We start from the raw sequence: 243,793 nt of genomic DNA, 5'->3' as shown, positions 1-243,793 counted from the left end.
ATTACGCGCACGTGCACTCACAACCGTCGGAAATAACCTTCCCCACCCACGAAGCGCGTACACGAGCCGGGCGCGCGATTGCGTGACGCCCGTTGGAGCGGAACTACTGAGATCGTCCGTCCCCTCCCTAGCTGTATTTGGAACGTTGTACCCGGAGTGCCCCCCCCCCCGCCGCGCGCTGTATTTGGAACGTTGACCCTGGAGTGCCCCCCCGCCCCGCGCTGTATTTGGAACGTTGACCCCGGAGTGTTCCCCCCCCCCCCCCCAACCTCCGCGAGACGGGGCACGCCCTCCCCTGCACACAGCGTCGGCGTTGCACCGAGACAGGCACAACGACGCATGTTATATAAATAGGGAGGGAGGGGGGAAGTGACAAACAAGGGGGTTGTTGAGGAGCCGAGGCAAGGGCAGGGGGTGGGGTTTGTGGGGGGTGGGAGGGGTGGGGGTTCAAAAAAAAAGAGGGCGACCACGGATGAGTCGAGCGACCAGCCCCAGCAGCCCCCTGCTACCATGCCGAACCAGAAGAGTGTCAAGGGCAGGAAAAACAAGCGCACCAACAGCAGCGGCGACGAGCAGGAGGCGGCGGCCGGGGCGGCTGCATGCATCGCAGGAGCCGGAACAGCAGCGCCGGGGGCCAGCGGAGCCACGGCCGGCCAGCCGGAGACAGGCAACGATCACGGTGAGCTGCGTGTCCCCACCGCACTGCGAGTTCCCATTTGCAGCGCCCGGCTCCGCTTGTTTGTGAAGCGGATGGGGAGTTTAAAGTTTCCTCCTGTGTTTTTATTTCGACGGGGGTGGGGGACGTGCGGGCGGATCCTGCAATTTAAAACCTGCTGCAAATATTGTCATTTGGTTTCTGTTCCGCCTGTTTTGGGGACCCAAAAGCTGATGATCACAGGTTGAACAGCTTAGAGCTCTGCACCCCCCTTTTTGAGGGGGACTGCCAATCAACATGCATCTTTTTCCCCTCTCCAGTCCTGCCGAAGGGTCTCTGCCCGAAACGTCGACTGTACTTTTTTCCCATAGATGTTGCCTGGCCTGCTGAGTTCCTCCAGCATTCTGTGTGGACGTGCACCTTAAGGCTCTTTGATTGCTTCCTGTTCGATGGGGGATCGGTGTCACCACTGTTCGGCCCGGAAACGACCGACGGTCCTGGCTGATCCGAGGCTTGGTGTTGCGCCAAGGGTGGGGGACCCCGGATGGGTCAGTGTTCTCTTTACTGTGTCCCAGGAGGCTAAAATCATTGTATCGGCTATCTTGGTAGTTGTCAGGATCATTTTCCTGGCAGTAGTACAGTGCGAACCGAATGAAAATGGGATAATTTTCAATGTCGCGAAGGACCCTCACCACACAGGGCATGACTTCTCATTATTTTATGCATTGCACTGTACTGCCACAAAACAGCAATTTTCACAACACCAGTCAGTGATGATAAACTTGATTCTGAGTGAGAACAGTGAGGTAGTGTCTCGGGCTCTTTTGCAAAACTGATGTTACCGGTACATGCTTCCCTGACTCGAGTGGCGGGCAGGACGGTGAAGAAGGCTCCACACTCTGGCCTTCGTAAATCACGTCAAAGTTGGGAGGTCAGGGTGCAGTTTGACAGGGGCTGGTGAGGCTGCACGGGAGTGCTGTGTTCAGGCCAGGGTGCTCTGCTGCAGGGAAGATGTCATTAAGCCGGGAATTGTGCAGGAGGTTTACCAGGAAGGCTAGGTAGTGGCTGTATTTCCTGAGGAGACCTGGCATGACAGCAAAGGCTCGCAGCTTTCCACGGGGGTACCGCCGGGAGCATTCTAACCCGGGCCCTCTGCACAGGACTGGGACAGTTGTAAATTCAGACAGGTCCATCCTGGGGGCACTTGCCTCCCCAGTATCAAGGACACCTTCGAAAGAGGTTGCCTCAAAAAGGCAGCATCCGTCATTAAGGACCCCATCGCCCAAGACAGGCCCTCATTGCTAGCACCAAGGAGCAGGTGCAGGAGATCCTCCGTCAGATTTCTGAATGGACGTGACCTCACCGTTTTGCTTTCCACTCTCTTTTTGCACTGCTGTCTTGTAGTTTATAGTTTAAATTTGTTTATCTTCTGCGATGTGCCCCTGCAGCACAACAGCACGTTTCAGGACGTGTGCCAGCGATCATTTGTTTGTTACGTGTCGTGCAGTAAGACGTGGGCGATCAGGGTCCCTCCATGAGCACGGTTGTTCTTGGCAGACTTTTCTACAGAAGTGGTTTGCAGTTGCCGCCTTCTGGACAGCCATTATCGATACTGTTCAGAGATTCTCTGCCTGGCGTCAGTGGTCGTATAACCAGGACTCCTGATATGCACCAGCTGCTCATAGGGCCGTCCACCACCTGCTCCCCATGGCTTCACGAGACCCTGATCAGGTGGGGAGGGGGGCTAAGCAGGTGCAGACTATCCAAGGGAAGGAGTACCTCACACCGTCTTTGGTAGAGATGTGTCTCCACCCCGCCACCTAATACTGGTGATATATTAAACCCGATCCTTATTCAGAGGATGTGCCAGGGTTTGAGCTTCCGTATTCTGGAGAGAGGTTGGACAGGCTAGAATGTCATTCCTTAGAGTGTCGGAGACAGTGATGAAGTGAATGCACGCGGTCTTTCCCCATGGTTGGGGAATCAAAAACTGGAGGGCAGGGGTTTAAGGTGACATGGGAAAGATGTTCCCGAGGTGTGGCTTTTTACATGAAAGATGGCATCTCTGTGCTGTGAGCTGCCAGAGGAAATAGTCAAGGCGGGTACGTTAATAACTTGTAAAAGGCACTTTGACGGGTACATGGACTGAAAGGGTTTAGCAGGTTACGGGCCACGTGTTGGCAAATGGAACCAGCTCAGATGGAGCATCTTTGTCAGCATGGACTCTTTGGGCTGAAGGGCTTGTTTCGGCGTTGCACAGCAGAACAATCCCGTAGAGACGAGATTAAAAAAAAATCACCATCCCTTGACTGATGAAACTTCATTTTGTCAGTCTTAATTGACCTTCCTGCCTTCAGGAGGAGGTACAAGAGCCTGAAGACATACACTCAACATAGTGAGTAACAGCTTCTTCCCCTCCACCATCAGATTTCTGAACAGTCAGCATTAGCCTTAATCCCATTGACATAGGTTGTTTTGCCAATAGTACAGTGCAAGATAAAAAAATAAAGAGCGGAAGCTGAATGGTGTAGTAGTATTCACAGGCCGTTGAGCAGTCTGCTGGCGGAGGGGGGAGAAGCTTATTGAGCGTGGGTCTTCAGGCCCCTGTACCAACTCCTTGATGTTAGTAACAAGAAGAGGGCAAGTCCCGGCTGGTGAGGGCCCTTAAAGATGGGCACTGCCTCCTTGAAGCCTCATTATATTGATTCTGAATCTGAGGTCTGGGGCTAACCGCTATGCTGTTGCAGCGCAGAGCGCTGGAGTTCACTTCCGGAGCCCCCTTTCAGAAGTTTGCACATTTTTCCCATTACATGGAGGTTTCCTCCCACATTTCAACGACTTACTGGTTGGTAGGTTAATTAGTCAGAGTAAAATGTACTGTAATTTGGCTAGGGTTAAATAGGTGGGTTGCTGGGCTGGTAGGGCCAGAAAGGTCTGTTTCACACTGTACGAATAAACCTATCCCTCTGTCCATTCCTCATTCTAGATACCTATTGCAGGAGTTCACTGAGATCCCCTCTTCAAAATTGTAGGGTTGAATTCACCTACCTGCAGGAAAGATGTAAATCAGGTTTGAGGAGTACTGAAAATTTGCAAGGATATTGTCGGGTCTGGAGGACCTGAGTTATATGGAGAGATTGAATAGGTTAGGACTTTATTCCTTGCAATGTAGAAGATTGAGGGGGGATTTGATAGAGGTATGCAAAATTCTGAGGGGTATAGATAGGGTAAATGCATATCCCCGTTTCCTACCGGTATTCAGACTTTAAGATCAAGCCCACTATAGTATGCAAACGCGTATGGAATTAGAGCAGAATCTGGTCTCACAGTCGTGAGCGTACACGGGGGGCTGAGGGTGCAGTCTTGTGGGGCATTGGTGTTGAAGTTAATTGTGGTGGAGGTGCTGCCACCTCCCCTTACTGATTATGCTCTGTTGATCAAGAAGTCAAGAATCCTGTTGGCAAAGGGGGTGGTTGAGTCCTAAATCTAGGAGTTTTGAGATGAGTTTATTGCGGGTATTTAAAAACTTTGGTTTGGATGCACAAGGAGAATTGTGTGTCGTTGATCAGTATGAGCTTTTCACTGTATCTCAGTACATGTGACAATAATAAACCAATTCCAAATCTGGTTCTCATCGAATCATTACAGGAAGGATGTGGAGACTTGGGGAGGGTGCAGGAGAGTAGCGGCTATGATGAGAGATTGGACAAACTTGAATTGTTTTCTCTGAGGCGCCAGAGGCTGAGGGGAGATCCGATGGAGATTTATAAGATGAGAGGCATGGATTAGACAGACAATATCCTTTTCCTAGGGATGAAATTTCTAATAAAAGAGGGCATGCATTTAAGGTGGAAGGAGATGATTTCAAAGGTGGTATTTGTACTAAAGGTGGTTGTGCTGGAGGCAAGCAGGATGGAGGTATTCAAGATGCATGTGTGTGGTTCTCCATTGATTCTGTTGTGTTTCTTTGTTTTAATGTGAATGCTTACAAGAAAATGAATTTGAAGGTAGTATATGGTGACGTATACATGGTTTGGTAAATTTACTTTGAAATGTGAACTTTGGATATGGACATTGTGAGTGCAGAAGGGGTTAGTTTAGTTAGACATCTGATTGCAGATGTCAAGACGGTGCTGCAGGCCGAGGACTGTGCTATACTGCTCTACGTTGCGTTGGCTGATGCCTCTGGTTGTGGAGATCTTGGTGCAAGCACTGTGCCTGCCAGGTTCTCTCACAGGTGAGATAGGGTAGGAGGAGTTTGACAACACTGAGTTGAAAAGGAGATGCTTCCCCTCTCCTTTTGAGTGTCCATGGATCTTAATTCTCTGGGGAATTAGGGGGTGGCTTTGCAGATCATGAGGGGTATGAATGGGCAATGTTAATCTTTTCCCATAGTGAAACTTCAGGGCACAGAGAGGGAGTGCCAGCCTGCGTGTGCGGATGTGTGTGTGTGAGATTTTGTGCGTGCCGTACTGCTGTCCCTCTGTTAACAGGCTCTCTCTTCTTGTGTCCCACAGAGGCGCCCTGTGCAACGCCGCTGGTGTGCGGGCTGGGCCGGGCCGTGGAGCTGGACAAGGACGATCACCAGCGGGTGGTCTGCAACAACGAGCAGTGCCCCTTCGGCAACTGGATGCACTTCCAGTGCTTCTATGAGTGGGAGAGCAGCATCCTGGTGCAGTTCAACTGCATCGGCCGTGCCCGCAGCTGGAACGAGAAGCAGTGCCGCCAGAACATGTGGAACAAGAAGGGCTACGACCTGGCCTTTCGCTTCTGTTCCTGCCGTTGTGGCCAGGGCCACTTGAGGAAGGACGTCGACTGGTTCCAGTCGCGCCGGCGGGCTGACGACAGGAAGAAGAAGCCGGCGGTCCCCAAGGCAGGGGAAGGGGCTCTGGCGGTGGCTGAGGACGGGAAAAAGTGCAAACTCCACCGCCCCGCCAGGCCGCCCCACGAGGGGAGCGGGCTGGGCCAGCAGCGCCGGCTCTCTGCGGACCGCCAGACCCTGACCCAGGACAAGGCCCCGGCAGGCAGCTCGCCACCCCAGGCCACACAGGCCCAGGCCCCCACCCCCCGCGGCCCCCGGCACCTGGGAGACTTCCTCAAGACAGCGCTGCAGGCCGAGGCTTGTCGCAAGCTGCTGCCCGGGGGCCCTCGGCTGGCCCAGGTTGAGCTGGGCCCGGCGGGCGGGGGCGTGGCGGTCGCAGGAGGGGCGGGAGGCGGCCGGCTGGAGCCTGCCGTCCAGTTCTTACGGCGGCTGGACCTCTCAGAGCTGCTGGCCCACGTGCCCAAGCACAAGATGAACACCTACCATGTGCGTATGGAGGACGACGCCCAAGCCGGCCAGGGCGAGGACCTGCGTCGGTTCATCCTGGCGGCGCTGAGCGCCAGTCAGCGCAACGTCGTCCACTGTGCCCTCTGCCATCGCGCACTGCCCGTCTTTGAACTCTTCCCGCTGGTCGATGGCACCCTTTTCCTCAGCCCCTCCCGACATGACGAGATTGAGTATGACGTTCCCTGTCACCTCCAAGGTAGGTCCTGGTCAGTGCGAGGGAGGGAGGGAGGGAGGGGCTGACACAGGCAGGTCTGTGAAGATCAGATCTAAGATTAGCTCTGTTTGTCACACGTACACCGAAACCTACAGTGGAATGTCTCTTTTGCATCAACGACCAACGCTGCCTGACGGTATACTGGGGCAGCCCGCAAATGTCACCATAGCGTACTCACAACTTAACTGACCTTAGGTAGAGGGGTCTTTGGAATGTAGGGGGAAACCGGAGCCCCTGGAGGAATCACGGGGGTTGTGAGTGATCGCTGGCACCGTGTAGCTTTACACTAACTGCTAGCCATCATGCCATCCATTGTATGGCAGGGACTGTGAGCAGCAAGTGCCTGCTAGAGGAGTGACACAGGTAAAGCCCTCTTCAGTATTGAACACATCTACATGAAGCGTAGTCGCAGGCAAAGCAGCATCCATCATCAGGGACACCCGCCACTTAGAACATGCTCTCTTCTCACTGCTGCCATCAAGAAGCAGGTACAGGAGCCTTCCACTAGGTTCAGGAACAGCTATTACCCCTCAACCATCAGGCTCTTGTACCAAAGGGATAAATTCACTCACCCTATCACAACCTATGGACTCACTTTTAAGGACTCTTCCTCTCATGTTCTTGATATTTATTATTATTTCTTTCACTTTATATTTGCTGTAGTTTGTTCTTTTGCACACTGGTTGAATGCCCAGGTTGGTGCAGTCTTTCATTCATTCCATTATGGATTTATTGAGTATGCCTGCAGGAAAATGAACCCCAGGGTTGTTTATGGTGACATGTATTTGCTCCAATAATAAACTTACTTTGAACTTTGGTTTATCATGGTCACAGATCCTGGGAAGGTATCAGTCTTGGATAAACTGCTCAACCTTTCTATTAATGGCAAAGATTAGTAGCCGTGGGAACTAAATTGGTTTATTATTATCAACCAATTTAATCGAGGTAATGTTGCAGCTTCAAAAACCTCTTGTTTTTTTTTACACAGTACTGGTTGCAGGGAACGCCATGCCAGGGTTGCTGCTGAAGCAACTTACTGCAGCAACTTTTAAGAAATTCCTAGATAGGTATGTGGATGATCGGAAAATGAAGGGATAGATTTATCTTGGAATAGGTTCAACAGTCGGCACAACATAGTAGGCCCAAAGGCCCTGTGCTGTTCATTATCACTGACATCAGTATCGGGTTTAATATCACCAGCAGATGTTGTCAAATTTGTTGTCTTTGGCAGCAGAGCATTGCAATACATAATAGAAAAACAATTACAATGAGTAACAATATGCATTAATAAGTAGTTGCTAAATAGAAATTTAAAAAAAATTGTGAGGTAATGTTCATGGGTTTTTACACACACAGACACACGCATGCCCCCCCCCAAAAAAAAGCAGAGTCGTGAGGTAGGTGGTGTACATGGGTTCATGGACCAATTAGAAATCTGATGGCGGAGAGGAAGAGGCTGTTTCTAATATGTTCAATTCGTTGTGTTTAGTTGCCATAAACTGAACCATGCTGTGTTGCCATAGCGCGATCTTGTATTCATGGACAGGGTGAGGGGTCACGCCAAGAATGATACCTAGTCATCTCGCACACACGTCTCTACCTGATCTGAGTTTCTTCTGTAACTAACACTTTATTCTCCATTCTGTTACTTTGTACTTTTGTACTACTTCGAGGAATTGGTTTATTATTGTCTCAAGTCCAGAGGTAGGCTGGGAGAACTTTCTGTTTGGATAGTAGACAAAACATAGATTGTTTTGACACCTCAGTATATGTGAAAATAGCAAACCCATTCCAACTTCCAAATCCTTGAGGTAGGACAGAGGAAATCAGTAACAGAATGCAGTATAGTGTCACAGAGAAAGTGCCAGAAGACAATGAGGCGTGCAAAACCATGCTGAGACAGATTGGGGTCAAGAGTCCCTAGGAGATGGTTCTATAACAGCGGGGTAGAAACTGTCCTTTGCGTAAGCGGGCAGCACAGTAACATAGAGAGCAGCATAACGCTCTATAGCGCCAGCTGTCACATGCAAGTTCAGTGTTGGGAAGAAGTTTGTATGTTCAGTGTGGGTTTCCTCTGGGTGCTTCATGTTCCTTCCACATTCTGAACACACACGGTTAGGGTTAGTGAGCTGTGAGCACGCTATATTGTGGTGACACTTGTGAGTTACCCCGGACAATCCTCGCTGATTTGATGCAAAATAATGTATTTTGCTCTATGTTTTGATGTACATCTGACAAATAAAGCTAATTTTTAATCTACGTTTGAAAAAATAAGTTTGTTTTACTGAGGTGGTTGAAACATGAAGGAAAACGCACTGATTAGTGTGCTGCCTAAGGAGGTAGTGGGGGCAGGTACACTCACAATACTTAATGGAGATGTGTATAGCCTGGTTTTTTTCCCTACAGAGTGATGAGTACCTAAGAGATATTTGGGTAGGTGCAGGGGAATGGAGGGATGTGGCTCATTTGGCATCATGTTCAGTACGGACATTGTGGGCTGAAGGGTCTGTTCCTGTTGTGTGCTCTCAGTGTCCAGGCATGCACTTGACTTGCCAGGTCAATGGACTAGTTGTGGGTAAATGGGTCCAGTGGGGGTAGGTGCAATGATTTAATCACACAGGTACACCTTAGCCCCCTGCTCTCCTCACCCAGGACCACCATAAGACATAGGAGCAGAATTAAGCCATTCAGCCCATCGAGTCTTCTCTGCCATTCCACCATGGCTGATCCTGGACTCCACTCAATCCCATTCCCCTGCCTTCTTGCCATATTCTTTGATACCCTGACCAATTAGGAAACTATCAACTTTCTCTTTAAATAAACCCATGGACTAGGCCTCCACTGCAGTCTGCGGCAGACCATTCCACAGGTTCGCTACTCTCTGTCTAAAAAAAAATTTCTCCTAAGCCCCTCTGCACCTCTGATGTTTGAACCTTCTCCCCATTTAGATAATAGTCTGCACTATTGTTCCTTTAACCAAAATGCATTATACATTTACCAACACTGTATTCTATCTTGCCGATTTTTGCCCATTCTTCCAATTTGTCCAAGTCCTGCTGCAATCGCATTGTTTCCTCAGCACTATCGGTCCCTCTGCCTATCTTTATATCATCTAGAAACTTTGCCACAAAGCCATCAATTCCATTCTCTAAGTCACTGGCAAACACTGTGAAAAGTAGCAATCCCAATACTGACCCCTGAGGAACACTACTAGTCACTGGCAGCCAAACAGAAAGGGCTCTTTTTATTCCCACTTGCTGCCTCCTGTCTGTTAGCCATTCCTCTATTCATGCCTTAGCTGCCTTCTCTCCTCGCACAGGTCAGCAATGGCCATGAACAAGATGGGCGGAAGGGCCAGCTTCTGTTAATGATTTGAGGTCAAAAAATGTCAGTGGACAGGGTGGAAGAATTGAACAGTGCAGAGTCAGTGTCTCTCCACTTGTCGTCTCTAAAACATTTATATTGTTCCTACTTCTGTCACTTTCCCTAATGGTGGATTCTAGCACTTGCCACTCCAGTCTATTTTTAAAAACAGCTTGCCTTTTCTATTTCCTTTAAACTTCCCCACACTCACCTTTCAAAGATGTCCCCTCCAACTTTGAAGCGTTCACCCCTGAGTGCATATCTGAATCAAGTTTATTATCACTGAGGCCACGTCCACACTACGCCGGATAAATCCGTAACTGAAGCTTTTTCTCTTTGTTTTTGCCCTCCGTCCACACTAAAATGGCGTTTTCGTCCCCCGAAACCAAAGCTTTTCAGAAACGCTTTCCAGAGTGGCTATTTTTGAAAACGCTGCTCGGGTAGATCAGTGTGGATGGTGTAACCGGAGACTACTAAAAACGCTGTCAGACGGCAGCGTGCTATTTCATTGTTTTCTTGAATGCACCCTAACAATTTCAGAACAGACGGCAACGAGACTGAAGCCAGAAGAGTTAGAAATGTACTCAACAAATACTTTGACCCATAACTTACTGAATAAATAAGTATACTCACTTTGCCCTGTTTTCTGTCCTTCCTTGTATGAAGCTGGTTTACCTATTTATGCAAGTACTTCTCTGACAATAGATGTGTAACAGCCTAATGTAACATTGTATGGAAATACAAGATAACACTGATGCAGACATGTTTTACACATTTAACAAGGTGCTTTATTAATGGAACAGAGTTAGTCAGTTTTTAATGTTCATCATCAGTCGGGTCATACAGTCCATGAACTCCTCGTCGGTTGCCTCCATACGCTTCAGTACTTGTTTTTTTTTACTTTTAAATCTTCCTGCACGAGAGCCAACAGCTGCCCGTTGTTTAAGTTTTTCTAGTCTGTAACTGAACAAAGTCTTTCACGGCGAAATTCGACACCAAACATGTCGCTTGTTTTCGGTAGATGTGTCCTGCAAATGCGCAGTAGGAGGAGATTCAATTAAATCTCCATTTCAATGTGGATAGAGATTTTTAAAAACGCATAGTGTGGACGCCTATCATTTTTACACGAAACCAGCGTTTTCAAAATTATCCGGTCTAGTGTGGATGTAGCCTGACATCCACACAGTGGCCACTTTTGGTATATTTGCACACCTCATTAATGCAAATATCTAATTGGCCATTCTCATGGCAGCAACTCAATGTGGACATAGTCAAGAGGTTCAGTTGTTGTTCAGACAGACCATCAGACTGGGGAAGAAATGTGATCTAAGTGACTGGAATGATTTTTGGTGCGTATGACAAGATGGTGTGCGCATCTCAGAAACTTGATCTCCTGGGATTTTCACACACCTCAATCTCTAGAGTTTACAGAGAATGGTGAGGGAAAACACAAAAAAAAATTCAGAGAGGGGCAGTTCTGTGGGCAAAAATGCCTGTTAATAAGAGAGGTCAGAGGAGAATGGCCAGCTGGTTCCAGCTGACGGGAAGGGGACAGAAACTCAAATTGACTTTGTGTTACAACAGTGGTGTGCAGAAGAGCATCTCTGAATGCACAGCACGCCAAACCTTGGAGTGGGTGGACAGGCTGCAGAAGCAGGAGACCACGGACATGATCTCAGTGGCCACTTTATTCAGTACAGGACGTGCCTCCTGAACCAACTGGAATGCACTGTCAGGGAAGTGACGGAAGCCAAATCATTAGAAATGTTTTGGAGGTACAGGACGTACTTAATAAAGTGGTCACTGGGTGTATGCCATGAGATTTGTTGATTTGTGGCAGCCGTACAGTTCAAGACACTTAAAAAAAAAACAGCTAGGAGTAATTAGTGCAAAAGAAATAGTGAGGTAGTATTCATGGACCATTCAGAAATCTGGTGGCTGAGAGGTAGAAACTATTACTCAGTTGTTGAGTGTGTCTTGAGGCTCCTGTGCCGCCTCCCTGCTGGTAGAAAGTATCTGACTGTTCCAGCTAACCTATTGGTATGTGAGTCAGGAAGACGTGTTAATGACGATATAACCTAGAGAGAGACATCCTGTAGTCCTAGCAAGAATACATTAGCATTGCAGCAAGAAAACAAGTTCAAGGCTCTTTGAGAAGAGGGAGAAGTGCAGGGATGATTCAAGGACACTGAGGCACAGTGTCTCACAGTTGATAGAGATACAATAGACAATAGGTGCAGAAGTAGACCATTCGGCCCCTCGGGTCTGCACCGCCATTCTGAGATCATGGCATGTACCAGATCAAATGGACAGCCAGAGACTATATCCCAGGGCTACAGTGGGTTATCTGAGAGGGCATGACTTTGTGACTGGAGAAGATGATAGTGGGGATGTCAGAGGCTGAGTTTTCAGAGTGATGAGGGTTTGGAACACAGAGGCGGGGTAGTGGTGGAGGCAGATACATTAGGGGCATTTGAGCAACTCTTAGATAGGCACGTGGATGATAGGAAAATGGAGGGCTATGTGGGATTGATTGTGGGTTAGATTGATCTTAGTGTAGTTTAAACGTTGGGCACAACATGTGGGCCAAAGGGCCTGTACTTTGCTGTATTGTTTTACTTATGTTCTAACGGCTTGGTTTCTCAACACTCGCGGAGCAGTTAAATGTGTATTTGATTGCATTTTCACCTCATGGTTATTGAAGAATGAAAGTTGTCAGTCCACTGGGCACTGATCTGGTGTAGGAATTGGTTTGCTATTGTCACGTTTACCAAGATACGGTGAAAAGCCCACCTCGCATACTGTTCATACGTATTGTTGAGGATGAGCAAGGTAAAACAGTGTCAGAGTGCTAACACTAATGTTTTCAAATCTTTGATTCGCTGCGCGTTTCTGAAAGACTTCTTGCTGCATAGATTTAAGGTGATAAGGAAAATGCTTCTTCTTGCATTGGTTTAAGGTGATGAGGAAAAGATTTAATAAGAGCCTGAAGGGCAATGGTTTCCACGCAATCCAGTACGTCAGAGGAACTGGCTGAGGCTGATATACATTTGGACGTGGTCAGGAAAACCACCACCACACAGAAACAGGCCCTTTGGCTAATCTTGTCCATGCTGAGCCACTTGATCTGCTTAGTGCCACTGACTTGCACCGAGACCATAGCCCTCCATACCCCTCACATCCATGCAGCTATCCAAACTTCTCCTAAACTTTGAAATCAAAATTGCATGCTCCACCTGCAGTGGCAGCTCGTGCCACACTCTCACCACCCGCTGAGTGAAGAAGTTTCCCCTCATGTACTCATTAAACATTTCACCTTTCAATCTTAACCCATGACCTTTACAGTAGTTGTAGTCTCACCCAACCTCAGCTATTCCCCTCATCGTTTTGTATACCTCTGTCAAATCTCCTCTCAATCTTCTATGTTCTAGGGAATAAAGTTCTAACCTATTCAATTGTTTCTTATAACTCGGGTCCTCCAGTCCCAGCAACATCCTTGTAAATTTTCTCTATTCTTTCACATATCTTATTTACGTATTTCCCATGGCTAGCTGACCAGAACAGTGCACAATGCTCCAAATTAGGCTGCATCAGTGTCTTATACAACTTTAACATAACGTCCCAATTCCTGTACTCCATCCTTTGATTCTCTGAAGGCAAGGTGGCAAAGGATTTCTTCACAACCCTGTCTACCTGTGACATCACTTTCAATGAACTGTGTGTGCCTGTGTTCCCAGATCCCTTTCTTCTACCACACTCCTCAGTGCCCTACCGCTCACTGTGTGAGACCTACCCTGGTTCGCCCTCCCAGAGTGCAACAGCTTGCACTTGTCTGCGTTGAATTCCATCTACCATTTTTCCAGCTGATCCAGATCCCGCCACAAGCTTCCTAAACCCCACTCTTGCTGTCATCTGCTAATTTGCATAATCCAGTTAACCGCATTATCATCCAGGTTGTTGATATAGATGACAAACAGCAACAGACCCAGCACCAATCCCTGTGGCACTTCACTAGTCACAGGTCTCCAGTCAGAGAGGCAACCATCTACTTCCACTCTCTGGCTTCTCCCACAAAGACAGCATCTAATCCAATTTACTACCTCACCTTGATTGCTGAACAACTGAACCTTGACCTTGTCAAATGCCTTGCTAAAGTCCAAGAGGACAGCGTGCGTTGCCTTGCTTTCATCACTTTCCTGGTAACTTCCTTGACATGACTACAGCACATGAAGCCATGCTGACTGTCCCTAATCGGTCCATGTCTATCCAAACACTATATCTGGTCCCTTAGAATATCTTCCAGTAATTTTCCCACTACTGATATCTGACTCACTGGCCTATAATTTCCTAGTTTATTTTTGGAGCCTTTCTTAAACAGCGGAACAATATCAGATATCTTTCAATCCCCTGGTAGCTCGCCTGACGCTAAGGATTATTTAAGTATCTCTGCTAGGGTACCAATTTCTGCACTTGCCTCCCACAGGGTCCTGTGGATTTATCCACCCTAATTCACCTCAAGACATCGATCTGTCACCTTCTCCTCTGTAACCTGATCTCGCTGCTGCATTGCCTCACTCCCCTAGACTCTGCCCACCTCATGAGTAAAGAGAGATGCAAAAACTCTGTTTCAGATCTTCCCTCATCTCTTTTGGCTCCATGCATGTATTGCCATTCTGATATTCCAGAGGTCCAATTTTGTCCCTTGCAATCCTTTTGCTCTTAACATATCTGTAGAGCCCCTTAGTATTCCACGTCACTGTGTCTGCTAGAGTAACCTTGTGCCTTCTTTTAGCCCTTCTGGTTTCCTCCTCCAGTATTCTCTTGCATTTCTCAAGCACCTCATTTTGTTCCTACTTGTCTACACCTGCTATGCATCTCCAATTTTATTTCTTAACTAGCACCTCAATATCTCCTGAAAACCAAGCTTTGTACTCAAAATTTCATTTTTGAAGGCCCCCCCACCACTTATTGAGTACACCTTTACTAGAAAACAACTGTCCCAATCTAAGCTTGCCAGATCCTTTCTGATGCCATCAAACTTGGCCTTTCTCCAATGTAGAATCTCAGCCAGAAGTCCAGACCTATCCTTTTCCATAATTACCTTGAAACTAATGGCGTTATGATCAGTAGGTGCAAAGTGTTCCCCGACACAAACTTCTATCACCTACCCTGTCTCATTCCCTAATAGGAAATCAAGCATTGCATGCTTTCTCATTGGGTTATCTATGTACCCATAAGGAAACTTCCCTGAACACATTTGATAAGCTCTTTCCCATCCATCTCTTTACAGTATGGGAGTCCCAGTTAAAATGCAGCCCGCTCACTGGGATCAGATGGGAACTTGTTGCCAGCCATGGGACCCAGCAGCGGGAAGGCCACCTTCCATGAACAATAATTACCTAGGGTCAGTCTGATTTGGGCTCAACCAAACAGGAACATCATGATGTTCCGATTAAAGAAACCTCGATTTAAGCGAATGCTGTGTAAACGCTGTCCATACACAATTGTCGGTCGGCAAGAAAAAACAAACCGTACACTGCATAAAAGTATACAGAAAGTATATTTACAGATCTCAGCTTTTTCGTAGGGAAAGGATAATGGAAAAAATAAGAGCTCATTGCAGTTAACCCAGTCGAAATGTGCACATTGTTGAAGTTGTCCTTTTACTTGTGCTCTCAACACCACGTGAAAGCACACACCTCATTCTGAACTTCTCTTGAAATTCATCTCAAGCAAACGGGCGCTCTCTCGTGAGTGTTGGCCCTTCCTTCTCGGAGCCATTCATCTACACAAAGGACCTTGTGCGAAGGGGACGCTCCTGCCCACAGTATCCCCGGCCATCTTCCCTCCTGTCCTCTCTGCAGCTCCGCCTGTAGGACCATAAACCCCACCAGCATCTGTCATCAATCTCTCTCCACCCAGCTTTCTCCAGAACCTTCTTCCAATTCCACCATCCTGATTGGCTGACACAACATTCCTACGTTGACCATCATAGTTCTTTATCTTTAGCTGAAAACCCAGACGTGCTAAAAGCAGAGCACACTGCTTTTACAGAACTGCTACCCACAGCATAGCAGTACAAATCTTAACCAGGGCATTACACTGAAATCACCTAATATCACAGCCTTGTGTTTCTCACAAGTCTGTGATTTCTGTACAGATTTGTTGCTCTAAATCCTGTGGACTGTTGGGTGGTCTATAATATAGCCCTCGCATGGTAATACCTTTCTTATTCCTCAGTCCCAGCCATAACGCCTCACTGGGTGAGTTCTCCAGTCTGTCCTGACTGAACACTGTCGTGACATCTTCCCTGACTAGCAATGCCACCCCTCCCCCTCTAGTCCCTCCCACTTTGGAATGTTGAGAAGCCAGTCCTATCCCTCCTGCAATCAAGACTCACTACTAGCTTCAATATCATAATTCCAGGTGTTGATCCAATCTCTGAGCTCATCTGCCTTCCCCACGATACTTCTTGCATTGAAGTATACGCAGCTTAGGGCATTAGTTGCACCATGCTCAACCTTTTGATTCCTGACTTTCTCTGAGGTCTTAAAAACATCTGTGTCCACAACCTTTCTGCTATCTGTCCTGGCACTCTGGTTCCCATCCCCACGTGCAGTACAAGCAAACTATCCCACTGGGTATTAGTTCTTCTTCCCACCCCCCCCCCCCCCCCACCCCCAATTCAGGTGTAAACTGTCCCTTCTGTACAGGTCCCATCTTCCCTGGAAGAGGGCCCAATGATTCAAAAATTTGACGCCCTCCCTCCTACACCAACTCCTCAGCCGTGTATTAAGCTGTATGATCTTCCTGTTTCTGGCCTGACCAGCATGTGGCAGAGGTAGCAATCCTGAGATCACAACCCTGGAGGTCCTGTCCTTTAACTTAGCACTCAACCTCTTGAACACTTTTTGCAGAACCTCATCCGGTGTTTACTGATGGAGGAATATGGGAGAACCGTGTGCATGTGGGGCAAAGTTAGAGGGGAACCTCGATCAGCATAGACCTAATTTGGCCAAAGGGACTGTTTCTGTGCAATCTGACTAAACGTAAAGAAATGCAGGGAGGAAATCCCTGCTTAGAATATAGACTAAGCAGTACAGCACAGGCCAGCCCCTCTGATCACAATGTTGTGCCAATCTTTAAACAATGATCAATCTTGCCATTCCTTCCTACTTAGCTCTTCAATTTTCTATCATCCATATGCTTATCTAAGAGTTTCTTAAATAATTTATATAAAAAAATAAATAACATCTCTGATATTCCCTCTATACTTTGTAAAGTATAAAGTTTATAGCTATGCCTTCTTTTAATTTGCCATTTCTGCCCTGGGAAAAAGTTTCTGGCAGTCCACTTGATCTATGTCAAGATCTTAGACTTCTGAAAGTTCTGATTATATATTTAAAAAGTATGTTAGCTGCCTGTTGGTTTGACTTTTTCCTTAATAGGAAGTTGTGGGGGAAGTTGTGCTTGCGTAACACATGCTCAACTGCGGTGCGTGCTTTGTAAGTTTCTCTTTGTTTTCTTCCAGCCCTTTCTAAACCTTCCCCCTCAAATCTGTGTTCAGCTTATTACACTTGGCTTTAATATTGAGGGAACAACGGGGCATGATTCTGAAACTGGAGACAGGCCTTTATCAGGAAGTGTTTCTAATGTTCATGGTCACCCAACTTGTGCATGTGACCTAGGTGTCTTCCTGCACTCACCCCATTAGGCCCACGTGTCTATAAACTGTTCCTATTCATGAACCTATCCATAGACATGATATTCTGGAAATTCAGCAGGTCAGGCAGCCTCTATGGAGGGAAGTAAATGTTCAGTGAAGAGTCTCGGCCTAAAATGTTGCCATTGATGTTGCCTGAACTGCTGAATTGAAACCATTAGGTCATAAGACAAAGGAAGAGTAATAGGCCATTTGTCCCATCGTGTCTGCTCTACCATTCTATCATTGTTGATTTTTTTTATCCTTCTCAACCCATTCTTGTGCCATTTCCCATCTCCTTTCATGCCCTGACTAATCAAGAACCTATCAACCTCCACATTAAATATACCAATGACTTGGTCTTCACAGCCATCAGTGGCAATGATTTCAACAGTTTCAAGAACCTCTGGCAGAAGAAATTCCTCCTAAAGAGACGTCCCTCTATTCTGAGAATATGCCTCTGGTTCTTGACTCCCTCATGATAGGAAACATCTCCACATACACTCTATCTAGGCCTTTCAATGTTTGATAGGTTTCAATTAGATTCACCTCATTCTCCTAAACTCCAGTTAGTACAGCCCCACAGTCAAGTGCTCCTCATAAGTTAATCCTTTCATATCTGGAATCATTCTCGCAAATCTCCTCTGGACCCCCTCTAATGTCAAGGTTCAGGATTCAAAAACTTTATTGTCATTCTAACCGTACATCAGCTCTGCAGGGCAGAATGAGACAGCGTTTCCCAGGAGCAGTGCAATCATAACATAACAAACGCAACACTAAATAATAAACATAACAATAAATAGTAAAAACACAACTGCCACATGTCAGTTAAAAACAAGTTATAACTGTCCAGTGCAAGTTAAAAGTGTCCAGAACAGTCAGGTAAAGCAGCTATTTAGCAGTCTGACAGCCTGTGGGAGGAAGCTGTTTAGTAGCTCTAGTTTTAGTTTTGATGCTCCTGTAACATTTACCTGATGGCAGAAGAACAAACAGTTCATGGAGAGGGTGTGAGGGGTCTTTAATGATATACCGTGTTTTCTGGAGGCATCGACTCTGAAAGAGGGCGACCCCAATAACCTTCTCTGCTCCCCTAACCACCCTCTGCATTGCTTTTTTGTTGGCAGCACTGCAGCTGGAGTACCAGGTTGTGATGCAAAAGGTCAGCACACTCTCAACCACGCCTCTGTAGAATGTAGTTAAGATGTTAGTGGGGAGTGATGCTTGTTTAAGCTTCCTCAGAAAGTGCCATCTCTGCTGGGCCCATTTCACAATCCCAGTGGTGTTCCTGGACCAGGTGAGATTGTCCGAGATCTGCACCTCGAGGAACTTGATGTTTTCCACTCTCTTCACAGTGGAGCCGCTGGTGCTGAGGGGTGTGTGCTCAGGCTGAGACTGTTTGAAATCGACGATCATCTCCTTGGTTTTGGTGACATTAAGCATCAAGTTGTTGTCACTGCACTAGCTGTCTAGGTGTTTGACCTCCTCCCTGTACATTGTTTCATCATTTTTGCTGATGAGCCCCACCACTGTGGTATCATCAGCAAATTTAATGATCAGGTTCCCCTTGAATCTGGCTGCACAGTCAAGTGTTAGAAGTGTAAACAGCAGTGGGCTGAGCACACAGCCTTGTGGGGATCCAGTGCTCAGTGTGATGGAGTCAGAGATGTTCCTGTCAACACGGACTGACTGTGGTCTCTCTGTCAAGAAATCCAGAATCCAGCGACACATGGCAGTGTTAAGGCCAAGCAGCGCCAGTTTCTCCACTAGTTCTCTGTGGGATGATGCTATTGAACGCTGAACTGAATCAGTGTACAGGATTCTGGCATAAGTGTCTTTGTCCAAGTGAGAGAGAACTGTGTGCAGTGTGGTGGATATTGTGTCCTCCATAGAGCAGTTGGGACGATAAGTAAACTGTAGAGGATCCAGCGATGAGGGGAGGCTGGCTGTGATACAAGCTGTTCAAAACATTTCATCACTATGGGGTTCAGGGCAACGGGACAGTAATCATTCAGTCAGGCTACAACTGATTTCTTTGCTACAGGGATTATTGTGGAGGTTTTGAAGCATCTGGGGACAATGGCTTGACTAAGGGAGATGTTGAGAATGTCTGTCAGGCCATCTGCTAATACATCAGCACATTCCTTGAGCACACGTCCAGGGATGTTGTCGGGACCTCCCGTTTTTCGTGGGTTAACCCTTGCAAGGGTCCTCCGTGTTTGCTCTGAATCAATGATTGGAGCCGGCTGGTCAGATGGTAAGAAGGGACTGGCTCTCCCCCTTGCTGTGGTGTTTGATGCTTCAAAGCGTGCAAAGAAATAGTTGAGCCTGTTAGGAAGAGAGGCGTGGCTGTCAGCACATCTTTTCTCAGTAAGGGGCTCAAAACAGCTCATAATAATCCAAGTGCAGTCTGGCCAATGTCTTATAAAGCCTCAGCATTATACATTATTGCTTTTATATTCTAGTCCTCTCAAAATGAACGTTAACATTACATTTGCTTTCCTTGCCACTGACTCAGCTTGCAAATTAACCTTTAGGAAATCTTGCACGAGTTTTCCCAAGTCCCTTTGCACCTCTGATATTTGAATTTTTCTCCAGGTTTACAAAACAGTCTATACTTTTATTCCTTCTACTGAAGTGTAAGACCTTAAACTTCCCTACACTATATCCATCTGCCACTTCTTTGCCTATTCTCCCAATTTTCCCCTCTCCCCTCCACCTATCTTCGTATCGTGGCCACAAAGTCATCAATTCTGTCATCCATATCATTGGCATACAACATGAAAAAGGAGGTCCCAACACCCAGTTCCTCCAGCATTTTGCGTGTTGTATGTGACTCTGTCCAAGTGTGTTTTAAATGTTGTTACTGTACCGACCTCAACCACGTCTTCTTGCAGATTGTTCCATAAATGCACCACCCCTTATGAAAAGCCTTACCCCTCGGGTCCCCTTTAAATCTTTCTCCCTTCACCATAAACCATTGCGCTGTAGACTTGGTCTATTACATTCCTTTATTTTCTAGTAACAAGCAGATATGTATCTTGATAATAAATTGACATTGACTTCTGTACCCTGGGAAATAAGACGGTGACAATTAACCCCTGACTGTGCCCTCATGATTTTAATACACTCTATAAGTCACTCTTCAGCTTTCTGTGCACAAGTCCCAGCCTTTCTGGCCTCTCCTCGTAACTCAGCCCCTCCAATTTCAAAAATATCCTTGTAAATCTTCCTTGCACTCTCTACACTTTAATCCCATCCTTCCTCCAGCAGGGCACCCGGAACTGAACAGCATGCTCCATTTATGGGTTCACCAGTGATGTCGTCTTGTTTGCTTCTGTCTTTTTCTTCCCTTTTATTTCACCTCCTTTCTCCACCCTCTCATTTTTGGTTAGGCCAATCATGCGTTGAGGTAACTGTCTTTGTTTGCTTCTACAGCCAGCTATAGATGGACAAAGAGTGTCGATCTTTGGCAGATATTTCTGTGGAATAGCTTTTAATCATGTGCTTGTGAGTTGGAGCATAAGACAAGAGGAGCAGAATTAAGCGATTTGGCACATTGGGTCTGCTCAGCCATTCCATCATAGCTGATTTATTATTTCTCTCAAACCCATTCCTCTGCCTCCTGTCTGCAACCCTTGTCGCCCTGATTAATCAAGAGCCTATTAACTGCTGCTTTAAATATACCCAGTGACTGTGTCCCCACAGCTGTCCTTGGCAATGAATTCCACCTTCTGGCTAAAGAAGCTCCTCCTCCTCTCTGTTCCAAAGTGACTTCGCTCTGTCACAGTGTCTGCGGAATTAACATTCCATAAATAATCAGGAACATTGTGTGGATGCTATGTCAGAGCCAGAATGTGTGGTGACAATGTGGGCTGCCCAATAAAGTTCAAAGTTCATTTGTGTCACCCCTGAGATTCTTTTTTCTATGTGGGCATACTTAGAAAACTCACAGAACAATAACTGTAAACTATAAACTGTAAATGCAGACATTAAGTACATTAATAGCAATAAATAGCAGGCATGAAATAACAAGTAACAGTCCTTAAGTAAGTGTAGCTATTGCCTTTTGTTCAAGAGCCCTGATGGTTGAGAGGTCGTAACTGTTCTTGAACCTGGTGGTGAGTCCTGAGGCACTTGTACCATGTGGCTTGGGCAGTGAGGATCTCTGATGCTGGATGCTGCTTTCTTACGGCATCGTTTCATATGGATGTGCTCAATGGTTGGGAGGGTTTTACCCGTGATGTACTTAGGCTGAATCCACTACCTTTTGTAGCATTTTCCACTTAAATGGCATACCAGGCCATAATGCGGCCAGTCCGCACACTTTCCACCGGAAGTTTGCTGAGATTTTTGAAGTCATTGCCAAATCTCTGCAGACTCCTGAGGAAGTAGAGGTGCTGTTGTATTTTCTTTGTGGTTGTATTTATATGATGGATCCAGGCCAGGTCCTCTGAGATTGTGACACCCAGGAATTTAAAGTTACTTTCTCTCTCCACCTCTGATGATTACTGCCTCATGGACCTTTAGTTCCCCTCTCCTGAAGTCCACAATCAGTTCCTTTGTCTTACTGACATTGAGTGACAGGTTAACAAGTAGTTGTTAACGGAAATGGAGTATTTCGCTGCATGTTTTCATGTACATGTGATAAATCAATCTTAATCCAATGTGAAAAACCTTCTGGTATCAAAGTAAAACTGCCATCCGTGTGTGTTTCCCTCGAGTGCTTTGGTTTCTACAGCACTGTGCAAAAGTCTTAGGCATATACACATTGCCTGTAAAAAGTATTCACACCCCCTTGGGAGTTCTTGTATTTTACAACATTGAATCCCATTGGATTTACTTTGGCTTTTTGATACTGATCAATAGAAAAAAAGACTCTTTTGTGTCAAAGTGAAAACAGATCTCTACTAACTGTTTCAAATTAGTTACAAATATATAACACAATAATTGATTGCATTGGTATTTATCCCCTTTAATATGACACACCAATTGGATTTAGAAGTCACATAATTAGTTAAATGGAGATCACCTGTGTGCAGTCAGGGTGTTTCAATTGATTGTAGTAAAACTACACCTCACTCTGGAAGGTCCAACTGCTGGGGAGTCAGTATCCTGGCAAAAACTACACCATGAAGACACAAGAACACTCCAAGCAACTCCACAAAAAGGTTATTGAAAAGCCCAAGTCAGGAGATGGATACAAGAAAATTTCAAAGTCGCTGAAAATCCTTTGGAATACAATTAAGTCAATCATCAAGAAATGGAAGGATTATGGCACAGCTGTAAATCTGCCTAGCGCAGGCCGTCCTCAAAAACTGAGTGACGTGCAAGAAAGGGACTAGTGAGGGAGGCCACCAAGAGACCTGTGACAACTCTGGAGGAGTTACAAGCTTCAGTGGCTGAGATGGGAGAGACTGCGCATACAACAACTGTTGCCCGGTTGCTTCACCAGTCACAGCTTTACGGGAGAGTTGCAAAGAGAAAGCCACCGTTGGGGGGAAAAAATACTCATGAAATCTCAGCTAGAGTTTGCCAGAAGGCATGTGAGAGACTCTGCATTCAATGGTCGGATGAAATCAAAATTGAGCTTTATGGCCATCAAACACTACACGTCATTAAAAACGCACCATCCCTACCGTGAAGCATGGTGGTGGCTGCATCAAGCTGTGGGGACGCTTCACTGCAGCGGGCCCTGTAAGGCTTGTGAAGGTAGAGGGTAAAATGAATGCAGCAAAATACAGGGAAATCCTGGAAGAAAACCTGATGCTGTCTGCAAGAGAACTGTGACTTGGGAGAAGATTTATTTTCCAGTAAGACAATGACCCCAAGCATAAAGCCAAAGCTACACAGGACTGGCTTAAAAACAACAAAGTTAATGTCCTGGAGTGGCCAAGTCAGAGTCCAGACCTCAATCCAATTGAGAAATTGTGGCTGAACTTGAAAAGGGCTGTTCACTCACTATCCTCATGCAATCTGATAGAGCTTGAGCAGGTTTGTAAAGAAGAATGGGGATGTGTAAAGCTGATAGACCTATCCACACAGACTCAAGGTTGTAATTGCTGCCAAAGGTGCATCTACTAAATACTGACTTGAAGTGGGTAAATACTTATGCAGTCAATTATTTTGTGTTTTATATTTGTGATTAATTTAGATCACTTTGTAGAGATCTGCTTTCACATTGATACAAAAGTCTTTTTCTGTTGATCAGTGTCAAAAAAAAGCCAAATTAAATCCACTGTGATTCAATGTTGTAAAACAATAAATCATGACAACTTCCGGTGGGGTGGGGGGGGGGGAAGGAGGATGCTGTATATGCTTTTTACAGGCACTGTATGTAGCTAGGGTTCCTAAGGTTTTTGCATAGTACTGTTTTCGTAAATGTTGAGCAGAGTGCGAATTTGTAAATCTGCTGGGAGCAAAGGATGTTGAGAACAGTGAGAGTGGAACACTACGGGAGTTCAGGAGGCAGAGGAGGGGGGGGTGGGTGCAGACACCCCCCTGTCTTGAGACACCAGGCAAGGTCATTTCATTGCAAACAATTAGTTTATTGATCATTACAAAATGCCTCTGATGCTTCCCACTCCCTCTCCTCTCCCTTCCCCTTTTCGCACTCCCTTCCCCTCATCTGTCTCTCAGTCTACAATAGAGACTCGTATCAGAATCAGGTTTATCATCACTCACGTGTCATGATTTTCTTTGAGCTGCAGTACTACAGTGCAATACATAAAATTACTACAGGACTATGAAAGTGCCCTAGGCACCCTAGCTATATATATGTATCCAAGACTTTTGCTCAGAATTGTGTATCCCAGTGATTTGTGGGTGTTGGGGTCGGGTTGATGGAATAGAACAGATGGATGATGGGTTCCCTAGACTTTGTGGGCGAAAGAGTCTTTCCTTTCTCTGCCTTATTTACCCGGTCTGGTGTCTAATCGACACCAGGCTTACCCGTGTGTTAGTCGTACAACTGGGAAACAGCTCTTCGGCCCATCTGGTCTATGCTGACCCAATCAGGCTAGTCCCATTTATCATGTTTGACCCACAATTAATTGTGCTTGTGTAGGCATTAGTAATGATCTTTCAAAACCACTAGATGCTGGAATGGTTTTACAGGACTGGAAAATTGCAAGTGTCACTCCATTCTTCAAGAAGGGAGAGTGGTAGAAGAAAGGAAATTCTAGGCCAGTTAGTCTGATCTCAGAGGTTGGGAAGATGTTGCAGTTCATTTTTAAGGATGTGGTATCGGAGTACTTGGAGGTCCTTGATAAAATAGGCCATAGTCATCATGGTTTCCTTGAGAGAAAACCTTGCTTGACAAATCTGTTAGAATTTTGTTTGGAGAATAACAGGCAGGATAGACAAAAGTGCATGTTGTTTACTTGGATTTTCAGAATGTCTTTGACAAGGTGCTGCATGTGAGGCTGCTTACGAAGATAAGAGCCCATGGTATTATAGGAAAGGAACTAGCATGGATAAAGCAGTGGCTGACTGGCAGGAGGCAGAGTGGGAATAAAGGGGAGCTTTTCTGGTTGGCTGCCAGTGACTAGTGGTGTTTTTCAGGGGTTGGTGTTGGGATTGTTTCTTTTCACATTGTATGTCTATGATTTGGATGGTGGAATTGATGGCTTTGTGGCCAGATTTGTGGACAACATGAAGTTAGTGTTGAGGAAGCAAGTAGTCTGTATATTGGGGAAAATGGGCAAAGAATTGGCAGATGAAATATAGGGAAGTGTTTGATCATGCACTTGGTAGAAGAAATAAAGGCATAAACTGTTTTCTAAATAGGGATAAAATTCATAAATCTAAAGTGCAAAGGGACTTGGGAGGCATTGTGCATGATTCCCTAGAAGTTAACTTGCAGATTGAATCAACGGTAAGGAAGGCTAATGCAATATTAGCATTCATTTTGAGGGGACTAGAATATAAAAGTAAGGAGTTAATGCTGAGGTTTTATAAGGCATCATTCAGACTACACTTGGAGTATTGTGAGCTGGTTTGGTCTTATCTAAGAAAGGGATGTGCCAGCATTGGAGAGGGACCAGAAGAGGTTCATGAGAATGATTCCAGGAATAAAAGGGTTAATGTATCAGGGCCATTTGATGGCTATGGGCTTGTACTCACTTGAGTTTGGAAGAATTTGTACAGGGCCCTGGTGAGACCACACCTGGAATATTGTGTACAGTTTTGGTCTCCAGGTTTAAGGAAGGACATTTTGGCAATTGAGGAAGTGCAGCGTAGATTCACTAGGTTGATTCCTGGGATGGCAGGGCTGTCTTAAGCAGAGAGATTGGAGAGATTGGGCTTGTACACGCTGGAATTGAGGAGATTGAGAGGGGATCTGATTGAAATGTTTAAGATAATTAAAGGATTTGATAGGTTTGAGGCAGGAAATATGTTCCAGATGTTGGGAGAGTCCAGTACCAGAGGGCATGGATTGAGAATAAGAGGTCAGTTATTTAAAACAGAGTTGAGGAAGAGCTTCTTCTCCCAGAGAGTTGTGGAGGTGTGGAATGCACTGCCTCGGAAGACGGTGGAGGCCAATTCTCTGGATGCTTTCAAGAAGGAGCTAGATAGATATCTGATGGATAGGGGAATCAAGGGATATGGGGACAGGGCAGGGACTGGGTATTGATAGTGAATGATCAGCCATTATCTCAGAATGGCGGTGCAGACTCGAGGGGCCGAATGGTCTACTTCTGCACCTATTGTCTATGTCATTGAAACCTATCAAACATTGAAAGGACTAGACAGAGTAGATGTGGGGAAGATATTTCCTATGGTGTGTGTGTCTCGGACGAGAGGGCATAGCCTCAGAATAGAAGGACATCCATTTAGAAAGGAGATGGGGAGTTTCTTAAGCTGGAGGGTGGTGAATCTGTGGAATCCATTATCATGGACAGCTGTGGAGGCCAAGTCACTGAGTATATTTAAATCAGAGGCTCATGGCTCCTTGATTAGTCAGGGCCTCAGAGGTTATGGGGAGAAGGCAGTCCTGATGAAAGATCTCTGCTCAAAACCTTGACACTAGTCCTTTCCGTAGATGCTGCCTGAGCTGCTGAGTTCTTCCAGCTTTTTGTGTGCCCCCTTGTATTAGCTATCTCCTCCTTTGGGGGATAAAATCTGGTCATCTGTTCAATCCATACCCCTTGTAATTTAGCAGCAGGGATGCTGTGTGCAGAATTTCACCTTGTGCATATTCATCCAGAACGGAATGACCAGGTTAATGGTTTACTGTTCCTCTCCAAGCAGCTGGTTAGGTATCCAGTGCTGGTGGGCGTGAACGCGTGGATCCCATGGCATTGAGCTTTGATAAAGGAATGTGTCCATACTTTTTTTTTTAAAATGGCTCTTAAAATTGTTGCTAACAAAAAGAGGGTAGTTAAACAGGCTGGGTCATTTGTTGTACCGTTGGAGAATTAGCAGGCTTGGCACTGCGGTGTTACCTTCGTGGTGTGCAGTTTTCATACTGAAAAGATATAAGTAAGGTTGAAGGAGAAGAGCGAAAATTTACAAGTACTTTACAAGTCCTGAAGAAGGGTCTCAGCCTGAAGTGCCGACTGTTTACTCTTTTCCAAAGATGCTCAAGATTCATTTACTATCAAAGAATGTATACATTATACAACCTTGAAATTGGCTCGCTCACAGGTAGTCACAAAGCAAGAAATCCAAAAGAACCCAATCAAAGGGGAAAAGAATATAAAAGAGCAACATGCAAACAGTTGAAGTGAATCTTAACAGCACTCTGAACCAAAATTGAGTCCTCTGATCAGAACTCCCAGGCACCCCAGAGCAGGCTCAAAGCCTCGCCAATAGTTTTTCATATTAGCAGACACAGAGCACAGCAGCTGGGGGCAGTCTTCATAGCCTCAGCACCATGGAGATTACCTTCATGGAGAGCGAGCGAAATCGGCTCTCGTCCTGACTGACACCCTCTCTTTTCAGTCTAACTGGGCCAGCATTTAAATTGACTCAACAATGGAACAGCAGAAAGCTCCGGTGCTCTGGAGAGAGGAGTGAAGATCACGGAGAGTGCATGAAATCTGCTCTTGCCACCTTACAGTAGGATCTGGATGCAGTGAAAGGATCCGGGCTTAGACCATGCTGCCCAGTAACTCGCTCAAGGCCCAGGTTCCATTGCCCAGCCCAAAGCCACTCTCAGCTCTTCAGATCAGCTCTCACCCAGAGTGATCCAGCCTCGCACCCAGTCCAGTTGAATGAGCATCAGAACTTCTCTGCCCAGGCCCCAGTTTCTCCTTTCAGCGCTCAGGGTGGTCCAATCTCGCTCGCGGGCATCAGAACTTCGTCTGCAGCAAACTGTCCCTGCTCCTCCTATGAACTCGCCTCACCATCGTTCACCCACAGTTTACCACAGAAAAGGTATTGTTGGTGATGTTTTTGGTTGGATTTCTTGACTACCTGAAGCTGTCGCACACTTTCAGTAGCGCCATCTTAACTGGAAGCCAAAAGCAGAAACTGGATGCCGCCTGGCCTGCTGTGTTCCTCGAGCATTTTGTACGTGTTACAAGGGTGTTGCTGGGTCTGGAGGACCCGCGTTATAAGGGAAGATTGAATAGGTTAGGACTTTATTCCAAGGAATGTCGAAGACTGAGGGGAGATTTAGTAGAGGTATACAAAATTATGAGGGGTATAGATAAGGTAAATGCAAGCGGGGTTTTTCTGCTGAGGTTGGGTAGGACTACAGCTAGAGGTCATGGGTTAAAGGCGGAGGTTATTGTAGACGCATTGGTAATCATTTACCAAAAATCCCTAGACTGGGCAAGTCCCGGCGGATTGGAAGACAGCAACTATCACACCACTTTTTAAAAAAATAATACAGGCAAGAGACAGGCAACTATAGGCCAGTTAGTTTAACATCTGTAGTCAGGAAAATGCTTGAAGTTGTCATTAAGGAAGAAATAGCGAAACATTTAGAAAGGAGTGGTTCCATTAGACAGATACAGCATGGATTCAGAAAGGGCAGGTCCTGTATGAAAACTTACTGGAGTTCCTTGAGGACATATTGAGTGTAGTGGATAGGGGGGAATGGGTGGATGTCGTATACTTGGATTTCCAGAAGGCGTTCGATAAGGTGCCGCACAAGAAACTTATAAGATACGGATGCATGGAGTTGGACAAAGTGTATTGGCGTGGATAGTGGATTGGTTAACCAATAGAAGGCAGAGAGTTGGTATAAATGGGTGTTTCTCCGATTGGCAGTCAGTGGTGAGTGGGGTGCCACGGCGTCGGTGCTGGGCCCGCAGCGGTTTACTATTTACATTGATGGTAGAGGGGAATGAGTGTAGTGTAGCAAAATTTGCTGATGACACTAAAACTGAGTGGAAAAGCAAATTGTACAGAGGGCGTGGAGAGTCTGCAGAGGGATATAGATAAGTGAGTGGGCGAAGGTCTGGCAGATGGAATACAACATTGGTAAATGGGAGATCATCCACTTTGGAAGGAATAATAGAAGAGCAGATTATTTAAATGGTGAAATATTGTATCATGCTGTTATGCAGAGGGGCTTGGGAGCACTTGTTCATGAATCACAAAAAGTTGGCTTGCAGGTACAACAGGTTATTAAGAAGGCAAATGGAATAATGGCCATTGCTAGAGGGATGGAATTCAAGAGCAGGGAGGTCATGCTGCAACTCTACAGGGTACTGGTGAGGCCGCACCTGGAGTACTGTGTGCAGTTCTGGTCTCCATACTTGAGGAAGAATATACTGGCTTTGGAGGCAGTGCAGAGGAGGTTCACCAGGTTGATTCCAGAGATGAAGGGGTTAATCTGTGAGGAGAGATTGAGTCACCTGGGACTGTACACACTGGAACTCAGAAGAATGAGAGGGGATCTTCTTATAGAAACGTACAAAATTTTGAAAGGGATAGATAAGATAGAAGTAGAAAAGTTGTTTCCATTGCTAGGTGAGACTAGAACTAGGGGACATTGTCTTAAGATTCAGGGCAGAAGATTTGGGACAGAGATGAGGGGAAACTGTTTTTTCCCAGAGAGTGGTGAATCTGTGGAATTCTCTGCCCAGGGAATTGAGACTTCTTCACTAAATATATTTAAGATACAGTTAGATAGATTTTTACATAGTAGGGGGAATTAAAGGTTATGGGGAAAAGGCAGGTAGATGGAGCTGAGTTTACGGACAGATCAGCTGTGATCTTATTGAATGGTGGGGCAGGCTCAATGGGCCAGATGGCCTACTCCTGCTCCTATTCCTTGTGTTCTTATGTTAAAGGTGAAATGTTTAAGGTGAATATAAGGGGAAACTTCTTCACTCAGACTGTCGAGTGTCAGCACAAGTGGTGCATGCAAGCTGGGTTTCAACGTTTAAGAGAAGTTTATGTAACCCCCTGGGTCGCCTCAGGCTCGCTCAGCTCGTTTCGTCTAGGGGGAGCAGCCTTCGGCCCCGCCAAACTGGGTAATCAGCTGGTGTGGATGCTGTGTGATGTCCCCGCCTCACCCAAAAACAGACAGTACACCATATGCGATTAAATGAGTACAATTTATAAAGGTTACTATAACTAAGTGATTAATAACGATACAGTATATATGAAGAGAAAATTAAAGAAAAGGCGCCAAACTTATCAAAGTCCAAACCACTTCGTGCACAGCCGTTGGAGCTCAATTTCTGAAGTCTTCTGGCCACCATTCGATCCCCTCCGAACTCCTCGACTCGCAGCTCAGGACCCTCCGAACTCCTCGGACTCTCCAAACCGCTCAGGACCCTCCGAGTGGTCAACCAAGCACATCTAGCTTCATCCCCCCCCCTCCTCAGAGAATCTCCCGGCCTCGGACCCCCCTTTGGGGTCCGATCCTCGCCCAGCTTAGAGCATTATGTCCTCTCTCTCGACCCCCTCGCGCCGATCTTCCCAAAAGCCCGTCAACAAAAGCTTACAGACTCAGAAGAAAGAACATTAATCCCCATTTGGTTTACAAAGGAATACCATTCTCGGTATCAGTAAATTAGCATTCCTGCTAGTTAACAAAAAGAAACCCTTTCCCAACAGTAACAAAGAAAAAAGAAGAAACCCCCTTTACATTTAGATAGGTACGTGGATGGTAGGGGTCTGGAGGGATATGGTCTGGGTGCAGGCTGATGGGAGTTTAAATTGTTTGGCGTGACTAGATGGGCCAAAGAGCCTATTTCTGTGCTGTATTTCTCTATGACTCTGAGGTTATTGCCCAAATCACGATGGCACAACAGGTAGAGCTGTTGCCTTTGCAGCATCAGAGACCTGGGTTCAATCCTGGCTTCGGGTAGTATTTGTATGGACCACATGTTATCATGTGACCATGTAGGTTTCCCCCCACTCCCAAAGATGGTATTTGGCCACTGTTCATTCTCCCTGATATGGTAGAATCTAGGGGTGTTGATGAGAATGTTGGGTGGGGGGGTGGTGGAGAATAAATGGTGGGATTAGTTTAGTGCAAGCAATAATTGATGGTTAGTACAGTCTTGGTGGGCAGAAAGGCCTCTTTCTATGATACAACTCTGACTGAAATTTATCAGATTAAAAAAATAACCAAAATATTAAATATATTAAAAATATTAAATTCAAAATATTAGGCCAAGTCTTTGGGTATGTATAAAGTAGAGGTTGATAGATTCTTGATTTGTCAGGGCATAAAAGGTTTACAGGGAGAAGGGAGGAGAATTGGGTTGAGAGGGATAATAAATCAGCCATGATGGAATGACGAAGCAGACTCAATGGGCCCAGTGGCCTAATTCTACTCGGATGTCTGCAGTTCCAGACTAGCCCATAGCATCTGCATTTGTTCAGCCGCTGCAGTAATGCAGGTGTAGACCCTCTAATCTACATGCAGCAAGTTCCCAGAAGCAGGGTCTAGATCTACAATGTTAGGTGAGTGTCGGATAGTCTCCCTCTTCAACATGGTGCCTGTGATCTTTTACATACTCCTGAGAGAAAACTTCAAAGCTTTGGACATTCAATCTTCTCCCTTCTCCCATCAGGCAGAAGATACAACAGCCTGAAAGCTTGTACCACCAGGCTGAAGCGACAGTCTCTATTCTGCTGTTATCAGACTCTTGAACAGACATCTTGTGCAATTTAAAATGTACTCATGGTCTCAGTCTACCATGTCATGATCTTGCACTTTGTTTACCTGCCCTTTATTCACCATGGTTTTACCTTATTCTAGCTCAATGGGCTGTGTAACGATTTGATCAGTATAAACAGCATGCAAGAGAAGCCTTTCACTGTATCTTGGTAAATGTGACAATAGTGAACCAAACCAGTACACCTCATTAAGATAGTTCAATTGGGTTATTCAAACATGAAGTGGTTATAACAACCCCCTGTCAATTCTCCTTCATCAAACTTCTCCAGGTCCCTGTCAATATTCCCATAATTATAGCTTCTAAAATATTCCCTACTATTAAGATTAAAGTAACCATCCTGCAGTTAAAATGGACTCTTAGTTTCACAGTCTACCACAGTGAGTTTCTGAATGTTCGTTGCCTGCTCTTGCCCATGTAACTTGTATGCTTTGGACACAGTTTACCAACCGGTTCAGAGCCACGTTCATGTTGTGAAGTGTCGACTGTGAAAGCTGACCCAAGTCTTGTCCTGTGCTGTCGCTGCAGGGAGGCTCATGCACCTCTACGCCATTTGTGTGGATTGCCTGGAAGGAGTGCACAAGATAATTTGCATCAAATGCAAGTCACGGTGGGATGGCAGCTGGCATCAGCTGGGAACCATGTACACGTACGATATCCTTGCTGCGTCTCCATGCTGTCAGGTGAGTGCCGGACTTGGTTTCATTTCTGCCCGTTAGACACTACGTTTAAAGTTAGTTTGCCAAGATGGTAGGGGTGTGTGTAAACAAGTGAATGTGTGATCCATATCTCTTCTCACTTGCTGAAAGATGGACTCCCTTCTCCCAAGCACAAAAGAATCTGTAGTTGGGTCCTGATGAAGAATCTTGGCCAGAATGTCAACTCTTTATTCCTCTCCAGAGATGCTGCCTGAGCTGCTGAGTTCCTCCAGCGTTTTGTGTGTGTTAATCTGGGTTTCCAACATCCGCAGAATCTCTCGTGTTTAGATTCTGCGGAGCAACTCGTCACAAAAGGGGTGGCACGAAAGCACAAGACTTTACAATACTGGTGATCCGGGTTCACTTCCCACTGCTGTCTGTAAGGAGTTTGTACCGTCTGTCTGTGACCGCACTGAGTCCACAGACATACTGGTTGGTGGGATAATTGGTTATTATATTGTAAATTGTCCCGAGATTGGGCTCGGGTTAAATCAGGATCATTGGGGAGTGTGGCTCAAAGGACTGGGAGGGCTTGTTCCATTCTTTATCTCAATCATTCAACAAATAAATAAAATGCTGGAGGAATTCAGCAGGTCAGATAGCATCTACGGAGGGAATAAACAGTTAACATTTTGGCCAAGTCCCATCAATCCCTTCAGCAGGACTTGAAAGAGAGGGGAGTGAAGCCAGAATAAGGTGTTCTCCTCTTTCCTGTTCTCCCATGGTCCACTCTCCTCACCTATCAGATTCCTCTTTCTTTAGTCCTTTATCTCTTCCACCTGTCACTTCCCCAGCTTCTTACTTCATATATACATCCCCCACCCCTCCAGCCCCACGGTTTCACCTATCACCTGCCAGCTTATATCTTCCCCTTATCCCTCATCTTCATATTTGCAATGCCTTCATGAGGTAGATTGAGGTTCCTCATCCAGGAACATGGATAGGACTGTGTGGTAACGTAGAGGTTAGCATAACACTTTACAGTGCTAGCGATCAGGAGGTCTGTAAGGAATTTGTTCTCCCCATGTCCATGTGGGTTTCCTCCAAGTGCTCCGGTTTCCTCCCACATTCCAAAGGGTTAGCAAGGTGTGGGCATGCCATGTTGGCACTGGAAGGCGGGCTGCCCCCAACACATCCTTGGACTGTATTGGTTGTTGATGCAAAGAATGCATGTCACTGTATTCTTGAAGATATAGGAGCAGAATGAGGCCATTCAGCCGATTGAGTCTGCTCCATCATTCACTCATGGCTGGTGTATTATCCCTCTCAACCCCGTTCTCCTGCCTTCTCCCTGTAATCTGTGACACCCTTACTAAGGACCATCACTACTTTTTATCTTTGTGCACTGTTTATGTTACTGAACTTTGTGTGTATCTATAATATGAATCTCCCTGGTTTCTTTGGCTATGTCAGTCTAGGGGAGATGACCTCCAGCCCCGCCAAACTCCTGAGATTGAGGCGAGCTTGATCGCACCCCAAACCCCGGTTTGTGTGGATGCTGTGTCATCTGCTACCCGGTTACAAATTAATGCCTCAAAATAACAGATGGTACACTGCGTACGATTAAAGAAATTATAGACAATAGGTGCAGAAGTAGACCATTCGGCCCTTCGAGCCTGCACCGCCATTCTGAGATCATGGCTGATCATCTACTATCAATACCCGGTTCCTGCCTTGTCCCCATATCCCTTGATTTCCCTATCCATAAGATACCTATCTAGCTCCTTCTTGAAAGCATCCAGAGAATTGGCCTCCACTACCTTCCGAGGTAGTGCGTTCCAGACCCCCACAACTCTCTGGGAGAAGAAGCTTTTCCCTTAACTCTGTCCTAAATGACCTACACCTTATTCTCAAACCATGCCCTCTGGTACTGGACTCTCCCAGCATCTGGAACATATTTCCTGCCTCTATCTTGTCCAATCCCTTAATAATCTTATATGTTGCAATCAGATCCCCTCTCAATCTCCTTAATTCCAGCGTGTACAAGCTGCATAACCTCTAACCTCTAACCTCTCTGCATAAGACAGTCCAGGCATCCCAGGAATTAACCTCGTGAATCTACGCTGCACTTCCTCTACAGCCAGGATGTCCTTCCTTAAGCGTGGAGACCAAAACTGTACACAATACTCCCGGTGTGGTCTCACCAGGGCCCTGTACAAATGCAAGAGGATTTCCTTGCTATTGTACTCAATTCCCTTTGTAATAAAGGCCAACATTCCATTAGCCTTCTTCACTGCCTGCTGTACTTGCTCATTCACCTTCAGTGACTGATGAACAAGGACTCCTAGATCTCTTTGTATTTCTCCCTTACCTAACTTTACACCGTTCAGATAATAATCTGCCTTCCTGTTCTTACTCCCAAAGTGGATAACCTCACACTTATTCACATTAAATGTCATCTGCCAAGTACCTGCCCACTCACCCAGCCTATCCAAATCACCCTGAATTCTCCTAACATCCTCATCACATGTCACACTGCCACCCAGCTTAGTATCATCAGCAAACTTGCTGATGTTATTCTCAATGCCTTCATCTAAATCGTTGACGTAAATCGTAAACAGCTGTGGTCCCAATACCGAGCCCTGTGGCACCCCACTAGTCACCACCTGCCATCCAAGAAACACCCATTCACCACTACCCTTTGCTTTCTATCTGCCAACCAGTTTTCTATCCGTGTCAATGTCTTCCCCCCCAATGCCATGAGCTTTGATTTTACCCACCAATCTCCTATGTGGGACCTTATCAAACGCCTTCTGAAAGTCGAGGTACACAACATCCACTGGATCTCCCTTGTCTAACTTCCTGGTTACATCCTCATAAAACTCCAATAGATTAGACAAGCATGATTTACCCTTGGTAAATCCATGCTGGCTCGGCCCAATCCTATCACTGCTATCTAGATATGCCACTATTTCATCTTTAATAATGGACTCTAGCATCTTCCCCACTACCGATGTTAGGCTGACAGGTTGATAGTTCTCTGTTTTCTCCCTCTCTCCTTTCTTAAAAAGTGGGACAACATTAGCCATGCTCCAATCCTCAGGAACTGATCCTGAGTCTAAGGAACATTGGAAAATGATTACCAATGCATCCGCAATTTCCAGGGCCACCTCCTTTAGTACCCTAGGGTGCAGACCATCTGGACCTGGGGATTTGTCAGCCTTCAGTCCCATCAGTCTACTCATCACCGTTTCCTTCCTAATGTCAATCTGTTTCATTTCCTCTGTTCCCCTATGTCCTTGGCCCATCCATACATCTGGAAGATTGCTTGTGTCTTCCTTAGTGAAGACAGATCTAAAGTACTTATTAAATTCTTCTGCCATATCTGTTTCTCATAACAATTTCACCCAATTCATTCTTCAAGGGCCCAACAATGTTCTTAGCTATCTTCTTTCTCTTCACATACCTAAAAAAGCTTTTGCTATCCTCCTTTATATTACAATAGACAATAGGTGCAGAAGTAGACCATTCGGCCCCTCGAGTCTGCACCGCCATTCTGAGATCATGGCTGATCATTCACTATCAATACCCAGTCCCTGCCTTGTCCCCATATCCCTTGATTCTCCTATCCATCAGATATCTATCTAGCTCCTTCTTGAAAGTCCTGGCTAGCTTGTGTTCGTACCTCATTTTTTTTCTCCCAGTATTGCCTTTTTAGTTAAGTTCTGTTGTTCCTTAAAAAATGTTCCAATCATCTGTCCTCCCACTCACCTTAGCTCTGTCATACTTTTTTTTTTAATGCTATGCAATCTCTGACTTCCTTTGTCAACCACTGTGGCCCCTTTCCCCCCTTTGAATCCTTCCTTCTCCGGGGGATGAACTGATTTTGCACCTTGTGCATTATTCCCAAGAATACCTGTCATTGCTGTTCCACTGTCTTTTCTGCTAGGATATCTGTCCAGTTAACTTTGGCCAGCTCCTCCCTCATGGCTCCATAGTCTCCTTTGTTCATCTGCAACACTGACACCTCTGAGCTGCCCTTATCCTTCTCAAATTGCAGATAAAAACATCATATTATGATTATCACAAATTATATTTATGAATCTTAACTGAAGGGTTAGTAAAGTATAACAAAAAGAAAAGGGGCCATTCTAATTAAACAGTCAAATGTGCACAAGTTGGAGCTCATCTTGAACTTCTCTGTCACTCACACACTGGGCCCTCGGGCAACGTGAAAGCAGACACCACCTTCTGAATGTCGCTCGCAATCCATCTCGAACAAACGGGTCTCCCACGGGATCGTATACTATGACCGGTTCTCCCCAATGTCTTCTCTCTTCATCTCCTGACGAGCAGAAGCTCCAACTTCAACCTTGGTGTCCCTCACCAGAGAAACCTCTGAGTTGGATCCAACATCGGAGTTGGATGGCACACATTTCTCCTCTCTCTTATCTTCAACAATAACCCAAACACGCATGAAAACATTACAGAGCTGCCAAAATGAAATACATACAGCATAACAGTTAAAATATGAACCAGGGATTACACATGTGTATACAATCATTAATTTACGGTTTTTTATTATTATGTATTGCAATGTACTCCTGCTGCCTAAGAACCAATTTCATGACATATATTGGTGATTTAAATCCAGATTTGGATCAGGAACCTATCAACCTCTTTAAATATACTCATTGACTTAACCTGTTATCTGTGGTAGAGAATTCCACAGATTCCCTCTGGCTAAAGAAATTCCTCATCATCTCTTTTCTAAATGGACGTCCCTCTATTTTGAGTCTGTTCCCCTCTGGCCCGTTATAGGAAGCATCCTCTCCACATCCACTCTACCTTTTAATGAACATGTGACAAATAGAGCTAATCTTTAAAATCTTTATCCTCTTTAAGGAATGGCTTAGAGGGATATTGGCCAAATTGGATGGGACAACTTGGTTGGTATGGGTGAATTGGGCTGTGGGAAATGGGTTAAGGGGTTGTGTTTTCATGTTGGTGCTAGCATGGGTTATGTCTCCACTTGCCTACTATCCCTTCCCCCAACCCCCACAATAAAACCCACAGTTAATGAAGTATTCTTTTTGTTTTCAGGCTAGACTGAACTGCAAGCACTGTGGGAAACCTGTCATCGATGTGAGGGTGGGCATGCAATATTTCTCAGAATACAGCAACGTCCAACAGTGTCCGCACTGCGGCAACCTGGACTACCACTTTGTAAAACCCTTTTCCTCCTTCAAAGTGTTGGAAGCTTATTGACGAATGCTTTCTTTTTTTTCCTTTCTAGAGTAATTCTTTACGTAGAGGTGTAATACCTTGTTTCTGACTCGGTTGCTTGTCTGTAAGTCTTTACCCAGTGTTAGCCATTGGTTGTGTGGTGGAACTGGGGACGGAGGTTGGCTGTGACAGGAGGCTTTGCTGAAATGGGCAGGGTTAGCCTGTTCCAAGTGAAGAAGATTTTCATACAAGCAGCTGTTAGGTTAGTTTGAGACTGTATTCTCCAAGGCTGGATTCCAACCTCGAAAAGAATGGCAAAGGGTGTTTATTTTTGCAGTTGCTGTTGCAACTTGGTGCTTGACGGTTGAATGTACGTAACTATACTCCATGGCCAGTGGCTTTCCTCTTCTCCTTGGGTATTTCCCTGGCCTTATCGAAGTTTGTTCAAGACCCAGTTGTGAAGTGTTGCGTTTACAGAGAAGTGTTGATCAAGTGCAAAGGAGAGGGATTAAAGAGGTTTGCTGCTCTTAGTAGAAATGACCCCCAGTTTAAGACTCACTTCCCCAAGCTCGCAGCACATACACTCTGGCCACTTTATTAGGTACACAAGTGGAACCCAGTGTGGTCTTCTGCTGAAGTCCATCCACTTCAAGATTCAACATGTTGTGCAGTCAGAGATGTTCTTCCACACCCCACTGTTGTAATGTGTGGTTATTTAAGTTATAGTTGCCTTCCTGTCAGTTTGAACCAGTCTGGCCAGTCTCCTCTGACCTCTCTCATTAATAAGTTGTTTATGCTCAAAGAGCTGCTGCTCACCGGATGTTTCTTGGTTTTCACACCTTTATAAACTCTGGAGACAGTTCTGTGTGAAAATCCCAGGAGATCAACAGCTTCTGAGATACTCAAACCACCCCATCTGGCACCAACAATCATTCCATGCTCACTCTCACTTAGAGAATATTTCTTCCTCATTCTGAAGTCTGGCCTCAACAACAACCTCTTGACCATGTCTGCATGCTTCTGTGCATTGAGTTGCTGCCATATGATTACCTAATTAGATACTTGCATTAATATGCAGGTGTACCTAATAAACTGGCCTCTGAGTGTGGAGTAGGCATGTTACCAAGTCTTCTCCTGCCCATTCTCTGGGACCTAAGAGTTGGCTAGAGTTGTCTCTTTTGTTGATTGTAATTTCTCACTTGGAATCTGTTGACCAACTCTCTGGCATGTGGATGCCTCCTCTGGTACCAGCTCTTAATGAATTTTGTGAGAAGATGGCAGCTTTTGTCCACTAGGGGCTCATCTGACCATCGGGGGTACATTCATCTAGTCAGTGATAAGGAGCGGAGACCCTGATGTGGCCAGTTAACTTGATGGAAACCGTCCACTGTGAATGAAGTCTTGGGGTTTGTATCAATTGATATTTCTGCTAGAAGTTTCAACATACTTATTTTATTCCACTCCCCAATCCTGTTCCAACATGTCGGTCCACGGCCTCCTCTACTGCCACGATGAGGTCACTTTCAGGAGGAGCAATACCTCATATTCTGCTTGGATACCCTCTAATCTGATGGCATAACCATCAATTTCTCTAACTTCTGGTAATTTGAATCCTCACCCCTTCTCTCCTTTTCAATATTCCCCTTTCTGGCTCCCCTCTTACCCTTTCTCTTCTTGCCTACTCATCACCTCCCCCAGTGCCCCTCCTCCTTCCCTTTCTCCCATAGTCCACTATCCTCTTAACAGTTTCCTTCTTTAGCTCTTTCAGCTTTTCCACCTATCACCTGCCAGCTTCTCACTTCATCCCAGCCTCCCTCACCAGGTCTGACTTCTCACCTGTCAGCCTGTTCTCTCTCTCCCCGCCCCCCCACCCCACTGCCCATCTTATTCTGGCTTCTTCCCCCTTCCTTTCCAGTCCTGGTGAAGGGTCTTGTCCCTTCATCGACGCTGCCTGACCTGCTGAGTTCCTCCAGCAATTTGTGTGGTATTCCAAATACTTCAGAATGCAGTAACCCAGAGTGGAGTTTGTAGTCTGTTGGAGTGCAGTATCAGTGACGACGTGGCTGATAAAGCTGTTGGTGCTGGGCTAGGTTTTGAAGAGGCAGTGAAGAGAATGGTTCTGTTTTACTGTGAATTAGCACCAAATGACAGAGGCATCCACCATTGGGATTGAGTGGAAGAGTCCACCTAGAATCTGTGTCCAGGGTATTCAGTCAAGACTTGCGCTCATAGACATCTGGTTCATCAGCAGGGCCCTTTCCTCCATGCTGCAGCTGATTGATTAATAAATCGAATATCATTCTTGTGTTGTGTCTGAGATTGAGAACCCCTGAACTTGGTGCTCCCTGTCACTTTAATTCTCCAACCCTTGCTTTGTCTCCTGTCTTTGGTTTTGTAATCTGCAGTTTATTCTCCAACGTGGTTGATCATAACCTTCAGGATCAGTGATGTCCTCAACTGTTTCAGATAATCAACTCTTCTGACATAACTAGTATTGTCTCCTTATCTCCCCTTTCATCTTTGCCCTCCCTCCTTCCACCCTCTGCCCTCCTCCCTCATCCCTCTCCTCTTGCACTCTCTTCTCCTCTCCTGCTATTGAACTTTGCCCTAGATTCCAATTCTTGCTAGTTCTCTACAGGGAGTAGCCTGGAGTAGGTGTGATGAACAGATCATTAGGTTGGCCTTGGACTGAAAATATCTTCCCTCCAAATGGAGTCACTTCTCCTCACGTATTAATGAAGATATTTTATTGATGATCTCGCGCTGCTTGTTCCAGTCAAGAATATACAGAATATAAATTGTTTATTTGAAAAATAAAGTATTATTTTTGCATTAGAAAAGGGTGTGTGTGTCTGAGAGAATGTGTGTTTGAGCTAATATGTTCACAGGAAGAGTTGGTATATTGTTGTACGTGTATGCGTTTGTACCCCTGCTGTGTAACGCGAGGTACGTGGCTGCTTTAGGCCTCGTGCATTTACTGGGATACCTTGTCACTCTGCTTGTGAAAGGGGAATGGCAGTTGAGGGTTTGAGGATATCGTTGTGGTGTAAAGCTTCTTGTTTTGGTGGTAAAAGCCACATTCCCACATTTGGTTAAGAGCACATTTTTACTTGCAATAAATTATGGCAAGAAACCTTTTTATTTGGTGTCTTGTGTGTTCTTTGTACATTCAACAGTTAATAAAGGCTTGGTGCTGACTTGAGATGGCAGGTGCTGGAACCTGGAGCAACACCCAAAATACAAAGGTGCTCAGTGGGTCAGGCAGCATCTGTGGAGGGAAATGGATTATTAATTTTTTGGGGGTGAGACCTGTCTCACAGCTGCCATCGAATAGCAGGTACTGAAGTCCCACTCCACCAGGTTCTGGAACAGTTTCTACCCTTCAACCATCAGACTACTGAACCAACGTGGATAAGTCCAGTCATCCAACTCTGAACTGATTCCAAAACCTACAGACTCTTTCAAGGACTCTTCACCCCATGTTCTCAGTATTATTATTTATTGATTTTTTTGAACAATTTGTCTTTTGCATACTGGTTGTCAGAATTTATATAGTTTTTCGTAAACTTTTGTATTTATTTTCCTGTAAATGCCTGCAAGAAAATTAATCTCAAGTTAGTATATGGTGACATATACTGTATGTACTGTACTTTGATAATAAATTCACTTGGAACTTTAATTGGGACAGATCAGTGGCTTTGTGTTCACTGGAAGTGGTTATTCCTTAAATTAGCACTGCTGGAAGCATTTGTCAGCTCAGACAGCTTGATTAGAGAGGAACAGAGATGGGTCTAACCCTTTATGCCATTCACTTTTCATTGCAACTGGGCATTAAACACTTCATTAAATGTCTTAACCATACAGAAACTTAACTAATTTGAAACATTAATGCTATTTTCCTCTGCAGTGGTTGTCTGGCCTGTTGAAATGTCCCATCATTTATGACTTAATTTGAAAAGTTCAGCGGTAAAGTTTTGGACTTAAGAACACAGCATAGGAACAGACCCTCTACTTCTGAACCAGTGTGGATAACTTCACTCAACACCGAACACAACCTGTGGACTCGCTTTCAAGGGCTCAGCAACTCATGTTCTCAATATTATTTATTTGTTTTCTTTGTACAGTTTGCTGCACATTGGTTGCTTGTCAGTCTTTGTGCGTAGTTTTCATTGATTCTGTTGTATTTCTTTGTTCTACTGTGAATTATCCGCAAGAAAACGAATCTCAGGGTTGTATTTGCTGTCATATATTTGTTAATACATTTACTTCGAACTTCAAACTACAACAGTAATTTAGCTAATCCCATCTGCCTGCACATGGTGCACACCTCTCCATTCTCTGGTCTTATACAGGGAGGAGTCGGACACTGAATGAAGGAATCTGGGAATACAGATCACTAATTCATTGAAAGAAGTGTCATGGGTCGATAGTCATAAATAAAGCTTTTTGGCACATTGGCCTGCATAAATTAAATCAAAATATTGAGTACAGGAGATGGGGTATTATGTAGTTGTATAAAATACTGGTGGAGTTTAATTGGAATATTGTGTGCAGTTTCAGTCACCTAGCTACAGGAAAGATTTAAATAAGGTTGAAAGAAAACAGAGAAAATTTCTAATTTCTAAAGTAAGTAAGTGTTCAGCACAACATTGTGGGCCGATGGGCCGATGCTGTCAGTTTTCTATGTTTCCCAGGAGTGAAGGTCAAAAGGCATCACTGATATCCAGCCCAAGTCCAATGTCACAGCCAAGAAAGTACTCAGTATCTCAAGTTCCTTGGAGGGCTAGGGAGATTTTGCATGTCTCCTTCGACCTTCACCAATTTTTATTGATGCACCATAGAAAGCATTCTCTGATATGGACAATTTAAATTTGAAGGGAGCCAGCAGTTAATTCCCCATGCCTTATAGCCCTTGAGAAGATACAGAAAATATCTTACCAAGATGAATCATGGCTTAGTGTGGTAACTGCTCTGTCCATGAATGCAAGAAACTGCACGTGGGCAAAGCCCAGCACATCACAGAAACCAACCTCCCTTTGAATGACTGTCTGTGTTCCACTGCCTTAGAAAATTTGTTGGAAGGTATTCGAAGAGATTGGATATATGAGTATTTTGAAAGAGGAATTGATTAGGGTTAGTCAGCATAGCTTGGTGCATGTTAGGTTGCGTCTAACCAATCACATGGAGTCTTTTGAGGAAATTGCCTGGAACGTTGATGAAGACAAGGCTGTGGATGTTGTCTACGTGGACTTCAGCAAGGCATTTTGCAATGCCCCACATGGGAGGTTGGTCAAGAAGATTCAGTCGTTTAGCATTCAAGATGAGGTAGTAAATTGGATTAGACATTGACTTTCTGGGAGATACCAGAGAGTGGTAGCAGATGGCTGCCTCTCTGACTGGAGTTCTGTGCCTAGTGGTGTGTTGCAGGATTTGGTGTTGGGTCCATTGTTGTTTGTCATCTATATTTATGATCTTGTTGATAATGTGGTTAGTTGGGTCAGCAAATTTTCAGATGGCACCAAGATCAGGGGTGTAGTGGACAGCAAGGAAGACTAGCAATGCTTACAGTAGGATCTGGACCAGCTGGAAAAATGGTAGAAGGGATTTAATGCAGACAAATGTGAGGTGTTGGACTTTGGGAGAACCAACCAGGGTAGGACTTGCAGAGTGAACGGTAGGGCACTGAGGAGTGTGGTAGAACAAAAGGAACTGGGAATACAGGTCTATAATTCATTGAAAATGGCAGCACTGATAGATAGGGTCGTAAAGAAAGCTGTTGGCACATCGGCCTTCATAAGCCAAGGTATTAAGTACAAGTGTTAGGATATTATGTTGAAGTTGTATAAAATGGTTAGTGAGGCCTAATTTGGAGTATTGTGTGTAGTTTTGGTCACCTACCTGCAGGAAAGATGCAAATAAGGATTAGAGAATACAGGGAAAATTTACAAGGATGTTGTCGGGATTGGAGGACTGAATTGTAAGGAAAGACTGGGTAGTTTAGGACTTTACGCCTTGGAACATAGAAGATGGAGGGAAAGATTTGATGTACAAAAAGGGTATAGTGGCTTTTCCACTGAGGTTGGGTGAGACTCGAACTAGAGGTCATGGGTGAAGGGTGAAATGTTTAAAGGCAACGTGAGCGGAAACTTCTTCAGAGGGTCATGAGCGTGTGGAATGATCTGCCAGTGCAAGTGGTACATGCAAGCTCAATTTCAATGTTTAAGAGAAGCTTGGATAGGCACACGGATGGGAGGGGTATGGAGGGCTATGGTCCACATGTAAGTTGATGGGAATAGGTCAATTAATACTTCAGCACAGACCAGATGGGCCGAAGGCCCTGTTTCTATGGTTCAATTTTCTATGACTAAAGGCAGACAGCATAAAGTCTGGACATTCTCTCTTCTCTCCTCTTCCATTGGGCAGAAGGAAAGATGGAAGGAATGAGCTTCATTTGTCACGTGCATAGAAATGCGCAATTTGCATCAGCAACTGACACGGTCCAAGGATGTGCTGGTGGCAGTTTGCTAATGTCGCTGTGCTTCTAGTACCGACATAGCACGCCCACGTTCCCCTAGCTGTCTGTAAGGAGTTTGTCCAGCCTCCCCGTGACTGTGCAAGTTTCCTCCGGCTGCTCTAGTTTCATCGCACAATCCAAAGATGTACTGGTTAGTAGGTTAATTGGTCAATGTAAATTGTCCTGAGGTTAGGCTAGAATAAAATCAGGGGTTTGCTAGATGGCGTGGTTCAAAGGGCTGAAAAGGCCTGTTCTGTGCTGTATTTCAATAAATACATTCATAAAAACCTACTAACCCTAATGTTTGGAACGTGGGAGGAAACTGGAGAACCCAGAGGAACCCCACACATCACAGAGAGAATGATAATTCCTTACGGGCAGCAGCAGAACTGAACTCAGGTTGCTCACGCTGTAAAGTGTTATGCAAGCCGCCATGCTATTGTGCCACTTCAATACGAAAGCCTGAAAGCTCATACCATCTAACTAAGGACAACTTCTATCCCACTGTTCTAAAGTATTGAACAGTTCCCTTGTACTATTACAGCACCAGAAACTTGGATTCACTCCCTCCGCTGTAAGTAAGGAGTTGATGTGTTGTCCCTGTGACCGCGTGCGTGGATTGCCCCTGGGTGCTTCAGTTTGCTCCCACATTCCAAAGGTGTACGGTTCAGGAGGTTAATTGGTCACATGGGTGTAATTTGGGAAGTGTGGCCCAATAGGTCGGGAGGGCCTGTTACCGTGCTGTGTCTTGAAATAAAATAACTGCACCCAATAACAGAAAATAAATTAATGCTTTAATGGCAGGAAGCAATTGGGAACAATTGACTATACTTTTCTGTCAGTCAACAGCATTCACATCTGTGACTTCCATTCCCTCTGACCCCTCTTCCTGAGCAGCTGTTGTCTCTGCTGTGGTAAGTCCTGTTTGACCCAGAGTGGGAGCAGGAGCAGGAATCTCTGGCATAGGAACTGGAGCAGGAACTGCACTCTGGATCTCTGGCATAGGAACTGGAGTCTGGATCTCTGGGATAGGAACTGGAGTCTGGATCTCTGGAGTAGGAACTGGAGCAGGATCTGGAGTCTGGATCTCTGGCATAGGAACTGGAGCAGGAATTGGAGTCTGGATCTCTGGAATAGGACCTGGAGCAGGAACTAGAGTCTGGATTTTTGGAATAGGAACTGGAGCAGGAACTGGAGTCTGGATCTCTGGAGCAGCCCCTGGTGTCTGGATTTCTGGAGCAGGAACTGGAGTCTGGATCTCTGGAGCAGGAACTGGAGTCTGGATCTCTGGGATAGGAACTGGAGTCTGGATCTCTGGGATAGGAACTGGAGTCTGGATCTCTGGAGCAGGAACTGGAGTCTGGATCTCTGGGATAGGAACTGGAGTCTGGATCTCTGGGATAGGAACTGGAGTCTGGATCTCTGGAGCAGGAACTGGAGTCTGGATCTCTGGGATAGGAACTGGAGTCTGGATCTCTGGGATAGGAACTGGAATCTGGATCTCTGGAGTAGGAACTGGAGTCTGGATCTCTGGAGTAGGAACTGAAGTCTGGATCTCTAGAGTAGGAACTGGAGCAGGAACTGGAGTCTGGATCTCTGGGATAGGAACTGGAGTCTGGATCTCTGGAGTAGGAACTGGAGTCTGGATCTCTGGAGTAGGAACTGGAGTCTGGATCTCTGGAGCAGGAACTAGAGAGGGAGCTGCAGCAGGAAAAGCAAGTGGCGCTGGAACCAGATGTGGATCTAGTGGGGGAACTACAGCAGGTTCTAGAGTGGAAACTGGAACTTTAGTAGGAGTTGGAGCAGGATCAACAGTGGGACTGGGAACTGGAGCAAGAGCCAGAGTGGTAACTGGATCGAAAACAGGATGCAGGACTGGAGCAGTAGTGGGAATGAGAGCTGGACTGGGACTGGTAGTGGGAGCAGGAAGTGGAGTGATTGCGGGAGTGAGAGGACTGAAGGGACTGGGAGCTGAAGCCAGAAGAGAGGCAAAATCTGGAGAAGGGACCGGAGCTGGAACAGGGACAAGATTGGGAGCAGAAACAGGCAGTGGAGCGGGAGATAACTCTGAGCCTGACTCAGGCGTTGTTGGTGGGACTGAACCCACAGCCCTTATCAGCTCTGGCTGCTCCAGTAACGGTGGCTTGGCCAGCTGGATCCATGGGGAACCATCGTCATCCTGCCCACCTTCTGTGGAGTGTGTGTCAGCTGCCGCAGGAAAGTCTTGTAGTTGCCTTCCCCCCCAACCAAAACCTGTGGTGGAGCCCACTTCCCCCTCTCCGAAGTCTGCCTCATCATCATCCAGGGTTTCCGTCCCCTCTGCCTTGCTCCGCACGTTCACGATTCTCTTGTAGAGCTCTGCTCTCTCCTCCTGCAGGACCCTGCACAAGTTCTCCAGCCTCTTGATCTTCAGCTGGAAGCACTCGTATTCCTTGGAGCGCATTTCCCTCTGCAACAGAGGAGACCAGAGTTAAACTTACAGCACGAGCCTATTCAGCATGTCAGGCCTGAGTTGATTCTCCAGTTCAATTCCCCACAGCCCCCCACCATTCATCCCCTCCTTCCCAAGAAAAGCTTGTCTTTCATACCATTCATTCAGTCCATTCATTACAACGGTGTACTGGGGGTTGTACAAACGTAAACAACAGAATGCAGAAGAAAGCTTTACGGAGAAAGTGCGGAGCAGTCAGGTAATAAAGTGCAAGGTCATTATATGGTAGGCTTTGAGGACAAGTGTCCATCCTACTGTACTAGGGGATTGTTCAATGGTCTTACGACACCAGAATAGAAGGTCTGGAGTGGGTAGGGACTTTGATTATGCCGAGAAGTATAGGCAGAGTCCATAGAGGAGAGGCCAGTTTTCATGATGTGCTGAGCTGTGTCCAACATTTTCTTGTGGTCACGGGTAGAGTAGTTGCCATACCGAGCTGTGATGCATCCGGAGGGGATGCTCTCTGTGGTGACTGGATAAAAATTAGTGAGTCTCAGAATGTCCAAATGTCATAGTTGTACTCTTCTCCCCATTTCGTCTGTGCCGAACCTTTTAAACTGCCTTGACCCATTGACCTGACAGCTTGATCCACACTCTCACCACCTTCATGTTTCCCTTAAGTATTTCACCTTTCATCCTTAACTGATAACCTCTGGTTCTGGTGTCACCCAACCTCAGTGGAAAAATACCTGCTTACATCTATTTTTGTGGGGGTGGGCATATCTTCGGAGATCACTAGATTTTCCATTTGTACCTCAGTACTGAAATAACAACCACCATAAGGATCGCAGTTAATGGAGATTCATCCTGGTGGATCTTCCTCTGCCAACTGTCTTGAAGAATGACAGGCTGAGGACTTCAGTGGAGAGGAAAGGTAGTGTGTGGATGGAAGGTGGGGTGGGGGCAGGGAATAGATTAATCCTCACCTCCTCGATCATACCCAGGAGAGCTCTATTGCAGGATTCCCACTTGGTCTTCCACATTAATGTCTCCTTTTCAACCTTCTTCATTTTTCTTGTCATCTGTGAGGGAACAACAATCTGTGTTATAGATCAAGAAACAGAGACATGTACCAGTAGCTGTCCCCCAAGTTGCAACCCCCCCCCCCTCACTCTCCCAGACTTCCTTTTGGGTCTTGGTTATAGGTTTGGATTCCCATCTACAACCATAGTAAAAAGTCAGACCGGCTGCATGAGCCTCATGAGCTGTCCATGGTACTGATTAAAGAGGCCCAAGGTTGCAGGCAAGGGTAATTTCAAACGCAAGAGATTCTGCAAACGCTGGAAATCCTGAGCAACACACACAAAATGCTGGGGGACTCAGCAGGTCAGGCAGCATCTATGGAGAGTAAACAGTTGATGTTTAAGTCTGAAACCCTTCATCAGAACACTTGGATTGTAGACTTGTTAATTTCCCTCCATAGACACTGCCTGATCTGCAGGGTTCCTCCAGCTTTTTGTGTGTGTTTCATTTGAAATCACTAGTGGCTGATGTCACTAGGTTATGTTCTGGTAATTTCAACATTATACTATTATTCAACGGTGAATAAATTCCTTCACATGCTGCAGAGTGCTTTATCCTTTGCAGAACTCTTCCTTTCATTGCCAACTGTCTTTTGGTGTCTTCTTCTATAAAAAACATAAGGACCAGGAGCAGGAATGGCCATCCAGCCTGTTGAGCCAGCTCCGCTGTTCAATAAGGACCAGGAGCAGGAGTGACCATCCAGCCTGTCGAGCCAGCTCCGCTGTTCAATAAGGACCAGGAGCAGGAGTGACCATCCAGCCTGTCGAGCCAGCTCCGCTGTTCAATAAGAACATACTGATCTGGCCATGGGCTCAGCTCCACCTTCGTGCCTTTTCCGCATAACCTGCAATGCAAAAATCTATCCAGCTCTGTCTTAACTGTATTTAATGCTTCTACTGCTTGCCTGGGCAGAGAATTCCACAGATTCACTGCTGTCTGGGAAAAGCAGTTTCTTCTCGTCTCTGTCCTAAATCGATACCCCTGGATCTTGAGGCTATGTTCCCTAGACTAGTCTCACTTACCAGTAGAAGCAATTTTCCTGCCTCCATCTTATCTATCCTTTTGTAATTTTAGAACAGTATGCTTCCATAATATCCCCTGTTATTCTTTTAAATTCCAATGAGTATAGTCCCAGGTCAATGAATCTCTCCTTAAAGGTTAACCCTCTCACCTCTGGAATCAACCTGGAGAGGCTCTTTGACACACCCTCCACACTGATCCAGACAGATCATGTCTTATTTTAGTATGAAGGTATGGTTAATGTAATGTTTTACAGTACCAGGGATTGGAAGATTGCTTTGATAATTGCTGCTGTCTGTAAGGAGTTTGTACGTTCTCCCTGTGATTGCGTATGTTTCCTCTGGGTGCTCTGGTTTCCTCCCACATTCCAAAGATGTACAGGTTAGGGTTAGTACGTTATGGGCATGCTACCTTGGTGCCAGAAGCATGGCCACACTTGCGGGCTACCCCTAGAACATCCTTGGACTGTGTTGGACCATAAGACCATAAGACATAAGAGCAGAATTAGCCCATCTGGCCCATCGAGTCTGTTCCACCATGGCTGATTCTCAACCCCAGTTCCTAGCCTTCTCCCCGTATCCTTTGATGCCATGCCCAATCAAGAACCTATCAATCTCTGCTTTAAATACACCCAACGACCTGGTCTCCACAGCTTCCCATGGCAACAAATTCCACAAATTCACCACCCTTTGGCTAAAGAAATTTCTCCGCATCTCTGTTTTGAAAGGGCACCCCTCTATCCTGAGGCTGTGCCCTCTTGTCCTAGACTCTCCCACCATGGGAAACATCCTTTCCACCTCTACTCATTTGAAAGGTTTTGACATGTAACACATTTCACTCTATGTTTCGATATACATCTAACAGATAAAGCTAATCTAATTTTACCTTTAAGCTTTTCAGTGTACCTTCATTCATATGACAATCATAAACCAATTTCAATTCCAATTCTACTCAGTTAAACTGACAAAGAGTTGAAATGATCTCTGTAATCTCACTGGTTACAAAGTACCTGTCGAAAAATCACCCATTTATCCAAACTCTGTTAGTCAAACTTCCTGAAGCCAATCAAGACTGTGCACGTAAGTTCATCATCAAAGTATGTATACTATATACATCCCTAAGATTCATTTACTTGCAGGCATTTACAGGAAAATAAAGCAATACAATAGAATTTAGGAAAAACGATATATAAACAAAGACAGACAAATATCCAATGTGCAAAAGAAGACAAATCATGGCAATAATAAAATAAAGTAAATAATTAACATTGAGAACATGAGTTGTAGAGTCCTTTAGAATGAGTCCAGTTTGTGGAATCAGCTCAGTGTTGAGGTGAGTGAAGTTATGCTCTCAAGTTCAGGAGGTTGATTGTTGAGGTGTAACTGTTCCTGTGGGACTCACAATAAGGCTCCTGTACCTCCTTCCTGATGGTGGTGGTGGCAAGAGAGGGAAGCTGGTCAAATGTGGGCAGACAGGATGGGCTCAGGTGGAGGATCTCGACTGGCGTGTAACACTGGGGCTGAACTTGACTAGCATGGTACCATAGTGGTAGCAGCTGGAAGCAGCAGAGTTTGGAGTTCATTTCTGGTGTCCTTTGTACGTCCACCCCTTGGAACGCGGGGGATTTCCCCAGTGCTCCAGTTTCCTCCCACAGTTGTAAGGTGTACAGGGTAGGTTAACTGGTCATCATAAATTGTCCCGTGATTAGGGTAGCATTAAACTGGGGTTATTGAGGGTTGCTGGGGTGGTGCGACTCAAATGGTTCCACGCTGTTTCTCTAACTAAAATAAATAAAACACTGGTTTGTTTTCCACTCCCAGGCTTGTTCAAAGTTAAACCGATCTCCTACCAAGCCAGATAATCCAGGGGGATATTTCAAAGATCAGGGTAGTCGCTTCCCAGTGTTACCCCTCACTCAATATATTACTGAACCAACATCTCATTACACTCCGTGGGACTTCCTTTTGTGCAAATTGGTCACTGTATTGAACAACCACACTTTAGAAGATGGTTCTTTGCAATATGTGGCAGGACATTGCAATATTAGGAGCAATATATAAATACAATATTATTCTTCCTTGAACATAAGAGATTCTGTAGATCAGCAAATTCAGAATCTTTCCCTTCACCTGGCTTCACCCATCACATTCTAACTTGTATTCCTTCCCCTCCCCCTACCTAATTCTGGCTTCTATCCCCTTCTTTCCAGTCCTGAACAAGAGTTTCAGAATGAAACATTGACTGTTTATCCTCCTCTACAGATGCTGCCTGATCTGTTGAGTTCCTCCAGCATTTTGTGTGTGTTTTTCTTTCCTGACATTCGTTTCTAGAAAACCTCTCATCATGACCCCCTCCCAGTCTTGTCTGACAAAGGAAAGAAATTTGTGCAAAAAATTAGACTCTGATGCTCACAAGCTATAGCAGTCCAACACACTGGGATCTTCTGACCATTGTTCATCACATCTCCAAAACAAATGTTTTCACCACCTCCCAAATTGAGATGGTCAGTATTGATATAAAATGTTTTTTTTAATGTATATTTGTTCATTCACAGGATGTGGGCATTGCCAGTATTCATCATCCATCCCTAATTACCCTGGAAAGGTGCTGCAGCTTGCAAACCCTCCAGACTGTATTGGAGTATAAAGTTGCATTGTTTGCTGTGTAACCAAAACTATGTAGTCGGCTTTGTATTTGCTATTTGCTATGTATGTATCCAATTTAGTGGGAGAATGAAATCACTGTATGAAATCATTGTATCACTGTATGAAATCTCTGTACTATTGAACACATCGAGGCCCAAAAAGTAGATTAGAACATGATTAAGTTAATGGGTAGAAACAATAGTGGGAAGTCGGGAGCTGATGTACTGGTGATATGCAACTGTAGACCAATTGGATATGCTAATGCAACTAAACCAGGAGATTGCTATAAAAAATGCTATGCACAAGAATCGGTGGGCAATCAGCGACTAGCTCACTGACTGTCTCAGCTTTGATTTGCAAATTAAAGTTTAACACTTCTTGAAGAATCTTCTGCATCTCCTGGTCGTTTGTGGGGCACAAGAAACCACGACAACTGCAGTAAAGATTTAACCACACATATGTGAGGGGATTTCTAGAGACACTATAGACAGCAGAACTAGACTCTGGAGCAATAAACAATTTGCTAGAGTACATTACAGGGTCAGACAACATCAGTCCTGATTCGTATTTTCAAACCAAAGTGTCGGCAATTCCTTTCCTCCCACAGACAAAGAAGCTTTAAATGCCACGTGAACATTGAAGCATCGAGACCTATAGTGAAACACGTTATTTGTGTCAAATTAAATCGGTGAGGATTGTGCTGGATCACAGCCCAAAATGTCAACTCTTTATTCCTTTCCGTAGATGCTGCCTGACCTCCTGAGTTCCTCCAGTATTTTGTGTGTGTTACTCTGGATTTCCAGAAACTGCAGAATCCCTTGTCTTCAGGATTGTGTTGGGTTGCCCGCTAGTGTTGCCATGCTTCCTGTGCCAACGTAACATGCCCTCTACTTACCGGCACATCCATGGAATGTGGGAGGAAGCCAGGGAATCTGGAACACCCAGAGAAAACCCTTGCGGTCACAGGTAGAACATACAGACTCTTACAGACAGCAACAGGAATCGAACCTGGGTAACTGATACTGTGGTGTAGTGGCATCAGCACGGGACTTCAAGGCAGAGGGTCCTGAGTTCAAATCCAACCGCGTCCCAACTCGGGCAGCAGCAGTATCTGCGCAGAAGAAAGGCCAGGCAACCTACTTCTGTATCTTTCCACGAAAACCCTACGGACCCTGTGGTCCATGAGGCTACGAAGAGTCGGACTCAACTTAACAACTGAACAACAACTACTGATTGTGTAAAGCATCACACTGCAGCTCCAGCAAATTGTTTGTCAATGGACTTCAAGTCATAGGTAGGCCAGATCAGATTTTAAAAAAACAATGGATGTTCTTTGTGAAGAAATTCAGTAAACTGGATACATTTGCTAATTGGGTACACTGTATATAGCAAGCCACATCTTTAAGCTGATGAGAGAGATTAACAAAAGAGTTTTTAGCTAACTGACCTTTTCCATGTCTTGCTTGAAGCTGCAGAATGTCTCATTGCTTTTTGCCAGTGTCCCCTGGAAGTCCTCAAACTTCTCTGAGTACAGTTTCAGCTAGAAATGGAATGGCCGACATACACAGTCAAAGTCAAAGTGAATTTACTGTCAAAGTACATAAATCTCACCATATACTACGCTAAAATTCATTTTCTTGTCAGCATTTACAGGAAAATAGAGAACTACAATAGAATTTATGAAAAGATATACATAAACAAATATTGACCTACAGCCAATGTGCAAAAGACAACTCATGAAAATAAAAATAGCTAATACCGACGAGTTGTAGAGTCCTTGAAAGTGAGTCTGTAGGTTGTGGAACTATTTCAGCATTGAGGTGAGTGGAAGTATACCCTTTGGTTCAGGAGCCTGATGTTTGATGGGTAAGAACTCTTCCTGAACCTGGTGGTGTTTAACCAAGGGTTCCTCTACCTCCTTTCCAATGGTAGTAGCAAGAAGAGAATATGATCCGGATGATGGGGGTCTTTGATGATGGACGCTGCTTTCTTATGGTGGAATGGCAGTATTAGTCTGGGAAAATGTCACAACAGTGCTCAGTCAGGATAGGCTGGAGGGCTCATCTAGTGAGGCTTTATGCGTAGAAGTGAGGAATAAGTAAGGTATGACCATGTTAATGGGATTATGTTATAGACCACCCAACAGTCCACAGGATTTAGAGGAGCAGATTTGTAGAGAGATTGCAGAATGTTGCAAAAAAACATAAGGTTGTGATACTAGGTGATTTCCCATATATTGACTGGGACTCCCATACTGTAAAATGTAGCATGGGAAATATTCTGTCAGACATATTCAGGTAAGTTTCCAAATCAGTACGTAGAAATCCCAACATGAGCACGTGCAGTTCTTGACCTGCTAATCGGGAATGAGACGGGGCAGGTGACAGAAGCTTCTGTAGAAGAACACTTTGCATTTAGTGATCACAGTGCTAATTGTTTTAAGGTAATTATGGAAAAGGTCCTCAGGTTGAGTTTCTAAATTGGAGAAAGTCAATTCTGATTGTCAAAAAGAATGGATTGGAACAGGTTGTTTTCTGGCAAAGGTGTACTTGATAAGTGGGAGATGGTTAAAAATGAAATTTTGAGAGTACAGATTGTGTAGGTTCCTGTCAGACTAAAAGGCAAGGTTAACAGGTCTTGGGGACCATGGTTTTTGAGAGATATTGAGGCCCTGGATAAGAAAAAGAAAGAGATGCATAGCAGATATGGACAGGTAGGAACAAATAAGGTGCTTGAGGAGTATAAAATGTTAGAGAAGGTCATCTGAAGGGCTAAAAGAAGGCATGGGGTTGTTCTAGCAGACAAGGTGAATGGGTTCTACAGATATACTAAGAGCGAAAGGATAGCAAGAGACAACATTAGTCCTTTAGAAGATCAGAGTGGTAATTATGTGTGGAGCTGAAGGAGATGGGAGAGATCTTAAATGGATGTTATTTCATCTGTATTTACTCGTGAGATGGACATGGAGTCTATAGAAGTGAGGTAATACAGCAGTGGGGTCATGGACTTGGCACAGATTGCAGAGGAGGAGGTGCTTACTCACTTGAGGCAAATTAGGGTGGCTAAATCCCCAGGGCCTGACAAGGTGTTCCCTTGGACCCGTGGGAGGCGTGCAGAAAGTGTAGGGGCCCTAGCAGAGATATTTACGTCATCCTTCGCCATGGGTGAGGTACTGTTGTATTGGAGGATAGATAATGTTGTTCTACTGTATCAGAAAGGCCCTAAGAATAAACCAGGGAATTGTAGACCTGATGGTGGGCCTGATGTTAGTAGTGGGAAAGTTATTGGAAGGTATTCTAGAGGATTGGATAAATGAGTATTTGGATACACAGGGACTGATTAGGGATAGTCAGCATAGCTTTGTGCATCTTAAGTCATGTATGACCAATCTTACTCAGTTTTTCAAGGATGTTACCAGGAACAAGTTTCTTACCTCTACCCTCTGATCCTATGTCATCTCTTTCTAAAAGATTTTTTATTTTTTATCAGCAGAGCCACTCTGCCTACCTGCCTGTCCTTTCAGTAGATGATGTATCCTTGGATAATAAGCTCCCAACTACAACCATCTTTCTGCCATGACTCAGTGACGCCTACCACATCAATACCTGCCAATCTGTAACTGTACTACAAGATCATCTACCTTATTTCATATACTGCGTGCATTCAAATATAGCACCTTCAGACCTCTATTTGTCACCCATTTGCACTGCGACCTATCCTGCAATTTTGCCTTATCATTTTCCTGACTGTCTCACTATACACTACATCTGCTTGTAAACCAACATCGCTACTTTAAGCCCTATCACTCCAGTTCCCATCCTCTTACCGAATTAGTTCAAATCCTCGCCAACAGCTCTAGCAAACCTCCCCTTTCTTCCATTCCCCATTAAGTCCTCTTATCTCTTCTCACCTGGCTATCTCTTCCCCCTGGGCCCCCTCCTCCTTCCCTTTCTCCAATGATCCATTCCTTCTTCTCCAGCCATTTACTAACGAGGCTTCGTCTATCACCTTCAAACTATCTTCCTTCACCTCCCTCACAATTTTATTCTGGCATCTTCCCTATTCCTTTTCAGACCTGAAGAAGGGTCTCAGCCCAAAACGTCGTGTGCTTATTCATTTCCACAGATGCTACCCGACCTGCTGAGCTCCTCCAGCATTTTGTGTGTTTTGCTTTGGATTTCCAGCATCTGCAGAGTTTCTCATGTTTATAATAAACCAATTCACCAATTTACCTTATGAGGTGGTTAAACAATGAATCACAAGCACTTGGGTAGCCAGTTGATCTATTTCAGTCCAGAAGAGCATGAAGTGATACAGTTTGGGAGGTCGAATTTGAAGGTAGAGTACAGGGTTAATCGCAGGAGTCTAAGCAGTGTGGTCTTGGGGAGATCAGGCATGATGAAACAGCAGATTGAACTCGATGGGCTGAATGGCCTAATTCTACTCCAATGTATTATGGTTTTGTGGGAGGGGGAGAAATTTTTTTTACTGGAAGAAGAAATCGATATTCATGCCATCAGGTTGGGAGGCTTTACACATTGCTCCTCCATATTGAGAGTGGCCTCATTGGTCACAAGAGGAGGCTGTGGACCGACATGTCAGAATTGGAATGGGAATTGGACTTAAAATGTTTGGCCATTATGAAGTTCCTCTTTTGGTAGAAGGAGCAGAGGTGCTCGATGAAGCGGTCCCCCAATTTGCAATGGATCTCACCAATGTAGAGGAGGCCAAATTGAGAACACGGGAAATAATAGACAACCCAGTAGATTCACAGGTGAATGAGTGTTTGGGTCCTGAATGGAGGTGAGGGAAAAGGTGAATAAGCAGGTGTAGCCCTCTGGCTGCTTGTAGGGATGAGTGCTGAGAGGGAGATTAGTGGTGAGGGACAAATAGACAAGGGAATCACAGAAGGAGTGATCCCTATGGAAAGCAGGCGGGGTGCAGGTGGTGAGTATGTATTTAGTGGTCGGATCCCTTTGTTTGGATGGCAGAAGTTACAGGGGACAATGTATTGGGTGTGGAGGCTCTTGGGGTGGTAGTTAAAGACACGAGGAGCTCTATCACTGTTAAGGCAGTGGGGAGAGGGGCATGAGCGTGGATGTTCTGGAAATGGAGGAGAGCATCAGTACCGGAGAAAAGGAAACTCCGCACTGAAGAAGGAAGATATCTCTGAAAGGAAAGCTGCATCCTGGGAGCCGAAGCGGCAGAAAAAATGAACTGAGGAAAGAGAATAGCATTCATACAGGAGACAGGGTGGGAAGAGGTATAGTCAAGATAACCGTGGGAGTCGAGTAAGTTTATAAAATATATTGGTCGACAGTTTGTCTCCAGAGATGAAGGAAGTGTGGGGAGATGCCAGAAATGGATCAAGTGAATTTAAAGTCAGGGTTGGAGGCAAAGTTGATGAAATTGATGAGTTCAGCATGGGTGAGTGAAGCAGCCCCAATATGGTGGTTAATGTAGCAGAGTAAGACTTGGGGAGCATTACTGAAGTAGGATTGGAAGATGGACTGTTCTGCATAGCCCATGAAAAGTCAGGTATAGCTGGGGCCCATGCCAGTGCCCATGGCTACACACCCCCCACCCCTGAGTCTGGAGAAAGCTGTTGAGGGTGAGGACCAGTTCTGCCAGATGGAGAAGAGTTGTGGTGTGTTATTGTCTAACCAGAGTTTTACAGAGCTGCTTCATGGCGGTTGAAATCAATTCAGTGACAAACGAAGGTCAGTACAACATATTATTCACTCCCTCAAGCGAAAATGGATGGAAATGCCAATGCTCACATTATGCACATGGAAACTTGTTGAGCTTGCTAACAAAACACTCCAGGGAGTATTTCTTGCAGTAAATGACAGGTTAAAGTAACACACTCGCGTTAGGATTAGGTGCACTAACACGATTTGAGGAGGCAGAGGCTGCATTTGTCCCATGCAAAGACTGTCAATCAGTGAGCTGGCAGCTGAGACATGGATGGTACACTGTGAGGCCATGCACTAAACGTCTAGATGGTGTGCGTCCCTGTGCCAGAAACGGCAGGACACCAACCTGGGCCTTCAGCAGCGTCTCTTGTTCCTTCATCATATTGGTTTGCACCTTCCACTCTGCGGCCTGGGTCAGGAGCTGTTTGTAGAGAGAGGGAGAGACCATAAGCAGACATGGACAACAGTGCTCCTCTGGTTTCACCACTTCACCACCTCACTCACCCTGTCCCTGATCCACTGCTTCAGCAACTGGGTCAGAGGAGATGGCAGATGCTGGAATCTGGAGAAATGCACAGTCTGCTGAGAAACTCAGTGTGCCAGGCCACAAGGCATTCTGTAGGAGCAGAATTAGGCCATTGAGCCCATTGAGTCTGCTAGACTGTTCCATCATGCCTGAGTTGTTAGTGCTCCCAACCCAAATAGTCCTGCCAACATGCCTGCTACACCGTTCCATCATGTCTATTGTTAGTCCACTCAACCCCATTCTCCTGCCATCATGTCTGCTGCACCGTTCCATCATGTCTGCTAGACCGTTCCATCATGTCTGAGTTGTTAGTCCTCTCAACCCCATTCTCCTGCCATCATGTCTGCTACACCGTTCCATCATGTCTGAGTTGTTAGTCCTCTCAACCCCATTCTCCTGCCATCATGTCTGCTAGACCGTTCCATCATGTCTGAGTTGTTAGTCCTCTCAACCCCATTCTCCTGCCATCATGACTGCTACACCGTTCCATCATGTCTGTTGTTAGTCCACTCAACCCCATTCTCCTGCCAACATGTCTGCCACACCGTTCCATCATGTCTGAGTTGTTTGTCCTCTCAACCCCATTCTCCTGCCAACATGTCTGCTACACCATTCCATCATGTCTGTTGTTAGTCCACTCAACCCCATTCTCCTGCCAACATGTCTGCTACACCATTCCATCATGTCTGTTGTTAGTCCACTCAACCCCATTCTCCTGCCAACATGTCTGCTACACCATTCCATCATGTCTGTTGTTAGTCCACTCAACCCCATTCTCCTGCCAACATGTCTGCTACACCATTCCATCATGTCTGTTGTTAGTCCACTCAACCCCATTCTCCTGCCAACATGTCTGCTACACCATTCCATCATGTCTGTTGTTAGTCCACTCAACCCCATTCTCCTGCCAACATGTCTGCTACACCGTTCCATCATGTCTGTTGTTAGTCCACTCAACCCCATTCTCCTGCCAACATGTCTGCTGCACCATTCCATCATGTCTGTTGTTAGTCCACTCAACCCCATTCTCCTGCCAACATGTCTGCTACACCGTTCCATCATGTCTGTACACCGTTCAATCATGTCTGAGTTGTTAGTCCTCTGAACCCCATTCTCCTGCCATTATGTCTGCTACACCATTCCAACATGCCTGCTACACCATTGCAACATGCCTGCTACACCATTTCATCACATCTGCTACACCGTTCCATCATGTCTGTACACCGTTCAATCATGTCTGAGTTGTTAGTCCTCTCAACCCCATTCTCCACCCATCATGTCTGCTACACCATTCCATTATGCTTGCTACACCATTCCATCATGTCTGCTACACCGTTCCAACATGCCTGCTACACCGTTCATTTATGTCTGAAGTGTTAGTCCTGTTAACACCATTCTCCTCCCATTATGTCTGCTACACCATTCCATCATGTCTGCTACACCGTTCCATCATGTCTGAGTTGTTAGTCCTCTCAACGGCATTCTCCTGCTATCATGACTGCTACACCGTTCCATCAGGTCTGCTACACCATTCCAACATGTCTGCTAGACCGTTCCTTTATGTCTGAAGTGTTAGTCCTGTCAACCCCATTCTCCTGCAATCATGTTTGCTACACCATTCCATCATGTCTGCTACACTGTTCCATCATGTCTGCTACACCGTTCCAGCATGCCTGAGTTGTTAGTCCTCTCAACCCCATTCTCCTGCCATCATGCCTGAGTTGTTAGTCCTCTCAACCCCATTCTCCTGCCATCATGTCTGAGTTGTTAGTCCTCTCAACCCCATTCTCCTGCCATCATGTCTGAGTTGTTAGTCCTCTCAACCCCATTCTCCTGCCATCATGTCTGCTACACTGTTCCATCAGGTCTGCTACACCATTCCATCATGTCTGCTGCACCGTTCCATCATGTCTGCTAGACTGTTCCATCATGCCTGAGTTGTTAGTCCTCTCAACCCCATTCTCCTGCCATCATGTCTGCTACACCATTCCATCATGCCTGCTACACCATTCCATCATGTCAGCTACACCGTTCCAACATGCCTGCTGCACTGTTCCATCATGTCTGAGTTGTTATTCCTCTCAACCCCATTCTCCTGCCATCATGTCTGAGTTGTTAGTCCTCTCAACCCCATTCTCCTGCCTTCTCCCGTTAACTTTTGATGCTCAGACTAAGCAAGAACGTATCAATCTCTGGTTTAAAATATACCCAATGACTTGGTCTCCATGGCTGTCTGTAGCAATGAATTCCACGGATTCAGTAACCTCTGGCTAAAGGGATTCCTCCTCATCTCTGTTCCAAAGGGACATCCTTGTATTCTGAGGCTGTGCCCTCTGGTCCTAGACTTTCTTACTATATGAAACATCCACTCCATATGGGCCTTCAATATTCGATACGTTTCAATGAGATCCACCCCACATTCTGCTAAACTCCAGTGAGCACAGGCCCTGAACCATCACACACTCCTCCACAATAACATTTTCATTCCCGGAGTTATTCTCATGAACCTCCTGTGGACCCTCTTCAATGCCCACACATCTTTTCTTAGATACCAGATGCTATGCTAGCATAACAGTTAGCATGACAGTATTACTTCTCAGAGTTTCGGAGTTCAGAGCTCAATCCCAGCATCCCCTGTGAGGAGTCTCTGTCGGTCCTCCCCGAGGGCTTTACCCACGTACTCTACTTTCCTCCCATAGTCTAAAGATGGGCATTGTAAATTGTCTCATGGTTAAGTTAGGGCTAAATCGGATTTGTGGGGAGTTGCTGGATGGCATGGCTCACCAGGCCAGAATAAAACTATAATAAATAAATAATAACCCAAGTGCGGTCTGACCAATTCCTCATAAAGCCTCAGTATCACTTCCCTGCTTTTATATTCTAGCCTTCTCAAAATGAATACAGTACTAACATTGCATTTGCCCTCCACACCGGCACAGTCTACAAGTTATCCTTTACACAATCCTGCACTAGTGATCACGAACTCACAATTTTGCTCACTTTTTGCACTACGTTTTAACATATGTAATGGTGTAGGTCTCACACAGTGAGCGGTAAGGCCCTGAGGAGCATGGTAGAACAAAGGGATCTGGGAATACAGGTTCGTAATTCACTGAAAGTGGCATCATGGGTAGACAGGGTCACACTTCAGGGCAGGCGTCAGCGATAATAGACCTGATTCTGACTCTGAACATTTTCCAGCATCTGAAGAATCCCTTGTGTTTTAAACCTTACAAAGGTTCCCATCTCTATCACTTCGTCCAGCAGCTCATTCCACATGCCCACTGCCCCCTGTGTAAAAAACTTTCCCCTTTAAATTTTGTGGAATATTGGATGGTCTAGTCACAGACCAACACCTACAAAGGTGAGGTGAATGGCAAGTGAAGAGATACAAGGAATGAGATGGACATGTCCGCCCGTGGGATGCACGCATGGCTAATACTTGCATATTCCCGTTCTTGGCTATGTCGCTCCTCGGCGTCCTTCAGCAATTCTTGTGCCTGTTGGAGTTTTGCATCTGCCAGTTGTTGCTGTAGCTCCCTGTGCTTGAAGACCTTCTCGAAGTGCTGCATTGAGAATGTACAAGGTGTGCTTAGTACGTTTGCAGAATTGGAATGAAAATGAGTTGGTGGTTAATCGCAGGACACTGGTAGTGGGAAAATTCAGTGATGGGAATGTTATTGAATGTTAAGGGGTTATCGCTGGCTTTTCCATAAGACTATAGGACATAGACTATATGTCTATATAGGGAGAAAAAATGAGGTACAAACGCAAGCTAGCCAGGAATATAAAGGAAGATAGCAAAAGCTTTTTTAGGTATGTGAAGAGAAAGAAGATAGTTAAGAACAATGTTGGGCCCTTGAAGAATGAATTGGGTGAAATTGTTATGGGAAACGGAGAAATGGCAGAAGAATTTAATGAGTACTTTAGATCTGTTTTCACTAAGGAAGACACAAGCAATCTCCCAGATGTATGGATGGGCCAAGGACATAGGGGAACAGAGGAAATGAAACAGGTTGACATTAGGAAGGAAACGGTGATGAGAAGACAGTTGGGACTGAAGGCTGACAAATTCCCAGGTCCAGATGGTCTGCATCCTAGGGTACTAAAGGAGGTGGCCCTGGAAATTGTGGATGCATTGGTAATCATTTTCCAATGTTCCTTAGATTCAGGATCAGTTCCTGAGGATTAGAGAATGGCTAATGTTATCTCACTTTTTAAGAAAGGAGGGAGGGAGAAAACAGAGAACTATCGACATCGGTGGTGGGGAAGATGCTAGAGTCCATTATTAAGGATGAAATAGTGGCATATCTAGATAGCAGTGATAGGATTGGGTCGACTAATCATGCTTGACTAATCTGTTGGAGTTTTTCGAGGATGTAACCAGGAAGTTAGATGGGGGAGATCCAGTGGATGTAGTGTACCTCGATTTTCAGAAGGCATTTGATAAGGTCCCACATAGGAGATTGGTGGGTAAAATCAAAGCTCAGGGCATCGGGGGGGGAAGACATTGACATGGATAGAAAACTGGTTAGCAGATAGAAAGCAAAGGGTAGCGGTGAATGGGTGTTTCTCGGAATGGCTGGTGGTATTGGGACCACAGCTATTTACAATTTACGTCAACAATTTGGCTGAAGGCATTGAAAATAACATCAGCAAATTTGCTGATGATACTAAGCTGGGTGGCAGTGTGACATGTGATGAGGATGTTAGGAGAATTCAGGGTGACTTGGATAGGCTGGGTGGGTGGGCAGATACTTGGCAGATGATGTTTAATGTGAATAAGTATGAGGTTATCCACTTTGGGAGTAAGAACAGGAAGGCTGATTATTATCTGAACAGTGTAGAGTTGGGTAAGGGAGAAATACAAAGAGATCTAGGAGTCCTTGTTCATCAGTCACTGAAGGTGAATGAGCAAGTGCAGTAGGCAGTGAAGAAGGCTAATGGAATGTTGGCCTTTATTACAAAGGGAATTGAGTACAAGAGCAAGGAAATCCTCTTGCATTTGTACAGAGCCCTGGTGAGCCCACACCTGGAGTATTGTGTACAGTTTTGGTCTCCAGGGTTAAGGAAGGACATCTTGGCTGTAGAGGAAGTGCAGCGTAGATTCACGAGGTTAATTCCTGGGATGTCTGGACTGTCTTACGCAGAGAGGTTAGAGAGACTGGGCTTGTACATGCTGGATTTAAGGAGATTGAGAGGGGATCTGATTGCAACAAATAAGATTATTAAGGGATTGGACAAGATAGAGGCAGGAAATATGTTCCAGATGCTGGGAGAGTCCAGTACCAGAGGGCATGGTTTGAGAATAAGGGGTAGATCATTTAGACAGAGTTAAGGAAAAACTTCTTCTCCCAGAGAGTTGTGAGGGTCTGGAATGCACTGCCTCGGAAGGTAATGGAGGCCAATTCTCTGGATGCTTTCAAGAAGGAGCTAGATTGGTATCTTATGGATAGGGGAATCAAGGGATATGGGGACAAGGCAGGAACCGGGTATTGATAGTAGATGATCAGCCATGATCTCAGAATGGCAGTGCAGGCTCAAAGGGCCGAATGGTCTACTTCTGCACCTATTGTCGATGGTCTATTGTCTATTGACAGCGATCACTTTATTGGGTACCTAATAAACTGGGCACATCCTGTACCTAATAAAGTGGCCACTGGGTGTATGTTCATGGTCTTCTGCTGCTGTAGACCATCCACTTCAACGTTCAACATGTGTACTGAGAGATATGCTTCAGCACACCACTGTTGTAGCATGAGTAAAAGTCTCCTTCCTACTGGCTTGAACCAGTCTGGCCACTCTACTCTGACCTCTCTCATTAACAAAGCATTTCATCCAAAGAACTGCCGCTCACTGGGGATCTTTTGCTTTTCACACCATTCTCTGTAAACTCTAGAGACTTTGTTGAAACCCCAGGAGGACAGCAGTTTCTGAGATAGCCCATCTGGTATCAAAAATCGTTCCACAAAGCCACTTGGATCAAATTTCTTCCCCATGCTGATGTTTGGTCTAAACAACTGAACCTCTTGACCATGTCTGCATGCTTTTATGCATCGAGTTGTTGCCACGTGATTGGCTGATTAGATACTTGCATTAACCAGCAGGTGTACAGGTTCATCTAATCAGTGGCCTCTGTGTGTAGGAGCAGGATTAGGCCATTCAGCCCTTTAAAACTGCTACACCATTCCATTGATTTATCCTAACATATAACATATAACCATATAACAATCACAGCAGGAAACAGGCCATTTCGGCCCTCCTAGTCCGTGCCGAACTCGTAATCTCACCTAGTCCCACCTACCCAGACTCAGCCCATAACCCTCCACTCCTTTCCTGTCCATATACCTATCCAATTTTACCTTAAATGACACAACTGAACTGGCCTCTACTACTTCTACAGGAAGCTCATTCCACACAGCTATCACTCTCTGAGTAAAGAAACTCTTAACTCCATTCTCTCTGTAACCTTTGACACCCTTACTAATCACGTAATCCAGATAGTCCACAAAACAGTTGCTTTCACTGGTACATCTTCTTTTTCTTTTAAATGTGTTTTTGGTGCTGTTGGAGTCTGTGATCTACAGTCTGAAGCATGTGTTTTCGAGCCGATTGAGCAACCTGGATCCTTGCTGTCTCTGAGAACGTTCAAGGAGGTGAGCAGCATCGGGTCTAAGAACCTTAAAGACAAGCCCAAAATTTACTCCATTTCTTTCCAACCTCACTTATTAAAGCATCGGGGAAGGTTGAGGTGTGCGAGTGTTCAGTGCTGCCTACCAGCCTCTCACTCGCTGCTGCTGGAGGGAGGTGCCTGCATGAAACAGTCTCTCTGCCCCAGAGGAAGGTCCCTGCGTTCGAATGCTTTCCCTCTTCTTCAATGTGTCAGAGGATGGTACCGACGTTCTGGGTTTGCGGCTTATGGATTGGCTTATAGTTCAATCGGACTCTTCTGATTTTACATTTTTTATTTTTTGTGTTTTTGCTTCTTTCTTGTTGCTGTTTGCGCTATTTGTTTGTGCTTTTACTTGTGGGAGTGGGGGGTGGGGGGAAGCTGATGTTTTTCTTTGAACCGTTTCCTACAAATCACAATGTACAAGGACTGGTTGTATGTGTGTACATAAAGTGACACTAGGGGGTGTGTATGTAGTGGTGGTCGGGGCTGTGGAGGGGTGGGTTAGTGGGTGGAGATTTTGCTCAGCCTGACTGCTTGGGGAAAGTAACTGTTTTTGAGTCTGATGGTCCTGGCGTGGATGCTACACAGCCTTCTCCCTGAAGGGAGTGGGACAAACAGTCCGTGAACAGGGTGGGTGGGATCTTTGATGATGTTACTGGCTTTCTTCTGGCAGCTTTCTGCATATATGTCCTTCATAGCGGATAGGCTGGTGAAGGTGATGCTTTGGGCAGTTTAACTACCCATTATAGAGCCTTCCAGTCCACACAATGCAGTTTCTGTCTCACTCAGCGACACAGAATAATACCTTGCCTCTGTCTCAAACTGGAGGTTAATTTGCTTTCTATTTCGGAGATGTGTATCAGTGTGGTTCCATTGACGGCTGGGTGGGTGGTGATCACCGGGAGTGCTATGTCACGAAGCCTAAAATAACACCGTGCGCCTTCCTCATGTGGCTGTCAGTGGCCTGCAGTTCACGGAACCTCTGTTTGCCGTGGTAGCATCCCATTCAGGAGCGGGTCATTCGGGAATTCAGAATCTGAATCCGCTTTACTGTCGTTGCCGTATGCTGTGAAATTTCAAAATTCAAGATTCAGGACTCAAAGTTTGTTGTCAGCTCTTCAGTACACGTGTATAAAGAAGGTTGCTGTCCCGGCAGCGTAAAAACGCAATAAAGGTAAATATGAAAGCAGTCCCCTATGAAACACAACAACTGTAGAGGATGAAGATGAGCTTATATTCATCGATTGATTGATTGTGTGTGTACATAAAGTGACGTTAGGAGCAGGAGTATCCGTACACAGATAAATGATAAAGTAATAAGCAACTCCTGGCAAGAGGAGCTCTTCCAGGTAGTAGCAGGACAGATGAACACACAGTAGGAGAGTGACGCCAGTACAGTGCCCTCGGTGTCTGGGGTATCCAGGGAGGGGTTGCTCCTCTGGTGAAGGGGCTGGTCCTGTCCATTGTGAGACAGCTCACCTTTGGTCTCCAATGGACACTCAGCTCTCACCCGTGGGTCCGAGTAGCTGTTTGCGTGCGACTGCGGCCACACGCCGGCACAGCGCTTCGACAGACGGGCTACGGCAGGTGAGGGTGGCCTGCTGAAGTAGGGTAGTGCCTGCCCTAGCATGGGACCGAGTGGATGAGATCCAATGGCCAAGAAGGCAGTTCTGCAGCTCTTCGTGGAGAGTGAAGGACATCACAGGGCACTTCATGGTCACCCACTGCAACCAAGGACGACTCCGGGTTGTGACAATTACTCATACCGCTGGACCCGGTCTCCTAACGTCAAGAGAGTGGAACTGCCCGTGCAATGGATTTTCCACTTTAAAAACTCTCTCACACAGGGTTCATCGTCTAAAGAAACACTGCACAAGTGTAACTGTCACTGTCATCATTCAACATCACAAAGTGGGAAAATTTACATTCTTGTGGAGATGATTATCAGGACCTGATCTGGGCCGGTGAACATCACAAGGTGGGACAATTCACATTGGAGATGATTATCAGGACCTGATCTGGGCCGGTGAACATCACAAGGTGGGACAATTCACATTGGAGATGATTATCAGGACCTGATCTGGGCCGGTGAACATCACAGGGTGGGACAATTCACATTGGAGATGATTATCAGGACCTGATCTGGGCCAGTGAACATTGCAAGATGGTTCACAGAGCAACTTCTTTCATTTCTTTTACGTCTTCTTTTTATTTCAGATGTGGTTCTGCTACCGTTGAAAGCCAATTTCCCTCAGGATCAATATAGTATGTCTGTCTGTCTGTCTGTCTGTTGGAGCCCGTTACCTACATTCTGGTGGGTGCTTTCAGGCAGATCGGGCAATCTGGACTTTGTGGTCTCTGAAGTGTACAACGAGGCTGCGAGCAAGGCGCTAGGGATGGAGGCTGGGAGGCCTGGAGACAGGATGTGTGCCTATAATCAACTCTATCTCTTGCCGATCAAAGCGCTGAGGAAGAATCATCGAGGCGGGTGCGGAGGCAAATGACGTTCAGTGCCATCTACCTGCTTCTCGCTCGTTGCTGCTTAAGGGGGGTGTCTGCATGTGACTGTCTCTCTCTCCTTCTCGCTCTCTGCTCCCAAGGGAAGGTCAATCGTGTTCAAAAGATCTCTCTCTCCCCCGTTGCTGTCGGAGGATGGTGCCGGAGCGAGGTTTAATTGAAGCCGTTTTTGGATTGTGGTCTATAATACACCTTAATGATATGTGTTCTAGTTTCTGGTTGCACCTTCTTTTCATGCTAGTTTGGGTGATCTTGCTTTGGGATGACCTACAGATACTGAACACCGAGCTGAACTGAAATATGCCTTTTGAATATGTTTTATATTCTGTTTCTCTTTGCTGTTTGTGCAATCTGATTGTTTTTGCTCATGGGGGGTGGGTTGATGATGTTGTTTCTTTGAATGGGTTCTATGGGTCTTCTCTGTTTTGTGGCTGTCTGTGAGGAAGTCGAATCCCAGAGTTGTGTACTGCATGCGTACTTTGATAATATAAACACTTCGAATCCTCTGATCTGGCCATCAGGTGCTCTTCACAGGTTAACCCTTTCAACAGTTTCCTTCTCATTCCACCATTTTAAGGTTAATGTGATTCTGTGGCACACTTGCCCATCCAACCTCTTCCTATTATTGGCTTTGAAAACACAAAATGCTAGGAAGGCTGTCCAAGACTGGGTGAGGTCTCTAGATATTGGAAACATCATCGGAGCATAAGATATAGGAGCAGAATTAGGCTCTCCAGCCCACTGAGTCCCATCAGGAGGTTATGTTGGTAATTGTTAGCTCCTTGTCAATCCCGCTCTTCCTCTTATTCTCTTGTCTCTTGTTTATAAAAGTAGTCACAAGAATGCTCAGATTCTATTTGTCTTGTCTCTCTGTAATAGTGACTCCACATATTCAGATGTTCTTTACATGCCTGGAATAAAGCCCTTGGACCATCAGACATGGATCTTGGAGAAGCAGTAGACCATTCGGCCGACTGAATCTGCTCCACTATTCGTTCATGGCTGATTTTTTCAACCCCATTCTCCCAGCCATCCCACTCTAATTATTAACCCTTTACCAATCAAAAGCCCATCAATCTCTGCCTTAAATACACCCAGTGACTTGGTCTCCACAGCCGACTGGGACAATGAATTTACCACCGTCTAGCTAAAGAAATTCCTCCTAATCTCTAACGTAAAGGGACATCCTTCTATCTAAGGCTATGCCCTTGTATACTAGGTTCTCCTACATCGTCTCCACATCAGTTCTATCTAGACTTTCAGTATTCGGTACAGTTCATTGCCATCCTTCTGAATTCCAGTGAGTACACGTCCACAGACATCGAATACTCTTCATATGTTAACCCTTTCATTCCTAGGATTACTCTTGTGAACCTTCTCTGGGCCCTCCCCTTCCTTAGAGACAGGACCTGAAATATTCCTGATGCAGTCTGACCGATGCCTTATAAAGCCTCAGTGGTATGGCCGGGATTCGGGCAGTCACCGTATGTGCTGACCAGACTCCTGCCCCTGTTCCTTACCTCCTCTCGCAAGTCGTATTGTTCAATGATGTCTTTCAGCTTGCTGGAGAGCTCGGTGTTTTCCTCGTACAGTTTGACGTTCCGCTGGGTTTGCTGGTCTATCTGGGACTGGATATCGGCCAGGGTGTCCTGGAAGTGTTTGGTCACCTCTTTGCGTTTTTCCTCCTCTTCCCTCGCCCGCTGCAAACTCTCCTCCTGCTCAGGAGGCAGCAGGGCCGATGGCAAGAATTTGAGGGAGTGAGTGATAAAGAGAGAGAGAAAGAATAAGGGCAAGAAACAGGGGGGGGGGGAAGGGAGGATGGGAGGTGGAAAGAAGTGACAATATAATGGATAACTGCATTATGGAGAAAGAAGGTATGAACTTCTGCACAGCAGGCAAACTCAGTCCCAACTTCCCTCAATAACAACCGTTAAAATACAGCCGGACAGTTACATGGATAGGGAAGGTTTAGAGGGAAATGGGACAAATACAGTCAAATCGGATTAGCTGAGACGGGCATGTTGGTTGGCATGGAACAGATGGGCTGAAGGGCCTTTCCATGCTGTATGACTCCATGTTGATGAGAAAGAAGGAAGTAGAGAAGATATAAAGAGTGAAAGAGAGGAAAAGGAGAAGGGGGGAAGGAGAAGGAGTTAGGACAGTCAGTTCTACAATGTGGAAGAATGCCCTTCAGTCCATCACATCTGTGCCAGCCATTCAGCCCCAATGAACACTAATCCCATTTATTCTCCCCATATTGACATCAACTCCTCCAAGGTTCTACCACTCACCTATACACTGGGGGCAATTTAAGGTGGCCAGTTTACTAGCTGGGAAATGTGCTTAGAGAATGCCACTCACAAAATGCTGGAGGAACTCAGCAGGTTCAGTGGCATCCTGAAAGAAGAGTCTGTTGATTTCTCTCCATAGATGCTGCCCGACCTGCACTTCTTCCCTCCACTAGCCTGCAGGTCACGCGTGGGAAGGCATAGCACCTGGTAAGTGACTGCCCACCCCCAACCCCAAACTTGAAGCCATAGGAGCAGGCAGTGGATGGTCAGAAGAACAGCTGGTGCATATCACAAATCCTGCTCATGTGACCACTGACGCCAGGCAGACAATCTCTGAAGAGTATTGATAATGGCTGGGGTCACCTGAATTGTGAAGTCACTGCCCAGAAGAAGGCAATGGCAAACCACTTCTGTAAAAAAACTTGCCAAGGACAGTCATTGGGTATTATTAAGGCAGTGGTTAATTGATTAGTCAGGGCATGAAGGGATAGAAGAAGGCTGGAGATTGAGCCATGATCAGCCATGATGAAATGGTAGAGCAGATTCGATGGGCCAAATGTTCTAATTCTGCTCTTATACCTTATGGTCTTCATGATATCTTACATCATGGTGAGCTTATCATGCTCATGGAAAGCCCATGACTGCCTTCACAGAGCTTCCTCTGCGGATTCTGCTGGTGTTCCTGCAGACCAGGGGTTCCCAACCTTTTTATGTCATGAACACAACCATTACACAGGTCCAGAGAGCTATCTGCTTAAATGGATGGTAAATATGTCATGAAACTTAAATAAATAAATAAATAAATATATATATATATATATATATATATATATATAAAAATTTAGTTAATTTTAATGCATTTCACTGCTTCTGAGAATTTTCCAATATTTGTCAGTTTCAGTTTTGTTATTTAAATTAATTAATATTTTCAGTTATTTGAATATTTATTCAAATAGCTGAGGCCTTAAGAAGTCATTGGTCAGATAGCGTTCGGAGTATTGTGAGCAGTGTTGGGCCCATTATCCAGGGAGAGATGTGTTGGCTTTGGAGAAGGCTCAGAGGAGGTGCTTGAGAATGATCTCGGGAATGAAAGGATCTCAGTTACTCTATAAGGAACGGTTTGATGGCACTGGGCCTGTTCTTGCTGCGATTTAGAAGAACGAAGGGGTACCTCATTGAAACGCTACTGAATATTGAAAAGCCTAGATAGAGTGGATGCAGAGAGGATATTTCCGACAATGGGGGAGTCTAGGACCAGGGGGCATAGCCTCAGAATAGAGGGGCATAGATTTACTACAGAGATAAAGATGAGTTTAGCCAGAAGATCATGAAGTTCATTGACAGGCGGCTGTTGAGATTAAGTCATTGAGTATATTTAAAGCATGGGCTGACTGGCCCTTGATTATCAAAAGTTAAGTGGATAAGGCAGGAGAATGAAGTTGGGGGCGGGGTGGGGGGGTTATACATCATTTCTGCTCTTTTGTCTTATGGTTTTTGAATTTAAAAAATCGCCAAATTCTTTGACAGCATTGATGGCTGATTCAGCCTGGAGGCAAGAGTTAACCCTCTCTCAAAGCACCTGGCTGTGTGGGTTCTTTCTTTTGGGTCCTGCTTCAGTAAAGAGTGACTTCAGCAAAGATATAGCTGGTGAGAGGGGGTGGCGATGGATCGATGGGCTATTATTATATTGTCGGCTTCTAATCCTGTTTCCCTTACTTGTGATCCCACCCATTGTGATCCACCCTTTTATGTATGCGATATCTCATATGATCTCCCCTCATGACCGTGATCCCATACATGGTTCTGGCTATCTGTGTGATCCACACCCTAACTCTGTGATCCACCATCTCATCAGTGTGACCAAACCCCTAATCTGGGTCACCCCACCTGTGCAATTTCCCCCTCACCTGGGTCACCCTAACTGTGCGATTTCCCCCTCACCTGGGTCACCCCACCTGTGCGATTCCCCCTCACCTGGGTCAACCCACCTGTGTGATTCCACCCTCACCTGGGTCACCCCATCTGTGCGATTCCCCCTCACCTGGGTCACCCCACCTGTGTGATTTCCCCCTCACCTGGGTCACCCCACCTGTGCAATTTCCCCCTCACCTGGGTCACCCCACCTGTGTGATTCCCCCTCTCCTGGACCCCCCCCACCAGTGTGATTCCACCCTTACCTGGGTCACCCCACCTGTGTGATTCACATTCATCTGGATCACCCCACCTGTGTGATTCCACCTTTTCCTCCCCATTCCGCCCCACCCCTCAGCAGACAGCTGGGTCAGTAATATCTGTCAGGGAGATCTACATGCTCATCGTGGGTTTAATGATTTCCATGTAACTTAGCTGGACCACTAAGGTGGGTTGCCACTCACCTTGAGGGTCTTGTTGTGTCTTTGAAGTTCCCGGCACAGACTCTCAAGCTTGCTGCGGGCCAGGATTGCCCTGGTGTGCTCACTCTGCAGGTGGTCCTTCTCCTTGGTGAGCTGAACCTGTTTCCTCTGGAGTGACTTCCTCTGTTTCTGCTCAGCCCGGTACTCCTCCAGCTGAAGACAGACAACAAGGATCAACATTTAGAAGGGCAGGGACTTTTACGGACAGTTAGGATAGCTTTGTGCTTTGAAAATCATATCTCACTAGTTTGATTGTGCTTTTTGAAGAGGTGAGTAAAAGATTGACAAGGTTGGGTTGGTAGATGTTATCTGTATGGACTTTAACCATGGCTTTTGACAAGGTCCCACATGCTAGGCGGGACCAGAAGGTTAGAATAGATGGGATCCAGGGTGAGCTAGCCATTTGGATACAAAATTATCTTGATGGAAGGAGGAAGAGAGTCTTTCAGATTGGAGACATGTGACAAATAATGTACTGCTGGGTCCACTGTTGTTTATTCATTTATATTAACAATCAGGATGACAATGTAGATGGCATAGTTAATAAATTTGCAGGTGACACCAAAATTGGTGGCTAGGACAGTGAAGAAAGTTTTCGATGATTAAAGTTGGATACTTAAGGCAGAAGTTGATAGATTTTTGATTAGTCAGGACATGAAGGGCTATGGGGAGAAGACAGGAGACTGGGACTGAGAAGAAAATGCATCAACCATGATGAACTGGTGGAGCAAATTTGATGCTCCTATATCTGATGGTCTTACAGTCTTATGGTCTTAGATCAAGTGTGGAAATGGGAGAATGACTGATGGAGCTTCTGGGCTTTCCCTCCCCACAGGTTGGGTGAGAATGGAACTAGAGGTCATAGGTTTAGGGTGAAGGGTGAACTATTTAAGTTGAATCTAATGATGGTGAGAGTGTGAAATCAGCTGCCAGTAGTAATGGTGTATTTTAACATTTAAGAGAAATTTGGGAAGTATGTGGAGGATAGAGGTATAGAAAGATTTGGTCTAGGTGCAGTAGATGGGACTAGGCAGAAGATCGGGTCAGCATGGACTAAATGGGTTGAAGGGCCTATTTCTTAGTTATCATTCTCCATGAGCCTATGACTAAGGGTGAGGTGCTGCACTTTGGTCAGTTATACACAGTAAATCGTATGGTGTTATAGAATAGAGAGTCACAGGGGTGCAGGTACATAGTTCCCTGAAAGTGATCCCATGGTAGACAGAGCGGTGAAAAAGGCTTTTGGCTTGCCTTCATTGTCAGGGCACTGAATGTAGGAACTGGAACCTTGTGTTAAAACTGTACAAGTCACTAATGAGACACACTTGGAGTACTGTGAGCCGTTCTGGTCTCCCAGCTATATCATTATGCTGGAGAGGGTGCAGAAAAAATGGACAACGGTGTTGCTGTATCTGGAGGGCTTGATAGGCTGGATCATAGGAGACTGGGGGAGATGTACAAAATCATGAAGGCAGGTAAATTAGAGGGGACAGGTTTCAGCTGAGAAGGGAGAGATTTAAAAGAAAGCTGTGCTGAAGTGCATTATGACCCTGTGACTCTAATACCTGTCTTCTGCTCCTTCACCTGTTCATTTTTGTTCCGTTGGACAATCCATGACATTTTCTATATATTTTCTCTCCCTTCTCTAGTTTGGGAACATGCATAATCTGGTAATAAAAAGTCTCTGTACTGAAAGCCTCAGTTACTGTTTGGATTGCTAATTTTATATTCCCATTCACCCAAGTCAGAACTGTCCCTGTTGAAAATGGGTTTTCTCCAGTTGCCTGGTTTTAACTTGGAGTGATCAGTATTTTCCAGAGCAATTCACAGCTGATTTATTATCCCTCTCAGGACTGTTAAGATGCAAACTCTCCAAACTGTCGAGACCCCACCTGCCCCAGGACCCCGGGAATGCAATTCACTCTCTTCTGAAAGTTGGACATCACACTGCAGGCACTAGGACCCAAGGGAAGTACATCACATGACTGAATGATTAGTTACTGTTTGTGAAAAGAGGGAAGGTAATATTAGGAATAGGATTATTCTCCATAAGCACATTAGAACATAATGTATGCAAGATACACAGGCCATTTAAACCCTTGTTTCTGTTGCACCATTCAATAAGCTTTGACTAATCTTTTCACTCTACACCACTGTCCTGCATTAATATCCATTAATATTGAAAACCGTATGGAGCATTGTCTTGAATAAGCTCAGTGCGCGAGGCTCCATAGTTCTGCTGGGAACTCAATTGCAAAAGTTGGGATCTTGGCATTATTTTCTCTGGTCCATGTTGCAACTTTATAAAGATTGTTTCTAAGATTTTCCCTATTACTTGTGCCAGGCTAACTGGTCATGCTTCCTGTTAATTTTTTTTTATTCCTTTCTTCCATGCTGTGGGAACCACTCTCAAACCTTTGGAATTTTGGAAGATAACAGTCACTGTATCTCCTTCAAATCCCTAGGATGTAGATCAGGTCCCGGATTTTTATCGAGAGTCAGTCCCATTAATATGCCGATGAAGGATCTCAACCCGAAACTTTGACTGCTTATTCCCCTCCAGACATACTGCCTGACATGCCGAATTCCTCCGTCATTTTTGCCTATTAGTTGCCCCTTAGTTTCTTCAGATAATTTTAAGGTGATTGGAGGAGAACTCGGGGATGTCTGAGTTAAGTGTTTTACACAGAAAGTGGTGGGTGCATGGAATGCCCTTTCTGGGGTGGAGGTAGAGGCAGATACATTAGAGACATTCAACAAACTTTTATATGGGTACATGGATGACAGAAAAATGGAGGGCTATGTAGGAGGGAAGGGTAGATTGATCTTAGAGTAGGTTAAAGGGCCAGCACAATATTGTGGGCCGAAGGACCTGTCCTGCATTGTAATGCTCTGTGATCAGAAACTTTTTTCCTGATATTTACTCCTACCACTTCTTCATTCTTCTGGAACCACTTCCCTTCATTGCTTCTCAGACATATTTTTTTCTGGTTTCTTCCATGAGGACAAAATATTTGTTTAATTCATCTGTCATTTTCTTTTTCTCCCATTGTATTGTCTTCTTTCTTAGTCTTTAAGGGAGCCATATTGATCTTAGCTGATGATTTCCTTTTTACACACCCTTAGAAACATTTATAGACTATAGCCTAATTCAGAGTACCTCTGGCTATACAGTGATTTGGGACATACTGCTGTTATGAAACTGTCATATAAAGCAAGTTGTTAATAATCTAAATGTTTGAATTCAGGAATTTATGGGCTTAGAGTAGAAAGTTTAAAGATGATCTTTGTTTGCTACGTGTATATAGAAACACGCGGTGAAATCTGAAGTTTGTGTCAACAACCAACACAACCTGGGGATGTGCTGGGGGCAGCTGCCAAATGTCATCACACTTCCTGTGCCAACGTAGCGTGCCCACAACACGCTAACATGTTTGGGATGAGGGAGGAAACCCGAGCACCCTGAGGAAAGCCACATAGTCACAGCGAGGATGTGCAAACTCCTTACGGACAGCGAGGGAATTGACCCCGTGTCACTGGCGCTGTAATAGTGTTACATTAACTGTTACGCTACCCTTTGCCATGGCACTCACTTTGGCACTTTATGAGGAACAAAGTTGACTGGTCTTGCTTGCTTGTTTGTTGGTGAAATATCATGCTACATTGACACCAGAAATGTAGTGATACTTACTGGTTGCCCCCTGCACTGTCTATGTCTTATGGTCTAGTCCCCTGATTGTGTAGGTTGTTGATGCAAAACCACACATTTAGAGTTGTTGAATCATAGAAAAGTACAGCAGAGAAACAGGCCCTTTGGCCCATCTAGTCCATGCTGAACCATTAAAACTGCCTTCTTCCACCTACCTGCACCAGACCATAGCCCTCCATACCCCTACTATCCATGTACCTATCTAAACTTTTCTTGAACATTGAAATCGAACTTGCACACATCACATAGCTGGCAGCTCATTCCACTTTGTCAGTGAAGAAGTTTCTCCTCGTGTTCCCCTTAAACTTTTCACCTTTCACCTTTAACCCATGACACCTAGTCAGTGGAAAAAGCCGGCTTGCTCTATGCTGCATTTGACAATATGTTTTGATCCAGATGGGACAAAAAAGAAAAATAATCTTGGATCTCGAATCTGATGGTGACCAACCTCCATTGCCCAGAGTGGAGCCCTTGTGAAGACATATGAGGAAATAGTTCCCAGGCAGTTTTGTGCCTCTTGAGGTGATTCCCAGTAAGGAGTGGGAAAAGAATCATGCAGTGGGTGTATTTCATTTTACTGACCAGTTCTGAGTACTTCAGCAACAGGATTTCTTGCCTCTCCTCAGGTGAGCTTATCTTGTTCAGAGTCTGCATCAAAGTCGCAACCTCCTTCCCTATATATAAAGACACAAAGTTAAAATCAAAATGTTGTTCACCCTCAGTGAGGTGACGATGTGGAACTAGCAACAGGTGATTTATAAACACAGGAGATTCTGCAGATGCTGGAAATCCAGAGCAACACCCACAGAATGCTGAAGGAACTCAGTCAGCATCCCTGGTGAGAAATAAACAGACGTTTCGACCAAGGAGCTAATTATTGACTTCAGAGGCAGGAAAGCAGAGGTCCATGAGCCAATCCTCATTGAGGATCAGAGGTGGAGAGCATCAGCAACTTTAAATTCCTCACTGTTATCGTTTTGGAGAACCAATGCTGGGTCCAGCATGTGAGTGCATTATGAAGAAAGCATGACAGCACCCCGACTTTCTTAGATCCTTGCGTAGATTCGGCATGACATCTAAAACTTTGACAAAGAGCGTGATGGAGAGTATATTGACTGATTGCATCACAGCCTGGTATGGAAACACTGCTGCTTTAAATCGAAGAGCCTTCAAGACAGTGGATATGGCCGAGTCTGTCACAGGAAAAGCTCTCTCCACTACTGAGTACATCTAACAAAGCATTTTTGCGAGAAAGTGGCATCCATCATCAGGGATCCCCACCATCCAGGTCGTGCTCTCTTCTCACTGTGCCACCAGGGAGAAGATACAGGAGCCTCAGGTTCCACACCACCAGGTTCAGGAACAGTTATTACCACTCAACCATCAGGCTCAAATGGGATAACTTCACTCAACTTCACTTGCTTCATCATTGAATTGTTCCCACAACCAGTTGGCTCACTTTCAAGGACTCTTCATCACATATTCTTGATGCTTATTGCTTATTTATTATTATTATTTTTTTTCTTTTTGGATTTGCTCAGTTTGTTGCCTTTTGCACACTGGTTAAATACCCAAGTTGGTGCAGAGTTTCATTGATCCTCTTATGGTTATTATTCTATAGATTTATTGCGTATGCCCACAAGAAAATGAATCTCAGGGTTGTAATTGGTGACATATATTTACTTTGATAATGAATTTATTTTGAACAGTTTGCAAGCAAGCTTTTCACACTGTCTTACTACATGGGAAAATACTAGGCCAATTCTAATTCAACTAACCAGTCAGAATGTGAAAAATCTCTGTCAGATCAGATCATTACACAGGAGGATGGAAGGAGATACAGGAGCCTCAGAACTCACACTTCCAGGTTCAGGAACAGTTATTAACCCTCAACCAAAGGAGATAACGTCATTTGACTCACTTCATCTCATATTCTTGACATTTATTACTTATTTATTATTATTGTTTTTTTTCTTCTTTACTTTTTGTATTTACACTGTCTTTTTTGCACATTGGTTGTTTGTCTGCCCTGTTGGGTGTGGTCTTTCCTTGATTCTGTTGTGTTTCTTGTGAATGCCTGCAAGAAGATGTATTTATGAGCTGTATATGGAGACATATATCTACTTTGAAAATAAATTTGCTTTGAACCCTTCATCAGGCCTGGAGAGGAAGTGGGGAAGAAACCAGAATAAGAAGGAAGGGAGGAGTACAAACTGGCAGATAGGTGAGACTAGATGAGGGGAAAGTGAGTGGATGGGAGGGGGGATGATGTGAGAAACTGGGAGGTGATAGGTGGAAGAGGTAAAGGGTTGAATCTGATAGGACATGAGAAAAGGCCATGGGTGAAAGGGAAAGAAGAGGGGCACCAGGGAGAGGTGATGGAAAGAGAAGGGACAAGTGGGGAACTAGAATGCGGAAATGAATAAAAAGAGAATGGGTATATGGTAGAAGCTCCCTTCCTCCTCTTTGCCATTAAGTTTCTGGATGTCACAGAAACTGGTGAAGTACAATTGGTAATTTGTAGTTAGTTTGTTAACATGATATGTACCAAGGTACAGTGAAAAGCTAATATTTGTGTGCCATCCAGGCATATTGTTCCATTCAAGAGTACATTGAGACAGTAAAGAGAGACCCTTCCTCAGTCTTGGCTCGGAACATCTGCTTCTTCCTCTCTCTCGAGGAGCAGTCTGACCTGCTGAGTTCCTCCACCATTTTGTGTGTGTTACTCTGGATTTCCAGCATCTGCAGCATCTCTTGTGTATATAAAGAGAATACAGAGTTACAATGACAGAGAAAGTGCAGTACTGGCAGACAAGTAATGTTCAAAGGCCATAACGAGGTAGACTGGAAGAACAAATGATCATCTTAATTGTACAAAAGGTCCATTCAAGAGTATGACGACAGGGGATAAATGTACTTGAGTCTACAAGTCTAGTGGGATTCCTCCCACATTCCAAAGACATCCTGGTAGTCAAGGTAAGTTACACCCTGATAAGTGTCAAGAGTAGTGGTTGGACGTATGGGAAAGGATAGGGTACAGGACTACTGAGACCTGAAATGAAAGGGTTAATGTATGAGGACTGTCTGATGGCTCTGGGCCTGTACTCACTGGAGTTTAGAAGAATGAGGGAGGGGCTTCATTGAAGCCTACTGAATATTGGAAGACCTATGCTGTGTATTTAATATTTCAGTAATATTTGAGTAATAGTATAAGAATATTATTTGATTAAGCATGCTTTGTTGTTCATAGAATTCATATATGTAAAACTACATGAATGGCATATGTCATCACACTACTCTGTGAAATTTGCTTAAAGTAATCATGAAGTTAGACTCATATGTCAGATTCCCATGTCTTCCTTTGAATTAGTTTAATGTTTCGAAGTTACAAAACATAACATTGTTGACAAGGTATTTTTAAAATGTTCCCAAGGTTGTTACCAAGCTATTGAAGCGCTGTGAGATGTTTGAATTAAAAAAAAAATGCAGGTAAAAAAATACAATCCAGCATGTGCAGAGACTGTTGAGTTAAACAAAAACAGCTCAGCATATGTCACTTGGAAGGAAAGACATGATTGAGATTTTTGACAAAGTCCAGAAAATGCTAGAATTCACTGGTTCATGAAGAGTGAGTATCAGGAGAAAAAGGAGGGAAATGTCTGGCCACATCAGAAAAATTGACAAGTTTGATTACACAAAAGATATGTGTATTGGACAAATTGAACCATTTTTAACACAAATGAAATAACCAATGAGAAACAATTACCAATCTCGCATTGGATTGCCCCTCATTCTTCTGAGTTCCAGTGAGTAGAGGCCCAGAGCCATCGAATGCTCCTTATACGACGAGCCTTTCAATCCCAGAATAATTTCATGAACCTCCTTTGAATCCTGTCCAATTTTTTTTTGAAATCTTTTTTTATTGTGTTTTTAAGTGATTACAGAGTAAAGTATGGAAAAAAAATGTATATAACCCTTCCCCCCTCCCCTTAACCCCTCCCCCTAACTTCTCTATAGAAAATAAAAGAGAAAGAAAGAAAAAAAAAGAAAGAGTGCCTGGATATCGGGAGATCCTCACATGCTCCATGGAGTTCGTAATAACTTTAGTATATATATTTATTTCTTTCCCCAAATAACCAATTATTTCATCTTCAGAGCACCTATATATTTAGTCCTGTCTTTTGTAAATAAGGGCACCAAATTTTCAGAAATGTTTCATATTTATCTCTTAAATTATAAGTAATGTTTTCTAATGGAATATAGCCATAAATTTCTTTCTTCCAACAATCTATACTTAAATATGTATCCAATTTCCAAGTAACTGCAATAGCCTTTTTGGCTACTGCCAGTGCAATTTTTATGAATTCTTTCTGATATTTATTTAGTTTGAGTTTTGGTTTTATCCCTTCAATATCACCTAGTAAGAGTAATATTGGATTATGAGGAAGTTGTGTTCCTGTAATTTGTTCCAGTAAAAGTCTTAAATTTGTCCAAAAAGGTTGAATTTTAGAACAAGACCATATAGAATGTAAAAAAGTATCAGTTTCTTGGTTACATCGGAAACACCGATCAGATAAATTTGGCTTTAATTAATTTATTTTTTTGTGGTGTAATATATAATTGATGTAGAAAATTATATTGCACTAATCTTAACTGAACATTTATTGTATTTGTCATACTATCAAGACATATTCTTGACCAATTGTTTCAATTTTAATATTCAAATCACTTTCCCATTTTTGTCTTGACTTATGGACTCCTTGTTTAATTGCCTGTTTTTGAATCAAATTATACATACAAGATATAAATTTTTTAATCTTTCCTTTTTGAATTAAAATTTCTATTTCATTAGATTTCGGCAATAACATTGTTTGACCTAATTTTTCTCTTAAATAAGCCCTTAGTTGAAAGTAACAAAAAAAAGTGTTATTTGGTACTTTATATTTATTCTTTAATTGATCAAATGACATTAATATACCTCCTTCAAAACACTCCTATATATCTAATCCCTTTTTGAAACCAATTATATAAAAGTTGATTGTCCATTGTAAAAGGAATAAGTCTATTTTGAATTAAAGATCTCTTTGCTAATAAAGATTTTTTGTCTCATCATCAACATTTATCTTATTCCATAAGTCAATCAAATGTTTTAATATAGGAGATTCTTCCTTTTCCCATATCCATTTAGATTCCCATTTATATATAAAATCTTCTGGTACGTTTTCTCCTATTTTATCTAATTCTATTCTAATCCATGCCGGTTTATCTTTCTCGAAAAAAGATGCAATAAATCTAAGTTGATTTGCTTTAAAATAATTCTTAAAATTTGGAAGTTGTAATCCTCCTAGATCAAATTTCCATGTCAATTTTTACAATGATATTCTTGACATCTTACCTTTCCAGAGAAACTTCCTCACATATTTGTTTAACTCTTGAAAAAACTTCTGGGGTAATTGTATTGGTAATGATTGAAATAAATATTGTAGTCGAGGGAATATATTCATTTTTATAGTATTTACTCTACCTACTAATGTTATTGTTAATGCCATCCATTTATCAAGATCTTCCTGAATTTTTTTCAAAAGTGGTAAATAATTTAATTTGTATAAGTTTTTTATGTCATTATCAACTCTTATACCTAAATATTTTATACCATTTGCTGGCCATCTAAATTGAGTTATTAATCGACATTGACTATAGTCTCCATTAGTAAGAGGTAAAATTTCGCTTTTATCCCAATTTATTTTATAACCTGATATTTTCCCATATTCTTCTAATCTATAAGATAATTTGCATAATGAATGTAATGGATCTGTTAAATAAAGTAGAACATCATCAGCAAATAAGTTAATCTTGTATTCTTCCTGATTAACTCTGAAACCCTTAATATCTGGATCCATTCTAATTAATTCAGCTAATGGCTCTATTGCCAACACAAACAAAGCAGGTGATAATGGACAACCTTGCCTAGTTGATCTTGTTAACTGAAATGATGTTGAAATTTGACCATTTGTCACTACTTTAGCTTTGGGATTAGTATTTAAGGTTTTAATCCATTTTATAAATGATGTTCCTAATCCATATTTTTCCAATACCTTAAATAAAAAATCCCATTCCAATCTATCAAATGCTTTTTCTGCATCTAAAGCAACTGCCACACTTGTTTCCTCCCTCTTTTGCGCTAAATGGATGATACTAAATAACCGGGTTACATTATCTGCCGATTGTCTATTTTTAATAAATCCTGTTTGATCCATATGCACTAATTTTGGTAAGCATTTAGATAATCTATTAGATAAGATTTTTGCTATTATTTTATAATCAGTGTTTAATAAAGAAATAGGTCTATATGATGTTGGTTTTAAAAGGTCTCCATCTTTTTTTGGCAATACTATTAAAATAGCTGTTGAAAAAGATTCTGGAAGTTTATGCGTTCTTTCCGCTTGATGTATTAACTCCATAAAAGGAGGAATTATTAAATCTTTAAACTTTTTATAAAATTCAGGTGGAAAACCATCTTCTCCTGGAGATTTATTACTTTGAAGTGATCCCAGAGCTTCTTCAACCTTCTTCAATGTAAAAGGCATACCTAATCCCTTCTGTTCTTTCGTATTTAATTTTGGAAGAGTTATTTGTGATAAAAATCTTTCTATCTTGATGTCATCATTTTTTGATTCTGATTTATATAACAGAATAAAAATTCTTAAAAGCTTCATTAATTTCTAGAGGCTTATAAGTAATTTTATTTACTTTTGTTCGAATTGCATTTATTGTTTTAGAAGTCTGATCTGTTTTTAACTGCCATGCAAAGACCTTATGTGATCTTTCACCTAGTTCATAATATCTCTGTTTAGTTCTCATAATTGCCTTTTCTGTTTGATATGTCTGGAGTGTATTATATTTTAACTTCTTATTAATAAGTTGTCTTCGTTTTTCTTCTGTCATATTTCATTGAGATTCTTTTTCTAATTTTATAATCTCTTTTTCTAATTGATCTATTTCTATCATATATTCCTTCTTAATTCTAGAAGTATAACTTATTATCTGACCTCTCAAATATGCCTTCATTGCTTCCCACAATATAAATTTATCATCAACTGAATGTGAATTTGTATCTAAAAAGAACTGAATCTACTTTTTCATAAAATCACAAAAATCTTGATGTTTTAGTAGAATTGAATTAAATCTCCATCTATAAATTGATTCCTCTTTATCATTGTCATTATTAAAGGAGAGTGATCAGGCAATATTCTTGCTTTATATTCCACATTTTTCACTCTATCTTGAATATTCGTTGATAATAGGAAAAAATCTATCCTTGAGTACGTTTTATGTCTATTTGAATAAAATGAATAATCTCTTTCTTTTGGATTGATTCTTCTCCATATATCAATCAAATTTAAGTCTTTCATCAACGATAGAGTTAATTTTACTACTTTTGATTTTGTAACAGCCTTTGTTGATCTATCTAAAACTGGATCTAGACAAAAATTAAAATCTCCACTTATTAATATTTTATCATGTGCGTTAGCCAAATTCAAAAAGACCTCCTGTATAAATTTTACATCATTTTCATTTGGTGCATAAATATTCATGAGTCCATAGTTCTGAAAAAATTTGACAATGTATAATTAAATATCTTCCTGCTGAATCAATTAATACATTTTGTATTTTAATTGGTAAATTTTTATTAACCAAAATTGCAACTCCTCTCGCCTTTGAGTTAAATGAAGCTGCAATAACATTTCCAACCCAGTCTCTTTTTAATTTCTGATGTTCTATGTCTGTTAAATGAGTTTCTTGTAAGAAAGCTATATCTATTTTCATTTTTTTTAATATATGTTAAAATTCTTTTTCTTTTTACCGGTCCATTAAGCCCATTAACATTAAAACTTAAAAAATTAAATAAATTAGTCATTGTTTTTAATTATGTTACTCCAATCTATAATAATGCCTAATCTTTCAACTTTCGTGTTATCCTGGGAAATCTTTTTAGAAGTCTCCATGTTGCTATGTGTGTCCCCACCAATCATCCAGGCAAAAGGATAGAAGAAAAATAGAGTATAAAGAAAAAAACAAAATACCCCCCTACTAATGTAGTGAAAGAAAAAAAAACACAACATCACCCCCCTCTGTTGTACGGGTCATGGCAATCGCCATGATTACACACGTGAATCCCGTAGTAACCGATTCAAAGCTCCCCAGCCCCCCCACAACATAAAAAGTATATATATAAAAGAAAAGAAAAAAAATACTATTCTCAATTAGTATTTCTAAAATTTTACTTTTCTCCCTTGTATCATCCTTAAATGTCCATCAGTTCCATTCGCTATCTCTGTCTTCGTCTTTAACCATTACATTTAGAAGTCTCTACGTTTAATTAGCGAATAGATGGAAGTTTTTGTGCGAACACCTCCGCATCTCGATAATCGGAAAAAATCTTTTTCCCTCCTCCAAAAAAATTATCCGTGCTGCTGGGTGACGCATTAAAAATTTATAACCTTTTTCCCATAAGACTTTTTCAGCTGAATTAAATTCTTTCTTTCTCTTCAAAAGGTTATAACTTATATCAGGATAAAAAAGAACTGGTTTCTCTGCTATCATCAATGGACCATTTCTTCTTTTGGCACCTTGGGCAGCCGCCCTCAAAATCTTTTCTTTATCTTGGTATCTTAAACATCTTATCAAAATTGATCGCGGATTTTGATCATCTTGAGATCTTGGCCTTAAGGCTCTGTGCACCTTTTCAATCTCAATTGAAGTTTCTTCTCCCATTTCCAATTTTTCAGGGATCCATTTTTGAAAAAAATTTATTGGGTCTTCTCCTTCGGTACCTTCTTTAAGTCCAACAATTTTAATATTATTGAGTCTACTAAAATTTTCAAGCTTATCAATTTTTTCCACGAGTTGTTTTCTTTCTGATGTCCAGGCATTATTATCATCTTCCATTTTCTTCATTCTTCCACCCATACCTTCCATTTTAATTTCCAAATCTGTAATTTTCTTTTCCATTTTTTCCCGTTTCTTTGTCATTTTATCAAACATAGTCTCCATATTTATCATTTTTTCTTTAATTACTTTTTGGTTACTTTTACTCACTTTTAATGCATTTAATTTTTCTAATTTATGCATTATTTGCCTCAAAGTCTTTTTTATATTTTCAGAGGAACTTTCATCTCTATCTTAGTCTGATTTTTCCAGAGAATCTGACTCTCTCTCAGATTCACTTTCACTTTCGGTTTCAGTCGCAGCTGAGATTTGTAGTTCTGGTTGCTCTCGTTTGCACATGCTCGTTCCTTTACGTTTGCGCAATTCTCGTTGATCTTTTCCTTTAGAAATGGCCCATGCTGCCGCAGTTTCCTGTTCTGTTTCGCCGGTGATGTATTGTACCTGAGTCCGCAGTTCTTCGGTAGAAGTAGGCCTTGATTCTGTTCCAACTTGAGCGGTCTTCGCGGTAGTAGTTTTCTTCATCCTCTGCTTATGAGGCATAGCTTAAAACAATCTGGAGTAGTTTATAAGTAACCTTAAGAAAGTATTGACTAACTTTTCTTCACTTAAACATTAATTTATTGATTTTTTTACGGGAGGGCTGGGTTCCAGCGTCTCGATCCTACGTCGTCAAGTGACGTCCCCCTCCTGTCTAATGTTGGCACATCCTTTCTCAGTTAAGGGCCCAAAACTGCTCACAATACTAAAAAGTCTCACAAGTGCTTTTTAAAGCCTCAGCATTACATCATTACTTTTATATTCTAGTCATCTCAAAATGAATGCTAACTTTGCACTTGTCTTCCTCACCACTGACTCAACCTGCAAATTAATCTTTAGGGAATCCTACATGAGGACTCCCAAATCCCTTTGCCCCTTAGATGCTTTGCATTTTCTCAATATTTGGCAAATAGTCCATGCTTTTATTTCTTCTTCCAAAGTGCATGACCATACACTTCCCTGACACTGTATTCCAGCTGCCACCTCTCTGCCCATTCTCCTAATCTGTCTGGAAGAGAGTTCAAGGAGCTTCAGGAAAGTTGAAAGTATTCGACCTTTGTGAACATAAAGAACCAGAACCTCCTCTGTGTGCATTAAGGTTATTTCATGAACTTCAAGTGGGAAACAAAAAGCTGGTCACAAAAGTAGATGCAAAGACCAAAGCCCGGCTGGATGAATGGAAGACCAAAGAGAAAGGAGTCAGTGGAGATCTGAAAACAGGATTTGTCAGATGACGTGGTGGATGAGGAAACCAAGAGGAGATCAGATCATAAAGTATTGGAGTATAAAGTTGCATTGTTTGCTGTGTAACCAAAACTATGTAGTCGGCTTTGTATTTGCTATTTGCTATATATGTATCCAATTTAGTAGGAGAATGAAATCTCTGTATTGTCTCTGTACTATTGAACACATCAATGCCTTGAGAATGTAGCTAACTTATACTTACTATGTATCCAACTTATCAGCCGGAATGAAATTTCTGTATTGTCTCTGTACTATTGAACACATCAGTAATTTAAGAACGTAGCCAAATAAGAAGATAATGGTGTGTTAATGAGAGGCTAGCTAAGAGATAACTGTGGCCAGGGATGAGGTAACATGTGGCCCAAAAAGTAGATTAGAACATGATTAAGTTAATGGGTAGAAACAATAGTTGAAGTCCGGAGCTGATGTACTGGTGATACGCAACTGTAGACTGATTGGATATGCTAATGCAACTAAACCAGGAGATTGCTATAAAAAATGCTATGTCCAAGGATCGGTGGGCAATCAGTGACTAGCTCAATGACTGTCTCAGCTTTGATCTGCAAATTAAAGTTTAACCCTTCTTGAAGAGTCTCCTGGTCGTTTGTGGGGCACAAGAAACCACGACAAAAATTGGCATAGCCGGCAGGATCGGAAAGAGACCCACAGAAAGGAAACGGCAGATTGGGGACGCTTCCCAGTCCTCTAGGGAACCCCACAGGGCTAACAGAATTAAGGGTGCATCCAAACAAAAGGTAAGCGCCTTTTGCGACAATTTGGACTAAGAATTCTGTTGGTTTTGGGGAGGTCTTGGAGTCTCAGAAGTGTGGAACCACTGCCGAAGGGTCTCTCCGGTCCAAAGAATCTGGCAGAATTGGGGGTTAACAGAGGAGGCTCAGAGGATTGATCAAGAACACTGCAGTGAGGGTAAGTACAAATAAGTTAATAAGAAGTTAAATGAAGAAATATTCCACGTGGTGTTCCAGTGAACCTTCCCAAGATTGAGATGCACAAACTCGACAAAGTAAAAGGAAGCAGAGAAAAGGTGGCTACCACTTCCTGCTGTCTCAAAGTCAACTTCAGAGGAGGCCCCAGAGGCTAAGATTGTTCTTGCAGCCACGTCTCACTTTGTCAGCAAAGACACTATCCCACAAGAGTAAGAAATCCACCACAGCAATTAAATCTTCAGGCCTGAATGGGACAATTTAAAATGTACAATGCTGTGGATATCTATATTGTAGGTGTACTATATGGTATACTGTGTATAGAGCTGAGGTGCATTCTCTATTGAGCTGGAATTTATAGGGAAGAGTGTTGTGTATTTAATATTTCAGTAATGTTTGAGTAATGTTATAACTTGACTAAGCATAATGCTAAAAATGTTTATATACTTCATTATGACTTAGATGTATAAATACATGAATTGTATAAGTAATGCTACCATATGATATGAGAGTGCCCTACTTGAAGTAAACATGAAGTTAGACTCACAGTTTGGACTCCCTGGTTTCCTTTGAATTAGTTTAATATTTTGATGTTACAAAACAAAACAGCCTGGACTGAATGGACTGAATGTTTCCTATAGTGGGGGAGTCTGGGACCAGAGGGCGCAGCCTCAGAATAGAGGAATGCCCCTTTAAGACAGAGATGAGGAAGAATTTCTTCAGCCAGGGAGTAGCAAATCTGTGCGACTCATCACCACAGAGGGCTGTGGAGCCCTAGTCACAGGGTATTTTTGATAGGTTCTTGATGAGTCAGGGCAGAGCAGGCAGGAGAATGAGATTGAGAGACAAAATAAATCAGTCTTGATGAAATGGCAGAGCAAACTCAATGGGCCAAATGGCCTATTTCTGTTGCTACGTCTTATGATCTTGCATGGCAAATGGGAATGGGTTGGATAAAATTTCTCTGCTGGGGGCTAGCATGTACCCGATGGGCTGGTTGGCGTCGAAGTACACACAGTTCTCATTATCCACTGATGTGATATCTACTAGTGCTGGCCCCAGCCCCCACCTCCAGCAGTCCTCAATGTGCATGGACACAGCCTATCATTATCAGTGTGAATATGGTAATCAGCTTCCAGCCCACTTGTGCCAAGTGGCTTCCCACTGTGCACAGTTCTAAAAGAGAGTGATCTTTATGTACGCAGCTGTAGATTGTAATTCAGAAACCATCACTGCTTGTAACTCAAAGTCCTGACTGATTGCATCATGGTCTGGTACGTTAATTCAAGTGCAACTGGAACGCAAGAAGCTGCAGAGAGCAGCCGGCTCTGCCCGATACACCACCATCACATCCCTCCCCACCGTCTACAAGAGGTGCTGCCTCAAGGAGGCAACAGCTGTCATCTAAGAACTCCTGACCATGCCATCTTCTTGCAGCTGTGATCAGGCAGGAGATACAGAAGCCAGATCAGGATGGATGTGGAGACTTTGGAGAGCAGTCAGGATGAAAGGGTATGAGCTATAAAGAGGAGTTGGACCGGGGACGGAAGGCAGTCCCGACAGAGATTTTGGACACTCTGATTGATATTGGAATTAGAATTGGTTTATTATTGTCTCATGTAGTAAGACAGTGAAAAGCTTGTCTTGCAAACTGTTCAAAACTCAAAATAAGTTTACTATCAAAGTACATCTATGTCATCATATGCAACCCTGAGATTCATTTTCTTGCAGGCGTAGTCAATAAACCCAATAACCACAATAGAATCCATGAAGACCGCACCAACACTGAACAACCAGTGTGCAGAAGACAATAAACTGCAAAAAGGAAGTAATAATAATAATTTAAAAAAATACAGAATAAATATTAGAGAACGTCAGATGAAGGGTCATTAGATGTGGGTCCATAGGTTGTGGGAACAGTTCAGTGATGGGGCCAGTGAAGCTGAGTGAAATTATTCCCTCTGGTTCAAGAGCCTGATGGTTGAGGGGTGATAGCTGTTCCTGAATCTGGTGGTGTGGATCCTGAGGCTCCTGTACCTTCTTCCCGATGGCAGCAGCAAGAAGAGAGCATGGCCTGGGTGGTGGGGGTCTCTGCTGATGGATTCTTAAGACAACACTCCATATGGGTGTGATCAACGGTGGGGGGAGCCCCTGTGCTGGACCGGGCCGAACGTACTACTTTTTGTAGGATTTTCAGTTCAAGGGCATTGGTGTTTGCATACCAAACTATATACTCCAATCAAACTATGCTCAAACCAATCAAACCAATCAATATACTCTCCACCACACAGCTTTAGAAGTTTGTTGAAGTTTTAGATGCCATGCCAAATCTTTTCAAACTCCTGAGGAAGCAGAGGCAGTACCATGCTTACTTTGTAATGCAACTTACCTGCTGGGCCCAGGACAGGTCCTCTAAAATGATAACACTGAGGAATTTAAAGTTTCTAACCCTCTCTACCTCTGATCCCTCAAAGAAGACTGGCTCATAGACCTCTGGTTTCCTCCTCCTGAAGTCAATAATCAGCTCCTTGGTTTTGCTGACGTTGAGTGAGAGGTTGTTGTTGTGGCACCACTCAACAACATTTTAAATCTTCTTCCTATTTGCTAATTTTACTGACGAGATTCTTAGTAACATTGACATTTCTTATATTGTCTGTAGCAAGTCCTGTTCACTATTAACTCTCCCAGATCCCACCGCTACCCGTAAGGAGTTTGTACATTCTCCTCATGATCACGTGAGCTACCTCTGGGTGCTTAGGTTTCCTCCCACTGTCCATAGACGTACCAACTGGTAGATTCATTGGTCATTGTAAATTTCCCTGTGATTAGTCTAGGATTAAATTGGGGGATTGTTGGGCAGCGTGGCTCAGAGGGGAAAATGCTGGCACTTGGAAAATGCGTTTCCATGGAGACTCAAGTTACTGCAGACGCAACATACAATCTGCTGGAGGAACTCAATGTGTCAAGCAGTGTCGGCGTTTTGGGTTGAAACCCTGCCTCAGGATTGTCTGGATCTTTGCTGCTTCTTTCTCCGATTCCAAAACCATAGACGTTCCCATTTTATTGAAAGGGTAGTGGAAGCTGACCCAAAGGTGGCTTACACCAAGGAATTCGATAAATATGTGGAATTTGATAAATCCAGTGCAGAAGTCCACTTTGGGGACTTCAGTTCAGGTAAACATTTCACCATTTCCCCAAAAAATGTTAGCTCAGTAGTGGGAAAATAATCAAATAGTTTTGAACCCTGATGTATTTCATTGGTAAATGACTGAGTTATATTTTACAAATAAGAAAGTCACACTTAATTAAACATCATCAAGTGACACTTGTGTGCAGTGCTGATAGTCCCACTGTTGGATGGATGTGAGACTTTAGAGAGGATGCAGAACAGGGCTACTAGGACGCTGTGTGGATTAGATGGTATGAGCTATAAGCAGAGGCTAGACAAACTTTGGGTTTCCCGCCCAGAGGCTGAAGTGAGATTTTTAACACTCTGATTGGTATTGGAATTAGAATTGGTTTATTATTGTCTCAAGTAGTAAGACACAATGAAAAGTTTGTCTTGCATATTGTTCAAAATAAATTTGTTACCAAAGTACATATATGTCACCATATGTAACCCTGACATTCATTTTCTTGTGAGTATGCTCTATAAATCCATAATTGTCGTAAGGGGACATGGAATGGACCCAAGCGCAGGACGCAGGCACTGAGGTCCTAGGGGCAGGACGGGAACAACTAAATGAGAGACAAGACATGGAGACCGTGGTGTGCGTGAGGGACGTGACGTTCAAGGTGATGCTGGGGTTCCGAGAGAGTCTTAGAGTTCAGGCAGGCAGGAGGATCCAAGAGTTCAGGGAGGGTCTAGGAGTTCACTGGCCTGGCCACATAACTCCTAGGCAGGGCCCAGACCTCCCAGGCAGGAATATGGGGGGGGCCTGAGCAGGTTGTAGGGCACAACCCATCAGCAGTGAGGGATGGAAAGGGGCAGAGTCCCCCACAAGGCAACTGCAGTCCAGCCAGGCTTGCCCAACAGAAGCAAGGGATAGGAAGGGAACGAGGTCCAGGGTGACTGTCAGACTTATTCAAAGACCTCATCTTTAACCATGAGACCTCCAAGCCAGGGCAATCGGCAACACACCTCCCCCAGTCAGTCCGTCCCAGAGCCCCCTATATACACCGCCAGCCAATGGGCATCAGGAGCGCCTTCTTGAGCCCCAACAAGCCACGATGATCCACAGGTGTGACTAATTGGGCTCAAGGGAGAAAGGAGGGACGGCTACAAGACCCGGAGTCCGGAGTCTGTGGACCGGATCAAGGCCCAGAATGCGGGCTCCAGACCGGACCATAACAATAATAGAATAATAACCATAATAGGATCAATGAAAGACCACACCAACTTGGGCATTTAATCAGTGTGCAAAAGACAACAAACTGTGCAAGTACAAAGATAAATAATACAGTCGGCCCTCCGTATCCACAGGGGTTTGGTTCCGGGACCCCCCCCACGGATACCAAGTTCCGCAGATTCTCACGTCTCGTATGCAAGATAGCGTAGTATTTGCAAATAACCTACGCACATCCTCCCGTGTACTTTAAATCATCTCTAAATTACTTATAATACCTAATACAATGTAAATGTTATGCAAATAGTTGTTATACTGTATTGTTTAGGGAATAATGACAAAATAAGAAAGTCTGTACATGTTCGGTGCAGGCGCAATCATCGTAGCTCTTCTGGGAACCAATGATGCCGATTCTCCCGTGATCTTTACGTTCTTGAGGCTGTAGCGCTTTACATAGCCAGCCAGCCATCCCTTACTAGCCTTAAACTCCTTCCTGTCACTCACAACACAAGTTGTGAATGAATGAGACGCGAGGTGAACAATGCTCAAACAATGAGTAATACATTTAATCACCTCTAGATTACAGTACTTATAATACTTAATACAATGGAAATGCTATGTAAATAGTTGTTACACTGTATTGTAATGCTCAAACAACGAGTGCTAGAGAGAGAACTTCTGGGATCTTTTTTTGATCCCGATCCGCGGTTGGTTGAATCTGCGGATACGGAGGACCGATTGTAATAATAATAATGATAATTATATATATATATAAAAGCAATAAATATCAAGAACAAGAGGTGAAAAGTGCTTGAAAATGAGTCCATAGGTTGTGGGAGCGGTTCAAAGATGGGGCAAGTGAAGTTGAGTGTCTGGTTCAACAGCCAGAAGACTGAGGGGTGATAACTGCTCCTGAACCTGGTGGTGTGAGTCCTGAGGCTCCTGTGCCTTCTTCCTGTGTAATGATCTGATCATTACCCAGTGCGTTGAGGTAGCAAAAGGTAAAAACATTAACAGAAGGCAGAATGAAGTGTTACAGCTACAGATAAAGTGCAGTACAGGTAAGCAATAAGGTGTAAAGTCACAATGAGGTAGAACGTAAGGTCAAGAGCCCATCGTATTGTACAAGAGGTCAATTTAAGCGTCTGATATCAGTGGGATAGAAGCTGCCCTTGAGCCTGGTGGTACGAGCTTTCAGGCTTTTGTATCTTCTGCCCGATGGGAGAGGGGAGAAGACAGAACGTTTATGGAGGGCAGTGTCTTTGATTAGACAGGGTAGACAGTCAGGATCTTTTGCCCAGGATAAAAACGTCAAAAGCACAAGGGGCAATTTTCTTTACACAGAGTGCTTGTTACCTGGGATAATGGTGGAGTCAGGCAGTCTGGTGTAGTTTAAGCAGTTGTAGATAGGCAGGTGAATATGAAGGGATTGGAGGGATATGGATGATACACAGGACAATGACAGTTAGTATAATCTGGCATTAAGGTTGTGGGCCAAATGGCCTGTCTGGTGCTGTACTCTTCTATGTTCTAAATTCTGTCTACTCACCCAGTCCCTTCAGTTTCTTCTTGTCCGGCTTCTGTTCCTTACCCATCTCCTTGTTAGTATCGCCAGTGGCTGTAGGACCTGGCAACTCCTTCTCCCCATCTTCCTGGGTCTCCACTTCTTCATTGTTTAAAGCCTCACACCCCTCTGCCTCTTCTTCAGCCTCCTTTCCCTTTGAGTTTTCCCCGGAGCCCCTGTAGGTCCTGATGATGTCTTCCAGCTGCTTTTCCAGCTCCTCTCCTATGTCAGCCTCCTCTGGGGGCTCCCTCTCAGGGGGGGTGTCCTCCTTCAGTGTGGGGGGAGCCGATTCCACTGGTGACTGATCTGGGGTGCTGGGGAGTTTCGGGTCTGGGTCGGGCAGTGGTGAGGCCACAGGCTCGTCTGCTACTTGCTTCTCCAGCTCGTGGGTGCTAGGGCCTGATGCTGGGTATTGGCCTGGCTCCTCTCCCCCAGTCCCGTCAGGAGGGACGTGAGTGTCACGGCTGTCCATCTCTGAATGGCCTGCCTGAGGAGAAGCACAACATCATCAAAGCCTGAGGGGATGAAGAGGTGACAATCTCTTAAACAAATTAAATGTGTAACATGTTATTGCGTACAGTTCTGCCCACCGACCTACAGGGAATATATCAATAAGCTTGAAAATTTTGAGGATGTTGCTAGGACTTGAGTTACAGGGAAAGGCTGAGTAGGTTAGGATTGTTTTCCCTGGAGTGTAGGAGAATGAGGGGAGATTTGAAAGAGGAACATAAAATTACGAGGGAAGTAGACGAGGGTAAATGCAAGCAGGCTTTTTCCACCTAGGTTGTCTGAGACAAGAACTAGAGGTCATGGGTCAAGAGTGAAAGGTGGAATATTTAAGAAGAACCCAAGGGAGAGCTTCTTTATTCAGAGGGCTGTGAGAGTGTGGAAGAGTGGAAGTGCTGGACGCAGATTTGATAGCAATTTTAAGAGCAATTTGCACGTGAGGAGTATAGTCTAGGTGCGATTTGAAGGGACTAGGCAAAATGCCAGTTTGGCTTTTTCTCTAAATGGGCCATAACATCTGTTTCTGTGGGGTGGTGATCTCTGAGCTTCTTAACTGCCCCTAATATATCAGCCTTTACCACCATCCTGTCAGGGCGTTCCACACATCCACCGCTTTCTGTGTAAAATAACCCAAATCTGACATCACTTTAAAATGAGCACGTCTTGGATTAGCCCTTCTGTCCCGGGACTAAGGCACTGGCTGTGCACTCAGACTGTGCCTCGTATCATTGTATACACCTCATCTTAGAGAAAAACCCTCACTCTCCGAGCCTTTTACTGTAAGACATTCTCTCTAACCAAGGCAACATCGTGGTGAATCTCCTCGGCACCATCTCGAAAGCTTCCACATTCTTCCTGCAACGAGGCAACCAGAACTGCACACAATAATCCAGTATGGTCTGACCGGGGTGTTGTCGAGCTGCAACATTACCTCACGGTTCTTGAACTCAATCCCCGACTAATGAAAGCCAACACACCATCTGTCTTTTTAACCACTCTTAGGCCACATTCCCTACATGCCTGACTCAAGATTCCTCAGTGATTATTCTATTTTGAGTTATGTCATGGGAAAGGGGTGACTCGTCAGAATGAGGAGAACACTTAAGGATGTTTCGATAGGTAATGAAACTCCTGGGAATGCCACGACTCCACATACTGGGAAGGAAGTATTCAGAATGGGATCAAGTACTTAGCTGCTACACATTGGGAGCTCGGAGAGTCTCTGTGTAAGTGGCAGAAGGAGAGTGCCACCTCACAAACTACCACAGAATCTCCTGCACTTCCACACAGCCATCTAAATGTGTGTGTGTCTGTGTAATTGTGCATATTTGCATGTGTTCCTATACTTCTGTGTGTGTGCTTGAACACGTGGTGTGGTGTGTGCTGTGTAAAAACATGTTTGTGTCGTCTATCTGGTGTGGTGTGCATGCACACGTGCACGTAAGCGTGTGTATGTGTGTCAGTGTGTCTATGTGTGTGCATCTGTGTGTGAGTGTGTGTGTGGGGTGTGTGTTTGCGTGTCTGTGTGTGAGTGTGTGTATGTGATGTGTGTGGGTGTGCGGGTGTGTGTGTGTGTGTGTGTGTATGTCAGCATGTTTAACTCTGGGTGTCAGTGTTTGTGCGTGTGTGTGAGTGTTTGAGTCTCTCTGTGTGTATGTCTGTGTATGAGTGGTTACTTACCAAGGGACACTCCTTTAAGACAGAGAGCATGTTGGATGCTGGCCTGTGTTAATTATAACCCTCTGCCTCATGCGTTCAGCTGCCCAGCGTGGAACAGCTGTTCAACAATTATTTGTCCCTTGGATCATTTCTAAATGGAGCTGTGCTGACTCTCTGACACACAGCCCTGGGGAAAGACAGCTTTAGTGCACCAGCACTCCCTCAACCTCAGCTTCTCGTTGGTTAGAGTCAATTAAACCTTGATAGAATTTACCCTTCCCTTCCTACCAATGAAGTGTAACATTTATCAGCTCAATCCTACGGGAGAGATGTTGATACACAGGTAGACACACACTGGTAGTCCCAAACTCCAACTTGCCTACAGACACAGATATTTACGTACAAACACATCAAAGCAAACACTTACACACACACACACACACACACACACACACACACACACACACACACACACACACACACACACACACACACACACACATCATTTGGCCCATCAAGTCTGTTCCACCATTCAATCATGGGCTGATCCAATTCTTCCAGTCATCCCCACTCCCCTGCCTTCTCCCCACACCCTTTGATGCCCTGGCTAATCAAGAACCTATCTATCTCTGCCTTAAATGCACCCAATGACTTGGCCTCCACAGCCACTCGTGGCAACAAATTCCACAGATTCACCACCCTCTGACTAAAGTAATTTCTCCGCATCTCTGTTCTAAAAGGACGTCCGTCAATCCTGAATTTGTGCCCTCTTGTCCTAAACTCCCCTACCATGGGAAATAACTTTGCCATATCTAATCTGTTCAGGCCTTTTAACATTCCGAATGTTTCTATGAGATCCCCCCTCATTCTCCTGAACTCCTGAGCTGTCAGATGTTCCTCATACGGTAACCCTTTTGCACACACATACACCAGCAGGCCCAGGGAGTTTCCACCCCACTGTAGCCCCAGGGTAAGGACCATTTCTGCCCCACTCTAAAACAAGTGTCAAGCACCAGACATCAGGAACCAGAACCATTTCTACCCCACTGTAACAGCAGGGTCAAAGACAGTTTCTACCCCTCTATAACAGCAGGGTCAAAGATAGTTTCTACCCCTCTATAACACCAGGATCAAGGACAGTTTCTACCCCTCTATAACACCAGGATCAAAGACAGTTTCTACCCCTCTATAACACCAGGGTCAAAGACAGTTTCTACCCCTCTATAACACCAGGATCAAAGACAGTTTCTACCCCACTGTAACAGCAGGGTCAAAGACAGTTTCTACCCCTCTATAACACCAGGGTCAAAGACAGTTTCTACCCCTCTATAACACCAGGATCAAGGACAGTTTCTACCCCTCTATAACACCAGGGTCAAAGACAGTTTCTACCCCTCTATAACACCAGGATCAAAGACAGTTTCTACCCCACTGTAACAGCAGGGTCAAAGACAGTTTCTACCCCTCTATAACACCAGGATCAAAGACAGTTTCTACCCCACTGTAACACCAGGGTCAAAGACAGTTTCTACCCCACTGTAACAGCAGGATCAAAGACAGTTTCTACCCCTCTATAACACCAGGATCAAAGACAGTTTCTACCCCACTGTAACACCAGGGTCAAAGACAGTTTCTACCCCTCTATAACACCAGGGTCAAAGACAGTTTCTACCCCTCTATAACAGCAGGGTCAAAGACAGTTTCTACCCCACTGTAACAGCAGGATCAAAGACAGTTTCTACCCCTCTATAACACCAGGATCAAAGACAGTTTCTACCCCACTGTAACACCAGGGTCAAAGACAGTTTCTACCCCTCTATAACACCAGGGTCAAAGACAGTTTCTACCCCACTGTAACAGCAGGGTCAAAGACAGTTTCTACCCCTCTATAACACCAGGGTCAAAGACAGTTTCTACCCCACTGTAACACCAGGGTCAAAGACAGTTTCTACCCCACTGTAACAGCAGGGTCAAAGACAGTTTCTACCCCTCTATAACACCAGGATCAAAGACAGTTTCTACCCCACTGTAACACCAGGGTCAAAGACAGTTTCTACCCCTCTATAACAGCAGGGTCAAAGACAGTTTCTACCCCACTGTAACAGCAGGGTCAAAGACAGTTTCTACCCCTCTATAACAGCAGGGTCAAAGATAGTTTCTACCCCTCTATAACACCAGGATCAAGGACAGTTTCTACCCCTCTATAACACCAGGATCAAAGACAGTTTCTACCCCTCTATAACACCAGGGTCAAAGACAGTTTCTACCCCTCTATAACACCAGGATCAAAGACAGTTTCTACCCCACTGTAACAGCAGGGTCAAAGACAGTTTCTACCCCTCTATAACACCAGGGTCAAAGACAGTTTCTACCCCTCTATAACACCAGGATCAAGGACAGTTTCTACCCCTCTATAACACCAGGGTCAAAGACAGTTTCTACCCCTCTATAACACCAGGATCAAAGACAGTTTCTACCCCACTGTAACAGCAGGGTCAAAGACAGTTTCTACCCCTCTATAACACCAGGATCAAAGACAGTTTCTACCCCACTGTAACACCAGGGTCAAAGACAGTTTCTACCCCACTGTAACAGCAGGATCAAAGACAGTTTCTACCCCTCTATAACACCAGGATCAAAGACAGTTTCTACCCCACTGTAACACCAGGGTCAAAGACAGTTTCTACCCCTCTATAACACCAGGGTCAAAGACAGTTTCTACCCCTCTATAACAGCAGGGTCAAAGACAGTTTCTACCCCACTGTAACAGCAGGATCAAAGACAGTTTCTACCCCTCTATAACACCAGGATCAAAGACAGTTTCTACCCCACTGTAACACCAGGGTCAAAGACAGTTTCTACCCCTCTATAACACCAGGGTCAAAGACAGTTTCTACCCCACTGTAACAGCAGGGTCAAAGACAGTTTCTACCCCTCTATAACACCAGGGTCAAAGACAGTTTCTACCCCACTGTAACACCAGGGTCAAAGACAGTTTCTACCCCACTGTAACAGCAGGGTCAAAGACAGTTTCTACCCCTCTATAACACCAGGATCAAAGACAGTTTCTACCCCACTGTAACACCAGGGTCAAAGACAGTTTCTACCCCTCTATAACACCAGGGTCAAAGACAGTTTCTACCCCTCTATAACAGCAGGGTCAAAGACAGTTTCTACCCCACTGTAACAGCAGGATCAAAGACAGTTTCTACCCCTCTATAACACCAGGATCAAAGACAGTTTCTACCCCACTGTAACAGCAGGGTCAAAGACAGTTTCTACCCCTCTATAACACCAGGATCAAAGACAGTTTCTACCCCTCTATAACACCAGGGTCAAAGACAGTTTCTACCCCTCTATAACACCAGGGTCAAAGACAGTTTCTACCCCACTGTAACACCAGGGTCAAAGACAGTTTCTACCCCACTGTAACAGCAGGGTCAAAGACAGTTTCTACCCCTCTATAACACCAGGATCAAAGACAGTTTCTACCCCACTGTAACACCAGGGTCAAAGACAGTTTCTACCCCTCTATAACAGCAGGGTCAAAGACAGTTTCTACCCCACTGTAACAGCAGGGTCAAAGACAGTTTCTACCCCTCTATAACAGCAGGGTCAAAGATAGTTTCTACCCCTCTATAACACCAGGATCAAGGACAGTTTCTACCCCTCTATAACACCAGGATCAAAGACAGTTTCTACCCCTCTATAACACCAGGGTCAAAGACAGTTTCTACCCCTCTATAACACCAGGATCAAAGACAGTTTCTACCCCACTGTAACAGCAGGGTCAAAGACAGTTTCTACCCCTCTATAACACCAGGGTCAAAGACAGTTTCTACCCCTCTATAACACCAGGATCAAGGACAGTTTCTACCCCTCTATAACACCAGGGTCAAAGACAGTTTCTACCCCTCTATAACACCAGGATCAAAGACAGTTTCTACCCCACTGTAACAGCAGGGTCAAAGACAGTTTCTACCCCTCTATAACACCAGGATCAAAGACAGTTTCTACCCCACTGTAACACCAGGGTCAAAGACAGTTTCTACCCCACTGTAACAGCAGGATCAAAGACAGTTTCTACCCCTCTATAACACCAGGATCAAAGACAGTTTCTACCCCACTGTAACACCAGGGTCAAAGACAGTTTCTACCCCTCTATAACACCAGGGTCAAAGACAGTTTCTACCCCTCTATAACAGCAGGGTCAAAGACAGTTTCTACCCCACTGTAACAGCAGGATCAAAGACAGTTTCTACCCCTCTATAACACCAGGATCAAAGACAGTTTCTACCCCACTGTAACACCAGGGTCAAAGACAGTTTCTACCCCTCTATAACACCAGGGTCAAAGACAGTTTCTACCCCACTGTAACAGCAGGGTCAAAGACAGTTTCTACCCCTCTATAACACCAGGGTCAAAGACAGTTTCTACCCCACTGTAACACCAGGGTCAAAGACAGTTTCTACCCCACTGTAACAGCAGGGTCAAAGACAGTTTCTACCCCTCTATAACACCAGGATCAAAGACAGTTTCTACCCCACTGTAACACCAGGGTCAAAGACAGTTTCTACCCCTCTATAACAGCAGGGTCAAAGACAGTTTCTACCCCACTGTAACAGCAGGGTCAAAGACAGTTTCTACCCCTCTATAACACCAGGATCAAGGACAGTTTCTACCCCTCTATAACACCAGGGTCAAAGACAGTTTCTACACCAAGTTCAAGGACCGTGTCTACCCCAGTGTAACTCCAGGGTGAGAGACAGTTTCTGCCCCACTGTAGCACCAGGCCCAGGGACAGTTTCTACTGCACTGTCACACCAGGGTCCAGGACAGTTATCCCCAATGCTGCCTGACTATTGTATTGTTTCCTCATGCCAAATGATAGTCTTTTGTTCTCATCATCTACCTCGTTATGATCCAGGACCTCCTTGTCTCCCTGCACTGCAGGTTCTCTGTGTCTGTTGCTCTTTATTCTGCATTGTTAATTTTTCACTTTGCTCTGCGTACTTTTCCTGGGTGGGTAAAAATATTGCTACTTGTGCAGGCAGGTTACACTCTTAGAACTCCTATGCCGTGCTGCCAGCGTTGGAGGTTATCTTACATTCCTTGGCGAATGGGCTTGTGATTGCAGAACCCTCCATTTCTCCGTTGATATTTACTTCACTTCCACAGTGACTTCAAAGTAAAGGAACACTCCACCTTTTGTCTGGAATAGTTTCCACTGCCATATCACTACTGTTGGTGTACCTTTCCCCCCGTTTCTCGTTCGACTTCCTTCACTGTTGGCATGAACGTGTCTCCAACACCAGGGAGTCCGCTCAGCTGGCCATTATTCCCTTTTACAGGGATTATTGGCACCCTTATCAGTGCACCTGGGAGGCTGAGGGGTATGCGAAACCTCTCTCTCTGGATGTCCCGTCAACATCGTGTTGCTGTGAAAATGGCCAAGCATTGAGTCTAGGAGTTACCAAGTTACACTTAGTGACCACTTTATTAGTTACCTGGTGTGCCCGATAAGGTGTTCACTGGGCGTATCTTCAGCTGCTGTAACCCATGTTGTTTGTTTAGAGATCTCTTCCGCACACCACTGTTGTAACACGTGGTTGTTTGAGTTACTGTCGCCTTCCTGTCAGCTTCAACCAGTCTGGCCGTTCTCCTCCGACCTCTCTCATCAACGAGCTGTCACTCACTGGGTGACTTCTGTTTTTGCTTTTCACACCACTCGCTGTAAACTTTAGAGACTGTTGTGTGTGAAAATCTCAGGGATCAGCAGCTTCTGAGATGCACAAGCTATCCGAACAATCATCCCACGGTCAATGTCATTCAGATCACATTTGTTCCCGTTCTGATGTTTGATCGGAACAACTGAACCTCTTGACCAGGACTGCATGCTTTAATGTGTTGAGTGGCTGATTTGGTATTTGCATTAATGAGCAGGTGTACTGAACAGAATGAAAACTGAGTGTAAGTTGCAATTAGATAAGACATTTGGCGAGGCTGCTCCTGGAATATTGTGTACAGTTTTGATTGGCCTGTTTCAGGGAGAACGTTGTTAAACTAGAAAGATTGCAGAAAAGATTTACCAAGGTGTTGCCTAGACTTGGGGGTCTGAGTTATAAGGCAAGGCTGCATAGATGAGGATTTTATTTCACAGAATTTACGAGAACAGGGGGCGACCTGATAGAGGTATATAAGATCACGAGGGGTATAGACAGGGTAAAGCCTCTCTGATTTCCTCCCACATTCCAAAGATGTATGGGTTAGAAGGTTAATTGATCATGTGGGTGTAGCTTATTAGGCCAGAAGAGCCTGTTGCTGTGCTGTATTGCTAAATAGAAAACTATTTGGAATGTGTGGGCAGAAACAGTGGTGGAGGTGGGCACATTTAAAATCCATATGTCCTTCGGCTCCCCCGCAATCTCCCCCTCGCCTATGCACAGTGGCATTTTATAATGATCCGCACGTCTTTAGGATGTGAGAGGAAGCCAGTGCACCAGGAGGAAACTTCACAGGGAGAGCACAGATACGCCACACGGACAGGGCCGGAAGTCAGGATCGAACCCTGGTCTCCAGCTCCATCTATTATCTAAATGGAGAGGAGGTGCAGAGGGACTTAGGAGTCCTCGTGCAAGACTCCCAGAAGGTTGAGTCTGTGGTGAGGGAGGCAAATGCAATGTTGGCATTCATTTCAAGGGGACTAGAATATAAATACAAGGAGATAATGCTGAGGCTTTATAAGACACTAGTCAGGCCATAATTGGAGAATTGTCAACAGTTTTGGGCGCCATATCTCAGAAAGGATGTGTTGGCATTGGAGAGAGTCTGGAGAAGGTTCACAAGGATGATTCTGGGAATGAAGGGGTTAACACATGAGGAGCATTTGGCAGCTTTGGGCCTGTACTCACTGGAACCTAGAAGAATGTGGGAGGATCTCATTGATAACTACCGAATGTTGAATGGACTAGATAGCGTGGATGTGGAGAGGATGTTTCCAATGGTGGGAACGTCCAGAACTGGAGAGCACAGCCTCAGAATTGAGGGGCAGCCTTTTAGAACAGAGTTAAGGAGGAAGCTTTTTAGCCAGAGAGTAGTGAATCTGTGGAATGCTCTGTGACAGACAGTGGTGGAGGCCAAGTCCGTGGGTAGCTTTGAGGCAGAAGTTGATCGTTTTGTGATTGGTCAGGACATCAAACGATATGGTGAGAAGGCAGGCGTATGGGATTGAGTGGGACCCAGGATCAACCATGATGCAACACTATGACCTGACCTGTGATCTGACCTGGGTTTAAATCCCACTGCTGTCAATAACCTCGGCACAGCATATTAATGCAGGTTTAACAGTGGCTATACTTCATTAGGAGATTTGACATGTTATCAAAGACACTCACAAATTTTTCCCATGGAGGGCATTCTAACTGGCCGCATCCCCGTCCGTCAGGTGAGTGGGGGGAGGTGCGGGGGCTACTGCCCAGGACTGAGGTAAGCTGCAGAGAGTTGTAACGTTATCCAGCTCCATCGTGGGCACTGTTCTCCATAGTCCAGGACATCTTCAAAGGGCAGTGCCTCATTAAGGACCCCCATCACCCAGATCGTTTCTTGTTCTCATTGCTACCATCAGGAAGGAGGCACAGAAGCCAACAGCACACTTTCAACAATTTACGAACAGCTTCTTCCCTTCTGCCATCTGATTTCAGAATGGATATTGACACCTATGAACACTAATTCACTACTTTTTGATTTTTATTTTTGCACTACTTATTTGATTTAACTATTTAATATGTACATAGAATTAATGAAATTCACGGTCGTTTGCTGTTATTATGTATTGCATTGTGCTGCTGCCACAAAGTCCGCAAATTTCATTTCATTTCGGGTTTATTATCAGTGATATTAAATCTGATTCTGATTCCAACAATGCAGGGAGCATTCCTGTCAACCTCTTCTGCATCCCCTCTGTAGTCCTCATGGCCTCCAGCCCCCAGTCCCCACGCAAACGCGTCTCAAACATCCTCTTCATGAGATGGATTGCGGCATCCTGGGCAGAGCCCCAAGAACGCATGTACATGCAGAGAAACACATAGACACACTCATACACACACACACACGCCCGCACGCACACTCATACAGCGACACACATATACAGGCACACACACACGCCCGCACGCACACTCATACAGAGACACACATATACAGGCACACACACATGCCCGCACACACACACACACACACACACATACATACACATGGAGACACACACACACACACACACACACACACACACACACACACACACACGCCCGCATACACACTCATACAGAGACACACATATACAGGCACACACACATGCCCGCACACACACACACACACACACACATACATACATATGGAGACACACACACACACACACACACACACACGCCCGCACACACACTCATACAGAGACACACTTATACAGACACACACACACACACACACACACACACACACCCGCACACACACTCATACAGAGACACACATATACAGACACACACACACACACATATGGAGACACACACACGCACACACACACACACACACACACACATACATATGGAGACACACACACACACACACACACACACCCGCGCACACACTCATACAGAGACACACATATACAGACACACATACACACACACACACATATGGAGACACACACACACACTCACACACACATACATATGGACACACACACACACACACACACACACACACACACACACACACACACACGCCCGCACACACACTCATACAGAGACACACATATACAGGCACACACACATGCCTGCACACACACACACCCGCACACACACTCATACAGAGACACACATATACAGGCACACACACATGCCTGCACACACACATACCCGCACACACACTCATACAGAGACACACATATACAGACAGACAGACACACACACACACATACCCGCACACACACTCATACAGAGACACACATATACAGACACACACACACACACACACACACACACACACACACACACACACACATACCTGCACACACACTCATACAGAGACACACATATACAGACACACACAGATACACTCATGGACACAAGAACACACACACAAACACACATACTCTCTCTCACACACACGTGAACATTCACACACCCACACATATTCAGAATCTTTCACACACTGACACATATGCACACACACAGTCACGTACACACTTACACACACTTATGCACATACACACATATGTATGCACACATAAATACGCCTACACTCACACACACACAAACTCCAACATTACAAAGACCCGAGGACCAGCAGGTTAATTGGTCACTGTAAATGAGTTGGATTTTCAGAAGGCTTTTAACAGGGTGCCACACATGAGCTTGCTAAACAAGGTAGGAGCCCTTAGCTTGAACATGGATGGAAGATTAGCTGAGTGGCAGATTGATCGGCAAAGAGTGGGAATAAAGGGGGAATTTTCTGGTGACTAGTGTTGTGCCACAGGGGTTGGCGGTGGGACCACAGCTTTTCATGTCATATGTAATGGTTTGGATGACAGAATTGATAGCTTTGTGACCAGGTTTGCAGATGATCTGAAGATAGCTGGAGGGGCAGGAAGATTTGCAGAAGCAGGAAGCCTACAGAAGGATTCAGACAGATTAGGGGAGTGGGCAAAGAAGTGGCAGGAGAAATATAGTGTAGGGAAGCATATGGTCACGCACTTTGGTAGAAGAAAGAATGAAGGCATAGACTATCTTCTAAATGGGTAGAGGATTCAAAAATCAGAAGTGCAAAGGGACTTGGGAGTCCTCACGCAAGATACCCTAAAGGGTAACTTCCCATTCAGTCAGTGGTAAGGAAAGCAAATGCAATGTTAGCATTCATTTCGAGAAGACATGGAATATAAAAGCAAGGATGTAATGCTGAGGTTTTATAAGGCATTGGTCAGACTGCACTTGGGTATTGTGAGCAGCTTTGGGCCCCTTATCTAAGAAAAGAATTCTAATTCTGATTCTGATTTCTGGTTTTGATTCTGTTTCTGATGTCTGGTTCTGATTCTGAATCGCTGAATGCCCAGCTTCTGATTGCTACCAAGGGAAAGAAAGAGCAGAATTTGAAAGCAAATGGATTAGCCGCTTATTCTGATTTCAGGTGCCGATTCTGGTTCTGATTCTGAATCGCTGAGTGAGTGACTCAGCTCCTGGTTGCTACAAGTTCTTGTGTGCATCGAAGGTTCTGAACTGCAGGCCACCGACAGCCACATGAGGAAGGCGCATGGTGTTATTTTAAGCTTCATGACATAGCACTCCCAGTGATCACCACCCACTCAGCCGTCAATGGAATCACACTGACACACAGCTCCGAAATAGAAAGCAAATCAACCTCCAGTTTGAGGCAGAGGAGAAAACTGTTCAGCAAGGTATAAGATGAAGAGAATTAGGCCACTCAGCATCCACAACATCCATCATGGCTGATTTATTATTCCTCTCACCCCCATTCCCCTGCTTTCTCTCCATAACCTATAACACCCTAACTAACCTATCACATCTCACTCGAGTAAATGCGAACTCCTCTTTCAGAATAAACTAGGAAATTATAGGCCAGTGAGCCTGACATCAGTAGTTATTGCAAGGCATCCTAAGAGACCAGATTCAAGAGTATTTGGATAGACAGGGGCTGATTAGAAAGATAGTCAACATAACTTTGTGTGTGGTAGGTAATGTCTAACCAATCTTACAGAGTTTTTTGAGGATAGTGTACCAGGAAGGTTTATGAAAGCAAGGCAGTGGATGTTGTCCACACGGACTTTAGTATGGCATTTGACAAGGTCCTGCACGGGAGGTTGGTCAAGAGGTTTCAGTTGCTTGGCATTCAAAATAAGATAGTAAATTGGATGAGACATTAGTTTTGAAGGACAAGCCAGAGAGTAGTAGTAGATGGTTGTCTCTCTGACTGGAGGCCTGTGTCTAGTGGAGTGCTGCAGGGGTCAGTGCTGGGTCCATTGTTGTTTGTCACCTATGTCAATGATCTGGATGACAACATGGTAAACTGGATCAGTAAATTTGCAGATGTCACCAAGATTAGGAGTGCGGTGGACAGCAAGAAAGACTGTCAAAGCTTACAGCAGGATCTGTGCCAGCTGGAAAAATGGGGTGAAAATGGCTGGTGGAATTTAATGCAGACAAGTACAAGGTGCTGCACTTCAGTAGGAAAGACCAGAGCAGGTCTCGCACAGTGAACGGCTGGGCACTGAGGAGTGCGGTAGGACAAAGGGACCTGGAACACAGAGCTGTAACTCAATGAAAGTGAAATAGAGTTGTAAAGTAAACTTTTGGCTTGATGGTTTGATCAAAGTTCTGAGAATAGGAGATGGGATGCTGTGTTGAAATAGTATAAGACATGGGTGAGGCTTAATTTGGAGTATTGTGTGAAGTTTTAGTCACCTACCTACAGGAAAGTTGTAAATAAGGATGAAAGAGTACAGAGAGAATTTACAAGGATGTTGCCGGGTCTGGAGGACCTGAGTTATAAGGAAAGACTTAACAGGTTAATCCCTAGAATGTAGAAGATTGAGGGGAGATTTGTGAGGGGTATAGATAGAGTAAATGCGAGCAGGCTTTTTCCACTGAGGTTGGGTAAGACTACAACTAGAGGCCATGGGTTAAAGGTGAAAGGTGAAATGGTTAAAGGGAACACGAGGGGAAACTTCTTCACTCAGAGGGTGATGGAGTGTGAACTGAGCTGCCAGCACAAGGGGTTGTGGGAATTTCAATTTCAGCGTTAAAGAGAAGTTTGGATAAGTACATGGTTGGGAGGCTGTGGTCTGGGCATAGATTGATGGGGACGTGCAGTTTAAACAGTTCAGTATTGATGAGATGGGCTGAAGGGCCTGGTTCTGTGCTGTAGTTTTCTGTGACTCTATGGTTCTAAATATACCCAATGACTCAGCCTTCACAGACTCACCACTCTCTGGTTAAAGAAATTACTTCCCTTCTCTGTTCTAGACATCCCTCTATTTTGAGGAAGTGCTCTTAGGCTCACCCATTATGGGAAATATCCTCTCCACATTCAATATTCAAATAGTTTCAACGAGACCCGCCCCGCATTCTTCCAAATTCCAGTGAGTACAGGCCAAGAGCCATCAAACTTTCCTCGTACATTAACCAGTTCACTCCTGGAATGATTCTCGTGAACCTCCTCTGGATCCTCTCCAACCTGGTCTTAGATGAAGGACCTGAAGTTGCTGATAATACTCTAAGTGCAGTCCGACTAGTCCGACTCAGCATTGTATCCTTGCTCTTCTATTCCAGTCCCCTGGAAATGAACGCTAACTTTGCGTTTTCCTTCCTTACCAGCGACTCCATCTGCATCTTTGGAGCTTCCAATGTCCGACCCTTGGCTGGGGTTGTGGCTTTGAACGAAAGGAATGACTTTGCAATGGACTCGGGGCAAAGCCAGCATTCACCCCCTGACATTCAATTGCACCTCCATCACTGAACCCCCCACGACCAACATAACCAATTACCAGAAACTGAGCCCGTGTAGGCATGTATCAGAACAAGAATTAGGTTGGTTATCACTGACATATGCCATGAAGTTTTCTGTTTTGGAGTGGCAGCACAGTGCAACACATAAAATATACCATAACTTACAACAGGAAATATTTAAAAATTAGTAGGAAAAGAGATTTAAAATATAGTGAGGTAGTGTTCATGGGTTCATTGTCCATTCAGAAATCTGATGGTGGAGGGGAAGGAGATGTTCCCGAATCGTTGAGTGTGTGTCTTTAGGCTCCTGTACCTCCTCCCTGATGGTAGCAATGAGTAGGGGGCATGCCCTGGGTGATGGGGTCCTTAATGATGGATAACACATTCCCGAGTCACTACCTTTTGAAGGTGTCCTCGACGTTGGGGAGGATAGCGCCCATGATGGAGCTGCTTGTGCCTGCAAACCCTCTGCAGCTTTTTCTGATCTCGTGCATTGGAGCCTCCAGACAGTGATGAAACCAGTCAGACTGCTCTCCCCGATGCATAGATAGGAACTTGCCAGAATCTTCAGCGACATAGCAAATCTCCTCGAACTCCAAATGAAATACAGTCGCCGGTGTGCCTTCTTCATAATTGCATCAGTATGTTGGGCCCAGGAATGTCAGAATCAGGTTTATTATCACCGGCATGTGACGCGAAATTTGTTAACTTAGCAGCAGCAGTTTAATGCAATACATGATACAGAAGAGAATTAAAAAAAATAATAAATAAATAAGTAAATCAATTACAGTATATGTAGATTGAATAGATTAAAAAATGCAAAAACAGAAATACTCCATTTAGATAATCAGATGGCAGAGGGGAAGAAGCTGTTCCTGAATCACTGAGTGTGTGTCTTCAGGCTTCAGGTAACAGTGAGAAAACGGCATGCCCTGGGTACTGGAGGTCCTTAATAATGGACGCTGCCTTTCTGAGACACCGCTCCCTGAAGATGTCTCAGGTACTTTGTAGGCTAGTGCCCAAGATAGAGCTGACTAGATTTACAACCTTCTGCAGCTTCTTTCGGTCCTGTGCAGTAGCCCCTCCATACCAGACAGTGATGCAGCCTGTCAGAATGCTCTCCACGGTACATCTACAAAAGTTTTTGAATGTATTTGTTGACATACCAAATCTCTTCAAACTCCTAATAAAGTATAGCCGCTGCCTTGCCTTCTTCATAACTGCATTGATATGTTGGGACCAGGTTAGATCCTCAGAGATCTTGACACCCAGGAACTTGAAGCTGCTCACTCTCTCCACTCCTGATCCCTCTATGAGGATTGGTATGTGTTCCTTCGTCTTACCCTTCCTGAAGTCCACAATCAGCTCTTTCGTCTTACTGACGTTGAGTGCCAGGTTGTTGCTGTGACACCACTCCACTGTTGGCATATCTCACTCCTGTATCTCATCACCACCTGAGATTCTACCAACAATGGTTGGATCATCAGCAAATTCATAGATGGAATTTCAGCAATGCCCAGCCAAACGGTCTTGGGTATATAGAGAGAAAGTAGAGCAGTGGGCTAAGCACACACCCCTGAGGTATGCCAGTGTTGATCGTCAGTGAGGAGGATATGGTTTTCCCCAATCCGCACAGACTGTGGTCTTCCAGTTAGGAAGTCGAGGATCCGATTGCAGAGGGAGGTACAGAGGCCCAGGTTCTGCAACTTCTCAATCAAGATTGTGAGAATGATGGTATAGTCAATGAACAGTATTCTGATGTAAGTGTTTGTGCTGTCTAGGTGGTCTAAAGCCGTGTGGAGAGCCATTGAGATTGTGTCTGTTGTTGACCTATTGTGGCGTTAGGCAGATTGCAGTGGGTGGAGGTCCTTGCTGAGTCAGGAGTTCAGTCTAGTCATGACCAACCTCTCAAAGCATTTCATCACTGCCAATGTGATTGCTACTGGGCAATAGCCATTAAGGCAGCCCACATTATTCTTCTTAGGCACTAGTATAATAGTTCCTAATTTGAAGCAAGTGGGAACTTCTGCCCATAGCAGTGAGAGGTTGAAAATGTCCATGAATACTCCCACCAGTTGGTTGGCACAGGTTTTCAGAGCCTTACCAGGTACTCCACCGGGACCTTCCACCTTGTGAGGGTTCACTCTCTTTAAACACAGTCTAACATCGGCCTCTGAGACAGAGATCACAGGGTCATCAGGTGTAACAGGGATCTTCACAGCTGTAGTTGTGTTCTCCCTTTCAAAGTGTGCATTGAAGGCATTGAGTTCATCTGGTAGTGAAGCATCGCTGCCATTCATGCTATTGGGTTTCGCTTTGTAGGAAGTAATGTCTGGCAGACCCTGCCAGAGTTGCTGTGCATCTGATGTCGCCCCCAACCTCGTTCAAAATGGTCTCTTCGCTCTTGAAATAGCCCTCCGCAAATCATACCTGGTTTTCTGGTACAGGCCTGGGTTGCCGGACTTGAATGCCACAGATCTAGCCTTCAGCAGACGATGCACCTCCTGTTTCATCCACTGTTGACACAGAGGAACTTCAAGTTGCTCACCCTTTCCACTGCCGACCCCTCCATGAAGATTGGTGTGTGTTCCCGTGACTTAATTAAGTCCAGAATTAATTCTTTGGTCTTACATATGTGTACAATGTGGCCACTGTTAGGTTTTGTAACTTCAAAAACCAATCGAAGGAAAATCAAGAGAGCCGAGGATACGGAGCTACTTTACCTGACCTTTAGTGTTGTGTGCATGTATGACGTGCTGGTGTAATGATGTGTGCTATTGATCTGCCGCTCACATTTAACCCATAGTGAGTTATGTAAACCACCAAAGAATGCTTGATCACACATTATATTTACCATGTTACTGAGATATTACAAACACAGCAGCAACAAGAACCAGTCGGAGACTAGGTACCTCGTGGGAAGTGACTCACCTCCTGACTGCCGAAGCCTGTTCACCATCCACAAGGCTTGAGCCAGGAGTGTGACGGAACAATCTCCGCTTGTTGCTTCAGTAAGACTCAAGAAGCTTGTCACCATACGGGATGCAACAGCCCATTTGATAAGCCCCCCATTCAAAACCATTCACCCACTCCATCTCCAACACAGTGAGGACCAGTCACAAGACCCAGTGACACAGAGACAACCCTCCAGAAACACAGAGACACCCCACCCCGAAACAGAGACACCCCGCTGGAGACACAGGGGCACCACTGCCCCCAGAAACACAGAGACACCCCCCTGGAAACACAGAGAGACCACCCCCCTGAAGACATAGAGAAACCCCCCCCCAGAAACACCCTGGAGACACCCCCCTGGAGACACAGGGGTATCACCCCTTGGAAACATGAGAGAGAGAGAGAGAGAGAGAGTGTGAGAGAGAGAGAGAGAGGGTGAGAGAGAGAAAGAGAGTGAGTGTGAGAGAGAGGGAGAGAGAGAGAGAGAGTGAGAGAGAGAGGGTGAGAGTGAGTGTGAGAGAGAGGGAGAGAGAGAAAGAGAGACTGAGAGTGAGAGAGAGAGGGTGAGAGTGAGAGAGAGAGGGTGAGAGTGAGAGAGAGAGTGAGAGAGTGAGAGAGAGAGAGAGTGAGTGTGAGAGAGAGGGTGAGAGTGAGAGAGAGAGAGAGAGAGAGAGAAAGAGAGTGAGAGAGAGGGTGAGTGAGAGAGAGAGAGTGAGATGCTGGAGGAAGCTCTCAGTTCTCTCACCACAGCTCCCCTCAACACTCAGTCGATTGTCTCAGTGATGATAAAGGGATTGAGTTCAATAACATATTTCTTCCTTTACAGACACACACACACACACACACACGATCAAACTAATTTGTTTGCTCACCTCCGTCCGTCCGCGCCCTTTGAGGAACAGGCTGCTTCTAGTGACGGGACAGCTGATTGCAGGGGCGAAGGAAAGGCTCCTGGCTAAAAATAAACCTGGTCAGCTCTGAATGTGCAGGGGCTCAGAGAATACACCAGTTATAGAGAGCACTAGAGAACTACAGTGGCATACAGCCCTTCAGCCCTTCCGTTCCATGCTGACCAAGCTTTCATCTAAGCTCATCCCATTTGCCTTGATTGAGCCAGTTTCCCTACAAACCTTTCCCATGTTATACAGCACATATACCGGCCATCCACACACAGTGACAACCCAGCTAGTTCCAATTTCCAGCATTTGGCCATTACCTCTAAGCCCCATCACTCCAGGTACCTATTCAAAGGATTCTTAAATGATCCTCTTGGACCTGGCTCAACCACTTCCTCTGGCAACTCACTCCATAGGCTCAAAATCCTGTGTGTGAGAACGTTGTCTCTCAGGTTCCTATTAAATCTTCCTGCTCTCTTAAACTCGTCCCCTGTGGTTCCTCAGTCCCCAACTCAGGAACAAGAGCGTGTGCAGTCACCCTGCTGGTGTCCAGACTTGTGCGCAGTCACTCTGTCTGTGTCCCTGTCTGTGTCTCTGTCTGTGTTCTTGTCTGTGTTCCCATCTGTTGTCCCATCTGTGTCTCTGTCTGTGTTCCTGTCTATGTCCCCATCTTTGTCCCTGTCTGTGTCTCTGTCTGTGTTCCTGTCTGTGTCCCCATCTGTGTCTCTATCTGTGTCTCTGTCTGTTCCTGTCTGTGTTCCCATCTGTATCTCTGTCTGTGTTCCCGTCTATGTCCCTGTCTGTGTCTCTGTCTGTGTTCCTGTCTGTGTCCCCATCTATGTCTCTATCTGTGTCTCTGTCTGTTCCTGTCTGTGTTCCCATCTGTATCTCTGTCTGTGTTCCCGTCTATGTCCCTGTCTGTGTCTCTGTCCGTGTTCCTGCCTGTCTGTGTCTCGGTCTGTGTCTCTGCCCCTGTCTGTCTCTCTGTCTCGGTCTGTGTCTCTGCCCCCGTCTGTATCTCTGTCTCTTTCAGTGTCCCTGTCTCTGTCTCTGTGTCCCTGTCTGTGTTCCTGTCTGTATCTCGGTCTGTGTTCCTGTCTGTGTCTCTGTCTGTGTCCCTGTCCCTGTCTGTGTCTCTGTCTGTATCTCTGTCTGTGTTCCTGTCTCTGTCTCTGTCTATGTCTCTGTCTGTGTCCCTGTCTCAGTCTGTGTTCCTGTCTGAGTCTCTGTTCCTCATGGTTTTAGACTATAAGACGTTGGAGCAGAATTAGGTGTCTCACGGTAGGGCACTGAGAAGTGTGGTAGAACAGGCCGATCTGGCAGTACAGGTCCATAATTCCTTGAAAGTGACATCCCAGGTAACTATTAGAACATTACAGCAAGAAACAGGCCTTTTGTCCCTTCTTGACTGTGCCGAACCATTTTTCTGCCTAGCCCCACTGACCTGCACCTGGGCCATATCCCTCCAAACCCCTCTCATCCATGCACCTGTCCAAGTTTTTCTTAAATGTTAAAAGTGAACCCACATTTACCGGTTCATCTGGCAGCTCATTCCGCACTCCCACCACTCTCTGTGTGAAGAACCCCCCCCCAATGTTCCCTTTAAATTTTTCCCCCTTCACCCGTAACCCATGTCCTCTGGTTTTTTTCTCCCCTAGCCTCAGTGGAAAAAGCCTGTTTGCATTCACTCTATCTATACCCATCATAATTTTATACACCTCTATCAAATCACCCCTCATTCTCCTACGCTCCAGGGAATAAAGTCCTAACCTATTCAACCTTTCTCTGTAACTCAGTTTCTCAAGTCCCGGCAACATCCTTGTAAACCTTCTCTGCACTCTTTCAACCTTATTAATATCCTTCCTGTAATTCAGTCACCAAAACTGCACACAATATTGTCATGAACTATTTGGTACATTGACATTCATAAATCAAAGTATAGAGTTCAGTGGATGTTGAACGTATATATTGCTGGTGAGGCCTAATTTGCAGTATTGTGTGCCGTTTTGGTCACCTACCGACAGGAAAGATGTAAATAAGACTGAAAGAGTGCGGAGAAAACTTCAAAGAGTGCTGCTAGTTCTTGAGGGGTTGAGTCATAGGGAAAGGATGAATTGATTAAGACCTTATTCCCTAAAACATTAGAGAATGAGTGGAGATTTGCTAGAGTTATTCAAAATTATGAGGACTATAGATAGGAAAAATGCATGCAGGCTTTTTCCACTGAGGTTGGGAAAGACTACAACTAGAGGTCATGGGTTAAGGGTGAAAGGTGAAATGTTTAAGGGGAGTGTGAGGGGGACCTTCACTCGGAGGGTGCTGAGAGTGTGGAACGAGTTTCCAGTGGAAGTGGTGGATGCAGGTTCAATTTCAACACTTGAGGGAAGTTGGATAGGTGCGTGGATGGAGGGCTGTGGTCCCGGTGCCTGTTGATAAGACAAGGCAGAGTACAGACTAGATGGGCCAAAGTGGCTGATTCAGTGCTGTAGTGTTCACTGATGCTCACCAGGACGTTGCTTGGGACTACAGGGCACGTATAAGCAGAGGCCGATCCACCAGCATTTTGTGTGTGTTGTTGTTTTAATTTCCAGCATCTGCAGATTTCCTCATGTTTGCCGATCTAACCTGGGTTGTTTTCTCTGGAGCGTCAGAGGCGGAGGGGAGATCTGACAGAGGTTTATAAGATTATGAGAGGCAGAGATAGACAGGGAGTATCTGTTTCCCGGGCAGAAATGTCCAATACCAGGGGGCAGCATTGAAGGTGAGAGGGGGTAGGGTCAGGGGACAATTGTATTCACACAGAGAGTGGTGATGTTAGAGGCAAATAAAATAGAGAAATTAAGAGGCTCTTAAACAGGCACATGAATTTACTTATTTATTTGTTTACTTGTTTACTTATTGAGATACACATGGAACTGGCCCTCCCCGCCCTTCGAGCGGCACTGCCCAGCGATTCCTGGTTTAACCCGAGACTAATCACGGGACAATTTACAATGACCGATTAACCTACCAACCGGTACGGCTCTGGACTGTGGGAGGAAACCGGAGCACCCGGAGGAAACCCACGCGGTCACGGAGAAAACGTTCGAACTCCTCACGGACCGTGGCAGGAATTGAACCCGGGTCACTGGAGCTGCAAAGCGTAGTGATAACTGCTCGCGACCATGCTGCCTCAAGTGTTCAGAGTAGTGTAGGCAGAAAGCATTCGCTTGGTTGAGTATTTGATTACTGAATAAAATGGTTCAGCGCAACATTGTGGGCCGAGGGGCCTGTGCCTGTGTTGTATTGTTCTGAGACTCAGGGTTGCTGACACTGGCTTGTGTTGTGAACTCCTTTGTTTCACAGCAGTAGTCCAGTGCCAGACGTACAGTGAAATAACTACTGGAAGTTACAGAGATTTATACTATATATAGAAAAAGTAGTGGAAAAGGAGAACAAGTGCATTGAATTATAGGAAGGGTGTGACTGAGCTGGAAGGGTGCAGGAAAGGTTGGCAAGGGACTGGAGAGTCTGAGTTAAAAGCAGAGACTGGAAAGGCTGGGACCATTTCACTCCACTTTATAAACATGAGGGGCTAGGCAAGGTGAACAGCCATGGACTTTAACCCTTTCCACTTAAATGGTGTTTCTGAACTCCTTTCTTAACAGCACTTTTTATACCCACTCCTCAATGACTGCAGTGGGGGGGGGGGGGGTGGTGAACGGGGAGGGGTGTTCATGAAGGCAGTTTACCAGGGCAACTGGGGATAGATCCTGAAATGCAGAGCAGTATAGCTCCCTTAGCACATGATGTGCTGACTTTTTTTAACCTATTCTAACATCAATAAGCACTTTCCTCCAACATAGCCCTCCATTTTTCTATCATCCATGTATCTAACAGTTTCCTAAATGCCCCCAATGCATCTGCCTCTACCACCACCCCTGGCAGGGTATTCCACGCCCTCACCACCCTCTGTGTAAAGAAATTACCCCTCATCCAATCACCTTAAAATTAGGCACCTTCGTGTCAGTTATTTCCACCCTGGGATAGGGAGTCTCCGGCTATCTTTAGAAAAATGGTAACTTTTAAAAGAATAATACTTACTTTATTCTTTGATTTACATATCTTAAAATGTTTTACTTTTCTGCTGATTGCAATTTTTATATATGTGTGAAACTATTTATTTAATTTTGAAATAGCTTTGGGTGTCTTTCAGAGACTTTATCCTGGGCATTTGGGTGAGCCGTGGTGGTTGTGGCTCCTGCCTCCTGCTGACAGTCAAAGAGTCGAAGAGCTTTCGGAGTTATAGGGTCACTCAGCAGGGAAGTAGGCTTCTCCGCCCTGCTGACCGCCAACCACCCACTGGTGTTAGTCTCTTGCTAATCATAGTTCTTAAACATCAATTTCTCGTGAACTCTTCCTGGATTCCACCTCTCACCTACACATCGCAGACGGTTCACAGTGACCAGTTACATGTAAGTCCTGAGTTGTGGGAGGGAACCAGAGGGACCGGGGAGCGGTCTCGTTAATGCACCCGGGAGACGACAGGGAGCTTGCAGATCGTCTACTCTCAGCCAGGCAGAGGCGCATCATTCCTCCTCCTTTCCCTGCCTCAGTAAGCCTGGTCAGCAAGGCCTCCAATTAGACAACGCCGGGCCTGTTTTTGTCACCATGCTCTCTTTGGTACGAACGCTGGGAAGTGCCGAGCACTCTGCAGCTTCGACAGAGATCTGTGTACACCGTGGGTCCCGCTGATCATCATGGACACCTGCTCAGGGCATCGCTCGCTGTGTGACACGGGTGCTCGAGTGAGCTGCCAGCTTTGCCTATTGAGTGAGGAAATCTCACTGGAGGCTGCCAATGGCAGCAGGATCCAGACCTACAACACGCGATGGCCGACACTCTGCTTTAGTGGCTGACATTACTTCGTTCTGCCTAAAGTGGCTAGACCTCTGCTCAGTGCAGATTTCCCGTCAGCCCAAGGACTGTCATTCGATCTTGTAGATGTCAACTGATATATAACACAGCAAGGGGAAAAATAATGACATGGCAGACAGCTGTTGAGGCCGTGTACACATGGGGGTTGACTATGATTGCATGGCAGTTGAACAAGCTACTCACCCAGATATCCAGGTTTACCGAACAGCGGTCACAGACCTGTGGTTTGCTGAGACTAAGTTTGGGGAAGCTGGTGTTTCTCTCCTGTGCGATGCCTCAACCGGTCACCCTCACCCCATCGTGCCTGCAGACAGGAGGCAGATTGTCTCTCACACCTGGGTTTGAAAGGCCTCACAGAAACAGGTTGCACTGAAGTTTGTTTGGCCCAGTTTTAGAAAGGACAAGTGTGGAGTGCCAGCGAGCAAAAGTTAACCGTCACGTCCAGGCACCGCTGGCACCTATTGAGGTCCCTGAGCGACAGTTTGACCATGTCAATGTGGATCCGGTTGGTCCTCTTCCCCCCACCCCCCCACCCCGTGGTTTCACACGCCTCCTTACCACGGTGGACCAAACCACCAGGTGGCCAGAGGTCATCCCTTTAGCATCAGTGACGGCCACAGGCATGGCTCGGGTGTTCACTGGCATCTGGGTTGGTCGGTTTGGCACTCCATCTGGCACTTCCTCTGACCACGTGCTCATCAGGCTTACGGGCTGCGAGGGCCCAGAGTCTCGGTGTTAGGCTACATCACACCACAGCGTATCACCACACCCACAGTCCAGTGGCCTACGAGAGAGGTCTCACTGCTCCTTAAAGGCTGCTCTGGGGGCTTCCCTGATGGATGTGTTGGCATGTGTGGTGAACTACATATACCTGTCTGGACACGCCACCCCCTCTGCTGACTGCTCCTGTGGCTCCTCCCACGGACCCCGGTATAAAGGCGATTGGGGCACTGCTCCCCCCTCAGTCTCTGAGATGCTGTGCTCCATTTTGCTGCTAATAAAAGCCTATCGTTCGCCTCCCGTCTCCGAGAGTTATTGATGGTGCATCAGCATGATCATCTCCCGTGGGTCCTGCTGGGGCCCAGAACAGCTCCAACAGAGGACTCTTGGGTTCCTCAAATCCGCCTCATTTGATTTCGTCCCCCATGATGCACACCAACATCCTTTTAGGCCCCCGTACGATGGCCCGGCCACGTTTCGGAACAGAGGGGGTTAAGACTTTTATCATAGCTGAAAGGGATAAATGTATTTCTGGAGATTGCCTTGAACTGGCCCATCAAGGTATCGAGGGTTCCACTAACATGCCCCTGCCGTCACAACATGGCCACGAGCACGTCAGCACACCTCTGGGTGAGCCCGAGACAGCTGCTGTTCCTCCACCCATGGAACAGGGCTGGGTGACTCACACTGCCGGTTTTAGTGAATTCTGGGGGTGGGTGCGGGGGTTTCCTGTACGGGGTAATGTAATAGGTGTAAATGTGCATAATTCACAACCACCGACGTTGAATTAGGGTTCACTTTAAGAGGCTGGTCTGACGTGACGATGAAATTGTCTGAATTTCTTACTGCACTTCCTGTTTCTGTGTTTGGAGTACAATAAATGAGCCGTTTTATTTGCGAATACCTGCACTTGGAGCTGAGAGGGAGGCAGTGTCTCTTCCAGCTGCACCATTGTCCAGGGAGAGTGCTGGCGTGCCACCAGGTTCAAGAACAGCTTCTGTGCTGCTGTTATAAGACCACTGTATAGACCTTTTATATGATAAAGGTGGACTGTTGACCTCACAATCTATCTCATCATGCCTACATTACACTTTCTCTGGAACTTTTACACTTTATTCTATAACTCTGTTATTGTTTTTCCTTGTACCAGCACAATACATTGACGTGATAAAATGATCTGTATGGATGGCATGCAAAACAATGATTTCCATACATGTGACCATAATAAACCAAGTTACCAGCTTCAGTGCTCTGGTCCCTACTTGTTGAGTCTAGTGCTCTGCCAGAACTGGCTGTCTGTATCCAGCCTGGTGAGTCTGATTGGCAGTGGGGTCCAGATCAGCAAGGTCAGACCCATGTTAACCCAGTGCCCTCAGGACTTTACTGGTGTTGAAGAGACTCTTAGATAGGCGCAAGGATGATAGAAATATAGAGAGCTATGTGAGTGGGATTGAACTTAGAGTAGGTTATAAGGGCAGGACAATGTCATGGGCCAAAGGGCCTGTATTGTGCTGTAATGTTGTGTAGGACCAGAGGGCACAGCCTCAGAATATAAAGGTGTCCTTTTAGAACAGAGATGAGGAGGAATTTCTTTAGCCAGAGGGTAGTGGATGTGTGGAATTCATTGCCACGGACGACTGTGGAGGCCAAGTCATTGGGTATATTTAAAGTGGAAGATGATAGATTCTTGATTAGTCAAGGTGTCGAAGGTTATGGGGAGAAGACAGGAGATTGGGGTTGTGAAGCGTAATAACTCAGCCATGATTGAATGGCAGAGCAGACTCAATGGGCCAAATTGCCCAAATCTGTTCCTGAGTCTTATGTTCTTTGAGTGGGGGTGTGGGGGTAACACATGCCCCTGTCTGCATCAGTGGTGTTGAGGTCAAGAAAGCTAAGAGCTTCAACATGGGAATGAACATCACCAATATCCTCTTCGAGCCTAGTCATGCAGATATGACAACTAAGGAAATGCCTCTACTTGTTACGAGGCTAATGAGGTTGCCCAAGTCCCTGCTGACCCTTGCCCAATAGGTATTGATGCACAATAGGAAGCATTCCATCCAGGTGCATCATGGCTTGGGCACGTGACCACCGATACCATAAGAGGGATTCCTAACCTCACAACCTACCCCGTTAAGATCTTGCACCTTGCTGTCAGCCTACAATGCACTTTCTCTGTAAGATGAGAAGAAGCCTTCACAGATAGAGCGGGTAGCTCAGGATGGCAAAGGCTAATCCCAAAGGACATCGTTTAAAGTTCATGTCCAAAGTAAGTTTATTATCAAAGTGCCAATATGTCACTATATACAACACTGAGAATCGTTTACAGAGTAAATTCAAGAAACACAACAGATTACACTCAACAGGACGGACAAACAACCAATTTTCCAAAGGCAACAGACTATGCAAATACAAAAGATAAAAAATAAGCAACAAATATCAGGAACATGAGATGAAGACTCCTTGAAAGTTAGTCCATAGGTTGTGGGAATTGTTCAGTGATGGTGAATGAGCATATCCCCTCTGGTTCAAGAGCCTGATGGTCGACGGGTAATAACTGTTCCTGAACTGGTGGTGAGAGTCCTGAAGCTCCTGCACCTTCTTCCTGATGGTAGCAGCGAGAAGGAAGCATGGCCTGGGGTGACAGAATGCTTGGTGATGGATGTTGCTTATCTGTGACAGCAATTGTGTAATTGTGCTCAGTGGTGGAGTGGGCTTAACCCATGATGGACTGGGTTGTATCCACTATAACTTGCAGGATTTTTCATCCAAGGGCACTGGTGTTCCCTTAACACACACACACACACACACACACACTCACACAAACACACACACACACACACACACACACACACACACACACACACACACACACACACACACACACACACAATGCTAGAGGAACCCAGCAGGTCAGGCAGAAAGAGGTAACATTCATTAAGAGGTAACATTTTCAGGACGGGACCTATCCTAAAGAAGGGTCTTGGCTCAAAAGACCGACTGTTTATTCTTTTCCATAAATGTTGTCTGACTTGCTGAGTTCCTCCAACGTCGTGTGTGGGTTTCCTTGAGTGTCATCTCCAGTAGATTGAAAGTGCATGGGTGTGTATTTTGCGATTACAGGGCAATTCTACTCCAAGAGCATCGGGCACAACAGGGTTGACCAGTGTTGCTGGACATGTGCCGGTGGCAGAACCACCTGAGGTGTCGAAGGGGCCGGCTGGGATGTCCGAGAAGGAGCCAGCCAGGATGGTGGAGGAGCCAGTTTGAGTTCAGAGGGGGTTACTTAGCTGCAGACCATGTTGCTGCCTCTACTCAAAGGCATTGAGGAGGGGGGGGGGGGTTTCCAGAGTGCCTACAAGATGGCTTGTTAGAGCAACTTGTTGTTGAGCCCACTAGTGGATCAGCTATTCTGGATTGGGTGTCGTGCAATGAACTGGAATTGATTAAAGAGCTTAAGGTAAAAGAACCCTTAGGGGAAAGTGATCATAATGTGATCAAATGCACACTGAACTTTGAGAAGGAGAAGTTAAAGTCAGATGTATCAGCATTACAGTAGAGTAAAGGGAATTCCAGAGGCACGAGGGAGGAGCTGTCCAGAATTGACTGGGAAAGAACACTGGCAGGGATGATGGCAGAGCAGCAATGGCTGGAATTTCTGGAAGCAATTAGGAAGGTACAGGATATATACTTCACAAAGAGGAAAAACTATTCTCAAGGAGAGATGACACAACCGTGGCCAACAAGGGAAGTCAAAGCCACATAAAAGCCAAAGAGAGGGCACATAATAGAGCAAAGATTAGTGGGAAGTTTGAGGATTAGGAAGGTTTGAAAAACCAACAGAAGGCAATGAAGAAACTGTTATTAACCCTCGGTCGATGTTTCAGGCTGAGACCCTTCCTTAGCTTTTGAACCAGTGGGGATAATGTGACTCACCATCACTGAACTGTTCCCACACCCCATGGACTCCATTTCAAGGACTCTTCATCTCCTGTTCTTTTTACTTATTGTTTGCTTGCTTGCTTATCTATCTATTTATAGTTTTCTTTCTTTTTATCTTTTCACATTGCCTGTTTGGCAAACATATCCAGTGTGGTCTTTCATCGTGTTTCTTGTCACTACAGTGAGTGCCCAGAAGAAAGTGGGTGGTATACGGTGACAGCAATGTACTTTGATAATAGCTTTACTTTGAACATTGAGGTTCGAGGGAGATGGAGACTTCGAGGCAAAAGCAAAAGGTTCAGGGTCAGCTGCGTTCCTTGTGACCGGGCCAGATGAGGAATCTGTGAGCGAGCGGCCTGTCGCTGTCTCTCAGCCTTTCTCTCCGACGAATGTTGATGAAGTTGGAGGATAATATCGTGGTTCGGCATTTATGGTTTGAACTATTGCAGTTATGGACTCTTTATGGTTTTTATATCTGTGATTTTTATCGACCGTTCCTTTTCCGTTTTGTTGTGCGAGAGGAAGGTGCTTTGGGGTTGATATTCTGCTAGTTTTTTTTGTGCGGGGAGGGTAATTTTTGTGCGGGGAGGCTGTCGATGTAAGTGTCCCGGTTTGTGCGGGGACAGCAGGGTTTGGGGGGGGCGGTGTTGATGTTTCCGTATGAACGACTTCCTTGTTCTTCCTTTGTTTTGTGGCTATCTGGAGAAAACGAATTTCGGAGTTGTATCTGGATGCATGCTTTGAAATAAATAAATATTTGAAACTTCGACCATTTTTTGAGAGCAGACTATCAGTTTGAGATGTTTGGAGAGGTAGCAGTTTCCTGGTCGACCACTAGATGGCAGAGGTGCCTCATGTAAGTCCCTGATTAAAAAAACTTGTCTTCCAGAAAAGTTGCCACGATGGACCTGTCTGCCAGATCGTTCATTACAGGCCAAAGCAAAATGTATTTGAAGTGGAGCTAAGCATCCTTCAATGAACAAAGAAAACCCTAAGCAACAGTAAATAGGAAGGAAATTTGTCCATCTCATAACTGGGTTGGAAACCGGAGATCATTGGTTTAAAATCATTGCTAAATAACGTGCAGGGGCAATGAAAGGAATTATTCTCGTCCATAGAGATTGGGATCGATGGAAGCCGGTTACATCGATAATTTTCAGCAGGAGCTGGATAGAATTTTGAGGGCATTGAATTTGCAGGGGTATGTAGCAAAACCATAAGATCGTAAGACATAGGGGCAGAATTAGGCCCCTCGACCCTTCGAGTCTGCTCCCCGATTCCATCATGTCTGATTTATTATCCCTCTCAATCCCATTCTGCTGCTTTCTCCCTGTAACTGTTGACACCCTTACTAGTCAAGAACCAATCAACCACTGCTTTAAATAGACTTGACCTTCACAGCCATCTGTGGCAACGAATTCCACAATTTCACCACCCTCTTGCTAAAGAAATTCCTCATCACTATTTTCAATGTATGTCCCTCCATTCTGAGGCTGTGTGCCTGGTCTTAGGTTCACCCAGTTTAGGATTCACATCCACTCTCTCTCGGCCTTTTAATATTCAATAGATTTCAATGAAATTCTGCCCCCCTCCATTCTTCTTAAACTCCAGTAAGTACAGGCCCTGATGCATCAAAACCTCCTCATACCCTTTCGTTACTGGAATCATTCACATGATCCTCCTCTGGTCCTCCTCCGATGTCAGCACATCTTTTCTTAGACGGGGGGCCCAAAACTGCTCACAATACTTAAAGTGCAGTCTGACCAATGCATTATAAAACCTCAGCATCACATCCCTGCTCTTGTACTCTAGTCCTCTCGAAATAAATGCTAACACTGCATTTGCCTTCTTACCACCAACTCAACCTGCAAATTAAACTTTAGGGAATCCTGCACAAAGACCTCCAAGTCCCTTTGCACCTCTGATTACTGAATTTTGTCCCCATTTAGAAAATAGTCTATGCCTTTATTCCTGACCGTACATGTCCCTACACTGTATTCCATCTGCCACTTCTTTGCCCATTCCCCCAATCTATCTCCATCCTTCTGCAGATTTCCAGCTTCCTCAACACGAGCAACCCCTCTGCCTATCTTTGTATCATCTGAAAACTTGCCACAAAGCCATCAATTCTGTCAATTCAATCATTGACATGTAACATGAAATGAGGCGGCCTTGATACCGACCCTGCAGAACACCATTTGTCACTGGCAACCAACTGGAAAAGGCTTCTTTTATTCTGCCTTTTCCTCCTCCCAATCTGCCAATCTTCTATCCATGCTAGTGTCTTTCCTTAATACCGTGGGCTCTTAAACTGCCTCGCATGTCAAAGGCCTTTTGATAATCCAAGTACACAATATCCACTGACTCTCCTTTGTCTATCCTGCCCATCATTTCCGCAAAGAATTCCAACAGTCTTGTCAGTCAAGATTTCCCCCAAAGGAAACCGTGCTGATTTTGGCCCACCTAATCATGCACCCCGAAACCTCATCCTTAATAACAGACTTCAACATCTTCCCAACCACTAAAGTCAGGCTAACAGCACTGTAATTTCCATTCTTCTGCCTCCCTTCCTTCTTAAAGAGTGGAGCGACATTTCCAATTTTTCCACCCTCCAGAACCATTCTGGATTCTAGCGATTCTTGAAAGATGATTATTGATGCCTCCAAAATGTCTTCAGTTACCGCTTTCAGAACCCTGGAGTATACACCGTCTGGTCCAGGTGACTGAACTACCTTCAGACCTTTCAGCTTCCTAACACCTTCTCCTCAGTGATAGCAACTTCGCTCTGTTCTGCTCCCTGACACTCTTCAATTTCTGGCAAAGTGCTAGTCTCTTCCATAGTGAAGACTGACACAAACTACTGATCTGCCATTTCAATGTTCCCCATTGCTAACTCTCTAGCATCATTTTCTAGTGGTGAAATACCTACTCTTGCCTCTCTTTTACTCTTTATCAGAAAAAAGTTTTGCTAACCTCTGATATTATTAGCTAGCTTAGCTTCATATTTCATCTTGGCTTTCTGAGTTGCCTTCATTTGGTTTTTAAAAGTTTTCCAATCCTCTAACTTCCTGCTAATTTTTGCTATATTATATACCCTCTGATTTGCTTTTATGCAAACAGTCTTTTACTTTCCTTGTCAGCCATGGTTGCCTCATTCTTCCTTTAGAATAGTTCATTTTTGGGATGTAGCTATCCCGTCCTTTCCAGATCGCTCTCAGAAACCCCAGCCATTGCTGTCCTGGTGTCATCCCTGCTTGTGTCCCCTTCCATTCAGTTTTAGTGGGATCTCTCAGTGGGACAGCATTTTGGAGATAGTGATCATAATTCTAGGAACAGACAAGTTAGAAAAGTGTTTAATTGGAGTAAGGGGAATTATGAGGCTATCAGGCAGGAAATTGGAGGCTTAAATTGGTGACAGATGTTCTCAGGGAAAAGTACGGAAGAAATGTGGCAAATATTCAGGGGTTATTTGTGTAGAGTTTTGGATTTGTACGTTCCAATGAGACAGGGAAGTTATGGTAGGGTACAGGAACCGTGGTGTACAAAGGCTGTAATAAATCTAGTCAAGAAGAAAAGAAAAGCTCACAAAAGGTTCAGAGAGCTAGGTAATGTTAGAGATCTAGAAGATTATAAGGCTAGCAGGAAGAAGCTTAAGAAGGAGATTAGGAGAGCCAGAAGGGGCCATGAGAAGGCCTTGGTGGACAGAATTAAGGAAAACCCCAAGGCATTCTACAAGTACGTGAAGAGCAAGACTTTAAAGAATAGGACCTATCAAGTGTGACAGTGGGAAAATGTGTGTGGAACTGGAGGAGATAGCAGAGGGACTTAATGAATACTTTACTTCAGTATTCACTATGGAGAAGGATCTTAGAGATTGTAGTGATGACTTGCAGCAGACTGAAAAGCTTGAGCATGTAGATATTAAGAAAGAGGATGTGCTGGAGCTTATGGAAAACATCAAGTTGGATAAGTTGCCGGGACCAGATGAAATGTACCCCAGGCTAATGTGGGAGGTGAGGGAGGAGATTGCTGAGCCTCTGGCAATGATCTTTGCATCATTAATGGGGACGGGGGAGGTTCTGGAGGATTGGAGGGTTGCAGATGTTGTTCCCTTATTCAAGAATGGGAGTAGAGATAGCCCAGGAAATTATAGAACAGAAAGTCTTACCTCAGTTGTTGGTAAGTTGATGGAGAAGATCCTGAGAGGTAGGATTTATGAACAATTGGAGAGGCATAATATGATTAGGAATAATCAGCATGGCTTTGTCAAAGGCAGGTTGTGCCTTATGAGCCTGATTGAATTTTTTGAGGATGTGACTAAACTCATTGATGAAGGTAGAGCAGTAGATGTAGTGTGTATAGATTTCAGCAAGGCATTTGATAAGGTACCCCATGCAAGGCTTATTGAGAAAGTAAGGAGGCATGATTTCCAAAGGGACATTGCTTTGTGGATCCAGAACTGGCTTGCTCACAGAAGGCAAAGAGTGGTTGTAGACGGGTCATATTCTGCATTGAGTCGGTCACCAGTGATGAGCCTCAGTGATTTGTTCTGGAACCCCTACTCTTGTGATTTTTATAAATGACCTGGGTGAGGAAGTGGAGGGATGGGTTAGTAATTTGCTGATGACACAAAGGTTGGGGGTGTTGTGGATAGTGTGGAGAGCTGTCAGAGGTTACAGCGGGACATTGATTGAATACAAAACTGGGCTGAGAAGTGGCAGATGGCGTTCAACTTAGATAAGTGTGAAGTGGTTCATTTTGGTCAGTCAAATATGATGGCAGAATATAGCATTAACGGTAAGACTCTTGGCAGTGTGGAGGATCAGAGGGATCTTGGGGTCTGAGTCCACAGGACGCTCAAAGCAGCTGCGCAGGTTGACTCTGTGGTTAAGAAGGCATACGGTGCATTGGCCTTCATCAATCGTGGGATTGAGTTTAAGAGTCAAGAGGTAATGTTGCAGCTCTATAGAACCCTGGTCAGACCTCACTTGGAGAACTGTGCTCAGTTCTGGTCGCCTCACTACAGGAAGGATGTGGAAGCCTTAGAAAGGGTGCAGAGGAGATTTACAAGGATGTTGCCTGGATCGGGGAGCATGCCTTTGAGAATAGGTTGAGTGAACTTGGCCTTTTCTCCTTGGAGTGACGGAGGATGAGAGGTGACCTGATAGAGGTGTGTAAGATGATGAGAGGCATTGATCGTGTGGATAGTCAGGGGCTTTTTCCCAGGGCTGAAATGGTTGCCACAAGAGGACACAGGTTTAAGGTGCTGAGGAGTAGGTACAGAGGAGATGTCAGGGGTAAGTTTTTTACACAGAGAGTGGTGAGTGCGTGGAATGGGCTGCCGGCAACGTTGGTGGAGACGGATACGAGAGGGTCTTTTAAGAGACTTTTGGATAGGTACATGGAGCTTAGAAAAACAGAGGGCTATAGGTAAGTCTAGTAATTTCTGAGGTAGGGACATGTTCGGCACAACTTTGTGGGCCAAAGGGCCTTTAATGTGCAGTAGGGTTTCTATGTTTCTGTGTTTAATTCCCTTTCCTCAAAGTAATTCAACAGTTATTCTAATACGTCTATCTTTAGTTTCTTGTTCTCAAACTGCAGGGTGAATTCTGATAACCTCTCTGGAGTCCCTTTACCTGAAGCTGCCTAATTAACAGTAGTTCATTACACAACACCCAATTCAGAATTTCTTTCCCTTCGTGGGCTCAACCACCAGCTGCTTTAAAAAAACATCTTGCAGGCTTTCTAAACATTCCCCCTCTTGGCATCCAGCATCAGACTAAATTTCCCAAACCGTATGACAGCATTGCCCTTATCACAGGCTCGTTCTGTTTCCCAGTGAAATTTATATCCCAGATCTCAGCTACAGTTCAGTGCCTGGGTACAACTCCCATCAGAGTCTTTCTATTTCTGCATTTCTGCAACTTCCGATCCTATGTCACTTCTTCCTTGTCATTTTTCACCAACAGAGCCACCTCACCCCCTCTGCCTACCTGCCTGCCCTTTCAACACAAGGTGTATCATAGAAACAGAAGATAGGACAGTGCAGCGCAGGAACAGCCCTTCAGTCCAAAATGTTATGCTGAGCCAGTGAAAAAGCAAATTAAAAAACATTCAAAAACTAATTCCTCCTACCTACACGAGGTCCATATCCCTCCATTTTCCTCATATTCATGTCCCTATCTAAAGGTCTCTTAAAAGCCTCTAATGTATTTACCTCTACCACCATACGAGGCAGTATCTCCTTTAAACTTAACCCCTCTCACCTTCAATGCATCCCGTCTGGTAGTAGACATTTCAACCTGGGAAACAGATACTCCCTGTCTCCTCTATCTCTGCCTGTCACAATCTTGTAAACCTCTATCAGATCTCCCCTCAGTCTCTCCACTCCAGAGAAAACAACACAGGTTTTTCCAGCTTTTCCTGATAGCAGATGCCCTCTAAACCAGGCAGTAACTTGGCAAACCTCTGTTAGCCTCAACATCCTACCTACAGTGGGGCAACCAGAAATGTGTGCAAAACTCCATATGTGGTCTAAAATTTCAACATAACCTCTTAACTTTCAAGCTCAATGCCTCGACTAATAATAGCAAGCATTCCGTAGGGTTTCCTAACCTCCTTATCGATCTGTGACCCTCTTACAGGGAGCTGCGAACTTGGAGCCCCAGGTTTCTCTGCTCAGCAACACTGTTGAGGGAATTGCCCTACCAAGGTGCAACACCTCACACTTACCCGGGATAGTCTCCACCTGCCATTTCTCTGTCCACATGTGCAAATAATCTATATCACACCGTGTCTTTGCCAGTCTTCTACACACTCGGTAATTCCACCAATCCCGGTATTGTCTGAGAACTTATAACCCACTCATCTGCACTTCCATGAGGATCATTCATATATGACACAAGCACAGATCCCCACAGATCTCCACTAATAATAAGCCTCCAGCTCGAACAGGTCTCTTCGACCACAACCCTCAATAATAAGTATACAACTGTAGGTATTGTTGAAGGGACACCCTACCGGGGGAGCCACAGACACTCCCTGGCTCCGAGTCTGGTGCTGGGGCTCAGAAAAGCAGTGTTGGTGGGAGACTCCATAGAAGAAGAGAGATGAGATTCTGGGGTGCGACAGACGCCCGGGTGGTACGTTGCCACCCTGGTGCCAGGGTCAGGGATGCATTCTCAAGGGTGAGGGTAGGCAACCAGAAAGAAATCTTGGTGCATATTGACGCCATGATACAGGTAGACAAGGTGGGGAGGTACTGAGGAGAGATTTTAGGGAGCTAGGTTGAAAGTTGAAAAGCAGGACCCCCAGGGTGGTATCTCTGGATTGCTGTCTGTGCCATGTGCCAGTGAGGGTAAGAATAGGTGATGAACTGCTGCAAGGGGCAGGGATTCAGATTTATGGATCTTTGGGATCTCTTCTGGGGAAGGTACAACCTGTACAAAGGGGACGGGTTACACCTGAACCCGGGGGGGGGGGGGGTTGTGGTCAAATACCCTTGGGGGCAGGTTTGTTAGAGTTAACACTTCTTAGTTTCTGATGACCATCCTCATCATTTGCCCAAGTCCAATTTAAAACTCTCCCGCAAGGATCGTACCCCTCATTATCTGTGGCTGTCCTGAGAGTTAAGGATTTGTGGTCACCGTTCACCCACTGAAAGGCCAGTCACCTGGCCAGGGTCATTACCCAACGCCAGGTCCAGTACGACCCCTCCTATTGTCCACTTACTGGTTTAAGAAACCTTCCAGGACACACTTAAATTCTGCCCCACCTAAACCACTTACACTAAGAAGGTTCCAGCTTATATCAGGAAGTTGAAATCACCCGTGACAACAACTGTATTATTTTTACACATTTCCTTAATCTGATTGCATACTTGTTCCTCAGTGTCTCGGTGATTACTGGGGGGGGGGGGGGGTCCTGTAGTACAATCCCATCAGTGTGGTTGCACCTTTCCTATCCCTGAGTTCCACCCAAACAGACCCAGAGTCTGACCCCTCCATTATGTCTCCCGAGTGCAACTACGATATTGTCCGTGATTAGTAGTGCAACTCCACCACCCCTTTTACCTCCTCCTCTATCTTTTCCAAAACCTCAAAACCTGGTTCCTGCCTCTCTCTCAGCCAAGTCTCTGTAATGGCCACAACGTCACAGTTCCATGTACTGATCCATACTTTAAGTTCATCACCTTTACCCATAATAATCTTCACATTAACATTTACACACATCAAGCTATCCGGCCCATCGTACCTGGTATTCTGATATTGCTGAACAATACTTCCCTTGTCATCTATCCTTTGGTCTGATCCCTCCCTTTTACTGACCTGGTGCTCCAGATCCCACACCCCTGAAACAGCTTCAGCAAACTTCCTGGCCAGGATGCTGGTTCCCCTCCAGTTCAGGTACAATCTGTCCCTCTTGCACAGGTAATTCCTTCCCCAGAATAGGCTCCAATGATCCAAGAACTTGAAACCCTGTCCCTGCACCATCTCCTCAGCCACTCATTCATCCGTGCTATCAGCCCATTCCCACCTGTGCTAGCCCGTGGCACAGGGAGTAATCCGGAGATTACAACCTTGGAGGCTCTTCTCTTCAGCCCTTTTCCTGACTTTGTATACTCACTGCGTAGGACCTCTTCTCCTTTCCTGCCCATGTCGTTGGTGTCAATGTGCACCACAACTCCTGCAGCCGATTTGACACACCTTGGGTCTGAGCACGTGGCAAGTGAGACACCTCCCTAGTGACTCTTTTGTGGCCGCAGAATCTCCTGTCCGTCCCCCCAACTAGTGACTGCCCATCGCTACGGCACTGCCCGACTCTACGTTTCCCTGCAGAGCTGGCCACACTGCCACTAGCCTGGTCGCTGTTGCTGTTCCCCAGCAATATCCAAAGACGAGGTGAAGTTCCCAACTATGATCCTCTTTCAGCCACATCTCGGTGATGCCCCCAGCATCCTGCCTGCCAATCTCTAACAGTGTGAAGAAATTCCGTATATTGTGTGCATTCAACAGAGGCTAACGTTACAGTGAAATGCATTAACAAAACAATCTACAGGCTGGGGGCAGTCTGTAAACGTTACCACATGTTCCACTGGCAACTTGGCAAGCCCACAATGTTCAGCAGAACAAGCAACGAAACAACAACAGCAAAACAAATGACTTTCCTCCATCCAGTCCACCCTCACACGTGGCTGTTTCCAATCCCAGGACAAGGGTCTGGTCTCCAGTCTCCAGAACCCAGACTTCCACCATTGGACTTTCACCACTGGCTGCTCTTACTGTCCTGCAATCCCAGGACAAGCATCTGGGTCTCCTGTCTCCAGTATCCTCTGCCTGGAGACAGCTTAGCCACAGATGTCCATTATAAACCAACAGCTACCTGGACTATACCTCGACTCATCCTGCTGCTTGTAAAAATGCCATCCCCTCCTCTCAATTCCTCTGTCTCTGCTGTATCTGCTCTCAGGATGAGGCTTTTCATTCCAGAATGAAGGAGATGTCCTTCTTCTCCAAAGAAAGGGGCTTCCCTTCCTCCACCAACAACACTGCCCTCAATTGCATCTCTTCCATTTCATGCACATCTGCCCTCATCCCATCCTCCCACACCCTATCAGGGTTAGGGTTCCTCGTCCTCACCTACCACTCCACCAGCCTCTGTGCCCAACACGCAATTCTCTGGAACTTCTGCCACCTCCAATGGGATTCCACCACTAAACACATCTTTCCCTCACACCCCCACTTTCTGCTTTCTGCAAGATCACTCCCTGCGCAACTCCCTTGTCCACTCGTCCATCCCCACTGATCTCCCTCCTGGCACTTATCCTTGCAAGCGGAACAAGTGCTACACCTGCCCTTACACCTCCTCCCTCACCACCATTTGTGCCCCAAACAGTCCTTCCAGGTGAGGCGACACTTCACCTTGAGTCTGTTGGGTTGATTTGCTGTGTCTGGTGCTCCCGGTGTGGCCTCCTGTATATCGGTGAGACCCGACGTAAATTGAAAGACCACTTACCAAGCATCTACGCTCCATCCACCTGAATAAGCGGGATATCCCAGTGACCACACATTTTAGTTCCACTTCCCATTCCCATTCTGATATGTCCATCCATGGCCTCCTCCACTGTCGTGACGAGGCCACACTCAGGTTGGAGGAACAACACCTTCTATTCCATTTGGGTAGTCTCCAACCTGATGGCATGAACTTTGATTTCTCAAACTTCCAGCAATACCTCCGACTACCCCTTCACTTTTTCCCATCCCCTTGTCCTTCTCCCATGTTACCCGTCGCCCACCCATCAATTCCCGCTGGTCCTCCTCCCCCTTTTATTATTTCCTCCGTGAACTTTCACCAATCAACTTCGTAGCTCTTTACTTCACCCCTCCCCCTCCAAGATTCACCTATTGCCTGCCGTTTCTCTCTCCCCTCCCCCAGCCTCAGGTTTTCCTCCAGTCCTGTCGAAGGGTTTCGGACCAAAGTGTTGACTGTACTTTTTTCAATAGAAGCTGCCTGGCCTGCTGAGTTCCTCCAGCATTTTGTGTGTGTTGCTTGGACTGCTAGCATTTGCATCTTATTTGTGTCCAGTATTATGGAGTTATTCACAGTAGGTCTGTTATTGCAGTAGGACGCCACCAGGTGGGAGTGTTGTCCACAGGGGAGCTGTCATTGCAGCAGGAAGCCACCAGGTGGGAGTGTTGTCCGCACGGGAGCTGTCATTGCAGTAGGACACCGCCAGGTGGGAGTGTTATTCGCAGGGGAGCTGTCATTGCAGAAGGACACCACCAGGTGGGAGTGTTGTCCACAGGAGAGCTGTCATTGCAGCAGGAGACTATCAGGTGGGAGTAAACACAAGGAAATCTACAAATGCTGGAAATTCAAGCAACACACACAAAATGCTGGTGGATCACAGCAGGCCAGGCAGCATCTATAGGGAGAAACACTGTTGAGGTTTTGGGTCCTGACGAAGGGTCTTGATAGAATCCCTATAGATGTTGCCTGGCCTGCTGTGTTCCACCAGCATTTTGTGTGTGTTACCAGGTGGGAGTGTTGTCTGCAGGAGAACTGTCATTGCAGCAGGAAGCCACCAGGTGGGAGTGTTGTCCGCAGGGTTGCTGTCATTGCAGAAGGACACCACCAGGTGGGAGTGTTGTCTGCAGGAGAACTGTCATTGCAGCAGGAAGCCACCAGGTGGGAGTGTTGTTCGTAGGGGAGCTGTCATTGCAGAAGGACACCACCAGGTGGGAGTGTTGTCTGCAGGAGAACTGTCATTGCAGCAGGAAGCCACCAGGTGGGAGTGTTGTCCGCAGGGTTGCTGTCATTGCAGAAGGACACTACCAGGTGGGAGTAAACACAAGGAAATCTGCAGATGATGGAAATTCAAGCAACACACACAAAATGCTGGTAGTAAGAGATTTGAAAGTAGTGGGGGAAAGGGGAAATGTGAAATGATAGGAGAAGACCGGAGGGGGTGGGATGAAGCTAAGAGCTAGAAAGGTGAGTGGCAAAAGTGATACAGAGCTGGAGAAGGGAAAGGATCATGGGACGGGAGGCCTTGGGAGAAAGAAAGGGGGGGGGGGAAGCACCAGAGGGAGATGGAGAACAGGCAAACAACTAAATATGTCAGGGATGGGGTAAGAAAGGGAGGAGGGGCATTAACGGAAGTTAGAGAAGTCAATGTTCATAGGCAAGTCAATGTTCAAGGCTACCCAGCCAGTATATAAGGTGTTGTTCCTCCAACCTGAGTTTGGATTCATTTTGACAGTAGAGGAGGCCATGGACAGACATATCAGAATGGGAATGGGACATGGAATTAAAATGTGTGGCCACTGGGAGATCCTGCTTTCTCTGGTGGACCAAGCGTAGGTGTTCAGAGAAACGGTCTCCCAGTCTGCGTCGGGTCTTGCCAATATATAAAAGGCCACACCAGGAGCACCGGACACAGTATACCACACCAACCGACTCACAGGTAACGTGTCGCCTCACCTGGAAGGACTGTCTGGGGCCCTGAATGGTGGTGAGGGAGGAAGAGTAAGGGCAGGTGTAGCACTTGTTCCGTTTACAAGGATAAGTGCCAGGAGGGAGATCGGTGGGAAGGGATGGGGGGGATGAGTGGACAAGGGAGTCGCGTAGGGAGCGACTCCTGCAGAAAGCAGAAGGGGGGGGGGTGGGAAAGATGTGCTTGGTAGTGGGATCCCATTGGAGGTGGCGGAAGTTACGGAGTTATCATCACCAACCTTATCAGCTTTGGGGATCTCCCATCCACTGCCACCAACCTCATAGTTCCCACACCCCGCACTTCCCGTTTCTACCTCCTACCCAAGATCCACAAACCTGCCTGTCCAGGTAGACCCATTGTCTCAGCTTGCTCCTGCCCCACTGAACTCATTTCTGCATACCTTGACACTGTCCTATCCCCCCTTGTTCAATCTCTTCCCACCTATGTTCATGACACTTCTCATGCTTTGAATTTTTTCAAAGATTTTAAGTTCCCTGGCCCCCTCCGTCTTATTTTCACCATGAACGTCCAGTCCAAATATACCTCCATCCCCCACCGAGATGGTCTCGAAGCTCTTCGCTTTTTTTGGATTCCAGACCTAACCAAATCCCCTCTACCACCACTCTCCTCTGTCTAGCGGAATTAGTTCTTACTCTCAATAATTTCTCCTTTGGCTCCTCCCACTTCCTCCAAACCAAGGGTGTAGCCATGGGCACCCGTATGGGTCCCAGTTATGCCTGCCTTTTTGTTGGCTTTCGGTATCCATCCCTCTCTTTTCCTTCGCTACATCGATGACTGCGTTGGTGCTGCCTCCTGCACACATGCTGAGCTCGTTGACTTCATTAACTTTGCCTCCAACTTTCACCCTGCCCTCAAATTTACCTGGTCCATTTCCAACACCTCCCTCCCCTTTCTTGATCTTTCTGTCTCCATCTCTGGAGACGGCCTATCTACTGATATCTACTATAAGCCTACAAACTCTCACAGCTACCTAGACTATTCCTCTTCCCACCCTGTCTCTTGCAAAAATGCTATCCCCTTCTCGCAATTCCTCCGTCTCCGCCGCATCTGCTCTCAGGATGAGGCATTTCATTCCAGGACGAAGGAGATGTCTTCCTTTTCTAAACAAAGGGGCTTCCCTTCTTCCACCATCAACTCTGCTCTCAAACGCATTTCTCCCATTTCCTGCACATCTGCCCTTACCGCATCCACCCGCCACCCCACTCGGGACAGGGATCCCCTTGTCCTCACCTACCACCCCACCAGCCTCTAGGTCCAACATATAATTCTCCGTAACTTCCGCCACCTCCAACGGGACCCCACTACCAAGCTCATCTTTCCCTCCCCCCTTCTGGTTTCCGCAGGGATCGCTCCCTACGCGACTCCCTTGTCCACTCGTCCCCCCCATCCCTTCCCACCGATCTCCCTCCTGGCACTTATCCTTGTAAACGGAACAAGTGCTACACCTGCCCTTACACTTCCTCCCTCATGGCCCCAGACCGTCCTTTCAGGTGAGGCGACACTTCACCTGCGAGTCGGCTGGTGTGGTATACTACGTCCGGTGCTCCCGGTGTGGTCTTTTATATATTGGTGAGACCCGACGCAGACTGGGAGACTGTTTCGTGGAACACCTACGCTCAGTCCGCCAGAGAAAGCAGGATCTCCCAGTGGCCACACATTTTAATTCCACGTCCCATTCCCATTCTGATATGTCTATCCATGGCTTCCTCTATTGTCAAAATGAATCCAAACTCAGGTTGGAGGAACATCACCTTATATACCGGCTGGGTAGCCTCCAACCTGACGGCATGAACATTGACTTCTCTAACTTCCGTTAATGCCCCTCCTCCCCTTCTTACCCCATCCCTGACATATTTAGTTGTTTGCCTGTTCTCCATCTCCCTCTGGTGCTTCCCACCCCACTTCTTTCTCCTGAGGCCTCCCGTCCCATGATCCTTTCCCTTCTTCAGCTCTGTATCACTTTCGCCAATCACCTTTCCAGCTCTCAGCTTCATCCCTCTCCCTCCGGTCTTCTATCATTTTGCATTTCCCCCTCCTCCCACTACTTTCAAATCTCTTACTATCTTTCCTTTTGGTTAGTCCTGACGAGGGGTCTCGGCCCGAAATGTCGACAGTGCTCCTCCCTATGCTGCCTGGCCTGCTGTGTTCCACCAGCATTTTGTGTGTGTTGTGACCAAGTGGGAGTGTTGTCCATAGGGGAGCTGTCATTGCAGTAGGGCACCACCAGGTGGGAGTGTTGTCCACGGGGATCTGTCTTTGCAGCAGGAAGCCACCAGGTGGGAGTGGTGTTCCCCGGGGAGGGGGGATTCAAATAGTCAAGAATCTATGTACATTTATTAACAAAATATGCATGCAATATACAACCCTGAGATTCAGCTTCCCACAGACAACCATGAAACAAAGAAACACTGTGGAACCTGTTCAAAGAAAAACATCAAACCCCACCCCCACACAAATCACACAAACAGCAAAATGCAAAAGAGAGAGAGAGAGTGAGGGGGGAGAGAGAGAGAGAGAAAGAGAGAGACAGAGAGGGAGAGAGAGAGCGAGTGAGGGGGGGGAGAGAGAGAGCAAGAGTGAGGGGTGGAGAGAGAGAGAGAGAGAGAGAGCAAGAGTGAGGGGTGGAGAGAGAAAGAGAGAGAGAAAGAGAGAGACAGAGGGAGAGAGAGAGAGAGTGAGGGGGAGAGAGAGAGAGAGAAAGAGAGAGAGAGAGGGAGAGAGAGAGCGAGTGAGGGGGGGAGAGAGAGAGCAAGAGTGAGGGGTGGAGAGAGAGAGAGAGAGAGAGCAAGAGTGAGGGGTGGAGAGAGAAAGAGAGAGAGAAAGAGAGAGACAGAGAGGGAGAGAGAGCAAGAGTGAGGGGTGGAGAGAGAGAGAGAGAGAGAGAGAGAGCAGGGGTGGAGAGAGAGAGAGAAAGAGAGTCACATGCAGACACAAAACAACATTTGAACAAAAAACAAGAGATAAAGCAAGGAAAGAAGTAGTGTTGTGAACTATCTGGATGATGCTCCCTTGGTCACATTGATCTCTGGGTCCATTTTCTTCTGCAACTGTCTTTGAGGCAGAAAGCCACCATAAGAATTGAATTGACTTTATTTCTTATTCCTTCACATACATGAGGAGTAAAAATCTTTACGTTACGTCTACATCTAAATGTGCAATCATAGTAATTTATAATAATTAATTTAAAACAATGTAATATAGTCAATGTAATATAGAGTACACTCAAATCAGTGTGAGTTAATCGGTCTGATGGCCTGTTGGAAGAAGCTGTCCTGGAGCCTGTTGGTCCTGGCTTTTATGCTGTGGTACCATTTCCCGGATGGTAGCAGCTGGAATAGATTGTGATTGGGGTGACCCCATTCCCCAATGATCCTTCGGGCCCTTTTTACACACCTGTCCTTGTAAATGTCCTGAACATTGGGAAATTCACATCTACAGATGTGCTGGGCTGTCCGCACCACTCTCTGCAGAATCCTGCGATTGAGGGATGTACAGTTCCCGTACCAGGCAGTGATGCAGTCAGTCAGGATGCTCTCAATTGTGCCCCTGTAGAAGGTTCTTAGGATTTGAGGGCCCATACCAAACTTCCTCAACCATCTGAGGTTGACATGACATAGTTTCAGAATTAAGTTGGGAGTGTTGTGGATAGTGTGGAGGGCTGTCAGAGGTTACATTGGGACATTGATAGGATGCAAAACTGGGCTGAGAAGTGGCAGATGGAATTTAACCCAGGTAAGTGTGAGGTGGTTCATTTTGGTAGGTCAAATATGACGGCAGAATATAGCATTAATGGTAAGACTCGTGGCAATGTGGAGGATCAGAGGGATCTTGGGGGTTCGAGTCCGTAGGCTGCTCAAAGCTGCTGCGCAGGTTGACTCTGTGGTTAAGAAGGCATATGGTGCATTGGCCTTCATCAATCATGGGATTGAGTTTAAGAGCTGAGAGATAATATTACAGCTATATAGGACCCTGGTCAGACCCCACTTGGAGTACTGTGCTCAATTCTAGTCGCCTCACTACAGGAAGGATGTGGGAACCATAGAAAGGGTGCAGAGGAGATTTACAAGGATGTTGCCTGGATTGGGGAGCATGCCTTATGAGAATAGGTTGAGTGATTTGGCCTCTTCTTGGAGTGACGGAGGATGAGAGGTTACCTGATAGATGTGTATAAGATAATGAGAGGCATTGATTGTGTAATAGTAGGAGGCTTTTTCCAAGGGCTGAAATGGTTAATATGAGGGGGCACAGTTTTAAGGTGCTTGGAAGTAGGTACAGAGGAGATGTCAGGGGTAAGTTTTTTACGCAGAGAGTAGTGAGTGTGTGGAATGGGTTGCCGGCAATGATGGTGGTGGAGGCGGATACGATAGGGTCTTTTAAGAGACCCCTGGATCTTAGGAGTCATGGAGCTTAGAAAAATAGAGGGCTATGGGGAACCCTGGGTAATTTCTAAAATAAGCACATGCTCAGCACAGCATTGTGGGCCGAAGGGCCTGTATTGTGCTGTAGATTTTCTGTGTTTCTATGTTTTGCCCATTGGCTCAGCTTTGCCAGTCCACATGACTGACTAGCTGACAGGCAGGAGGCCGCTTTAAATATACTGAAAAACGTGGCCTCCACAGCTGTCTATTCCATAGATTCACCAACCCATTGATAAAGAAATTCCTCCTCAAATCTGTTCTAAATGGACATTCATATATTTGGAGGCTGTGCTATCTAGTCCTAGACTCCTGCACTATAGGAAACATTCTTTCCACATCCACTCTATCCAGACCTTTCAATATTCAAAAGGTTTCAGCAAGATTCCCCCTCATTCTGAGTTCAGGCCCAGAGCCATCAAATGTTCCTTATATGTTAACCCTTTCATCCCAGAATCATCCTCATGAACATCTTCTGGATCCTCTCCAATGCCAGCACATCTGTTCTTAGACACGTGGCCCAAAGCTACACACAATTCTCCAAGAGCGGTCTGACCAATGCCTGATAAAGCCTCGGTATCACATCCTGGCTTTTATACTCTAGTCCTCTCGTAATGAGTTTGCTTTCCTCACCACCAACTCAACCTTCAGCGATCCTGCCCAAGGACTCCAAAATTCTTTTGCACATCAGATTTTTAAATGTTCTGTCTGTTTAGGAAATAGTCTGCACCTTTATTCCTTCTATGAAAGGGCAAGACCACACGCTTCCACCGACTATATTCCACCAGCCCATTGTTCGCTCATTCTTCCAATCCGTCTAATCTTCTGTCTAATCTAATCTGCTTCCTCAACCCCAACTGGCATCCCACATGTCTTCATATCGTACTGGTGACAAAGCCGTCAATGACATCACCCAAGTTGTTGACATATAATGAGGAGAGAAGTGGTCCTAATACTGACCCCTGCAGTACACCACTGACCACCTGTAGTTAACCAGAAAAAGGCTCCTTTTACTTATACATTTTACCTCCAGCCAGTCAGCCAATCTTCTATACCGGCTAGTACCTTTCCTATAATACCATGGGCTCTTATCTTCTTTAGTAGCCACATGTGCATCACTCTGCCAGAGGCCTCCTGAAGATCTGGCTTTCCTTTCTCTTTCCAGCTTGTTATTTCCTCAAAGCATCCCACCGGCTTTGTCAGGCTACACTTCCTCTTAAGGAAATCATGCTGTCTTTGGCCTGTTTTATCATCTGCCTCCAAGTAACCTGAAACAATATGCTTACCAATCAACTCCAGCATCTTCCCAATCACTGGCCTTTCTTCTGCCTCTCTCCCTTCTTGAAGACTGGGGTGACATTTGCAAATGTCCAGTCCTCCGCTGATTCTAGAAAGATCATTACTAATGACTCTACAATCTCTTCAGCCACCTCTTTCATAACCCTGGGTGAGGAGCATATGGTCCAGGCCCACAGTGTCATCCATTTACTCCAGTCTGCAGGTGCTGCCCGTGCAGCTGAGTTCCAGCATGTTGTGTGTGCTGCTCTGCATCTCCACCATCTGCAGAATCTCTTGTGTTTATGATTCTCCAAATGTGGCTTCAGTAGTGCTGCACCATAACCTCCAAACCTTTACACTTTCATTCTAAAAATCTTTTTATTGATACATTATCTTCTACAGCCATAAAATGATACAAGACTTCAACCAGCTGATATACATACAATTAATAAAGCTGAAGAAAAAACTTATCAAAAAAGAATCATATATGATAATGAAAAAAGAAATTAAAGAAAAGGATAAAGGAAAACCCCAACTAACTAAAAAAAGAAACCCCTGCTGCAAGAGAAGGAAAGAGAAAAAAGAAAAAAAGAAAAAAAAGAAGAAAAAACCCCATTAGGAATCAACTTGTGAAGAAATATGTCTTACAATCATCTATATATATACAGAAGAAAAATCATCAACCGCCAATTCACATTTATATAAAATGAAATTGTAAGGAAACCATATAAATTAATTCAAATTAAATGATAATATTTGGCAAAAGAGCCCCATCTTCTCTCAAAATTGAACCGAGGACCAAAAGTTCTACTTCTAATTTTTTCCAAACTAAGATATAGCATTACTTGAGAAAACCATTGAATTAATGTAGGGACAGAGGTATCTTTCCATTTCAATAAAATAGCCCTTCTTGCCAACAATGTAATAAATGCAATTACATATTGGTCTGAAGATGAAATACCCTGAATATGATGTGGAACTATTCCAAATAGAACAGTCAATCTATTAGGTTGTAAATTAATTTTCAGAGCTTTAGAAATTGTAGAAAATAAAGATTTCCAAAAAGATTTTAATGAACATGACCAGAACATATGTGACAAAGTGGCTACTTCAGTTTTACACCTATTGCAGTAATTGTCTATGCTAGGAAATATTTTGGATAGTCTCTCCTTTGTTAAATAATAATGGTGAACAATTTTAAATTGAATTAAACAGTGATTGGGACATATCAAGGAAGAATTGACCATTTTCAGAACTCACAACCAATCTTCATTAACAAAGGTCACATTAAGTTCTCTCTCCTAATCTTGTTTAATCTTTAGTGAGAGGTTATCTTTTTGTAGTAAAAATAAATTATAATTTCTACCAATGGAACCTCTCACTAAAGGATTCAACATCAAAATAGTATTCAACGAATCAGATTCTTGCAAATATGGAAACTTAGATAAGTATTTTTGTAAAAAATATCTAACCTGAAGATATTGCAGTAAGTGTGTATGAGAGAGGGAATATTTGTTAATTAACTCTTCAAAAGTCATCAATCGACCATCACAAAATAAATCTGCAAAATAAAAACAACAGATCCCCTTATTTCTCCATAAGAGAAAAACGGGATTGGTTATTGAAGGTTTAAATAAAAAATTTCGATATAAAAAACTAGACAATTTAAATTGTTTAAAATTTAAAAGTATTGTGAAACTGAAACTAAATCCATAAGGACTGTTTAATAACAGGGTGGAGATTTAAATTTTGAATTTTAGAGAGTTGTAAAGGTAGTGGAGCTCCTAATAATGACGTTAAATGAAATTGTTTGATAGCTTTTAATTCCAAATCAATCCAAGCTGGTTTTTGATTCTTATCAAGCCAATATAGCCAAAAACATAATTGTCAAATATTAACAGCCCAATAATACAATCCTAAATTAGGAAGAGCAAGTCCACCATCTTTTTTAGATTTCTGTAAATGCTTCTTATTAATTCTTGGTCTTTTATTGTTCCAAATAAAGGACGAAATAATAGAGTCAACTTGATCAAAAAAATTTTAGTTAAAAAGATAGGTATATTTTGAAAAATATATAAAAATCTAGGTATATCATCATTTTCACGGCATGGATATGACCTATTAAAGAAAGTATAATTGAGTTCCATCAAGAAAATAATTGTTTCATAGAGTCCATTAAAAGAACCACATTAGCTTCAAAAGATCTTTATATTTTTTAGTAATTATAATACCTAAATATTTAAAAGAATTTACAATTCTAAATGGAATAACATTGTATATAAAAACAGGAGCATTTAATGGAAACAATTCACTTTTATTTAGTTAAGTTTTAATCCTGAAAATTTTCCAAAATCATTCAGTATTTCCAAAAGATAAGGAATAGTTTCTTCAGGGTTTGAAATATAAACCAAAAGATCATCTGCATAAGGAGAAATCTTATGTATGGTTCCATTTATAGAGATACCATGAATATTTTTAGCTTCATGGAGTGTTATAGCCAAAGGCTCCAGTACAAGATTAAATAATAAAGGGCTTAATGGACATCCCTGTCTAGTACAGTACCTTGTGAAAGTGAAAAAAAGGGGGACCTAAGATTATTAGTAATAACAGTAGCAATAGGATTCTTATAAATCATTTGAATCCATCTACTGAAATTATTACCAAATTTTTGTAATACCTTAAACAGATATGTCCGTTCAACTCTATCAAATGCCTTTTCTGCATCAAGAGAAATAACCCATTGGGATAGTGATGAATATATAATGTTCATCAATCTCCAAACATTGGAAAAAGCTGTTGCCTTTAATAAAGCCTGTTTGATCCATAGAGATGATATTAGTTAAAATATTTTCAAAACGGTTATCTTAGAAAGAATTTTTGCGTCCACATTTAATATCGAAGTAGGTCTATATGATGAACATTCAGTAGGATCTTTATCTTTCTTAAGGATTAAGGAAACAGAAGCTTCATAAAAAGAAGGTAAATTATCCTTCTCAAAAGATTCATGAACTATTTCAAATAGAAATGGAAAAAGTAAATTTTCAATTTTTTTGCAAAATCCTACTGAACAACCATCAAGTCCAGGAGCTTTACCTGATTGCATTGACAACATAGCTTTCTGAATTTCATGCTCGGTAATTGGAGCATCAAGCATCTGTTGATCTTCAACAGTAATTTGAGGGAATTTAATCTTATGTAAAAAATGTTCTGGAAAACGCCAAAGTGGTCTTGTAGAAACAACATCTTTCAGTTCAAATATTAAGTTTAAGGGAACGTGATCAGAGATAACAATTGCATCATATTCTCATTTCTGAAGATTAAATAGAAATCGAGGGTCGACTATAAAATAGTCGATCCTTGAATATTTATTATGAACATATGAGAAAAAGGAATATTCTCTATCACTAGGATACATATGTCTCCAAATTTCAATTAAGCCATAATCAATTAAAAAGGAGTTAATAAGTGATGCAGAACGATTAGGGAGTTGATGTTTGGATGATGACTTATCTATTAAAGACCTTAAACAAGTATTAAAATCACCACCCATTAATAACATATATTCATTTAGATCAGGTCATTGACCATAAACAACTTTAAAGAATAAGGGATCATCAACATTTGGTCCATAAATATTAACCAAAACCAGTTTTCTGTTGTAAATTGTTCACAAATTGTAACAATCAAAAATCTACCATTAATATCAGCTATAATATCCTCCTGGTTAAAAGGAATATTGGAATCAATAAAAATGGAAACATCTCTAATTTTACTTTGAGAATTTGCATGAAACTGAGGATCCTGCCAAAATTAAAAAAAATCAATTTTTATTACATAACCTGATATGCATCTCTTGTGCAAAGATTATATCAGGTTGGAATTGGTTAATAGTTTTAGATGATTTCTTATACTTAATAGGATGATTCCAACCACAGACATTCCAACTTAAAACATTTAACTGTTTAAGTATCATCACTCGATGCAGCTGAGGGTTCCATAAGCCTTCAGCACCCTGTCAGCCTTTCACTCCGGTCTCAGTCAACCTTGCATGTGTCCACTGTCCTGCAGCACTTCCCAGGGCCCCTCTGTTCACTAGGAAAGTCCAACTTGAATTTGACTTTCCAAAATGCAACATCCCAGAGTAAATTCCACTTGCCATTCCTCAGTGGATCAATTCATGAAGGGAGGCAGAAGAAGGGAAATTATAAGCCAGTTAGCTTGACCTCAGTGGTTGGGAAAATGTTGGAATTGATTGTTAAGGATGAGGGCCCAGAGTACTTGGAGGCACATGATAAAATAGGGCAAAGTCAGCATGATTTCCTTAAGGGAAAATTTAGCCTGACGGATCTATTGGAATTCTTTGAGGAAGTAAACGGTAGGGTAGATGGAGGCAAATCAGCAGATGTTGTCAATTGGACTTTCAGAAGGCCTTTGACAAGGTGCCACACTTGAGGCTGCTTAACAAGATAAGAACCCATGGTGTTACGGGAAAGATACTAGCGTGGGTAGAAGATTGGCAGACTGGGCGGAGGCAAAGAGTGAGAATAAAAGGGTTTTTTTCCTGGTTTTTATCCTGGCAGATGACTTGCGTAGAGCCAGAGTTGTCGGTGTTGGGAATGCATTTTTAATATTGTGTTCTATGACTTGGATGAAGGAATTGATAGATTTGTGTCCAAGTTTGCGGACGATATGAAGATAGGTGGAGAGGCAGGTAGTGCTGAGGAAGAAGGGTGTCTGCAGAAGGACAAAGGCAGATTGGGGGAACGGGCAAAGAGCTGGCAGAGGGAATACAGTGTCGGGAAGTGTACCGTCGTGCACTGCGGCAGAAGGAATAAAGGCAGAGAGTATTTTCTAAATGGGGAGAAAATTCAAAACTCTGAGGTGCAGAGTCCTCGTGCAGGATTCCCTAAAGGTTGAGTCAAGGGTGAGCAAGACAAGTACAATGTTAGCATTAATTTCGAGAGGACTAGAATATAAAAGCAAGGGTGTAATGCCAAGAAATGAAAGGGTTAACATATGAGGAGCATTTGATGGCTCTGGGCCTGTACTTGCTGGAATTTCAAAGAATCAGGGGGATCTCATTGAAACCTATTGAACATTGAAAGGTCGAAATGAAGAGGAAGTGAAGGGGATGTTTCCTATGGGGGGGGGATTTTAAGAGCAGAGGACTTGGCCTCAGAATAGAGGAACATCCGTTTAAAGCAGAGGTGAGGAAAAGTTTTCCTTAGCCAATGGGTGGTGAATCTGTGGAATTCATTGCCACAGATGACTGTGCAAAACAAGTCATTGGGTATACTTAAGGTGGAAGTGGATAGGTTCTTGATTAATGAGGGTGTCAAAGGTTACTGGGAGAAGGCAGGAATGGAGTTGAGAGGGATAATAAATCAGCCATGATGGAGTGATGGAGCAGACTCGATGGGCTGAATGGCCTAATTCTGCTCCTGTTTTTTGGTCTAATGGACCTAAATCAAGGCACACTTGCCATCCTCTGGTCTGCTGCTAATGATGAATCCAATATTTCACCCTGGTCTCCCACAAGATACCCACAGACAGGGTTATGCAGCCCTTCAACCTAAAGTACCCCTCTGAGCTAATTCAATTTGTCAGCTTTTGCCCATATCCTCCCAAGCATTTTCTATCATACACCCATCCAAACGGCTTTTAAATGTTGTATCGAATACTCCCCCTTCCTCTGCGATTAATAGGGTTAAGAGCCGGGGGCTTGGTGCCTGGAAAATGACCTCTTCTTCAATGTCAACCAGATGGAGGAGATGGTTATTGTTTTCAGAATAATTCACAGCACTCACCTTCCTCTTTCCATCGGTGAACACTGGGCAGTTTTCAGTTCCCGCAGACCCTCTCGTGGTTCCAGAGCACATTCTACATCATCAGGAAAGCTTATCCACTCCTCTGCTTTTGGAGGAGGCTGGAGAGAGCTGGACTCTGCACATCAATACTTGCGTCAGTCTACAGATGTGAAGTAGAGAGCAGCCTGACAGGCTGCCTCACTGCAGGGAACGGAAACTGCACTGAGGCAGACAGGGAGGCTCCACAACGGGTCGTCAAAACTGCCCAACGCGTCACCAGCCATCAAGGACATACAGTCTATAGAGAGAGGGGTCAGAAACACCGTGAAGGATCCCACCCACCCTGTTCACGGACTGTTTGTCCCACTCCCAGCAGGGAAGAGGCTTCGTAGCATCCACACCAGGACCACCAGACTCAAAAGCAGATACTTTCCCCAAGCAGTCAGGCTGATCAACAGCCTGACCCACTAACCCACCCAACCACCATTACTTCATCATTTCCTGTCAGTGTCACCTTATGTCCAGACTCTCCTGTACCTACTGATATCGAATCAATCTATGTAATAAGCTATTTTTTGTGTTTCTGTTTTTTGTTTTTAAATTATTGTTGTGTTCTTTATCCTTGTGCATTTTTGGGCTGCTTTGGATACCCAGTAACAGTTATTTTGTTCTGCTTTACATTTGTGTGCTGGAAGTGACATTTCACAATCTTGAATCTCCAGCAGTCTGTCCCTCCTGTCCACCACCTTCGGTGTGGGAAACCTGTCCCTCAGGACCCCTTATCTCTCCAGTGCACTCTAGTTTCAGACTCCCCTACCTTGGAGAAAAACTGCGACCACTCACCTTTATCTCTGCCCCTCATGATTTTATAAACAGCTATAAGGTCACCCTTCATATAACCATATAACAATCACAGCACGGAAACAGGCCATCTCGGCCCTCGTAGTCCATGCCGAACTCTTAATCTCACGTAGTCCCACCTACCCAGACTCAGCCCATAACCCTCCACTCCTTTCCTGTCCATATACCTATCCAATTTTACCTTAAATGACACAACTGAACTGGCCTCTACTACTTCTACAGGAAGCTCATTCCACACAGCTATCACTCTCTGTGTAAAGAAATACCCTCTCGTGTTTCCCTTAAACTTTTGTCCCCTAACTCTCAAATCACGTCCTCTCGTTTGAATCTCCCCTACTCTCAATGGAAACAGCCTATTCACGTCAACTCTATCTATCCCTCTCAAAATTTTAAATACCTCGATCAAATCCCCCCTCAGCCTTCTACACCCCAATGAATAGAGACCTAACTTGTTCAACCTTCCTCTGTAACTTAAGTGCTGAAACCCAGGTAACATCCTAGTAAATCGTCTCTGCACTCTCTCTAATTTATTGATATCTTTCCTATAATTCGGTGACCAGAACTGGACACAATATTCCAAATTTGGCCTTACCAATGCCTTGTACAATTTTAGCATTACATCCCAACTTCTGTACTCAATGCTCTGATTTATAAAGGCCAGCATTCCAAAAGCCCTCTTCACCACCCTATCTACATGAGACTCCACCTTCAGGGAACTTCAGCTTTCAGAACTTCAGGGAAAACAGTCTACCCAGTGTCTTCTTCTAACTAATACCCACACCCTGAACCAGATATCAGATCATTCCTACAGCGAGGAGACCAGACCACAGACAATTTTCTAAATGTGGTCCCATCAACGTTTCATACATAAAACAATCATACATAGGAGGAGAATTAATCCATTTGGTTTATCAACTCTATTCTGCCAATGTATCATAGCTGATTTATTACCCCTCTCATTTGCATCATGACACCCAAATTCCTGTACTAGCTGCCAGATTGATCCAATTGCTCACCTGACTGTCAAGTGGTCAGATTTTCCAACACACCTCACCCAGATCTCCAGTTACACTATACATTCCCACACGGAAGTGCTCTGCTGCAAAAAAGGCTCCCTGTGGACAACACTCCCACCTGGTGGTGTCATCTGGCAATAACAGGGTTGCATATTGCACACATACTTTGATAATGAATATACTTTGAATATTTTTAATCTTTGAATTTTCCCAATGGATAACACACCCACCTGGTTGGTGTTCTGTTGCAATGACAGATTCCCCTGTGGACAACAGTCCCACCTGGTACAAAGAATACGTACACAACGCTGGAAGAACTCAGCAGGTCAGGCAGCATCCGTGAGAAAAGAGTAGCCAACGTTTTGGGCCGAGACCCTTCATCAGGAAGTTGTCTACTGCAATGACAGGTCCCCTGTGGACAACACTCCCACCTGGTGGCGTCCTGCTGCAATGACAGGTCCCCTGTGGACAACACTGGGGGGACGGACAGTCTGTAGAAGTGAGGCAATGCAGTGGGGAGGTCATGGACCATATAGAAATTACTGAGGAGGGGGTGTTTGCTGTATTGAGGCAAACTAAGGTGCATAAATCCCCAGGGCCTGACAAGATGTTCCCTTCGACCTTGTGGGAGGCCAATGCAGAAATGTCAGGGGTCCTAGCAGAGATACTTAAAGCATCCTTAGCCACGGGTGAGGTGCTGGAGGATTGGAGGAGAGCTAATCTTGTTGCATTGTTTAAGAAAATTTAAGAATATCCCGGGAAATTATGGGGCAGTAAGCTTGAGATCAGTAGTGGGAAGGTTGTTGGAAGATTTTCTAAGAGACTGGTTATATAGTTATTTGGATAGACATGGACTGATTAGGAACAATTAACATGGCTTTCTGTGGGGTAGGTCATGTCCAACCAATATTAGAGAGATTTTGAGGAAGTTACCAGGAAAGTCGATGTTAGCAAGGCAGTAGATGTTATCTATATGAACTTTAGCAAGGCCTTTAACATGGCTCTGCCATGTCTGGGAAGTTGGTTAAGAAGGTGTAGTCTCTTCACATTCAGGATGAGCTAATAATTGGATTAGACATTGGCTTTGCAGGAGAAGCTAAAAGGAAGACGCTTGGGAAACTGAGAAGTCTGAAAGTGGATAAATAATCTCGACCAGGTGAACTACATCCCAGGGTTCTGAAGGAGGTGGCTGAAGAGGTTGTAGAGCCTTTAGTAATGATCTTTCAAGAATCACTAGATTCTGGAATGGCTCTGAACTGGAAAATCGCAAGTGTCACCCCACAGTGGGAACAAGGGGACTTTTCTGGTTGGCTGCTGGTGACCTGTTGTGTTCCCCATGTGTTCATATTGCCAGTGATTTGGATGGTGGAATTGATGGCTTTGTGACCACGTTTGCAGATGATGCAAAGATATGTACACGGATAGGAAGTGTTGATAAAACAGAAAGTCTGCAGCGGGACTTAGACAGATTAAGGGATTCGGCAAAGAAGTGTCAGATGGAATATAGTGTAGTCAGGTGCATGGTCGTGAACTTTGGTAGAAAGAATTAAGGCCTAGGCTATTTTCTAAAAGGGCAGAAAATTAAAAAAATCAGAAGTACAGAGGTACCTGGGAGTCCTTGGACAGGATTCCCAAAAGGTTAACTTGTAGGTTGAGTCAGTGGTAAGAAAGGAAAATGTAGTGTTAGCATTCATTTCGAGAGAACTGAAATATAAAAACAGAGATGTAATGCTGAGGCTTTATAAGGCACTGGTCAGATCGTAGTTGGAGTATTGCAAGCCCCTTATCTATGAAATGATGTGCTGGTATTGGAGCAAATCCCGAGGAGGTTCACAAGGAGGCCATGGTATTACAGCAAAGATGGGCAAGACATTGGCTGGTTGGCAGACAGTAAGGAGTGGGAAGAAAGAGAGCCATTTCTGGTTGGCTGCTGGTGACTAGTGCTGGCTTGGACTTTATATGTTGAAGATCTGGAATTGATGACATTGTGGCCAAGTTTATGGTTGATACAAAATAGGAAGATAGGTGGATGGGCAGATAGCGCTGAGGAAGTAGAAAGTCTGAAAAAGGACTGGGACAGATTTGGAGCATGGGCAAAGAAATGGCAGATGTAATCTGTCGTAGGGGAGTGCAAAAACGTGCACTTTTGTAGAGGGAATGAAAGTGTAGACTATTTTCTAGATGAGGAAGGAGTTCAGAAATTGGATGTTTAAAGCTACATGGGATTCCTTGTGCAGCATTCCCTAAAGGTTGACTTGCAGATTGAGCCGATGGTAAGGAAGGCAATGTTTTGAGAGGACTAGAATATAAAAACAAGGATGTAACACTGAAGCTTTATAAGGCATTGGTCAGACTGCAGTTGGAATATTGCACGTAGGTTTGAGGCCCTTATCTACAAAAAATATGTGCTGGATTGGAGAGCATCCAGAGGTGCTTGAAGAGAAAGATCCTGGGCATGAAAGGGTTAATTTCCGAAGCGTGTTTGATGGATCTGTGCATGTACTCACTGGAGTTTAGAAGGATGAAGAGGGATTGAATGGAAAGTTACTGAATATTAAAAGACCTGATTGGATTGCATTTGGAGGGGATGTTTCTGGTAGTGGGAGAGTCTTGGAACCAAATGCACGGCCTCAGAATAGAGGGACATCCCTTTAGATGAGGAGGAACTTCTTTAGCCAGAGGGTGTGAATCTTTGGAATGCAAGAGCATTCAAGAGCCACTCAACCTATCGAGTCTGCTCTGCCATTCCATCAAGGCTGATTTATTATCCGTCTCAAGCCCATTCTCCTGCCTTCTCTCTGTATCCTTTGATGTCCTGACTAATCAAGAACTTACCAACCTTGGCTTTAAACATAGCCAGTGACGTGGCCTCCGCATCAGTCTGTGGCAATGAATTCCACAGATTCTCCACCCAGAGGTGAAAGAAATTCCTCCTCTGTGTATTTTTGTTGGGTACTTGATTATCAAACCTGACAGGGAGAAGGCAAGAAAATGGAGTCACATATTTGTGACCAGAGGGTGAGATTTAAAACAAACTTGAGGATCATTTTTTTTCACACGGACACTGGTGAGTAAATGGACTGAGCTGCCAGAGGAAGTGGTTGGGACGGATACAACTGCATCACTCAAGAAGATCCTGGATAGGTACATGAAGGGATGAGATTTGCAAAGATTTGGGTGAAAAACATGAAATTACAGGTAAAAATCAGGTGGGAGGCATAGTGGTGCACAGCGAACGTTGGCATGGTAGGATAATTCCAAAGGACAGAGCTTTCGAAGGAAGAACAAAAGAAAGAGTGATAGGGCGAGGGAGAGTGCAGAAAGGAGAGAAAAATAAACAAGAGGGAGGGAGACAGACAGAGGGTGTGAAGGGAGACATATAGGAGAAAATGACAAAATAGTGGAGTAGGAAGGGGCAAGAGAGAGAGGGAGGGGCAGGGCCGGAAAGATAATGGCAGTGGAAAGACTGACAGGAAGATAGAGTGAGAGACTGAAAGAGAGAGGTGGAGACAAAGTGGCTGAGAAAAAGAGCGAGGTGCATGGAGAGATGCGGAAGGAAGTGTGGAAGAAGGAGAAAGGGGGGAAATATACAGAGGAGGGAGGAAGGACATTCATTTTCTAACCGGATCTTGACCAACTGTGCCAGTGGGCTGAGGAATGGTACATGGATTAACTCAATGAAACCCAAGGGGTTGGAATCTTGCAGGCTCCTTTACCTTCTCTCTCTGACTCATACACTTTATCCCGTTCTGCCATCTCTCACATCTCTCTGTCTCATTCTATTTATCCCTCTCCACCTCTCTGCCTCAACATACTCTGTGCTTTTCATTCTCATTATCTCCCTCTCTATCATTGAGAACAGCATGGACACAGACCCCCCCGGCACAACGCTCAAATGCTCTCCAAGCTGCCACATCGCCCTCGTTAGATTTGCTTGCATTCGATCCCCGTCCTTCTGAACCTTTGCTATCCATTTACCCATCGTTTGGTTCTGCACATATCTCCCACTTCGTTCCATGTCGCTACAACTCTCTGCATTAAAAACCTGCTGTCTTTTCCCTCACATCTGAAACCAGTGTTCTCTAGTTTTAGACGAGAGGGGGAAAATGCACAGTGACTTTATAACAGACACAAAATGCTGGAGGAACTCAGCAGGTGATGAAGCATCTGTGGACTTCTTCCAGCATTGGCAGAATCTCGTGTGTGTGTGTGTGTGTGTGTGTGTGTGTGTGTGTGTGTGAGTGTGTGTGTGTGTGTGTGTGTGTGTGTGTGTGTGTGTGAGTGTGTGTGTGTGTGTGTGTGTGAGTGTGTGTGTGTGTGTGTGTGTGTGTGTGTGTGTGTGAGTGTGTGTGTGTGTGTGTGAGTGTGAGTGTGTGTGTGAGTGTGTGTGTGTGTGTGTGTGAGTGTGTGTGTGTGTGTGTGTGAGTGTGTGTGTGTGTGTGTGAGTGTGAGTGTGTGTGTGTGTGAGTGTGTGTGTGTGTGTGAGTGTGTGTGTGTGTGTGTGAGTGTGAGTGTGTGTGTGTGTGTGAGTGTGTGTGTGTGAGTGTGTGTGTGTGTGTTAGTGTGTGTGTGTGTGTGAGTGTGTGTGTGTGTGTGTGTGAGTGTGAGTGTGTGTGTGTGTGAGTGTGTGTGAGTGTGTGTGTGTGTGTGTGAGTGTGTGTGTGTGTGTGTGTGTGTGTGTGTATGTGATTTTTAAACCCCTCAACCTCCAGAGGAAATGCCCCCCCAGCTATCCAGTGACTCTTTGTAACTCAAAGCTTCCAGTCATGGCAACAAGCTGGTGAATATTTTCTCCAGCTTAATCATCCTCCCTACAGCTGCATGAACATGACTGCATGCGATACTCCAAGTGTGGTCTCAGTTGTAAAATGAAATTTCTACTCGTGTACTCAGTGACCCCGATGATTAAGCCCAATGCACCACACTGCTTCTTCACTGTTCTGCCGATCCATGCCTGCACTTTCAGGGAGCAACGTACCACTACCTCTGGGCTTTCCAGTTCCATGACACTCCTCAGGGCCTTGACATTTTCTTCCTAACTTTACTCTACTTCGACTTTCCAAATCGTGTTTCTCTGAACAATCTGCCATGCCTCGGCCCTCTGGCAGCGTTGATGTCCATCCTATTGGAGACAGAACGTTCTTTTACCTGCCTCTGTCTCTCTCTCTCTCCCTCTCTCTGCCTCCTTCTCTTCTCCCACCCCTCTCTTTCTTTCTGTATGTCACTGTCACCCTCACCCCTCACTGAATCTCTCACTCTCTATCTTCCTGGAAACCTCTGTGGCCTGAGTATATCATTTTAGCCCTGCCTCCCTTTCCTCCTCTATTTGCTCCCACTCTTCTCTGCCATTTTGTCTCTCCCTCTCTGTCCTACCCCACCCTCTAACTTCACACCTCTCCCACTTATACATTTCCACCTCTCTCACCCCCCCAACCCTCCCCATCCCATAGCTCTCCCTTCTTTCTTTCTCTCACTTGCTTGGACGTCAATAGGGCTGCGGATGCCCCTTCCTTCTACTCATGGCCCTGCCGTTGTCTCCTCCGCTAGTTTGAGGGTATCCTGCTGTCTGGTGGTTTCTGTGGGGGGAACTGGAGATGACATGTTTTGTATCTCTGGATTTAGTTTCATCGCAATGCTGTCCTTCCTGGGAGATTGGGAATGCCTTGATTCCAAACATCCTATTCCATCAGGTTCCCGCCGGTGGGAAGGTGTGAGGGAAATTGCCCCCACTCCCACCCTCCCCAGTCAATCCATGTCATCGCTTTCGAGAAGGAGGGAGAACCGAGTGATCCTCGGTCCTGAGGGAGGGGTAGTAACGACGGAAGGTTCGTCATCGAGCCGCAATGGGTGTAGAGGGAATGCTGTGGAAAGGGGTCACACACCACACTGATACAAGGTTGTTTATTACAGAAAATCTCCCCAATCCAGAGGTTCACCAACTTTTTATGCCATAGATCAATAGCATTAAGCAAGAGGTGTAAGGACCCCAGGGTGAGAACCCCTGCCCAATCCCTATCCCTTCCCTCTATTCCCCTCTCCATCCCAAATCCTGCTGACTCGCCGCCACAATTCACTCCCACCACCCCTTTTCCTCCTCCCCCTCCTCTACTCACTCCCTACCCTAAAACCTCACACGTTGAAGTTAGTCTAGCTCATAGACTCGATTCGACTCCGTATATTCACGGACCAGGCCAGGCCTAAATGATGCCCACTCTCTTCCAAGGAACTGCCCTCCGACCGACCCAAACAAATGGTGGCAGATGGCAGTTGGAGGCATGCCTGGGACCTACGAGATACTCTGCAGCTTCCTCTCGCCTTCACCCTTCCGCCGGAGTAGAAAGTGCCCTGCAAGTGAAGGCAACTGTCCCCTTCGCTGCCCCAGTCATCCCACAGCCAGAGAGTTCCTCCTCAGCTTCTGGAGAGGTCTAAAGGGTGGCAAGTAATGCACATAGAATTCAGAAAGGCATAGGGTACAAAGCAGTATTTCCAGGCTGTGTTAGATACCATAGATGGAGTATTTAATCCACTCTCGTACAATGACCCTAGTGATGAGGGTTCTCAGCTGTGCTTTCGACTAGAAAAGCTCAAATGATTGTTCCTGGAACAAAGAACGTTTCACCAAGGAGATTTGGCAAAACTGACTGGTTCTCTGCAAATACGGCAAATGTATTTCTATTCGTGAATTATTAAAGGATCTGGAGACCATAAGTCAGGTTTTTGTCAGAGGAGGTCACTGTATTCCTTAATTTTGTGAGATCCACTGCAGGGATGGTTTAAATCAATGTTTTTCAATCAACTTAAAGCCATAACCTTTCAGTCAACACCACACAGTTCTCCAAGATCTTTTGTTTCAAGGAACTTTGTATCAGCAAGAAACACACACACGCACACACACACGCACACACACACATACTCACACACACACACAAACACACACACACACACAAACACACACACAAACACACAAACACACGCACACACGCACACACGCACACACACACACATACTCACACACACACACACAAACACACACACACACGCACACACACACACGTGCGCACACACACACACAAACACACACACACAAACACGCACATACACACACACAAACACACATACACACACACACATACACACACACACATACACACACACACACACACACACACACACACACACACACACACACACACACACACACACACACACATACACAAACTGTAAGTGAAAAGCATAGTAAAGAATGGAATGCTGCTGAAAGGTCACAATAATCATAAAATGAAGTCTTTGGGACATGCTTTTGACCAGGTTTAGTCTCTATTTTGATACTGGACCTATTGATTGGGTGCAGATACATTCGTACTGATAAGCTCCCTTGTGATGGGTTTTGAATGCTAACATTGCTTGGCTTGGGCTTACAGATCACCCCTTTCACCCAATGAAAGATCACCCAATGTGTAAGTCTGAATCCTGCTTAGCTCTCAGCGGTCAGCTCTACAAGTCTTCAGGTCCATTGGTTCCGAAACTTGACTTTCCTGCTCAGAACCAGTCAGTCATGTTTTGATCTTGACCTGGTTCTCATCTTATTAACATCTTGGGAGATGCTCCCATTTAAATTGCACTTTCTTAACATATTCATTTGCATTGTGAGCTCCAGAATTTGGTAACCCAGGCAGAAATAGCAAAATAGCATTCAAAAATTAATCATACTTTATGATTGATATCATGATTGATAAGGTAGGAGTTATACAGCTCTTGTTACAAACATGTGCAGTTCAACTCTTTGAGTGATTATGCAGGAAGTTTGAAGTTAATTCATCAGGGATGATTGATAAGTTCGTGGCCTAAGGTAGAAGGAGATGAGTTATTAACTTCAAACTTTCTGCATAATCACTGAAAGAGTTGACCAGCATGTGCATGTAACAAGAGCTGTATAACTCATCTCCTACTACCTTAAGTCATGAACTTATCAATCACCCCTGCTGTGGGCACTTTCTGGCAGTCCAAGATCTGTATGCTCCATGACAACTGGACTAAGTGTGTAAATGTAGGAGGGGCTATGTTGAAAAATAAATGTGCTGGGCTTTCTAAAATCGACTCCTTCTACCTTAGGCATGGACCCCTCATACCTTTTAGGAGCAGAATTTTGCAAAGCATAAATTTGAAGGATTCAGTTTTATATGAAGCTCTGAAATCTGTAACCTCTTGTATATGTCTGTTGGTTTAGTTTAATCAGGGAAAGTTGCTGACTTAGATAAAGGAAAATAATATTTGTTGGATAAAAGGTAATTAATATTATACTTACGTTAGTACATTTTCCTGCAACGTTAGATTTGCAGCCCAAAGATGTCTGGTCCATCAACTAAAAGCATTTGCTGCATTTCAGGCAGTAGTGGCCTCTCAGGTCCTGTGATCTGTGACCTGAAATCCTGTGACGAGAAACACCAATGCCCTTGATCTGAAAAATCCTACAAAAAATAGTGGATGTAGCCCAATCTATCACGGTTAAGGCCCTCCCCACCTCTGAGCACATCTACTCGAAACGCTGTCCTAGGAAAGCAAAATCTATCTCCAGGAACACCCAGCACCCATCACTACTGCCATCAGGAGAAAGGTACAGGAGCACCAGACCTCTCCAGATTCAGGGGTAGTTATTACCCCTCAACCATCAGTCTCTTGAAGCATAGAGTATAACTTCATTTGCCCCTTCATTGAATTGTTTCTCCAACCTATGACCTCACTTTCAGTTGCTCCGTATCTCATGTTCTTGATATTTATTACTTATTTATTATTATTATTATTATTATTTATATTTGCACAGTTTGTTGTCTTTTGCACACAGATTGAACTCCCAAGTTGGTGCAGTCTTTCATTGATTCTGTTATGGTTATTATTCTAATATCGATTTATTGAGTATGCCTGCAATAAAACAAATCTCAGGGCTGTATATGATGATATATCTCTACTTTAGTCATAAATTTACTTTGAACTTGGCTTCAAACCTCACCTCTATTGCTGCTAGTGTGCAATTTGTACAATCTCCCCATAGTTGCAGATTTTCTCCTCATTCTGCAATTTTTCTCCTGTGAGGGGGTGGACAAGGCAGTGAGGAATGAGGATGCTCTGAACCGACAGCAAGTCGGTGGGTGAATGGCTTCTTTCCATATCAGATCTATTTTGTGATTGGCACTTTATGACAAGTTTCTGATCGGCTGTTAATTTAGTGATTATTTGGTTTGCTTTTCAATTGCAGGTATGCAATTATCACCAATTGGCTGTCTGCTGTTGATATAATTAATCCACATGCAAGCAGCTGTTACCCTGAATCCATTGACTTGGCAGTTGGAAATTACTAACCATATATCTGTATAACAATTACAGCATAGAAACAGGCCATCTCGGCCCTTCTAGTCCGTGTGGAATTAAATTGCGAATTTATTATTCCCTACTTAATATGGAGTTCCATTCCAAAATGCAGTATGGGCCATCGCAAGAGGGTCTAAAAAAAGGATGTTGGTGTGTATCGTGGATGAAAACAAACAAGGCAGGTTGTAGATCAAAAGTGCTTTACGCCATCATGGGAGGTTGGAATAGGAGAAAGGAATTGAATTTACTGAGGAGGGTGGAATGCCGTTGAGGGGCTGATCAGGAGGTCATGGTGTCAAGAATCAAATCTCTTGGCACTCGTAACAGCTGTCCGTATACCAACTCAGCCACCGACCACTGCATGTCCTCTTTTGGAGTTGTTCTAGCCCCAGGAGGACCTACAGGAGATGATCCTGCCATGACTCATCCATCAGGGAATCCCTCAGAGCAGCCTTTAAGGAGCAGTGAAACTGCTCGTATAGGCCACTGGACTGTGGGTGGTGTTAAGTAGCCGAATGCCAAAGTTCTGTGTCATCACTGCCCTGAGGTTTGATATGAATCGGGGACCGTGGTCAGAGGAACTATCAGATGGGATGCCAAACCGAGCAACCCAGATGCTGATGAATGTCTGAGTCACGTCTGCAGCCGTCATCGATGCTAGAGGGACGACCACTGACCACCTGGTGGTACGGTTCACCATGGTAAAGAGGGGCATGAAAATGCAGGAGGGGTAGAGGACCAACAAGGTCAACGTTGACATGGTCAAACCATCATTCAATGACCTTAAAAGGTGCCAATGGTACCTGAACATGACGGTTACATTTTGCTCACTGGCACTCCACACAGACTGTAGATCAATCACGCAGCCCTTTCTAAGGCCATGCCATAGAAACATTGGTGCAACTGGTCTCTGTGAGTCTGCAAGAGAGCCAAACACAGTCCATCTCCAGACTGCGGGTGCAATGGGGTGAGGGCCACCAGTTAAAACGTTGCACAGGACAGAAACCTCAGTTTCCCCAAACTGAGGCCCCTGACTGAAAATCTGTAAGCCTGGATCACCGGGTCAGTAGCTTGGTCAGAAGCATAGTCGACCCCCATGTGTACAGTCTCAATGGCGGGATTGAGAGGCAATCAGACACGACATTATTTTCACCCCTTGATGTGTTGTATATCCATTGTGAATTCAGATAGATAGGCCAGGTGGCATTGCAGTCATGCAGACCAAGGCTCTGATATTTTGGTCAACAATCTCTGTGAAATGGCGACCCTTAAAAAGAATACAAAATTGATTGTCAGCAAGATGGAAATGGAGAAGCTCACGATCAAATGTGCTGCACTTCCTCATGGGACAGACAGGCAGACAGACACACCCCCCCCCCAACACAGACACAGACACAGGCAGAATGCTACAGACAGGCAGCCAGATAGACACACACACCCCCCAACACAGACACAGACACAGGCAGAATGCTACAGACAGGCAGGCAGACAGACAGACAGACACACCGACATAAACACAGACACAGACGGAATGCTACAGACAGACAGCCAGATAGACACACACACCCCCCAACACAGACACAGACACAGGCAGAATGCTACAGACAGGCAGGCAGACAGACAGACAGACACACCGACATAAACACAGACACAGACGGAATGCTACAGACAGACAGACAGACAGACACACACACACACACACACACACACACACACACACACACACACACACACACACACACCTACACTGAGATAGGCACAGACACAGACAGAATGTTACAGACACATACACTTACACAGGCACAGACACAGGCACACACATGGCACAGAAACATATAATTATAACAGATGCACATACACGCATGGACAAACATACATACACAGACACACACTCAGACACACATATACACATAGATATGCACACAGACACACACACACACACATACTCAATCAGACAATAACACACATACAGATACATTCAGACACATATACAGGCATATGTATACAATTATTCACACGGACACACAGACACAGACAAACACACAGGGACACAGGCACCCAGAGAAACAAACAGACACACGCACATGCGCACACAGACACGCACACACACACAAGCTCACAGACAGGTACAAAGAATCACACATATACACCCACACACCCACACACAATTGCAAATGCATGAAGAAATACATTGACACACGCACACAGTGTGACCACACAGACAGACAGACACACACACACATACAGGGACACAAGCACTAGCATGCAAACACACATGAACACACCATACATATAGATCGAGACACAGACACATGCAAACATAAACTGAAGCACACACAGACAGATAAACATGTGCACATACACATACATACTGAATGACACGCACACACACAGACAGACACATACACTCATGCACACACATGCACATAAACACAATGACACGCACTTGTTCAGACAGACTCATACACTCAAATCCACACACACCTGCACAGATATTCTCTCCCCCCCACACACACACACATCTGCTTCTCCAGCTCCTGACCATATTCTTTCACTTCGTCATCCCGTGCCCAAGCAGATCGTAGTACGTGGTGTAATGATTATAAAATCCTTACCCTCTTTGACAGCTGTTGCTGCTGGCCCTGTAATTGGGTCAGTGACAAGACCCAGACGAGCCCCCAAATATTGTGGTTGTAACTAAGTCACTGGAGAAGCTGGAGATGCCATGGATATGAAAGACATTAATTCGCCACCACAAACAGACATTTTCTTGGATTTCTCTCGGTCGAGTCCCTAAGCTCAAGTTTTGCTGGGCTCGCCTCCTCTTAAACCTGTTCCGCTGCCATGTCAGTGAAGTCAGTTGACTTTCCACTCGTCTGATTTTGGTGACAACAGGTGTAGACCCGTCTACCCTCAAATCCCAGGATGATGCGGCGGTTGCCAATAGAGACGGGGAGTGGCAGAGATCCCCGAGAGATTCCGCGCAGGTTTGGAATAAGGCTGCAGTGAAGCGTTTACACGCTGCTCCAAGTCGCACGCAAACCAACCCTTCTCACGGAAAGTTTATCAGAGTTATTCACGGTCCTGACCGGTGGCAATTTTTCCGCGATTTCATGGGCAAGTGTTTGGTCAGGGTGTGTGTGTGGGGACCCGTCACTGGACAATCATTTGTGTGTCCTGTATTTTTGTTGCTGTCGAACACGTCTTCATTCTCTCCTGCACAGCTGACGCTTTCTAACCAATGCATCAGGTTACAGGAGTAGAATTTCACACCAACGCTGGCTGATGTTCTGTTCGGTCGGACTGCTATCGACTTTAATCATTACTTCCCAACTTGCTCGTTTTTGAGGTACCGGGTGAAGGCTGCCTGTGATCTTCACAGGTCACACGGAGGCCTTCCATTACCATCAGCCGCCGTCGGTTCGTGTCTGGAAGAGGGGCGAGGCTGATAGAGGAAGAGGGAGGGAAGAGTTTAGAAGAACATTCTCTGTCGAACCGGATGGACGCCAACTGGGCTGGGAAATGACAGATGGAGTTATTCAGACATATAGTACACCAGTTGTTGACGGGTCACACATGGGAGAATATCTGTCCATGTACACAGAGCCTCTTCCTGCTCTTCGTCTTGCCTTGCCATCCTCGCCCAGGTAATTGCTCCTTCCTCTCTACCTGTCTCTTCTTCCCTCCCACTCTCTTCTTCGCCCTGTCTACCTCTTTCCTTTGTCCCTCCCTTTTCCCCCTCCCCTTTCTCTCTAACTCTCCCCACCCTCTCTGTTCTTATGAAGTTCTCTCTCTCTCTCTCTCTCTCGCTCCCTCCCTCCCTCTCTCTCTCTCTCTCTCTCTCTCACACACACACACACACACACATACACACACACACACACACAAACACACACACACACACACACACACACACACACACACACACACAGTCATGGTCCGGTCCATGAAGTCGTGATGTCCGCGTTCCGGTTCACGGTCCGCTCCGTGAATTCCGGACTCCGGGTCATCTGGCTGTCCATTGTTTCAGTTGGGCTTAATCACAGGCACCTGATTCTCATATTGAGGCTGGAATATAAGTGGCCCTGGGTTCCAGTGTCGTGGCTGGTTTGTCTCATTGGTATCCTGTTCTCGCCTCTGTTCTTGCCGTTAACCTACGGTGGGTTCTGTCCCTTCTTGTCCTTGCCTCCGTGGGGTAAGTCAGGCTGTCTTTGCCATTACCCTGAGGCTGGACTGCTCCCTTCCTTCGCTCTGAAGCCCTGCCGGCGTCCTCGCCTGTATCGCCGTCAAGTTCAGCTGCCCGAGTGAGACCGGAGCCTTGCCACATCAATAGAAGGAACTATCTATCGTTGAGCTTCGAACTGTCTCTTTGTTTCCCTGTGTTTAGTGTCTGTGTATGAGTCCCGGCCCTTTGTCCTTTCCTCAAGGAGGGGTCCTGACTCTGTGTAAAGCCCCAGCCCTACGTCCTGTTCCCAAGGAGGGGTCCCTGCTCTGTGTTCAGTGTTTGTGCTCCAGTCCAAGGCTCAGTGTTGCTGTGCTCAAGTCCAAGGCTCCGAGGAGGTTCCAGTCTGTGTCCAAGGCTCCGAGGAGGTTCCAGTCCATGTCCAAGTCCAAGTCATAGCCTAGGCCCTGAGTCCTGGTCTCATCCAGGGCTAGTGTCCATCTCTGCCTCTCCCTGCTTCTGCTTTGCTCTCCCTCGACCTAGGCTCTGCATTCCTGCTCTCCCTCGATCAAGACCAAGTCTGAGCTTCATGTCCTCGTCCAGCCCTGGAGTCCTGCGTCCTGCCCCCACTTCCAGTCCTGTTGCCTTGCCACATCCAGACCTCGCCTGGATCCGGAGTCCAAGCCCGAGTCAAGACCCAGGTTCCGGGTCCCTGTCCAGTCTCTGACTCGGAGTCCTTGTCCAGTTTCTAGTTCCTTGTCCAGGTCCCACTTTCCTACTGTAGTCCTAGCCCATGCCCTGTCTCCTAGTCTTGTCCAGGGCCTGTGTCTTGTCCGGCATTGTTTCTTCCCCATTTCCTTGCTTTCTTGACACACCTAGTCCTCTCCCTAGTACTTCATTGTCTGTGTCTTGCATTTGGGTCTGTTCCCAACGCCCACCCTATGACACACACAGAGCCACAGCTACAAGAACGCACAGCAGCCACACACATATGCACACATTGACATAGACACAGACACAGATGGAATGCTACAGACACATATACTTACACAAATACACAGAGATGCAGGCACAGACATGACACACAAACATACAGACACAAACAGATGTACATACACACATGGACAAACATACATACACAGATACACACACAGACACACATAGACACAAGTGCATGCACACACTCGATCAGACAATAACATGCATACAGATACATTCAAATACATACACAGGCATATACATACAATTATTACATGGACACACAGACACAGACAAAAACACAGATATAGGCAGGCAGGTGTGTACACACACACACACACACACACACACACACACACACACACACTCGTGCACAACACACAGGCAAGCAGACCGAGTTAAACACACAAACAGATGCATACTCATACACACTTACAAAAACACACAGACGCAGGCACTCACACACACACACACACACACACAGGCACACCCCAACACACAGACACTAATACTGACACAGCCATACACACACAAAGCCACACATGCAAACAAACAGACAGACAGACAGACAGATACACACACACACACCCACCCTCAGGCACACAGACACATATGAACTGACACAACACACCCACACACACATAGACACACCCAGACACACACAGAGGCAGACTGATACAGACATGTGCATATAAAGTCAGACATGAATTCATTTCATTTTTAGAATCTTTTTATTGGTACATAATTTTCTACAGCTATAGAATGATACAAAACTTCAACAAATTAATATGTATACAATTAATAGAGCTGAAGAAAAAAAGCTGATTGTAATATATAAAAATGGATTTTTTTATATATATAGGAAAAAGAAGGGAAACCCCTCCCGTCTAACTGAGAAAACCCCCCACTAACTACAAAAAAAGGAAAAATCCCATTAAGAATCAACCCCCGTGGAAGCAATACATTTAACCATCATCTAAATATATAAAGAAAAAGAGTCATCAACCGCCAATTCATATTTAAAAAAAATAAGATTGGAAGGAAACCATATAGAATAATTGAAATTAAATGGTAATATTTAGCAAAAGAACCCCATCTTCTCTCAAAGTCAGAAACACATACTGACACACCCATACACACACAAAGACACACACACACAAAGGCACACACACACACACACACACACACACACACACACACACACACACACACACACACACACACTCCCACCCTCAGGCACACAGACACATATGAACTGACACAACACACCCACACACACATAGACACACCCAGTCACACACAGAGGCAGACTGATGTGCATATAGACAGACATGAATTCAACCCAGACACACATGCACGTGTACAGATGCTCAGGCGCACATTGCGACAGACAAGACACAGACGAGCCCCCAAATATTGTGGTTGTAACTAAGTCACTGGAGAAGCTGGAGATGCCGTGGATATGAAAGACATTAATTCGCCACCACAAACAGGTATTTTCCTGGAGCTCTGTCGGTCGAGTCCCTAAGCTCAAGTTTTGCTGGGCTCTCCTCCTCTTAAACCTGTTCCGCTGCCACGTCAGTGAAGTCTTTCCGTTGACTTTCCACTCGTCTGATTTTGGTGAGAACAGGTGTAGACCCGTCTACCCTCAAATCCCAGGATGATGCGGCGGTTGCCAATAGAGACGGGGAGTGGCAGAGATCCCCGAGAGATTCCGCGCAGGTTTGGAATAAGGCTGCAGTGAAGCGTTTACACGCTGCTCCAAGTCGCACGCAAACCAACCCTTCTCACGGAAAGTTTATCAGAGTTATTCACGGTCCTGACCGGTGGCAATTTTTCCGCGATTTCATGGGCAAGTGTTTGGTCAGGGTGTGTGTGTGGGGAGCCCGTCACTGGACAATCATTTGTGTGTCCTGTATTTTTGTTGCTGTCGAACACATCTTCATTCTCTCCTGCACAGCTGACGCTTTCTAACCAATGCATCAGGTTACAGGAGTAGAATTTCACACCAACGCTGGCTGATGTTCTGTTCGGTCGGACTGCTATCGACTTTAATCATTACTTCCCAACTTGCTCGTTTCTGAGGTACCGGGTGAAGGCTGCCTGTGATCTTCACAGGTCACACGGAGGCCTTCCATTACCATCAGCCGCCGTCGGTTCGTGTCTGGAGGAGGGGCGAGGCTGATAGAGGAAGAGGGAGGGAAGAGTTTAGAAGAACATTCTCTGTCGAACCGGATGGACGCCAACTGGGCTGGGAAATGGCAGATGGAGTTAATCAGACATATAGTACACCAGTTGTTGACGGGTCACACATGGGAGAATATCTGTCCATGTACACAGAGCCTCTTCCTGCTCTTCGTCTTGCCTTGCCATCCTCGCCCAGGTAATTGCTCCTTCCTCTCTACCTGTCTCTTCTTCCCTCCCACTCTCTTCTTCGCCCTGTCTACCTCTTTCCTTTGTCCCTCGCTTTTCTCCCATCCCCTTTCTCTCTAACAATCCCCTCTCCCTCTACCTCTTCTTAACAATCAAGTTCTCTTTGTCACTGTCTCTCTATCTGTCACACACACACACACACACACACAAACACACACACACACACACACACACACACACACACACACACACACACACACACAGATGGAATGCTACAGACACATATGCTTACACAAACACACACAGACGCAGGTGCACACCTGCCACACAGACATACAGACACAAACGGATGCACATACAGACATGAACAAACGTAGATACAAACACACACACACCCCTAAACTTTCTCATCTGCTCCGCCAACTCCTGACTATATTCTTTCACTTCGTCATCCCGTGCCCAAGCAGATCGTAGTACGTGGTGTAATGTTTATAAAACCCTTACCCTCTTTGACAGCTATTGCTGCTGGCCCTGTAATTGGATCAGTGACAAGACCCAGACGAGTCCCCAACTATTGTGGTTGTAACTAAGTCACTGGAGAAGCTGGAGATGCCGTGGATATGAAAGACATTAATTCGCCACCACAAACAGGTATTTTCTTGGAGCTCTGTCGGTCGAGTCCCTAAGCTCAAGTTTTGCTGGGCTCTCCTCCTCTTAAACCTGTTCCGCTGCCACGTCAGTGAAGTCTTTCCGTTGACTTTCCACTCGTCTGATTTTGGTGAGAACAGGTGTAGACCCGTCTACCCTCAAATCCCAGGATGATGCGGCGGTTGCCAATAGAGACGGGGAGTGGCAGAGATCCCCGAGAGATTCCGCGCAGGTTTGGAATAAGGCTGCAGTGAAGCGTTTACACGCTGCTCCAAGTCGCACGCAAACCAACCCTTCTCACGGAAAGTTTATTTATTTATTGCTATATCTTTTCTTAATTTTATTTTTATCTGGATAAGGTATTCTCAAGTATTACACAAACTTTTTTACATATAAACCTTTTTATCTATATATATCTATATATGTTTATATGCACACTGAGATGATATTAAAATAAATATAATTAGGCACTTAAATAGATATTTATGTGTAATTTTATTTCCACACAATTAAACTAAATAATAATAATAGTTGTTAAAAATAGTAATAATAGTGGTTGAATAATAATTTCCATGTATCTCTTCTGGTCCATTTCTTTCTAGTCCAAAATAATGTGTGTAACCCTATGTAACTTACATCGTAGTTGTTTGTATCTTAACACATTCATATTTGCTCTTACCCACAAACATACTTATCCAATTCCTGTGTACTTATTTACTTCATTTTATCATTTTTCCCAAATCTTTTTCTTTACTTGTGTTGATTCTACATTTTCCAGAAATAAAGCAATGAACATTCAAACCAAGGGAGCTTACGTTAACACTATTATTATGTTGATGAGGAAAGCAGTATGAACTATTAGGAGAGTCATCTGCAGTCCTCTCTTATTAGGGTTATAATTTCAATCCATTTGTGTCAAATTTGATAATTTTTTTCTTTTTGAATTCTTTGGGGGTAAGTCAACTTTTCCGTTTTAAATATTTCCACAATAATTTCATCTACTAAAGTAGGTGATACTGGATTTAGCCACTTTCTGGTGATTGATTTCCTACTTGCTGCTAAAAGGGCCTGCGGCAACTTTATATCTTTCTTCTGTTCCAAAAACAATACATGTCCCAAATAGAGAGTCACAAAGTCCAGAGGTATCTGTATCTTAAATACCTTAACTAATGTTAATGGAATACCTTTCCAATATAAACTTAATTTACGGCAATCCCAGAAAATATGGAAATGATTTGCCTCCTTGGAGCCACATCTTCTCCAACACGCCACATTTGAGTCTTTATATTTTTCCTGGTATGGGTTCTTGAAGTATCTTATAATATTTTTCCAGCAATGTCCTCTCTAAACCAAAGAGTTAGTTGAAGACCACTGAAAGCTGTATATTTTCCCCCAAGCCTCCTCTGAAAGTACCAACCCCGCTTCTTTCTCCCACTTCTCTTTAATGTAAAATGTGTTTTCATTTTTGGCATGAGAGAGGGCATTATATCATCGAGAAATTGATTTACTTGGTATTGAGCTGTAAGCCGAATTCAAAATCTTGAAAAGTTCTAATTCTGCTGTTGATAAGTCTGTATATCTACAATTCTGGTTAAAGTAGTAAGGTACCTAAGAATGTCATTGTGTTCTATACCGTGCTTGTCCTGCAGGGATTGAAAACTTTGCAATGCACTTTTATCTGTGAATGAGAGGTAGGTTGTAAGACCTTTCTTTATCTATAGCTCAAATCTTTTATCTCTTCTGCTGAGAAAGATTTGGAATCATAAGCACACCATCTAAAAAGTTTTAACATGTTGTAGATTCGATATAAATTAGATAACTTCTGCCATACTTTTAATGTGAGATTTTTCCAGCTGTTTTCAGTCTTTTCCAGTTGGGCCATCAATCCTTAGTCCGCAGTTGAGGCCTATAGAGGAAAACAGTCAACCAATCTGAATTCTATTTTTCCCATCTAGCCTTGTATTCCCCATTACACCAAAATAACAGAGGGGTTATCTGTGAAGCATAAAAATAATTTCTCAAGCAAGGAAGTGCCATACCTCCTCCTTCCTTTCCTAACTGTAAGGTGTTAAATCGGATTCTAGGTTTCGTTCCTTGCCAGATAAAGCGGGAAATCCATTAGTCCCATTCCATGAATTGATTATCATCTACCTCCACAGTTGAAGTCTGGAAAAAGTAAAGTAACTGAGGGAGAATATTGATTTTTATGGTATTTATCCTTGAATTTAAACTTAAAAAGGGGTAAGATGCCATCTATGTATATCTGCTTTTATCTCTGAAACTACCCATAATTTACCCGCGATAACGTTGAAAGATCTTTTGGCAGGGTTATTCCTAAATATTTTAATGATTTAGCTTCCCACTCAAGATCATATGATACATACATCATTTGTATGTCTTTTGTATAATTTTGTATAATTTGGGGACATAACCTGCGTTTTCTTTACATTAATTTTATAACCTGATATTTTCCCGAGCTCATCCAACAGTGTAAACAATCCTATGAATGATTTTTCTGGTTCACTCAAATAGACTAAGATATCATCTGCGACTTTAATGATTACTTCCCCACTTGCTCATTTCTGTGGTACTGGGTAATGGCTCCATTCGGAATGCAATGCCGCCTTCGGGGCTGAGTGCGGAAGTGGTTGGTAGATCGAGGATAAACGTGGATTCAATGCCCGCCAATTCGAAAATTGTTGTAAATATTCCAAACAGACGTTTACAGCTGATATTAAATGTGAACAACTGTCAGACAGGCGTGGAGAAGACAGGAGACAGAGCAGAGTCGAGAGACAGATCTTCCCTTTATCTCTCTCGCTCCCAGCACCGATCTCTCTTCTTTAATTCCTGCTCAACACTCATTATCAAATATCCCCACATTGTGAATGTTGCACTTGAGAAGGTGTTGGTTAGCTGAGTATTTCAACTGCTGCAATCCTTGCGGTTTGGGTAAATCCACAGCGCCGTTCCAGGAATATGGTGACTCTGCTGAAGAGACGGCTTGGCGCTGAGTGGATAGACCATGTCTCACCAATATGATAGATCATAGAGCATTACAGCACCGGAACAGGCCTTACCAGCTTGTGCTGCAATAAATATATTAGTAAAAAAAAGGAAACCATTTCCTTTTCCCTACGCAATGTGCATATCCCCCGTTCTCTGCATTCACGTGCCTTTCTAAGAGCCTTTTCAGAGCCTCTGTTTTATTTGCCTGAACCAACAGTTCGCGCGTTCCAGACACCCAGCGGCCTCTTTGTGTAACTTAAACTTGCCTTGTACATCTCCTTTGAACTTCACTGTCCTCACCTTATATCTAAATATTGATGTAGAAGACTCTCTTGTGTGCACCTAACACAATCGGACCGCTCTCACCCTGTGATACTAAGGGATTCCCAGTCTGTATGAGGTTGAAGTCACCAGCGATAGCAACCCTGGGGATTTTTACACTTTCCCCTCATCTCCCTGCGCATATTTTCCTCAATGTCCCGGAGGATCTGTGGTATAATCCCATCAGAGCGACTGCGTCTTTCTTGTCTTTGTACTCTCCCCATATAGACTCAGCGGATGAGCCCTACATGACGTCTCTTCTGAGGGCAGCCGGAATATTCTCCTTGACTAACCGCGCAAGCACCGAAACCCCTTCCAAGCGCTTCTTCGTCTTTTCTAAAATATCGAAACCCTAGAGTATTAAGCATCCTTTCTTAATGGAGGAGCATGATATGCACAGGATCTATGCCCGTGTATCTATCTACATGTCACCCAGTCGAGGAGCATGCGTACAACATAACGGAATGCTTTTGTGTATTTGCAGGTGGACTTTAGTGACGTTTTCCAAAAGATTCCTCGCGGCGGGTCACCTGATCCGCAAGATAGAGACACACGCGGTCACCAGCGAACCAGTGGAATGGATTCTAATCTCACCTGGCCATAGAAGATAGGGCTTAGTGGAGTAACTGGAGGTCTGTGGCCTGTGATGTTTTCAGTGATCAGCGCTGGACCCTCCCTTGTTTGTATTGCGTAGAAAGTATAGATGGTCCAATCATTAAGCTTACAGATGCCACGAAAATTGACTCCGTTGTGAAAAGTGATGAATGTTCGAAAAGGATGCAACTGGATGAAACAGTTGAAAACAGGCAGAGAAATTGCAGTTGGAATTTAATCCAGATAAATGTGAGACTGCGTTTTGCCAGGTGAAACGTAATACAATGCAGAATGCGAGGAAGCATTGATGTACAGAGGAATCTTGAGCTGCAAGTCCGCAAGTGCATGAAACAGGCAATTGAAGTAGACAGGCCGGTGAAGAGGGCATACGGCGTTCTTGCCTTTTGGTCGCAGAGCTGCCTACTAAAGTGGCCAAGTCCTGTTGCATTTGCATTGTGGATTGGTTAGGTCACAACTGGAGAACTGCGTGCAGTTCCGGTCGCCGAATTCCAGAAAGGATGTGATCGCTTTGGAGAGCGTTCAGAAGATGTTGACAGGACATTGCATGGAGAAGCAATAGAGAGAGGCTAAAACAAACGTGCGTGGTTTTCTTGAGCGTTGGAGTCTGAGAGGCGACTTGATAAATACATATAAATTATGATCGCATACGCTAAGTAGATAGATTTCTTTTCTCAGGGTGAGAATATAAAATCCAGGAGGGTATAGCTTTGCGTGGTCAAAGGGTGATTCGTCAGTCCTCCAGGTTCGGGGGTTCAGCTCAGGGCTAACAACCCCGACTGGTGAAACAAAATTGTCACAGAAACAGCAATGAGAAAACTGAGTGGCCAAGGACCGACAGAGACTGGAGACCCTCGCTGCTGCCCTAAGCGACAGCAGCGTCACGAGCAGTAAGTAAGTAATTATAGCTTAAGTGAGCTGTACATATTAAGATTTTTTTTACGCCGAGTAGCAGGTGCCTGGACCGTGCAGCCAGATGAAGTGGTAGAAACATTTACGAGATCAATGATTAGGAGGCATTTGGAGAGATACATTGAACATGTACTGAAAAATGGGATTAGTTTAAACGAACATTATTGTCGGCACGGAAATGTGGGCCAAACGGCCTGTCCCTGTACTCTGTTGTACTTCTTAGAAGCTGATATATATTAAACTTATCAACCCCTCTCCCCGAATGAATCCAGCGTCTGAGCCTCGGCAGCCATTCCGGCTTGAAAACGTCGAAACATTCTATACCCTCACTCTCTCGGGAGAGACACTTCATTTAATCTTTCTTGAATGATCCACCCATTATTTTTATCCAGTGACTAACGGTGCCACTGTATTTCCACTCTTGTATAAGCTATGAATGCCACACGGAATTGCTGTAGCCTTACCCTCTCAAGTGGTAACTATTCAGACACAAATGCAAAATTTCGCGTGTTCTTAGGAATTGTGTTTCGCTGATTAATCAATACGCGTATCTTATCCCTGTGAACTGCAATAAGGATTAGGGGTTAGATATCCAGGAACGATGATGATACCCACACCCGGTAATCTGAAAAAAAGAGTTTAAGACCAGAAGAACAGTACAAGGCGATACTGTTCTGCCATTCCATTACGGTTGATTTGTTATCCCTTTCATAGCCATTCTCCCGCCTTCTCCCTGTAATTTTTGACGGCCTGAATAATCAAGAATCGATCAACCTCCATGGCAATTATACCCAGTGACTTGCCCTAACAGCCGTCTGTGGCAATAAATCCCACAGATTCACTATCTGGTGGCTGAAGATAATTTTCCTCATTTCTGTTCTAAATATATGTCCCTTTATTCTGAGGCTGTGCGCTCTGATTCTAGACTTCCCTGCTACAGGAAATATCTTCTCTGCGTTCACTCTATCTAGGCCTTTCAATATTCGATAAGTTTCAACGAAATCCCCCCCATTCTTCTAAACTCCAGCAAGTACAAGGCTTTAAAACGTTCCTCATACTGTACTACAAGCCGAGTTAATTAAACCCAAAGATATAATGATCAAAACGAGGATTACCGAATTAAAAAAAAACAGGATGGGGGTGGGGTGGGGTGGTGGTGGTGGCGCTGGTGGTGGAAGCTATGAGAGAAGAAGGCGCGCCTGACGCAACGCGGGTAAATGAGGGAAGCCCTGCAAACTATTATAAACTAAAGATATAAAACTGTTATAAGTGGAATTAGTGGTATCTCCACCCTACTTACTTGAAGATCTCAGGGTGAAACCCCTGGAGGAGAGACGATAGCGTGCAAGATCAATTGAAGCTACGGCTATAACAAGTAGCAGTTGTAACGAGACAAAATCGGCAGAGGTGAGTGTCCAATATCCCTACCTTGTAACCGGGAATTATTTCTGTTAAATTACATCAAGGGATTTGGTCAGGGGTTTTTTTTTCCTGCATAAGTTTGTGCATTGACTTTCCGTGGATGGTCAACTATTTCGTCCAACGAAACCAGAAACAAGAGGGCAAGCTGAAAAACCAGCGCGGGAGCGAAATGTTTAATGACGCAGCGGATTAAATACGCTTGGATGTATAAGTTAATTTTCGTTCAAAGGATCTGAATTTGATTTTCTGAAAGAGCTGATTATTTTTTCAAACACTTTGGCAAGTTACTGACTGAGATTTACTTTGTTTAAAAGTTGTGATGTTGGAGAATTGTCGTGAAAGCAGTTAAGCTGTATAGATAGATAATTTTTGAATTTGAACAGACGCACTGACTTGAACTGAAACAGAAGTTATCCATAATACTTAAGAACAGGAATTCAATTAGTTTTCTAACTAACCAGAGATAATAAAAATGAAAGGTTAGTCTGTAAACCTTTAAATAGGGACCTAGATATAATTAGTTAGAGAAAATGGAGTAACAAAGATTATTCTAATGAATATCACTGATTTTAATTAAACAGGAATTTGCTTTCGTTGATATCTGAGATCTGGAAACAAAACAGAATATTGTTCTTACTCATGTAAATATTTTATATGGCTTGTTTTATAATAAACAAAACTCACCTCCACAAGTGTGTGTTTTCTATTCACTGCCTCATTCCTATACCTAGAGCTTCTGAAGGCTATCAGATGCTCTGATAGCATCTAGAGTAGTATTAAGTGATTTTCATTTTCTCATGAAGTGTGCGGCGACCAGTCTTAAGAGCTAAGACAAGCGCTACACAGGTGCTACATTAAACTTGGCCAGCCAGCCAGGAAACAGTGTATTACGTAACCAGTAACACACTGACTAGTATACAAAACACTCAAAGAATCTTATCGTTCAAACTCACTTGTTCAATTAAGACTTACAGTGAAAGAAAACGGAAGTCATAGAAGAAAAGGGTGACAAAATCCCAAATGCTGTTTTAGTCAGTGGCCTAACAGGAACAGAAAAAAGAAGATGAGGACTTTCTAAAAGAATGTGGCTCAGTTGCCAGAGTTATTCCTTTAACTGACCCCGGTGAAAATCTCCTAAGAGCGGGCGTCGGAGTGGAGGGAGACAGAGTGGAGGGCTTTGGCTCAACGGGGCTTTGGAGATAGCGGGCCGAGGCGACGTAGGTTGCCTGTGCAGAATACAGACAGGAAGAATGTGTGTGAGGCTGGTGTTCTGTGCTCATGTTAGATGTGGGAAATACGGGAGACTCCCAGCCTCCCGGACGTCACATCTGTGCCAGGTACGTCGAGCTGCAGCTCCTTAGGGACCGTGTTAGGGAACTGGAGATGCAGCTCGATGACCTTCGTCTGGTCAGGGAGAGTGAGGAGGTGATAGAGAGGAGCTATAGGCAGGAAGTCACACCGGGGCCTGGGGAGACAGATAAGTGATTAACAGTCAGGAGAGAGAAGGGCAGGAGTCTGAGGCTAGAGAGCACCCCTGTGGCTGTACCCCTTGACAACAACTACTCCTGCTTGAGTACTGTTGGGGGGTAGTGGACGGCCTACCTGGAGGAAGTAACAGCGGCTGCCTCTGGCACAGTCTGGCTCTGTAGCTCAGAAGGGTAGGGAAAGGAAGAGGATGGCAGCAGTGATAGGGGACTTTATAGTTAGGGGATCAGACAGGGGATTCTGTGGACGCAGGAAAGAAACTCGGATGGTAGTTTGTCCCCCAGGTGCCAGGGTCCGGGATGTTTCTGATCGCCTCCAAGATACCATGAAGTGGGAAGGAGAACAGCCAGAGGTCGTTGTACATACTGGTACCAACGACATAGGCAGACTGCAGGGGGTTAGGAAGGAAGTTGAGAAGCAGGACCTCAAAGGTAGTAATCTCGGGATTACTGCCTGCGCCACGCGGCAGTGACGATAGGAATAGAATGAGGTGGAGGATAAATTCACGGCTGAGTGATTGGAGCAAGGGGCAGGGATTCAGATTTCTAGATCACTGGGACCTCTTTTGGGGCAGGTCTGACCTGTATAAAAAGGACGGGTTGCACTTGAATCCCAGGGGGACCAATATCCTGGCGGGGAGGTTTGCTAAGGCTATTGGGGAACGTTTAAACTAGGATTGCTGAGGGGTGGGAACCAAACTGAAGAGACGGAGGAAAAGGCGGTCGGCTCACATATAGAGAAAGCTTGGAGACAATGCGAGAGGGAGGATAAGCAGGTGATAGAGAAGGGACGCGCTCAGACCGATGGTTTGAGATGTGTCTATTTTAATGCAAGGAGTATTATGAACAAAGCAGATGAGCTTAGAGCGTGGATCAGTACTATGATGTTGTGGCCATTACAGAGACTTGTATGGTTCAGGGACAGGAATGGTTACTTCGAATGCCAGGCTTTAGATGTTTCAGAAAGGACAGGGAGGGAGGCAAAAGAGGTGGGGGCGTGGCACTGTTGATCAGAGATAGTGCCACAGCTGCAGAAAAGGAGAAAGACATGGAGAGATTGTCTATGGAGTCTCTGTGGGTGTAAGTTCGAACAGGAAGGATCAATGACTCTACTGGGCGTTTTTAATAGACCACCCAATAATAATAGGGACATCGAGGAGCAGATAGGGAGACAGGCTCTGGAAAAGTGTAGGAATAACAGGGTTAGCGTGGTGGGAGATTTTAATTTCCCAAATATAGATTGGCATGTCCCTAGAGTGAGGGGTTTAGATGGGGCGGAGTTTGTTAGGCGTGTTCAAGAACGTTTCTTGACACAATATGCAGATACGAGAGGAGAGGCTGTACTTGATCTGGTATTGGGAAATTAACCTGGTCATGTGTCAGATCTCTCACTGAGAGAGCATTTTGGAGATAGTGATCACAATTCTATCTCCATTACCACAGCATTGGAGAGGGATAGGAACTGACAAGTTATGAAAGCGTTTAATTGGAGTAAGGGGAAATATGAGGCTATCAGGCAGGAGACAGGGAAAGGATGGTAGGGTACAGGAACCGTAGCGTACAAAGGCTGTTGTAAATCTAGTCAAGAAGAAAAGAAGAGCTTAAGCGAAGTTCAACAAGCTCGGCAATTATAGAGATCTAGAAGATTATAAGGCGGGCAGGAAGGAGCTTAAGAATGAAATATAGGAGATCAAGAAGGGGCCATGAGAAGGTCTTGGCGGACAGGATTAAGGAAAACCCCAAGGCATTCTACAAGTATGTGAAGAGCAAAAGGATAAGGCATGACAGAATAGGACCAATCAAGTGTGAGAGTGGAAAAGTGTGTATGGAACCGGAGGAGATAGCAGAGGTACTTAATGAGTACTTTACCTCAGTATTCACAACTGAAAAGGATCTTGACGATCGTAGGGATGACTTACAGTAGACTGAAAAGCTTGACATGTAGATATTAAGAAAGAAGCTGTGCAGAAGCTTTTGGAAAGCATCAAGTTGGATATGTCGGCAGAACCGGATGAGATGTATCCCAGGCTACTGTGGGAGGCGAAAGAAGAGATTGCGAGCCTCTGGCGATGATCTTTGCATCATCAATGGGAACGGGAGAGGTTTCGGAGGATTGGAGGGTTGTGGATGTTGTTCCTTTATTCAAGAAGGGAGTAGAGAGAGCCCAGGAAATTATAGACCAATGAGTTTTACTTCAGTGGTCGGAAAGTTGATTGTAAAAGACAGGTTGTGCCTTACGAGCCTGACTGAATTTTCTGAGGATGTGACTAAACACATTGATGAAGGAAGAGCAGTAGATGTAGTGTATATGGATTTCTGTAAGGGATTTGATAAGGTACCCCATGCAAGGCTTATTGAGAAAGTAAGGAGGTATGGGATCCAAGGAGTCATTGTTTTGTGGATCCAGAACTAGCTTGCCCACAGAAGGCAAAGAGTGGTTGTAGACGGGTCATATTCTGCATGGAGGTCGGTCACCAATGGTCTGCCTTAGGGATCTGTCCTGGGACTCTTACTCTTCGTGAGCTTTTATAAATGACCTAGATGAAGAAGTGACGGGATGGGTCAGTAAATTTGCTGTTGACACAAAGGTTGGGGGTGCTGTGGATAGTGTGGAGGGCTGTCAGATGTTACAGCAGGACATCGATAGGATGCAAAACTGGGCGGAGAAGTGGCAGACGGAATTCAACCCAGATAAGTGTGAAGTTATTCATTTTGGTAGGTCAAATATGATGACAGGATATAGTATTAATGGTAAGACACTTGACAGTTTGGAGGATCAGAGGGTTCTTGGGGTCCGAGTCCATAGGACACTCAAAGCTGCTGCGCAGATTGACTCTGTGGTTAAGAAAGCATACGGTACATTGCCTTCATCAATCATGGGACTGAGTTTAGGAGCCGAGAGGTAATGCTGCAGCTATATAGAACCCTGGTCAGACCCCACTCAGAATACTGTGCTCAGTTCTGGTCGCCTGACTATAGGAAGGATGTGGAAACCATAGAAAGGGCGCAGAAGAAATTTACAAGGATTTTGCCTGGATTAGGAAGCATGCCTTATGAGAATAGTCTGAGTGAACTCGGCATTTTTTCTTTGGAGCGACGGGGGATGAGAGGTGACCTGATAGAGGGGTATAAGACTATGAGTGGCATTGATCGTGTGGATAATCAAGAGGCTTTTTCTCAGAGCTGACATGGCTAGCACGAGAGGACACAGTTTTAAGGTGCTTGTGTTACGAAGGATGAACAACTCTGATGGGCAGAAGGGTGCAGAGTCACCCATGCCCCTCTTTTTGGAGAATCGCAAATCGCTACTATTCCGATGCTGTTATCAAGGAAGTGAGAGAGACACAGGAAAGCTGCCAGGGCAGTTGTTATTGATAACAGCTCATGAAAGTTAATGAGAGAGAGACAGCTCAGAGATACACAAAGTGGAATGTCTCCTACTGACAAAAAACATTGATTACTGCTATTGTCTTTTGGAGAAGGATTGTTTACTTGGTACTGTTCTATTCTTTGAAACCCCTCAGGGGGCAACCAGAGTGGGCTGGTTTGATGGGTTACGTCATACCAACCTGATTGACACCTGAGACCCCGTGAGTGGGGATAAAAGTGAGGTCTGGGGTAACCCCCCTCAGACGCACCAGGAGAAACGCTAGTGAGCATCAGAACCTCCACGAGACAGGGTGGGAGACCGGAGACTGAACGAAGGGTCGGTAAATTTTAACTCACAGTGTTTTGTAGCGAGACCGGTGGGGGCTTGTGTGTGTGTCCACCCTTGCCTGGGTGACGAGTCCACCGCGGAAGAACGGTCTAGCTAAAGGACGGAAGGGTCATACGTGCATGGCCACAACAACAACGCATCGACGGATCAAAATCGTAAAGGAAGGTTGGCAAGAATATAGCTGTTACTGTTCACACTTTTTTCTCTCTCTCTCTCTCCAACAACTGAAACACCACGACCAACAACTACCGCAGCCTGCATGAACTGAACTTTATATTTCCATCTGACAATTCATTATCCCCTAGACAACGTTAGAGCTTGTTTCATTAGTGATTATTATTATACCCGCACTTTTAGGTTTAGTATTGCTATCGTATATTCTCTGTATATTCGCACTGATATTATTTTGTATATTTTTGCTAATAAATATTGTTGAAAATAGTATCACCAGACTCCAACGGACACTTCTATCTTTGATGGTAAGACACCCAGTTACGGGGTTCGTAACACTTGGAAGCAGGTACAGAGGAGATGTCAGGGGTAATCTTTTTACACAGAGAGTGGTGCGAGCGTGGAATGGGCTGCCGGCTACGGTAATGGAGGCGGATACGATCGGGTCTTTTAAGAGACTCCTGGACAGGTGTATGGAGCTCAGAAAAATAGAGCGCTATGGGTAACCCTATGTAATTTCTCAGGTAAGGACATGTTCGGTATAGCTTTGTGGGCCAAAGGGCCTGTATTGTGCTGTAGGTTTTCTATGTTTCTGTGCTTCTAAAATATCATTTGCGACGGAGACGTCCGAAATTGTCCTGCACCATGACGTCGGGATCTATGATTTCCGGCGGACATTTTGCCAGATCGCTGTATTCAATTCGCGTCACCTTTTTGGCGGGCGTTCTATACGGTGATTAGGGCAACAGCGAGTCTTTCCGTTGGCGTTACCCACAGTGCAACGGGCAGACTAGGATAAGGAACGAACCCAAAGATACCTGGCTTTAAAAAACGGAGGAGCGGTGCGCCCATTGGATGGGTCGCCTAGAACACTTTACAACATACTGCGTTCGAATGCCAGTTTGGGTATTGTTCGCCATTCTTCCCTGAGCAACAGGCCGAGGTTGGGGTTTCTACGGCCGAAGATCTAGTCCGACCCTGGAAGGAAAATTGGACTAGGGCAAGGGAGATTTTACTGTCCTCAATCCGGAAGGCTGGAATAAAGGGTAACCGCAGAAAAAAAAAAACAGGGTCCTGCTGGGCAGCACGCCTGGCTGTCTACTCAGGATTTGCTTCTCCGGGTGGAGTCTGGAATGTTGGCGTCCAAGTTCACTGGAGTCTCCACTGTTCTCAACAAAGTAAACGTGGTGGATTACACCTTGCATCTCCTTAGGAGCCACAAGATCAACCCCACCTTACAAATTAAAACCTGTAAATACCAGTCCCGCCGCCACCAAGGCTTGTCGATGGGGAAAAGAATTCTGGATTCACGAACTGTTCGGGTTGCTCGCAGTTCCTCGTCGTCGGGTGTGGTTTCGGACCTGAGCATCGGTGCTGGGATCCTGGAAGGGGTCTTTCCGCGCAGCCTGCGCCGTCAAGGGTCGGCTGTAGGGGAGGGGCTGGTTCTCTTACGACACGCATCCGACCGCGCCGGTCTCCATGGTTCAGGCGCTCTAACTGTCTGGTACGGCCACTTTAAAGATTCAGATACGCTCCACTTATTGGCGACCAGGATTTTAATATGGAAAGAGCACTACACCGAGGTTCGGTTCTGAATTGTAATCTCCATGACCATCCTCGCATAGGCCTCTCTTCACACCCTCTTCCATTTCCTCCATAGTCCACTTTCTTCTCCGATCATATTCCTTCTTCACCAAACCTTTAGCTTTCTCACACACCTGGTTGCACCTATCACCTTCCTGATTGACCTCCTTCCTCCCCGCCTCATCTTTTTATCCTGGTGTCGACCCCCTTTCTTTCCAATATAATGAATGCGCCCAGCATTGTGTGTGTGTTGCTCTGAATTTCCTGCAACAACAGATTTTCTTGAGTTGATGTACTTATCTAGACGGTTCTTAACTATTACTATTGAAATGAGCAGTCAACGTTTCGGGCCGACCTGCTGAGTTCATCCAGCTTGTTTGTACGTCTTGATTTGACCACAGCATCTGCAGTGCACTTTGTGTTTCTGAAATGTTACTGATGTGTCCGGCTAAGCCATCATTTCTGGCAGTTTATTCCAAGTACTCTACGCCCCAATCTTGGCATGAAGAAGCTGCACCCCTACCCTTCCCACCACTCGCTCTTAAATCCCTCGCCTTTGTCTTTAAAACTATGCCCTCTTGATTTTAGCAGCCCATCTCTGGGGGAAAACCTAAGTGCGTACAGGTAGTACCTTCCTCACTAACTTATACAGCTCTATCAGTTTACCCAAAATCTACAACATTCTCGTGAGTAGTCTGCGCAATAGCTCTTTGGAACCCAGGCCCCCAAGTTAGTCACGTGAGCAGTATCAGAAGAGTGCAGTGTGGCAAATGTTATTCTTCAGGAGAGCTAATAAGGATACTTCCGAATCTATGCCAATGGCGGGCACGTTATTGGAGAGGATTCTAGTAGACGGGATATATGAGAATTTGGAGAATAGTCTAACTAGAGATAATAAGCATGATAGTGTGAGGAACAGGTCATGCTTTACGAGCCTGACAGAGTTCCTTGACAATGTTACAAAGTACATTGATGAAGACAGGGCAGACGTTGCGGTGTATCTGGATTTTAATAAGGGCTCGTCGGGATTCTACATAGCTGGCTCATTCAGAAAGTCAGGAGGAATGGGATGCAACAGAATTTAGATGTGTGATTACAGTATTGCCTTGCCCTTGGAAGGTAGGGGATAACAGTAGATGGAAAGTATTCTTCCTGGAGGTCGGCGACCAGCCGTGTCCCATAGGATCTGTTCTGAGATACCTGCTCTTTTATTATTGACTTGGACGAGGAAGTGGAGGTACACAGGCAAATAATATGAAAGTCGGCGGAGCTTTGGACAGTGAAGGTTACAACAGAACGTTGATTGGACGTAGAGCTGGGCAGAAAATGGCAGACAGAGTTCAACACGAATAAAGAGTGAAGCTATGCACTTTGTAAAGTCAAACTTAAAAGCAGAATACAGACTTAATTGCAGGATTCTTATCAGAGGGATCTGTGGTTCCACGTCCATAGAACCTTTTAGGTTGCCGGATAAGTTGATAGAGTTTTTAAGAAGGCGTGTGGTGTGTTGGCCTTCATTAGTCGGAGAATTGAGTTCAGGATCCGTGAGGTAATAATACTGCTCTATAAAACCACGGCTAGACAACATTTGGAATGGGCTGCCAGCAGTGGTGGTGGAGGCGGATACGATAGGGTCTTTCAAGAAACTTTTAGATGGGTACATGGAGCTTAGTAAAATAGAGGGCTATAGGTAAGCCTAGTAATTTCTAAAGTAGGGACATGTTTGCGGGCAGAAGGGTCTGTATTGCGCTGGAGGTTTTCTATGTTTCTACTGTGCTCAGTTCTGGTCGCCTCATTAGAATAAAAATCTTTGAGGTTTAGATATAGTCCAAACTATTTTAACCGGAGTGGTGTTGGGATTGGCGGCTGATGTGGAAAGGTTGGACAAGCCAGGGCTTTTTTCTTTGGAGCGAAAGAGGATGAGAGGTGAGATAATAGAGGTGTACGAGATTATAGTATACATCGAACGAATGGACAGCCAGAAACTCTATCTCAGGACGTGAATGGTTAATATGAAGGTCTTAATTTTAAGGCGATTGAAGCAAAATATAGGAGAGATCCTAAAGGATCGTTATACTGCCTATACAGAGAGTGGGGGGATCCCAAGCAATCTAATCTTCCACATTAGCCTACAATGAGGAATCTTATCAAAGGCATTACCAAATTCCATACAGACAACATCCACCGCTATACCGCCATCTACCCTCTCGGTTACCACCTCGATGATCTGAAAACGATTACTCGGATGTAACTTCCCGTGTGAATGTTCCTTAATTAGAGCCTATATCCAAATCTTGATTCACCCTGTCCTCCATATAAGCCATTCCCCACACACACTCTCATACATGCTGTATACCCACAGACAGCCACACGCAATACAGGAAGAATCTCCCCCCCCCCTTTACCCCGCGCGCGCGCACACACACACACACACACACACACACACACACACACACACACACACACACGTGTATGCGCACACTCACAAACACGCACACATACACATATATACATTTATACACAGACTCACACACACTCGTACGAACACACATATAAGCACACACACACACCCTTACGTCTTCTCTTCGGTTGTCCATCGGAATCCGATGACGACGTCCACTCCTTTAACGGTGAGATCTTTGATGACTATACAGTCCTATCCTGGACCCACAGGCTCTATTGCAGGTGGGACATGTATAGGTGGTAGTGATGGCAACCATGGCTGCATTTCTCCTGGCTCTCTTCTGCCGTCTTCTGGTTGTTCTTTCCATCTCCAGAATACGAACCCCGACCCTACACAGCTGTCGCCAAGTGCTACGGTCCGCAGCAACATCCTCCAGTTCCTCGGGTCTGATCTTGCATTTCCTTAAAGCGTTCTTCATCTGATCCTTATAGCGCGTCTTTGGCCCTCCAGCTGAGCGTCCACCATGATGTAGCTGACCGTATAACACTCTGCGGGGTAGCCGACATGGGGGCATCCTTATCACGTGCCCCGGCTACTGCAGCTGACACTGGGTGATCATGGCCTCAATACTAATGCAGTTGGTCTTTACAAGTATTTCAGTGTGAGGAACCCGCTCATGCCAGGTAATTCCCAGGATGCGCTGAAGGCAGCTTATGTGGAAGTGCTCCAAGGACTTGATGTGACGGCTGTAAGTTACCCAAACTTCACAGCCATAAAGGAGGGTGGTGACACAGACCGCTTGGTATACAGTGACATTTGTGGAGGGACGAAGGCTCCTGTACTGAAAGACTCTACGCCGAGATCTCACAAAGGCCGATGATGCCTGTTTAACGCGGCTTTGGATGTCGTTGTGAATGCCGCTATCCTCAGAGAGAATGCTCCCCAGATATTTGAAAGATGGCACTACTGGCAGCTTTTCATCACCAACAGTGAAGGCAGGTAGGGTGGGTGGGACACTGGTACTCCACTGGCAAACCACTTCTGTCTTGGTGGTATTGACGGTCAGCCCCATCCTGCTGTACGCTCTCACCGCCACAGTAAGGACAGTCTGAAGATCCTCCGGGGATTGGGCCACAAGAGCACAGTCATCTGTATACTGCAGCTCCAGGACCCGCCCTCTATGGAGTCTGGTGGTTGCGTGGAGCCTCCTGATGTTAAAGAGGTTGCCATCTAATCTGATGTCCACTGCCACACCGGTGCGGTCTTCAATCTCATTGTGGAGAAGCTTGGTAACGCATAAGAGGAAGATGTTAAAGAGCACTGGCGCTAGCTCACACCCCTGCCTCACCCCTGTGCGTACAAGGAAGGGCTCGGACTCTTGTCCTCCTATGGTCACCCGAGCAGTCATCCCATCATGGAACTGGCAGAGGATGTTAACAAATTTATTGGGACAGCCAAACCTGAGGAGAACGTCCCATAAAAGCTCTCTTTGCATGGTGACGAATGCTTTGGAGAGGTCGACAAAGGCCATAATCAGGTCTTGATGTTGCTCCCGGCGCTTTTTCTGAAGCTGCCGGGCTGTGAAGATCATGTCGATCGTGCTCCTGTTCTTCCTAAATCCACACTGCGATTCAGGCAGCATTGACTCGGTGATGTTGCTGATGAGTCTCTGAAGCTTCACCTTAGCCAGGACCTTTCCAACAACAGAAAGGAGTGATATGCCCCTACTATTGCCGCAGGTGGCCTTGTCAACCATCAGCATCAGACAGCATTGGCAGGCAGCTCGGAGGAATTCGGGTCATACAAAATGAATGGTGGACTGAAAAGGCACATGAAATCCAGTCCCTTGCCGATAATAATGACATGCATAATTTTTACAACGCTGTCAAAACCATCTACGGCCCAATAAATCGATGCAATTCTCCCCTGAAAACAGTAGATGGTCAAACGCTTCCGAAGAATCAGAAGACCATGATAACATCGTTGTCATTTATATGAACCCATACGTACACACACAAACACACGCACACAAGCATACAGAAGAACACACACTGACTCATATACACACACACTCACGCAAACATGAACGCACACACAGTCACACGCACACATACACACACACTACATAATCTCTCATATTCACCGCCACACGCAGACGCATACACGAACTCACCCATTAAGATACTTGACACTGCCACTCACACTTTATAGAAAGAAATGATAAGTACAACAGAGCAGCTTACGACGCTCTTCGGTAGGCACATGTCTGTGCAGGGTACGGAGGGAAATGCACATTGTGTTCACAGAAGTCATTAGTTTATTTACAAGTTGAATTACTAGTTTAACTCGTGTGTTGATCTGTTCTGTGTTCTATTTTAATAAATCATGGACCCCAATAAATGCGAGTGGTTCTCGACGAAGGTAGTGAAGCTGTGGGGGATTACAATTGCAGTTTCTAGTGGGACTGAATCTCCGGTAAAAAGAGCGACAAATGGAAGAGAGATATTGATCCCAATAGCTGCAAACCGACAGCCTAACACTATCCCAACATATTGACACACCAAGTGCTCCCGACAAAAGCACACCTCCCCGTGAGTTGAAACAGCACACCCAACGTGCTAGCGCGCATATACTTTCCCTGGGGAAATCTAACCATGGACTACTATTTGCCCACTGAAACACACAGTAACCTGGATTAGACCGGTCACTTCACATTTTCTGAAGGAACCAGAGAACCCGGGTGACAGGGATGAAATCCAGGATCCCATTAGGGCTTGACATTATCCTGGGCTGTACTCCATGAAGTGCCTGGAAACCTATGCGCCAAGTACTGGGAGAAGGTTCAAATGAGGTTCACGAAAATGATTCAGGCATTAAGAGGCTTGTCATATGAAGAGCGTTTGATGACTCTGGGCCACTACTCACTGGAATTCAGAAGAATGAGGGGTCACCTCATTGAAATCTATCGAATGTTTAAAGGCCTCGATAGAGTGGATGCGGAGAGGATGTTTCCTATGGTGAGGGAGGCTAAGACCCGAGGACACAGCTTCGAAATAGAGGAGTGTCCTTTTAGAATGGAGATGAGGAACTATTTCTTCAGCCAAAGGCTAGTGAATTTGTGGAATTCGTTGCCACAGGCGGCTGTGGATGCCAAGTCTTTGGATATATTTAAGGCAGTGGTTGATAAATTCTTGAATAGTCAGGGCATGAATGGATACGGGGAGAACGTAGGAGATTTGGGCTGAGAGGAAAAATGGATCAGCCATGATGAAATGGCGGAGCACACTCGATGAGTTCAATGGCCTAATTCTGCTCCTATATTTTATGGTCTTACGGTCTTATGTCAGTCTTGTAGTCATGCGGCACAAAAACAGGCCGTTTGGCCCATCGTACCAATGCTAACGGTGTTGCCCACTGAGTCAGTCCCTTTTGGTACATAACCCTCTCAATCTCTCCTATCCATGTACTTATCTAAATAGCTTTTAAATGTTGCTAATGTGCCTGCCTCAGCCATGATCTCTGGCAGTTCATTTCAGAGTTGCATCGCCCTTTGTGTGAAGAAGATGTCCCTAATAGCTTACGCCCACTGCCTTAAACTTAGACACTCTTGTTTTGAGCATTCCATCCCTCATTAAATTGCTATATGTTTTCCCGATGTCTATGTCCCTCATGATGTTCTACACCTGTAAGAGGTCGCACGCTAATCTCTTACTTTCCAGCAAATAAGACCCTTGTCTGCAAAAATACTCGCTGTAACTAGGGCCTCTAGATCCAGGCAACATGCTGGCAAATCTTCTTTGCACTATGTTCAAAGTTCAAAGTTCAAAGTTCAAAGTAAATTAATTATCAAAGCACATGTATGCCATCGTATACAACCCTGAGATTCACTTTCTAGCGGGCATACTCAAAACATCCGTACTAGAAAAATACCCTCACTATAATCAACGAAAGACCACATCAACTTGATTCAACAAGGGTGCAAAAGACAACAAACAGTACAAATGCACAAGTAAATAATAATAATAACAACAACAACAACAACAACAACAATAAATAAATAAATAAATAAATAAATAAGGAATGATTATTTCTAGTTTAATAACACCTTTCCCAACACCTTCCTTTGACATTTAAATGTCTCCGTGACCCAGTGGATGATATATTCTAAACATTTAAATAAAAATCAAATTTTAAAAAAGTATAATGGAATATCACACCTGAACAGATGGAAGAACAATATGGCTTTTGGGTCTTGCTGAAGACTCAGTCATGAGATTTTTCAGCCTTTCCTGCACATGGTTCCGAGATCTTAATCAGATCTCTCATCTGCACTCTGTTACAATTTTGAGACAGACGGGTCAGTCTCCATTGTTTGCCTTTCACCGGCTCTGATGATTGGCTTTGCAAGTGGACAAAGTGGTGAAGAAAGCGTTTGGCATCAGGCAGGGTACTGAGTTGGGGTGTCAGGTTGCAGCTGGTGAGGCCGCAGTTGGAACATTCTGCTCAGAGAGGTTTAAGATCATGTTGGCAGGACGAGAGACTGCTACCTAGAGAGAGTTTCAGCAGGCTGGAGCCTTGTTTTTCCATTGCTGCGTAAGGGACTGAGATGTGACTTTACAGAGGTGTGCATAATCACGAGGGGCTTACATTGTGTGAATACGCTCAGTCTTTATCCAATGGATAGGGAATCAAGAAATAGAGGACATAGGTTTTAGATGAGATTATTGACACCTAATTGGAAACGGAAGGACAACTTCACTCACAGACTGGTGTGTCTATGGAAAGTGCTTCCAAGCTAGGTTCTGGAAATACATAAGATAGCAACGTTTTAGAAGCATTTCGACTGGCACGTGGACAGGCAGGGAACAAAGGGAGATGGGTGACGTTTAGACAGGTGGGATAAGTTTAATTTAGTATCATTGTCGCACAAGTGCTATGGGCGAAAAGGGATTTGCTGTGTTTTACCTTCCGCTTCCATGTTGATGTAAAACTAATATAAGGCGAGTACGTTTCTTATCTCTGGGCATACCCCTTCTCTCAATAGCAATGAAAGCAAACATGTTTTTGATCCAGGAAAAAGTTTTGTGCATTTTACACAGAGAAGGTGTGGATGGTTACTGGGGCATAGGGGATGGGTTTACAGTCAAATAAGGGGCAATCATATTGAGTGCCGAATCAGACGACCGTTTAAACTAAACTTTAACCCACGAACCAAGTTTCTCTTCAAACTGGACCGGCAGAAGCCCTGAAAGGGCCCTTGGCATTTGGTGAATGCAGCAAATTGAAGACGATCACCCACACGACATGAGATGGAGAGCTGGGTCTGATTACGTTTGAAACAATATCTCTTTTGCTGGTAGAATGCCGCTCCAGCTCACATCACCCAGCCCGTCACAATTCCCTTTTTTTGCAGTGTCACAATGAATTCATTTAATTAATCACAATCTGATACCTCATGGAATTCACTTGACTGGCGTAATAGCGTTGATATAATTTTAACTTCGTTATTTTTAAATCTGTTGAAATCTGTCCCCGTGGAGATTGTTAATTGGTATAAAAAAACCCGAGAATGTCTTGCCTCAACATTTCATTCCGGGAGTTCGCCTGTGCTCACGCGGACACATCGCTGGGCAGAGAAAATGCCTACAATGCTGGATAAGTACGAGAGTGTGGAGAGAATATTGTACGTAATCATTGCCCTTATTGGAGTTCCTGGTGAGTGAACAGTGTAATTAATGTTTGGTATCTTTGAGTATTTACGGGCATAGACCCGTTTATGACAAATTTGCAAGCTTCCAAAATGATGGTCGCGGCACAAATATCCGTCAGTGCGATCGATCCTGTCAATTCAAGGTTCTGATTTTCCACATTTATTGACAACTGAAACGAAACCTCTTTTCCCTCCAACTCGCGGGAACCACTGGAAAGTTTTTCTTGCCTTTATCAACCTTGTCCAAGGCTGCCTCCGTTGCCTGGGACAAGCAGCTCTGCGGGAAGGTGTGATTGGGAGGGCTTTGCATTGTGATGTTCACTGTTTCTGAGTTATTGATCAGACTGAACCCCTGGCCCTTTATTGACAGCAGGGTTGGGGACAGGCGGCTCACTGGGAGCGTGACTGGGGGTGGGGAGGTGGGGAGGTGGGGTTGCAATGTGATATTGACTGCTTTTGAGTTATTGTTCAGAGCGAAAAGATGGTCCTATGGACACGTCTCACTGTGGAGTCTGTCACGGTCGGACACCACCTTGTCCTGAATTGTACCACAGCTGGGGACACGCGTCTCTCAGGGGAAGTGTAACTTTGACAGTTTACCATTGTAACGTTCACTGTTTCTGAGTTATTAGCCAGTGAACGTCAGGTCCTATGCATCCGTATCAGTGTGGAGTCGGTCACTGTCGGATACCACTGCCTGCAGGCAAATGATTGGGTACGATCACCCGAAACAGTGCCCACCGATCTGCTGACGTGTATTAATGAATTGATCCTGCATTGTGGAATCCATTCATAATGGAACCACTCTGTCGCTGGTTACTAAGTTGTTCCTGCTTTAGCTCTGGGTCTGTCCTCACACACGTCAGATACAGTATAGAGTTTCCGAAGGTCTGACCAATTACAGTTACATTAGTGACACCGGCCCTATCAGCGACTGGAATCAGGATAAGCATCGAGTAGACAACTCCGCCCGTTGTTATTCATGGCAACTCCAGAAAACCATAAGACATAGGAGCAGGATTAGGCCATTTGACCCATCGAGGCTGCTCTGCTATTCAAACATGGCTGATCTTTTCTCCCCCTCCTCAGCCCCACTCCCCGGCCTTCTCCCCGTATCCTTTGATGCCGTGTCCATTCAAGAACCTATTACGTCCTGCCTTAAATATACCCAGCGAGCTGACCTCCTCACCTGCCTGTGGTAACAAATTCCACAAATTCTCCGCTATCTGGTTAAAGACATTTCTCCGCATTTCTTTTTTAAATAGAGGCCCCTCGATCCTGAGGCTGTACCCTCTTGTCCCAGACTCCACCACGATAGGAAGCATCCCTTCCACACCTACTCTGTCCAGGCTTAACGTCGAAAGGTTTCAATGAAATCCACCTCCCCCACCTCCGCCACCTTAATCCTTCTAAATTCCAACGAATACAGACCCTGAACTATCAAACGTTCCTCGTACTTTTTTAAAATTCCCTTTTATTCTCGAAACCATCCTTGTGAACCTACTCTGGACCATCTCTAACACATCTTTTCTTAGACGAGGATTCACAGTACTCAAGGTGAGGCCTCACCAGTGCCTCAGAAAGCCTCAGCATCACGTCCCTGCTCTTGTATTTAGACTGTTTGATACGAGTGCTAAAATTGCACTTATTTGCCTTCCTCACCACCGACCCTGCCTGTAAGATAACCTTTAGGGCCTTGTGCACAGAAAACTCCCAAGCGTCTTTGCATCTCAGATTTTTCGATTTTATCCCCGGTTTGAGAGTAGTCTGCACATTTATTTCTACTACCAAAGTGCATGGCGACATATTTTCCAATATTGCATTTCATTTGCCACCTTCCTTCCCATTCTACTAATCTGTATAAGTATTCTGCAGCCTACCTACTTCCTCAACTCTACCTGCCCCTCTAGTATTCTTCATATCATCTGCAAACTTGGCAACAAAGCTATCTATTCCATCAATTAAATCACTGATGTTTGATATCGTCTTATCCTGGCGATTAGCCACAAATCTCCCTGTCAGTTCACCCCTGAAGCAGGCAGGCAGGGCACGGTAGCTGAATTTGTAGCCGCTCACCTACTTCAACGCTCCTCAACTGTCGCTGAAACCCGAGCACTTGTTTAGAACCGGAGGTTGTGCTCAGAAGTCCCAAGTGTCTGTTATCTCTGTCTCTCTCTCTCTCTCACTCTCTCCAGTGAATTTAATGGCGATTGTGATCCTGTCTCGGGGAAAGTGCGGCCTCTCCACCTGCACCACTCGCTACCTGGTGGCCATGGCAACGGCTGATCTTTTGGTCATCGTCACTGCGGTCATTTTGTATAAGATCAATTATCATTACTTTCGCGGGAGTTTCCTGGATATCACTGTTGTGTGCAGGGTTACGGCTGTATTGGAGTACGCAGCCACAGACTGTTCTGTCTGGTTCACCGTCAGTTTCACCTTTGATCGATTTGTCGCCATTTGCTGCCAGAAACTGAAAAACAACTATTGCACCGGGAAAACCGCGGCTGTGGTTCTAACAACAACCGGCATTCTTCTCTTTTTGAAAAACGTTCCCCGCTACTTCACACGGGACCCGAAAGAAATTATTAACAATGTACCGTGGTTCTGTACAGTGATAAAGAGTTATTTCACGGACCCCTGGTGGGTGGGATATGACTGGTTCGATACAGTTTTAACTCCGTTTGTCCCTTTCGCTGTCATTCTGCTGCTCAACGCCCTGACGGTCAGGCACATTTTAGTGGCCAGTCGGGTACGCAAGGGGCTGAAGGGTCAGAACAAGGGGGAGAACCGCAGTGACCCGGAGATGGAGAGTAGAAAGAGGTCTGTGATTTTACTCTTCACCATCTCTGGAAGCTTCATCGTCCTGTGGCTGACGCTGGTTGTCAATCTAGTCTATTATCAGGTCACCGGAACAGGACAAGGACTCAATGTTTCTGAATGGATCTTTGTAGATGTCGGGTTTTTGCTGAGGAATTTCAGCTGCTGTACAAACACATTTATTTACATGGTGACCCAGTCCAAGTTCAGGGAGCAGGTGAAGAGCGCGGTAAAATATCCAGTCACCGCAGTACTTCAGTTTATTAATAAAACCACGCGTTGAGCACGACCCAGTGGTGACCGCATAATCTCCTGTCCGCACTCAAACTCCTCATATTCACCGTCCGATCGCCCATGTGATACTCCCCGACGGGATGTCGCAGCGACCGCTTGATCTGCGACATCAGGGGACAGGTCAGATTTAAACTCCTCACTGGTACCAGTTCACCTCCGCAGTGGGGACCAGGCCAATGGTACACTGTAGGAATTAACACAAATCGCTGGTCTCAGAAGGACCACGGACACACTGGCATGCGCTATTGAGAGCATTGCGTACAGGCCAGACACCGGTACACAAGGGGACGGTGTTGGAAGCACTGGGTAAATACCTGACACCAGTACACAGGGGGACGGTGTTGAGAGATGTGTGAGCACACCAGATTCCAACGCACAGGTGGACGGTGTTGAGAGGACACCTGATATATATCAGCACAGAGGGGTACGATTTGGCTATATTTGTGCGAATACAACAGACACCAATACACAGCTTCGGCGTTGGGACGTTTGTACATATACTTACCACCTGCACCCAGTAGATGCTGTTGGGATGTCTTTTACACACCAGTCACCAGTGCCGGGAGCTGGGAGATTGGGGCGGTTTTGGAATATGCATACACATCAGAAATCAACATGCGGAAACTTTCGGCGACACTGGGCCTGTACGGAGGTCAGTCTTCACTTCGCAGTGCAGCCCTTCCCTCACGGAAAAAGAATGAATTTATTATGCATGCAACAGCTGAGAACTTGACATCCACGAACTATCGATAGCACTCACAATAGCAATTGCAACCGCATCTGACACGTCCGCTGACAACTCCTTCCACATGAGTGCGCCCTCTGAGTAACGGTGCCTGTAAGGAATTTGTACTTTCGCCCATGACCCCGTGGGTTTCTTCCGGGTGGTCCTGTTTCCTTTCACATTCAAAAGACATACCGGTTGGTTGGTTAATTGGTGATTATAAATTGCCCGTTGACGAGCTCAGATTAAAACAGGGGATTGATGAGCGGCGTGGTTCGAAGGGCTGGAAGGGCCTATTCCACGTCGTATTTCAACAAACAAACAAATAAACAAACAAATAGATAAATAACTAAGCAAGCAAGCAAGCAAATACGTGAATAAGTAAATAGATAGATAGGTAGACAGATAGTTAGATAAATAGATAAGTAAATAAATAGATCAATAGATAAATAAACAGACAAACAAACAATCAAATAAATAAATTAATAAATAAACACCCGTTAGTCTCGAGTGACGCTAGATTTGCGCCTTGGAAAGTTTCCAGGGCGCAGGCCTGAGCAGGGTTGTATGAGTGACGGGCAGTTGCCCAGACTGCAAGTCTCCCCTCTCCACGCCGCCGATGTTGTCCAAGGGAAGAGCCGACGCAACTTGACATCGGTGTCGTTGCAGGTGTGGTTAAGTGCCTGGCTCAAGCTCACAACACGCTGCCTCAGCTGAGGCTCGAAGTGAGCTTCAGATCACTGGACCGATGCCTTAACCACTTGGCCACACGCCAACACAGACAAACAAACAGATAGATAGATAGATAGATAGATAGAAAGAAAGAAAAATAAACAAACAAACAAATAAATAAATAAATTCGCTTTCAGGTTTTCTTAAATATTTCATGTTCATCCTGAAACGATTACCTCAATTTCTAGTTTCACCCAACCTCATTTTAACAGTCTGATTGCATTTACCCAATCTACAGCTCTTAGAATTTTGGACAGCTCATTCAAAGCTCCACCGATTCTCCCGATTTCCTGGGAATAAAGAATATCCTGGGATATTCCTGGGAATATTAACCTCGTTCTATAGCCGACGTCTTCAAGTTTTTTCTACTATTTCAATATTATTGATAACTCTTCTGTAGATAGATGACCAAGACTGTACACAATACTCCAAATTTAGCCTCTAAATTTGCAATGAACCGGATTTGATCAGGGACCTCGAGGTAAAGGAGCCATTAGGAGGTAGTGACCACAATATGATATGTTTTAACCTACAATTTGAGAAGGAGGAGGGAAAATCGGATGTATCAGTATTACAGTTGAACAAAGGGAACAATGGAGCTATGAGGGAGGAGCTGGCCAAAGTTCAATGGAACAATACCCTAGCAGGGAAGACAGTGGAACAACAATGGCAGTTATTTCTGGGAATAATGCGGAAGGTGCAGTATCGGTTCATTCCAAAGAGGAAGAAAGATCCTAAAGGGAATAAGGGGCGGCCTGTTATGGTCCGGATTAGTTCCCCTTTAAATTTAGTTAGGTTGCGTTATGATCCGGACCATTGACTCTTTGTTCCCTTCTAATTCCGTTTCACGTGTCCCTTGAGCTGGCAATTAAGGTGATCTACTCTCGACCCGAACCGGCAGCTTATAAGCCCCTGGCTTTAGCCGTTCGGGGCGAGAGTGTTAAGAAGCCTTAGCAAGTCGCCGTCGCTATGACAAGCCAGAGTGATCCAGCCTGAATCGGAATGCCAGCAATTCGCCTTCCTTCGCCAGAGTGGGTCCAGGCAAGGTCAATCTGCCAGGGGTGTATTGAAGGCGGAGTCCTGGCTCGACGTTCATGCCCATTGTCCGTGTCTACCCCTCGAAGAGTCCCGGCTCGGTGCCTGAGTGGAAGGCGGAGTCCTGGCTCGACGTTAATGCCCATTGTCCACGTCTGTCCCCTTGAAGAAGAGTCCTGGCTCAATGCCTGATCTGAATGAGGAGTCCTGGCTCAAGGTTCTTTGTCCTGTGTTTTGGTGTCCACGTTCCCGGCTGCGGCGATCCATCAATCCTAGTCTCCAAGTCCAAGGGCCGCGGCTGTCCATGTTCCCACTGACCATGTCATGGCCGCGGCGATCCCAGTTCCCTGTTTCCAAGTCCCAGGTCCATGGCGATCCAAGTCCCTAGTCCCCGAGTCTGAGGGTCGTGTTCCTTTTTGTCCTCCTTGATTTCCCAATTTTCTGTGTAGCGAGTAATAAACTCTATTTTATTGAACCTAAGAAAGACGTGTTTGTGTCCTGCGTGTGGGTCCTCACCCAGCACCCTCGTCCCCACCTCGTGACACGGCCGTGGCTGACGAGGGAAGTAAAGGACAGTATAAAAATAAAAGAGGAAGTATAGCAAAGATGAGCGGGAAGCCGGAGGACTGGGAAGCTTTTAAAGAGCAACAGCAGATTACAAAAAAAGGCCACATGCGAAGAATAAATGCGGTACGAAGGTAAACTAGCCAAGAATATAAAGGAGGATAGTAAATGCTTCTTTAGGTATGTGAAAAAAAAAGTTAAGACCAAAATTGGGCCATTGAGGACAAAAAACGGGTGAATGTATTATGGGGAACAAGGAAATGGCAGATGAGTTGAACAGGTACTTTCGATCTGTCTTCACTAGGGAAGACACAAACAATTTCCCAGATGTAATAGTGGCCAAAGGAACTAGGGTAATGGATGAACTGAAGGAAATTTATATTAGGCAAGAAACGGCGTTGGATAGACTGTTGAGTCTGAAGGCTGATAAGTCCCCGGGACCTGACGGTCTGCCTCCCAGGGTACTTAAGGAGGAGGCTCTAGAAATCATGGACGCATTGGTAATCATTTTCCAATGTTCTATAGATTCAGGATCAGTTCCTGCGGATTGGAGGGTGGCTAATGTTGTCCCACTTTTCAAGAAAGGAGGGAGAGAGAAAACAGGGAATTATAGACCGATTAGCCTGACGTCAGTGGTAGGAAAGATGCTGGAGTCAATTATAAAAGAGGAAATTATGACGTATTTGGATAGCAGTAGAAGGATCAGTTCCAGTCAGCATGGATTTATGAAGGGAAAATCATGCTTGACTAATCTATTGGAGTTTTTTGAGGATGTAACTGTGAAAATGGACAAGGGAGAGCCAGTGGATGTAGTGTACCTGGACTTGATAAAGTCCCACATAGGAGACTAGTGGGCAAAATTAGGGCACATGGTATTGGGGGCAGAGTACTGACATGGATTGAAAATTGGCTGGCTGCCAGGAAACAAAGAGTAGCGATTAACGGGTCCCTTTTGTAATGGCAGGCTGTGACCAGTGGGGTACCACAAGGTTCGGTGCTCGGACCGCAGCTGTTTACAATATACATTAATGAATTAGATGAAGGGGTTAAAACTAACATTAGCAATTTTGCCGATGACACAAAGCTGGGTGGCAGTGTGAAATGTCAGGAGGATGTTATAAGAATGCAGGGTGACTTGGACAGGCTAGGTGAGTGGGCGAATGTATGGCAGATGCAGTTTCATGTGGATAAATGTGAGGTTATCCACTTTGATGGCAAGAACAGGAAGGCAAATTACTATCTAAATGGAGTCAATTTAGGAAAAGGGGAAGTACAACGAGATCCAGGTGTTCTTGTACATTAGTCAATGAAAGCAAGCATGCAGGTATAGCAGGCAGCGAAGAAAGCTGATGGCATGCTGGCCTTCATAACAAGAGGAATTGAGTATAGGAGTAAAGAGGTCCTTCTGCAGCTGTACAGGGCCCTAGTGAGACCCCACCTGGAGTACTGTGTTCAGTTTTGTTCTCCAAATTTGAGGAAGGACATTCTGTCTATTGAGGGAGTGCAGTGTAGGTTCACAAGGTTAATTCCCGGAATGGCGGGACTGTCATACGTTGAAAGATTGGAGTGACTGGGCTTGTATACACTGGAATTTAGAAGGATGAGAGGGGATCTAATTGAACCATATAAGATTATTAAGGGACTGGACATGCTGGAGGCAGGAAGCATGTTCCCACTGATGGGTGAGTCCAGAACTAGAGGCCACAGTTTAAGAATAAGGGGTAGGCCATTTAGAACAGAGATGTGAAAAGACTTTTTCACCCAGAGAGTGGTGGATATGTGGAATGCTCTGCCCCAGAAGGCAGTGGAGGCCAAGTCTCTGGATGCATTCAAGAAAGAGTTAGATAGAGCTCTTATAGATAGCGGGGTCAAGGGATATGGGGAGAGGGCAGGAACGGGGTACTGATTGTGTATGATCAGCCATGATCACAGTAAATGGCGGTGCATGTTCAAAGGGCCGAATGGCCTACACCTGCACCTACTGTCTATTGTCTATTAAATTATCTTACATACATAGAAACATAGAAAACCTACAGCACAATACAGACCTATTCGGCCCACAAAGCTGTGCCGAAAATGTCCTTACCTTAGAACTATCTAGGCTTACCCATGTCCGTCCTCTAGTGAGGCGACCATAATTGAGCACAGTACTCCAAATGGGGTCTGACCAGGGTCCTTTATAGCTGCAACATTACCTCTTGGCTCTTAAACTCAATCCCACGATTCTATGGACATATATTTGTTGTGCCTGCCCGCTGTTCACCAGAGCCCCTATTTGCGTGTCTGTATTTAGAGGAGGTCACCGTGTGCTTATGTATTTGGAGGGTGTCCTCATTTGCGTCTCTGCATCTAGAGGGGTACACTGCGCATGTTCCGAATTACAAGGGGTTTCTGTGCGCCTCTGTTTCTGGAAAGGGTCTCCGTATTCCTGTATGTACTTAGAGAGAGTTCTCCAGTGCGTCTATTTACTTAAAGGGGTACTAATACGTTGAAAAGGTGTCCGTGTCTATATTTAGAGCAGGTCCATATGTGCATGCCTGTGGGTGTGCCCATGTGAGTGTCTGCACTCAGGGGGTTGCCATGTGCGTGTATATATTCGGGAGGGGACCCTCTGTTCGAGTATATAGTTTGAGCGTTCCCCAAGTGTATATTTGAATTCACAGTCCCCTAAGGTCCTCTGTTCATGTTGATATTTCTTGGGTATCTCTTGTGGGCGTCTGTATCTGGGAAGCATTCACGTGTTCGTGTCTGAATTTGGAGAGTGTCTCTGTGTCTTTACTAAGAGTTGCTCCCCGTGAGGGTGTCTGTATTTATAGGGAATCCACCAGTGCGTGTCTTCCTTCAGAATGGTTACCCATGTGCATGCTCATATTTTCAGGCGGGCCACATATATATGTCTGCATTCACCTGGGCTAATTTTGAGTCAATGAATTTAGAGAGGGACTCTACGTGTGCGTTTGTTTTTGGCAGAGGCCCCCATGTGCGTGCCTTTATTTAGAGGGTGTTGCCATCCGGGTATCTATACGCATATAGAACCATCACCCTGTGAACATCCGCATTACTTCGGTGTTCCCTTGTGCGTGTCTGTATCTGTTCAGAGAGTGTTCTGGTCTATATTTAGAGAGACTCCGCGTGTTTATAATTGTATTGAAAAGGTGCCCACGTCTGTATTTCGAGCAGAACCCCACGTGCATGTCTATATTGGAGGGAATACGCTTGTTTGAGACCTTGTGTAGAAGGGATACCGATGCGCTTGTCTATATTAGTATATGGTAGGTTGTGTATGATGCAATTACTGCACTTTGATGATCAATCTTTTTTGAACTTTGGGTTTGAACTATATTATGAGGAAGTCCCTGTGGTTATGCATGCATCTATAGGTCCGCTTGTGCGTGTACGTGTTTTGAGGAGGCACCGTGTATGTGCATTATTCAGAGTTTCGCATCTGCGTGCGTGTAATGTGTGGAAGAGCTGTCTCGGCTGGAATTCGCTGCATTCCCAAGGCTGCAAGAGTGTAGACACAGCAAATGGAGGGGAGGCTGGTTTTCGGGCGTACCGCGCTATGCCCACAATTCTATACAATTTGTTACTGCGTTGGGCAGTGTAACTGCCATACCAAACCCTGATGCTTATCAATATGATGCTTTCTACAATACATCGGTAAATGTTGATGGCATGTCATATTCCTTCAACCTTCTGAGGATTTAGAGAAAATGGTGTACTTTCTGAGCCTTCACAAAGTTGCGGCTGGACCAGGACCATCTATATTTGACGTTTACATCTAGGAACTTCAAGCTCTCAACTGTTTCCAGGTCAACACGGAAAGGGGCGTGTACTCTATTCCGCTTCGAGAGGCCAACGGCGAGTTGTGTTGTTTCTGAGATGGAGGAAATCAATTGTGGTCTAGACAATCCGCCACTGACCTCTCTAACTCCTCCTGCACTCATCATTGTTCCAGATCTGGCTCGGAAGGTGCATTTATCTGTGACGAGCAGAGCAGAATTCACCGACAGCACAAGGCCCTGGATATAGGAAGTCCAGAAAGGGACTCCAGTTTTGAGGGTAATCATGACGGAAACTTTGCTGCCTATCCTCAAAGATTACAGGTTGCTGGTCAGGAAAGCAAGGATACAGTTACAGGGGGAGATTTTGAGTCGGAGGCATAGGAGTTTAGGGATGAGTGAATCTGGAATTTTGCAACTGTTGGCAGAAGTATAGTAATTAATACTTGATAAAACTCGTATTGCTGCGATGTTATTATTTACGCAGTGAAGTGATTGGGGCTTTCAGTGTGAGAAGTCCGGGTCGATCTGTAAATGTCTGTGCTTGAGAATATTGGCAATCTGTCCAAAACCTCCAGTTAGCTTCGTGAAACAAACTCCTTGTATTCGTCACGAAGACCGCTTAGCTGCGTGGATTTATGACTTCCTGGTAGGTAAGTAAATACAGCAATCGTACATTAAAGTTGAATCTAATCCGCTTTGACCATTACATTCCGCCCTAATACCGCATCTCCACCCCAAGGGCAAAGAGACCGAATTCCAACCTTTGAGAAAAGCCTACTCCTCTCCGCGCCCCCGATAACTGTCAGATAAATTCAATTTGTAAATTTGGGAATCGTAATGTGCGGCGCCTCCTATTGCAAACGATACTTATCTGACCGTGATTGTCCATGTTACAAAATTATTGAGCTGCAGAAATGTTCTATTTAAACACATCAATACGCGTGTTATAGAAATGGAAAAAAATTCTCCCTGAAATCATTCACAAACAATATTAAATTAATTGTTTTCCAGCAATTTCGTCATGGATCTAATTCCATGCGCGGTGTCCTGAGGCGCATATACCGCTTGACTGAGGTGCTTAATTGACAGAATGCACTGTCCTCTTCAGTATAAGATCTTTTATACCATACCAATCACAAGTAAACACTTAAAACATTTAGAGCCAGTGAACGCTGCTTCGCACTGAAAATGGGGTTATCCTTCCCCTTCCCTCATCTTTTTATTCCCGCGTCTATCCCCCTTTCGTTCCAACACGGTGAAGGGTCTCGGCCCGAAACTTCGACTCCTTCATTTCCATAAATTCTCCCTGACCTGCTGAGTTCCGTCAGCGTTCTGCATGTGTTCCTCTGGATTTCGTGCATCTGCAGAATCTACTGAGATTACATAGCTCGATGGCTTTTAAATGTTTCTGATGCTTCCGCTAATGCACCATTTCTGGCTGTTTATTCAAAATACTGTATGCACCAATCTTGGCATGAAGAAACTGCCCCGCCACCCCTCCTGCTCCGTGTTAAATCCCTGGCTTCTATCTTTTAATCTATGCTCTCCTGATTTTAGCAGCCCTTCTCTGGGCGAAAACCTATGTGCGTACACGTACTATGTCACTCACGAGTTCATACAGCTCTATTGATTTACCCTTAATTTCCTGAATTCTCGTGAGTATTGCCTTTGTCTGCACAATAGCTCCTTGTAACCAAGGCCAACAGGTTAGCCAGAAGAGTACTATCGGAAGATTGGAAGGTGGCACTTTTGTTCAGGAAAGGTAGTAAGAATACATCTGGATTAGAGACCAATGAATTTTACTTCAGTAGTGGGTAAATTATTGGAGGGGATTCTTGTAGACAGGATACATGAGTATTTGGAGAAGCATCGTCTGATAGGAAGCATGGTTTTGTGAGGAGCACGTCATGCCTGACCAGTCTGATTGAAATCTTTGAGGGTGTTACAAAGCACATTGATGAACGTAGGGCAGACGACGTGGTATATGTGGATTTTAATAAGGTGTTCGACAAGATTCCACATAGTAGGCTCATTTAGGATCATCGAGGTCTCTCTTCCTGTCATTACAGACATTTACACCACACGCTGCACCCGCAAAGCTAACAGCATTGTGAAGGACCCCACGCACCCCTCGTACAAACTCTCTCCCTCCTGCCGTCTGGCAAAAGGTACCGAAGCATTCGGGCTCTCACGACCAGACTGTGAAACAGTTTCTTCCCCCAAGTCATTAGACTCCTCAATTCTCAGAGCCTAGTCTGACACCAACCTACACTCTCACACTCTCACCACTCTACTCCCTTTGCAATTTTTGCTTATTTCTTTCTCAATTCCTGCTAAAACATTGTTTACATTTACGTTAACATCATTTATTATTATATTGTAATTTGCCCTTTGCCTATTGTGGCGTTTATGAATTATCGTACTGTCTTACTTTGTTTTGTGCACTTTATGTAGTCCCGTGTAGGTCTGAAGTCTAATGTAGTTCTGTGTCGTTTCACGTAGTCTAGTGTAGTTTTGTGTTGTTTGATGTAGCTCCATGGTCCTGGAAGAACGTTGTTTCGTGTTTACTGTGTACTGTACCAGCAGTTACGGTTGAAATGACAATAAAAGCGACTTGATTTGATTTTGAAATTCAGGAGGAATGGGATGCAGGGAAACTTAGCTGTTTGGGTACAGAATTTCTTGCCCTTAGAAGGTAGAGGGTGATGGTAGATGGAGAGTATCCAGCTTGTGGTGTTCTCCGGGATCTGTTCTGGGATACCTGCTCCTTGTGACATTTATACGACTTGGAAGTGGTAGGGCTGCTTACTACGTATGCAGATGATACCGGTGTCGGAGGAATGTTAGGTAGTGTAGTAAATTGTCGTAGGGACATTGTTTGGATGCAGAGGTGAGCGGAGAAGTCACAGAGCGATTTCTATAGGAGTAAAGAGTGAAGCCAAACACTTCGAAAGGTCAAATTTGAAGGACTTTATTGGTCGGGGGATGGAGTTCAGGAGCTGTGAAGTAATGTTGCTGCTCTATCAAACTTTATCCCGGAATGGAAATGGCTAACATGGGGGTCAAACATTTTAAGGTGATTGAAGAAAGACATACGGGAGATGCCAGAAGTAGTTATTGTATATTCAGAGTGGTGAGCGCATGGCGCACGCCGGTAGGTCTGTTGGCATTAGCAGTAATAGGCAGCTGTCGATCCCAGGGGATCATGAGTTTATGCCTCTGATGGATTGTGTCTTCGCAGGGGCGCAAACCTGGGCTCTAAGATTTGAAGAACCTTGCCCATACCGCGAGTTCCCCCTCTCCGCGTCACTGATGTAGTCCAAGGAAAGAGAAGCGCCAGTACAGTGTGGCACCAGTGTCGCTGCAGAGGTTGCTAGAGTGAAGTTGTAAATAACACCAAACTGCCTTTCACTCCAGAAGCCTTTCGCCTCAGTGGGAATGGCCACAAGGCAGCGGAAGTTTAAAATCAGAGTTTTCCTTCACCTAGGCGGGCTGCCGTCCAGGGCTGACGAGCCCCTACTGCCCGAATCAATTGGTTATGAGGCACCAGTGGCCCGCCTTTGCCCCTTCTCTTATCAGTAGAAAGACTTACGATGGGCCTGTTACCTAAACCACTCGTGAAGGCCAAGAGTTGGACTTGGTTGTTAGAGTCGCATGCCATTTGGAGCACTTTATAGGTAGTGGGAGCTTATCCCCACTACGACCCCGGCTATGATAACCTTAAGAACCATGTGTGGTGGTAGAGGCGGATACATTAGGGAGATTTAAGAGACACTTTGAACCAGGCACATTGCTGAAAGGAAAATAGTCGGCTATTGTGAGAGGGAAGGGTTAAATTGGTCTTGATCGTAGAGCTGCTTAAAAGGTCGGCAGAAAACAGAGGGGCGAAGGGCCTGTACTGTGCTGTATGTAACTCTCAGCACCATACTCCCACATATTTCTGCACTATTTCTACGTTAATAACATCTTTACAATATCAATGTGATTAAAACTGTACAAAATACCCAGCAGCATTACTAACGTCATTAAAACTGCCGCATAACTTCCTAGCAAGTGTACAAATGCCTCTGCACCACTCTACCTACCTGTGACGTCACTGAGGTATGCAATCCTAGGTGCCTCTGTTATGCAACGCTTGCCAGCACCCTGCCGTACACTGCATATATCCTGCCCTCGTTTCATCTTCCAAAATGACATACTGCGTATTTATTAGGATTGAAATCCACTTGTTAGTCCACAACCCACATCCCCAGTTGGTCAACACCCCTCTGTATTTTAAACTGTCTAAAACACCTCCTAGTTTTGTGTCATGTGGAAACTTACTAACCATGCATTCATATTCAAATTATTCATATAAATTCCAAACAACAATGTTCCCCACGACTCGAAAAACAGCCATTGACTTGTACCTTGCCACCGAGCCAATTATGAATCCAATGCGTATGTCCTTCCTGATTCCAAGCGATCCAATCTTCCAGACTAGCTTACAATGAGCGATCTTATCAGAAAGATTACCAAATTCCATATAGACAGCATCCACTGCTATACCCTCATCTACCCTCTGGGTTACCTCCTCGACTAACTGAAAACGATTCCTCAGACCTCCCACGCACAAATCTCTGCGGTTGTTCCCAAATTAGAGCCCAACTCTCCAAATCTTGGTCCATCGCGTCCCTGTGAATTGCCTGCAGAAATATATCCAACCAGTGTGTCAGACTAATTGAAGTGTAGTTCTCTGGCTTGATTTTGCCACATTTCAAAACCATGGTACGACAATAACCACTCATCAGTTCTATAAAATCTCAACAGTGGCCAGAGATGAAGCAACAGAAGTCGCAGCAAGGCCCCCACCCTCAGCTTCATCTCTCGGTTCCCACTAGATCTTAGAATGCACCTGGTAATTTAAAGCTTCCAGCGCCTCCTCCCTGCTAATTCATGTTGGGTCCAAAGTTACGATGGGACTCGAGCCCCATACTTGTTCGGATCATGCTGGCCTTCATAACAAGGGGACTTACGTATAGGAGCAAAGAGGTCCTTCTGCAGTTGTACAGGACCCTGGTGAGACCACACCTGGAGTATTGTGTTCAGTTTTGGTCTCCAAATTTCAGGAAGGACATTCTTGCTATTGAGGGAGTGCAGCGTAGATTCACAAGGTTAATTCCCGGAATGGTGGGACTGTCATATGTTGAAAGATTGGAGCGACTGGGCTTGTATACACTGGAATTTAGAAGGATGAGAGGGGATCTGATGGAAACATAAGATTAATAAGGGATTGGACACGCTAGAAGCAGGAAACGTTCCCGATTTTGGGGGAGTCCAGAACTAGAGGCCACAGTTTAAGAATAAGGGTTAGGCCATTTAGAACGGAGTTGAGGAAAAACTTTTTCACCCAGAGAGTTGTGGATCTGTGGAATGCTCTGCCTCAGAAGCCAGCGGAGGCCAATTCTCTGGATGCTTTCAAGAAAGAGTTAGATAGTGCTCTTTAAGATAGCGGAATTGAGGGATATGGGGAGAAGGCAGGAACGGGGTACTGATTGTGGATGATCAGCTATGATCAGATTGAATGGCTGTGCAGGCTCGAAGGGCCGAACGGCCTACTCCTGCACCTATTGTCCATTGTATATCAGGCCATCCCTTAGGCTGTGATTCTGCTGCTTAAAACGGGCCTAATCTCTAAGCGTCAAAGCACGGGGAGAACCCAGATAAGGAGAGCACGAGGATGTTTGTGATTTTACTTTTCACCCTCGTGTTATTTTTTTGCAGCTTTCTGTGCTCACTCCGAATACCAGGTCTGTCGGTGCAAACACACAGAATGAAACATGCACCGGTCATTAAAGAACGCTGTATCCAGACCAGGATCGCTTCTCACCATCGGGCAGGAAGTACAGCATTCTTAGGCCCCACACAAATAGGGTTAGGAACAGCTACAGCTCCTGAACCAACGTGGTACACTTCATTCACGACCTACCGACTTCCAGAAACTTTTTACAACACGTTCTCAGTGTTATTTTTATTTCTACAATGCATATTAGTGTCCGTCTTTATGTACAGCTTTTCAATAATTTTTATTGCATTTTGTTCTTTTCCTTATAAATTCCTGTAAGAAAATCAACGTCACGGTAGCATAATATATACAAGCTTCGATAATAAATTAACTTTGAACTTTGAAATTATTAAATAAAAGAAAAAATATATGAGGATCTAAAAATGCATGTAGAACATAGAACATTACAGCACGAAACCGTTCTTTCCGGCAACCATCTCTGCCGTGCCTCATGTCAATCTAAGTTAACCCTCGATGTCCATATTCCTTCATTCCCTGCAAGTTCATGTGATATCTAGGTACACATGTCGTCAGACTCAAACATTTACACTGCTTCTACTACTCCTGGCCGTCTATCCCAGGCATCCATCACTCTGTCTAAAATCTCTAACACGCATCTCCTCTGAATTTTGTCCCTCCCATGTTAAATGCACCCTTTCTACCCTGAGAATGCATTCTGACAACCTGCCTCGTCTCTGCCTCTAATCATCTCATAAAATTCTGTGAGATCTCCCCATAGATTCTAATTTTCCAGAGACAACAACCCAGGTTTCCCAACCTCTCCTTATAGCACATGCTGTAATACCCAGGGTCCCTCGTCTGAACCCCTCTGTAATGTCCACAGCCCCCAGTACCACTTCTACATGCAGACACCCCGCATGCTCCCCGCCCCTCACACACAAACATAGCTGAAATACCCTTTGCATGAAACCGATCCTGGCAACTCGGGCGGAGTACCAAAATCACACCCCCTATGCTGAGCCCTACTCTCATCGTCCTCGATAGACACTCCTACAAGCTGATCACCATGATATTAAAAAACCTCCAATCCTTACCAAAGTATCCCTAACACTCACTCACACTCACTCACTCACACACACACTCACTCACTCACTCACTCACTCTCACCCGGACGCACGCACAGCCAACAAGACACTCTCACCCACAGCTTAAGTTATAAATATCAATACGATAGGGGCGTTCAAAGAGCTCATGGATAGGCACGTGGCTGTGCAGTGAACGGGGGGATATGCACATCATGTTGCCAGACGGCATTAGTTCACTCAGGTGTTTAAATACCACTTTATCTCGTCGACATGACATCGTGGGTTGATCTGTTCCATGTTCTGTGTTAATAAATCATGGACCCTAATCAATGCGAGTGGCTCTCGAAGAACGGAATGAAGTTGTAGGTCAGATCACAAAGGCAATTTCTGGTGTGACTGGATCGCCAGTAAATAGAACTACAAATAGAAGGATAATTATCCCACTACCTGCAACCAGAAAGCCCAACCCTATCCTAACATTTTGATACACTGAATACCAGAAGACCATAAGAACACAAGATATAAAAGCAGAATTAATCCATTCAGCCTGTCAAGTTCGCTCGCCATTTCATCACAGTCGATCCCATTCAACCTCATACATCTGCCCTCTCGCCATATCCCTTGAGGCCCCGACCATTTAGAAACCTATCAACTTCCACTTTGAATAGACCCACGGGCTTGGCCTCCACCGCAGTCTATGGCCAAGCAATCCATAGATTCACAGATCTCCGGATGAAAAGAAATCCTCCTTACTTCTGCTCTAAAAGGCCTTCCTTTTACTTAGAGTTCCCTCTAGTTCTGGATACCCCCACCCAAGGAAACAGCCTCCTCTAGACTATTCAACATTCGGTAGGTTTCAATTACATCCGGACGCGTTCTTCTAAACTCCGGTGAGTACAGGCCCAAAGCTGCCAAATGGTCCCAAATGTTAACCCCTTCATTCTCGGAATCATCCTCGTGAATCTCCTTTGGACTCTCTCCATGAAAATATATCCTTTTTGAGATTAGAGAGCCAAAACTGTTGACAATACTCCAAATGCGTCCTGCCAAGCTTCTTATAAAGCTTCTGCATTATCTCCTTGTTTCTATATTCTATTCCCCTTGGGGATAACTGCCAACATTTCATTTATCTTCTTTACCACAAACTCAACCTGTGAGTTAACCTTCTGGGAGTCTTGTACGGGGCTCCTAAGTCCCTTTGGACCTCTGATATTTGAAGTTTTTCCCCATTTAGGTAATAGATTGCACTATTGTTTCTTTTACCAAAACGCATTATCATCCATTTCCCAACACTGTATTCCACCTGCCACGTTTTTGCCCATTCTTCCAACTTGTCAAAGTCCTGTTGTTAGCGCATTGCTTCCTCAGCACGACCTTCCCCTCCACCTATCTTTGAATCTTCCGCAAATGTTGCCATAACACCATCAATTCTACTATCTAAATTATTGATAAAAAATCTGAGAAGTATCGGTCCCAATATTGACCCCTGAGGAACCCCACTAGTCACTGGCAGATAAACAAAAAACACCTCTTTATCCCCATTCACTGCCTCCTGCCCGTCAGCTATTCCTCTAACACCATAGAATTTTATCTAGTTAAGCAGCCTCATGTGAGGCACCTTATCATTTGCCTTCTTAATATCTAAGTAAATGACATCTACTGCCTCTCTTTTGTCTTCCTTGCTTGTTACTTTCTCGAAGAATGATAGCAGATTTGTCAGGTAAAATTTCCCTTTGCAGAAACTATGCTGACTTTGACTTACTTTATCATTAGTCTCCAAGTACCTCATCTTTAACAATGGACTCTGACACTTTCCCAACCATTGAGGTTAGGCTAACGGGCCTGTAATTTCCTCTCCTTTGTCTTTCTCTCTTCTTAAAGAGTGGAGTGATATTTGCAAAGTTCCAGTTCTCCAGGAGCATGCCAGAATGAAGTGATTCTTGAAAGATCGTGACCAATGCATCCATTATCGCTTCAGCAACCTCTCTTAGGACTCGGGGTTGTAGTCCAACTGGTCCTGGAGACTTACCCAATTTAAGATCTGTCAGTTTGCCTAGCACTTTTTCCTTTGTAATAGCAATGATACTTACTCCTGCTCCCCCACGGACCTCTGGCATACTGCTAGTGTTTTCAACAGTGAAGGATGAAGCAAAGTACTTACCCGCCATTTCTTTGTCCCCACAGCATCATTTTTCAGTGGTCCAATATCAACTCTCGCTTCCCTTTTATTCTTTATATAACTGAAAAAAAAAGCTTTTAGTATCCTGCTTTATATTATCAGCTAGTTTGCCGACATATTTCACTTTTTCCCTTCTTATACCTTTTTAGTTGCCTCTTGTTGGATTTTAAAAGTTTCGCAGTTATCCAACTTCCCGCTTACTTTTGCTACCTTATATGCTCTTTCCTTGGCTTTTCTGCAGTCCTTAACTCCCTTTGTCAACCACGGTTGCCTATCACTGCCGTTTAAGAACTTCTTCTTCTGTAGGACATATCTATCCTGCGCCCTGTGAATTACTCCCAGAAACTTTAGCCACCTCCGTTCTGCTGATATCCCCACCAGTATCCCCCTCCGATGCGCCTGGGCAGGCTCCTCTCTCATGCTTCTTTTTTATTTCATCGCGATACTGATACATGTCATTTATGCTTCTCCCTCTCAAATTGCAGTATCACTTCAATCATATTATATTCACTGCCTCCTAATGGTTCCTTTACGTTAAGCTGACCAATAAAATCTGGGTTTTTACACAACATCCACTCTAAGATAACATTTCCCTTAGTAGGCTCGAGCACAAGCTGTTCTAAAAAGCCATCTTGTTGACATTCAACAAATTCCCTCTCTTACAATCCGACACCAACCTGATTTTTCCAATCCCCTAGCATATTAAAGTTCCCCATTACAATTGTGACGTTTCCCATATTACATGGCCTTTCCAGTCCCCTTGGGAATCTCAACCCCACATCTTGGCTACAATTTGGAGGCCTGTATATCATTCCCATAAAGTTTACTTTTCACCTTTGCAGTTTCTTAACTCCACCTACAAAGAATCGCAATTCTCTGACCCTAGGTCACCTCTTTCTAAAGACGTAATTCCATCTCTTACCAACAGAGCACATGCCTTCTTGCCTTTTCTTTCGATATGTCCTTTGATGTTAAATTCCCAACTGTTCTTTCAGCCAAGACACAGTGATGCCCACAACATCATACCGACCAACCTGTAATTGCACCACGAGTTTTTCCATCTTATTCTGAATGCCACGCTCATTTAAATACAGCATCTTCAGACCTACATTCCTCGCTGTTATGCATTTTGCCTCTGTGGTACAACTTAACTATTTGTTCTACCTGCAGTTGTACCCAATTATTGGTTGTCCTTCCTTACATTCATATTACATATTTCATCTTCTACTTTTCAACCTGCTGGCTCATCCTCAGCTCTATCAGACTGGTTCCCGTTTTCCTGCCATTTTAGTTTAAACCATTCCCAACAACTCTCGCAAACCCATCCACAAAGATATTGCTCCCCCTCGGATTCAAGTGCACCTGACCCTTTTGTAATGGCTACATCTGCCCCAGAAGAGGTCCCAATGAAACAGAAATCCGAATCCCTTCCCCTGCACCATTTCTTCAGTCACGTATTTATCCACCACCTCATTCTATTCCTATCCTCACCGTCGTATGGCACAGGCAGCAATCCTCCCAAATACTGCCAACAAAGGCACACTCCTAAAGGGCTGTAACGTCACAGCCGTTGTTTTACCGAGTGTGTGCTTACCCTGAAGAATCTGAACCATGGAACTACTCTTCACCCACTGCCACACATCGCACAGCAGCTTGGATAGGACACGTGAATTCACAAGTTCTGAAGCAACGGGAAAACCCAGGTGATATAGATGAAAACCAGGACCCCACCAGGTTCAAAGGCCTGTGGGGCTGTACTAACAAGGAGTGCCTAAAAGCCTATGCAGCACTTACTGGGAAATAGGATGATTGTATGCAGGTGTACAGCATTGACATTGTGGGTCGAAAATTTGCCTTGACAGATAAACACAAAACATGTGTGACTTCCTGTTACTGCTGATTTACTATATACATTAGCCATATAGTCATGCGCACCGAAACGGGCGCTTCGGCCCATCTTCTCTATGCTGTTTGCGTTGCCCAGTGAGCCAGTTCCGTTTGGCACGTATCCCTCCAAATCTCTCCTATCCACATACTTACCTAAACAGCTTTTACATATTGCTAGTGTGCCCTCCTCAGCCACTAGAATTAGCAGCTCATTCCAAATTTGCAGCGCCCTTTGTGTGAAGAAGGTGTTCCCAATGTTTCTTTTAATTTCTGCGACCCTATCTGAAACTTAGGCGCTCTTGTTTTGAGCACTCCGTCCCTGGGAATACAGCTACCTCATTTCACCCTGTCTATGTCCCTTTAAGAAATCATACCTTAATCTTTTACCTTCCAGGAAGTAGTCCTTCTCTGCGTAAATGCTTGCTATTACTCAGACCTCTAGATCCAGTCGACATGCTGTCAAAATCTTCTCCGCACTATTTTCAAAGGTCAATGTTCAAATTAAATTTATTATCAAAGTACATATATGTCACCATATACAACCACGAGATTCATTTTCTAGCGGGTATACTTGATAAATTCATATTTGAATAATAGCCAAACGATAATCAATGAAAGACCGCACCAGCTGGTGAGTTCAATAAGTGTAAAAAAAGACAACAAACTGAGAAAGTAGAAATATATACATATAAATAATAAGAACAAATAAGAAATAAATATCTCAACGTAATAACATCTTTCTCATAATAGTGATGAGAGAGAGAGAGAGAGAGAGAGAGAGAGAGAGAGAACATTTTAATGGTATTACAGGAAAGACACTAGAATCGATAGAAGATTGACTGACTGGCAGGAGGCAAAGAGTGGGAATAAAGGGGACCTGACTGGCAGGAGGCAAAGAGTGGGTATAAAGGGGACCTGACTGGCAGGAGGCAAAGAGTGGGTATAAAGGGGACCTGACTGGCAGGAGGCAAAGAGTGGGTATAAAGGGGACCTGACTGGCAGGAGGCAAAGAGTGGGAATAAAGGGGACCTGACTGGCAGGAGGCAAAGAGTGGGTATAAAGGGGACCTATTCTGCTTAGCTGCCGGTGATTGCAGTTGTCCGCACGAGTCGGTGATGGAACCTTCTCGTTTCCCGTCATGTAATAATGACTTGAATGATAAAATTGATAGCTTTTGGCAAAGTTTGTGCACGACACGAAGACAGATGGAGGGGCAGGTAGCGTTAAAGAATCAGGGAGTCTGCAGAAGGACTTAAACTGGGTAAATGGGCAAAGAAGTGGTAGATGGAATATAGCATACGGAACTGTATTGTCATAAACTCAGTAGAAGGAATAAAGGAATCGATTATTTTCTAAACGGAGAAAAATTCAAAAATAAGAGTTGCAATGGTACTTGGGAATCCTTGTGCAGGCTTCCTTAAAGGTTAACTTACAGCTTGAGCCGGTGGCATGGAAGACAAATGCAATATGAGCATTCATTTTGAGAGGACTAGATTATAACAGCACGGATGTAATACTGAGGTTTAAAACGGCATTGTTTAGAGCGCACTGGGAGTATTGCAAGCATTGCAAGCAGTTTCCCCTACCTGGGAAGAGAAATGCTGGCATTAGAGTCGGTACAGAGGCGGTTTCTAAGTATGATTCCGGAAATGAAAAGGTTAGCATATGTACTGTATGTGACATCTCCTGGACCGTGCTCGTTGGAGTATCCGGAGGGGAGGGAGGATATCATTGAAGCCTATCGAATATTGAAAGGTTTGGATAGGGTCCGTGTGGGGAAGTTATTTCCTACGGTGGGTGAGACTTGTCCTCATTTGCATGTCTGAATGTAGACGGGAACCTGCGATTGTTCGAAATTACAAGGCGTTGCTGTGTGCCTGCATGTATCTAGAGAGGGTCCCCGTATTATTGTACGCATTTACAGGGGGTTCCACTGTGCGGGCATTTATTTAAAGGAACACTGTGTTCGTGCCTGCGTTTAAAGGGTACCCGTGTCTGTATTTAGAGCAGGCCCCATGTGTGTGCGCATATTTGGAGAGAGTTCCTTTTTGCGTCTGCGTTGTCAGAGTGTCCATTTGCGTGTGTATTTTGAGGTGGCCCTCATGTGTATGTATGTGTTTTGTGGGTGTGCCCATGTGAGTGTCTGTATTCAGGGAGTCACCATGTCCTGTATGTGTTTGGAAGTGGTCCCCATGTGCGTGAATGTAGCTTCAGGGATCCTCGTGTGTGTGTCTGAATGTACAGTCCCCTAGGGTCCTTTGTTCATGTTCATATTTTCAAGGTACCTCCGTGTGGGTGTCCTAAGAAGCACCCACGTGTTCATGTCAGAATTTTGAGAGGGTCCCCGTGTCTGTAGTTTAGCGCCGGTCCCCATAAGCGTTTTCGTATTTAAAGGGATTCCCTGCCCCCCCCCCCCACCCCAGGTGCATGCCACTATTTAGAAGGGGTCGCCACGAGGTGTCTATATCCTGTGCTGTCACCCTGTGAATGTTCGCATATATACGGTTTCCGTGTGCGTGTCCGTATCTATACCTGGAGAGGGGACCCCCGTGTTTTTGACTATATTTAGAGAGAGACCCGTGTTTATCACTGTATTTTGTCTGGATTTCCAGCGGAACCTCATGTGAATGTGTATGTCCCCATGTGAACCCCATCGGATTACGCTTGTTCGAAACTTTTATTTTGAGGTAGTCCCAATGTTTATGTCTGTATTTAAAGGAACCCAGGTACGCTTATGTATTTTGAGGAGGCCCCGTGTGCATGCGTTACTTAGAGGGTTCCGCATTTGCGTGTATTAATTTGAAGCGGGGCCTATGTGTGTATATCTGTACTAAGAGTGGGACCTGTGAGGGGATGGCTGCATTTAGAGAGGGTCTCCGTATTCTTCTCTGCTTTTGGAGAAGCTCGCCGTGTGTGTGTGTTTATTTATTTTAAGGGGTTTTGCTTTCTTGTCTGCATTTAGAAATGGTCACCATGTTCTTGCCTGTATTTAAAAGGGACCCTTGTCTGTATCTAGACCATAAAGACCTTAAAATATAGGAGCAAAATTAGACCATTCTACTAATATGTCTTCTCCGCTATTCCATCATGGCTGATCCATTTTCCCTCTCAACCCCTTTCTTTTGCCTTCTCCCCGTAGCCTTTCACGCCCTGACTAATCAAGAACCTAGTAGCCTCCACCTTAAATACATCCAATGACCTGGCCTCCATAGCCCTGTGTAGAAATGAATTCCATATTTACCACTCTCTTGCGAAAGAAATACCTCTTCATGTCCGTTCTAAATGGATGTCTCACTCGTCTGAGGCTGTGCACCCTGGTCCTAGACTCCTCCACTAGAGGAAAATCTTCGCCACATCCATTCGGTATAGGCCTTTCAACATTCGATAGGGTTCAGTGAGATCCGCGTTGGCCCAGCGCCAACAAGCGCTCTTTATACGATAACCCTTTCAATCCAGAATCATTCCCGTGTACCTCTTCTTAAGCCGCTCAAAGTCAGCTCATCCTTTCTTCCAAAAGGGGGCTGATATTGCTCACAGTATTCCAAGGGATGTAACACCAGTGCCTTATAAAGCTTAGGCATTACATCCTTGTTTGTATATTCTAGTCCTCTCGAAATGAATGCTGACATTGCATTTACCTTCCTCTACACCGACTCAACCTGCAAGTTAACTTTTAGGGAACCTTCACAAGAACTCCGAAGTCTCTTTTCATCTCGGATTTTTGAAATTTCTGTCCGTTTAGAAAATAGTCTATGCTGTTGTTCCTTCTACCAAAGTACCTGGCCATACAATCCTCGACACTGTATGATATCTGTCGCTTATTCCCAATTCTCCTAATCCGCCTACGTCCTTCTGCAGGTTCCTCAACACTACCTGTCTCTTCACCTATGTTCGTACCGTCCGTAAACTTGGTCAGGAAGCTATCAAATCTATCATTCATATGTAAAACGGAGCGGTCCAACACCGAACGTTATAGAACATAACTAGTCACCAGCAGCTTATCAGAAAAGACTCCCTTCATTCCAACTCTTTGCCTCCTGACAATCAGTTCATGCTGGTATCTTTAATGTAATACCTTGCCTATCCTGTTCTTACCTTGTTAAGCAGCCTCGGATGAGGCACGTTGACAAATAACACAACTTCCACCGATTATCCTTTGTCTATCCTGCTTGTTATTTTCCCTCAAAGAACTCCAATGGAATTGTCATGCAAACTTTCCCTTAAGGAAACGCTTTAGCCCATTTATCTACCGGTTTAACATGGCGCAGGTGAAGTCCAGCAACTACCTACCGGGGGAAAGCAAAGCATACAACTAAATGCTTCATTCATAACACCTTTCTCTTGTAAATTTGCTGACAATCGATCACCGCAAAGAGAAACGAGCAAGGCGAGGTTCAGTCGATTGTCGAAGAGTGCGGGTGCGAAGAGAAGTCGAGGCGAGGTTGAGGAATGTTCGAGGCAAAGTCGGGGAGAGGTCGAGGGATACTTCAGGCAAAGTCGGGACGAATGCGGCGGAGCAAAGTCGTGCGGAGGAGAGGCATATTCAAGGTCCGCCCATCTAAACCGGGAGCGAGGCTTAACCGATATTAGCACCAGACGGATTTCGAAGGGTGAGGTACGGGTCAGAAAGTGGCGGCGGGCTGCAGGCCCTAGTGCGAGAAACGACCCTATGTTGGGACGATTCAAATGTCAGACCATATAGACTGATAAGGTGAAGTGTCAGGACAAGAGGTAAGGGTTTGACCGGTTCTGCTCGCTGTTCCGCGACGTTTACTCCGCTTTGCGCTGAACTGAGGCTGAGGCAGTGGCCTGCATCAGCTGATCCGGGCTTCGTTTCTATGGACCCACGTTTGTTCTGAACGCTACTTGCTCACTTTGATTATTTGCATGATTTAGTTTTATTTTCTCTCTGCAAATTGAGTGTCTGGCAATCTTCTTTTTTTCTGGCTTCTTTTCGGTTTCTTTGTTTTGTAGCTGCCTGCAGGGCGTGAATTCTTGTTTCAATGAATGAAGAGTCATCCCCGGTACCAGTGAAAATTCTTCGAGATACTGGGGCTTCTCAGTCACTCTTGTTAGACAGTGTTCTAGAGTTTGGTGATGAGACTGCCACAGGTGAGGTAAATCTTATTCAAGGCATTGAATAATCTTATTCAAGGCATTGGGCCGACGTTGTTTCTGTACCTCTGCATAAGGTAATTTGAAGTCAGAGTTGGTTTCAGGGCCTGTAAAGATAGGACTACGGTCTAGTTTACCGGTGAAAGGTGTTTCTTTGTTGTTAGAGAATGACCTAGCAGGTGGCAGAGTTGTCCATGCAGTGCAGCTGACGACTAAGCCAATCACTGATGACCCAAAGATGGATTCTAAAGTTTATCCATCCTGCGCAGTAACTCGAGCTATGGCCGAGAAGCTTTCCAATGCGGATGGTTCTGTGCAGCATGGTTGCACTACCCATGACAGCCCAAATCAGGACTCAGGTTTTGATGACTTGTCAGTGACGTTCCTTCCTTCATTATTGGACCAGGATCCTAGTGTTAGGATTGACAATAGAGATTTGTCTTTGTCCAGGAAGGGGTTTATAGCAGAACAGACCAGAGAACCTGAGATTGTTGCCTTAAGAGAAAAAGCTCTCCCAGGTGATGAGGTTGAGAAAGTGCCAGTAGGTTATTATATCAAGGATGGAGTGTTAATGAGGAAGTGGAGACCACCTGATATTCCTGCAAGTGAGGAATGGGCAATTGTTCACCAGGTTGTAGTTCCTAAAGTCTATAGGAATGAGATTTTAAAGTTGGCCCATAGTATGCCCTTGGGTGGCCATCTAGGTGTGAATAAAACTGTGGATAAGATTTTTAAATTATTCTTCTTGCCTGGTTTGAGGAAAGATGTTGCAACCCTTTTCTAAAGTTATTGTGGATTGTGTTGGCCCATTGCCCAAGACTAAAGCTGGCAATCAGTATCTGCTGACCATCATGTGTACAGCATCTAGACTTCCAGAAGCAATACCTCTCAGGAATATAAAAGCTCCAACTGTGTCGAAGGCTCTCATAAGAATTTTCATCCTATTTGGTTTGCCTAAAGAAATTCAGGCTGATCAAGGAAGTAATTTTATGTTAGGATTATTTCAGGAGATCGTTTACAAGCAAATTACATCGTCTGCGTATCATCCAGAATCCCAAGGGGCCTTAGAAAGATTCAATTCTACCCTCAAAACCATCATTAGGACATTCTGTATTGAATATGAGAAGGTTTGGGATAAGGGAGTTCATTTGCTTCTATTTGCGATAAGGGAGTCAGTACAAGAGTCCCTAGGCTTTAGTCCCTTTGAACTTGTGTTTGGACACCAGGTCCGAGAACCTTTGGCGTTATTAAAAGAACAGTGGATTTACAATGACCTGCATATTAACTTGTTAGATTATGTTTTAAAATTCAAGGAGAGATTGCAAGGGGCTTGCAACTTAACAAGGGAAATTTTAAAATCAGCCCACCAGGGAAGAATGAAAACTTGGTATGATAAGGAAACCAGAATGTGGTCATTCAAGCCAGGAGATAAAGTCCTAGTTTTGTTTCCCATTCAAACAAACCCTCTGCAAGCTAAGTTTCGCGGTCCCTATGAAGTTGTGTCTAAGGTCAATGATGTGGATTATGTAGTCAAAATACCAGATAGACGAGGCCAACGCAGCTTTGTCATGTAAACATGCTTAAACTGTACCATGACAAACAGACAGAGGCTGTGACCATTGTTGTCAATAACAATGAATCTGAATTCTCTGGAAATTTACCAGCTGATCCATCCGAAGCCTATTTTAAATCCGACATTATTTCAGCCAGATTGACAAATTCGACTGTTTTAGAAAATCTTGTCGAGAAATTGGCTCATTTACAGCCACAGCAGCGGCAGCAAATGAAGCAGTTGATCATGAAATTTAGGAATTTGTTCCCTGATGTTTCAAAAAGAACCACTGTAGCCTTACATGATGTAGATGTCGGTGATGCCAAACCCATAAAACAACATCCATATTGCATGAATATTGAAAAATGTAGACATGCTGAACAAGAAATTGAATATATGTTAGAAAATGGTTAAGGAAACTTCAATTCAACAACAGAGCTTGATTTTTGCAGGAGTATGAACTCACGATAACTCACATTAAAGGTAAGGATAATATAATTGTCGATTTCTTTCCAGATGTTAAGTTTGCGATGTACTTTTAATAGTGGAGTGGAATTTATTATTTGTGTGCGCTCTTGCTATATGTTATATTAGTCTGTAGTATGCTGTATGATAACCATAAATATGTTGTTTCACATATTGTAGTTTGCAGTTAAAATGTTGCACTTGCAGATCAAAAAATTCCCTTTTTTTGGCGGGGGGGAGTATTACGTGAGCACGATTCCGTTTACTGTGGGTGTCTCTTTAAAACGCCTGGATGAGGCGGGTTTATGACGTCAGTATAACAAGCTGCGACAGACCGTTGGGACTTTCAGAAAGAAGGGGGGGGAGAGGGAGGGGGAGGGAGAGAGAGAGAGAGAGAGAGAGAGAGAGAGAGAGAGAGAGAGAGAGAGAGAGAGAGAGAGAGAGAGAGAGAGAGAGAGAGAGAGAGAGAGAGAGAGAGAGAGAGAGAGAGAGAGAGAGAGAGAGAGAGAGAGAGAGAGAGAGAGAGAGAGAGAGAATGAATGCTTGGGTTGATCAATGGCACACAGTGCACATTGGATATATGACTGTCTCCGTATGATCCATATGTGGTTTTTGTTGGAATATCCTGTGGCGACCACTTTTGTTAACCCTTACCTGGTTTCGGGTCTGTTAAGTGGTAACCACCTATGCTAAGGTATATTTTGTGACTGTCACCTTTGGGATATTTCTACATGGAATTCGGAACGACTCGACGGATAAGATCTTCTGCGACTGTTACTTCGATTTCCCAGCGTGGAACCTGTGGGATTTTTTGTAATCACCTCCTCGCTTTATTTTAAGGTGGATTTACAAATCTTTTCCCTTATTTATTCCGTGGATCATTGGACCTTTCTAGTTTGCCATCTTAAGAATTTAAGAACTATTCCTAATCTTGACAGTTTGGGAGCCACACACACACATAACACTGTTAATTTTTATTTATTTCGTTTAATCTCTCAAATTCTAAGTAGATACAAATAAAAACAATGGCTTTAACATTAAAACCTGTCTCAATTTGTGATCTATTGCTGCTGGTATGTAACAATCAGCCTATAGATCTTATGTATCACCTCCTCACTTCCCCTGACCAGATGAAGGTAATCGAGCTGCATCTCCAGTTCCCTAACGAGGTCCCTTAGGAGCTGTAGCTCGACACACCTGGTGCAGATGTGGCCGTCCGGGAGGCTGGGAGTCTCCAGGACTTCCCACATCTGACACCGAGCACAGAACACCGGCCTCACACATGTTCTTTTCATTTAGTATTGGTGATTGTCAATAACATTTGAAGAATAGATTGGCGACGACTGATGTGTAAGGTTCCTGAAGGGAAATTAGTGAAATTTATTGCTGCTATCATTGAAAACCATGGATATATTACCGAACTGGTCGATAGCTTGTTCCAACATGTAAGGACTTAACAATATCGGAATAGATTTTGAGCCTTTTGATAGTAATTGATAATTGGTGTAATACTGTTTCTTGAGTCGCAATAGTGGAAATCTTTCTTTTGGCTGCTACCTTGGGAGATCAATTAAACATAAATACATGGAGATAATGTATACAGCAAGGGCAATAACAGAATACGGAACAGAATGTTACAGTAATGAGAAACATCAGCTAGACAGATATGGCAGACTGAGAGATCAATAATTCTTTATTTTATCGTACAGGAGGCATATTTAAAACTCTTTCAATAACGGGCAGAAACTGTCCTTGAACCTGGTGTGGCCTTTTTACGGTGGAAAGGGGGCATGAAAGAAAAACTCCTGAGGGGGAGGTGTCTTGGATGGTTTTCGCTGCTTTCCCGAAGCAGCAAAACGTATATGCAGAGAAAATGGAGGGGAGGCTCGTTTTCGGGATGTACTGAGCTGTGCCCTCAATTCTATGGATTTATGACTGCGTTGGGCAGTGTAGCTGCCATTACCAAATTCTGATGCTGATCGGTAGGGTTCTTTTATATAAAGCATTGGGAAATGTAGATGCCATGCCGCATTCCTTCAATTTTTTTGAGGAATTAGAGAAAATGGTGTGCTTTCTTAACCCTCACATCCATGCGGTTGGACCAGGACAATCTCTAGTTGACATCTAGATCTACGAACTTCAAGCTCTCAACTGTTTCCAGGTCAACACGGAAAGGGGCGTGTACTCCACCCCGCTTTGAGTGGTCAACGACCACTTGTTTTGTTTCTGAGATCGAGGAAATAAATTGAGGTCTTGACAACAATCCACTGGACTCTCTAACCCCCTACTACTACATTTACACCGCAAAGACGAAAGGGAGTGTGAATTCTAACCTTCCAGAAAAACCTACTCCTCCCCCCCCCACACCAGCCCTCCATTTAACTGGCGGTCACAATTCCATTTGTTACTTTGAGAGTCTTAATGTGCTGGGCCTACTTCTGCAAATGATATTTATTTGAATGTGATTGTCCAATTTACAAAATTATTGAGCTACAGAACTGCTCTGTTTAAATACATCTACACGTGTCATAGAAATGGAAAAATAGAATATTCTTCCGTGACAATATTAACAAACAATATTGGATTAATTGTTTTCTTGCAATTTCCTCATGGATCGAATTTCACGCATGGTGTCATGAGGCATAACAAATGGATTAACTGCAGTGTTTGTTCAGTCGGCTGTGACAGATTTCATTAAGGAGGAGGTCGCGTTAATTAACAGAAAACATTTTTCTCTTCATTTTGAGATCTTTTATACCATACCAATTACGAGTAACCACTTAGAACAGTTGGAACTAGTGAGCGCTGCTTCGCACTGAAAATGGGGTATCCAGCAATTTTCAATATAGCGAGCATTTTCTATCCTGTACTTGCAGCGGTCGGCATTCTTGGTAAGCTACCTGGAAATGGTCATTATGTGTGCGCTTTCCCTTTCTTCCTATACCTACTGCAATTTAAAAATAACCGTCCGAAGCCCATGGCAGATACTACCTCAGTTGACACCAGTCAGACTTCAAGGATCTGATTCTTAAAAATAATGTTGATCTTTTCTTTAAATGTTTGACTCTGACAATTACATCAATTGATTTCGTGTTAATATTGACGCTTCTCAACCTTTTACCGTGCTCCGCTTTCCGAAACATTTCTAAGCCTGTTTGCCCTGGTTTTGAATCAGAAAAATGTTATCCAGCACGTACGCTGCGTTCATTAAAAACATATCAAGTAAAACGCATCAGGGTTTGTCCGTCTGAAAATAACTTTTTTTTTAAATCCTTGCAGTTAATTTACTGGCGATTGTGATCTTGTCCCGGGGAAAATGCGGACTTTCAAAATGCATCACCCGTTACCTAGTGGGAATGGCAACAGCTGATTTAATGGGCGTTGTTTTTGCTGTTGTACTGGAGCAGATCAATAATATTTATATTTATGCTAGCTTTTTGCTCATTACGCCGGTTTGCGCCGTGACACTTGTCCTGAGGCTCGCAACCATGGACTGTTCTGTTTGGCTCACGGTGGCTTTCACGTTCGATCGCTGTATCGCAATCTGCAGTCAGAAGCTGCGGGAACGATATTGCACCGAGAGAATAGCGACTGTGGTGATAGCAATTGTGGGTGTAGGGAGCTGTGCGAGGTGTGTTCCATTTTACTTTAAAGTGGACCCTTTTGCTATCATTAACAACGTACCCTGGCGCTGCATCAGCAAACCGGAATACTTTACGTCTGTAGTGTGGAAAGCCTACCAGTTGTTTAACGGCATCATTACACCGTTATTGCCAATCGGTCTATTACTATCGTTCAATGCTTTAACAGTCAGTCATATTATAGCAGCAAACAGAGTCCGCCGGACGTTCCGGAACGGCAGCCAGAATCAGAAGGACCCAGAGGCGCAGAACCGGAGGAAGTCAATGATTTTGTTGTTTGCCCTCTCAGCCAACTTTATATTGTTGTGGATACCCTTTATTGTATATACCATGAACTGGCAAGTGCAAAATTATTTCTACACAGATAGGTATTTGAATACCCCGACATATATGCTGCAGCAGTTTGGGCTGATGTTGCAATTTCTCTGTACCTGCACCAACACGTGCATTTACACACTGTCGCAGAGGAGATTCAGAGAGGAGCTGAAGAATGGACTGAAATATCTGTTCACGCTGAATGGACGGCTTCATACATAAAATGCAGGTCGAATCATTGCTTCGGTTCAGAGCTTAAATAAATCATCTGAAAGGATTGTAAGCTTCGGAGACATTCCATAAATCCAGGTAGCAGGTTCATGAATGCCCATAGCCTGCTATTTTCACCGAAGGCATATAATTATAATTTATTTAAGAAAGACAACTGGGCCAACGAATTACATTCTGGTTTTTGATTGTTTCATTGGTAGAATTATCTATCAATTCGTTGGAATAATACGTAATTATCCATCATTTCTTTGGATATATGATATTCCCCCAACTCCCTGTGGGGTTTGGGTATCTCATTTTTACAGTTTCTTTAACGAATTACCTCACTCATTCATGGATTTTGCAACGCCTTGGACTGAGAGTTCATAGAACAAATATTGAAGTATTTCCGTTGATTAATTGCCATTACAGCTGTTTACAACTATTATCGACCCGAGGAGCTGCTCTGGAATTCGCAGGTCAGGTAGTTTTCTACGCTGGATAAGTACAGGAGTCAGTAACAAGGAATTTGCATCTGGGTCCGCTACCAGCCGAATGGACTACGGCCTGAAAAGTAAATTCTGTTGATACCTCCAGAGAAGCTGCTTGAGCTGCTGAGTATCGGCATTTCCTTCAATTCTATTTCAGATTGCAGTCTTTGCAAACATACTTTTGGATTTGATCTGCATTATTTTGTTCGTATTTAGCACCAGAGTACGTTTATTTTAATTTTATGAACGGCAATGTTTTTCCTTCATCAGTTTGGCTGGGAAACTGGGAAAACTGTTTGGCTTGTTTAACTCTATCGATGAAATAACATTTTTTTGTGTGCTTTTGCACAACCGCTGAAAGTTAATTTTCTATATCTACCCTCTCAAACACGTTAATCGACACTTTGATGGATATTTTACTGGAGTGTGTGGATAGTTTGCATCGGCTGGAGTGTAAAAATTTGAGAGGGGATATAGGGGTTCTTGAAAGGGTGCACGTGGTCCGCATGCGTTCTCTAAAATCTAGAACCCAAAGATTCTAGAAGAATCCATGTATCTTGTAAAGCGTTAGTGACAGTATTTTCAGCGATATTTTCACATTTGCTTCATATTTATGCTCTTTCTTATGTGAATACATAATGAAGCCAAAGGTCTGTAGAGATAGCTTTATAACAAACAGAATCCATGGGTATTCAATGAAACGTCACCGATAAGACCTTTATGATCATGTCCAACTGAAATTATGAACGAAGGGCAGGAATGTCTTTCATCCCACTGCAATGTTAAACATGAACATGGGTGTTTAGTTAACTTAAGACCAGAACTTTAGATTACGTCTTTCATTTCTGTCTATAAAAAATCCATACTAATGTCAGCTTATGACTTTCTGTCTGTTTGCCAACACGTGGAAACTTTTCAAGTTCGCATAATATTTTTGTTTCATTTCACAGAATCAAAATCATGTTTAACATCACCGGCATTTGTCGTGAAGTTTGTTGTTTTGCGGCAGAAGTGCACCGCAAAACATAATGATAAAATAAATATAAATTACCATAATATACAGCAAGTATAAATAATGCAGGAAGAGAGAAAAAAAGAAATAAAGTAGTGAAGCATTTTACATAGCTTTATTGGCAGTTCAAAAATCTGATGGCGGAGGGGAAGAAGCTGTTCCTGACACTTTGAGTGTGTGTCTCCAGGCACCTGTACCTCCTCCTTGATGGTAGCGATGAGAAGAGCGCATGTCCTGGGTGATGGGGGTTTACCTATTCGTTTCAATTTACATTGCCGAAGCAATGCTGAGGTCCTGTACCGAGTTATAGAATATCTTCAGTCGCCGTGTTGAAGAAAAAACTTTCTGGTAGTTAAAGATAGCTGTATATCACTGCATATGGTTGTGCGAATGTTAACAACAGTTTAGAACGTTTATTGGCTATTAAGTCAGGATGTTTGAGAGCAAAATCTTTATCCTCTTTTGATGACCCACTTTTGATAGGCCAAACCTTTTTCTTTATTTTGTCACCTTGCTTGCATATTTACTCATAATTCTCTGTAATCGAAATATCGCCGAGTTTCATTCACACTTCGCATTCCCTTGCTAACCCATATCACATGCCTTCGACGTCTGTTTTATTCAGACATGACGTATATCTCTTTTGATTATTTATTTAACCTGACTTTTAACTAACATCTGTTTGTCTTATTCAGAATCCTCCAGTGGTGTTAGCATTGTGCTTTCTGGAGATTTACATAAAAATTGCTTGTAGGCCTAATTGTTTAATTCTATTGTGTAGTGACTTTGGGATAATACCAGTTGCAGATATTACGACGGAGAGAATATATACTCTGTTCATGTTCTATTGTCTTTCAAATTCCTCTTTTAATTCAGCATATTTCTGGTGTTATTCACTGATTGATTTCCGTATGGTATCTGTGTTCAGAAAGGCTATCATGTAAGTTGTTCTTGCGTATTTGTCTTGCAATATTATATCCAGACAGTTATTATGTATTGCCTTATTTGTAACAATAGACCGGTCGTGATATAATTTGTAGGACTCTGACCCTAAACCCGTATCAGGCTTGCATTTTAGTAGAGTATGATATCGTTTATAAGTTTGTATTTTAAAGTAAGATTTTGGTGAATGATGTTTGCCTGTGTAAGTGATCAGATCGAGTTATATTGTTGCAGGATCCTGTAATGTGTTGTTTTTTTCTGTTTTCTCTTATAATTTTTTGCATTTATTGCTTTGAATTTGTTGGTCTTTTGTTGCGTATTTTGATGATTTTTGAGTTAACCACCTGGTTCTGTATTGTCACAAGAAATCCCTCTATTTTTGGGAAGGGGTCTCCAATCCTGAACCAGGCGTTCGATGCTTTCTATGCCGACATCTATTCTGCTCAGATCATAGGGGTGCTTTCCACGGAGGGTCATGCACTTCCAGTGGTTAATTTTTTCTTCTGTGGCTATAATTCCTTCATTTCTGGGTTGTGCTTTCTTCTACGTTTAGTAGTGTGTACGTCTTATGCTCACGTGGAGTGCAGAAACATGCTTTCGTTGATGAAAATATATCCTTAGAAGTTTTATCTGTCTGTTGTGTGATTTCTTAATGTCTGCTATTCATCTTCTTCCTAGATTAACCTGGGTAGTATTAATCCAAGTGCGTACTAGTGCATATTGTATTTTCTAAAATTTGTCATTTCAGTTCTTACTTTTCTTTGTAATTTTTCCAGATCGGTTTCAGACTGCAATATTATGCCAAAAGAACACGTTGTATGCGTACAGCAAAAGTGTTTATTGCCGTTCTTATATTTTTACTGCCGAGCTCCGTTTGGCAGCTTTGTTAAGCCTCGATGTAAGTTCTGGCACCATTATCATGAACATTTCAGCATAAAGACGTCTCTCCTCTAAGATAGTAAGCAGAACTGTACTGAATACTGAAGGAGTAGCATCAGCAATGTCATTCTTCAAAACTCCAACTAGTATAGGCTCAGAGCCATCAAATGTTCCTCATATGTTAACCCTATCGTTCTCAGGATCATTCTTGTGAACCTCCTCTGGACCCTCTCCACTGCCATCACATATTTTCTCAGATAAAAGTCCCAAACTGCCTTCAATACTCCGTGCGGTGTGACCACCGCCTTATAAAGCCACGGCATTACACCATTGCATTTATTTTTTTTTTAGTTCTCGCGACATGAATGTTAACGTTGCAGTTTCCAGTTCTCTGGAACCATTACAGAATCTGCTGGTTATTGAAAGATCACTAATGTCTCCACAATCTCTTCAGCTACCTCTTTTAGAACACAGGCGTGTAGTTCTGGGTGTCAACATTTCTGGGGATCTATTCTGGGCCCAACATATTGATGCAGCTACAAAGAAGGTACGGCAGTGGAGATATTTCATTAGGAGTTTGAGAAGATTTGGTACAGTATGTCACCAAGGATACTCGGAACTTTCTATTGGTGTACCGTGGACAGCATTTTAACTGGCTGCATCACCGACTGGTATTGGGTGGGGGGGGGTGGTGGAGGGGACACTGCATAGGATCGAAATAAGCTGCAGAAAGTTGTAAACACAGTTAGCTGCATCACAGGCACCAGCCACCCCAACATATTCATGGAACGATGCCTAAAAGAGCCAGCATCCATCTTTAAGGATCCCCATCACCCAGGACATGCCCTGAGTGTGGAATGAGCTGTTAGCACAAGTTGGTGCATACGAGTTCGATTTCAACATTTAAGAGAAATTTGGAAAGGTACGTGAATGGGAGGGGTATGGAAGGCTATAGTTACGGTGTAAATTGATTGGGAATGGGTATATTAAGTGGTTTCATCATGGACTAGATGGATCGAAGGGCCTGTTTCTACGACTCTCTTGAGGTTTAAGATTACACTGGTGAATCCCAGCGACTTCTAGCTGGCGGCTAACGAAACAAGGAAAACAACTACATAGGCAACACGAGTGAATCTTATTAAAACAACTATATACTTTGTTAGCCACACTTTTCCTGACAAAAGATCATCGCAAGCAATAGCCTGTAACTTTCCTTTGGACTTGGACACAATTTGATATCGTAGAATCGAGATCAGGCGAGACAGCGTGCCTGTCGCCAAGAACGAGGAAGACCCGAGGTTCGATAGATTTAAGCGCCAGGCTAATCAGAAAGGTCGGGGTTCAGGCCGAATCGAAGCAGCGGGGTCCAGGCTCCAGAGCGTATGGAGCCGACTGAACCCATTGTTTGGACGTCGATTTAGGCGCTGGGTCAGATTGAAAAGGTAAGGGACGGGCTGGTTCAGCTCGCAGCTCACCTACCCTTCGACATTTACTCGGTTCTACACTGAATTATGGGACTCGAACTCTCGATGTGGTCTTACCGGGTGTTCGACGGTCGTCTTTTTTAATGGGCTCTCTTGAGTTTCTTTATTTCGTGGCTGCATGTTAAAGATCGAATCTCAAGGTTGGATAATTTATATATTCTGTGACAATAAATGTACTTTGAACATTGAACATTGACTATCTGAAAAAAAAACCTTTTCCTTAACACTATCGGTCAGCTTACATTCATTTTTAATCTTTTCTCTCCTAATTGCATTTTTGGTCTCCCTCTGTTAGTTTTTAAAAGCTTTTCAAACCTCTAAATTCCCACAATTTTTAATGTATTATATGCCCTTTCTTTTTCATTATGCTGTATTTGACTTCTCTTGTCAGCCAGGGTTGCTTTATCCTCCCTTTAGAATACTTCTTCTTCCTTTACATTTATCTATCCTGGACCTTTTAATTGCTCCTAGCCATTCCTGCCAGCATCCCTGCTAACGTCCCATTCCAATCATCTGTGGCCAGCTCCTCTCTCGCGCCCCTTTATTCCACAGTAATACTGATACAACACACACTAAACTCTTAACTTTTGGCAGTATTCCCATCAGCCCGCATTCTACCACTCACTTAAAATATAAAGGTTTGAAGGTCCAATTTAATGTCAGAGAAACGTATACAATATACATCCTGAATGTAGGAACTAAGTATTTATTTTCTATTTGTCTTGTATTCTATGCTACGGGGTTTATTATGTTTATTATGGTAACCAGTCACGTGAGTGGGGTTGCGCTAATAGTGAAGGGAATAAGTTAGGTATTCTTGTTTATTTCATAATCTTGGGACAGGTTGAAATCATATCTTTGCCAAGTACCTAATATCGCTTCAAGATTGCATGTTTGCTAATTGCTAATAAAGGATTGAAATAAGGAAGTCAACTCTTTGGAACAATCATTTCATTGGAGCCGAAGGCGTGTCATGCAGTTATAACCACAGGTATGATTGCGTGTCATGCAGGTATAATTGCGTGTCATGCAGGTAAAATTGCGTGTCATACAGGTATAATTGCGTGTCATGCAGTTATAACCACAGGTATAATTCCGTGTCATGCAGGTGTAATTGCGTGTCATACAGGTATAATTGCGTGTCATACAGGTATAACAACCCTGTGAAGGTTCCAAGCTAGTGGCAATTATTTTGATTTTTGGATTAGCTTTTTATTTGGCACTACACTGAATGTATCACAGTCTGTATTACTTCAGGCATCAGGGCTAATTAAAAGGATGAACGGACTCTTGAAACAAAAGATTCGTTTATTAATACCAATCCATACCTTACAGAGGTGCTGACTGTACTCCCCCCAAATCTCGAAGAACCTGAACAACCCCAGGGATCACCGATACCCTGAAAGATCAAAGGTGCTTCTGAACAGGAGGTAGAGGTAGCACTGTAGAAGGGACTCCCAGAGGGGGAAGGGAAATTACGGGTGCATATTCTAAATGCACCGGCTTGCAGGAAAGATATTGCGACAAATGGAGTTAGTGACACCTACTGGGTATCAGTACAAGGGAAAAGCTATTAGATGTGTTTAAGCAGGGAGAAAATGAGCAAATCAGAATGATTTTAAAACTTTGGAAAACTGATAATATAAGATGCTTTGTTCTGTTTCTGGTGGAAAAGGAGTGCTGAACTAATCGTGTCAGTGGCATGGACCTTCATTTTAGTACAAAGTGCCATCTGGTCACGTGGATGGACACATAAAGACCTACTATGGACAGGGAAAACTTTTCTAAGCTTTACCCTTAAGACTTGTGAGGCTAAGCCCAGCTCCAATGCCATATTTAAGTTTGCTGATGACACTACTGTTGTTGGCTGAATCAAAGATGGTTATGGCTCAGCATGTAGGAGGGAGATTGTGAGCAAGACCAAGGAGCTGAGTACTGATTTCAGGAGGAGGAAACCAGAGGTCCTCGAGATAGTTGTCACTGGGGGGATCAGAGGTGGAGAGGGTCAGCAAATCTAAATTCCTCAGTGTTATCATTTCAGAGGACCTCTCCTGGGCCCAGCACATAAGAGCAATTATGAAGTAAGTATGACAGTATCTCTCCTTCCTTAGATGTTTGTGAAGAATTGCATGACATCTACACCTTTGATGAACTTCTATAGATGTGTGGTGGAGTATATTTGGACTGCATCACAACCTGGAATGGAAACACCAATGCCCTTGAACAGAAAATCCTACAAAAGGTAGAGTATGCAGCCCAGTCCATCATGGGTAAATCCCTCCTCACCATTGAGCACATCTCCTCAGAGTATTGTTGCAAGAAAGCAGCATCCATCATCAGCTACCCGCACCACCCAGGCCATGCTCTCTTCCGACCGCTGCCATCAGGAAAAGGTAAAGGGGCCTTAAGACTCACGTCATCATGTTCAGGAAAAGATATAACTCTTCTACCATCAGACTCTTCAACCAGAGGAGATAACTTCACTCAACATCACTTGCCCCATCACTCAACTGTCCCTCAACCTATGAACTCACTTTCAAGGAGTCTTGTTCTCATGTTCTTGTTATGTTCATAGAATGTGACTGTGATTGACTGCATCTGGATTTATCTTACTCAAAATAAAGCATGAGATGCAGGAGCAAATATTCAAATACACCCAGGTTTAGGATCTTTTTGCATCTTACCATAATCAGAATATTAGTTAGGCTTGTAGTGCAGTTCATTTGACCTCATTGCCTTAAGCCAAAGGTTAGGTGGCTGCAATGTCAGGCCTCTCTTGTTTTGAGTGATTTGTTATCTATATGGAATTCACATTATGATAATCCCACTGCTTAAATAATAATATTATAGTTCCTGTAGTTATCTTGTAACTTGTGCTTTAATCTTGTGTAATGTACCAATGAAGGATCGTGGGATGAGGAAAGAGTTCAGTTTGATTCCTCCTTGGTATTTGCTAAACTGTACAACAGAAAATAGAAGTTTGTAAGACAAGGTGTGGGAGTAACTTGAAGATATACTTGGTCGCACATCCGGAGATGATACAGAATCTGGGCTGAAGGGCCTGATCCTGTATTGTACTGCTCTGTGTTCTGTAAAGGATGCTTGGTATAATCACTCTGGATGTTAGCAATGTGGTAGACAAATCCCAGAGGGCACAGTGATTCCATGGAGTCCAAGATGGGTCCCAGATGAGAAGGAAAGTATAAAGTGAAACGAAGAGTTGAGAGGAAGAATGAATCAGCGATGATTGAATGGCAGAGGTGACTCAATGGGCTGAATGGCCTCATTCTGCTCCTGCATCTTATGGTCTCGTGGCATCAGCGCCGGACTCCGGAGCGAAGGCTCTCGAGTTCGAATCCAAGTCGGGCCACCCCTGAGCGCGCTTTCCGTCCGTGCTGGGTTGAGCGTCGAGCTAGCCACTTGGCCTCTTTAAAAAAAAGGGTTGAGTCAGGAATATTCGTACCGTGACCCGGCTAATCCGAATGGAGACCAATCCTGACACCATATGCCGGACAAGAATGGCTGACTGGTGCGACGCACAAAAAAATTATGGAAACCAAACCCTTTAACCTAATATACAAGTTGACTGTGTTGCCCAGCTACCTAGTTCTATCGATCTGCATTTGCCCCATAATCCTCTAAACCTGTCCTCTCCATGCATTTATCTAGATGGCTTTTAAATGTTGGTAAAATGACCGCTTCAGTCATTATTTCTGGCAGCTCATTCCAAATATGCACCAACATTTGTGTGAAGAAACTGCCTTATGTCCTTTATAAATGTCTAGCTTCTCATATTAAAGCTATGTCCTGTTGTTTTCAGCACCCATTCCTGGGAATAATACAATGGTCTTTTACCTTCTCTATGCCCTGCATGCCCTTATTACATACCCCAATCAAGTCACCCTTCAATCTTCTACATTCCAAGAAATACAATCCTTGTCTACAATGAACTCATGCCAGAAGTCCAGACAATATCCTGGCAAATATTTTCTGCACTCTTTCTAGTTTAGTAACGTATTTCCTAAAACAAAGTGAGCAACACTGTACACTGTACTCATAAACACAGGCGATTCTGCAGATCCTGGAGCTCCAGAACAATATACACAAAATGCTGGAGGAACTTAGCAGAACAGGCAACATCTATGGAGAGGAATAAATGGTCAGTGTTTCAGACCTAGACCCTTCAACAGGAGTGGAACAGAAGGGGAAAGAATTTGCAATCAGAATGTGTGGGAGTGGGGAAGGAGAACAAGCTGGCAAGTAATAGATGAAGCCAGGTGAGGTGGAAGGTGGGTGGCGAGCGAGAAATCGGACTGTGCATTTGGAATAGATGAAGGGCTGAAGAAGAAAAAGGCATGGGCTCCAGATATTCCTGCCTCTTTATCTACATGGATCAGTCCACATTCCAAATTTTCACTGGTAAAGCTCCACAAACCTTACTACACTTTATTGATGCTGCTTTTTGCACCCATGCAGAGCTAATCAACTTTGCCTCCAATGTCCACCCGGCCATTATGTTCAGTTGGTCCATTTTTGACACTTCTTTCCCCTTCCAGAATCAGATTTCTGGATCATTGGGATCTCTTCTGGAGAAGGTATAGCCTGCACAGAAGAGATTGTTTACAGCTGAAACAAGGAAGTCCAAAATCCTTGCTAGAACTCTTCCATGGGTTTAAAATAATTTAGAGGGATTTGGGAACAGGATGATGGGGTTGAGGATAGAGCTGTTAGTTTACAAGTGCAGGCAGATAATAGGGCAAAATTGCAGTCAGTTGGACAAGTTGCAGTGTAAAAGGCAGACAAAATTGAATAGGGTGCTGGATGGAGGAGTAGATTATCTTGTAGCGCTGTTAGAAATTGGCAGGTATGACTTTGTGGGTATCACTGAGTTGTGGTTGGAAGATGATTATAGTTGGGAGCTTAACATCCAAGGATACTCATTGTATCAAAAGGACAGGCAAGTAGGCAGAGAGGGTGGTGTGCCCCTTTTGGTAAAAAACAGAAACCAAATCCATAGTAAAAGTTGTCACGGTATCAGAAGATGCAGTTTCATTGTGGGTAGGGTTCAGAAACTGCAAGGATAAAAAGACCCTGATGCGAGTTATATACAGGCCTTTGAACAGTAGCCTGGATGTGGACTACAAGTTACAATGAGAGATAGAAAAGTAATGTCAAAAGGGTAATGTTACTCTAGTCATGCGGGATTTCAATATGGAAGTAGTTTGGGTGTATCGGATTGATGCTGGATTCCAAGAAAGAGAACTTGTACAATGCCTTAAAGATGGTTTTTTAGAGCAGCTTGTGGTTAGGCCCACCAGGGTATCGGCTCATCTGGATTCGGTGTTGTGTAATGAACCAGATTTAATTTGAGAGCTTAAGGGAAAGGAACCCTTAGAAGACAGTGATCACGCAGGATGATGCAACCGTGACTGACAAGGGAAGTCAAGTCCAACATAAAAGCAACAGTTAGTTAACAATATCAAAGAGGATACCATAGCTTTTTTTGGATATATGAAGAGTAAAAGAGATGCAGGAGTAGATATTGGATCACTGGTAAATGATGCTGGAGAGATAGTAATGGAAGACAAGGATATAACGGATCGCTTAATAAGTATTTTGCATCAGTCTTCACTGTGGAAGACACTAGCAGTATGCCGGAGGTTCGAGAATGTCAGGGGGGGCAGAAATAAGTGCCATTGCTATTACCAGGGAGAAGTGCTTGGGAAACTGAAAGGTCTGGAGATAGATGAACGTTTGGACCAGATTAACTACACCTCAGGGGTTTTTTGAGAGGTAGATGAAGAGATTGTGAAGGCATTAATAATGGTCTTTCAAGAATCATTAGATTCTGGAACAGTAACAGAGGACTCAACAATTACAAATGTCACACCATTCTTCAATGAGGATGGAAGGCAGCGGTGAGAAGTTGTTGGAATTGCTGGTTAAGGATATGGTTTCAGGGTACATGGAGGCACATGATAAAATAGGCACAAGTCAGCATGGTTTTCTTTAGGGAGAATCTTTCCTGACAAACCTGTTAGAATTCTTTGAAGAAATAGCAAGCAGGATAAACAAAGGAGAATCAGTGGATGTTGTGTACTTGGATTTTCAGAAGGTCTTTTGAGAAGATTTCAAAGGTACATTTAATATCAGAGAAATGTATCCAATATACATCCTCAAATACTTTTTCTTTGCAATCATCCACAAAAACAGAGTGCCCCAAAGAATGAATGACAGTTAATTGTTAGAACTGAAACCCTCACCAAGCTCTCAAGCATGCAGCAAAGCACCAGTAGAAACACAGACTTGCAGTACCCCAAAGAATACTCATTCACCTGGTAATTTGACAGCCCACAGGCTTTCTCTCTCCCTAATAAGGGAAAAAGAGGTGTCTCCATTTCATAGCGAGAGGGGAGACATAGCTAACAACTTGCTGATTCACGATGTTAAAAATCCGTTGCGTCACCTTTTCTGAGCTCTGTGCCCAAAGAACTCGGGTCTCTGGGCACACAGCCAGAGATCTTCCATCTTCTATGGCACACTGATCTCCTGCAGAGGCACTGACCTTGAATCTGCCCACCTCCAGATCCATGGAATCCTGGAACTCTGAAGGCAAGCTAATCTCCTAGACCGCTTCCTTGTGAGATGCCGAGATCAGGTTCCATTCCTGTAAAGAACTGAAGTCAGCATATCTTCAGGTCGGGGTCTTCAAAAGAACTCTGAAAGAGAAAAATAGAGATAGTAAAGATAGAAATAGAGCTGTTTTCAAAAATGCAAGTAAAGAAGTCGCCGTTAGACACCATCGTCTCTCCTAAGCTCCTCTCCGAATGTGCTACACACAAGGCTGCTTACAAGATAAGAACCCATGATACTACGGGGAAGATACTAGCATGGATGGAATATAAGCCAATTGGCAGGAGACAAAGAGTGGGAATAAATTGAGCCTCTTCTGATTGACATCCGGTGATCCCAGGGACGGGGTCAGACACAGAAATTACTCTGCACACTGTACTGTAACACATGTCCAGTGACAGCGACAGACACAGGGTGAGACACCATTCCATTCCATCATGAGACATGCCATTCCATCACACTCCTACGGACAGGGACAGGCACAATAATCAGTCCGTACACCATCCCATCACACACTGTCAGGGACAGTGTCTGACACAGGCTGAGCCCAATGGCTGGAGAGGGAGAAGCTAAAATCAGATGTATCAATATTACAGTGGATTAAAGGTAATTTGATTGGCTGGATGGAGATACAGTATGTCTCTACAAAAGGAGCTGCTTTTCTCTGCTAGCCTGCAGGTCATCCTTGGGCAAGGTGTAGCACCAGCTCAGCCACTCCATCAGGGTCACATGAAGCCATAGGGGCAGGTGGTGGATGGTTGTATGTACAGCTGGTGGATATCACAATTCCTGGTTATGTGTTCACTGATGCTAGGCAGAAAATCACTGAGGAGTATTGATAATGACTGGGCTCACCCATCTTGTAAAGACACTGCCTGGAAGAAGACAATGGCAAACCACTTCTGTGGAAACCTTTGGAGACCTTGATCGCCTATGTCATATGACTTGGCATGTAATAATGATGATGATGAAAGGTAACTGCAGGGGCATGAGAGAGGAGCTGGAAACGTCGAATGGAAGGGAATGCTAACTGGGATGATGATGGAGCAGCAATTGCTGGAGTTTTTGAGAGTAATCACAAAGACACAGAAATGTCATCCCAAAGAAGTTTTCTCAAGGAAGGATGAGGCAATCATGGCTGACAAGGGAAGTTAGAGAGCATCAACAGTGTCATCCTATGCCCACACTTTGGAAAGTCTGATCGCCTGGCTGTACTTTTACACCCTGAGTATAGGCAGAGATTGAAGACCGCACCACTAGTAAGTAGTGAGGACCAAGAAGGTCTGGACAAGGGAGGTGCAGGAGCACTTACAGGACTGCTTTGAATCGGTGGACTAGACTGTATTCGGGGATTCCTCTTTGATTCTGAATGACTACACCACAGTTGCCACTGACTTCATTAAAACATGTGTGGATATATGTATGCCTACAAGAACATATCAAAAGCTGGAGATGAATCTGGAGGTTCATAGTCTGCTGAGGGCTAGATCTGTGGCATTCAAGTCTGGTGATCCAGGACTACACAAAATGACCAGTTACAAATGATGGAGGGCTATCTCAAGAGCAAAGTAAAAATTCTGAACAAAGCTGGAAGTGGAATTGGAGGAGAGGGGTCTTGCCAAAGACAACAAGGAGTATGTGGGGATATGGGTCAACTAGAAAAGGAAGCAAGGGGTGTTGTCAAAGATGACAAGGGGTATGTGGAGATACAGAGCGACTAGAGACAGAGGAAAGGGGTTTTTTGGAAAATGACAAGGATATGTGGGGATGGAGGGGAGGCAAAAGCAGCAAAAAGGGGGAAGTGGGAGCACGGAGTATCCTAGAGGCAGATGTGTGAGGGGGAAAGGGGGCATTCCAGAGATGGGTCATGGAAGGGTATCCCAGAGATTGGAGGGAGGTGTTCCAGAGGCATAGTATGGTGAGAGGAAGAGGAATGTGGCATCCCATTGTGCATGGGGAAGTGTTTCCCCAGAAATGTGTAAAGGAGTTGAATGTCAGACATGGGAAAATACTGACATTAGGATCATCTGAGAGATGAAATGGGGAATGTGAGGATACGAGGTGACCAGATGTGGAGGGAAGTACAGAAGAAAGTGGTATCCAAAACTGGGGCAGAGGGAGCATCCCAAATTGGAGGGTGGGATGGGTAAGAAGGGGGAAGTTCGAGTCTGAGAGATGAGACGGGGTTGGGGTGGGGGTGGGGGCAAGGGACATCCCAGAGATGGGTGGGGGGATGAACGAAGGGGCAGGGTGTGATGGAGGACTGGAAGGCGCGTTTCATAGTTGGCCTACCAGAGATGAGGAGTTGGCTCCTGGTAATATGGGGAAGAAGAAGAAGAAGGCTGAATCCCAGAGATGAGGCTGAAGTGTTCCAGAGATGGATGGGATTGGAGGGTGGGGTGGGGGAAAGGAAGTTTCCCAGAGACATGGGCGTGAAAGTGAGGCGGGATATCCTTTGGACATAGTGGGGAAGAGGATGTCACCGAGACAGGGAAAAGCAGTGACACAGATGGGGAATTGAGAGGGATGGGAGGCAGGACAAGGAGGTCAGACCCAGAGATGGTCCGTGGCGGCAACCAAGAGACAGAAGACACTGGGAATGGCAGGACCAAAGACAAGGAAAAGGGGGAAGCGGCAGACCCAGAGACAGGGCTGGGAGGGAGAGATAGATGAGAGAAAGGGAGATCTCGAGAAGAGGGGAAGGAGATGACCCATAGATGGGGGAGGAAGGAAGGGGAGATTCAGCGATGGGAGAGGAAGTGAGAAGGGGGTGACCCTGACCAGACACAAGGGTAGAAAGTGGCAATCCAAATGTGGGTGGGTGGAGTGGCACAGAAACATCAGGGTGAGGATGGAATGAGGCAATCAAGGGACAGGGAAGGAATGGGGGAAAGGGGCAAGAAGGGAGAAGGGGGAACATGGAGAGAGTGGTGGAGAAGGATGACCCAGAGAGGGCTGGTGGATAGACCCAGGGAAGGGGGCAATCCAGAATCAGGAATTGAAGTGAGACAGGGAGTAGCCCAGAGGCATGGTGAGTGGGGATTTAGAACGGGCTTAGGGTGACCCAGTGATATAAGTTGTGGGTGTTGTGGGAAGTGGATAACCAAGAGGTGGAGAGGTGGGGAAGGGAAGGGACCAGACTGATTGGGGATGAGTTGACCTACAGACAGCTGAGGGCAGAAGAGTGACCTAGTGAAGGAGGGTCGGGGGGAGGTTAAATGGGTGAGAGACATTGCAGAGACAAGGGGCAGCAATGGGAGGGTGGGCTGATGGAGGCGTACCAGAGACGTGGGGGAGAGAAAGGTGAGTGACCCAGTGAAGGGACAGGGGAGAGGGGTGTGGAGTGACACAGAGACTGGTGAGAGGGATGATCCAGAGACTGGGGGAATGGGGAGACTCTAAGATGGGGAGGGGTGGGAGTGGGTGATGAAGGGTCTCAGCCCGACACTTGATGGTTTATTCCCCTGACTTGCTGAGTTCCTCTAGCATTTTGTGTCTGTATAATGCATGTAGTTTTGTTGGTTATTATGACCTGTAAGAATTTATCATGGTAAGTATTGTTTGCAAGTAAGGGATTAAAAGCTGTGCAGATTTCAATTGGCCAATATCTATATAAAATTGACAATCCTGAGCAGAAGTTTCAGAGCAGTTTGGTGACAGGGGCTGGTCTGTTACCCTGGGGCACAAGGAAATAAAGTTTGAAGGAAGTATGAGTGCAAGTCGTCAGAGACCAGTTGAGCAGTGATGTCATTTCCTCATCCAGTGATGACCATTCAGAACCCGTCTCCACAGGGGCAGCCAGAGGTGAGCAGCTGGGATGGATTTCAGGGAAGGCTGGGTGAATGGAAAGAGAGAGAGAAAAGAACATCGCTACAGGGTGATGAGAGGAGACAGAACAGAAACACTGACAGGGACCAGAGAGGAGGAATGGCCTCTCTGCTGGGGAGTAAAGGCAGGTGAGGAGAGGCAAAAGGTCAGAGTGGGGAATAGAGGAAGGGAGAGTGGAAGTTTTTTTTTACTGAAATAAGAAATCAATATACATGACATCAGATTGAGGGGCACCCAGACAGAACATAAAGTGTCACTCCTCCACCCTGAGGGTGGCCTCATTGTAGCACACGAGGAGGCCATGGACCAACATGCCAGAATGGGAATTAAAATGTTTGGCCGTTGGGATATTCCGCTATTGGTGGATAGAGCGGAAATTCTCAATTAAGTGCCCCCTCCCACCCAATTTACGATGGATCTCAGCAATGTAGAGGAGGCTGCATTGGGAGCATGGGACACAATCGAAGCCCCGAGCAAAAAGGACTCACCTGATAGGACTGTTCAGGGGCCTGAAAGGAGCTGAGGGATGATGTGAATGGGCAGGTGTAACACTTTGGACACTTGCTAGGGTTAAGTGCTGGGAGGGACATTAGTAGGGAGGGACAAATCAACAATGAATTGATCATGTGGATAGTCAGAGGCTTTTCCCCAGGGTTGAATTGGCTAGCATGAGAGGGATAGCTTTAAGGTACTTGGAAGTAGGTACAGAGGAGATGTCAGGGTTAAGTTTTTTTATGCAGAGAGTGGTGAGTACGTGGAATGGGCTGCTGGTGGCAGTGGTGGAAGGGAAAATGATAGGGTCTTTTAAGAGATTCCTGGATGGCTACATGGAGCTTAGAAAAATAGAGGGCTATGGGTAAAGCCTAGGTAGTTCCAAGGTAGGGACATGTTCGACACAGCTTTGTGGGCTGATGGGCCTGTATTCTGCTGTATGTCTCTAATGGAATCACGGAGGGAGTGATCCATGTGGAAAGAGGGTAGGGGGGAGGGGTTGAAGGTAAAGCCATGTTTGGTGGAAGGATCCCTTTGGAGATGATGGAAACTGTGGATGATGATGTGATGGATGCAGAAGCTCATGCGGTGGTAGGTAAGGAAAAGAGGAATTCTATCACTGTTAAGGTAAAGAGAAGATGGGGTGAGTAGAGATATTCAGAAAATAGAGGAGATGTGAGTGAGAGCAGCATCCACAGTGGAGGAAGGGATATATGGTTTTTTGAAGACAGAGGACAGCTTTGAGGAAAGCAGTCTCCTGAGAACAGATGCGACGGAGACGAATGAACTGAGAACAGGCAATACCATTATACATGAGATTGGGTGGGAAAGCATATGGTCAAGATAACCGTGGGAATAGGTAGGTTTATAAAAGATGTCGGTTAACAATTTGTCTCGATAGATGGAAGTAGAGAGATCGAGAAAGGGGCAGGAGGTGTCAGAGATGGACCAAGTGGACTTATGTTCAGGGTGGAAGCTAGAGGCAAAGTTAATGAAATTGACAAGCTCAGCACGTCATCAAAGTAGTGGTCAATGAAATGGAGGAAGAGCTGGGTAATCTTCGATGGGACATGGTGATAAACCAAAGAGGGGCCTGCACAAGTCTGGCCTTTGGGGTTCGTGGAATTGGTGGGGGTTACAGTTTACAAGGAGGAAGAGAAGGAGAGAATCAGACCAGGAGGACGTGGTTGCGAATGAAAGATCGGCAACACTTTGAAAATGATTGACTGAAAAAATGTTTACTTTTGCAAAATGCTGGAGGAACTCAGAGGGTCAGGGAGCATCTGTGGACAGGAATAAACAGTTGCTACTTCAGACTATGACTCTTCACCATGCACAGACAGTTTTTTTCTGGTTAGATGCTGTCTGACCTGCTGAGTTCCTCTAACACGTCTGTGTCGCTCTATATTTCCACCATCTGCAGAACCTTTTGTGTTTTCTATCCACATTTGTAAGTGGATTGGACTTTGATATTTGACACATGGAATGCCTGTTGATACTGAGAATATTGTTTATGGGAGTTTGCTGTATTAAATTAGCAACTGAGATTTTTACATATAACACTGAGGTAGCTGGCATGGAACTGGTGGTTGCAGACATTTTGCACTCTCATCTATGGTGATGAAGTGCTTTCAGAGGTTGGTTATGGCTAGAATCAACTCCTGCCTCACCAAAGACCTGGACGCACTGCAGTTTGCCCATTGCACAATAGGTCTAAGGTGGATGGGATCTCATTGGCTCAACACGACAATCCAAATACCTATGTCAAGATGCTGTTTATTGACTACAGCTCAGCATTTAGCACCATCATCCCTTCAGGTCTGGTCAAAAAGCACCATAACCTGGGCCTCTGTACCTTTCTCTGCAATTGGATCCTTGACTTCCTCACTGGAAGACCAGAATCTGTGCAGATTGGTAATAACATCTCCACCTTGCTGACAATCAACACTGGCACTCCTCAGGTAGGTGTGCTTAGCCCACTGCTCTACTCTCTCTACACCCATGACTGTGTGGCTAGGCACAGCTCAAACACCGTCTATTAATTTGCTGATATAAATATTGTTGGAAAATCTCAGAAGGTGACAAGAGGGTGTACAGGAGTGAGATATTCCAGCTAGCTGAATGGTGTCGCAGCAACAACCTTGCACTCAATGACAATAAGACCAAACTGATTGTGGACATCAGGAAGGGTAAGACAGGGGAACACACAGCAGTCCTCACAAAAGGATCAGAAGTGGAGAGAGTGAGCAATTTCAAGTTCCTGGGTATCAATGTATCCGAGGATTTATCCTGGTCCCAACATATCGATGCAGTCACAAAGAAGGCACCACAGTGGCTACATTTTATTTGGCATTTGAGGAGACTTAGTATGTCACCTACAACACCAGCAAATTTCTACAGATGTACCATGCAGAGCATTCTAAGTGGCTGCAACATTGTCTGGTGTGGCGGGGGCTGGGGGTGGAGCGATATTGGCACTACTGTACAGGATCGAAGTAGGCTGCAGAAAGTAATAAAAGTAGTCAACTCATGGGCACTGGCCTCCGTAGATCCAGAACATCTTCAAAGAGCCAGGCCTCAAAAAGGTAGCTTCCATCATTAAAGATGCAGGGCATCTCCTCTTCTCACTGCCACCATCAGAAAGGAAGTACAGGAGCCCAAAGGCACACACTCAGCTTCTTTCCCTTGTTACTTGACCATGGTTTTGTTTACTTTAAAACGCCTGGATGAGGCGGGACTATGACGTCAGTATAACAATCTGCGACAGACCGTTGGGACGTTCAGAGAAAGAAAGGGTGGGGGGGGGGGAGAGAGAGAGAGAGAGAGAGAGAGAATATATATATAGCCTGCTGTGACAAAGGGTAAAGTCTGATACTTTCACATACCCAAAGGATTAATGGCACACCGTGCACATTGGATATGTGACTGTTACTTCGTATCATCCATACGTGGATTTTGTTGGTGTATTCTGTGGCCACCACTTTTGTTAACCCTTACATGGTTTTGGGCATGTTATGTGGTAACCACTGATGCTAAGGAATATTCTGTGACTGTCACTTTGTGATATTTCTATGTGGATTTCGGGACAACTCAACAGATAGAATCTTCGGCGACTGATATTTCAATTTCCCAGCATGGAACTTGTGGAATTCTTCGTGATTGCCTCCTTTCTACATTTTAAAGTGGATTTACCAGTCCCCCTCACTCATTCCGTGGATTACTGGACCTTTCTAGTTTTCAATCTTATGTAACCCCCAAGGTTGCCTCAGGCTCGCTCAGCTCGTTCTCGTCTAGGGGGAGCAGCCTTCGGCCCCACCAAACTGGGTAATCAGCTGGTGTGGATGCTGTGTGATGTCCCCGCCTCGCCCAAAAACAGACAGTTTGCATATGTGATTAAATGAGTACAATTTATAAAGGTTACTATAACTAAGTGATTAATAATGATACAGTATATATGAAGAAAAAAATAAAGAAAAGGCGCCAAACATCAAAGTCCAAACCACTTCATGCACGACTGTTGGAGCTCAATTACTGAAGTCTTCTGGCTGCCATTCCATTCCCTCCGAACTCCTCGACTCGCAGCTTAGGACCATCTGAAGTGGTCAACCAAGCACATCTAGCTTCATCCCCTCTCCTCGGAGTACCTCCTGGCCTCGGACCCCCACTTGGGGTCCGTTCCTCATCCAGCTTACAGCATTGCGTCCTCTCTCTCAACCCTTCGCACCGATCTCCCCAAAAGCCCGCCAACAATAGCTTACAGACTCAGAAGAAAGAACAACATTAATCCCAATTGGTTTACAAAGGAATACAATTCTTGTTACCAGTCAATTTTAAACCAAACAAGCTTCCAGCACTCTCTCGCAACAAAGAAGCATTCCTGCTTTTAACAAAACAAAGAAGCCATTTTGATTACATACACAGTAACAAAGAAAAAAGAAGAAACCCCCTTTACACTTAAGGCTTTAAGAACTGTTCCTAAGCGACAGTTTGGGAGCCACACACATATATAACACTGTTAACCTCTATTTATTTCGTTTAATATCTTACAATTTAAGTAGATACTAATAGATATGGTGGTTTTACCACTAAAACCTGACTCATTTTGTGATCTATTGCATAAATTGGGGGTCATCCGGGATTTTGAATAAAAATGGAGCCTATCGATTGATTGATTAACGATCTGATTGGTTACTTCCTTTTTGATTGACTTGTGGTTATAAACCAGCAGCAATGGATATTGATAAATTTCTGGCATCACCAACCTCTGAGGCATTAGAGGATGCCAGAAATAATGAGTTGTTGATCATTGCTAAAAAGTTGGGTTTTATTACAGTGAAACCAGTTATAAGAAAGGCAGGGATTCAGGGGAGAATAGTTGAGCATTACGTATCTACGAATGTGTTTGAAGAGTGGGTGTTAGAGTGGTTTCCTGGAGGTAAACTGGAGGACCATCAGTACAGAATGGAATAATTGCAGTTAGAGAAACTTAGATTAGCGGACAGAGAAAGAGAAAGGCAGTTTGAAGCTGTGGAAGCAGACAAAGAAAGGAGGTTTGAGCTAGAGACGTTAGAGAAGCTACAGCAAGAGGTCCAATGTTTGACTCTGCTGATAAGTTTGTTCCCAGTCGGAAAGTTAAATTGTCCCCTCCATTTGATGAGACTGAGGTTGATAAATACTTTCAGCATTTTGAGAAAGTTGCTCAGAGCCTACTGTGGTGAAGAGGCAGTTGGCCTCTCCTGTTACAGAGTGTAATTAAGGTAAGGCTCATCAGGCTTATTCATCCCTGTCAGTTGACAATGCAGCTAATTATGACATTGTGAAACAGGCTGTGCTTAAAGCCTGTGACTTAGTTCCAGAAGTCTATAGACAATGTTTTAAGAATCTGAGGAAATCTGTGAACCAGACTCATGTGGAATTTGCTTATGAGGAGACCGTTTGTTTTGAACGATGGTGCATATCTAAAAATGTGGACAATGATTTTGACAAACTGAAAGAGTTAGTTTTAATTTAAGAATTTAAAAGGAGCATCCATAATGACATAAAGACATATTTGGATGAGAAGGATGCAGCAACTTTACAAGAGTCTGCTAAGTTAGCAGATGAGTTTGCCCTAACCCACAAGGCTAAGTTACCACAAGTAAGACCTTCCAAAAGGGTAGCATGGGTAAACCAGAAATCAAATCTGGGACTAGTGTCAAAGGTAAGGATGAAGGGAAGCAATTAGAGGAGAAACATTCTGGTCCTGCTTGTCACTATTGCAAGAAACCTGGTCACGTTACTTGGATTGCACTACTTGTATGTATAATCTATATTTTTATTTATATTTATCATCTGTTATGAGCAGAGAGACAACATCTGCTGGAAGTAAATTCCTTGTATGTGTACAGGTACTTGGCGATTAAAGTCTGATTCTGATTCTGATTCTGAAGAAGAAGAAGAAGAAGAAGGAAAAGGAGATAGTTCCAGAAGCTTGTATTCAACGTGTTGAAACACCTATATGCCAACAGGGTTCTGGACTTTCTGATGAAGCTCCATCAAAGATTGAGACATCTGACCTGGTTAGGAAAGAATTCATTGTTTTTGTGTCGGAGGGGTTTGTTTCAGTGAATGAGGGGTCATCCCCGGTACCAGTGAAAATTCTTCGAGATACTGCGGCTTCTCAGTCACTCTTGTTAGACAGTGTTCTAGAGTTTAGTGATGAGACTGCCACTGGTGAGGTAAATCTTATTCAAGGAATTGGGGCTGACATTGTTTCTGTATCTCTGCACAAGGTAATTTTGAAGTCCGAGTTAGGTTCAGGACCTGTAAAGATAGGACTACAACCCAAGGCGTTTCATTGTTGTTAGGGAATGACATAACAGGTGGCACAATTGTTCCTGTGGTGTATTTGACGACTAAGCCAATCACTGATGACCCAAAGATGGATTCTAATGTTTATACAACCTGTGCAGTATCTAGAGCTATGGCCGAGAAGCTTGCCAATGCGGATGGTTCTGTGCAGCATAGTTCCACTACCCATGACAGCCCAAATCAGGACTCAGGTTTTGATGGTGACAGGGTGCTGAATTACCCCTATGAACTGTGTTTTTTGAAAAGAGAGAGGGAGTTGCCAACCCCGGACACCTTGTTATTAAGAGAGAGAGAGAGAGAGAGAGAGAGAGAGAGAGACAAAGCCTGCTTGGAGATGGTGTTATGGTTTCTCTGCAAGCGTGTTTACACTTTTGCAAAGACACTGTCAGCTTCTGTATTCTTACAGAGAGAGAAGGGAGGAGTTGTTTGATGGACAGCTGGTGCTCAGCACGGGGAGATAAATGGGAGGTCTGCTGGTGGACCTACAGACACATGGTTTTTGGACACTGAATGAGCTTTGTTGTGGCCACAGAAAAGGTAGGTTTGGAGGATCGATCAGTGGCTCTCGCAGTGTGAAAAGGGTATGACCGGTGGGGAGTTATTCGTGTGCCCACACTATTCAACTCAATACCATGAACTAAACTGAACTTCACTCATCATCGTAAGACTGAATCTGTTTACCCCTAGGCTTGAAGAAGCTTGGTTTTCCTATTTCCACACTTATATATATGTATATAATCATTGCTAATCTGTTTGATATATCTGCATTCATATTACTGTATTGCATAGTTACTAATAAATAGCATTACTTTATAACAATACCAGACTCCACAGTGTTTTCTATTTCAGCTGGTTCTTTAACCCATCATGGGGAAAGTGACAATGACTTGTCAGTGACTTCCTTTCATTCATTATTGGACCAGGATCCTTGTGTTAGGATTGACAATAAAGATTTGTCTTTGTCCAGGAAGGAGTTTATAGTGGAACAGACCAGAGACCCTGAGATTGTTACTTTGAGAAAAAGTTCTTCCAGGCGATGAGGTTGAGAAAGTGCCAGTAGGTTATGATATCAAGGGTGGAGTGTTAATGAGGAAGTGGAGACCACCTGATATTCCTGCAAGTGAGGAATGGGCAATTGTTCACCAGGTTATAGTTCCTAAAGTCTACAGGAATGAGATTTTAACTTTGGCCCATAGTATGCCCTTGGGTGGCCATCTAGGTGTGAATAAAACTGTGGATAAGATTTTTAAATAATTCTTCTGGCCTGGTTTGAGGAAAGATGTTGGAACATTTTGCTGAACTTCTCACACTTGTCAGGTTGTGTTTAAACCTAATCAGGTCACCCCAGTGGCTCCACTACAGCCTGTTCCTGCATTTGGTGAACCCTTTTCAAAAGTTATTGGCGATTGTGTTGGCCCATTGCCAAAGTCTAAAGCTGGCCATCAGTATTTGCTAACCATCATGTGTACAGCATCTAGACTTCCAGAAGCAATACCTCTTAGGAATATAAAAGCTTCTACTGTGCCAAGGGCTCTCATAAGGCTTTTCATCCTATTTGGTTTGCTTAAAGCAATCCAGTCTGATCAAGGAAGTAATTTTATGTCAGGATTATTCTGGTAGATAGTTTACAAACTGGGAGCCAAACAAATTATGTTGTCTGTGTACCATCCAGAATCCTAAGGGGCCCTAGAAAGATTTAATTCTACCCTCAAAACCATGATTAGGCCATTCTGTATTGAAAATGAGAAGGATTGGGATGAGGGAGTTTACTTGCTTTGATTTACCATGAGGGAGTCAGTGCAAGAGTTCCTAGGCTTTAGCCCCTTCAAACTTGTGTTTGGACACCAGGTCCAAGGACCTTTGGTGTTATTAAAAGAACAGTGGATTAACAATGACCTGCATATTAATTTGTTAGACTATGTTTTAAAATTCAAGGACAGATTGCAAAGGGCTTGAAACTTAGCAAAGGAAAGTTTAAGATCCGCCCAGGAAAGAATGAAAACTTGGTATGATATGGAAGCCAGAAGGAGGTCATTCAAGCCGGGAGATAAGGAATTGCTTCTTTACCCTGTGCAAACAAACCCTCTGCGAGCTAAGTTTCATAGTCCCTACGAAATTGTGTCTAAAGTCATTGATGTAGATTATGTAGTCAAAGGATAGACGGAGGCCAATGCAGCTTTATCATGTAAACATGCTTAAACTATACCATGAGAAACAGACAGAAGCTGTGACCATTGTTGTCAATATCAATGAAGCTAAACTCTCTGGAAATTTACCAGCTGATCCATCTGAGGCCTATTTTAAATCCAACATTATTTCAGCCATTTGACAAATTCAACTATTTTGGAAAGTCTTGATGAGAAATTGGCTCATTTATAGCCACAGCAGCAGTAGTGAATGAAGCAGTTGATCATGAAATTGAGGAATTTGTTCCCTGATGTTCCAAAAAGAACCAGAGTAACCTCACATGATGTTGATGTCGGTGTTGTCAATCCCGTAAAACAGCATCCGTATCACATGAATATTGAAAAATGTAGACTTGCTGAACAAGAAATTGAGCATATGTTAGAAAATGGTATTATTAGGCATTCTATTTCAAATTGGAGCTCACCTTATGTTATGCTACCTAAAGCAGAAGGTAGTACCAAGTTTTGCACTGATTACAGGAAGGTGAACGCAATAACAGAAACAGATGCTTACCCAATCCCTAGAGTGGATGATTGAGTAGACAAGGTTGGAAAGGCTAAGTTTCTTACAAAAATCGCTGTTCAAAGGGTATTGGTATGTTCCATTAACAGATAGGGGTAGAGAAATTTCTGCATTTGTAACACCTTCTGGGTTGTATGAATACAATGTTCTGTCATTTGGAATGAAAAATGCTCCAGGAACATTCCAGAGAATGATTAATTCTGTAATTCAAGGGTTAGAACACATAGATGCCTATATTGATAATTTGGTCACGGGGAATGACACCTGGGAGGCCCATGTCACTGCAGTGGGAAAGCTGTTTGAAAGGCTTTCCAAGGCCAACCTTACAGTTAACTTAGCTAAGAGTGAATTTGGCCATGCCACTGTGACCTGTCTTGGTATGTTGTAGGTCAGGGCAGGCTGGCTCCTGTCCAGGCAAAAGTTCAGGCAATTTCGGTGGTTCCCATTCCAACCAGTAAAAAGACTCTTAGAAGATTCCTGGGAATGGTCGGATATTATCGCAAGTTCTGTAAGAACTTTGCTGATATTGCTCTCCCATTGACTAACCTCCTGAAGAAGGGTGAAAAGTTTATTTGGATGAAACGTTGTCAGGAGGCATTTGAGGAATTGAAAGCCATCTTGTGTCACCAACCTGCGCTCAGGTCACCTGACTTTGCAAAGCCATTTTCCAGAGCCACAGATGCCAGTGATGAAGCTGCAGGAGCAGTGTTAAAGGGATGTTTATGATGATGTTGACCATCCTGTGGCGTACTTGTGCAAGAAATTCAATGAGCATCAAATAAATTATTCCACCATAGAGAAGGAATCATTATCAGCTATGTTGGCTTTGCAGCATTTTGATGTGTATGTTTGCACAGCTCAGAAACCACTTGTTGTGTATACAGATCATAATCCATTGGTGTTTCTGAATAAGCTGAACACACAAAAATAGATGGTTGTTGAATCGGAGTTTGATTTTGCAGGAGTATGATCTCATGATAACTCACATTTAAGGCAGAGATAATATAATTGCCGATTGTCTTTCCAGATGTTAAGTTTGCGATGTACTTTTAATACTGGGGTGGAATTTACTATTGGTATACGCTCCTGCAATATGTTATATTAGTCTGTACTATGCTGTATGGCAACCATAAATACATTGTTTCACATGTTCTAGTTTGCAGTTACAATTTTGCTCTTACAGATCAAAATTTTCCCTTTTTGTGTGGAGGTGTTACATGAACATAGTTTCGTTTACTGTGGGGGGTCACTTTAAAACGCCTGGATGAGGCGGGACTATGACGTCAGTATAACAAGGAGGGAGGGAGAAGAGGGGGGGGGGGGAGAGAGAGAGAGAGAGAGAGAGAGAGAGAGAGAGAGAGAGAGAGAGAGAGAGAGAGAGAGAGAGAGAGAGAGAGAGAGAGAGAGAGAGATAGCTGCTGGTAGTAGCTTGCTGTGACAATGGGTAAAGTCTGATACTTTCCCATGCCCAAAGGATTGGGTTGATTAACGGCACACCATGCACTTTGGATATGTGACTGTTACTTAGTATCATCCATACGTGGATTTTGTTGGAGTGTTCTGTGGCGACCACTTTTGTTAATCCTTACATGGTTTCAGGTATGTTATTTGGTGACCACTGATGCTAAGGAACATTCCTTGACTGTCACCTTGTGATATTTCTACGTGGATTTCCGGACGACTCGATGGATAAGATCTTCGGCGACTGATATTTCGATTTCCCAGCATGGAACTTGTGGAATTCTCTGTGATTACCTCCTTTTTACATTTTAAAGTGGATTTACCAGTACCTCCTCTCACTCATTCCGTGGATTACTGGACCTTTCTGGTTTGCTGTCTTAAGACTTTGAGAACTGTTCCTAAGTTTGGAAGCCACACACATACATAGCACTGTTAACTTAATCTTATTTTGTTTAATCTCTTACATTTTAAGTAGATACTAATAAATATAGTGGTTTTAACATTAAAACCTGACTCAATTTGTGATCTATTGCTGCTGGTACGTAATACCCTCTGCCATCCAGTTTCTGAATGGACGTTGAACGCATGAACACTACCTCGCTACTTCTTCATTTCTATAATTTAACTATACATATATATACAATTTCTGTAATTCACAGTTATCTTTTGTGTATTGCGACCGCAATGTTAACAAATTCTATGGCGTTAATTTCAGTGACATTAAACCTGATTCTGATTGGCAGCTTGTCTACCCAGAGGTCTCCGCGCTCCAGAATTCGCCGCCGGTGACCCAGCGATCAAATGCGCAGGCGTAAAGATCACAGCTGGGTTCCGAAAATCGCGCATGCGCTCAGTGGACGAAAGGCTCTGGCGGATCGGCCGCAGGTAGGAGCGGGTAGCGGAGTGGTAACTGTTTCGGCGGATAATTAGGGAATATGTGCGAGAGATGTCCTGGGATTTACGAATTAGCCCAACTGTGAGCTAGCCTGGAGTTCCTGTGGAAATTTCTGGAAGAGGGAATAGGTTTGACGTTACTGGGGGACAGTCAGGATCTTGTAGGTGGTGAGAGGGTGTCTGGTCATTTACAGCTGCAGCAGGTTTTCTTTTTGCCCATCTTCACAGATGGTGCTGAAGACCCGGTGAGTAACCGGGTGAGCTCTGGGGTATTCATCCCCTGGTTTAATGCTGAGGTGGGGAAAAGGACAACCCATCTGTCAGCCGTCTGTACAGCAGAATTTCTGGCCATTATCGTTAGTCTGTATTGAGATGAATGAGTTAAGCTGAACAGAGTCGTGATCTGCCTCGGTACTGCAGAGTTTGGAATCGAAACGTTCAAGGGCAGGGTTAGGAATGGAGGTGTCTGGAGAGTGCGGGAATAGTACTCCAGTTCTGTTGGGTAAATGCACATGTGGGCGTATCGGGTAATGAATAGGCCTACGTTCTCGCAAAGCAGCCACTTACTAAGTCGGAGGCAGGAATTGTAGTCAATACGGGAAAGTATGAAGTCAAATCTATTGTTAGGTTGAGTGGGATTCAGAAATAGCAGAAATTGTGGGAGAGGGAGGTGGTATTACAATTTGTTTCTATCAGTCCAGGGGAGGCACCTTTTGAAGGAACAGGAGGGAAGATGTGTGTTTGATGAGACTGAGGTTT

The 243,793-nt window shown here is 44.6% G+C and overlaps 3 protein-coding genes across 3 annotated transcripts in view; 2 read left to right on the top strand and 1 right to left on the bottom strand.

Annotated features, from left to right (window-relative positions):
• Positions 1 to 432: 432 nt before the first annotated feature.
• Positions 433 to 40,355, top strand: heca (hdc homolog, cell cycle regulator). Its single transcript, XM_059986638.1, has 4 exons — positions 433 to 679; positions 5,173 to 6,180; positions 31,879 to 32,033; positions 37,092 to 40,355. The coding sequence occupies exons 1-4, from the start codon at positions 511 to 513 to the stop codon at positions 37,254 to 37,256; spliced, it is 1,497 nt and encodes a 498-aa protein (XP_059842621.1). The 5' UTR covers positions 433 to 510; the 3' UTR covers positions 37,257 to 40,355.
• A 4,211-nt stretch (positions 40,356 to 44,566) lies between these two features.
• LOC132402422 (beta-taxilin-like) lies at positions 44,567 to 115,941 on the bottom strand. The gene is made up of 10 exons (XM_059985279.1): positions 115,801 to 115,941; positions 91,782 to 92,283; positions 75,295 to 75,386; positions 70,986 to 71,156; positions 67,840 to 68,034; positions 60,576 to 60,695; positions 56,950 to 57,024; positions 52,355 to 52,447; positions 47,146 to 47,241; positions 44,567 to 46,177 (listed from the first exon to the last, which is right to left on the bottom strand). The coding sequence occupies exons 1-10, from the start codon at positions 115,939 to 115,941 to the stop codon at positions 44,567 to 44,569; spliced, it is 3,096 nt and encodes a 1,031-aa protein (XP_059841262.1).
• Positions 115,942 to 242,952: 127,011 nt separating this feature from the next.
• The window catches only part of LOC132403239 (zinc finger protein 239-like), a 6,514-nt gene continuing 5,673 nt past the window's right edge, over positions 242,953 to 243,793 (top strand). Inside the window, exon 1 of the mRNA XM_059986666.1 lies at positions 242,953 to 243,025. The gene's annotated coding sequence lies outside the window, so the exon portion shown is untranslated. The remainder of the gene's footprint in view (positions 243,026 to 243,793) is intronic.

This window comes from Hypanus sabinus, chromosome 12 (genome assembly GCF_030144855.1).
Source record: "Hypanus sabinus isolate sHypSab1 chromosome 12, sHypSab1.hap1, whole genome shotgun sequence".
Classification (NCBI taxonomy): domain Eukaryota; kingdom Metazoa; phylum Chordata; class Chondrichthyes; order Myliobatiformes; family Dasyatidae; genus Hypanus; species Hypanus sabinus.
Note: the sequence above shows the minus strand (reverse complement) of the source record. Positions and strands in the feature narration are given on the sequence as shown.

Bases quoted from the DNA above. Each gene is read 5' to 3' on its own strand.
- heca (XM_059986638.1), top strand. From the start codon at position 511: ATGCCGAACCAGAAGAGTGTCAAGGGCAGGAAAAACAAGCGCACCAAC. The intron at 680-5,172 runs GTGAGCTGCGTG...TGTGTCCCACAG, and splicing joins GGAGACAGGCAACGATCACG to AGGCGCCCTGTGCAACGCCG. The intron at 6,181-31,878 runs GTAGGTCCTGGT...CTGTCGCTGCAG, and splicing joins CGTTCCCTGTCACCTCCAAG to GGAGGCTCATGCACCTCTAC.
- LOC132402422 (XM_059985279.1), bottom strand. From the start codon at position 115,941: ATGAGCACGTGGTCAGAGGAAGTGCCAGATGGAGTGCCAAACCGACCA. The intron at 47,242-52,354 runs GTCAGTTAGCTA...GTTCCCTCACAG, and splicing joins TCAAGCAAGACATGGAAAAG to ATGACAAGAAAAATGAAGAA. The intron at 46,178-47,145 runs GTGAGGATTAAT...CCTCTGTTGCAG, and splicing joins TCCTGGGTATGATCGAGGAG to AGGGAAATGCGCTCCAAGGA.